This window comes from Strix uralensis, chromosome 19 (assembly GCF_047716275.1).
Source record: "Strix uralensis isolate ZFMK-TIS-50842 chromosome 19, bStrUra1, whole genome shotgun sequence".
Lineage (NCBI taxonomy): Eukaryota > Metazoa > Chordata > Aves > Strigiformes > Strigidae > Strix > Strix uralensis.
The window spans coordinates 13719381-14007738 of NC_133990.1; the positions used below are offsets into that span (position 1 = coordinate 13719381).

Genomic DNA, 288358 nt, shown 5'->3' on the forward strand with positions numbered 1-288358 from the left:
GCTCCCCTTGCACATGAGCTCCCCTCTCACACACAGACACACACAGAGATTTCCCTCGCACACACAGACACACACACAGGTTTCCCTTGCACATGAGCTCCCCTCTCACACACAGACACACACAGAGATTTCCCTCGCACGCACAGACACACACACAGGTTTCCCTTGCACATGAGCTCCTCTCTCACACACAGACACACACACAGATTTCCCTCGCACACACAGACACACACACAGGCTCCCCTTGCACATGAGCTCCCCTCTCACACACAGACACAGAGATTTCCCTCGCACACACAGACACACACACAGGCTCCTCTCCCCCACACACCCCCTCGGCCCCTCATACCCACACACAGAGGGCAGCTGGCTCCCTTCTCTCTCCCTCACACGCAGCAGCTGCCTCCCTTCACAGACACACACACACACACACACACACAGGGCAGCTCACAGACACATTTTCCTCAGTGTCAGCCATGGAAGCCAACACCTTCCCTCCAAATCAGCCCCAGCACCAAGCTGCCCTCAGCAGCCCCCGGGCGCGGGCAGGGCACGGGCAGGGTGTGGGCAGGAGGAGGCCCGGTGACCCCTGACACTACCGCGCTGCCTCGCTTTTCCTTCCCTCGGCAGAGCTCTGCGCCCTGCGCCGAGCACAACCACCACCATCGCCACGAGCACGGCTAACCCCTACCCGCTGCTCCGCCGCCTTCGCAGCGCGCTTCCTGTGCCTACCCTCAGATACGTTCTTCCACCACCACAACGAAAAAAGGTGCAGCCCAGGCGCTCTCCTTCACAGACCTTTCCCCTTCCTGCGACCCAGAAACCCAGTCACACACCTGCAAATGCGGCGTGAGGCCATCCTGGACCACTGCACAGCACACCGTACCCGCCGGACACGCAGCCAAGACAAGGGAAGAGTGGCCTCGCTGGCCTGCCCCGCTGCAGTGTGTCGTATAGCTTTTCTTTTTCATGCAATACAAATACCCTAACAAAAAGGGTAGGAAACGTATAGCAAGTCTTTTTCACTAATTAATGCATCCGACATATACAAAAAATACTTTTACTATGCTTTTATGCAGCACACTGACAATGTGATAAAGTATTCTGTAGAGTAATAGAACCATTCATCTTCATTTATTCACATTACACACAAAATGCTCACAAGTCCCCGGACATGGAAACGCTATTTGCCTATGGCATCCATACATTCTCTTATATTGCAATTTATACAGTATCTTCAAACATTCAGAAGAACACCCTATGAAGCATGACTGTGTGTGTAAAAACACAATATATTTGCTAAATTAAAAAAACCAAGTCCTAATATTTTTTTTAATAAATGTTATTCCCATGGCCTCAAATTTTGACATAGGAGAAATGGATGCTTATTAGAAGTTCCTCTACCCCAATATATCTACACACTAATATGTCTGTGTAAGCATGTGTAATCTGTTTTCTTTCACAAGAATGAAACCCAGCTAATTAACACAAATGAAGTCTTATTTGCTGATGGGAAAAGCGCACACGGACATTTACCACAGAACGGAAATAACTTGTTACATGCTATCTCATTCTTAATTTTAAAACCTAGGTTTCTGGGCGCAGCCTGGCTGAACTGGTATGTCCACGGCTTTTTTATCAAATAACTGATAACAGGGATAGCCCTGCTTTTTTTCTAAACTTATAGAATCAAGCCAGCCGCCCTATAAACTGTTTCCATATGCCCTCGCTTCATGGACTTTTATTTTGCAACTACTTCCGAATTTGATCTGAAATTCAATAAAATATAGATTTTTTTATTTGGTTTCGACCTATTCTACTCGTTTCAAATCCCTTATTCCTCTTCAGAGGGAATAGATTTTTCTTGCCTTAATTAACTTATGCCAAAGCATGAGGAGCACTAAGAAACATTTTGTACTCTCATTAAGTGTTCTATCAAGAAATATGGAACGTATTTATTTCTATTCCTTCAGTGCTGTATTACAAACATAGCTACCGAAACTGGAGAATCTGACTGAATCAAGATGCAACTCGCATTACGTCAGATTGGGGGCAATCTGTACGTTTGGTTGTTCCTTAAAATCTGGAAAACCTGCTGAATCATTCTGGATTCCAGTTTCTTTCCTGAGAGTGACCGGTCAAGATCCATTCACTGAAACATTGGCCAGTGCCCCAGGCTCCTAGTTCCAGCACCTGCCGATTGCCATGTTAGGCCCCAGGGAAGAGCCAAATGACACCAGCTGTGACACTACACCATCACTTTAGGATCAGTTTACTCTGTCTCTGTAAAGCAACCATTTTCTCTCAAACCTAATAATTATTTGTACGCAGTGATTATGCACATTACGCAAGAGAAAAAATCTATTATATGTGCGTAGCAATCCTCAGACAACTAGGTAAACCATTATAGCACAACCTTCCCTTACTGTATATAACATATAACTCCTCTTACTGCCCTGTTTTGGATGCACACCGCTTACACAATGCTTTTTTGTATATGTATATATATTCACTTTGAAGTGTTGAGATTTGTCACTATGACCAGGATACTCTTACACTGATACTATGAGGGGATCCTACGTTCCATTCGCCACACGCTTTGGGTATATGCTATTGTAACATCAGCATCCTCTTGCTGGGAGGCCTTTAATTGCTTGGACACCCATCCTTCCTACTCTGCACTCAGGTCCTGTGGGTGATACAGGAACTTGTCCTTCCTCTGCAAATTACTGCGGGAAAGATGTCTGCCATCGCTTCCTGCACACACACATTCCCACCAGCAGCCTGTGACTTGCTCTTCTGCTGAGGGTAGTGTTTGCAATTTGTTTCTGATTCAGGCCATCTGGACAAGGAGTCAGCATTATCGGTGTTTGTGTTCAGGCATATACATGGTTGTTAAATCAGAGTACCAGATTTTCCAATCTTCCTGGCAAGCAGCTCCAGAATTCCTGACTCCAAAGTGCCATTTATGGGGTCTTCTGATAAGAAATTTACTCCTGTAAGAATATTTGGATAATATCCTAGAGAGTTCATCCCTGATAGAAGTTCCCGTTGGATTGTTTATGAGTTTTTCTCTGAAGGATTTGATTATTGCTGTAACAAGCACAACTTCTCAAGTCCTTTCTATATTTGCATCAATACTACCCGAGGTCTGTAAGTGCAAGCATCTGTGTTCATTTTGAAAGAAGATTCTCGGAGTCATTCTGCTGTTTGTGAAATGCCTTCTCTGTTTACTCATCTGCTGGATCAGCACGCTACTGCCTGCATCATTTTTGGATCAAAAAAGCAATAAAAAAAGTGTCTTCTTCCTAAAGGAAAAGTATCTGGATTGTTCTGTCCCTATTTACATGCCCTGCATCAGATCAGCTCAAAGACAAAGCCAAGGAGAACACCTTCATCAACATCTTTGGCAATTGTGGCTCTCAATTTAATTATTTCCTGCTTGTAAGAAATATTCAACAAACAGGAATCACTTCCTGCTTGAGACCTATAAGGAAGTTCACAACATAATTTCTCTTCACATTTCAAAGCAAATTACAACCACTTCCTTTTCTAGAGAGTTATCAAAACAGTAGCTATTTTCCAAATCCCTTTGAGGAAGGATGACTTGATCACTGCAAACCGCTCTCTAAAAATGATTTGCTTCATCCAGTCTCATCTTCCACAGGAATTTCCACACAGTCAGCTTATGAGACATTTCTACCAGCAACTATTGTGGAAAAATCAATTGCCATAATTAAGTCAAAAGCAGTTATCAGTTTCCACTAATACCCAGACTTCAGAGGCAAATTTCAGAAGCCAGGTTTTCCTAATTTCTTTTTCCACTAAAACATTGTTTGAAATCATCTATAGAGCTTAGTGTTGACACTCCCATTCATAAGTTTGTTCATCATGTTTTGACCAGTAGCTATTAATTATGAGATAATGTCCACTACTCCTATGGTTTCTCCAGACCCTACTACACATTCATCAACAAAACTGTTTATTGTACTTACCCAGACACTTTGGCCACAAGACACCCTAAACGTTTCCAAAAATGAGGAAAAGGTAGGATGTGCTAACATAAATAACGGTTGGACTAGATGATCTTCAAGGTCCAACCTAGATGATTCTGTGATTCTGTGATATGCATTTGTGTGAGTGTTTGTATGTCTGTTGTCCCAGTGGTGAGAAGGAGGTAGAAATATTTTGTATCTCACTATATCAACACTGGTTTCTGCATCTTTCTGTATCTTACTGCATTTGTGCATCTACAGTCTGCACAACTCCATGTCTTTCTGTATTTACACTAATTCTCTTCTCTGCCCTTTTCCTCTCAAAGTTACTGAGATTGAAGGTTGTCATTAGATTTTAATATTAAATTATCCCATGTGGCAGCTTGTTTACACATGCTAGTACTGATGTGAAAGTTTGAATGTGTGTATTAAAACACAGTCGAAAAGAAGACTAAGTACAGAAAAAAGTCCTATGAGAGATGAAATGTCACAGAAAAAGTATTTCTGAAAAAAAAATAGGAAAAAATGTCATATCATAATAATTAATTATTTGCCAGGGATGAAATTGCAGTTCTTTGGTATGTCCTAATCAGCAAAATCCCACTTCCCTTTGCAACATGTAAATGATGCCATTATTTCAACTTGAGTTTCCTTGAAAGTGGTGCAAAAACCATTCCTCATGCAGATAGCTTGTAACTGCCTGTGAATTATCCTCACAGCAGCTCTCCAAAGAACTGGAATAAATGGCTGATGATATACAGAGCATTGAGTGTAAAATACATTTTTTTAAAATCAGGATTCGCATCAGAATACTGAGTGACAACCTATTCCTTTGTTTTCTCGTATCTCTGGTGTATTAGGAGCATGGTAAAATATCTCCTAGTTATAGAGCTGAATCAGAGCTCAATTCTGTTATGTACTGAAATGTGATGGAGGTCCTTTGGGACGTTTCATGGGTTTTGTCTCTTTCTAGATTGTATAAATAAAAATTTTTGCCTCAGCTGGAGTATTTGCTATCATTGTTGTTTTGCAGATTTTGTCCTTCCCACCAGCAATCACTCGAAAAATTTTGAATATCTCTTCCAAAAAGTAATTCACATTCTTTTGAGTGCATCAGAACAATTCTCTTGTGTAGGCAAATTTTCAGTCTTCAACTGTACACACACAAAAAAAAAAGACAGAAAGACTCAGGCTTTGAAATACAAACAAAGCACTCAAACAATGTGGAAAGAAGAACAAACCTCTCTTGTACCAACTAAACAAGAGAGCCTCTATTATTTATTTAGAGAAACATGGCACACAGGTTTGTAAGAAACAAATTAGGTGGTTTTTGCAAGGGATGATTGACCCCTGGAAGAACCGAATGCAAGCGCTGGTGCGGGATGCTTACGTGGGCTCAGGGGAGTGAGAGAGCCTGGGAGAGACAAACCCTGGATGTTACTGAACACAGACCACAGCCAGCTCAGAAAATTCCCTAAATGGAAAATGCTCAGAAAGTGAGAGATTCTTAGGAGGAAGTATCATATCGGCTTGTTCTCTAGGAAGTTCTCACTTCCTAGGTGTGCACCTGCCGTCACTGCTAGAGACAAATTACTCCAGATGGGCCCTGCCTGAACCAGTACCACCACTTCTATGGCCTTCGTTTTCTTCTTTAAAGAAAAAATATTTACTGTATCACTGCCAGCTGACAAAAAGTTACCCTCAGAAAACTACCTTTTCCAGTCTTTTTGCATTAAAAGTGCAAGCTGTACATGTAGGGTTTAAGTTTGCAGATAAAAGGAACTCTATAGGTACGTCCCTATGTGACCCCTTGAAGAGTAAAATATGTCCATCAAAAATGGCTTAGGAAAGCAGAGTCACTGCACTGTCCTGAAGCCTTTTCCCAACAGTCTGTTGGAATCTCCAGTGTGCTTTTCTGACATCAGTTTTGGAATATCAACATGTCTAGCATCATATAGCGTCTGATAGAGCAGGACAATACAGTTTCTTTATGCTAATTATGGGCCATGGGATGTCATCTTGCTGACATGGAAGTCAAAGTGAAATTTCCCATTATTTCAATGTGAACAGAAATGTGTGGTATATTTTATTTACCATATTCACACAAATCTTTTATTTAAATGGATGATAATTTTGCAATAGTAAGCTGAGTAGAATTTTGCCGTGTGAAGATGAGGATATATTAGATGTATCTTACTTCCACTGATTATTTTTGACAACTGAATATCGTTTATCACAGATACAAGAAATAGTAACTTTCATGTTGCATTTGGCTTATTCTAGAGAATAAATGTGAGAGGAAACCAAAATCATATCAGCTGGAATATACAGGATATTAACTTCTTCTTCTGTGCCACCATTGTATTATGACACGTTGGTGCAGAGAAAGCACAATACCATTTTCAGTGGTATGATTTCCAATTATACCATGTCTGTCTGTGCTCTACACAAGTGTTTATACTTACAGAAACACTAATAATTGAAATGACAAGAGTTTGGCTGGTCAAACACAGCTTTAAAGTATTTGTTTAATTTAGAAGAACTGAAAAGAGAAAACAGTGACGCACAAAACAAGCTGACATTAATTTCAAAAAAAACAGTTCAAAACCCCAAAGTGACAGTTAACTGAAAAATGAAGTGTGGAAAACCTCTCTGCTGCAGAGACATCACACGAGGAAGGATTCTGTTTGTTAGCATTTAACATTCATTCAACCCACTGGAATTTTCATTTTCCAAAACCACCCAGAAACTGTCCTTTAACGACAGTAGAGACTATTTTTGGTCTTTTAATCCAGTATTGTGGATTAAAGACTGAAAAGATTAGCAGACTAATACATATCATAACAAGGGAACATCTCCTTAGGTTGCACTAAGTCAGTCTCATGCTACCATTCAGTATCACAATTTATGGTGACCTTAATAGCCCAAAATTGCTATTTGTATGTAAATAAAATACTACAGATGCTCTTTCAACATGAATTACATTTTAAAATAGTTTTGCTCCAGAAAACATGATTTTAAAAATCAGACATCTCACCCACAATGTTGCAAATGAAAAAAACCCAGGGTGTCCCATAGGCAAGTGCCAGTGGATTTTGTTCCAGCTGTATTATGCCATGTCTGTGAGATAAGAGCTAGGCAGCTTGCTTTAAAAAGGTCTGGAACAGTGGTTAAGCCAGCTTGTACAGCAGACTAATATTATTCAACTTGACTACACTCTGATGTCCATAGAAAAACAATGACCCTCTCATTAATGACCACAGGATGAGGTGACATGAAGGAGAAAAATGAGATTTTTTTTCTTCTAGAAATAAATTAAAAGAAACAAAACGTGTAGCAAGCATACATACATGTGCTTTCTGCACATTTTCAACTTGTATCATAAATATTTCACACTTCATAGAATACTCACAGAATCACAGAATGGTTTGGGTTGGAAGGGACCTTAAAGATCATCTAGTTCCATCCCCCCTGCCGTGGGCAAGGACACCTTCCACCAGACCAGGCTGCTCAAAGTCCCATCATGATCTGCTCTTTCCAAAACACCTGGACATCATCTCTTTTCAAAACTCAAATTTACGAGAATGTCACTGACATCAGTTCTGGCAATGTTGGAACGATTGCAATTTTATTTCATTCAGTTGCCAAAATCCTGGCAGCATACTTGTGTCTCCCTGCACAATGAGAAAATCTCCATGTGCAATGAATAAAGGAAAATCACCCTCTGAGATTTATTTTTGTTATTTTTACATAGAATTACAAAATAAATGCAAAACTCTTAGAAAAACCTGGCTAGATGATGATGCAGATTACAACACTAGAATCAAAATTTTTAGAGATATACACCCATGTGGAGATTGTCAAAGCAGCTGAGTGGCCTTCTGGAAACCAAAAGAGGTAGCTACATTTCCAAAGAACCCAACACACCAAAAATTTACTTTAATAAAGTGAGCACTTTTAAAAGCATGGCCTTCATTTAGTTGTCTAAATGGAATTTGAGCCCTTCTCAAAATCTGATTCCAGTTATTGATACTGGCCCCTTCAAAATCTGCTTCCTCTTAGAAAAGCTTTGCCCTGGATTTATTGCTGGAGATTAGAGGCTGTCACAAAGTGAAATTAGTTTATTGATATCTTCCTACTCTCTAATGGTCCACACTATAAAAGTACCATACTTTGTGGTAGAATACAAGTCTGTTAACAGGATCCAGACACAGAATAATGCGATGTCATGAGCATCAGACGTAGGCCACATCGACAGAGGTGTTTGAGCATGATTTTTCTAGCAAAATGTCTAGCTCAAGACAAACTAATCTTTCCTATCTCATTAGCCCTAAACTCATCCACTTACGTTTGAATATTCAAGAACAGTCTTAAAAATCAGCTTGTAAAAGTCAATAGCATCCCCTCTGAAATTTCATGAAATTTTCAGTTCAGTGACTACATTTTTAGCTTTTTCAGACTTGTCAGTCAACAGTGAAGTGAGGAATTCCCCCTTTTGGAGTAAATTGCTAAGAATACCAGATTAAAAATATATGAGGAAAAATTATAGTCAACTATTCACGTTGATTAATAAAGATTTGGGAAAAATTCTTAATCTTGTAATTTTGTTAATTGTATATAAATTGATTCAAATCACATATAAAAACATGGATAAAATCCTCTTAAAAAAAGCCCCAAGTGAAGCCAATGACAGGACGCAGTCTGGCTTGTCAACGTTTTGGTTTAGGCCATAAGGGAGCTCAGTATCCACTTTTTGATTGTAAAGGAGCTGAATCACAAAGAAGTAGATTTATTCATCTGGAACACTCTGGACTTCTGCCCAGAAAGAATTTAACAGATGATATCCATGGGTTAATAGAGATCATAGGATCTATCTAGGTTGAAGCCGTCGATTTATCAGGTGGTACCAATGGACGTCTCCAACAGAGCCAAAGAGCATCGATTCTAGGCTGCTATTAGACACAGGCACTTTTCAATGCAGTTTTTAACGTGTATGAATATACCAAACAGCTTCTTGATTGTTGATCCCTTTATCTGTCATTTGGGAAAACCAAAGAATGGCAGTAAATAAATCTGGTGGTAGCTGGGCTTTCTGATAGTGTTATGGCAATGTGCCAAGGGAGGCAATTTAAGAGCGTTCTCACTCACCCAGAGAAATCCTTTATCAGGAGGGATGCAGTCATCCTAGGATGAAAACTAGCCAGGATTGCCCCGCTGGATCACAAAGTGGTAAAATGCTAACGACAGTTTTGATGTACTGGGAGTGTGAAGTGCATTCCTGCAGCAGTGCACTTTCCTTGGAGAACTTGCATCAGGCCCTGACCAGGTCTGAACTCTCTCCGGCTTGTAAAGAAGATGGCAACCTGAGGTATATAAAAAAAAAAAAAACCAAAAATAAAGGCGAGATGCTGCTCTCACACAAACCTGTGGCTTCTGGCTTAATAGAAAGCGGAAGAATAATGATGAAGAGAATCTTGAAAACTTTATTTCAAGCTCGATAAGAGAAAGAGTTTGGCTTGAGCATGGAGAGCACTCTGTCTTATCTGAGCTCTGCCTTACCACGCCTGACTAGCTTCCCTCTGGAATGCACCTGTGTATCTCTACATCTGCACTGAGGGAAAAGGCAAAAAGGTGGGACAAGGCATAACAGGGTGAGAAGGTCTGTGGCTTCATACTGTGCTTTTATGTTGACATCTCAGAAGTTGTCCCTTGCAGACGTGATCACTGCAGATTCAAACTCTCATAGAGAATAATTTGCCCCCAAAGGTTCATAATTTAACGTTCCCGACGTAGAAATTCAACACAGGATTTTTTAGACAGCGTTTTGATGAATTTATCAGAGGAACAGACTGTTTCACAATATTTGGGTCGCAGTAGAACTGTGAGAGAGATTCTCCGGATTTTCAGTGCAGGAAATGAGAAGGCGGAGAGGAGGAAGTAGCTTTAAAATGCTCTCTGGTTTGTACACTGTGAGTTTAATGGATGTGAAAACTCGAACACCTTCGTGCCTCTGTGAGAGAATATAGGCCTGCTATCGCCTGGAAAATTTGTTAGTGCCAAATTTATTGTGCCATTTGTTAGTGCTCTGACATCTCAGACTAATACAGGATTGGGTACTTCTATATTTCTATACTACACTTCCAGTTAACTGCTGGGTGCTTAAAGTGGTTTAAGGTCTAGGACTAAAATGATAATTATTTCCTTAACTTCAGAAAAAAACATTCTGAAACATCAGTGGCAACTAGGACTGCAGTTTAACCCTAAAATATGCTACTAAGTGAAAATAGTCTTTTTAAAAATTATATAGACACTGTTTACTTCTTATGTCACTGAGACATTCTTTCAGATCAATATCTGTTACTGTGTGTTTACTTCTAACATCTCCAAACACATGAAATATAAACTTCCACTGGAAAATAATACACTGCAAATGGATCTTGGCTTTTGGCTGGCTGATTATTTTGCTAATACTGAATGTGTACATCCAAATTACCTATACATTAAATATTAAATGCAACTGATATATAGGAAGTCAGAGTGGTCTCAACTTGCCCAGAACTGAAAGCAATTATTTTTCTGTAAAGCTGAAAATGACTCAGTTTACCCTCTTACTTTTTATTTCTTATCTTTTCAGTGCAATGGAGCACTCACTTCAATATTGGATGTATTGAATAGAAGTGATTAAAATGTTTGTGCAGTGCATAAATGAACTTTGAACAAATATTAATAGAACTATCTTGGCAACATGAAGGGCAATGATTGGACCTGTGACTTAACACCTGCTCCCACAGAGGAACATGGATACATCCGTTAGCCATCTGACCATCACCTCTTCATGCTCTGGAGGGAGGAATGGGTGTACACATGAAACCCAGGGACTGACCTGTGAAACAAAAGGACCAGCGTGAAGGAAGCTGGAATCTGATTATCTTACCCTTGCAGGAAAAGGATGAGATTGTTGGTCCAAGTACAGTCCCAAAGCCAGCTTTCATGCCAGAACGAGAGCAAGCAGGTGCTGGCACATAAGGGAGGACGGCATTCAGGCCTCTCTTTAATATTCTACCTGTGTCACAGAATCACAGAATGGTTTGGGTTGGAAGGGACCTGAAAGATCCCTTAAAGGGACACCTTCCACTAGCCCAGCTTGCCCAAAGCCCCGTCCAACCTGGCCTTGAACCCTTCCAGGGAGGGGGCAGCCACAGCTTCTCTGGGCAGCCTGTGCCAGGGCCTCACCACCCTCACAGGGAAGAATTTCTTCCTTAGATCTGATCTAAATCTCCCCTCTGTCAGTTTAAAACCATTACCCCTCATCCTATCCCCACACCCCCTGATCAAGAGTCCCTCCCACCTTTCCTGTAGCCCCTTTAAGTCCTGGGAGGCCGCTCTAAGGTCTCCCCGCAGCCTTCTCTTCCCCAGCTGAACCCCCCAACTCTCTCAGCCTGTCGTCACAGGGGAGGTGCTCCAGTCCCCCGAACATCTTCATGGCCCTAATCAATACATTCCTACTGAGTTGAGAAACATCTGCATCTTGACCTGGCAGTGTTGTGCATTTTCTGGTTGAAGAACAGTCACAAAATCTTCAGAATGGTGGGTAATGCAGACCTGACACTCACTGTCTGGAAGGACAGACTGCCAGGAAATCTCTGCCAGGATCAGAGGTGTGACATACCCTACAATATCAGGAAAATTACAGCATCAACTAGAGAAGCATACAGACAGATTAGAGGAAGGACACAAGGTCTGGCTCATTAGCTGGGGAACTGTTACCTCGCACCGACCTTCAGTCTGTCTAGTTCTCGCAAACTTTCTGCATAATATCTGTAGGAGAAACCAATTCCTGTCTGAAATTCTTTGTCTACCTTCCTATTACCTTCCGTCCCGATCATTACAATGTCTTTTCCTATTGTCATGACAGCTCCAGTTTGACCCCTGGTGTCAAGGTTTTTCCATCATCTTTTTCTTTTAGCATCCCTCTACTATCTTTTTCCTCCTTCTCTTCCACATGACATTTTTACCTTCACTTTTAAGGCCTTTGCTGCCTTACCATCTTCCTCTCTCTTAGTCCTTACTGAAACCACTCTGATCAGCCAGTCATTCTGGTCTCCATCGTTTAATTGCTATCTTTTCAAACACACACTCCTGAGCTCTGCTATGCTGCCCTACACAATTTTATCTGGGCACCACTTCTGCAAAGCCAGTTCATTCACATCCCTCCTGCATATTCTCCTTTTAGGTTATGCTAGACAAAAACGGGTAACAATTAGACTGCTGTGACACTGATACTCCGCATGTCATGCTAGCCGATATCATCTCAGGGTGTTCTTGCACTACTTTCTCTGCTTGCAGCTACCCTTTCTTTCCTTAGAATATAACACTATTTGTGGTAGAGACCATCAGTCTGCTCTCTATTTATATGGTCAATAACGAAACAAAATTCTGCTTCAGGATTTGGTTTATAGGAGCTATGATAATAAATAGCACATGTGCTAAAGGAGTGGGTTGGATTTGATGGAAAATCAGATTCTATAGATAATTGCATCCTATCACCGAATACAGAAAGAACTAAGTTGGTTTGCTCATGCTCTGCCAAGGTGAATCCATACAACAATAATCACACCTTCTCCAGTTACTGGAAAAGACACAGTTCTTTGTAACATACGTTCTAATGTTTCTTATTGCAGAGAAATAAGTTTTCAAAAAGAATCACAATATTGGCAGTTATAATGCAGTTCTGTGAAATGCATATTTAAATATTCCTTCCTCTCTCAGTTTCACATGCTATTATTCAGTTTTACTTTCAGTTTTAAGAGCAGCAATGTTGTCACACACAAAATCTATGGAAAAATGAATGTGCATATAATTTAATCTCTTTTTTTCATCTTCTTAAAGTAGTATAGCAAACTTTTCAGTTCAAGTTTATATCTGTATTATATATGGTAGAGTACATTCTGCCATCTGCTGAGCACAGTGAGCAGTGCTCATATGGTCAGCACTGAAATGGATAAAATTGTGCCCATCTATTCCTGTGCCATTTTAAACACAGGAAAGAACGTAATCAAATAGCCAGCAGATCTAAGGAAGGATTTAAACCAGAGGCAAGAAAGTTCATTAGAGCATTGCAGTGTGTTGGGAAGGGAAAAGATACCTGTGAAATTTTGTAGAGAAAGAGAAGAGGAAGAAGCAGGCTGTGCCAAATGGAAAAATAATCAGATGTAAATACAGAAAATGAAGTCAATTTTTTTCTTCTGTTGATTTAGCAGTGGTACTTTGCCCTTTGGCACTGTGTATTTGGTAAATATTTTGAGCAGGACATTCACAGCATTTTCTTTCTGAGGAGAAAAACATGTTCCTAATTGTTTAATGTTGTGTCTAAAATTTCTGTTTTAAATGCAAACAGAGAAACTTTACAAAACAAAAATAAACAAACTATTTAAGATCACAGCAGCAAGAGTTTGACATAACCTAGCTTCTCATTAGAGCTTCAAATGTCCCTCACTCCCCCTCACAGGCTGTGAGTCAGCAGGGGAGGAGGATACTTAGATTAGAAACTCCAAACTGTGGAACAATGATTACACAAATGTTATTTTGGTTGCACTTCAGATGCTCCTGCAGTTAAAGTCTGCTGAATTAGAACTGCAGTGATCAGAACCGCAGCTGGTATCTGTGGAGTTTTGACTTGATGACCCCAACTCGCAGCGCCAAAACATGTTTTTATACCACCCAAAAATATGATTTCAGTTTGGCCCCCTCATCACAAATAAGCAGGCCAGAGTCATTATTTCACTCTTCCTGCAGCACTGGTGCTGTGAGCCCTCTCTCTGATGCTTTTAGTTGTCTGTTAATCAGAAGATGCTTATTGATGACATGAATCTGATCAAACTGGCCCCTGAAGCCTGAAGTTTCAGGCCAGATCATCATCTAGTGTGAACTGGCATGAAGTTGGTATCAACACTGGAGGTGTATGACAATACCAATGTCACTCCAACACTAATCATTTCATCTTCAAAAGATTTTGTTATAATTATCGGACTCTTTGGTACAGAGAAATGTACACGCTCCAGTGATAAACAAAAGCTTCTTAGTGACAGTTCTATTATTTGAGCCAATATCATATTCCAAATACCCTCATCCTCTAAAGATGCTAAGAAGATAATATTGTTTTTTCAGAAACGTCAGTCCCACCGGGAGATGCTCTGCAGAAACAACCGGAGACGTTTTCAGCAGAGATCGCTATTTGAATTCCTGCATTATGTACAAATGCAACATGTGATGGTTGTTTCATCCTTTATTACAAGCAAGACAAGGAACCTTTTATTTTCTGTTTACTGGGATGGGAAAAAATACAAAGAGTTAATATGTAACCATCCTTTTGCGGATGCCTTTATTTTTAAGGGGAGAAACACTAGACCGAGGGTCATTTGGGAAGCTCGTGGGCTGGCAGCAATGTTCCTCCTGGCACTGTTCGCGTGCGTAGTAGCTCTGAGCCACTGTGCTCTTGCAGGAAAAGGTAAGCACCTTCCACTTTCTAAGGGCAACCCTGAAGTGGGAATGAGGGAAGCTGGAGAAAGCAACAGGATTTTAAAGCCTTCAGACAATTCTGCTCAAGAGTTTTGGAGGGGAATTTTCTCTGACAGCTATTTCCTCTCTTCTTTTCCCCTTCCATTTCTTCCTCCATCTCTTCCTACGGTGGGGTGAATTGCTGTATACAAAAGTATAAAATGGAGGAAAATAGAAGGAATCCTGACTGAAGGTGTGGAAGCCAGGTTGCCTGCATGGCGGGGAGCACTGCGTGTGCCAGCACTCAACCTGGCTGCGCCCCTCTGCCCAGCTCCCTGCTCTCCTCACTTTCCCCTCCGCCGCAGGGGCTCCCTGGCACGGCTCTGGCCTTGCTTGTCTCCTCTCTTCCCCTACGCCAAGAGCTCTGGGCACTATTTAATGTACTCTTTCCCTCTGTTTGCCATTCTTTTCTACAGCATTAGCTTCATGTCCCTCTGTTCTCTCCCCACAATCTCAGCAGGAGCCTCTCTCCATGTTCTTTGCAGGAGCACAGTCTGCACCCTCCGTTCCTCCCTCGCTGCTCCCCTCCTGTTCTCACTCTCTGGGTGATGAGTTGCTCACGCTGTCAACATGTTAAAGCTGTTTTGGAATCAGAACTGTCTCATGTAACAGAGCGTTTGCCCCACTGAACAGAAAAATCGGGGAAACCAGAGAAAAAGGAATTTAATTTAAAAAAAAAAAAATCCCATTTCAGGCTGACCCCACCAAACTAATTTAGATTAAAACTGAAATGCATTAGCTTGCTTCTAAGTCCCTCTCACCCTCTTTTGTTCAAGATAATTTACCATCATTGACTCGCTGTGCAGAATACCTTCATAGATCCATTCTGAAGCAGAAGTAAATTTCAGTAAAAAAATGTGACACAAAATCTAACTGGGGCCATTGACAGAGCTGCCGAGAAGAGGAAGAACACATTTTTTTCTGGCTAATGCTTACAGCAGCCATCAGCTGCCTCAGTGAATTACGTACCTATAGATTACAGAAGGACAGTTTAGCTCAGTGCAGGAGCACACTATAGCTGATGGTCAGACAGAAACCTGTCCTTCCAGTTGAGAAATAAAAACAACTCCAGTTTTCTGCCCAATTTCTTCTAGTGTCTCCTTCCCTCCAGTCTGTTCCAGGCCCCCAGAAGTGCTATTCGCCACAATTGATGTAAACAAAAACGTGTATGAAGTGGGTGAGCAAATCGAATATACCTGTAGGCCCGGGTTCATCCCCAATAACGGCCAGCGGAAGTACACCTGCCTCCCGACGGGCAAGTGGCCCCTCAATACGCTCTTATGCCTACGTAAGTAAAAGAAAGTAAATCCTACTCCTAGATTTTATGCCATGCGTTGATCTGGAAAGGGTATTTTATAGTCCACGCGAGGAATCTGATGTATTTAAACTGATACGCTTCTGTTGTCCAGTTGTTCTTCCCTTACTTGTCGGAAGACAACGGGGTGTGGGGGAGAAGAGGGGCAGGTAACAGGGGAAGGGTCTTCCCACACACATCCCACACTTCCCCTTCAGCCTCTGCTCCCGGATGGTGATGGAGATTGGACTCGGATGAGGTGAACCTTAATCTGACTCAGCCCAGCAGTGCTTATACTCCAATGACATACACTGTATTTATTGTGTCCCTCATTGCCCATTTTTATCATTTCATTGCACAGAAGTTATTTTCCTCAGACAATCAAATGTTAAAAATTATTTAATCACAAAGACTTTGAAAATACTATATTTTGATAGAAATGTAAAATAGCTAGATTTATGATATGTAGTCCACAGACTAGAGAAACATGAAAGACACCAGGACCCCTTTATGAGCAACTTGTTTCCATTATTCTAGCTTCATGCCTCATGAAATAATATTATCCTTTTTTTTATCTTTAATTAATAGCAAAGAGATGTCCCACTCCTGGACCCCTGAACCATGGAAAAGTTGATTTTCTAGACGCCCACTATCAGAGTTCTTTAAGTTTTTCATGTGAACCAGGGTAAGCGTTTCTTTCCTGATGCTGTTAAACAAGTAACCCAAATCACAATATTACATTCTAGTATCCCCTGCTGCAGTATTGCAAGCCAGGGAACTTAGAAAACTGCACATGAAACCCCACCCTCCCTTCAGAAACTGGGAAGAAAAAAAAAGTCTATCTAGTGATCCTCCTCTGTTCAGTCTTGGCTATAACATCCTGGAGTTTTGCTACTCCAAAGCAATGTCTTACAGATATGAAAACCAACAAAATATCAGAGATTTTATGCAAAGATTTATTCTGGACTGCTTTCCCCTGTTTTTTAAATCCTCTTATTACATCATGAGATGAAATCCTACAGCAGAGAGAAGATAATCTCCATCTAAGTTGCTATGCTGTTAGGCTCTAGAGACTGAAAATTTTGTTTCTATGCCTTTCCAAGCTCAATAAATGAAAACATGAGGTTAATCCTAATTTGGTCCCTGGAACAAATGTACTTTTACTCAAGGCTACTTGCTAGCTTTAGAAATGTGGATGCATTTAAAGAAAGAAAGATAGTTATGGTAAATGGAGGGAAATATTTGATAGTAACATACAGTTCATTTTACTTGGGTAATTAATTAATAAATAGTCCTTACCTGGGAAGGTCATAAGTGAAACATAGCCTAGAGTTTACTGAAGAATATCAACAACCTCAGCTACTTCCTTCTTCCACCAAACAGAAGCAAGATGAGGAACAAATAAATTCAACTATGACACCAAATGTAGCAATGAGACTTGATTTACTTTTGCTCATTATAATTTACTGGTTTCCAGCTGTGTGATATTGAAATGATAGATACATGATGAACATTTCTTTAAAACTCAGAGTAAGTGCTAATAATATAAGTACAGAGGATGGGAGAGGAGCATTTAGAGTGCATATGGAAATTAAGTTGGACGATTTGGCATTAAAATAAAAAGAATGCACCTCAGTAACTTTAGTTCTTAAGAGTGCTGAGTTACCTGCAATAGTTTGATCCTAATTGCCATAATTAGCTAGGAACTCTTCCCCAGAAACCATAACATTTACATTAGCAATCATACATCAATGCTCACTACTTACATATATCCACAGTATTAATCAGTTGTAGAAACTGATACATAAGATAGAATATACAGTTGAAACAGCAAAACATCTTGTTGTATCAAGCCTTTTATCTGGATACTTGCAATACTTGAATACTAACAATTTTTTATATCTGAATCTAAACTTCCTTTAAGATCAGTAAGTGCTAGAACTAGAGAAAGATTTCAGAAGCGGACTCTTAAGTCCGTTTATGAGAAATGGTAACCTTCCCTGCAAAGAACAACTCGATTCTTCACCATGTTTGTTAAGCTTTCTGATAATCAGGTCTTTTTGTTTTCAGTTACAACCTTGTTGGGACAAGAACAAGCCAATGCATGGCAGATGGAAAATGGAGTGGAACTTTTCCACAGTGTCAACGTATGTGTTTAAATGCTACAGAACTACTCTATCCTTATTCTTATAACAGAAAGATTCCTTTATGTTGTTCAGAATTCCAGATACTCTTATGCAGAGGCTACAGAACTACTCTATCCTTATTCTTATAACAGAAAGATTCCTTTATGTTGTTCAGAATTCCACATACTCTTATGCAGAGGCCTCCTAGAGTGCCGTGCAAAAAATGGTTAGGAAAAATCAAGAAGAACCCTGTAAGTTTGGTTTTAGAGGTATGGATTCTAGTTTTAGAGAAATACAGTTTAAAGGTCTGTACACAAGGCCAGGATCAGGGATGCTATTTACAGCTGAAGGTAAGATGCTTATCTACTCAAATTCATTCTCCCTGTGTATAAAAAGAGGATATTGTCATGCCTTTGCAACTGTTATTTTTTGATATAACCTGTCCCGAATAAACACTACTGAAAAAGCAATACACTGCATAAAAATATAGCAAAAATCACAAATGACATACTCTAAGGCTCCTGAGACTTTTAATCTGAACATTTTGTTTTGTTAGCTATGCTTCCATAAAGGGCTGTGTGGGTTAATTTGGTTATAAGCATATTGCTCCTGTGATTCTAGTAATAATTTGATCTTTAAGCTTTAATTTCTATGAATACTGTGCTTTTCTAGCGGTGACCTGTGCACCTCCCTCAATTCCTGAATTTGGAGTCCTTTCTTACCGTCGCTTAACAGCTGGAAATATTTCTAATTTCCTGGACACAATTACTTTTGAATGTGTACCTCCTCTTGCACTTATTGGGAACGAGACAGCTACCTGTACGGCCAACGGGAACTGGAGCAGCATTCCAGAGTGCAAGGGTAAGTAACTTTTATCAACACCTAAAAATATTCCCTAGAATTATATATATAAAAATATATGAACAACCTTAATATTTTTTTTACAATTGTTATTGCAAACATACAGTAGAATTATTCTGAAAGTCAGACATGTGAATGCAAGGTGATTGCTAACAAGATTGCACACAACATGGGATTGACAAAGTATTTGCTGCAGATATAAAGGTTATATAAACAGGGTCTGTTAAATGTAGTTCACGGAGGGGAATCAGAGCCTGGCCTCCAGAGTGCAGCGAACATTTTATTCTGTTAAGTGCTAGGATTAATCTAAGAAACAGACAACCTTACCCTTAGTCCTGAAAACGTCACTGGTTTCAGTTTTTTGATATAACCAAAGATTGCAATAGATGTGTATTTAAAACCAGTGATATTTATTTATTGTGAGTTTTTGAACTATCTTTCCTCTGGCTATGTTTTCCTGCGCAAGAGGCTGAAATGAACCACCATGGAAGTTTATGTCTTTTTCAAAGTATATAGCATGTCTTTTAGAACCACAACATTGGTAAAGCTTTGGTTTTGTTTTTGTCCTGCAGTTGTCACTTGCCCCACTCCAACAGGAATAGAAAATGGATTCATAGAGTTTGCTGTTCGTAGAACGTATCACTACAATGAAAGCGTCAGCTTCGGCTGCCAGTCCAGCTACGTGCTGGATGGACCTAAGCATTCCCGATGTGAAAAGACTGGAAACTGGTCCACAAAGCCAACCTGTAAAGGTATACACACGCTGTCTGTTAGAAACCATGGATCGAATTGACTTTTCCTAACAGACCACTGCTCGGATTGTTAGGGAGCTATTACACCTTTGTGCAAGAGCTGTCCTCAAAAGAAAACCAAAACAGTAATTTCAAGGCCCTAATAATCTAAGACCACTCCCAACATTCAACACTGTGTGACATGATGTATCTGGATTTACTTCAATAATCAGCCACATAACTTTATCTTGTCTGAGTACTTCCTCTACTCTTCCCATTTAGTTAATTTTCTGGATTTTCCCTGGAAACTTTTCACCCCATACTTCGGGATCTGAATTTCTTCAACATTGTAATACCAGCAGGAGTCCTATATATGAGTGGGACACATTATTTTTCATACCCAAATGTCACTTATACAGATTTCTGATGGGATCTAACCTACTCACTTTTCAAAACAGAGTTTTAATTACCCTTATGTGTTGCTGATAACTGGATTGTTTTACAGGACCATGTAAAATACCAGTTAAGAAAGCTGTAGTGTTATACAATGGCGAGAAGAAAAGAGTTCAGAATGACCTTAAGGAAGGCATTCAGCATGGTGAAACTATATCCTTCTTCTGCAAGAACAAAGAAAAATCCTGTGCCTATACCGTAGCTGTTCCGTGTGTGGATGGCAACCTTACTCTGCCCGCCTGTTTCAAAGGTACGAGCTAGACTAAACACGAAACAGCTTCTGTTGGTGGAATAACAAGTACTTTAGTGGGGGGGCAATGTCATAATTTATCTTCGAGCCCTATTTGACTGGCTAATTCATCTGCCTTGTACTGATGTTACTGGGTATTTAGGAAGAAACGGTCTGAGAGAAGGAGAGAATACACAGCAAGACTTTTCTTTTGGTTAAGTCAGAGCCCTGCTTTAATCCCTGTTCTGTTCTTAGAAGGTGCTATTTAGCAGTGGCCTAGCCCAAAGAAAAGGCCATACATAAAGTATTCTGGGATTTCATGAATCCTTGGATCAACATCTTCTACAGGGGAAAAGAGCCTGAACACTGCTGCAGCATGACAACCCGATGTATTCACTCCTGTCCTGGTGAATTAGTCCCACATTATGCTGATTGGTAACACACTGGTCTGACTTTGGATCAAGAGTGTTAAAAAGCACCTGACAGCTGTAGGGTGCAATTGCTACTGGAGGAACTGGTTCACAGACACACAGGTTTTTAGAATAAACAGACTAAATACTGAAGTCTGTTAGCAAGAAGAAATTCTTTGCATTTATTTTATCAATATTCCTTGCACAGAATATGCCTTCTAAGTTTTATTTTCATTTGTAAGTGAAGAAAAAACAGCCTATGCACGATGAAAACATCTTTCCTCATATTTGGTTTGGCTTCTGATGGACGTAGCTTAGCTTTCACTAAAAGAGAATTAAAATAGAGTATTTCTTCTAGTGGTTTTACAATGATGCGAAGATTGATTGCTCACCTAGCAGGGTCCATGAGACATTATTTTCAGCTATCGTATTTCAAGAATTCAACACAAGTTCTTAACCTGTTTTCAACAGAACGTGGCTTTTTTTCAAGTCTTGTGAAGAAGGACCCATCAGACATGAAACCATGTGAAGATGAAGCATGAATCAGAGAAGTAAAACAGTACTAAATTTCTGCCTTACTGAGATAAAACATTACATGTAAGAGGAAAACTTAGGTACCGTGAGTGTAGATTTCCAGGCGAACTCCAGACTCTCTGCGAATGAAATCTCAGCTGTTTTCCCAACCACCATCCCTACCAGCCTCTTTCACAAGCTGTGACACATTATTTCAGCAATTAACTTTCATTGTCTTTTCTCTGCTTTCTTCAAAATTCCTGCAAGACTACTTCTCTTTCCATATTTCCAACATTTATGCAACTGTAAATTACTTTCTCAATAGCAGTCCCTTTACAATAAAGTAATTTTGAGTCAATAGTGCATTCTTATTTAATATTACCTAATCATCAATCAGATCCTTTAGCTCTTAACTGATTTATACAGAAAGGCCTTCCTCATTAGTAATTAGCTGGGTTCTGATTCCATTACTGCTCCCCTGTGACAGGGAGTGGACCTTTAATTATAGACAGACAGAGGGTCATCAGCCTAGGATTTTCGAGAATTTGCGTAAGTAAAAGACTGATTTCCAAATAAGTTTAGAAGCCAAGTATCCAACCATGGTTTAAATGTCAATAGCATCAGATAAAGGGTTCTTCTGCACTTCTAAAAAAAATGTTAAAGTTAATAAGACTATTTATGTTTTCAAGATTCTAGCTTCACCTGTTGTTTTAAACAACTGTTAATTTTTACCACTGTTTCAACATTATGCAATGTAACTGATTCCTTTTCTTAAAAAAAAAAAAAAGAGAACTGTACACCATTGAGCAATAGTAATGATTTCTGGTCATTGAGCAGCTTTGAAGTAAATCACACTTCCAATTTGATTTATGATACAGGTAGTTCACTGGCATGATCCAGTCTGGCAATTTTTGTGCTTATGTCTATTTCCATTCAGAAAAAAAAATTATAATTTCAACATACTAGAAAGCGATAGAGAAATGTTTATTATATACTTAAAATAAATTGTAATGAGTTGTATGTGGTTCCTGCTCAAGTATAACAGCCTTCTCTGTGATTAAAAGCAGAAGTAAGCTGCACAATAAGCAAGCTACTGTAGAACTTTTTAAAAGGACCATTTAACATTAAGAACAAACTGCTTGTAAGATGTAACATCTACCACTAAAAAACTCGGAACATACTCTTATTATCTTTTTTTTTTTTTGAAGGCTGCACATGAATATTTTAATAGTATGACTGATATAATTTGTTCTGATACTTCCTATTTTTAAGGAGAGATTGAGAGATTGAGGCAGCTATTATTAAATATTTAATACTTTGTACTCATCAGCAATTTAATTCTCTCATGTAGAGATAGACAAATTCAGGCTAGCAACTGAAGAGGGTATTTCATTGGTAGAACGTGCACTGCGTTTTGGTTCCTGACATGTTTAAACAGGATCCTTGAATGACGTTTGACTTATAGGCCATGATGTTCATAACTAGCTTTAGCACCGACACAGATCAGCTGGCAGGAACCAATCTGTTTGGCAATCTAGTCTACATGTTGTGTGGCTACATCTCTGGGATCGGGATGTTCAGGACGGTAGCTGAGATACCAAGCACAGTTTAATATTAACTTGTCTTCCACAGCAAAACACTGTGAAGCTGGTGTAAGTAAAGTTAGCATTCACCGTCACAGAAATGCTACTTTTCCCTGAAATGATTTGTATTTTGCACAAAAGCAGTTGCCCCAGGAACATTCAGATTTTTCTAAGCGAATTTTCCCAGTTCTACTTACCCATGCAGCAAGATAACAACTGATCACATCAGCTGGCTTCCTAGCTGGATATGCAGTATTTGAATACTTGAAAGAATCACCCTTAGGAGCCAATGTTCGTACGCTGAATTTATTATCTAGTCTCCTGAATCAAGAAGAGGGAGAAAAAATCTGTGACCTGGTAAGTCTTTGAAGTAGTGAGGTGTTTGTGAATCACAACTTTTCAGACATGAAAGGTTCGCTTAGAAGGTCTGAAAAATAATGTATTGCAACTAGAGGTGTTCCAAAGGTACAAATGACTGAAACCTGCCTTTTCTTTTTTTTTTTTTCCCCAAGATGTTTGAAAGAATGCCTTAAGCTGTGCTCATGTTACTTGTGGCAACCTGCTAAGACAGTTACAGAGATAAGAGAACATGGTAAAATGAGATGAAAAAAAAAAAAAAGTACTGAATGTGTTTTACTTAAATGAACATTTTTTTACAATTCAAATTGGGAATTTGTTCTGTATTCTGGTTGGGATATCTATGTGTTCTGTAATGGTGTATCTATAGTGATTTCCTCAGGAGGGTCAGTGCATATCAGTACTCATCATGTCCAGGCTGCAGCTTTGTCATTTCTTGAACTTTAGGGTTTTTTTTCTTTTTCTGGACAGAAGTTATGAAATTGTCAAATCAATGCAGGTAGGCTTCGACCCCTCTGGCCACCCTGCTCTGCATTGGTAAGCAGACCCAGAAACTGGATCTATTCCCTCAGGAAATTTTTCCTGGAGTGCTGGGTCCAATTTCATTTGTTCTGCTCCGCCTCATGTTCTTTTTCACCATATACCAGCAAATTCAGTTTTTCAAAGTATTTTGTGATGAGCACGGCAGAGACATATTCAAACCTGAAGGCAACGTGCAGATACAAATCAATGATACCAACATACAAAAAAGTTGGCTTAGAAATTCCAACCCTTTTCAATTTCCAAAAAGCAGATTTGCAAAGCTGGACGGAAATTCAAACCTCTCACCATATCACCTGGCCAATATGGTGATGTGCTGCCCTTGAGAAACCTACCTGGAAAGAGTCACGTTATTAAGTCCATTCAGCCTTCCATATTCTACCAACTAACAAAACTCTTGTCTGCCTCCTGTGATTTGCACTAACCTGGACAAATGATTACAAAATTCCCATGACAAATCTGGGTATCTGAAGCGGGAATTCAGAGGTGAAAAGTTCGGCAAGCTCAGCTGTTTGAGCAAGTCAGCCATCCAGTAGTCTTATTGTTTTGCAAGAATCTACCACTATTTTAAAACAGATTAAGAGTCATATCTTCAAACGTGTACTAAATAACAATTATTTTAAATTTGGAATTTAAAGATAATAAATAATCTTTGTAACTGACTCATGAGATTCCACCCTGGATTAAATACACTGCTTCTATGCAAATGTTGATTTAAGGAGCTGTGTGCAACCTGAGCAGGCAACCCGTGTAGCTGTCACAGCTATCACCGAATGAGCCCCAACGCAGAATCATTTCTGCTGAAGATTAGCTGAGAAATCAAAGAAAACAGCCAATTTTCTACTGTACATTTAAGAAATTCTTGTTTGATGTATATGTGCATGTGAATCAAGCTTAGAAGAGCTGAAGAGTTTACTCGTTTGAGATAAAAGCACTTTAGACGCTATACACACAGTAAGGCCAGTGACAGATTTTAGGGAAAGAGAAGAAAATGAATCAAAGAGGTCAGATGTTTTATTTGGGATCACACTCACACACACAATCATTTCACTCGCTCTGGAAGAGTCTGAAGAGCTGAAAGGACTGGGAGATTTCTCTAATTCTTTTGGATTAATTGCTGATTTTCTTGACGTGGCTACAAAACGACATGTGTAACTACATGGCTACAAAACAAAGTGTAAACTGTGTCTTTTTTGTAGAAATATCAGGCATTCACTTTTATAATTTTCTATTCCACAACACCCCCTCATATTCTCTGTCCTTGGGATAGGACAACTCATGAAACATGAGCAATATCAAGCAAATTATGTATCTGGGGCTTTGAGCAATCTGGTTGAGCAGAAGGTGTCCCTGCCCATGGCAGGGGGTTGGAACTAGATGATCCTTAAGGTCCCTTCCAGCCCAACCCATTCTATGATTCTACGACATTAAATGTTTTAAAGTGAACTCAAAATCACACTGTTACCTACAAGGATATACTTGAACAAATTTCCCTTAGAAATGCTCAGAAACTGCAGATAAAATTGACTCTGCAAGTATTCAGCCTGGACCTGCAATTTCAGTCTCATTTTAACAGCTCATGTTTCTGGCACCCACTCTGGAGCTACAAAAACATTGCTCTGAGTCAAAAGCTACTTCTGATTTATTGACCTTTGATGTCCGAGTGACAAATATTTTTCACTGAGCTTTGAGTGGAAGCTTTTTTTTCCCCTCAAATACCGATCACAATGAAGATACAAAACTAGATATAGCCGATATCCACCTAGCAGCAATTAAAACAAAGAAACACATCCCAGACAACCCAGAGCCATCTCCTGCTGTTTCTGCACCCTCACTTCTCCGGGCCAGGCTCTCCCGCGGTGCCGAACCACCGGGTCTATCCCCGGGTAACCAGGCCCCAAACCACCCTCATTAAATTTCTGGCATCTCCCGTTTCTCCCCTGGTGTTCCCTCAGGCTCCGCTGGGCCCTGTTCAAGTTTCCGATGTGCATGCACGAGTGAGTGTATAAATAAATATTTGTCTATGTACGTGCGTGTGTGTGTTTGGGTGGCAGCGCGTTGGGTGTAGCCACGATTGCGGTGTTTGGTGCGGCGGGCCCGGCCGGGACAGCCGCCACGGACCGTGCGCGAGGTGACGTTAATCACTGCGGTCAGTAATTAACGAGCGCAGGCTGTGATTGGGCTTTTGCGGTGTAACGGGACCACCGCCAAGGCTCCGTTTTACTCTCTCAAGCCCAAGAGTTTTTTTCTGTACCGGCTTCTGGGCAGGACTAACCCCCCCCACTCAGCCACCCCCTCCCCACCCCTCAGGGCTTGAGGCGGCGGCGCCCGGCCACCGGCCAGCGCCCGCCTGAGGTTTCCCGCCCCGGGCCGGGCCCCGGCGGGCCCGCGGAAACGGAAACGCGCGGGACCGGCAGCCGGCGGGGGCCGCCGGGAGGGGGGTGGGGCCGGTTTGAACCGTTGGCCGCTCGGCAGGGCCGGCGCTGCGCGGGGCCTTTCCTCGGAGCCGGGCGCGGGCGCTGCGGGGGGAGCGAGGTAAAGGGGGCGGCGTGTCCCGGGGGCGGTGCGGGGAGAGGGGCCGAGGGGCGCCTGGCCGGGGGCGCGGGGCCGGTTTGTGGCATCAAATCCCGCGAACTTCATCCCGGGGTCGGGGTGATTCGCTGTGGTAAAAGGCGGGGCTCCTGGCAAGCGGGGAGGTGAGGCACCCCAAAGGGAAGGGGGGCAGCGGCTTGTCTTCGTCTTGTGGGGGACGCGGGCGGAGCTCGGGCCGGGCGCTGGGGCCCGGGTGCCCCGGGGAGTACGGCCGGGCCTGGGCCTGGGCCTGGCGGGGGGAACGGGGCTTGTCCGCGGGGAACGGCCCTGACGGCTTCGGCGGGCGGGCGGTTGGCAAAGACGTGCTCAAGTTGGCAAAGACGTGCTAATTTGCAAGCTCAAACGTACCAAAAAAAATGTACAAAAAGCTGGGAAACTACTGACAGATGACCTTGGATGAAGAGCTCTTGTTTGGCTGTCTTTTCAGTACTCTCTTAAAAAACAGTTCTGACAACATTTGTTGGTTCTGTAACCTTTAACTTGCAGGTCTATCTGCTGTTCATGCTCCTTTTGTCCCCTCTTCTTAACAAAAACCCCAAACAAAAAACTAATTCTAAGGAAGAAGAATTTATGAATGCAGCTATGACACAAATGCCTTTAGGTGTAATATACACATTGTGTGTAACTGAATACATTTCTGTGTGGTTGACTTGTTTATTTCCAAAGCTAACCAGACACATTCTTGTAGATTACACTGAATGTCTGTTGTTTGCAAAGAATCACTCATATGTTTATGTTTATTTGAACATAATAAAATATTTACTTTTATTTTCCATATAGTTCCAGCGCATGTTGTTGCATGGCCTAAGATGACCAGAGACTAATGTGTAGTAGTATTTGATCTTTTCTACTTCAATGGGAATAATTTTGCAGGTTACTTTGTGTTCTTTCAGAATGAATGGTGAAGAGGAAATATGGGAAAATCTGGATGCAGAATTTGACCACTGTGTGGTGGATATGAAGCCTCATGTTCTAAAACTACAGCATAGGTCAGGTAAATATGGTAAAATGTGCATATAGAGAAATGCAATAACAAAGTTCTAGGTAACTGATAATTATTATGTGTACTTGTATCATTTCGTTTACCCAGTCACTTAATGTGTGATGTTTCAAGGCATTGTTTTGAGGGGGAGGGTTGTACAACTTCTAAAATTGGATTTTTTTAGGTACCAATTTCTATTGTTTGAGCTTATCTGTCCTGGTGATGTGAATGTGCTTTTGCATAAATATGTTGACGTTTTTATTTTAAAAAAATAATTCAGTAGAAACTAAAAGCTTCTAAAAGGCATTGGTTTTGAGACTGCACTTATAAAATTGCAAATATTTTTTAGTCATAAGGTTTTTAAAATTTGTCTTAGGAATGTATAGTAATATAAACATCAATTAATAGATGATGTTTTATAAATCTAATGATTAGAACAAACGTTATTAAAGACAGGAACCCTACAAATTAAGACCTCGCTTCATAAATGTTTAATTAAATGAATAATTTCATCATCTGGTAGCAAAGGTTGTGTAAATAGATATTTTTAAAATTAATGAAGATTTATTGTGTCTTTAAAATGCTAACGCTCATGGAAGCTGTATGTTGTAGTTAATGGCAGCTCTTGCAGTGAGTTCAGAATTCCTGGTGACTTACTGTTCTGTACTTACTAGAGATTGATTCCTTTGGTTCGGTCATTTGGGTTGGTTTGTTTGTTTTGATTTAAACTTTTGGATGGAAGGGAAACGTCTACAAAACTGGTGACCAGTAATGGCTTCTGGTTTTTTATGCGTTTGATTTGCTCTGAAACTGTAGATTGATTATGCATATCTATATTTTTAGAACGACAAAGATGTGCGTTGTGGATTAAAAAACTATGTGAACCCTCGGGAGCAGGCACAGGAATAGAGGGAAGGAAGAATCGGAACCTATATGCAAAACTTCTACTCCACATGCTAAAGCGAGGTGTGCTGGAAGGTCCTTTTACACATAAACCAGAACCAGGAATACTGAAAACTTTACCTTCATACATGGTGGGTGTAACTTCTTTATCAGACAAACTTGCTTAGATATATTCTGAAAATACTTTCAAGTCTTTGATTGGGCATGAATGTGAAAAACAAATCTGAATTGAGTGGATTTACATGTAGTAAAGACAGCCATTTATGTTGTGTATCTTGTAATTGGTGTTGAGAAAAATCTTTCAATGGGTGAAACCTTTTATGAGACCCAAAAATTCAGGTTCTAAGAAAGCTTATAAAAATAGGTGTTCTGAAGGAACAGAAAGATAATTTTTGTCTAATTCTTTGAAAAGATGTAGTAAAAGACTCGAGGCTATATTTTGTCTTAATCAGCAGATAGTTCTTGTGAAAGGAAAATGTGCTTAAATGAGGTGACATTAGTAGTCTGAGGAGATTATAGTAGTCTATCTTTCTATGAAAGAAAAGATAACAGTATTTCACATAGATATTGTTAAGCTTGGAGTTTGTTTTCTGAAGACCTGAATATACTCTGTCAATCATTGGCATCAGCAGTAGTGAGATAACAGTCCTAATTTATACTAAAATTACCCATACTGAAAGAAGTACTAGAAAACATTTACACTGTTGCCTGTTATACTAATTTCCATGGATTGGGAGGTAATATATTTGCACACCTCACTGACTGCCTTGGAAAAAGAGTGTTTATAGTTTGGATATTCTCACAAGAACAATGTTAATGGTGTAAAGAATATATTTGTATAAATATGTTCTAATGTTAATTTTGCATTTATTTTCATTATAGTCAATTTATTTTGATGAGCCAAATTCAACAAGAGCTCAGAGTAGCAGCCCAGACTGCTTACCTGACTGGCTAATGGGAGAACTAGGAAACAGTGAATCTAAGCATGAGGAATCGTGGAGGACATCTTCTAAAGAGGAATCACTTTCAGCAACAGCACTTACCTATGGGTAGGATTTCTGTATTTGCTTTATTCAGTATTTGATTCATATTTAATAGACGTTTGATTTGGTAACTCTGTATGTTTCAGTCTGTATGTATGAATTTATTACACTCCCTCATGGACTCATCTTGAATATATTGTTTGTACTTTATATACAGAAATGCAGGTAATGGCTTCTAACTTAATGATAACTTTTATACTTTATATTGTTACATTCCTCCATTCTGTCGTCTTCTCTGGATTCTCTAAGTCTTCTTCCATGTCCCATAGCTCTATCCTCTTTCCCTTCCTCTTGTTCTCCTTCCCCTTTCAGTTACAGACACTTAGCATGGCAAATCAACAGGCCAAACTGAGAGTTTGAAAAATTTAGCAGCAACTGAAGAGAGGGCTTTATAGTGGTTTGCACTGGTGGTTGCCACGGACTACTCATGACTTTCACAAAGAGCCTGTTTGCGAATGTGGAAATAATCACAGAATCAGAGAATCATCGAGGTTGGAAAAGACCTTGAAGACCCTCAAGTCCAACCATGAACCTCACATTGACCGCTCTCAACTCCACCAGATCCCTCAGCGCTGGGTCAACCCGACTCTTCAACCCCTCCAGGGATGGGGACTCCCCCCCTGCCCTGGGCAGCCCATTCCAACGCCCAACAACCCCTTCTGCAAAGAAATCCTTCCTAAGAGCCAGTCTGACCCTGCCCTGGCGCAGCTTGAGGCCATTCCCTCTTGTCCTGGTGCTTGTTCCTTCGTTAAAGAGACATCCCCCCTCTCTGCACCCTCCTTTCAGGGAGTTGCAGAGGGCCAGGAGGTCTCCCCTCAGCCTCCTCTTCTCCAAACTAAACTCCCCCAGTTCCCTCAGCTGCTCCCCATCAGACCTGTGCTCCAGACCCTGCACCAGCTCCGTTGCCCTTCTCTGGACACGCTCGAGTCATTCAATGGCCTTTTTGGAGTGAGGGGCCCAAAACTGAACCCACTCATCGAGGGGCGGCCTCACCAGTGCCGAGCACAGGGGTAAGATCCCTTCCCTGTCCCTGCTGGCCATGCTAGTGCTGATACAAGCCAGGATGCCATTGGCCTTCTTGCCCACCTGGGTGTACTGCTGGCTCCTGTTCAGCCAGCTGTCAATCACCCCCCCAGGTCCCTCTCTGACTGGCAGGTCTCCAGTCACTCCTCCCCAAGCCTGTAGTGCTGCTGGGGGTGGTTGTGGCCAAGGTGAAACAGTCCACTTTTTTGCACCGTTCTCTCTCTCCATGTTAATACTCTCTGTAGACTTGGTAACATACTCTGTAGACTTCAGAAGTAGATAATAGTTATTGTTCTGACATTCTAAATATCTATCGAATAAGCTTATACTCTGGTTATGTTTTTCAGACCTCAGATGTTATGGTGGCAAAGCACAGTGGTCACAAGGCAAGAGACAGAAGTCATACAGAATAACTGTGAGAGGGAACCACAGACAAATATGGACAGGCAGTAAGAAAGAAGTGATGTGGTAAAAGACTGTATAGATGCAGAAGACTCTCAGGCCAGATTTTTCTTAAAATAGATCAAAGCAATTGCTGTCCTCCTGGAGTTCTTGTACAGTCCTGTTTTCTGCATGCTGATGTATGGAAGCTGGAAAGTGGTACTAACTAATGAAACTGAGGTGGATGAATCTTCACAATTTCTGTACAGTTCAAAATAAAAGGAATGTACAGTAAACAAGTGACAAAAAATGTGGGGAGAGTAGACATACAATATTTAAAATAAAAGTTGTAGTCTAAGGTCATAATACTGAAAGAAGCTTTTATATCAAATAGTTTTTAATAACTTTTTTCTACAGAGAATAGAAATATAACCAAGCATACAGATGGTAGATTTGAAGGATGTTCTATCATTGCTCACAGGTTTTTTAGAGGAAATAGTGGCTCCCTGTAGATAAGCAAGTTTTGCTGTTCTGTGACAAAGGAGGGAAAGTTAGATGTGTACAAAGAAAGAGGGATTTGATCCATCTTTTTGTGAGCATGTTAGTGCTTATTAAACACTATTAGACACTGTTTGTCTTGTGTTTCATCATGGCTTTTTTATGAAATAGCAAGATTTCTTTATATTTCCTGTAAGCTTCATGAATCTTGGATTACAGAATGTCATATTAGACCAGCTATACTTGCTAAAATTTATGAGGCTAAAAATCAAAGCAGCTGCCTGTGGGATACTCTGCCATGTTGTTTTGTTCCCCTATGTGGGGAGGATTGTTTGCAATGACTCCATCCTTGTCTGAACAATCTCTGAGTTTGATTTAAAATGGTTTGATATGTATCATGCTGTCTACTACAAATACCTGTGCTTTGTTGGTGACTAGCACCCCCTACGCCTAGGTCCTGTGTGTTTGTCATTAGGATAACACAACAATTTCAGTATTGCTCATTTGCAGCTGTATAGCAGAATCCTGAGTATCTGTAGCTGCACCTTGTTATGGTAATCCATCAGACAGTCTCTTTTTGTGGGTTTGCAGAAGCCAGTAAGCTTAAGCTGCATCCATAGTTCCAATCAGTTGGGTATAGAGCTGTTTACAGAGCAGGTAAAGGGATTAAATGTATCAGGTTATTAAGGCTTGTTTTCCTGTTGGCTTAGAAAAATGTCCCTGCGGTGTTGAAGGTGTGCCAAGCTGGTCAGTTGGATGCTGTTGAAAACCACAGGCTTTTGTTCTGTCCTAATTTGTGGGAATCTTAGGTAAATTTTAGTTTAATCTACATTCTGTTCTTAAGTATTTACTTTCCAGTTTTTCTTATGCAGTGCAACTTTGCACTGATTATCAAGATCTATGTTTTTTTTTTTTTTTATGTGGCTGCATTTCAGTCATGGATGGAATTGCCTGTTGTTTGCTCGTTTTTGAAGTTTAGTTAATGTTTAAACTCTTAAATCCTTGGTGAAAAAAGCATTCTTAGAGGTAGAGCGTGAGTATTATTCAAAACTCAGTAGGCTTTGTACAAGAGGAAGTGTTTGCTCTACATCTATATGAAACTTTTGGTTTGGTTTCATTGCATTATAAATATGCTCCCAGGTTTTGTTTCAGAAGTCTAATGCTTTTTTTCTGTGTTCACTTACATTTTTCGTAAGTGGTTATCATTAGCTGTTCTTTTTCTAGGCATGCTGATGTTTATCACAGTGCTGAGTCTTGCATTTTTTAATTATCCACCTGGGATTTGGATAGGTGATAGGCACTCTTGCAAGTTACATCACGTTGATACTGAGCATTGTGAAAATTTTCTCTTATATATCCATTAACTATGTGTAATTCTAACAGTCATCTAAAATGTTGCCCTTAGGACTGATGCGTCTCCTCTTTCTGAGTCCCACAGTGTTAACACTAAGGAGTCGTCTGGGTGCTTACACTCAGATGCCCTGGTACAAACCCGGGGTTTTGATAGCAGACTTGTGGTTTGAGAAACCAGGGTGGAGAATGGAGAAGCTGCCAGCTCTGTTACCATGTTACTGCTTCAGGCTTGGTGATGTGAAGAACCATTGGGAAGAGCTGTCCAAATATGCTTAATTAAAAAAATTAGGTTCGACCTTGTGAAAACAAGGAACGTTTTCATAACGTGGGCTTTCGAAAACAGGTTTTGAGACCTCCACTAGATCTGTGTTAGATAGTGTTGGGCCATGTGAAGATACCCAGCACAGATCTGATCAGATTGGCTTGGCTGCTGGAGTAGCACCACCGTGATAAAGTATCACTCTGGGTATTAGAAGCAATAAAGCAATATTGGAACAACTCTCCCCTTTTAGACCCAATCTAGCATATTGGTATCTCTGTGAGGCCGTATTTGAGGCATAAAAATACACCTAATTCCTTACTTGTGCTGTCAGCTGGGGTGTTATTTGAGCAGGATGGGGCAGCATACTCCTCCCTGTGCATCCAACTGGTGCTTGTCCCCGTTTGAGGAAGGCTGAGCTACAGTTCTGCCTACTCCCTCCCTTGTATTCTTTGCCATATTTTTTTTCTTTTTGCTACCTGGATTATAGCAGAATATTGTAAATCTGACCCTTTTTCCCATTCAGTATCTGAATCTAAGATACAGCTTGGTCTGGCAAAGTTCCGTAAGTCGTGGGTGGGGTAGTGAAGCTTTATTTCCTTTACTTTTTCTTTTTTTTGTCCTGTGGGACTGTAGCAGTGCCTACAGTGGTGATCAACAGATGGTTCCCAAGGCTCTGGTGAGTTCTCTGGAGATCTGTATTGCATATTCTTTCATGCCAGGAGGGGCAACTAAACGTGATGGAGTAAGTTACTATAGGCACGGCTCTGCTGTGGGTACTCGTGCCAAGAATGGAGCTGTGTCTAAGGAAATCTGAACTTGTGTTGGCAGTTAGAAATTTTGATAGATTACAGAAATTAATCTTGCTAGCAATGAGAAACTTACGTTAAATGTGAGAGTTGTGCAAGAAGAAATACTGAAGGTAAATGTTTCAGCTGTTATGTTTTGTAGAAATAACTTATTTATATGGGTCTGTATTAAGATGTTAGCTATACTCAACGTATAGATCCTGTCTGTATTTACAGTTTTGAATGACCTATCAGTGCAAGATGTAAAAGAGATACATCTGGACTCTGCAGTTTGTAGAGGGAGCCAGCAGATGGTGATCTTGTTACATTATACTTGTCTCCACCCAGCGTGTGTATTAAGAAAACTCTCTCCATAGGCAGGCAGTATATGTAGTTGGGTAAAAATTTTACATTCCAGCCGTGACTCAGTTCTTGCAGATAGACTGCAACACTTTCTCCTGGCAAAAGAGATAATGACAGTGAGAAATGTTTGAGTAATTTTTTTGATGTTTATTTATCTCAAGATTCCCTTCTTTAAAGAAGCAAACAAATGGAGAAGTGCTCTTCATAGTTATTTTTATCTTGCAATACACATACGTCTGTGTATGAAGATTTTGACTTTTCTATAAGAAGTTCTTTATCTGGCCAGATAAAAGTTGATGAACAAACCTTACTTGCAAACTTGGGTGTAAATGAGTAAGCCCAAGCTAGCTGGTGCTAGAAATGTGCATCTTTACGTTGAAACATGAGAGAATTGGTTTTAGGAATGTGTGGTCTGGTTTGAACAGAAGCCTGGTCTTTCTGACCCCATAGGAAAATTCTACTGTATGTTTATAGATTATGCCTGAAAGACATCGTTAAAGGTCAGTGTGTAATTGTGCTGTAGCAGGAGAAACCAGTGAGTTTCCCTTACTTTGCTTCTAGTAGGAAATTATTTACTAATCTCCTTTATTAGCAGCAAATTGCCTCCTTCTCCCATGCTACCTCACTGTTTTGGCTGAAGCAGGAGGTCACAGGGTTGGTATCAAGACTCTGACCATTCTCCATTCACCTGCCGTGGGAGGAAAAAGAAATAATCTTGTGATTTCTGGAGCCTGACTCGTATTAGCAGAAAGCTGGAAAAGGGAGTGAACCGGTAATACATGCTTGGTATGAGCAAAATTGCCATCCATCCTTAATGGTCTTTCCAAATTCTCTTTATAGAATCAAGTAAAGCAACTTCCTTTTCAGTTCCTCTTCAAAATAGTAAATATAGAACTAAGACTATGTCTAGACTTTTCCCCCCATTTTGTCAATTTAAAAATTATAGGTAACTTGTGTTTGAATATTTATTGATATTCCTTAATCTCTTAATGATAGAGGCATGAATTCTGTTTTCTCTCTTTTTAAACAATTGGAATTTGATTGAATTGTTAGGTAACCTGAGTATTGTTCTGAAAAGAAGTCTAATAAAAGTGCAGATTTACTGACAGGCAAAGATTTGTCTCCTTTTAATGAAAGATAATTTTGTATCAAATGAAATCTTGGTAAGAAGTGCATGATCTGGTATGCTAGAGACAGTCATTGTATTATTATACTACTTTTGATCTTTTTTACCTCTGAGACTTTGCTTATCTAAACTATTTACTGCTTTGTAATTGTTCTTTTGCATCCGTATATGTTGTTGGTATTTATTGGTGCTGGAAGGGAAGGTGTGCTCCCCGTTGTTATATTTCACTGTTCCCTGCTGTTTCGATGAAAGCTGGGGTGGTGTGCTTCACGGAAAGTTTGTGTTTGTCTTCCTAGAAGTGACTAGTTTACATTGTACATCCAACAGTTGTCTTTCTGTTCATAAACACTTAATTTGTCTCAGTGTCTTTTTGGCATAACTTACTGTCTTAATTTGCTGCCGGATGGAAAGAATGAAAGGTATTTTAATGGTCTGACTTGATTTTAATACACTATAGCTAGTCGTAGGAAGGTGAGTGGACTAACAGGAGTTTTTGATTACTTTAATACGTGTGGATTTGACATTGGAGTATATGCTGAAGGGTGTTTCACTACTATTTTGGATCTTTTGCTATATCAACCTATCTAATAAACTCTTACAATTTTTATTTTATTTTGTTCCAGGCTGTTCTTTTCTTTCAGTGTTCTATAGTTGAGAAATGTCTGTTGACCAGGTGCATCAGTGAAGTTTATCTTCGCCTATCTGCTACTCTTAATTTCCTTTTGTTCAAGTGCTTTATTTATGACAAAAGCTTTTCCAGAAAATCCCTGTCCACTTTTTTCCTCTACTGGGCAGAGTGTTATACTTCATGCTGTACTTGTGTCCTGTCTTGCGGGCCTTTCTTTACCATCCCGCCATACATACTGCTTTAGTCCATAAAACAGAGCTGAAATGAAATGCAGTTAATATAATCTTTGACTTGTTTCTTTGACATGTTACTCTCCACCTTGTCCTTTCAAACCATTGCTTTTCTATTGAGCGTGTATGTGTAGTTCTTGCTCTTGTCTTCAAGGTATATCTTCATATAACATACAAACTGGCTCTAATCTCTTATTTTTTTGGTCTTAAAAGTCTTCTCCCCTGTGGTGTGGCGAACCATTGCCTTAATTCCTTTTTCTTCTCTGAGTTGCTGGACTTTATCCTATACTGTCTCATATGCTTAACAATTTTGTTTCAAAAACGTTCTCCTAGATCAGCCTTCTCAGTTAACTTGGATTTATTTTAAAATCCGTTGGGACACGTTGGGTCATGTAGTAACAGAAATGCAAAGAACATCTTTTAATATACTGTGATGTACATGATGTTTCTGGTGTTTTTGTTGCTGTGGGGTTTTTTACGTGTTGTTTTTTTTAGTGGAATGTTTAAGGCTTTTGTTTGCCTTCAGCATGCCTTTAATAAGAAATTTTTCTTTTTTATTCTACTATTTTTGATCTCTACATCTTGACAATTATTTTTTCTTGTATATTTTAAAAGATTTTATGATTAACATCCTTTGTGTGCAACAAGCTGTTGAAAATTAATTCTTCTCTTTCTGCTTACTCTTTCTTGTTAATAACAGGGAAAGATTCAAATACAATGAGAAGCCAGCATTAAGATCACATTCTATGAGTCCTCCTCACCGGACAGATGAAGATAACCTAGCCACACCACTGTCTGTAAGATGCTTCTCCTTTTTGTCATAAAACTTGCCCTAGTTTCAATGAATTGTTTTTGTATATCCCCATAAAGCTGTTATTTCTAATTGCGTGAGTCCTGATCCCTGTGTACAAGTGCAGACATTTGGGAAGGAGTGATAGGAAGGACTAAAGATCATCAAAATCTGCCCTCTATAAGTTCAGGGGAAAAAAATTTCTAGTAGGATGCTCTCAATTCATCCTAATGGTTGACCTCTGTTTAGTGTAGTGTGTTTAATGTCTGCTGCACTGTTTTCCCTAGGCTTGGCAAACTGACTGTATTGACATCATCTTGTATTTTGCAATAGTAGATTAAAGAAAGCTGCATGGATGTCTTTGGCTCTGTTTAATGATGGTTGACCTCTGAAAGAGTGAGTTTTGGACAGTTTGTTTTATCAAACTTTCCACAGCTAGCATTATGGCTGATGGAAGGACACTAAACAGACTTTATGTAAAACCCTTTTAGTCCAAAATATTTAATGATATTGTGTGTATAATTGCAAATATTTAAACTGGAAAATTACTCCTGACAAATACGTGTTATCAAGAAGTATGCTGTCTTCCTACATGAATGTGTTCTGTAGCCTTGTAGTGTCCAGACTTTATTACTGGAGAGCTTTGGCTCCTGTGGTTCCCTCACCATAGCCAGTGCCTCTGTAACTGCTCTCATCCTCCATGAAATGCTGAATTTGCTGTATGCACGTTTAGGTCTGCCCACACTTATTATCTGATTGTATCAGAGGAAGAGTTTAGACAGATTTCATCTGGAAGTGGGCTGTTGACACCTGAGCAATTCATATAGACTGTTCTTACCCTCCTTTACTGGGCACAGTCAAGAACTTATGAGGACTTGAAGTGCAAGTGGGATAAACTGGAGGCTTGCTTCCAAGGTCGGTCGGTCTGAGGAAATTTGTGTTCTGCTGTGCATTTGGAATAGAGGACTAGCAAGGGGAAGCTTTATCATGGCAGGCTACAAATGGTCTGTGGGCAAAAATTGAATGTCTCTGCTCTAGGCTCTTGTTGGTATGAATGTACTTATGTGTGTGTTGATTGTATATATGCAAATGTAATTTAAAAAAGAAATGCCATAATTAAAAATAAAAAATAAAAACAGAAGCTGGATTTACTAAATTTCTCCTTATTGGTTTCCTGTTTGTTATACTTGACTTAAAGAAATACTTCTTATGGAACAGTTATTGTAAAGGAAAGTATTTCCTTCAGCTAAAACCTCGATTTGGGGCTTTAGAGCTTTTTGGGTTTTGTTGGTTTGTTTATTTTTTTGTTCCTGGCTCTGCCACAGGCTTCCAGGGCAATGTTAGACAAATCACTGCACTTCATTGTTCTTCAGCTCCATATACTGGATTCTACTGTGATTACAGCTTTAAAAGGGCCTTTAAGTGAAATAATCCTCTCTTGCTTTGCCAAACAGTTTGATGAACGTTTGGCTGGCTGGAACAAATAGTATCTTGTTCTGTTGTCAGTGACACACAGATGTTCTGGCATAATTCAGGCCCAGGTAGAGGAACAGGGAGTCTTTTAAGAAACATTAAGAACTGCCTCAACCAAGTGTTGATTAACTGAAGTCAAAGCTCCATTCACTGTATGTTCATAATGAATGAGCAGATTTAAAAAAAGAGGTGCTTGCATGCCAATACACAAACCTTTTGCTAACAAAACTTAATGAGACAAAGTAATTCATGCTTCAGCGTTCTGTTTTTCTGAAGTGTTCTATCTCAGTTAAGGAAAATTTTCTGTACCAGCTCCCCTATTTGGTACATTAAATACAATCAGTAGTTACTGTTATCTTGCAGGAAAAACCTGAAAGACATAGCCTTGAGCAACGATAACTGAATGGTGGAAATTCTTTCTGCAAAGAGGACCCCTAGCCTTGAGCTGGGCAGCAGCTACTCTGTCCTCTGCTTTTGCAGCTCTGCCCACTGTAACTATCCCTGCCTTGCTGTGGTTTCCTTTCATTTTTCTTTTCTTTTTTTTTTTTTTTTTTTTGTTTGGAGGCTAATCAGGTAATCTCTGAATTCTGATTAGCCCCACAAAAGGTGCTGTGGAGATGGATCATTTCTAGAATAAGCATGTTGCCTGAAGAATGGAGTATTTTGATTTTTATTTAGTAAACTCACCATTTGTAAAGGAGGCCGTTGCTTTGGAAATAAGCAAAATAAAGAACAACATTAATGTGAGGAGGCAGGCTAATTTATCTTCTGAATTCCTTTCTTAGCACAGTATCCTACTGGTAATTGAGCTATTTAGATTAAAGCAGTCAGAGGTATCATGATGCTATTAGGAAGTGCAGTGTAGCCATGGCCAAGTCAGAGAAGCATATTTTTTTTTTTAGACTATGTGTCTGTCAGCTCTTCTGATATTTTTTTGACTTTTTTATGTTCCAGGACCATCGTCATAAAAAACCCATTTCTTTGGATGACAGTGACCTCGAAGCACGTCTCAATAGTTGGAATCTTGGGGTAAAATAGAGTACATTACTTACTTATTTGAAATGAAAACTCCTTATTAACGTAGTCTGCATCTCTGAATTTGGTCAACAAAACTTTATGTAGGAATCAGTCTTAGAAATGATTTGGTAAAGCTTGGAAAGATTAGTTATGAATACATGTCATTTTGAGAAGAAAACATTAAAAATGCCTCATTTTTAAGCAGTAATAATCTTATTGTATTTAATATAGTTACTGATAAAGCAAACAAAATAATAATGCCTGCTGTTTAAAACCAAGTGTCTTACTCTGGTAGGAATTCAGACTGTTTCGTGATAACTTGGTAACATTACTTTGAATTTATGCTTGCATAAATGAAAGAAGAACTTGGATTTCTGTATTATTATTACTTCTTTTTAAGGAACACAGAGTTTGCAAGCCATTAATACAACTCAACTTTTTTTTCCAGAGTTTGCCTCCTTTTGGCAGTGATCAAGAGCCTTTTCAGTGTGTTAACCTCTTTCCTTCCCTTTTAATAATTAGACTCTTCAGACCAGCTCTGTGGCTCTTACTCATGGAAAGAATAGCGTGTCTGCGAGTCTGCTTTGCTGAGGGAAGAACCTACCTTTGTGGAAGCTTCTGCAGTACTCTGGCCTATCTTCTCGTGTGGCCTTGGCTTTAGAGTGTGTTTGTGAATATGGTACTTTGCTTCAGTGCTGAGATTTGTCCTGACTTTGATATATGAAAACTAAAGTGTCTGAAAGAGAATCTACTGTGGGGACGGTATAAGGAGGAGTTCTTTTTTGAACAGCTTGCTGACTTCAGAACTAGTATTTATGGGATCTCAGCACAAATGTAGAAGCTGTCTCCCCAAAGCTTTCCGTGTTTACAGCTAGGAGGACTTCAGTCTGTATTAAAAAATTTTTTTAGACTCTAAACCGCTTTTTATAAACAATTCTGTAAAATCAGATCTGTTTTCAAGCTATCATCATTTCTTGGAACGTGAACACATCCTCTATATTTTTTGGGATGGTGTAGCACAAGAGGTAAATACAGGGAGGCAGTAAAATATTTTTGTAAGGAGAGATGAAAAAATTGCTAGTTAAGAGCAATGTGAATCTGTGTTAAACTTCTCTGATGTTTGCATGTACAAATTTAATATGTGGGGCTTGATCTATGTGTTGTTCCTGAGCAATTAAGCAAATATTTTGGACCTAGACAGATTAATTTAAATTTTATTTTAAGGCTACTGTTATAATAAGACTTTATTCCCTTGGTTATATTTTCTGTGGTATTAGTCCATTACAGCTCTAAGGTCATAGTGAAGTTCCTTCTCTCTGTAGCTATATTCCTCTGTATCTTTTCTATTGTTTTGTCTTTTTTAGCCCTTTCCCCTGTGCCACCAAGTCTTTAACCTATTTGATTAGGATAAATATCCTCATAACAATTGAATTTTATTAAGATCAGTTTTGATAAAGAGGTTTTTTTCTTTCTCATTTTCTGCTTATTCTCACAGGTTGAAAGCTCACTCAGTTGTGTTTGGGAGAGAGGGCAGCTGAAGTTAGGAGGAATGAGAGCTAGTTTCTAATGAAATACTTCAGCTTTGTCTTTTTTAAAATAATGTATTTTCATGTTGTCATTTTAATCAGAATAGTCCTTATTCTTCCTACACTATTCTCAGTCTAGAGGGATATGGCAGCATTTAAAAATCTTGCCTATTACACAGAGTTTTGCATTGATGACTAAGTTCTCTTCAGTAAAAACATAAACGATAAAGAGAGAGTGTTAACTTTTTTGTGTCCTTCTTGGTGTTTCTCTTGCTGTTTTGGTGCCTGTTAGCATTCTAAATGGAAGTTGCTTGCTTTACTTCTGAGAGGGAAGGAAGTCTTGACCTTGAGACAATCCAGGAGCTGCCTAACTGCTTTCTCCAAAATGAAGGTGGAGATTAGTACAAGTATTAGCCTGGGTGCACAGTATTGCGCCTTGTCTTTTAGAGAGTAATACGAGAACAATTTCTAGCACTTCCAGACTTAGATGAGTATCTTTTTCAGGAACTGTAGTTTTATAAAGAGAGGAGAGTGGATCTCCAGAAAGCTTTTCAATAGCAGTCAACTCCAATTTGTGAAAGCGCTGTGCAGGTGTCTGAAACAAATGTGCAAGCAGTCACTTGCAGATTTTGGGTATTTGGGCTGTATAAATACCTGGATTATATGAGCAGATAGTTGTAATACTTTGAGCTTTTAAAGCTCCTTTAAGGGGGAAACTTGCTCATGGCCATTTTACAAATTGTTCCAATTGATGCAGACAAAGAATCTTTTTATATCCAGCATTTTTATATCAGTGTTGATCTGCCTGCTTGCTTATCTCTTAAATTTTATTTGTTTTTTTATTTCTTTTTTTAATTGAAATTCCAGTTTGCAATCATGTTGTGTTGATAATGGATGGTTATTAAACTGTGATGATCCTCCACTGATATGGGAGCTCTCTTGGATAGCAAATTGGCTACCGTGACACATAAATCAGTTTTTCAAGTCTGCTCTCCAGGGATGGTAATTAAACAAGTCGCTAGCGAGAGACTTTGATTGCCTGATAAGACTTGTTGGGAGTTACCTGACAAAGAGGAGTTGAGGTTGTAAGAGATCTGTAAGTGGTTGCTGTTAAGTGTTTCCCTGCTATGGATCACGGCCTCCAATGGGTTCTTAAAGGGCCAGGAAGTTTTAAATAGAGTTTCATACTTAATGAAGAATGTGTAATTATTCAAAATGTTAAAAAAAAATGCTTACTAAATGTTGGGGGCACTTCAGAATCTGTAAGGTTTGACTGTAAGATGTGACTGGTATTGTTTCTAAGCATTTACATTGCCATAGAAGCATCTAGCTATCTTTTAATTGCTAGCCACATGTGCAGACTGTTTGAGAAACTTAATTTACAAGTGATCCCACCTCAGATATAAAAGACCCTTGACCTGTAAGAATACTTCAGTAGTGGGGAAAAGTTAGGAAAGGAAATACAGAATTGCTTTTGCTTTGAACTGCCTAATATAAAGAACAGTTGTTTTTAAAAAGCTTTTCAAAATTTCTTTGGTGTTTGGGTTTTTTCTTTTGAGTTGTGTGCCAGGGAATAAATGGTGAATCAAGGTTGCTAGTCTGGCAAAGAATGTGTGCTTTGGTACATCTTCCTTGCGATGATGGGGGCAGAGCTGGTCCTGGGAATTTCGGACAAGTCCTTGTGCAAGGATTTTTCTCGGTAAGAATCCTTGAAATTTTAGGAAGCTGTTCTTATTTCAAGTGAGTATATATGGAGAATATGCTTCTATTCAAGACTCTGCAAATATCTAGATAAGTGCTCTACATAACGGTGAGAAAAGCTTAGCATCTTCCAGATGCAAGTTGCTGCTAAGCCTTTGCTGTTCCAGTGTAGGCTTGTCTGGGTTACAATGACCAGTTATAAACTCTTAATTTATTTTTACCCTTATCTTTTGGGCTTCTACTTCTTTGATATATTCTCAATTTCCTCTTCTTCAAAGGTTGTGTATTTTTAAGGTCACATACTGAATGTGTTTTTTCACTTTTTGTGGTATGCTGACATCAGTGACTGAGATATTTTTTTATTATTAAAAATACTGTGAAATGTTTTGAGAAATAATTTTATGATTTCTCTACTAAGCAGAGAGGTCAAAGCTTAACCGATTGTACTATGGAGGCTTCAGATATTTGTTATTAGTAGTAATGATATTTTCTACATGAGAAGCAAGACTGTTGCATTACTTTGCTAATATTGTTGCTTCTCATGAGTAATAAAAGAATTTTTCCATTTGCCTTGCAGCATTCCTGATTATCTCTATCAAACATTTTATTGTTCAAGTTCTTTAGATTCTAGTCATGCATGGGTAAATGTTTAAAAAAAAAAAAGTTGAGTTTTGATTGTGATAAATTTGCCTTTCATACATGGAATACTAATATAAGCTAATTTTAAATACATTATAAAAATGTGTTTTTCTTAGTCCTTATTGACTCTTATCTAAACTGATGTGGGGACTATCCTTTATTAAGTGTCCATGCCTTGAAGTTGCATTTGCAATGTAGAAAAGAAGAAATCCTTTTGTATTGCTGTTTGAAAGGAAAAGTTTCAGAGCCAGGAGTTTAGACAAATGCCGGTAATCTTTGGTCATGTAGTTACTTTGAACTTTCTTTCTTATTCTTTAGCTATTTTAGAATATAATAAAAATCCCTCAGCTATCTTATTTTATTAACAGCTGTCAATAAACTTCTACATGTTGTTGCAAATTTACTACGCTTCATAAACAGGACATCCTCACCTTTCCTTTAGTTACGTCTCAAAAAAATAGTTAAAAATTTTGAAAAGTATGTAGTGTCAGGAATAGAAGCTTTCTGGATAATGGAATTAAACTTGCGTTTTTTTTTTTTTCTTCTTCCTCTTGTAGTTAAGCTTTTCAGATTGTAGACAAACACAATTTTTGGACAGAAAACTCAAGTTATGTAAAGGAACAACAGCGAATTAAACCCCTGCATGTTCTTACCTGACCTGCCTCTATATATATTTTTTTTTATGATGCTTCTGATACAGCTTCTGATTCCTTTGTCACTGAATTGTAGCTAATTTTAGGTGTGACAAAGCAACACTTTTAAACATCCCAGGAAATTCAGTACTTCGTTTTAGGTAGAAAGCATACAAAGAGACTGTACCCTGGGGAAATAGCAAAGGGTTTTTTAATCAGGGAGAACATAATTTTTCATCACTGGAATTCAGCCAGGACAAGAATTAACTCTTTAGTTTTTGCCAGAGGTGTTGTGGGATCTTCAGTACAAAGAACCTGGACACTCAGGTCTTGCCCAGAAGAATTTACCATGGGAAACGTTATTGCCTAATAAAGGTTTAAGAGGCCTTAGACCCAAGGAATTCTGCGGTCAGTGGCTTGTGTTATGTTTTCCTTTCTTGGAGAAATTATATATAACACAGGGTTAAAGTAGATGCAAGCACAGAATTCTTGGGTGGCTACAGCAACAGTGTATGTTATGCCTGTTTTGTGTACTTGGCTCACATCTGCCTGTGTCTTTCCAGTCTAGTTAAGCTCAACCATTTCTGTACAAACCATTTGATTATCTTTTGTTTGGTTTCTTAGTCTGTCTGCTTACTATAAACATACCTACTGTATATGTTGTGGCGTTGGAGGGCAGCAACACTGTAAAAACTTTCCCACAGTGAACTCCAAGTGGTGTTGTGACTTCAAAAAATAAATTCAACTTCCATGCTGACAAACAATCTTCATGTGCTTTAATGTCCTTCCACTAAGACTGCAGAAGCAGCATTAAAGTGAACTTCCCTACAAATTATGATGTTAGATAAGAATGTCCTTACTCAAATTTCCTGAAGCTACTCAGCAGTTATTTCTGTAGGGAACATGCTGGCTGGCTCGGTTTGTTAGATTAAAGTAAGAACTTAGGGCAAGGTTCAGTTTAGTTGTTTACCATTTCAAAATCTTAAGTGTTCTTAACTCTTTCATGTGTGTTTTTTCCATCCTTGTTTTGAAAACAATCACATTTTGTCTTTGAAGAAGCTTAAGGGGGAATGTGCAACAAGCTTGCTGATCCAAATGTCGTTTTTTTTCCCCCGAATCTTAATATATACAACATACCTTCTGACTCTTAGTGAACTGTAATAAGCTACAGTCGTGCATTACTGGAGATAAATATACCTTGATAAACATCTTCCAAAGAATGAAATGTGGCTTTGGAAGGGGTGGAATGGAGCATAACATTAACGTTGTCGTTGTTGCGGTATTTACTGTGTCAAAAGAGCAGAAGCTTTGGTATAAGGTTCTGGACTATGCCAGGTATAAAGCCTGTGCACCGTTTTGAGCCCGAGGGATGAAACAGAGCTGATGTCCTGAGGATGAGTCTTGTGGAAGGACTTAATGCTCAAAATTGTGCTTTTTCTGCGCTGTCCTTGCTTTTGGGGAAAACCATTTCAGCGGAGTTTACTTTTATCAATGCTTCAGTCATTGCTTGCATTGGTAGCTTTAAAACTGTATACTTCAGAAATGTTTACTTTTGACTGCTTTAGGTGGTGTTAAAATAAATGGAAATTGAAAATACTAAAGTTAAAAATTATGGCTAATTTCCGTTTTGGAATCTGTGCTTTTATGCAGATTTCTGCCATACCTTTTTCAACTTAGGAGAGTGAGTATATTTTCATAAAGTAGGTTACTTCTGTTAATTAATGGGGATCTCTTAATGAGGATCTGATCATCCAAGGCCTTCCCAGCTCTGGTTTATGAGGACTGAAGTACTAGAAGGTGACCATGCCAGTCCTCACAAACTGAAATGTGGTTTGTTGTCTCTTTGACTGCCTAATAGAACAGGAGAATCCAAAATCTCTTCTACAAAGAAATCCAAAATGCCATTCTTGTTAAGAAGTGGTATTTACAAATTAGAGTTCAATTCTAGTTCAAATAAAGATGTCTTTCATGATGACATTTATTTGGTTCATACTCTTAAAAAAGCATGTGATTTACTGTTCTTCTCATGGCAGTGCTTCAGTTTCATACATATGTATTTTGGTTTGTCTTTGACCTTTTGCTTATTATTTTTAAATTTGCATGTTTCTCATAAATACAAGCCGCCTTCTTTTTTGGGCACTCTTTATTGTGATATTCCCTCTTTAATGTGGTATAATTTTGAGAACAAGAAGTTTTGCAGAAGACCAGCATGAAAAGAATGAATGTTGAGGCATTAAATGTTTACAGATCAGTTTAAGTGGATATAATCCACAACAAGTAACAAAGTGGGAACATTTAACTTCAAAGCACATATGGCTGCTGTTACAAAATCAAAAAATTCAAGACTTAGGAAAATGTGTCTCTAATACTTTGTATGGCCTTCTTTCTCGTAAACAAGGATATACCTTAGCTTTTTAGATTGGTTTTGAAATGAAGACTGTAAACAGCTTAACTTCCTGGTCAGATAAAGTGTTTGAATTAATTGTAAATATTTACAATGATTTTTAGCTTTAAAAAAGCAAAAGTAAATGGTGATTGTATTCATTTTGCATGAGAGAGAGGGCTTTTGGAAAATAATTAAGCCCTTGAAATGTGGTTCTGCAGGCTTAGCCTTCTCAAAATTCCACCAGGTACTGGTGAAGGCTTTCAGTGCTCTCTGCTGCTCAGTGCTCTGATGGATTCTGCCCTCAGCTTCTGGCAGGCGCCTCAGTCCTGGGTATCTGTGCAGGTGACAAGGACTGGGGAATAGGTGAGATGAGCTAGAAGGAAGACTATAGTAGTAGTAAAATTAGAGAATTTTAGGTAGAAAATACTATTGCAGGTACAATTGTATAGAACAGAGAAAATCCTCCTAAATTTTTCTGGTTTAGAACTTCTGTACTTTTTATTTCCATCTCTCCCTTGACTTCCCCCCCACCCCATTATCTAGCTTCTGTGGTTAATGCCCTGTGATGATCTCATGCCTGTGTTCCTCTCCTCAGCAATCTCCTCTTCTGTGTCTAAAATATTTTTTTTTGCTGTAGGTGCACATGGAATTCCTTTATTCCCTTATGTCTACCCATGTTTTTTGTATGTCATTGTGGCATATTTAAAAAAAACCCCAAGACATCAAAAAACCCTGAAATAAAAACCCAGGATGCTTTATATGAAAGAAAGTTTAATGTGCCCATTTTATTAAATTCATTGACAATAAAGAGAAAGAGGTTATTTGTTAAGTTATTGGTTTTCCTATACTTTCAGCTATAGCATTAAAATATTAGATAACACTATTAATTGAAATTGAATGTGTGTGTTAAGCACACGAATGTCTACAACTACTTCTGGGTGAAACATGACGACTCTTCAACAGCATATAGAAATCCTACATAACCTTTTAGGACAGAAAATGAATAATACTGTATCAAATTGAAATTTCAGAGGGATTAAGCCTCTTTTTCACTGATAAATTCAGTACAAATTTATTTAATAGTACTGGAGAAAGTGCAAGCATTTGATATATTTGCTATGCCTCATAGATCAATTTAATATTAAAAAAAAAAAGGCTAAGTATTGTAAGATGTATATTCCAATCACATTCATATTCCAAATCTTACTGCCACATTTTACAAGATTATACTCTTGAAAGCTTTTCTTGGGTGTTATGCATTCTCTGTGATGTGATGTTCGAGCCTCATCGTCTGAGAAAATTAAAAAGATATAGCTGTCTGATAGAGGAAGTGGGTTGTGAACAATGTTTTGTATTCAGTTCTTAAAAACAGTGATTAAAAGCTGCTTTAATTATACAGTAGTGTTAATGAATTATTTCCGTATGTTTTGTCTTTATGACTTACATGTGTGGATATAGTTGCAATGCACTCAACTAATTTTTTAAAAACACTAGATTAAAATCGTCGTAATCTGTAAATTTATTCTAGCTTTGCGCTGATTTAAATGAAAGTTTATCCAATAAAGTTGTAAATCTTTTGCGTAACCTATGTATTTAGCTGCCAAATTCTTTTAAAACATGTATTGATGGAATTTTTACAACCACAAGGGCTTGGGAAAAAAAGTGCCGTTTTTGATCCATTTGCATTAGGAAACACTAAAACTTTAAAACTTACCGACTAGGTCAAGTCCAACAAAATGATCTTTTGTGAAGATTTTTTTATTTCTGTAACTTGTAAAAGATGGCAGTATGTTATTGTACCTTTGCATTCTGCTGAGTGCTTTTTGTAAGGATCATTGAAACGTTCCAAAAGAGAGAATTATGCACAGAAAAATTAATTTTTGTTACTTCTAGATTACAACCACGTATCTAGAGATGGTACTGCTTCAATGATTTGCAGATGAACTATGTTTTAATAGATGATCAGATTTTCTAGTGGAAAGCAGTTCTTGAACTGGCGTGTAGTCGGAAGGCAGGTTAAATCTGTTTGTTGTTCCTTTGGGTGATACTGTGTGAAGTGTACCCCTGCTGATACAGTTTGCCTCTCAAAGCATGCACCCAAACTTGGCCTTGCAAACTTTTTTGAATATGTGGAGATATTTTTCACTGTTTGTAAGAAATAAGAAGATACTGCTGACATAACTACTTTTTCTCTAACTTGCTGTTTTTCAGTTAGAAAATCCAAGATATTTGCGAGAAAAACCGATGCCAGTGTCTTTGGTAGGTATTTATATTCCCTTTATATTTTATAAGGGCAAACAAACATGCTTAATATTTTTCATTTCTGGTTAGGATAGATTTTACTTGGAGTTACTGCTTTGAACTTATTAAGTTGTTTTGAACTTATTCAACAGATGACACCCAAAACTGGCCTAGGAAAAAGTAGCACTTTTCATGATGAACAAACACTATTTCGAATGCATGAAAAAGAGGTAAGGTTCTCTTTAGTCTTTTTAGAAAAAGAATATTACACCCAAATTAGTAAGTTAGGGCATTTTCTTCGGAAATTGGGTATTGACAAAGCCGTTTGTTATAGCAGAAAATTTCATGTAAGAGAATTTTTGCTGAAGTGACCAAGCTTTTCATTAAATACTTAATGTGTTTCCCAATTACTTGGGGAATAAAAAAGACTTTCTGAACACATTTACAGTTCCTTTGAAGGAATTTTTAGTGTAGAAGAGTTTGAATTCTAGGAATTTTCCGAACTACTTTTTACCAGAAGCAATGGAACTCTTGTTTTAGTGAGGACTTCTGTTTATTTTCTGTAGACTTTTAAAATCTGCAGATCTAGACCTTATTTCTATTAGGACCTACATTATTTCTGTGTTTGCCTCATTTAGCTGCAATCCTCTTTTATTCACATGGGTTTTTGTATTACTTCTTTTGCACATTGTTAATTGGTGAGATTACTGTCAAAGCCTGGCTTTCTAATTCTCTCATACTGTGTTATTTTGTACTGAATGTGTACAAAAGTAAAGTTTTGTGGTCATTTTCACCTTTTTCGTAGTTTAAGGAAGTTGTATGCGTATGATATTTTTGTCATAAGCGACTCAGTTTATTTAAAATGTCAGTCATGAGATAAAACTCAAATATACTATGTTTAGCACACAGATATTTCAGATTCTTCTGAAACCATGTAAGGTGTTTTTTTTATTTTGAAAAGTCAGTGACTTCAGGAAAGGAAATTCAACATGTATTAGGAAAATGATTTAAAAAAAAAAAAAAAAAACAACCACCCCAACACTCTTCTTGCTTTGCCCTTCAAATTTCTGTTTTCAGCCATATGCTTTTGGAAAATTGAGGCATATGTACACAGTTCCCTAGCTAGCCACAAGTGCTTAGACCTGCATAAGACTCCAAATATGTATGAGTTGGTAAGGAAGGGGCATCATCTGCAAACCATGGAATCATCCCTCCTTTGACGTGTGATGTTGTAAGGATGCTTATAAATTAGAAGTGTCCTACAGTTACTCTCAAGACACTTCAGAGGACATCTTTGACTGAGATACAGGGGAAGGTAAATTTGATTTGCAGATGCTTCCGTTGTTAATAAAGTAATGTATATGAAAGTCTGCTTTACGTTGATAGCTGGCAGCCTAATCTGAGGCTTCAGCAAGCAGCCTGATACAGCAGTTGCACAATGCACGTGCCTTTCACTTTCTCTGCTCTGGTCTAATATTGACTGTTCTTTTGTATTGACAATACTCAAACCACCATTGCCTCAAGATGAGGCAAGGTTTCATAAGATGTGAAAATAGACCAAAAAATAAATAAATTGGAAGCACAATGTTGTCATTTAAATAACATTTTCAAATAAAATAAACAGGAATGCATGCCAAGTAGCTACATAAAATACTCAGTGAGTACTTTGCTAGTTCAGTGGAAAAATCCTCTAAACCACACAGTAAAAATCCAGTACTTTTTGCTAATGGTACTCGACTGTGGGCTAGTTTAAACTGGAAAGGTTATAGACAGTATTTCACAATCACCATGTGTGTGCTATTAAGTAGAAAACTTAAATGTGTTTTCATCTTACTTTGTGAAGCTCAATTAAGAATAAAGCCTTTTCATTTATAGAATGTAAATGTATTAGCAGAAAAATAGTGCTGTACAAAAGAGTTTTGGTAAACCTTTAACTGTTTTCAACCTCTTTGTAGTAGAACGGGAGAACATAAAATAGGATAACTGTGGTTTTTTGCTTTTAACCTTTAGACCTTTGGTCATAAACCATTCCTGCACCTGTTTTGACTCTGTAATGCCAAACACATGGCCATTTTCAATGATAACCACATCACAGATTTATGAAAATGTGAGTATCATCAGGCAGTGGTTTTTAGTCATATTTTCCCCAAATACTTCTGACATGGATTAAACCATTTGGGAAACTGTCATTACTGAAAAATCACGGGTTCAAACAAGGAAGATGCAACAAAACAGGAATACATCAGTGTTCAGCACTACAGCAAAACAGAACAGATGGCATGACTGGCTTTTCTTGATAAATAGGAAAAAATGTCCCATTGAACTTCACCTTTGGTCATCCTGAGTGCCACCCAATACTCCACGGAGCAGAGGAGGGGGAGAAAGAAAAAGTTCTTATCTGTGATTTTTTTTCAGAAAAACCAATACCACTGCTGAGATAGAGGTTTGAAATTCTTCTGGAATTAAAAACCAAATTTAGCTATGTTAATAAAATATGATGTTTTGTTAACCTTTCTCAAACAACTAGTTTTATCTGTTGTACCCTTTAAAGAATTTTTGGTGTTTCTTTAAAGAAGTTCTGCTTCTTAATTTTTCATCTTGTCAGTCTTAATTTTTCTTAGCATTTTTCTCAATTTCCTTCTGTTTTGTTTCTGTAAGCAAAAATATTTATTTATCTAGGCTTGGCAAATGAAACCTAAACAAATCTGAGACAAGAATACTGGAAATAATTTTCTCTTTTTATTCTTTTAAATTGAAGGTTATAATTAACATCAGGAGTAAATTTGTACTGAGCTATGTACCAACTCTTAAATAATTTTTTGGGGGCAAGCTGGCAAGCTTGATGCTTTGTGCAGTAACTATTATGAAGCTTCATCTATCTGGGTTAACTGAGAACATCAAGTGTTTCCAATGGTTTTGTTGACTTTATCACTGTGCTCCTATCACTTTCCTGTTTTGATTTTTGGAAATCGAGTGGTAAAGTCTTTGAACACTGGAGCGTGGGTGCTTTCCCAGCTTTTTGTATACTAAAGCAGTTCAGCAGAAGTGGTTGTCTTTCCTACAACCAGCTGGAGTCGGAGTTAGTGCAGTGCAGCTGGAGGGAGAAGGAATTCTGGGGAAGGCAGTGGGTGAATTTTCAAGAGGATACAGAATACCTGCAGGATAATTTCCACCTATTTGTCATGTGGAATGAGGACTGAGGGACTACGTGCCCAGGGAAAAGGGGAGATGAGCTGGGTGGTGAAAGACAACTTAAGAGTGTAGAGAATGGGTAAAATACATCTTTTTACCCTGAAAATGCATTTTCATGGATTGAGGACCGGAAGTAAGCCGAAAAGAAAGAGGGTTTTTTTAATGTATTCAAGAATTCTATCTTTTAGGTGTACCCTTTAAAAAAAAAAAAAAAAGAGCTTTGGATTTGTAATCTTTATTTTTCTCCCTTTTTTTGTGAATGAGCACTCCCGTTTGTTGCATGACCCAAATTTTGTTTATAAACATCATCAAGCCATGTATATAGTTTTACTGCACTGAAAGTGTTGGGATCTAGTAACATATTTACGTTAAGATAAAATCAGCATGCTGCAGTGATGATATTGTAGTTAAGTCTTGATCTGGCTAGAAGTGTTCTGAATTTAAGGTGTTGAAAGCAGCAGATTTACTGTTCTTCTCACTTACCTGGCAAGAGATTGTACCTTGAAGAGAACTGCATAAGGGCAGTGGTACAGATTTTTCCTCAAAAGGGACTGTACGTAGAGTGTAGAGGAAAGAATGTGGGGAGGAAAGAAAGCTGTAGAATTTGGAAGGGAGAGTGAATAACACTTGCTGGAGGTGTTGTGGAAAAGAGGGGGGGTTTTAGGAGGGGGCAAAAAAAAAGAGAAAACACTTGAAGGTAAAAATATGTGTCCCTGCAGCTAGGAGGAGATGGTGATCAGCGAGCATTGTCCTTTTGGTTTTGATTTCCTCCTCTTAACTGCTCTGTTCTATAGCAAAGTGTTTAAATACATGCATGTTTAATGCATGCAAATGTTTAAAGCATGCCAATTAAAAGCTATAAAAAAACCTAATATGGAGACAGTGTCTTAAATGAAGGACTCTTGTAATTAAACTGAGCTTTTACCAATGTAAAATTAACATTATTGTGCTTTAAAGCTACTTCATGCATTTGATATTTTTTCCTCGTTGAAAACGGATATTTTGTTCATATCTTCCAAGAATGGTGACAAAATATATCAGTACTGTTCCCTTGTATATTATAATGAAATAAAAGTGTTTGTGTTAACTTCAGAGTTTAAAATCTAGTTGGTAGATGGATGTGGATACATATGTGTATAGAACTGGGAGAGCTGAATACAGCTGAAGGAACCTTCTTAGGCATGTAATGGGGCTGGTGATCCTGTTTAAGCTTTTTAAGCTCAGAGATATTTACTAATAATAGGAAGAGTGGTTTTGATTGATTTTTCCAAAAGCATTTGTGTTGCAAAGGCAGCTGTAGGTGGGCCTGAAACTTGAATCTTACAATAATTGGACCTTTGCGTGTTGGAATTATTTTTCTTCTCATCCCTCTGTTCTTTACTTCCACTTCTCTTCCTTTACTGTTCTTCTTTTGTTGTCCTGTTCATCCAGAACTGTCCAAGTCATACGTCTGCTCATAAACATCTTGCTGTTTTACAAAGGGTAAAAATGAACATTTTTAATTCTGGTGAATATTCTTCTTAAAATGTAAGAATGCCCGTTGAATCTGTTCACACAAGTGTGGCCCATAAGAAGGGGCAAGAAAATGCAAAAAGCCAGATATGACATAATTATTGCTTTCATCTTCATTTTCACTTTTCCATAACTTTTTTCTTGTGACAACTTGGTTCTGAAAATATTGTTTTATTCTCTTTAAAAATATTCCAAGTAGTGTGTGTTGTGATTGAATATTCTCTGCTTCATTTGAATTTCTCCTTTTATCCACAAACCTGATGTCTATTTTGAATGCAGTGGTTGATTTATACTGAGAATTCAGTTGTAAACTGATTCTCACCACTAAGTAATCATTCTGAATAGTAATCTGTTAGTTCATGTTTAAAAACACAGCGATCTTGACTTCTGTTAACATGATTCCTGGCTGATTAATGTCCTGTTCCTAAGAACATATGCAAGTTGTCCATTGTCTTCCATGTGAGGAAATCGCATCCTGTCTTGCTTTGATAACTCTTCAGAATGTAATGTAATAAAACCCAAACCTTATTTTATTGCTAGACTGGTGTGAGACACACAGTGTATGTCAGGATGAGACATGTTTTCATAAACTGACTTGTGATTTATAATTCCTGATAGTAATTGGTCTGGCCATGGAGATATAGATGTACATGTACAGTTATTTATTTTTTTGCAAAAGTTTGTGAACTATGTCTTTAATTATTGCACATATGTGCTGGAGACACTGAGAAAGATCAAAGAGGTAGGTTAGCAATTCAAACTAGTGTTTTAACCAGTAGAATGTCCAGATGGTTGCCAAGCAGCCGGGAATTAATCTTTTGCTGCATGATTAATCTCTACCTCAAAGTGTCCTTCTCTTTAAAAAAAAAAAAAAAAAAAAAAAAAAGTTTTTTTTTACATATATAGATGCTGTTTTTTAAGGGAGAAAAGACGTTGACTATAAAAAGTAGGTACTATGCACTGTTATTGCTACATGTACTTGTGAAATAAAGGCAGGAGTACAGTTTTAGTGACTGTTAGGAGATCATGAAGTGAGTGTAAAAAGTTCAGTAGCTGCTGAAATACAACATATTTAAAAAAAGGAACAACATTGGGGAGAAAAAGGAAGTGTTGTTGACTCAGTGTACGCAGACTCATTTACTTCACTAGACTCGGCGCTACGCAGAATTATGTGAAGCTTTCAAGTAGTATCTACTATTTTTTTTTATATACTCAGATTTTACCAACCCCCTCTGAAATCAGTATGATTTCTGCATGTTCACAGGGTTCAACTGGGTTCAATTTTCAGTGCTGGCAATTGAAGATACAGTTTGTTGTACTTTTGAGCTGTCTTTTATGAAATTGCATCTAGTGAGTTATTACCATGTATAAGCTTTCACAATTTCTAAACATGCTGAACTTTTTTTGGTACTTACTAATGTCAGAATCTCTACTCCTAGTGGCAGACAGTTGTTACGTATGGAAGTGGGACGCTTGCCACTCCAAATAAAGCTGTTAAGTAATATGATGTGCTGTAGTGTTAATATGCATGTTATGTTTATTAGCTATATAAAACATCCTTTAGAATAAAAATACCATTTCGAGTTATTACAGTTGTTGGGATACAAAGCTGTATGCTTTCCTCTCTATTCCCACCACCCCCAACTTGGAAATCTATGAAAAATACATTGTTCTCTCTTGAAAGAAGCTAATGACATTTACATATGAATAAGAACAATTGTCCATTCAATTATTTTTCTGTATACAGCAAATGCGTATCAATCTTCAGTGTCACTTAAAAAGTCAGACTTTTCTTGACAGGGAGAAAGCTGGTATGATTTGATTTAGGACAAAGCCTTCCATTTTTAACGGCTATAAAAATAGGGCGATGTCATATTAATTTTTTACTTAAGTGAATATCTAGTTTCTCTTCAAAGAGTACTCTGTAAAAATATTACAACTGGAAGTAGCAGTTGTGGTGTTTTTAAAGAGTAAAGATACAAAGAAGGTTAGATATGTGGAGAGAAGTATAAATGTTTGTTAGGTCAAATAATATAGTCCAGATCATAAACACAGACTTTTGTGGAGGGACCTTTAAATCTGGGCAAAATGCCATGTTTATAAAGAGTCTTTTTACATTCTAATTTCTGGCTTGCACGTTTCACTTCTTTGATACTGCTTTTCTTTCAGGCCGTCTCTGGTTTGTCCAGACTGTAAGCTCTTTGCAACAGAGACTTTACAAGACATTTTTTTCACCTTAGGCATTGCATCACATAAAAATATTGATGATATTGCAGAATTTGGAGTGGTTACTGATCTACTGTTTCAAAATGTAGTTATAAATTATTTTTTTTTCTGGAAATTTTCTGTGTTACACTCAGAGGATGAGCACAAACATCAGGAAAAAAGCCCAACGTTAATGTGAATCCCAGATGGAAAAACCTGCTTTTATTGTGTGTAATGTTCTACTAGGAAAAATATTATTTATGACTTCCTTTAATTTATAGGATTTGTTCTTAAAGTCTGATAGAGCCTTGGAAATTTCAATCAAGTAAAACCAGCTAGGTGGCAAAACTGCACACCATCATCTCACACCCCCTCCCCTCCCAGGACATTGTTGGGAGATGTCTGCATCTGAAACAGTGAGAAACAATGACCCTTGATACTTAAAAGAATCTCCTTTGCATATCATAAAAATTCTTTATGTCAAAGATGGAAGATAGTCCTCCTTTATTGTACAGAATGCCATTTATCAAGGGAACCAACCTGAACGTCAGGGAAGTGCAGCAGGTACTGCTTCTGTACCTGGAACTCTTCTTGAAATCTTAACCTGTGAAGAAAAGCAAACTTCTCAACAACATATTTTATTTTTTTCTCAACAAAGTGATTATCCTTATACCTTGCTTATTTGTTTATAAGTAGTTTTGGTAGGGCTGCAAGCTCGTCTGCAGACCTCCATTGCTTTACCTTGGCAGAGCTTAAGCATTCTCGTGGTTTTAGTCTGCCCGTAGTTTTATGGTGAACCGTTGCACACGAGGCCATCCACGTCAGGTCTGTCTTGTGTTTTGTTGAAGTCTTGAGACTTTTTCACCTGTTACCCCTCAGGAAGGTTTATTCTAAGTAGTTTAAACAAACAACACAGGCTTGACGGTCTTAACTCTTCCAGAAAATAACTTTTCCTCTTGCCTGTCTTTGAGACTTTGAGTAAAGATCACTGAACTCTCCTGTACAGTGTGCTCCTAGGATACCATCTGCACTTGCAAGGAAATCGAATCCATTTGCGCTTTTAAGACCTATGTTCACATTTGATACTTTGGTCAGGATATGCACATTTCACTTTGCTGTAGACCCAGAACATCAGTGAGTCTTCTCTCCTAATGCACTTTGCCTGCTTTAATCATAAAGATTTTCCAGCTCTTGGTTGTCTTGAGAAGGGAATGTGATCCCCCATTCATCAGTGTGTGAAGAGGAGATGTATTTCTGTATGCATCTTACACGTTTTACCCATCTGCTTTTTTCATACTATAATGCATTTCTCTCTTCAGTTAAAAACACTTCAAGAGTAGATGTTGATCTTCAAAATTGTTTGAGCAAGTGGGTAGAAGCTGCTCATTAAATACAAGATGCAATATTAAGTTGTATATCAAGTGACAAGTGTGCTGGTTACAGAGATCTGAATGCAATTAATTTGGAAGTGAACAGTATTTTTTTCACATACTGTAAACTCAGCATGAGTTTTTTCAGCAGTTTAGTTTTGAAAGTGGAATACTAGTTCCAATATGATTAAATTTTATATTTACTCTAGAAATATCTGTTCAAATAAATTGTTGTAAAGTATAAATTTGTTTCCTTTTTTTCACGCCAGTGATTTTCTTTTAGATATTTAGGTGGCTATTTTGACTGTTAAATGTTAAAAGCATTAATATACCTCAAAGCTAGTCTTAAAAATTTTTGAGGGTACAATATAAGGTACAAAAATAACTCAATGAAAAAAAGATAGCTTTTTAATTATGATGTGAGATAGACTATTCTAAATTACTTCTTTTTGTCTGATCAGCATGCCTTTATACTAAATCCTGGATGTTTTGCAGGTACAGTATTGTCTGCCTGCGTGGTTTAAAACACTGTATAAATTATCAATATTTATTTTTTTAACTCTGGATGCGAAAATTGAGTAAACACGATTCTGTAGAAAGTTCTAGTTGTTTGTTGGTTTTGTTGGGTTTTTTTAAGAAACCTTTTTCTTCTGTGAAAATATCAAAGCTTTGTATTGTGCACTGATTTCTTTTAGCAGCTGCATAACACCAAGACAAATAAGTTTTGTCGTATATTGTAAGATATACCAGTCATTGTTCTACATTGTTAGTTCTTACTTTGAAGTTCTCATTTATTGTTTACATCCTTCTCCCCCTTCCTTGCTTCCTCCCTCCCTCCCCCGTATATTCATAGACTTGAAAAAAAATCTGGCGAGCAACAAGTACTGTTTTGTCAAATATCCCCCCAAAAAATCTGATGGATGTTAAACCTTCAAGATGCCACCTCTGGCCTAAGGGTGATCCCTGTAATGAAGACAAGTGAACAGTGACCAGTAGTTCAAAGCTATCTCTGATTAATATTGTTGGTCTACTTATTGATTTATTTTTCAATCAGGTATTTAAATATTTTTACAAATTTTTGTAAATAGTGACAAGATGAATGTTTGTCTTCTGTCATGAAAAACTGATATCACTTTTTTTCCCCAAAGATTTATGACAGTTGCAGATTAGACTCTTATCGGTTTGACAGTTATTTATATTTTCATAGTACCTAACCTGTGCTATGGAAATACAGAACAGTGATACGATGAAACACCATTTTCAGGTAACTATTTGCTAGTTTTTGTGGTGTGGTTTTTTGTTTGTGTTGTTTAATTTTTGGTTGGGTTTTTTTTTTTTAAATTACAAAGAAAGTGTGACTAGGCACATAAAAGCAGTTCTGTTGATACCACCCTCCATGGCTTTAAATAACAGGGACAGCACAGATGTTTGACATCAGTATTGTTTACATGGCCTTAGGGTTTAATTGCCTCATACTCTTTGTAAGGAGAATAAACAATGACAGAAATCCAAAGGAATGATGTTCAGGCAACAGCAATGGCTGCATTTCATACATAGTTGCAAACTTCTCAACTATATTTAAATATCTACACTTTTTTTTTTTGTCTGAATGGTAACATGCCATAAATTTTGTATTTGCTGCCTCTTAACTGGTAATAAAACTTATTAAACTGATGAACACAGTTAATTGTTTCTAACGAGGTGAATGACTTTTCTAAGTTGTTTTTTTCTGTTTTCTCTAAAACTTATGAAGGTCTTTGATACTGTTGTAGGTTATTTTGTTTCTCGATGTATGTTTAATAAATAAAGTAAAGCTGAGTGCAAAGGGCACTTTATGTGCTACTCTTCTATAAAGTTACGAAGCGCTCTTCCACAGGAAATTGAGACTAACTTAGCAAATGAGGTTTGACATTTGGTAACTACAGATACGCGGTTGACTCAGTTTGGTATGGTTTTAATTTGAAAGATATTCCTTTATTGAAATTAGTATTTAATAACATGTTTAAACTTTGAAATGGAATGGGAGAAGTTTCACTCCCAGTTGGGAAGTGATGAGCCCATTTGCTTCAACCCCAGCCTTAATGAGATCACTTTTTAGAATGTGTTTACACGACTCAATTTTTTTTATCTACATATGCGGTAAGATTGGAAGTCTGCCTTACACAAAGGGTGGGTCAAAAAGCAGATTTCTAAATGAAACCAGTACTCCAGGCTTTGCTACAGGACTCTGTTTTGTTGTTCTTGTGCTATCTGGCTTTTCCAGCAGTTTTCCACAGAAATTCTAGGTGTAGGATTTTTAAACTAATATATCTTTTTACAGCAGATGCTCAGATTAGCACTTCCAGAAGTTGTGATGAAGGTACATGTGCGTCTTGGAACTATAGACCATTATAAAATTTAAATGTTGGAGATTTATTTTTATTTTTTACCAGTTACTCATTACAAATACAGCTTTCCTCTTAAGAATAGCTGAAAACCGCACGTGCGCATCAACTGTTGAATTTCAAACACTTTAATACGGGTCTCCTCACATTTATTTATATAGTAGGTCCTGATGGGGCAAAATTATGTAAGTTGTGCTTAAAGCAGACAGGGCAGGAAAATGTCTGGGATGCTGAAACTTCAGAATTTCATTAAGTTTGTGGAAGTTGAGGACCTTGAGTGCTTTTGAAGGTATCGCCTTTTCAGCCCTCAGCTGATGAGGAGTTGGTCTTTGGGATGTTTCAAGTAAGAGAGATATATATATATATTTACAATTTTTAAAAAAGTAATCTATTTTGTTATTACAGTGTTTGCTTTCATTAAGAGCTGACTTCTGCATCTCGGACACATTTTTCACATTTGTTGTTTGGTTGCAACCAGCTCTCCTTTTTGGAAAGTAGTCCCAAAATTTGAAATTTTAAGGGATGTCTGTTCTACTGGAAGTAGCTCAATGAATTAATGAACTAAAATTGGTGAGAACTAGTACAAGAATGGTGTTAAGTGGAAGATTAATGACAAGGAGTGGGAACAACTTCAAGTACAGGGATTTCTGCTGTCAACCTGTGGGAAAACAGCCATGTGGCTGAGAACAATCACCAGCACTTGAAAATATATATCCACATTTAATACAAGGCAAATTTTAGAGTTTGATTTATTTTTATGTTCTTTCAACCTACAGAATAATAAAACGTAGACCAGATCTCAGCTGATGCAAACTGCCAAGGATTAATTTACATCAGCCAAGACATTCTCACTTTATTAATGAGTTTTAAATGTAATGTGTTTGTGTGGATTTGATAGCTATGTGAGTGCAATAGCTATATATCAGTAATTCACAAGCTTTTAATGTAATTCGAGTAGATTGGAGTCTCTTTCATGTTTAGTTTCTAGTATTTGTGTTTTTACAAGGCCTTCATATTTATTTATGGAATGTTCGCAAACTGTCTATCTGGAAGTGGATTACTGTGGTTTGTTTTTTTTTTAAATCAACACTTATTTATCACCCGGTACTAAGATTTTCTTCTATAATGTCACTTTGTTGGCGGGATATATGCATATATTTCTTTTCGTATATACATATGCATATATTTCATGAATAGAACATGCATTTTTATCATGATGCTTAGTTTTGGGTGATAAGAGATGGCTGACAGCTGAGAATACTATCTATTTTCTTGGGATTAATTGTCAATCTGACTTTTTTTTCCCTGGTAATTTGCATAAGACTGTACCTGTTTACTCTTGGGAGATAGGTAGCCTCTTTATATTTGGTGTAATAAGCAGGTGTATGCTTTGGGTATGAGTGGATGTGCAGTCTGGAAATCGAAAGGATTTGCTGCTCTCGCTTCTTCTGTTTTCAGTTCTTGAGGAGTCTTGTATATTTGCTGCGCGGTATTTTGCATTTTTCGAGTTGACTTGGATTTTTGTAGCTCACGTTTTCGAGTCACAATAATGTAGTGATGTTTTCAGGTCACAATAAACAGAAATACTTAACAAAGTAATTATATAAAATAATTATTTGCAGTGTGTTTATTGCTTGTAAATATTAGCTAAAGATTCATGCCCAAATGACTAATTTTGAGAAATCAAAGGCATAAAAATAAAGGCAGAATGAATAATGCTTGTTGGTTCCTTTGAATTTTGCCAGTTGAGAGTGTTAGAAGTCAGGTTCTTAGTTGAGCTAAGCAAAAAATTTGAGAACTGAAAATAGCTGAATGGTGATGGGAGTCCAGTGTCCAGCTCCAAGGCAGGTGGACCTCAGCACCATGGGCTCTTAGGACATCCAAAAGGCAAATGCAAATTTTTCTGTTTGGCAACAAAATGCTTGAAGTCATCTTCTGGTGAGATGTTGGCACTCACACTCCAAGGATTTTGGTCTGCCCTTTCTAAAGAGAGGGGGGTCGTTGGGATCTGTGACTGTGGGGGAGCTTTTCTGTCCACTTTGCTTTCTCAACACTAGAAATAATTAAGTGTAGAAGTGGAATAGCCTGAATCTGAACTTGAGGCTTCACTTTTGTTTTTTAGAAGACTCGGAGAAACACAAAATACTTATTATGTTTGCAGAGTCCTGAAGACAGTCTTTAATGGTGTACTGAAAATATGCAAGAGACTTAAAAATACTGTAAAGATGAAAAGTTAGACTATAAGTGAGAAGTGGCAACATGTTATCGTGTTGGAGGGGTTCACGCACATTACTTTGAACAAGCAAAAGCAGGAAATGTATTTTAGCAGTCAGATTCAGCAGTAATATCCTTAATCCCATCATAAGTAACTTTAAAAGGAAATGTGTTTATAATGTGAACTCTATGAATAATAGAAAACAAACAAAAACAAATATGCATCTGGACTAAAGGATATTCTTTATATAAATGTAACACCTGCCTAAAGAATAAAAGCAAGTTTACCATATTTGGTATATTAACAGAAATATTAAAAGTTTAATTCTTAGGTGTTTATTTAAATAAAGGATGATAGCTTTTTCTGGGACGTAGCAGTTGTTTTTATTGCCAACTAAAACATCTTACAAATTCATTTTCTAAATAAATATTTTAGGTTGGGATCTTTTGTAACAGTTTTATTAGATAAATACGAATTTTCATAGCAATTATTTGTTAGTGATTTGTTTCCCACTGCCTTCTCAAAGACCTAAATGAATTATTCAGAAGTTATGCAAAGGTCATCAGTGTAATCTGTTCTTAATTTTAATTAAGTCGTATATCTGTTCTATTTTACTTTTAAAGCTGGACATGAAAATGAAAATAGCGGAAGGTAGATTTCATGAAGAAAAGCTTAAATTACAGCAGAAGCATGATACTGATGTTCAAAAGGTAAGAAGTGTTTGTATTTTTTTTTCCAAAGACAGGATATTAAACAAAATAAAAGAGAATCTGATTATAATAAATAATTAGCAGTTGTACTTCAACTTCTTCACAATTGCAATTAATGTTCCTTTAAAGTAAGATTGTAGGTAACAGTTTGCATAAGCTGATAGGAATGCAGAATATTCTGTGGTAACATAAACTTAGGAAGGGAAAAACATTTGTGGAAAGCAGAGGAAAATACAAGGTGATTTGCTTGTTTGGTTGAACAAGACAACCTATTTTACTAGCCTAACAGCTTCTGTGGATTCATATGCTGATGAAATCATACACTCATGATTCTTCTTTTAGAGAGAAAGCACTCATATTCTAGAAAAATGTGAACAAAAATGCTTAATTAAATTTTTATGGACAAAATACAGAAGATAACGGTAGAAAAATCCACAAGTGTATTACACATGTTCCTACTAATACAGCAATAGTGCTTGTTCTGATGCCTCCCTTTTGAGGCTGTATCTTAAAGCATAGGCTGGTCAATAAACAGTTTGTTATTTCTGTTATTGCATTGTTAAAGCTGTACGTGGCTTTTAATTCTTCATAGCAGTAAAACGACACCAGATATGCTTCCTTTGGGTTAAGTTGGATTTGTCGTTATTGTGTTGCGTAACACCACTTTTGGGAAGATTACAAAAAGACTATCAAAGACCAGACTGTTACTTTTAATACCATGTTTTAAACATGCGGGGTCAAATTCTGCGAGGTCCGAAGTGCCTTCTGAAGCAGTCTGATCCCGGGAGCGTAATGGGAGTTAAATGCTCAGCGTCAGGATCGTGATGACTTATCCTACTGTAAGCTTTGCATTACTGAGTACCTCTGTTTTGTTTCTTAAGACCGAGTCACAGACTTGGAGGAAGTTAGCTGACACAACACTATGACACATCAAAGCCTCCTGAAAGGATGTTAATATTTGGTCAGGTGCATATTTGGCTCATCTGTTCTCAAAGTCTGCAAGCATAACTAGCTAGCAAAGCTGCGAGCCTGAAGGAAACAGCTTTGTGAGAATTAGAAATAGTTTAAATGCTTTCTCATCCCTTGAGTTGTCATCCTTTTCTAACTGATGTTAGAATTCCGTCTTTTGAAGTTGTTTAATAACGTTGGATATTTTAGAAAAGGTTAAATAGTGTCGTATTAATCTTTAAAGACACAAAACGTTTAATGTAGATGGAGTAATATTGTTTTAAGATGAAAGCTTTTGTTTGATGAGAGATTTGGGGCACTGTTATAAAATTTCTGTGAATTTAATGTTTATCTTGAACACAAAGTTTAAATTAAAATACTATCTCAAAGTGTGCAAATATTCAAGCTTTTTTTTTCCAAAATCGTGTACAGAAATATGAATGTAGTTACACCTCATATATCTGCTCTATTCCAACCCGTTGTTTCTTGGAGTACATGCCAAGAATAGCAATTGGTGAAGTACAAAAGAGTTTAATGAAGTTCAGCAATTATTTAAGTATTTCTTAAACCTGCTGAGAATTTTAGATGCTTTTAAATAGTATTAGGCAACATAATACGAAAAAGAAAACAAATACTTTCTACTTGTAGTAGCAGCACTGTAAAACTTCCAAACTCAACAAAAGCAACATTGGATTTACCCAAGTTTAAAAGAAAATAAAACAGGAGTTTCAAGTTTTAGGGGGGTCTTTTTGATGTACTCTACTGCCTACATTTATCTAAATCAATCCTGTTTGTGACTCGGCAGTCTTAGCTATGAAAATTACGTAGGTTTAATCACTTAGTCCTGCACGACCTAAGCAATTCTTGAGGGCAGCTCCTTTGACAGAGATCAGCGTATACAGTTTTGTGCACTGGTTGTAGTTTTGGGTTTTTTTGACTTTTGTGAATTTTCCCTACAGATTTTGGATAGAAAGAATGATGAAATAGAGGTATTGAAGTCCCTCTACAAAAACAAACAAAATGAAGCTGAGGAAACGATTAGAAAACTGGAGAAAAAAGGTGATTTTTATCTTCATGGTGGTTCTTTTCTGTGTGCTGGTATTGTACTGCATCCTTCTTGCGGCTACGGGCTTATGTGTTCCTTCTAGGTGCAGATGTCCCTTTCCTCTTCACTTGCAAGTCTTGACCTAATTTTTCCCTTTAGGTTTTTAGAGGCTTGTCCAGTTGTCTTTGCTGTCCAGTTTCCAAACCAATTTTTCCAAGAGTCAGCGTAATCTTATGTTTAATACTTACGGGTTTAAGAGAGTCACCAAAAAAATTTCTTTGATGATACTGAAGTATTTTGACCATTTATTCCAAACGTTTTGGAATCTCTGGCTCAAGGTTAATTTATTTTTACATTCAGTACATTTTAATCAAACCACAATGTATTATGTATTTAGGACTATTCCAGCAAGAGATTTCAACCATGAGTAGTAGTCTTGAATATGCCATAAGTACAAAATTTGGCTTGAGCATGGCTTGTCAGCAGTTTTTGAATGTTAGTTGCTTTTAGTATATTCCTTGGATTCTGTTTACACTATGGACTAAACCACAATGTAAAAGAATACACAAGATTGGTAACCCATGTCCGAAAAAAGGAGAGAGTTCTGTGTATATTGTTTCCTGCTCCTTGGCAAAGTAAATTGTCCAGCAAGGGATCTGGTGGTTGTGCTCGAGTCACCTACGCTCTTGCCAGATAGTGAAATTCATCAGTCACTTCTGAAAAGTGAATATGTACCTCGTTTGTTTTCCCCAAAGTCTGTCAGACTGTGAATTCTTGATGCAATCACTTGCAATTCAAGTTGGGGAACTTAATTTCCTTGTATATCTTGAGCATTCAGCCTTCACAAGAACCTTTTCTCCTAAGGAATGCACATAAAATCAGGTTAAAAATGCCTGTTTTCTTTAGGTTACAGAATTTTATTGATGTGTATTTACTGCTTCAGTAAGGAAAACTCACTATGAAATACTTTGTAAATAAAGTAGACAAGAGAGAACACCTTGTAATATTTTAGTGACACAGAATCTAAGTACAACATTTTAAAGAAGCACATGCATTAAGTATCTTTAAGAGCCAAAAAATATCAGAAAACTGGGTCAATTGGAGCCCTAATGTAATCTGCATCTGTTGCCAACACCGAAAAATCCCAAAGGTATGTCCTGAATGGTACTTTATTTTCCCATTTTTGACAGTTCAGACTCTTGTTCGTGAGTCACAAGTCGTCAGAGAAGCAAAAGAGAAGCAGATTGTGGAGTTAAAGAAGATGTGTGAGCAAAGCAATGATTCTTTGAACAACGAGTGGGAGAAAAGGGTAATGAATATTTGCTTTCTTTGAACGACTCCTACAGTGTATATCTGGGCTAATACGTTTTGTCACTTAAAACCAAACAAAAATAGTAGGAATATGTTACTTTCAGTGATATTTTCTTATGTTGATTTTATTTTTTTCTGGAGTAATCTTGCAAGACTCTTCTTGCTGATGCTTGCACACCGACACCCACCCAGCTGATCTGGCCCTCTTAGCAGGTCTCTGGATGTATTGGGGAAGTGTTTATTTCTGGTTGACCTGACATGGAATTTTAATCTTGGTAAACCTGCAGCTACTTGCTGCCACGGTGATTCCTTTGAACTATTATTTTTGCATTGGGTCATGAATTCTTCAATGCATTTTTATTTATTGTTAGACTCAAGACAGCAGCACTAAGCAAAGAGAAAAGCATGTTTGTTGCAAGACAGTTTCACCTTTGTCCAGATTATTGTCAGTATTTGTCTTGCTTACCCCTCTCAGGAGAGGGAAGGTCACAAAAAGGGCAAAACCACCTCCTTTTGTAGATGAAGTATGCTGTCTAATTTAATTTTTTTGCAACCCTGCATCTGGAAGTGATGTGGTTTTAATTCTTGTCTTGTAGGAGATAAATCATAAATGTTGTCCTTTGTGCTTAAGACTTTGAGGCTTCAGTGTTAGGTGGGTTTTTTGTTTTAGAGAAACATTCTTTTCAGCCCAAAGTCATCCCACTTTTTGTGGTTACCTAGCAAGTGCTGTTCCTACAGCTGTAATTGTCATCAAGGACGCCAGTGTGCAGGCAAGAAGGCAAATTAAAATTCTAATATTAATTTTAACTTAATGAAATTATAGAAGCGAAATTGAACCATATATTTTATGGAAAAACATGGATAGTGGGAAATATGACGGAAGTGTAGTAGAAGTTAACAGTGCAATATATATATAAATATATATAAATATATAATATATATTATAAATATATATAAATATATAATATTTATAACTTTATATACTACTACTTATGTGTATTTTTTCCCTTGAATAGGACAGGTTATTTGAATAGACATTTCTGACAATAATGCAGATATTACTATAGTCTGTTGTACAGGAGGTAGAGACATTCCCAGAATTTTGGGCTTTATTTATATTTTATGCACATGGAGATGAAATATTTATTTATTTATTTTCCCAGATTATTTTTAAAAGGATCTCAAATTCAACAAATCTTTTGAAAACCACAGTATATACCTGATAATTTATTAGCTTTCTTATCTTTTGGATGAAAAATTCTATGTTGAGTTACTGCACACTGTTGAAGTCTTAAACAATGGTCCAGATTCACAGACACCCATGATTTTGCTAATTTATATGTTGGAAAGTAAAATTTATGCTTTTGCAAATTAACCTGATTTTAGCAATGTGTTTAGAGCGATGCTTTTATTTTGTATATTGAAGCTTTCTCCTTCAGCTGTGAAATGGATTTGTTAGAAACTTGAGAAATACATAATAGCTGTTACACAACCAATACACCATGCAAGTTTTGTATGCTAATTTGACATGGCATTATTCTTTAGTATTGAACAGATAGAAAATTCAGATTTGAGGCTGCTTAACTAGAAAGGGAGGCCACTGGCATTTAGAATATAAATCGAGGGTTAGTAATGACACAAATAATCCTTTCATTAGACATGTAGATAGTCAAGGTTCTCCAGCTTCTTACAAATTGAGAGGCAGATAAACTGGCAGTGTAAGTGTCTGGAGAGACTATTACGAGTTCTGTAGCAGAAATTCATTTATTTTGTGCAGCAGTCATTGGTGTTCATTTCAAATGTAAACAAAGAGAATAGCAGAGAATGGCAAAAATATGTATGTGTTTTAGTAATCTGTATGGGCACGTTATGCACTCTCTGCATTTTTAAATGACTTCTAAATTACCACTTTATAGAGCCATAGTAGACCTGTTTAGTGAGACAAGGATGTAGTTTTGTTATGGAGGACAGAAACGTGGCCTGTGCTTGTTAGTTATCCTGTTTAGACACTATAATAATGTAATACTTATAAATGCTAGTTTTACATGCTATTTATTATTTGATAATGTTTTTGTGATGCAGCTTCACAATGCTGTGGCTGAGATGGAGAAGGAGAAGTTTAATATTCGGAAGAAGCACACAGAAGATATGCAGAAACTGCTGGATGACACCAATGCTCGTCTTGGCAAAATGGAGGAAGATTATTTGGAACAGATAAAATCAACTGTAAGTTTTTTGTAAATATGTCAAGACAGCAAGAGTCTCTTACAGTATTCAAACTTCACGCATTTGTGCAAGAGTGTACGTAAATACTGTTGAGCTGAGAAATATTCTTGTTAGTGCAATGCAGTTGTTCTCTCTTGGGAGAGAACAGTGTCCTGGCAGCCAGACCAACCAAGGATTTTTTCCCCCTGGATAAAATTCATTGAAGTACAGCCCTTCAGTGCATATCACACAGATATGTATTTGTATTGAAGGACTGTTTCTAACATTTCTTACTGGTTTTAGGTTCAAGTTAGGAGAACTTTTGTCTCTCTAGGTTTGTAGACTCTAAAAAAGGATTTATATAGTACATCTGTTTTCATAGATACATGTGACTTCTTACCCACCTCCTCTTTGAATGATCAAATGCTTCTATTAGATTAAAGATCAAATGAAAACGTTTTTTAAAATAATTATTGTATTATTCTAAGTTACTGCATTTCATTCCTAGAATAATTAGAAACACGTAAACAGGTATAATCTGGATTTTGTGCCTGCTGTATAAATGATGTAAAAAGCAAAAAATTAACAAGTGTCCCCAAGAAAGCATCCTGTACTTTTTATCAGGATGAGATATGAAGAAAATTGAATGAGTGAAAAGATAATGTCAAGCAAAATTTATTCCTTTATTAATGAATGTCGAATTTAAAAATTAGCATTCAGATCATGTCATAGGTATGTCATAGGTAACAGTAAAGACAGAGAAAAATGGACACAGTCTGTCAGCAAGATTGAATTTAAGAACCATCAAAACTAGACAGATCTTGCTGAGCAGCTTCTGATTTAATAATTAAACATGGTAGAGTTCAAGGCAGGGCTTAAGATGAAAGACTAGACTGTCACTGGAAATTAGTTTTCTTTTTTTTTCCCTTTCTCTTTCTGTGTCTCCTGCTTCTTGTTTTGTTTTGGTTTTTTTGGTATTTCAGAGTTTCCTTGTTCAGAGTTTCATGTTGTCAAGAATGCCATTGCTGTTAGCAAGTGACATTGGCTGAACAGTTGAACTAATACCATAGAACTGATAAGTAGGGTTTTGTGCATTGAACAAGCATAAACTTCCTTGAGAGGTGGGGGGCCAGGCAGGAATTATGATATTTGGTGATATGTTAGGTGCCTCTCTTTTTTCTTTCCTTTTTTTTTTTTGTGGTGGTGTTCTTTGCAAACAAATAAACCCAAAACTAAACACACTAAACTTAAGCCCCTTGACAAAGTTCAGGTGACCGTGCTGGCTGTGTGAGGTTCTTGCATTAGTCCAGGTTTATTTAACAATTCTGTGACAGTTGGGGCACTGACTTGAGATGGCAGATGTTTGAATTTTTATTTTACTTTAACAGAGGGTGAAAATACTGTTCCGCTTCCCTCATCTTTGGACCTTTGTTAATATAAAAATAGCTATGATACATACATCCTGGAAGGACAGCTGTGTCTTATTTTTTGACTTCAGCCTCCTGAGGAGTTCTCTCATTTCCGTGCATATTAACATAAATTTAGGGATGAATGGGAAGTAGTAGAGTAGTCTCATGCCACCTGCCTGTTCTCATTCTACTAATTTTAAAAATTGTTTATATTAGGAGATGAAGTTCTGGGAAAAAGATACAACTTTTGATAGATGCTTGTAATTTATTGAAAGGAAATCACTGTAATTAAACAAATGAAATGGGGAAGAGGATTAGGGAAAGGTATACCAGCAGGGACTGGAGGAATGCACGCTCTGTCCTGATACGGGTTTGTTATATTCCAGTGCACAGCACTTTCCTTTTCTGTGTGCCTCCATTTTCCAGTAATAAAATGGAGATGATATACTTATCTTACAAGATGACCGGTGAATTATTTAGTTAATATTTGTTAATTGATTTGAAACACAACTAGATAGCATTTGCAATGTTAACGTAGCATCCGTATTATAACGTTCTTCTTGTTTCTTCCAAATCCGCAGCAGATATTCCTGTATCTTACTGTTTACAACCTTGGCTGTGGTTTTGCCAAAGTATGCACGTAAAAGGCAGCTGTTTAAAATCTGCAATTCTTTAACAACCTAAATGCATTACTCCTTGATTTAGTTTAGAAATCTGATATATGTATTTTTGTCTGTAAACATATGATGCTTGTAAAAGTACTCAGAAGAATATTTTAGCATGACAAACACTACAGATTGCACTGGATGCTATACACTTTAAAATGTTTTCTAGCTGACTTTTATAGCTGCCTCATCACCATAATGATCAGTAAAATCTTTTTATATACATAGTTTTTTCCTCAAATACTTTCCTATGTGCAGGTTGTATATATTGATAGTGATAACACACTTGTTGGTTAACGGAAGGTCTAAAAATGCTTTACATGTATTTTCATCCATTACAGTTTTCCATAAAAATTATCTGTCATCTCTCCCATATTAAAAGATTTGTAGTTTAGATATCAGTTGCACGTATTGTTTTGCTTAGGGGAGAAGATGTGTTACTTTGGGGGAGGGAATAGACATCAATATTTTTAAGATTTATTTTTTATATACAACACAGAATTTACTGTCATGATTGATGACAGCTTTGCTATTGTAGCTTTTGTGTCTCTGGACCACCAAAGAACCTTGTTGCTCTAGGCTACTGAATAGCAACAGGGGTATACCCTAATTTATTCTGGTGTTTTCTCAACAATGACCTATTCTTTTAGAACCAGACGATCAAAAAACTGGATGCTCGTGTCCAACAGTTGACTGTTGAGGCTGAAAATAGTAATTTACAGCGTCAAAAATTATCTCAACAAAAGGCTGATGCAGAACAACGTTACCAGGTGGTATGCTCTGAACTTCAGGACGTGAAAGCAAGGTAATTTCAATAGTGGTTGCTGTTTTTAACATTCAAGAATATGAAATTTCCAAAAGCAAACGTTCTTAATTTTATTTCAAGGACTCAGTGAATGGTAATTGGCATTAGAAAATGATCACAAAAATATATTAATTGATGTAAAACTCATTTTGGAACTGATCCAATCAGCCATCGTAAGGAGTATGTTATCCCTTATTTATAAGTATTTTATTCTGTTAAAATGAGCACGTGGTGCAGGCAAACTTTCATACTCTGTAGAATCGATACTGAACAGGGAAGATGCCAAACTACGAAAGCAATTTCCATATTCTGTTTGCTTGCTACTTGTAGGCACAGCTCACTTCAGAAAGACAAGGACCATATTATACAGGAATATGAGGAGAACATTCAGCAACTACAAAGTAAATATGATGCTGATATCAGTTTTATAAAGCAGGAACGTGCTCTCTCTGCAGCTAAGGTATGCTTCCACATATAATAGACATTAAAGTTGTTTATTTTTCGAGTGGTCTTCTCAATATAAGTGTAATGCTTATGAATAAATCCAAGGAACTTCAGTTCCCTAAGTTATTCATGTGCAGAAGTTTAAAAAATATGGTGATTTAATTTTTCATTCCTGAATTTGACTGAAAAATCATCTGCAGTTGACTCACAATTCTGGGGTGTGTGTGTGTGTACATACAGGTGGTATTTCCATACCTGATTCAGATAAGGTGCAATTAATATGCTGATTTTGTTTGTGCTTCTGTAAGAATTCCAGATACCAGAGGACCTCAGCACACTTAATGCCTTAATGTTTTCATAAGGCCTTTTCAATGAGGGGAAATATTTTTTTCCAGAAATAAACTGTCCTGCAAGCCTCTTAATGTGGAACATTATGTTAAATATTTATGTGTTTAAGACAATATTTTTAAATTTTGCAAGCATACATTCTGCCCAAAATGTAATAATTCTGGTTTGTTTCTGTAAAAGCATCTCTCAGGTTGATATCTACAAATACACATAGGTAGATATATAGTATATATTTAATATAATTTTCAAGGTAAATAATTGTAGAAAAGGATCATGTTTCAAATATCATCTGCTAATCCTTAGAGCCATGGGACGAATGGGTCTTTTGCATTTATTTCCCAGAATTCTGGGAGCTTTGATGGTACTTTACTCCATTTAATTTACAAGGTATTTTTTTTCTTTCTTTCAATTGTTAGTGCCAAAGTTGTTTTTATTATTAGTTGGGGGTTATTTTGTGGGTTTGTTTACATTTCTAAGTTTGCCAGACAGACACAAGTGAGTTAAGTGGAGTTGTAAACTCATACAGGTTTTTTTCCCCAAGTTGATAATTTTTTCCAATTTCCAGGCACCTTTGAGAAAGAAATTTCTAACACGCAAAAGATGTATCTGTAGAGTTAATGAGAAATGCAACACAAAAGTTCTGTTTTCTGTTAAATCCCTGCAGGCATCTGAGGAGATTGAAGAATTACAGCATAGTGTGTCTCTATTAAAACAACAGTTACAAGATTCAGAACATCAAAGACAGCAACAGCTGAGGGTGAGCCCTGAATTTCTTACTCAGGAGTGACCAGCTCTTTTTACTTTTCCCAGTGATTTGCATGTTTAGATATCCATACTGAAATGCACTTATATATAACATGCATCTTTGTATGTATTTTATTGATAGAAATATATAAAGTGTCACCTTATGCTTGAAGGTTGACTTAAAAAATATGACTAAGAGATCACTTTATGGGTAAGAGCAGAATTTTCACAGGAACTTTATGACTGTTTGTTGTAATTCACATGTTGAACCGGTATAAACATGGAGCAGTGGATTATAGAGAAGCATGTCAAAGAATTATAAGTATTTTTTTCCTAAACTGTAAAGTTTTAAGTAAGTTCCAAAATTGTTTTTGTTCCTATTTAACAGTTCAGTTCAATATTTCATCTTCCTATAGGCATTGAAATTAATCCTTCTATCTCAGGATAATGAGTTCCACATCTGTATCATGTATCAATCCTGTTTGAGTTTTGGCATATACTTTTCCTCTTATGTCTTTCATTTCACAGTTGATGTAGTACAGGATGGCATTTTAATAGCTCAGGAGAACAAGTTGCTGTTTCTCTTTAGAAGACATGAATCATGACTTTCGAGATAGTTTTGTTATACGTCGATATTTTTGCTGTTGGTTGAATTTTTTTTGTGCATTAAAGAATTTTTTGAATAATGATCCACTTTGTAGTGGATTTTTAATTTTTTATAGAATGTTCTATATAATAGCAAGTGTGTGTGTGTGTGTTTAATGACTGCTTTGTAATGAAAGAAAAATGTGATTTCTTTATTTAGAATACACATCTCTTTGCAGGATCAAGAATACAAGCTTCAACAGGACAAACTTCACTTGGAGCGTGTATATGAAAAACAGGTAATGTTTTCAGGAAAATATATTGTCCTAGGCACACTTTCAATTCTATTGTTTACAGAAGCTGAAGGTTGAAATTCTGAAATAAGTACTAAATTTTGGAATCCCAAGCATTTCACATGGGTTGGAAAAGTTAATTGGATGGCTTCAAGGAAGACTTTAAGTACAGCTATTTAAGTACAGAGATATCACCTCTGAATCTAGAAACCTATTGCCAAATGATGGAGGCTGGGAGAGCCTTACTAAACAAGTGCCAGTGTAAGCCTGTGCTGTGCCTATACGCTTCTTTTGTTGGCATCTGATGTTAACTGCTGTCAGAGAAAAGATAATGAACTAAATTGAACTTAGCCTGATCTGTTGTCAGTGTTCATATGTTCTTCCATACTTCTTTCCCCCCTAATATCTTTATTCCATACTTCTCCATGATTTGAATGTTGTCTATATATTGTCAACATGCACTCTTTTTATATCAGAAGCTTAAATTAAGAAAACATAATTTTCATCAAACACACTTCATCTTAAACCACTTTTCAAATAACTGTCTACTCTTTTAGACTTTAGACATCAATAGATTTCAAATTAAATTTCAATTTTAGTGATGTTATATGTTCAATTCATGCAGTGTGTAGTAAGAGGGTGTGTTAGATGCCTATTTAATTGAAAGGATGTGGTATTCAAACATGTCATTTCCAAATGTGGCAAATTTAAAACATCAAATAATAAATCGTGATCATAGCTACTTGTCACTTGGTAACAGCATTTGCAACATCAAGTGTAGTGAGCTTTTGGTTTGAGTTAGTGCCTTCTGCTGACTTGAAGTCAAATACTTTTTCATTCCAAGATATGTTTTGGTCTAATCCTAGCTTACATTTGTCTTTTTAGGCAAGTCATGGTTTTTATGAATGTTGGGCCTCAGGAAAACCCTAGGATTGGAGTAATATTGCAGGTCAAAATAAAAATATATCAGCTTAATTTGGATATCTTCTAGCTGTTGAAGGATAGTGGACATTGGTTTATTGCAATACATCACTTCCCCTGCAGATAAGTACAGATTACATGTGGCTGGTAATGTTTCTAGGCCCCAAGTCCAAATGCCATCAAATGGCTCACGTCTACACTATTAAACTTGACGCATCGGGACAGTAAGGTGGATGCATCCCTATTACCTTTCTGCAGTGGTGCCTGTCCTGTGTGACTCTTCAGCCATGTTTGAGGATCATTTGGTGGGAGAACGCTACTTGTCTTGGGCTAAGACCATGTCAGCAGTCGTTCTACACCAGTCAGCACAGATATTGAAGCTGTAACTCTGTATCAGTAAACAAGAAAGTAGACCCTTTATTTTTAATAGATAACTTCACAGCAGTTTGCCCGCTCATAAATTTTGATGTAACTGTGTTTTCGAAATCAAGTCTTTGAGAAAGAAGGAGAAAAAAATACATGTGAAGAATCTATGGATACAAATCCATGATATAGTATAGATTGGCCCATAAAATACTAAAACAAGCTTGTCTTCAAGTACAGGAATCATGAAGTCTCTGGTGCAATCTGTTCACTTAAGAACCTACCCATTATCTAATAATCTTTATTAGTCTACAGTGGCTATTGCCTGCTAGGATATTTAAACATCAAACAAATAATAGGTAGTAACCCTAAATGTCACTGTTTGATTAAATGTGCTTATCTACTGAATCAGGAACCAGTTAGGCTAGATGGTTTTACAAGCAAAGGAAACACCTGCTTTTTCTAAATAACCTACTGCTTGTTTTCCAAACATTCAGCTAAGCGTAAGAGCGGTGACAGATTATTCCTGAGAGCCATTCTCAAGCCAGCTGTTAAATATGTATAACTTTACCAGGTTTGCCAGTACCTTCTTTCCTGTCTGACAGACAGCCCATCAGTTTGGAGGCTCTTTCAAACCAACGAAATATTCAGACTTCCATGTAGTAAACACCTACGTGGAACTGCTTACAATAGAGAATCTTTAAGTTTGTTTTTTCATTGGACTATACTCTTATGCTTCTGACTATACACTTACTAAAACATGTTTTTCTTCATTGTAGTGACTTCATAGCATGTAACGTTGTAAATGATTGTAGGTGAATAAAGGATTTCCTGTGCTCCCTGTCTGATAAAGAAAAGCATGCTGAGTACGTCACATCACCACATTGTTTTTAGGGTTGCTCAAGTAACAAAACAAGCTCTTAGATATTATGAAACCCATAGTTTGAACCATGCCTGGGAGGTTGCCAGATTCTGAAGCTGCTTTCCTCTCTTGATCCAGAAGTACCAGAGAAAAGAATTCTTCATAAAAATGTCTATTCCTGGGTAGTGAATTTAGGAAGTGGGAGTCAGATTTTGTTCCATGGTTTTTGTGACTGTATTGCTTTATAGGGAGAGAAGCAATTTCTCAAATTGCTAGGATGTGTTCCTTGTGAGGTCTTGAAAGTTGCCTTATTCATTCTGCATTGATTAAATACTAGGAATTAAAATAGTATTTCAAATTTAAATGGTAACTAAAATATACTAGGAAAATGACAAAAATTTAGAGGAGAATTAAAGGGCCTCAAAGTTTTTTGTAACTCTGAGTATCTTTAGGATATTTACCTAACAGGTCTGTTTGTCTCACTTCTGTGTACCAGTGTGTCTTGTATAATATGTGTGTATAGATATTGCCTGGTTGTAATGGCAGTTGCATGGAGGGGAAGAATTACTTGGAAATGTACAGTTTGCTTGAGGAAATGGAAAGGAAGAGGGATAAGCAGCGTGGCCAAGCGAAGGAAGATGAAGAGAGGGGTGGGACCCGTGATGTTAGACAGTAGTGAGCCTCTGATGTGTACTGAGGTTATGTGGAGCAGAAGATTTCTGTTCTGCAAGATTATTCAAGGCGAAGACATATACTAATGCTGCTCTAGGTAAGAGATGATGAGGAAGAGACAGGAGGACCATGGGGCAGCTTCTTCCTGTCATGCGAGGATGCAGAGGCTTTCGGGTTGCACTGGGATTGATTTCTTGCCACATTCATTGGAGTGACAGTTAACTTATTCTTCTGGTTTCACACTGTGTTATAAGCAGCACGTGGTCACAGTTTACTGTGGAATAATAATTGTTAGCTAAGATGCTCTGTCATTTCAGAGGTGTCTGTGCTTTTTGTGGGTTTGTTAGTTGTACACTTATACAAGAGTGCCATACCCCCGCATTTCCAAATGGCATTTTTAATATCTGGATGCAAAAGGGAAAAATGGAGTTTTATACAATGATTCAAGCACTCTGGTTTGATCTCACTGGGCCAGGAGTTCATTAGTAAACCACTTTTCCTCAGTTTTACTTTTCTTGGGAGTCTCTACCCTCAGCTAGTTAATGTTTGGTTATGTATTGCTCTAAAGTGATGTTATTTACTATCATTACATTTGATATTTTTATAGTTGTAAGAATTGATAAAAAGTAGTTCACTGAGTTTCACAAATTGGTAAGTAGAAACTCTGCGCCATGGAGAATACAAGTCATTGTTTTAGGCAGATTTCTATATGCTTTCCTGTATTTATCTAAAGAAAATCTAGCTCCTTTTTATGTAATTATTGATATTTCTTTATTCTAGAGAATAATATTCATCTTGAGAAGAAAAATACATCTGTTGGCTGTAGTCTCGTACTTCATCTCCCTGTTAATCCTTATTCTTGCATTTTATGTAACTTTAGAAATATATAGATGGTTGTATACATCTGTGCAAAAGAAATATGCAAAATAGTTTTTATAATTTAAAATAACTGGGTTTTTTTAATCAGACTTGGTTTTAGCTAAAATATATCTTTTTCTTTCAAATTGTAGATTCATGGCATCCGGAATGATGTTGATAAAGAAAGAGGGGATTCTCAAAAGAAAATTCGCAAACTGGAAGAGACTTTGAAGTAAGTGAATATGGAATATTTGTTGAACCATCCCAAATTTTTTAGTCAAATTTATTAAATAAATTTATGCTTTGTCTTATCTAACTGCCTTTCTATAATTTGTCTGGGTTATCTTCCCATTGTAAAGCCACATCTTCAGGGTTCTAGTTAGCCATGACAGTTAAAGAGGTGAAGCAAGAACCAAACCACCCAAATTTGTTGACTTCAGGTGGTAGGAGTGAAACAGAATTGAAGTTAGTGATGTCAGCTGGTGTTGCCCTGTCAAATAAATGAAATTGTCTTCTATTTAGAATGGATACATAGTAGGCAAATAATCCAAGCTAAAGACTGGTTGATTTGGACTATTTTAGAGGAAAGGTTTAATTTGAAAGATGAATATATTTAAAATATATTTTAACTTGATTTAGTATATGATACTTGTGACGATGTGGATTTTTCCTCTTTGATACCACAGTTTTTTGTGCGAATACTTATTTTTCAAATGTAGCTAAGGCTCAGAGAAATGGTCTGCAGCGAGCAGAAGAGACTTTTCATTAACTAACTGGGAACAGCTTTTTTTGCTGACCTTGTACATTAAAAAACTAATCACAAGTTTGTTTTCTGAGTGGAGGAGTGGTTTACATACAGCAGATGCACATATGACAAGATCAATTCTTGTTATGCTGCTTCCATTTTTATTATGTAAAATATTATTTCCATATGCTTACGCAGTTTAAATTCAAAGTTATGGAAATAATTTCTAGGGAAAACGGATTATTCTGAAACAAGCCAGAAGTTATTTGCTAAAACTACCCAGTTAAATGTTACAGTGTATCTTATCTAGGCTGACAGAGGCATTGTGAAGATACTTTTATTCAACAAAGTCACAGGGCTGAAGTCTATTCCTTTTTTTCTATAATCTCTGAGGTATTTGGCATAAATAGAGACTATTTTAAAACACTACAGACATTAACAAAAACTGTAGCTTTTAATCTTTAAATTCTTTACACTGACTTTTATTTATAGTTTTAGGGAGATTGAATTGTTATCAACTAAACTTAATCTTTTAGTATTTTAACGTCTGATTCCTTGATAATATAGTTGCATTAATTATCTTCCATGTCTTTCAAATAACATGTCATTTTGCACTTATGTTAAAAAAAAATGTCTGACTTTAAAGTCCACTGGCTGCTCAGAATATATGCCCCATGTGGGTGCTCTCAGCACAGAATAAAGGTGGTAGTGCTCTTCAGGCAAGTGTTTGTGAAGTGGGTTAGTGTGCTGTGAATTTTGGACCTAGTTTTAATTAACAGCACTGCGCTGAGAAGCTCTTCTAGATAGCTGAGGAGGTCCTCATTTGTTTCAGATATTCCCTAGCTGTAATTAAGCTTAGATTTAAGCTTAGGTTAAAGGTTTCAAGACTAAGGTTTCAAGAACCCAGTTTACCACTGGATGCTTCAGGGCCCACAAATTAAGATGATGTTGGCAGAGGCCAGTCCCAGCCTTGTGTTTTGTGTAAGTGGGTGTCCTTTGGCCAAATCTGAGGATGGGTCAGCTTCTGGCCAAATCTGAGGATGGGTCAGCTTCTGGCCAAATCTGAGGATGGGTCAGCTTCTGGGTTTTCAAAGTGTCTTCTAATATAAGCTACTTCCATTCATATTGTAGTGTACTCTTCCCAGGTTCTCTTCCATGTCCTATGGCACTCTTTCCGTTACGCTTTTTCTTTTCTTTTTTTGGTTCAGGGTGTTGAAAATGATGTAGCAATTTCTAATATTAAATGATATATCACTCTCCTAATTTAAAATGGACAATGTTTTAATTTTGGAGATAGGTAGCTTACTCTTGAATAATGAATCTATACTACTGTTCGTTTGGTTGTTTTATAGCAGTGATTTGGGGTTAATTTTAAGATTAGTAATAGAATTAGTGATGCTATATAAGTAATTATTTTGCAATTGAATAGAAATAAAGATTAACTTTCATCCGTGTTTTTGTCTGAATGGAGACAAAAGTGAGTTGGCAGAGTCATCGGGGTGGATTTGTGCTTGTGAAGATTAAAAATACTGTATTTACAGAAATATAGTGCCCCAGTCTAAATGCAGGATATATTCTGCTGGCCAGTTCTTTGAGATTTCAGCTCTGATGCAAAACCTCTGCGTCTTACATCTGTACTTCTCTGATCACGGATGTGTCCGTGCACACGACTGTTAAGAACAGACTCGCATGCCCAGTGTAGAGGAACTGCTAATCCTGCAGGGCTGACTTTCTGGAAACCGAGCCATTAATTTAGTATCAAAGTTTCTGGACAATATTAAGATTTTACATGTATGCATTTATGTACGGTATGTACGTAATACATAACGAGCAGTAATATTTTTATGTCTGAAATGGATGGCTTCCTTATGGCTTTTTTTCCCATTGCTGCAAAAATGAGTCTTAACAGTCTCTTACTGTTAATATGAATCCACAAGATCTAATGTTTTATATGAAAATCCTTTATTTTTTTGCATTTCTTTGACTATTTGTGGAATCAAATTAAGTAATTACAAGCTAAGGCAGACACAGTAAACCTTTAGAAAACAACCTTATCTTCCTTGAGATGGGTGAAAATACAGTTCAGCGCCTTCAATAGAAGCGATGCCTTGTGGAATTGCAGCTCAGAACCCAGAAGGTGCATCAGTGATTTCTCATAAACTACTTTGATCTGAATGCACTTTGATTCTGAAATGGCCACAGGATTCTATCTTGAGTAGCTAGGCAGCTGCAAACACCTAGAAGGGGAAGTGGCAGGCATCTTGGTGGTTTTTGCTTTTGTTTTTTTTTATTTTTTTTCCAGTAGCACAAGAGCAAACAGTGCTATTGCAGTTTCAAACATATCCACACAGTTGCATAATGAAAATGATTTGAGACCTTGTGTGGAATAGTAAAATCCACATTTCTAAAAGTATCTTTCACTTCCAAAAAAAAAAATAGCCTTGCCAGTGTTTTAATACTGAATGGGGGTTTACATAGTTTATGGAAGGTATTTTTTTCTTCTTCTTCTGAAGTTTATGGTAGAAATATCTGTCAAAAAGAAATCTTCTGCAAAAGAATTGCTCTAATACTCATGACTATTGGTGGTGACTTGTAGATATAAATTTTATATTTAATTTAGCAATGCGTGTTATAGGCATTGCCTAATAGCAAAAGTCACTATAAGAAGTGCTCCAAGGGTTTTTCTAGAATGTCATTTAAAGTGCATTTGTATAGTAACAAAGTATGCTTAAAAAGCTTCTGTGTAATTACTTGGGGGGAAAGGTTGTTTCTCTAATCCCTTTAGTTTGGTTGCATAAAATATGTCATGAGTGAGCAACAAATAGTCTAAATCTCTGTGGTTCTTATCGCTTTTATTTCAAGTACAGGAATAGGAAATAAAGAGGTATAGTTATATTACAATTTGTCACACTACAGACTGGGTTGAATACAACAGAAAAAGTTAAGAAAAAAATCTGTATCTGTTTGTTGCTGAAGAAATTCCATGGAAGAGAAAGAAAAGCTCTTGCTAACTTTATGCAACACTGTTATCCAGAGTAGCTCTCAGCATCATCTGCTGTGTCTTGCTCTGTGAAATTTGGGCAGCCATTTATTAAAAATATTTATTTTGCCTCTGCTAATATTTTAATATCCAATTACTTCATAATTTTAATTTACTCGGCTGCAGGGAAATATTTCCCGTTTTACTGAAGAATTGAAATACAGAAGCTTAGAGACTTGTGGCAATTTAGGGACCCGGAAACAGGCATGGCCTTGATGTGGTTTAAAAATGAGGCTGGGACATGTATGTTAAAGGCTCTTTGACTGTTTTCACTCTTATTTCTATTTCAGTGATCATTTTTGAAGCAACTTTACTTATCTAATCTGCACTTGGGTAATGTTCCCAGCACTAGTACTCCAGGTTTATTTTAGATTTATGCACTTGTCGACAGACCTAACACAGAGGTCTAAAGACCTCTTTCCCACAAGAAATAATTGTATTTTTAAAATGTTTAAGTATTTAAGCTCCATTCAGTTTGGACCTGTTCTGCACATCCTTTGGCTGTGAAGACTTTTGCTGTGTCTGTAAGTAGCAGTTTTTGGTAAATATCTGTCCCAATTTCTAAACAAAAGCTCTAAAGTTGTATCTAACTCGTTTTCATAAAAAGATGCAAACATTTGGAGCTGTTAATGCTTTAGTCAGTTGGATGTGTCAATCACAAATTCTGTTTCTTTTCAATGGAAGGAGTACTAATAATGACCTCTGTTGATACTAGTCCTCAAAGAACAAGAACTCTAGCCCTCTCACTATAGAATTGTTTGAAGACATATCGAAAGCATTATTTAAAAAAAAAATAAATCCTTTTTTACTGTTTGTTTTGGTTCCAAAATAGCATTGTGAACTACAGACAACAGTCTTCCTAGTAATAGCAAAAATTTCAGAAATAATTATAGTAGTAATTTAATGAAACACCAGTGGGAGTGCATGTTCAATAAGGACCTTGGAGATAAGTATGTATTACCTTCACAATTTAAATATTCAGAATTTAATGTCAGCTGGGAAGTCACAGCCATGATCTCGAAGGCTTCCCGTGGAAGTATCAGAGTTCTGTGCCAGGCGTTATTTGCAGCCAGCATACACTCTAAGGCTGGCCTCATTTATTTGCTGATAAACAGAGAAACTTAGAACATTGGTGCTGAAGATCAGAGGTAAAAATCTCTTTTATGATCCAAAGAGAGAGCAGACTAGCCATGTGTATTATTAGTGTTTATACACTCCATGAGTGTACGAGATATAACTGCCAGCTTTGCCTACATCAAGGAGGATATCAGGTGTACAGGAGGTAACATTTGTTTTACAGCATTTGGTTTGAAGTCCATTTATATGTTGTTAATAATAATATATAAAAAAACTAAAGATGAAACAGTAAAGAAGGAAGGATTTGATTGTAGAAGTAAATAGTTATAGTTACGTTTGGGTTTTTTTGAAGTGTGAATACAGCATATATTTAGGTCACCTCAGTTTTTAATGTGGTTTGGTTGTGCCACTTTCATTCTGGAGTCCATAATATCTTTATGACTGCAGGGATATATAAAGTTTGTCCATCCTGAGATGGAGTTTTTGGACTAAATTGTAAACATATGTAAGAGTTGAGGCTGTTATCTGTCACCTGCATGGAAGTACGGACCACCTTGCTGCTACTGGTGACTCAGGATAATGGTTGTGATGGTTCTCACATACTGGAAATAATTATGGGATCTGATTTAATGCTTTTTAGTTTGCAACTTATACACAAATTAATAGTTCATTATGCTAATGAAATATAGCTTTCCTGAGTTCTGACTCTTCTATTCTGTAGTGTGATTGAAAGAAACAATTTTTTAAAAGTCATGTTAGGAGAAATGAACTGTTGCCTCTACAGGTGCAGACGTTGTAGTTGAACACTGACATGTCAAGGAATGTGTGTACAATATCTAGTGAAATGCTTCACAACCTTCTTCCTCTCCATCTTTGCCTTTTTTTTTAGACCTGCCTGCGGAGCCAAATCTCAGCACTTTGCAAGTGGTGATGATACAGAGCAAATGTTTAGCAGCTGGTTTATTGAAAGCCACTTAATAAAATTGTTTGTTTATATAAGAAACTAGCAACACCTCTTTTTTCCATTGCTTCTCTACCCTTCATCTGAACTTGTTTAAAACTCTTCTGGGGACGAAAGAGGGGCTAAACTTTCCAGAAACCAGCAGAGCTGCTCCTATCTATTAGCAGATTTGTATTCTTACAAGGGTTTCTAAAGCCACACACATACCATTTTCACAGTATTTTGTGATTTGGTTTAGATGGCAGACCAAAGCCTTTCAGTCTTTTCAAACAAAGGAATGGTGTGAAGGTGGTGCATGTAGGTGATCAATAAAATGCAGAAATAAAAGTAGTTTACCTTTCTTTTCCCATACATACTTGTGTACATGCACGTATTTTCTCTGGGAATCCTTGACATGAGAATCAAGAAGTTGATTTCTCACTGGGGATGGTGCCGTGGAGTTTCTGTACTGTAGACTTAAAAAGATTTATTTCATTGCTTTCTATTATTCCCAGTATGATAGCTGTGTCAATCCCTTATACCTACCTCCACATGCTGATGTTAGACTCTACTATTTCTAGGGACTTTGTTAAGTATAGTTCAGTGATATTAATATACATTTTAAATTTCAATTTTTGTGTAGTACAGTTATTACTACTAGAAGGTTTTGTTTTCTAGACAATATCTGATAAAAATGCATTTGCACTTGTATTTACTAAAGTTGGAAAAATGTTGTTTTGGAAAAGAAATAACAATTGTTTCATACCAGTTACTTTTCTTGAAATCTTAGTCATTTCTTTATTCAAAGGGCTTCTACTTGTCACCTCCTAGCATGGTTTGCCAGTCATTTGGTTATTCCCTTCTGAATCATTTGTTCCCTACCTGACATTGTCACAAGGTGCATGGAGCAGTGGAGCTGGAGCTCTTCTCAGGCTTGTCCTGAGGTTTTAAACTTAGTACTGATACTTGTAAAGCCTTAACCGAATGGTGTTTGTATCACACTTACTCAGAAGCTAGTGTCAGTACGGTCTGTGAGAAGAAATCTAATTACAATTGAACTTCAGTCTGAATTCCTGACTAAAGGGATGCCTGGATCACAGCTACGTGAAGGTTCAGTGTGTTCCCGTCTCCTCTCATTTTTACTTCCACAGGGCTTCCGTCTGGTTTGGACTCTGGTGCAGTGGAATGATTTGAGTTTATGTGATCCTCTTATCATGCTGCCCTGAGTATTTTCTGTTGTTGTTCTGAAACTGCTTGTCTGTCTCCAGCAGGTGGTCAGCCTGGTGTTTTCCACGGTTCCTCTGTATTGGTGAAATGGGGACAAGACAAAAATGGGAACAGGATGAGATGGTCCCTTGCAGAATCTTTATTCTACTTTTTCCTACAGCTATGGCTGTGTAATGACTCATTTTTTATTGTATAGTTTTCTTTGACATACAAAGAGAAAGCCTGAATTTGTTTGATCTGAAAGGCTCTTTTTGCTTTCTTCAGAATATGTAAATATGTATTAAATTTTATCACCAGAAGTTTTATGTAAGGGTGTTTTAGTCTCTGAAATTACTTATCTCGTGCAAAATTCGCATGGTGTTTGTATAACTTTTCTCTGTATTATTGTAAAAGGGACAACGTAAAAGAAATGAGAGTACATAAATCAGAAATAAATGATATACATAATGCTTCTGAGCTAACAAAGAGGGAGACAGATGAAGGCAGGGATAAAACCGTGAAGATAGATGTCAGGAGATAGAATAAATAGCAGCGAATATAATTTCATTTTGTTTTGCAGGCTACAGTTGCATAATTTTGCATTTGGTGTTATGTACATTTAAAAAAAAAAGTTAAATTTGGACTTTCAAAGTATACAGAAATTATATTTTTTAAAAACCTGTGAGTTACAGTGGATTTTGAGAACTTAATGATACCAAACCTTTTGAGAACTTTATTTTCAGACAGCTGCTTCTTCAGAACGCTGTTGTATGGATTGTGTTGTATAGACTTTCTGTGGTGATGGATGTCATAAATGACATCGCAGAAAAATACAACTGCATGATAATCATCAGTACAATGATAAATAAATATATGGAGTGATAGCTTTAACCACAAGTTGATTTTTTTTCCTTTCTTGCTCCTCTGAGTTGAATCTAGATTCTGAATAATCACTTGTTAATATTTTTAGGGTAGTTGCCTAAGTGTAGCTGTTTTCCTGTAGTTAATTCCATTTTTCCTTGAAAATGAAGTATTTGTGTGTGGAGGAATTCTTGTAGGAATGGAAAAGCTATTGCTATTTAAAGCCGGAAATAATTAAAGAAATATGAGAAGGCATTGTCTTTAATTCCAAATGTTGTAATAAAGAACATTGTTAAGAGTTTATACTCATGTTCATTGTGTTCATCATTCTCTTTTAGTAAAATGTTTAGTGTTGTTTGCAACAGTTACAATATGATGAAAAAAGCAAACTTTGTGATTGAAAACCAGGGGTAATGTTAAGTGGCTGAGGAATTTGGATATAGTTTTACTCTTCAAAACAGTTCTGTGTGGGGTTTTTTTGGTGTGTGGTTTTTTTTTTTCCTCCTCTAAGAATCAGTGGAAAAACAGCCAGCTGTTCTCCACTTGGTGCTGTGTTTGAGCATCTGAAACCTTTTAGAGCAAAACCAGTCAAAGTTTCCAGCATATTGTAAACATTCCTCTAGCCCCAGTGAACATGCTGACATAACCCTCGCTCTAGGGGGCACAATGTAAAGTATGAACAGAGGACAAAAAAATGCGGTAGCTTTATTTAATAGTCTCACTTAAAAGAAAAAATAGTGTTCTATTAACTATTTACAGCCTTTCATTTTCTTTCACCAGTTTCTCTGGAGACCTACTGGCAATAATGAAATATGTATTTAAAGGAAAGCTCCAGTCGTACGAAAAAGCGTAACAGTTGATTTTTAATCCTTGTCTATGGGACCCTTATGTCCCTCAAGATGGATATAGAGATATCATGTGACATCTTTTTAATGATACCAACTATGAAAATACTTCAATATATTATATAGCTGTATGAAATGAAAAATGTTGCCTTGTGAGATGAAGAGCATCGGTGTATCATGCTATAGCTGTTAGGTTCACCGCTGTAAATTGCTATTCTGGTAATTAACGTAGTGAAGGGCTGTGGATTTTGACCTCACTAAATGAATATAAATGTAGTTAACACAAATGTCAGAATTGTTCCCTTATTATTCTGAAAGACTTCCCTTTCCCATTAGTGTATCTTTTAGATTCAGTGCAGTATATTTCAAGACTACATAGTGCCCAAAGCATTGAAGAAATGAGAAGAGCCTTCAGTTGCCTGAAGAAAGTCTTACAGATGACTGAATTTAATTACTTATTTTTTAATAAGTCTGAAATGTTTCAGGCTGTCACCTTTTTTGGGTCAGTTAAAAACTATCTACAAAAGTAGTACAAATAATGAGTTTGTTCCTTTTGTTGTTGCGAGATGATTATGATTTCTAGACTTCAATTACACTTTGTAATCTTACACTTACACTTTTTATTTACTTTGTACAACTTTCTTCCAGCTTCATCAACAACACAACCAACCTTCATTGAGGAATTAAAGTTAATATTTCAAACAGTACTTTTATTGAAAGAAAATCCATGTTTACCATACCAGCTTCTTAGAAGAAACTGATGAGCTGAATACTCATCATTCCTCAGTATTGTTACTGTATTTTCTGTTACGAGATGGATATTATTATTCTGAATCCTAAACTATAGTAATACAATTATTTTAGCCATAAAAATAGTTACCTTAAGTATGTAGAATGACAGAATGAAGACTTATCTTTGTACCTCCTTGTGTAGGCGAGTGACATGGTTGTTTTTTGGATTCTTCACTTATTTATTCAAAACTGGTATTCGGTGGTGTAGCCATCATTGGCTAAGGGCAGAAGAGAAACAGGACTGGTGGGAAATAATTTATTTTATTAAAGACTTTTTGACCCAGGATGTTTTTATCAGTACCTCTTTGAAATAAACCTGGCATGCTTTAAGCTGAAGTAATTAGTTAGATGCTTCATTTAGAATTCTGTACTGGAAAAATTGGAGGCAGTCTTAATACTGTTATTTCATCCTCGTCGTCTTGGATTTGCCAGCCACTGTTGGCTCTGTCACTCACAACACATCTTGGGCTGTTCTTTGTTAGTGTTAAATGATTCTTTTTGCCTGGCTCTCCTGCTCTGCCTGGTGATCTCTCCCATAGTTTGTCCTTCAGATGGTTTATTTTATTCCCCCTCCAGCTTTCTCTGCCACAGCACTGTTCTCTGATCACTTATCTCCTCCTTCTTTGCACCTCTTCTCTGGGTATCTCATGGATCTATTTACTATCTGTGCTGCTGACTTCCTGGTCCACCTTTTAATTACAGTCTTGTCTCCTTTTATCAAAGCCATTATCTACATCTGTCTCTCTAATTCTCCCCTCCGTGTTCTCCTTGTTGAGGTTTAGCTGTCATCTCAGCATGTAAAAGCCATGACTATTAATCTCTGTTCTAATCCTCCTCTCTCGATAACTGAGCCTCTGTGGCCTTTCATATATGTGGTGTATCTAAATCTTGGAGACAGTTTCTGCAGTGTGGAGCAAAATTATAACATTTTCTTTTCCAGCCACATTTACAACACTTGCCCAGCCTTTTAACCCACATCTCATTCATCATTTTGCGGTTGCTGTTTTTATTCTGTTTGCATAGCACCTAGCACAACAGTACCCTGTCATTATTGTAATGAGAAATAGTTATAATAATTATTAGTGTGTTTAACCAATGTCTAGTTAATTTGTGAGCCATTAATTTTGAATGTAATGCATTATTCTTATTTCACAGAAGTGTGATACTACACACGTGGAATATTATTTACTCTAAATTCATTAACGGCTTTAAGTAGTGGTTTAGTTTGTTAATGTTATCTCATGATTTATTTAAACATAAGTATATAGTTTAAAATAATAATTGTATTGTAAATATCATTCATTGTCATAGCTTACTTGAACGAATGCAGACCAGCTTTTTGATGTTAGCATCTCAAATTATGCAGACTGTAAACAATTTATAAGTGGATTCGTGCTTTTTGTCATAAAGACAAACTCATACTTAAAATCAGGGAATGAAAGATACAATTGTTCTCTAATTTATATTTTTGGCTTTAATTCTTTGAAATGATGAAGCAAGTTAGAATGCTTTCTAACAACTTCGAAATATTAAAGTGCCCAGGGACAGGATAGGGATGATGTTTTGAAGGCAATAAATATTTCAGCTTCACATTTCAGTCTTTCTTCTTTGTTCCTTTGATCTGGCTTTGGTTTAGTTATCATTCCGCTTGAATGACTTCACACTGTCTTTCTTCCTCTCCACACCAAAAAGAAGTGTTCTGCACATATTCCATATGTTTGGGCGCTCGTGTTGTAGGAGAGCTCTTGTGTTCCTCATTGTTTTCTGGTAATAACTGCCTCTGCAGTAAGATACTCTAACCACAGCCAAGGTGGGTGTATTTAGGCCCAATACGTAGTTTACACAGAAAGTTATTATGTAACTATCACTAGTTTTTGTTTAAAAAATAGTAGAGCAGGAAAAGTAAAATTGTTTTTTTGTGTATTTCAAAGAATTGGTATTACGACTGAAGCATTTTTCTGTAACAATAAACTAAACCAGTAATCCCTTCTTTCTACAAATATATGGTACTTTAGGCCTTAATATATGATGTAGTTGAAATAGTTTGTATTCAAGAAATTAAATTAGAGCGGCTGTTAGGTGAATTGTTTTTTCGTGGTTATTGCGCCCAACCAAACAGCGGTGTCATGGATCTTGCATGTGGCTGTAAATCGATAAACTGCTGCATTCGTGGAGAGTCCTGCCAGTATCGGGGCACCTGCATGTGGGAGTCTCTGGGATCAGGAGCAGGATCGTGGCTTCACATACAAAATCTTATATGTGTGTCTGTATACTGGGTAGGTGCTCGTGTCTGTAGCTTATACACAAAAGATACTAATGTAAATTTCCTGAATTTTGCTTTTTCATGGGAAGGTTGTGTGTTTTGATGAAGGTTATGTTTTTAGCTACTCAGTATGCTTGTATTATATTGTCTAGCAAGTTGTGTTCTCCTTTGAAAATGTGTTTATGTAGGTCTTTTTAAATCTAAATGGACTATATAAATGGTGGCAACTAATTTTGTTTCAACACAGATTAGTAAGAGAGTCAATTTTTTTATTTCTTGTGTCACCAAATGAAAAGGACAGCTGTTTAGAAACAAACTCAGCAATATCCTTCTTAAGCTGCTTTCCAGCAAGTGAGTAGTTTGCAGTTTGGTGGGTAGTGAAGCAATTTTCCCCCAGAACTATTAATATTTGGGGAGGAAAGGAAGGAATGGGCAAAGACTTGCCAAATACAGCAAATCTGAATACATTGGATCAGCACATATATGTCATGTGGGACCATGAGGGTAATCAGCAGGAGAGCCTGGCCTTTCCGAGCAGATCACCATTCGAAAATCTTGCCTTCATCGGTGGGACTGAAGGCTCAGCTGTTACTCTGCTTTTCCCATACCTCAGCCTTATAGAGCAAGATTCATTTTTATCTACAGGCATAAACCCGGAGTCATACTAACCTGTGATAGACAAGAGATGACGCCTACCCCTCTTGTGGAGTCCATCAGAATCTAAGCTTCAGAAGCTTATTCACTGGCAAAACATATCCTTGCCATAGAAATGCCTTGCTCTGATTTTTTGCTCCACTACAGTTGGGACACAATGGTCTGTTTGGACACAAGTGAGTTTTCCCTGATGCCAGCAGTATTTGAAAACCTGGCAAAGAATTTGCATATTCATGAATTAAAGCCTGGTATAATTTTTATAAGAAAACATCAGGAGTTTCACAATCAGGTTATTTTTCATATCGCTGGAAAGCACGCTCTGTGCAGGGAGCTGGTGTGTGGATTTGCTAATGGAATGTGAAACTCGCTGTCCGCAGAAGTTGTCCGCGTGTAGCTCGTGGAGGTGCACATTTTGTACGTGTCTACGCTTGCGTGCAGTGCAAAATGTTTTCATTTCTTGATGAGGCTGAGACTGAGGCAGGTGCATCTCCTGCTCCTGTATGCTGTTGGTCAGACCTTGTGTTCGTACGGGGAACGCTGAGAACCCTGCGAGTGACAGTGCTGGTTCATACTACATTTGCTGGGACATCTTGAGTTTATTTAACCTCTCCTGTAAATCACTGGATTGCCCTGTGTTTCATTAACTTGACTTGCAATGCTGTCATGTCTTACTGTGTTTACTTGTTACCTCTTGGAAGACATTTTACGAAGCGAGGAAAATATTTATGATTAAGCATGAAGAGGAAGTACGCAAGATGTTTATATTTTCCATTTATCGGTACGCTTCAGAGGGCTGCTTTCTGAAATTGCAATTCTGGACTTCATAGTGAACTTTCACTGAGATGGTTTGTGCTGTGTAAGATTGCTAATTCTGTCGCCATGTCCTTTATACACTGAAACAAGAGGAATTTGCTGCTTTTTAAATTGGGGCCAAAGAGTAAATTCACCCTATTTTTATATTCAAGCCAGCTCAGCTTTAGGGGATTTAAGTGATGTAATTGTATTGTATTCGGCCCCACAACTAGTCTAACTGAAAAAAATAATCTTCAAAGTGAATATTTTAGTGCTTCATGCAAGGCACATTGCTCAGTCTCTTGGGGGAAAAAAAAAAAAGTAAAGCTTTTCTTATATTTGTGAACTGTGGTCCATTGTTGTATGTGTTTTCTAAGCTTCTGTACGAATCTTAACTGCACAAAAAGTAGAGAGAACTAGCTCCTGCATCCTTAAAAAATGAAGTTTCATTCCTTGTTATAATGAGGTGTTGCATCTGTTCATGGGATTAAGTCCTTAAAAGAAAGGAAAGTACATAAAACTAGATCCTAAAAGTTTACATGATAATATTTCAAAATAAAAATATATTCCTCTGGAAGAAGATGCATAAATTTGGAGGCTCACTAACAGCGCAAGGACTGACATCTTGTCCTTTTACATTTAGATTTGTTGCATTTCCATCTGACTGGACCAAAAATGTTGTTTCAGTGTCTCTTGACATTTATCAGTGTGGATATGTTTGAATAAGCTTCGGGTTTTTGTTTTGTTTCCCGTGTGGATTGGAAGTTTTAGATGTATTTTGCGGGGAGGAAGATTTGTTACCCAGTGCCCGTGACTGAATTAAGGATATTTGGGAGAAGTTGAGGTTTTCCCCTCTCAGTGTTTCCTCCTGTCTTGTCTTGTGGGGTGCCGAGCCGTACGTAGGCTGCAGAAGATAATTCAACCTCTTCCATATTCTCTCCTGGGAACTGCTGGTAGATTTGGTGGGAGAGGGGAATGACACATCCACCGTAATTCAGTATCAAACAGCTATTAACTTAAAAATTTCTATATTTAGCAGCTCCACAGTACATGGGTTTCAGGGGGATAATTGAGCCAAATGCCTTTGCAGCTAGAGCCGATGCATAACTAACTCATCAGACACTTCATATCGTTCTTAGCTCTGGAGGCATCAGTGGTGTGCCCGTTCTGAGAAATGTCAGAGGTTTTTTGTACTTGCAATTTTGATCTTTTGGATCCTCTGTAGTAGAAATTTAAATCCTAAATAGTCTTTTTACCAGTTGAATTTAGATGGGGGAAAAATTTTTATTTTGGTGGTGTTGGTTTTTTGCTGTGTAATTTTTATTGTCTCATAAATGAATGGCGAATATGGAAACTTAGATTAATATATAGACATGCTTCCCCCTCAAAGGAGTTTAGCGAACAGAATTGCTGAGGCAGTAGAAATAAAGCATATCTGTGTAGGGGTGATGGATGGTGTCTAGCAAATTTGAAGAAAATTTGCATATGATTGTCTCATGAACATGAAAACAAAACCCCTAAACAATTATCATCAAAAATGCAATAAAGGATTTTTTCTGTTTTGCTTCACTTTCTGCTGGGTAAGAAAGGTACTTTCCTTCTTCTGTTAGGAAAATAGCAGTCTCCTTGTGTCTCAATTATTCCATCAGCTGTGAGTGAGGTACCAAAATAAAATATTTTTTTTTAAATGTGCATAATGAAAAAACTGTAAAAGTAAACAGTAATATACTTATTCAGGGCTTGTGACATTTCTTTGATCTCTTTGCTAATAGAATTACCGTGCTCTCCTACACGGCAAACAGACGCTTTGTGAAGATGTAGGGATTATGTTCTTTGTCCCATTGTCAAAGTCTGGTATGAAAACCACAGAAGAGGATGTGAATACTGTAACTTTGGGCTTGGCAGCTTCCTGACCTTTATAAAAGGCTTGCTCAGTGCTGTAATAGCTAGTTCAGTGCTGGCAAGGTGACAGACTAGATGAATTAGCTGGTCTTTTCCGTCTCTTATGTGTCAGATTCTTTGTTTTATATGGAAATAATTTCTGTCAAAATGGGAAATTTATCATGAGGTACTTCCTCTGCCTATAAAATGAAAATGTCAACCACAGGTCTGTTTGAATGTGTCTTCTGTTACAAACCACTGGTGGAGCCAGCTTTGTCCATTGATACCACCATTGTGGTCTCCTGTGTTTTATTCAAGTCAGGCAACCCCCTTGACCTGCGATAATGGAAATGTGTAACAGAAAGTTCATAACGATGCCTGGTTGTTTTCTGTGTGAGGAATCTCATAAAAATTTCTGAAGTATTTACAAGTTACTGGAATTTGTCTGTGATGTGTCAATATGGTGGATGTGTGTATTTTTTAGGTGTGTGTCTATATATGTGCATGTAAATAAAATATTATACATACATTACTATTGATATCCTACGATGTCTTAAGAAACACAAACCGATTTCTATATGTGTATTGACTTTAATATGTCAAATAGTATAGGCTGTTAATATGAAATATCTTTGCATAAAGATTTAACATCTGTCATTACTTTAACAGCTGAATAGATATTACAGCATTATGGGTTTCTAATAGATTAAGAAGGTACCATATGTCACGCATTACCCTGCTTTGCATTTTGATATATGTCAAGCAGTGAATAATCCTGCATCTTGTCTGAGCAAAGATGGCACTGGGATAATTTTTTTGTTTGTTTTTAAGGGGAGAAGACGATCATGCTAAAAGGAATTAATTTAAATACTGGGGGGAGGGGGGGCAATATACTTTTAAAGGTGAGTTTAAAAAGAAGCGGGTTATACAGCTGGTAGTAAACCATTCCAGTCAACGCAAACTTTGAAGATGGAGGTATTGTCATAAGCTATGAACGCCGTGTTTAGGTGTGCAAAATTCAGTAAGAGAAAGCAAAAATAACTCTAGCTGCCTATTCCCTTCTTCAAAGTATTGCTAAGGGAAGTTTGGCAGAAGCTGGGACAGGAAATTGAAATCTGAATACTATTTTAAACTGATAGGGTTAAAGGCCTCTCTTTTACACTAGCACACTTGTTCTTTTATTTGATACTTGAACTCTGAAAATTTTCTGTGACTTTCTAGGGAGAAGGAGGAGCAGCTGACTCGGGTGACAGAGGTACAGAGGCTGCAGGCCCAGCAGGCAGATGCTGCCCTGGAGGAGTTTAAGCGGCAGGTGGAGCTGAACTCAGAAAAAGTCTATGCTGAAATGAAACAGCAGGTGAGAAGGTCACAATGCCAGCCTTTCTGAAACTCTGTCTCAGTAGGATAGCATATTCTGATCTTATAATGCCAGAAACATGCTTCACTTGAGAGTGCTACATCAAAATCTTTCACAATGTAGTGTCTTTGCTAGCAAGTCAAAAAGGGATGTTAGCAGTTGTTTCATCTTTCTAACAAAGCCAGAATTGTCATTGTTATAAAGATATCTGCGGTTATGATACTGATTAGGGATTTTTCAGGAGTGAGAGTATAAAGTGTTAGTTTATACACCCCTATGGAACAACGTTTGTAATTTTCCACTTAAATGTGTGTCTCTTCCTACTCTTTTCAGAACGACTCTGTCTTCCGTTAATGAGGTCTTGTAATCACTTTGAGCCTAAACAGGGGCAGAGCCGTTGTGGCTGCTGGCAGTCATGTGCAGAGGACAGAAAAATCCATTTTTCTGTGCCTGAAAATTAATAGCAGGAATTTATGTAAAAAGATTTTAGTGTCTTAAATTCCTTATGGAGCAAACAATAGTTAAACCGTTGTCCCTGGGATTTTACAGATGCAGCACAATGAGTGAAATAAGGAACAGGTGACAGGTGATCAAAAGGAAAGGGAGAGAAGGGAGCATTTGCCTAACTTGCTCATGTGGTCGAAATTTTTCTACTTATTTCAAGCTTGTAATTCTACCTGACCATATACTCAGTTTTCCAACCTCACCTATCCTAACCAAACCTTGCCATTCACAGGAGGATGCTGCAATCTGATATTGTAATGGATTTCTAAGCGTGTTGGTTTATAATTTAACAAATTATCTTTTTGTTGTTTTTGTGAAGTTTTTTTTCTGAAAATCTTCAACAAAAGTGAGAAATTATGTGAGGCATTGCTGATATTTTTAAGACCTATGCAGACAGCAAATAATAGAATTTGGAATTTTAAAAAAGCAAGAACAAACTTATAAAAGCAAGATTTGTTCTACAAACTAGAACCGTGAGGGCGATGTGACAAATCCTACAGTTTTAATCCGAAATTTTCTGTGCTGTGAGTCTCCTCCAACTTACTCATGAATGACTTAATAGTATCTTATTTCTGCTCCAAAAGGGATATAGTCTAAGTCTAGAAAGACTAATAATAGTTTCATTCACTCAAAAAAACCCGGCAAACAAAACCAATCCAAAACAAAAAAATGTGCAAAAGATTGGAAAACTTAAAGTCAATTGTCATTTAAAAGTGACTGCAGATTTCCTCTAGAATATTGCTGCGTTCTGGGAAATTTTGAAAATAAATTTTGCTGTACTCCAGGAATCAGCCAGGGCTTTGCTCTGTCCCTACTTGCATGTGAAAATACAGAAATGGTAAATGATGACGTGTGATGAGCAGTACTGTTCTACAGGAACCGAGATTCAAGGAAATACATCAAAGAAAAACACTACTGAAGCTCTCTTCATAGCTTTGTCCTTTCTCATTCTTCTTCATGCACATGCTCATTAGATAAATCACCTGTTAGAATTTTCCAATATGTTACAATCTATTTTTCTGTGGTTAGGTGGAATGTATTACTTGTAAAACAAAAACTGTAGTAGCTATAGCAACACTGTACTTTTAACTACACTAGAAATATTGGGCTTCTAAACCCATTTTTTTGGTGTGTGGTAAAGTTAATTATGGAGATAAGTAGGATGGAGTCTGGCATTTTCAGTTCTTGTAATCAATATTTGATTCGTTTGCTCTGTGACATTTTTTTGCCATCTGCTTCCTATTTTGTCAAGCTTGTATTAAGAGTCACCTGATGCCCATTGACAGGTCGTGGTACATTTTTAACTAAGAACTGCATTTTTTCTAATAGTAACTAACAAAAAGAGAAACAATACATAGGCTATGTCCTGGTACTTTAGATCTACTGTTTCCTGGGTTTAGCAAATAATCAAGAGCTCTCATTGCACTTGTTAGGTCACAATCATGTATTTCCTATGAGTAAAGCACAAAAGTCAGTAGAGTTACAGCATCTTTGCATATGTTTTTACAATTTCACTTTGTAGAACGTTTTTATTCTCTTAAAAATAAAAGTCCTTTGATAAAATAACAAGATCTTTTATTTTTGTTTTTAATCGAGCTGAGTAAAATATGGCTATGGACATGCAATTTGAGTAAGCTTGGAGGTGGAAGAAATTATCCATTGAAGTCCTTTTTCTTAATAGCAGATAGTAGCAGTGAGGTTCAAGAGCTACAAGGATAACTTGTTCCTTTCTATTCTATTTTTCCACTTTTTATCTGGCCAACTATTCCTAGTCCCGTATCTTCCTCTCTTGCTGCAGTATTTTCCAATAAAATGCTTTTCCCACTCTGAGTACTGCTATTTCTCCTCTTTCCCTGGCTTAGAAGTGATGTCCGGGCCGATTGGCAAAGACATCTGCTGAAGACAGAGCACTCCCTTAGGCCAAACAGGATTTTGGCTTGTGGTTCAGGAATTCGTGCGTTTCTTCTTTCGGTACAGCAGATGGACTTGTGGCAGCACTGGTCCTCCTGACAGCTACACCCCTTTGCTCTCTTTTTTTAGGGAGGTGGTTTATTTGTTGCTTGTGTTGGGACCTAGATCTAAGAGTAATTGATGAGTATGCACTGCAGCATAGTGCTGTGTGTATGTGCGTATATATATATTCCCCTGGAAATATGCCTGATGTGCAACTAACAGTGTGCTTTTGATACAAAAGCCTTTGTTAATTGAGTTATGAAATTGCTTCCTTGATGCTGTGTGCTGGAATCTGTGGGACTCATTATTCATAGGCGATGACTATCTTCAGAGAACTTTACTTGCAGCCAAATAATTTTCTTTTAAGTTATTTTACTGATTTAATATAAACTTACCTTAAATGTGTACTTTGGGCACTGACACACATGATTTCCCTTGAATTTCCACAGGCAGTGTATTTTTGAGTGAAATATATTTGAGTCTTAAATATGTCTAGAAAGAATACTTAATTTTGATGGGATGTTCACCACTTGAGTGAAAAACTGAGCCAATACTTAGTAATCAGGGAGTGGCATGATACAGGTAATCGCTATATCCTGAAGTAACTAATAATCCTGTAGTGACTGAATATTCATTTTCACTATGTACAAATAGTGTTATTATCATTCTCAGCAAGTTACATGCACCTCTTTGATGGTTTGCAAACAACTGTAGAAATGCCAGAACATTTCAAGTTATGCCTTTTTTAAAAAAAAAAAAATTAAATATTCCCTTTCTTTTGCCATGTAGATGGAAAAGGTTGAAGCAGATCTAAGCAGATCAAAATTGCTCCGGGAAAAGCAATCCAAAGAATTCTCCTGGCAATTGGAAGAGCTCAAGCAAAGATACGAGCAACAGGTCAGTCGGTTTGCTCCTTCGGGTGGAGGGGAGGAGGGACATCTTTTCATGCAGATGTAGGTCAGTTCCTGTGGCAGGCTTAATCCTGTTCTCGCTGTGCATTGCCATTCTTTATACAAAGACAAAATTTATAGGTATGCAGAGTTTATGCGACGGGGGATGGAGGGGAAGAGGCTACATAGAAAATATTTTTGTTTCCTCTTTGCAGTCCTCTGTACCTCTGACTTTCAAATTGTTTCCCAGGCTTACAGGTGGCAACACCTATTTTGATAATGGCCAGATGAAATTATTTAATGTGTTATCTATTTTTCTTCATGTCAAGAAACGGCATTTTATTCTTTTTATCATTTTTAACATGGGGAGTGTTCATATGAATGCTTGTTTTGGCCCACTGATGGTGATTTTCTTTATTGTAATGTAATTTCAGGGTTGGGAAATATTCAGGAAACATTTGGGTGGAGACAAGAAACTTGAGTTCAGTAGAGTTGTGAATTGTAAAGGGAAAAAACAGAAATAGAAGCAGACAAATTATTGCACGATAGAGACTTGAGAGCTACGCAGCTGAAACAGCCCATCAAACACTTGTGTGAGGTGGCACTTTGTCATGAAACTAAAGAGGTGTCTGTTTGGTAACACCTGTTAAAGGATTGAAAATGTTTTAATTACTGCAGAGCAATGATATGGTCAGCCCATAACCTTAAAGTTCTCTCTTATCAATGTTTTTTCATGGATATAAGTTTACATTTCCACCATGGAAATGTGGTTTCATTTCTGTTTATCTTCTGTGTTGGTACAAGGATGAAATACTGCAGTTGGCTTGTGGTACGAGACCTGCTCTGGTCCGTCTGGAAGGGGCTTTTTCCAGTAATGAAGGAACAAGATCACTTTGGTAGGTGTTGAGAGAGACCTTCGCCTGTGCTTGGGAGGAACAATAGTGTGTTTTGTGCATGGCTCTCTGAATAGAAGAGTTTGTTGCTTCAGATCAAAGTATTTTCCTTATCCTCACTCAGAATTTGTCAGCATTACTAATTGGGTTGCTGCCTGACAAAGGGTGAGAAGCTGTCCTGTGTGATAGTGAGATACATCTAGCAGGCATCTTGTTTAACTGGATGATATTATTTATGATTCTTGTATTTAATGATTCAGGAATAGTCTGGGATGCAGAGATACTGGGGGATTTTGTTTCATGCTTGCATTAAAGGTGAGGAAGTTGGATGTGTCAATTAAAGGACATATTGACAGGAGGAGGATGGGAGGCGTTGGGGTTAGTTGGGCGTCTGCCTTAAGGTGGAATTTTTAATGGAATCTTATGTTCACATCACTTTAGTGGTATGCTTCGTTCACTTTTTTCTTTACAGTTCTCATAATTTGTGGTGTAAATTGTGTAATTTAAAGTCCGAAGTAAGCATTTATTCAAATATTCCCAGGTTTGGGAACATATCTACAGAGCTAAATACTAATCTGCAGTTCGTTAGATGTTGTGACATTCCTGTTTCTACCTACAAATGGTAATTTTTTCTTTCAGTATACATGGTAAGAGCTACCAAGCCATAGATAAAATCTTCTGCTAAATACTTGGCTGGCTTTGTGCACTAAAGGCAAATGATAATGCATAGTAGTGTCATGGTTTGGTTTTTATTTGTTTTCTTGTATCATCATGCCTATTATATTCAGACCTGGAGACTGGATCAAAAAAAACCCTAAAAAAACCCAAGAAATGAATGTCATAGTTAATACTTTTTTGGTGAATCTTTTTACATTGGTATTCTGTAACAATGTTGATATTGTGGTAAACATCAGTGGAAGCCTTTTCCACTAAAAGGAGATGTTTACTGCTTCACTTGTATTTAGGATAGCTACTTTTTACTGTGAGAAAGAAGAGCTAGACGTTATGAAACATCACTGAAGCCCAAGGAAAGGGTTTCAGCACTAAACAGCTAAACAATGAGAGCCTCAGAAGAATTTTCAGAGGAATCCTGTTTATGCCCTTTTTAAAAATTTATTTCTCTTCGTACTTCATTTGGAATGTTCTTTGAAAGCTTGTGAACATGAAAAATATGTGACCCTTCCTGCAGATTGCAATGGGTTATCATTGGAAACGATGTTCTTTTTGTATTGTCATTTCTGCAGCACAAAGCTCCTTCAGCCCAGCCATGGAGCAGTATGAGCTCAGTTCTTCCACTCTTAAAATTTCCTTTCAGTAGTTCCAACTTCTGTTTCTCTGTATTACTCTCTATTTATGCTTCAGAACTTCTAAACCATTTTTAAAGCAGACTTGTTTTACTGCATATTTCTTTGGTGGTTACTTGGGGAGGAATAGACTGATTTATACTGTTTAAACAGAGTGGTAAATTAGAATTGGTGGTGCATTTCAGCAGGGCTCTAGCAGTCAGGAAATAGACACCCAACCAAAAAACTGGATACTTTAGCTACCTGAGAAATGGAGTAATTGCTTTGAGATGTTCTGCCTCAAGTGTCTGAATCTGCTAAATGGAACGTCTCCACAAAGGGAAGGACAATCCACCTTCAGATATATTTTGCGTAGGTTGGCACCGGAAGTGGCGGAGGTAGCGCTGACAGCGTTCTGGACAATTCGGTTGTCCAAAAATTTAATCAAGTTGGTAATGAAGAACCAAATGAACTGAAGTGTTTATCATGTTCTCCAATCTGAGAAACATCTTGAAAGTGTAGGAACTTGAGAGCTGTGGTTTTATCTCTCTGCTGTGTTTGCATGGTTGCCTGTGCTTCACAGGACTCTCCTTGAATATTGATTTCAAAGAGATTACTGGTGTGAACTGGACTGTTGGTTGTGGGGCTGAAAGATTGTCCTGCCTGCGGATTAGACATACTGATAAATATTGATAGTTATATCACTAAATAACCTAATATATATTGATTTTTTTTTTCCTTGAAAAAGAATTAGGAAAAAACCATACAAAACCGTGGCAGTTAATATTTTGTTAACTTTTCAAACACACTAGAATCCATAATAAAGCAAAGAAGAAATTTTGCAGTATTTGGCTTCAGCTGTCACGTGTCATTCCTGGTTCCAGCTTCATCTGATGCAGTGCCACTTTCTTTTGAAGTATCCACTGAGAACACTCATAGAGAGAAACTGGTGGCTTTTTTTTTCTTTAAATATACTTTAGCTCAACTTTGTTCTACTTGCAGCTGTTAGATTTGAAAGTATATTTTGAAGAAAAAAATAACTCCAGCAGCACCACAGTTCCTATCTGCTGGGAGCAGCTGCTTTCGGCACTTCAAAGCCAGTGGACACCACAGCGAAGGCCTCAGCCTTTCCTGCCTTTGAAATGGTTGCAGTATCTATAGTTGGGCTTTATGGCACAGTCAGCACAGGAAAAAACGTTGTTTGGTTTTTTGCACCCCCTCCCTTTTTTCTTTTTTCTTTCCTTTTTTTCTTTTTTTTCCCCCTGCTTTCTAATTACATCCTCAGTTTAGCTCAAAATACCTGGGAAGTGTTTCTGACAAAGTCATTTTCCACAAGCTCAAATGTTTGAAAGAACATGTGCCCAAACTTTTCAGTTATGGATTTTAGGCAGGCAAAATCAACAGAGAAGTTAACGAATTTACTTTTTTTTTCCCCATATCTGCATCATTTAGGTGGTTTTTGAGAGCATGTCTCTTGGGGTGAGCTGTGGTACCACAGCAGAGCTCTTGTGGTAGAACATGGCTTCATGGAGGGACATTTTGCAGCAGGGTCAAGTATGTACTTACCTTCAGTTCAAGCAGATTTTCTTAAATTGTCATGAATGGAACACTTTCAGCGAACTTTTGGGAGATCTTAGTGTTTAAGTGGCGTTAGCTTGTCCGTTTTTAAAAAAAAAAAAAAATCACTGTGATCACTGTTACACCCTTTTTTTGTGCTATAAATAGTTGCTGAAGTGTTATGACTGAGTGATTGTGAAGAAGTTGAGATTCAAGGCTAGTAAGAGAGCCAAAGTCTATGAAATTTCATTTTCCTACTGGTGAGAACACACTATGAAAACAGTTGATGAATTATTATCATAGCAGGATGGTGTTACTTGCTGAGTTATGGACATACTTTCTGAGATTTGACACCAACCTGAATGTATAAATAAGGCTTTTGTTTTGGTTCCTCTTTTCTTTAGTAGTGTTTATTCCATTTTAAAATAATAATTATTTATGCTTCCATAGCAGAGTGGAAATCTATTACATAATAGCTGAAGAATCTCCATGTATCTCAGGAAATCCTTTCTTGTGACATTTATTGTTGGGTTCTGACTTCTGTAAAACTTGTGAAGGAATAATTAGGGTTGTCATCTTGTCCTATTTAGCCAAATAGGAAAGAAACAGGACACCTTCAGAAATGTTTTACTAGGTATTTAACAAAACCACTTTGATACGATGTTAAAGATGAGAGAAATAATCTACACTTTTAAGTCTGGAGCAAGACAAAGGTGTGGTTGAGCTTAAATAAGCCTTTTATATTAAAGAAAGAGAGGTACAGAAATGCAGAATCAGTTGGTTAAAAGTGAAAAAAGAATGGCTGTAATCTTACCTGCCAGCAGCAAGGACAAGTATCCAAGGTAGTGTTGGGAAATTGTTCTTATTTTAGCAGTGTGCTGGAGCAGAGGAAAATATTCTTAGGAGGAGAGGAAGAATATTCTTTAGATCTTTTCTGTATGTCTCTTATAACTTTCTAGTGAGGTTAGTTAAAGAGAGCGAGGTTATCTCAGCTAAAATATGAATTTTGTAATCATAACCATTTTTTTATACATAAGTATATATATCTAAAAACAAACATTCAGTGCTAGCAGTGCCATCTAATATTAAGGTTCCAAGCACAATCTCATGCTCAGTTGCTTAAAGATATTCTAAAGTGTTATTTAGATTAACATTTAATGCTTGGGCATCCCCCCTGCTAATTTTTAGCTGTTTAACTTTGTGCCAAGGGATTTCAGCAGTATTTGGGCGATCGAGGCTGTAATGATGTTTTGCTTTTGCTTAAAATTGTAGTGATAATTCCCTAAAACGCTGGAGGTAGGGTATTTTTGACCTGGGTGTATTCTTTCTGAAGGTAGGGTAGTTGTGACCTGTGTGTGTTTTTGTATTTTTCCTTGAAGATCTACTCAAGTGTGTTTAGATAATAAATATTGTTGAATTCAGATGTTCAAGAGTTCAGGAGCTAAATGTTCTGAAGAGTCTTACTGAAAATTTCCATGGCCTCTCCGGGAAATGGAGCAAAACAGTTTGTGTATGAAAGAGTGGTGTAAAGGTTGTGACCTTGTGAGAGAGAGGGGAAGATACAGTGTAGGTAAGGAATAGAGTAAAAAGTGGAGATTAAACCAAGAAGTTGCTGTGACTTAAGGACGGGACTTGGAAGGGAAGGTCGTCAGGGAAAATAAGTCCTGTCCGTGAAAAGAATTTGTGAGTGGCTGTGAAAAGCCAGTGCAATGGAGCCTAGAGCTATTTAGGCTGAGAAATGTCATTCTGTCCTGTGGGTCAGGAGCACTGGGGAAGCAAGTCCTGCAGAAAAGGGATCAATCAGAGGGTTGGTGTGGGCTGAAGGGTCCTTTGAGCATGAGTTGGCTCTCCAGGAGCCAGCGTTCCTTAGGACCTCCTGCTTTAACCGTGGCCACTCTGCCTTTCTGAGGTAGGAAGGGGGGAGGATGAAATGCTGCTTCTACATTGGACGTGTTGAGTTTACAGTCCTATTGTGCTTATTTGGCGTATTACTTTTAGCTCAATTCATCTTCCAGCTGGTGGTCTCGTCTTCAGAACTGCTACAAACATCATCAGTCCTATCACAAGACACAGTCACCGTCTGTGCACCTTAAACTCTGACTCCAGCCTTCAGAGGCATTCAGCTGGACACACTAATAGAGATAACAAGATTAACATTCAACTTGCTTTGTCCCTGTACCTTTTCTCACTTAAGAGTTCCTGCCACTGCACTTACATCCTAGCTTTTCTTCTGGCCTCATTCTTCCTTTTTTGTTTCTTTTAGCTTCTTTTTGAGCAATCTGTTACCCACTCAAGTGAAGAAAACATTTGCAAGGACGTGCTCGAAATACCGTGTTCCTGAGACAGACCAATGTTCCAGGCAATTCTTAGCTGTACTTTAAACAGTCCAGTTATATTCAGAGACTCACGATCCATTTTTAGTTTAGTTTTTGTAAAAAGCTTTGTTCCTCTCCTCTTTGTCTTTAGTCTAAGATAATTGAAATACAGTCTGTTCTTGCATGGAGGCCAAATGAGCACGTTAGCAGAGGCTCTACATTTCTCATGTCATCAGCAACAAGCTGCATAAATTTCATTTAATAAATTAATCTAGGATGCATAGATGTTTCCTTTGAACCATCCTTACACGCAGATGAATGCCATTTGTGCAGAATATCTGAGGAATAGTTTCTTCAATCATTCACATCAACTTTTCACTTTACAAAAACTCACAAATGGGAAAAGGATATGAATTTAACCTCCAAGTGAAGAGCGTGTGGAAATCTCGCTGTACCGTTGCTGTTTACAGAATTGTTAACCAGACAGATGGGTATTTACATTGTCTCCTTCAGGCATCTAACTTGTGTGTGATTCAGAGTTAAAAGCCCGAGCTCCCTGTATAGTCAACAGAATCATCTTTGGCGGGAGGAGGGAGAGGGGAGACGATTCCAGGAACATAAATTGGTGCCTGCAGTAAATAGCAAGTCCGGCTGCGAACGCCTTTGAAGCTGGTTCTCAGTGTTCAAAGAAGGTCCTTGGATAAACTCTGAATCCCGAAACAAAGACTATGTACAGTAAATTCTGTACCAGAGCCTGCTACAAACAGGCATTTGCAGTGACTCAAGGTATATCAGTTTGAAAGAAATATTTCTGTTTGCAGACCACATTGGCTTTCCCGGAGCAGGTGGGCTGGGGAGTGGGACCCGCTGATGTTCATCACGGCGCTAAGTGTGATTTAATCACAGGGATGCGACTTCATTGCCAGTATGTTGGTGATTTAAAAACACATTCACTCCTGGCAGGAGGATTGGGAAGTTAGGAGGATTGAGGTGAGGTTTGTACCGCCCATACTTCAAAAATATTAAAATTCTGGAAGACCTTTGTAAGTAAAAAATTTACAGATCAGGTGTATTTTATATACATATTGAGTTACATATTATGTATATAGATATACACCTCGTGTGTGTGTAGATAGATATAGATATATATATAGTGAGGTATATATTTCTATATAACCACTCAGGTATATTGTAGCGGGGGGGATAAATCAAACTGCGGTTTGGTTAATAGATCAGCTTGTCTCTTTTAGAGAATTTCTTGCAATTCTTAGTTTACAGTTGAAATATAGCTATTAGTGGTTGATTATAAGGTGAAATATAACAGGAAACATGGTTATGCCAATGAAATTGTTGCAGCCTGTAATGAAATAGAAAGTAAAATGCATTTGCTAGGCATGTACATAACCCTTCATGTATTTGATATATAATATACCTGCACTGATATATTTTGCACTGTCCTGTTTGTCCTTGACTCATTACAGCCCTTCTATCTTGGGCATATTTTGTGTTCCAAATTATAGCAAAATATCAAAAAAAAATGTGTACTTTTAAGATCCATTTCATTTATCTGCTACAGAGTAACTCTGGTATGCTCCCTCGCCTTGCAGTGAAGATTCCTCTTTTCTGCCCAAAGTTATGCTAAGCCAGAGCCCAGCATGATTAATACTCGATCCTCCAGCCTGTTATATCAGATTACTTTTAGAAGCAGTGTATTTGCAGAGATGGGTAATCCCCATATCCTCATGAAACACACACGTTTATTTATAGTCTTAGGAGACGGAAAACGCTAGATTTTACCAGAGTTGTAATTTGGGCATAGATCATGTGTTGTATGCTGGGCTGGGCAGAGGTTAGGACTGGTTTTGAGCAGAGCAATGATAATAAAGACACCTGACTTACAAACACTCTTAAATGCCTATAAAAGGTATTTTATACAAATTGCTGAAAAATAGATGTGTTGTATGCATGCTGTACGAGTGAATTTAGTTCAGTTCTTTGCCATGACATGTGTAACTTCTTGGTGGCTTCTCCAGGCCTCAGAAGTTCAGTCATGCCAAAATAGCGCTAATAAAATCATCCTGCCATGCAAAACTATATTTTATATAGGTGTTACTTACAATATTTCTGGAATTGTGGACATAAATTTACATGAATTTTCATACTTTGGTGTCAAATATTTATTGTAGCAGCTACATTTTTCAAAGAGGCAGTGAGCTAACTAATTTCCTTTCCCTCCTTTGGGGACTATAAAAAGAATTTCAAAGGCATACTTGTTCTTGAGAACAAGTTGAAATTGTTCTAAAATTGAAAACCCTAAACTTAGTGTGTGATGTAAAAGCAAAAACTGGATAGTAGTAGGTCTTGTCTATATTAGGGACTTTAAAATGGTATTTGCTGATGTTGATCATATTACAAGTATTCAGCTTCTGAAAATATCTTCTGCAATCAGCAGGCGATTTACTGTAGATCTTTGTTCTTCAGATGTACAAACTGAACCAGCGCTAACGACATGGTTTCACTTCGAGTCTTTGTTAGATAGTCTCTTGTTTTAGCAGGTTGTTCAGCTCCTCATTTAGGGCCAGTTCAGTCTGCCACCGTGCAGCAGCAGCTCTGGTTGTCCGTGTCCAGCGTAGGGTGGGCACGAGCCATGCTGCCGGATTTGTTCGCCGGTCTGCGTGTATGTGTGCATTTGTGCTAGTGAGTAGCAAAAAAGGGTCACAGTTCTTGGATTAATCTGTCTTTAGCTTTTTCTTACAAATTTTGTCTTCTCTGCAAGACTAAGTAAATATTGTTAAATGTCAGTTAAAAGCAGAAATTTAAAATTAAATGGTGTCATTCTGGTGATGGCTTCATAAATCAGCTGTTGGCTGTTACCTTGAATAGGGTTCTGTCAAAAAATGAAGAATTCCTGTAAGAGGAGTTCATAATTCTAAAATACTTGTATTACTTGGTAATAACAGTATTTCATGGTAAGAACAGCTATCTGGGGTCAGACGGTCCTGCTTGTTTTAGTGTCCAGGCCATAGCTGGAGATAAGAACAGATGTGCACAGAAGAGAATAAGAGAATCTCATCTTTGGGAGAGCAAAATGAGGAAAATTCTAAACCACAACGAATATGATCTGATTATGGTAATAGGGCGCCCACTACTATTTGATGAGTGTATCTTTTCACTGTCGCCCCTAATTCCCATTGTGAATATCGTGTTGCTTGTCTGCCTGAAATGTATAGCACCTAGTCTGTCTCCTAGACACTGATGTACTGGTTTTGAGCAGATATTTTAATGTAATCTGATCAAGTGCTAAGCATCTAGGGGTAGATAAAGAAAGGTCTCAACATGGTACAATTTTTGAAGGAGGTGATTTTGTTATATCATTTATAAAGGCGCGCTCTACCTCAAAGAGGAGGCAGAATCTATACTGACTTATGAAGAATTAATATAGTTTTCATGAAGCTTCATGTGAAGAAGTAGTCCTGTTGTTGCTGAAATACAGAATGTTTTCGGTTGTTTTTTTTTCCTTTTGTTGGTATACATGAATTCTTTTTCCTTTAAAAAACCCCCAACAAACAATACAAGAATGAGAGAGGGAGGAGTGGAAGAGAAACCATAGTGCTTGGCAGCAGTTCTGAGGAGAACAGGAGGTTCAGTGAGTGTTCACCAGTGCAGTCAAATAGCTACTCAGGCACTTCGTGTTATTTGTGCAGAAAAGCACATTTTGTTGGTTACAAATGTGGGGTACTTGTTAATATTCATTAGGGAAGGTGGGTTTTCTAGGTCTTTGAACTTGAGGGGAGAAAATGCTGTCATCCCCATCCTTTCTCTCCTCTCCTGTCTCTCCATCTCTGCTCCCTGCCAGAAATCTCTAAAAAGCAAAACAAAAACATCATGGGGAATGCTTTGCTTGAAGTGGTGAGGGGTTTTTCTTCAACAAATTTGCCTTTTATGAAACAACTGCCCTCACACTTCTCTTCCCACATAGCAGACTGGGAGGGACATCCCTCCTGCATGCAGAAGGTCCGGTCCCTTTTAGCTCTTTGCACCTGTTAAATTCAGAAATGTTGTCTAGAATATAACTGCTGTACATGAAGATATTACTAAATGTAATTTGAATAAACTGGTGATGTACATGTGTATCCTGTAACTGGTTGAAGAAGCAGGATCTGTCCCTTGTCCCCTTTGGGCGCACATTCCCTGCCCGCTGCCATTTCTTGTCTTCACTTAAAAAAGTGAAAACCTAAATAATTGAAGTTTCCCACAACAAACTGTTTTACCCCAGACCTTACGTGACACAACCAGCTGAAAGTCCAGTAAATAAGAAAATCAAATGTTTGAATAAAAAGACCTCTCTTGAGACGATTTCCTTTTAATCAGGTCTGATTTATGAAAAACTGCTAAACGTTTTTTCCCATAACTTAGGCAACGCCTTTACAATTATTCTAGGGAGCAAGAATTCTTTCACTTTGGCACAATAAGGACACTGCTAGCATGTGAAAAGAAACCAGTTTTGTGCTCAAACCTTGGGCAAAAACCTGACTTGAAGAACTTTGTGTAAGGATCCCAGGCCCAGTACAGATAATATATGCTTCCTGGGGGGTTAACTCCTTCAAGGACTTCAGATGTTGTTAATGAGCTCTTTAGTATTATTAAATAATGTAGATATGTTAAACCGTAGAATATTGCATCTGTTCTACTTGCTCTGTTTTCGGAAGGATGCTCCCGGCTGCAGCACAGATGACATATTTCACTTTTACACCCAGAATACGCTGATCCATAAACTGAGAAAATGCTTTTTTTTTTTTTAAACTCCGCTTCAAATTTTAAACCCCAAAACCACGCAAACAGCTAATATTCTTCCAGAATTGAATCCTACAGCTTTAAGATAAGGTGCCGGGGCGCTCTCAGCGCACACACAGCCGGCTCCTCCCGTTCTTTTTTTTTTTTTTTTCTCACGCTGAAAATAACCCACCATATTCATAAGAGCGGGCTTTTTTTTTTTTTCTTTTTTCCACCCCCCCCCCTCTCCGAAATCCACCAAAACTGAAGAAAAATCCAAGTGACTGTTCTTAGCAGCTGTGTGGCCCGGAGTTCAGTGGGGAAGCGGCTTCCTGCCGTCCCTATTCATCACCTGCTTCAAAGGCCGCCTGGCTGCTCCAGTGTGCAGGCCAGGTAGGGTGCCATTGTGCGCAGGCGGGGAGGATTAGTATCAAAGCTGCGGCAACCAGGCCCTTGGTCTCGGGCTGCCATTCAGTCTAGCGGGGAGAGGCTAAGACTGGCCAAGGTCACAGCATCCAGTGTGGTGCGGACTGGGAAAGGATCCTGAGAATAGAGGGCTTCTTATGAAATCATGGTGCAAGCTTGCAGCACAGCAGGTGCCCTTCTGGAACACATACATCTGTTTATGTTGGGATAGCGTAGCTGACAACGGGATAATAGAGCTTTGTTTTTTATAATTTTCTTTCTTTTTTTGATTAAAAAAAAAAAAACTGTATATGCGGCAGCGTTGAGGAATATTGAAGGAAGAGCTTTCGCTTTGGAAATCATAAAGAAATCTTTAAAAGATTTAATTGCTGGGGTGGGGGGGGTTGTGTGTGTATCCTTAACCGAAGGGGAGAGCAGGCTGCCTATTAACCATTTAGGATCCTCAGCCCTGCTGATCAGCAGCAGCAGGGTACGGGGGGGACCGTACACAGAATGCGACAATGCAATTTTTTTTTTTTTTTTTTCTTGTACGCTCCGACATTTGTACCAACAAATTGGGTAAGGATGCGCTGGATTTGCTCGGTTGTCTCCATTGTTGGAATTGTCTGGAGGAATTCAGTCACGCTAACGGTGGTTTTTTAAAAGGTGAGGTAATAGTGACGTAAAAATAAAATTGCCAACTTGATGAAATTAAGGGGAAAATTAAGCTGTAGACGAGTTGTCATGACGACAAGGATGTTCTATTGATGAACTGTACTCCTCACTGTCCAATCAGATAGTGGAGCTGAAGCTGGAGCATGAACAGGAGAAGACGCACCTATTCCAGCAGCACAACACAGAGAAGGACTGCCTGGTCCGAGACCATGAACGGGAAATCGAGAAACTGGAAAAACAGCTTCGCGCTGCCATGGAAGAGCACGAGAGTAAAACTCAAGAATGCAGGAAACGAGATGGACAGGTAATGATCAATAATGTTTGAAAAGCGTACGCTTATTAGAAAATGCTAATAATGAGTGTTTCCTGTTTGCCAGCATTGTTGGTGATGCACGCTGTGTGAGCATTTGCGAAACTGGCACATAAACGTGATTTCGTTTTTCTTTTTTCTTTTTTTTTTCCGCTTTCCCCCCCTCCCTTCCCACTGCTGAATAGGGCTTTAACTGCAAAAACCACAGGTAGCCAGATTAAAAATCCCATGGTGCGCTATAACTCGGCCTATTTATAATCTTGTCTCATTTTCTTTCATGATGGATTTGTTTAAGAAAAAAAGGTATCTGTTCTTCACCCCCCCCAGCCCTCACACTCACCCCTCCTTTTCTCCTTCCTGGGCAAATCCATATGAACTATATCTGCTTCATTTGTATGCTTTTTTTGTTTTAAATCTCTGCAGGTAACTCACAAATAGGTTTATTTCATTTTGTTCATGTCTCTTTGTTTCAGTTTTGTATTCTAGATTTGCACTGTGTGTTTGGCTACGTATGTCGGATATTTGATAAGATGATGTGGGTTTGGGTTTGCTTGCCATCACGTTTATTTTCCTACACACACACGTACCCCTCCCATCCTCCATCTCTGTGGTCACTGTTGGAAGCCATTTGGCAGAATAACCCCCAGCTGGGGTAGCATTTGACTCTTCAAACTTCTGGATGAAATGCACACTGTCAGCATGGAAAATGATCTTTATGAGTTTTCAGTTCAAAAAACATCTTACTGCATTTTTTCAATATGTTTTGTAAGGATGGCATGGTATATTTTCCTAAGAGCCTATATTAAAAAGGCCTGCAATGGCAATATTTAAAAAATTAAGGTGATTTTGTAGTTTAAAGAGTAGTCAGAAAATATTCTTTACTAATCAGCATTAGAATTACTTATCATGCATGGATTATTTCATACCAAAACTGGACATTTTGGTAGGGCATCTTTAACGACATATGTTTTCCGCGCACCACCGCCTTCCCTATGAGATGTAAGACTCTGACATTGAGGCATTTTCACTTTACTTCCCTGTAGACTAGTAGGCTGTATGTTTTACTGGCAACTATAGTGTAGTTAAGTGAAACTGAATATTTAATTTTTAAATTATTTTTTTTCTCTTTGGACGACTTAGACTGTATCAAAATCTGGCTTAAGTAAGTCTATTGAAAAACAAATGGCTTGTTGGGGGAGGATGAGGGATATATTGCAGAGCCAGGACGTGTTTTTCCATTTCCACCATTATGGTTTTCCAAGAAAAATGAGAGATACTTTTGTGAGAACGCTCATGAAGAGGATATTCAGGTGGCTTCTGAAAACTTAAACCTGGCCCTTTATTCCTCACTTTATTGAAAGAGTGAAGACTTAAATTGTTAAAGGAATTGGTTTTTATCTTTGCTTTTTTTTTTTTTCTTTGGCCCGAGGTAGATGTATCTGAACTATACGGGTATTTGTGAGTGCCTTTTCAAAGTTGTATCGTCCTCTCACCTGCATTCCTGATGTTGTGTTTGCGTGCAAAGGCAGAGCTGTAGCACTCAGGTTAAAAAACAGTCTTAGAATTACATAGAATTATTCTGTCTACACGCCAGCGTTCATTACAATTAGTGTATTGCTCTGTGTAACGCTGAATACAAAGGTAAAGGCACTATCTTAAGCTAATACAGAGAATCTGGGAGTTGTCTTGTATATCTCTCTCTTTCGTTCTGTTATGGGACATTTCTGGCAAAGATTGGAGACCAAAGTTTGGTTGTGTTTTCTCTTTGCAATGGGATATGTAATGCTACTACAGGTTCTGTGTAGAAAGCTGGAAATTATCTCAGCTATTAGGAGAATCTGAACAGTCTGAATAGCAAAAAAATTTGGCCTTTTACAGGGCTTTTCTTTGTAGCTTGAATATCTCTGTAAAGTCATTTGAACATTGCTGCCATGAGAATGACATGTAAATCAGGGAAGAAAATGCGGTTGCCTTTGACTAGAAGAGCTGCTGTTTATTTAAATTCTGGTAAGAATCTATCAGCTTTCAAGGACGCGTATTTTTTCCATTTTGGAAAATAAATCGTTCTTCATTCCTTCCTCTAGTCTTTGTATTAGAATTCACTTTTGTCGTTGCAGTGAGCTCAACAGACAATACCGGTGTTTCTTATGGAGTTATGGCACATATTTTTTCATAAAATTTTTTAATCTTTGCATGCGTTTACTAAAATGCGTGTTTTGGGCATCTAACATGACTAATGGCCAATGTCCTTTATGAAACATTTGGCAGTCTCTTAACAAAGATATCACAGTGATTTAATAAGTTCACGTAGACATAGCTTTTTAAAAACCTGATAAATTTGAACCATGTTTGACAGCACTCATTTTTAGGACTGCTTTATATTACAGCAGGTGCGATGAACCAGGTGAAGAGGCCATTTTGCTTCGCTAATTGAAAAGTAGATTTGCTGGATACTTCAAAAAATTTAAATAATAATTAGCGTTAATCACGTATGAGTAACTTGGTTTGAAGGACCTATCTGTTCAATGTTTGGTGAATGATGTGAAAGCCGCTATTAAAGGTATTCCCTGTTGTTCTTCCTTAAATCCTTTTCCATATGAAAGAGTAGCGAATGTTTAAAATACTTATTTCTTATTACATTACTAAAGGCAGCTATGACTGAGTACTGCGGAAGAATTTATTATACTGTTACTGAAAAGATTTAATTATTTTTTTTATTGCATATCCAAGGTCTTTACTTTCATGTAGGTCTTCAGCTACTGTGAAAGTATACAAAATGGTTAGATTTTATTAAATATGAATACATGTATTAATGCTTTAGTAGGAACTAAAGTATAAAAATTAAGATTTTAGTGCATTGTCAGATTTTAATTAAATCTAAAATAATGTTACCGCTTCTTTGAAATAGAAGTTTAATATATTTTCAGGAAAGGAACTTGATTGAAGTGGATCACCTTTTGTATTGCTGATGAATTTCTGGATAACAATTGCATTCCACTTTAGCTCTTGGATTTATCCATTTCTAGGAGGCTTGCTTTGATTTTTTCACCTAGGGTTGTAATGCTCGGGGAGGAGTAAATTGACATGTAGGTCAATAAAAGTCAAAGCGGTACAAAGGCTTTTATACCATGCTGTGTTCTTGTAGTCTTTTAAATCCTATACGTTTTCTATGAACTGCCATAATATTGTTATTCTTTAAATAGTAGCTAATAATACAGGATTTTTTTTTAAAAAAGAGTAGTTTTGAATCACTACTTCTATTTAGATTTTTTTATATTATCTGGGTTTTCTTTCAGAGCATTTTTAAGCTACAGTTTGGTTGGTCATTCGTTCCCCATCTCCCTAAATAACTTTAGTTTATACATTAGTTCACAAAACAGGGAACAACTTGGATGATAGAGATCTTCCTTTTTGTTTTAATGAAAACAGCCTTGCTACTGAATTGGCGATTTTTCTGAAGCAAGACTCCTGATGACAGAGAATAATACATCTGGTTTGCTTCTGCCAGATAAGATAGCAAGGTTAGGAAATTTTAATAACCAGTGCCCGATGGGCTGTGGTGCCGGTTGTGCCCTTATATTTTCCCTTTATCCTGTGAATGTCATTCTCTCCCCAGCATCTGACACGTGCCCTCACCCATTTCAAAGATTTTCGTGTTCCAGCTGCTGTAGAGTTGGATCATTTTCATGCTTGTTCTTTGACCGTTGACCTTCGGGCAAGAAGAAGGAAAAAATGTACCTCTGTAACTTCAGATATAGCACTTCGCACCAAAGCGAGAGGAAGAAAGTTTCCATGAGGAAACTGAATTCTCTTTCCAAGTTCTGTTATGAGATAATTGGCACGTCCACTGTTTCCATCCATTTGTAATTGGGTCAAGAGTAGCTCAAATGCTGAGACGCGTTTTGCCAGTATTTGTCGTTGATGTCACAGTATTTAATTTCAACATATAATGCTTATGCTCTCAAAAAGGAGGCTGCTTTAAGAGAAGATCACTGGTGTTTGGGGGTGTCTTAGGGCTCTCAATAAACCATTATTACTTGGGAAAGGAAAATCTTAAGCAGTTCCGAAGTCATGCAAACACCCCCATTGACAATGGAGGTTGTTACAAAAAGACAAGCAGGCTGGCGGTAGTAAGAAGAGTTAATAAGGTAATTTCCCATGGCCGAAGTATCCGTTTCTTTTTTCTTGTCTTGCTTTTTGCACTTTCTGTAATCCCCTTGGCCTTCACCATCATGGTTTGGTTTACCTTCTCAGAAATCCTTCCCTGGTGCTCAGTGTATAGGGCATCTTTTCACTTCTTTTCTGGCTTCTCCTTTTTGAAAATTTGCTTCTTTGCACTTGTAAACATGATCTTTCACAGCTGTTGCTTTGCACCTGGTTTTGTCTGAATTAATTCTGAGCTCTTTGAGCTTCTTGAGTTAACAATAAAAAAAGCCAAAGCAGCAATGATCATTATTTTCATTCCAGCAAATCCTTGGTATATGGTTATGGTTCTGTATAGATAATTACTGTATCAACAAAGTGGGGGGAACAGAAGAGATTTATCTTGCCTCCAAATATGTAGTCAGTCTGAAGTGGTCTGATGGAGAGCTTTATCAACTATTGATGGTAGAAAATACAGAAAAAATGAATAGAAATATTATATACTTGTTTAATGATAACTAAATACTCCAACACATGCACAATTTCTGTCTGTGTGTGAATATTGTTGTAGCAGTAACTTTTCAGTACTATACTAATACAGAAGGATTTTGGGAGTATTTGTTTCACAATAGGAGACTTTCTTAAACTTTGATCTGAGAGAACCTGTTGTTACCGTACAGAGAAATCACTGGTCATCTCTTCTCCTTCATGTAATTGTTTCAATATCTCCAGTCACCAGTTTCCACAGGGTTATTCTTTGAGTATCAGTGGAAGCAGTTTGCTTGATTGTGTCTGGAGGGTAGAGATAGACGTGGCCTGTGAAACATTCAGATGTTGATGGTGCTACTGAAGTCACTTCTGTGTACAATTTTGAGTAAATAAATTCTATGACTAATTTTTTCTTTGACTTCTTTTTCTTGTCTTAATAGAAGATGTCTTTGGCATTGTTTGCTATGCAGGCTTTCTCTGCAGACAATCTAAATCATGGAGTTGCAATCTAAATATTTGTTTGTTATATTTTACTTGGAGAGTAGCTATTGGGCTGACAGTCAGACTTCTGTAGACAGACAGCCGTTCCCTTTTAGCCTTTCCTAAACAAAAGCTTTTGGCTACATTGCAGCATGTTTAATTTTACCACCAGTCAACCCAGGATAATGATGTAAAATATTTAAAGTACCAAATATTTGTTGCAGCACTTGTGTGGTTTCCCTTGACTGTTATTCATAGTCAGCCGACTCCGGGTTGGGATGGATCCCATTGATGGGGAATATCTGCTGAAGCCAAGGATCTGCTGGTGGGTCCTATAGAGATGCTCAAACTGAGCTCTAAACTAATAGCGTAGCTGTGAAGTTGAGAGTTCAACGAAATGGCCAAATGCAGCACTTTCCTGGGGAAATACTCACACACAGTCCCATATTGGGCTCTGCTAATCAACACAGCGAGTATCAGCTGTACTTGAGAAAATGTAGAGGAGCTGTGGGAAGAATTTGGGCTGCAGCACAGACATAATCTTTGGGATTAGAGGGAAAAATGAGCCTTTGCTCTAAAACTGAAGCACACAGACTTCATCCTCAGGGACCCCTCCACCAAGTACCCCCATCAAGGCCTCCTGTGCACCTTCCCTTTCCCTGCTCAGATGAAGTCACCTTGCCATGTTTGTTGTTTTGTGTCAAGCACTCCGCTTCTGGTCCCCACTTCTAAGCTGCTGCTTCTGTTTGAGATGCCTTTCAAAAGACTGTTGAACAAGCTATAAACATCTGCTGCTTCCTCGCATAATGGAACCATCAAAGTGTTCTCGTGCTGTAGTGGGTGATCATCTGTGATCTCTTCCACGTTTCTCCTTGACTCTCACTTTTTACGCTAGGACTGAAATTGGATAGTGAGGAATTCAGCGCAGGAGGTGTGGCTCTACTTGCTACTCTGTCCTTTTATACTTCAGGTTGTTCAACATTTGAAATATTTACTGAGACATTTTTGGAAGCTGTACGTAATGGTGCATAAATTATCATTTGCTGATTAAAAATGTTAACTTGGCTTAGGAGACAACTGATATTTTGTGCTGTCTACAGTGTATGTAAAAGAGAAAGCAGTTGCCATAGAAACTAGCTCATCACATAAGATGAACTCTGATTCCGAGGTGGAGTTCTTTTCAGCAGAACAGACTTTCTGTTTGTATAAGATGAAATTGAATATATATGGTAGTTACTAGTACATTGTAATCAACATTTTACATTATTTTTTGTTTTAATTTTAAATACTGGCAGCTGAAAAGGTGGAGTGTATAACTTCACTTGTGTAGGGGCAGAGTGTATATCATATGGCAGTAATTTCATTTATACCAGTACTCTTTGTTTAGGAAAAAGTTATTCTTTCCTGTATAGCTGTTAATAAATACAGAATAATTTCTCTGGGAAAAAATGAGATCAGTCTTGCTCATCAGCAGGGTAAAGGATCTTTATGCGAGTTTTTTAACATATACACTAGGTGTGGCTTTGCATATGGGGTTTGTGTGTGATAGTTACAATGAATGAGTAACACAATAGATATAAGTAAGACAATAAGATATACATGGTGTCAAATTATTTTTAAAATTAAAGTTATATAAAGGAATACTGAAGCCATAAATGATCAAGCACATTAGTAAACACGAAACAGGTGATAGTAACTGCAGCATTTGAGATGATGTAATATAATTTCTAAGCAGAGGCAAAAATACTGTGTTACTCTGCAGAAATGGTCAACTTACAATATAAGCTCTTGATTTGGAAATAAAAGGATCATGCACCTTCTATGTGTATGGCAAAGCCAGACTCTAAAGTTGCTTATTGATATTACCTTCAAGTGTATGAGTCTAAATCTTCTCTTTTGAATGTAATTTCTGTGATATTAGATTGTTCCATATATTACAAGTAGACTTGTTTGGTAAATATCTGCTGTACAGAGAAGGGGATGCTTACAACATTCTTTAGTTATGTTTTTTAACTATTTTGAAAATTGCTTTTTAGTGTTATCTTACAATTTACTTGAGAGCGTTGTTGAATAGAAGGAAGTTGCCTTCTCTTAGTCCTTAGAACAAGTACAGTAATTTGGAAGACAGCAGTGATATCTACTTCAAACATGGCACTGAATGGCTGAAGGAACATCCTCTAACAGGAGATCAGGATTCACATTGAAGTTTTTTCACAGCATCATAGAATAATTTGGGTTGGAAGGACCTCTGGAGGTCATCGTGTCCAACCTCCTGCTCAGAGCAGGTCTAACTTCAAAATTACATCATGTTGCTCAGGGCCAAGTCCAACTGAGTTTTGAAAACCTGCAATGGTGGAGATTTCACAACCTCCCTGAGCAACCTACTCCAGTGCTTTACTCTAATGCATTGTGGAATTTCTTTTCCTTTCTATCAAGTTGGAATATCTATTATTACATTTTGGATCTGTAGGTTCTTGTCCTTTCACTGCCACCTTCAAGAAGTCTGCCTCTTTCTTCTCTACAATTCCTTACACTCATCTGAGGACAGCAATTAGATTTCTCCTTGGTCTTGTGTTTTCCAGGCTGAATAAACCTAGTTTGGTGAACTTCCTGAAGGTGGCCTGTTTCTCCAGCTTGCAGAGTTTCAGGTCCCTATAAATGGCAGCCCTGCTCTCCAACATACTGACTACCTCCCCTCAGGAGATGCCATCCGCAGTATTGCAAGGGGTTCATTGTGTCCTGTCGTCCAGGTCATTGGTGGAGGTGTTAAGCTGTATGAGCCCCATCTGAACTTTGAGAAATGCCACTAGTAGCTGGTTGCCTGTTGACTCCTACCCTTCAAACCCAGTGGTCCAGTGAGTTCTCTGCTCGTGTCTTAGTACACTGATCCGGTCTCTGTCTCTTTGGTTTGACTGTACAGATTCTGTAAAAGTCTGTATCAAAAGCCTTGCTAAAGTCAAGATAAAAGATGTTGATGGCTCTTCCCTTTCCACAGAGTCAGTCATTTCACTGTGGAAAAAATCAGTTTGGTCAAGCATGATTTGCCCTTGGTATATCCAGGTTGGATGTTCCTACTGACCCTTTTATTCCTTATGTGCCTGGAAGTTAATTTCATGGAGTTTTACTTCATGTTTTATCCTGTCTGTGACTCTCTAATAAGGTGCTATGTATGACAAATTAAGTAGTTACATTTTCTAGAGTGTGCTTTTTCTCTTGTCCCTTTTCTAGAGAAAGATTATCCAAAATCAATTTAGTCTTTCTTCCTTAGGTCAGCAGATGTTAATTCCATTCACTCACTGCCACATAAATCAAGTTTTGAACAGTAGTCTAGCTGTTAAATGATTTATCTGATAGGAGAGATTTTACGATGCATTCAGTTCCTCAATTCAAAGGTATTATGAATACCAAATGAAAGAATGAAACACTAGACGAGAAATTGTGACAATATGTAGTTTGGAATGTTAACACCACTTGTTTTGGCAGCATTACTGGTCTTAAAACAATAAGATCCATATGGATGCTAATTTTCCCAATTTTGAGTAATAAATACAACGTCTTTATGGTTTAAGTAATGATATTACTCAATACCACTGCAGGGTCCAGTAGACGGTTTCATGATGAAGTAATAAATAGCAATTTTGGAGAGCTGATTATTTGTATTTTTCTTTTATGTGGTTTATGATGGGGGAAGAAGAAATCACAAAGCCAGTGAAAAGCCTTGCCCTCTCCTGTAGTTGACATACTTTGGCTGAAGATTTGTCAGCTGAGAAATATGAGACCATCCATAAAGCTCCACACGCTCCCACATTAAAGTATTACAGAGAAACCTTCAAGTGGAAAACGAGTAACAAATTGCAGCTGAGATGCTTGTGGCATATTGCACTGTCCTGGGTGCTCTACCACTGCTCTGCTTATTCCTCCCTATATTGCTTTAGTCAGGAATTGAAACGGAAGACTTCTCTGGTTTTCCTCTACTTCACAGACAGGAGCTATGAGGGGAAAAAGAAACCCAAACCCCTATGATGGGTTAACTGCGGGTCTGAAGCTGATGTTACTGGCACTGACACCAGGCTGAGTACTTCACTGTTAAACATCTCTGCAGCTGTTTGTCCGCTGACCCAACCCTGGCGTCTGTAGCAACTCTTCAAAGTGTCCTTTTCTGCCTCAGATGTTAGGAATTTGCTAACCCATCAGCTGGAGGAGTAGCCAAGTGCTCTGCACTCTTTCAGCACTGCTCCTCAGGCTAGTGCCACGCTAGGTGTGTGCTCCCAACTCCCTCCCCTCATTTCAGCTCCCGGAGGCCGTTTCAGATCTGCACTTTACAAGCTGCTCAATCTCCTTTCCTACCAAAGCGCCGGCTCTTGGCACGCCACACGTGGTGTAGGCTGGGTTTTGTCTCCTTCCAGTTCTGAGCAGCGAGTAACAAATACGTGCCAGCAAAGGTCTTCTGACTGGGCTCTATGAGACGTGCAGACCAAAGAAATGGGGCATCTTGGTGTAATGCAGAGAGTGGTGTTGGACCTGGGTGGTGGAGCCTGTTGCTCACTGGTCGTGTGCTCTGGTCAGCCCCGCTGTGACCCACCTCCTCCAGGCAGTCAGCTCAGCAGAAACCGTTGCCTGTCTCTCCTTTTCAGAACTGGGACCAGCTGCCCTGGCAGAGCCTTGGAGGGCCCACGTAGTCTTTTGTATTGCTTCATTTTTCCCGTCCAGATCCATTCTCTCCTTGTCTTTTCTGCTGCCATTTTGTGTTTCTGTTTTCCCTCGCGCCCAGATAAGAGCAGGGAATTCAGGTTCTGCATTTGAGGAAATTCCAGACAGAGAAAGCATCGTGTGTCCTCAGCTGTAGGCTTTGGACATGTGCTAACCTTGTATGTTCAAGCTTACAGAACTGCATGTGCCTTTCTTACAATTTGTCTTTCTTCTTCTTGGAAACCTTTCTATTTTTTTAAGAAACAAATTAGAAAGAAAGTACATTATTTTAAAATACAATGAATATTTTCAATATGAAGCCAGACTCTTTGGTCCAGTCACCTTTGAAGAAATGATTGTCATCTTTTAACAAATACTGTTTCTTCATTTTGAAAGAGTGACACAGACTGACAGTGATTTAAGGTCTTTAGTGTTGATTTCATGCTCAAAAATATTTTTCACAGTATGACTTTAAAGTAGACTCTTTTCCCCCAATTACTCTACATGTTGGCAGCAAATTAGCTTTGAGGGAATATTGTGCACATCATAGTTCTCTGTGGGTGTATTGGGGAGTCATTTTTGGATCTTTTAGCTCAGTCAGACCAATGACTGACATTGTTCATGTCTTCCATTTCTGTAGATTTGAAAGACTTGCTTTTGACAGGGAAGGTGATGTGGAGAAAAAGAAGCCAAAGTACAAGAAATGATTGGCAAAGTGATGATATCATCAAACGTTCAAAGACTTTGCAAATTGAAGCTTATTAGGCTGACATTTTGTCTTCTATTCAGCACTAATTGGAATCATGCCTGGGTGCATGATGTGGAAGGTACTTAATACCTGAGTGTTTATCATGACAAAATGACAGAAATTGATGTCAAGGATGCTGTAGGTTTCTGTTTAATGGAGAAAACAATATATTTCATACTGCAATTACATATCTCATAGTGATCTCTATTCATACGTATGAAAGTCCTTAAATATTGCAAATAAAAAAAACTTTATTTTTGGCCCCTAAAATATTGGCCTGATTGTGAATATTTCATTTTCAGGTTTTAAAGTTGTTCTTCAGAGTTCATAAAAACTGATGTAGTTTTTATTAAAAAAAAAAAAAAAGACAAAAAAACCTGACACAGTGTTTTTACTTGAAACAGATCTGAAAATCCCGCAAAGGGTGAACTCCATCTTTTGCAGGGGTGGTACAATTCTTCTAAAGTTGTCTCTGACAGCTTGAATTCTTTTGTAGTCAGTGCTTTCTGCTGTATTGGCATCTGTAAAATGAATTCAGAAAAAAATAGCAAGGAATGTGATTTTGGAAAGACAGCCACTGCAAGCACAGAGTACACTGGAATATTTGAAAATAGCTGCATGTTCTCCTGCTGTATTTGGTACCTTCAGGGATTTCTGAGTTCGAGGTGCCTGCCCCTGTTGAGGGCACATGCCTGCTGGTTGGGACAGCACACATGACCGGTGTGTTATTGCACATCTTCGTCTTGGACCTTAGGAGGTTGAATTCAGATCTTCAATTAAACCTCTAGCATAATATATAATTAATATTTCTTCAACAGTCCATGGCAACAACTAGCTGTTAGTTGAAATCATTACCTGAATTACTGTTTCTAATGAAATACAGATTAATCATTGTAAAGTAATATATTTTAAATAAAAAAACCCCAAACCTAACCCAAACAGAAGTCAGTGTATTCTGGATGCTCATAGGAATTACTGGTCATTATGTGACTGCTACAGCTGCCTGTGTGCTGCTGTAAACTCCAGCAATCCTGTAACTAATAAGATGCTGACAAGCAGTAGTTAGGGGCTGATGGTAATTATTTATATTGCTGGAATCCTCTCAGGAGTCTGAGTGTACGTTGTGTTAGTGAAAATATATAATAACAGACAATTCCTCTCCCCGTAGCCTCATCACATAAATGTGTTTATAGGGTATTAGAAGTGGGTGTAAAGCAGAAGGTTGAGGACCCGTGATAAACAATGAGGTTTATCAGTAGGCTGACATGGTTTGAGCAAGAAAGCAGAAGACACAGCACATGAGCTGCTTCCCTCAAGTGGCTCTACTAATGACAGAGGACAAATGCCTTTCCATGACTTGTCTGTAGCATTAAGAGACATCGAAAGTATATTGGGTACTTGCCATGTCTGCAGTTGTTGCTGTTATCAAGGGTGTCTTACGTGACTAAATAGAAAAGGAAAAGTGTTTGACTTTAGGTGGGAGGTGAGCATATGAAGAACATTTTTGTCTCTTCAAAGTTTGGGAACGTTTATAATGATTTACATGCTTATATAAGTGCTAGCTGTTCAAGCCAAGTTTAATAACGACTAACTGTAAGCATTCTAAAACTATTCATTGTATTGATTTCCAAATTTAAAATAATTTGCTGTAACTTTTGATCTGTTGGATACTGGTGTTGGGGAGTGGAGGGGGAGAGAAGGGAACAATACCCAAGCTGTGAATATACCATTGGTAATATTAGAGAGAAAATACTATTTTCCTGCTAAAGGCAGTTGGGGGGGTGGGAGAGAGTGTGTGTTTGTATGTATAGATGTATGAGTGTGTGTGTGTATGTGTTATTGCCCTCTAATGGATAGAATCTGAATGGCTCAGCTTTGCATGCCTATATGGGTTTCTGTAGCAAAACTTTATTTTCAGGGTGTCTGATATTTCCCATTTAAGAAGAATCTTGTAATGTTTGTTCATAAGGCTGATACATCTTTTGTGGGTAACGTTCCTTTAGTTTGTAAAATTAATTTGAAATTCAATAGAAAGTCCCACAGCTTAGAGAAGTGCCTTTTCTTTGTTCAGCTAAATTATGACTGCTTAAAATTCACCATTTTATTTTCCTATTTTTACCATAGTGCTAAAACAATAACTGAATATGAACAGAAAGTACCATGTCTCTGTCCAACGGCACCATCAACAGCCTTTGGAGAGAAGTAGATGAGCAGAGCTTGCTCCCCTTGCGTCATTACATCCAGAGCGTGCTCCTGCCGAGAGCCCTGCCTAACCAGGATGGCCAAGCTCCCGAGGTGTGGGTGGCAGAGGGAGTGAGCTCTTCCTCTCACTTCTGTGGTCAACACCCTGGCCATAGCATGTGTACCCTGTGGCCACTTCCACCCCATCCTGCTGAGCAGCTTCCTGGCTGCTCGTGCGTGTAGTTTGTTTTCTAGGAAAAGCGGCAAAAGTGTGTAATGTAACATTCATAGATTGAGGCTTCAAACCTTCGTGAGATTTATGATAAAGTCAATTATTCTAGTGATTCATGGTAGATTAGGCTTTGTTTTGCTTTTTAAATAAAATTATTTGAAGGTAACGTTAGAACAACCTGAGAAGGAAGGAAGGATGCAGGTTAGTTGGAAATTGGATTTACAATTGTTTGTGCTGAAAGCAGTCCACTTCTACATGTTCTATATAGTGGAATCCTAACATAGTCGTATTTTTTCTTATCAGAGCTCTGTTTTCATTCAGTAAATACCTTTGGGAGAATTACATTTCGGAATTACATTTCTTCTCTCTGCAGCCATAGACTTTTCAAAACCTCCAGTGCTTGTTTTGCAGTTGAATAACTCAACAGAGTTTTGAACACGTAGCAGAACATTTGTTGCTAACAGCTTTCTCCATCTCCAGTTGCAGATGTGTGTGGTTCCAGAGTAGCAGTGAGTATCCAACAGTTATCTTTCTCCCCTTGAGGAGGTTATGATGGTGGTAGGCAGCATGGTTATTACAAAGAGGTTCCTGATGGATGTGGACTGCAACAGGCCAAGTATTCATGCTTATGAAATTATGTAAATGCTCTGAGGAGATCAGCAACTGATTTCACACAGTTCTGCAAAGGTACTTCCAGTCTCTCTGCATGTTAAGTTTTAGCTGAGTCCACCGTATTTCTATTTATGATCCAACTAACAAGCTGAATGTAGGTTGGAAGAGCAGAAAGAACAGTACATTAATCAAATTCCCTTGTAACGACTGTTTTCATACGAATGACTTCTCTAAGGTGTGATCCAAGGCAAGGCAGGCAGTGCTGGCTTTTCCTGGCCCTCCCCAGGGCTGGGGTGCTTCCCCGTGCTCTACCTGCTCACCTTGGCAGGCACACTTGCACTAAAGACTATTGTAGTGATCGGAGAGCTTGCTCCTGGGAGCAAAAGAAATTGCCCCTGGGTTTTAGCTACTACATTTTCTATTTGTGGTGAAAATTGAAAAAATTTGCATATGTTAAGAGAGATGAAGGATACTGCAGGAGCATCTTCCCAACCCAAGTTGGGGACTTTATCTGCTTTTATAAATATTGCTGGTTTTCTTCTGAACATGGTGTTTCCTAGCAATATGGGTTTTTTTTCTGAGAAAAGTTATTTTCTGCTTACAATACATTGGCAGCCATTGTCTGTATTGTTTAGGATCAATTGAGGAATTTTTCTAAATGTTATTTTGATTTGATGACTTTGTTCATCAGTGAATTATGAAAGCTCTGACTGTTTAGGGCACAAGAAGGGTACAATGCATTACTGGGTCACATGCTCACTTAATGCATGCACATTGTGATGGCAGTAGTAATAACACCATTAAAGAACAAAAGGTAGCAACACATAGAAGCTCTGTATCTGGCCAATCCCCTCAAATTACCATAAATATTTGAGCTATCTGAATAGTTTTGGACTCTGTAGTAAAGCTTTCCTGTTCTTATCTGGCACTGAAGGAATGTGGAATAAAGTATTCATTTAACAAAGTATAAAAATATGTATGCTATGCAGTTATAATCATGTGTCATTAATCAGAAAATACTGCAGAAACTCTGACAAATTAAAAACACAAGGATGTGTCTGCAAGGGCTTTTTTAGTCATTAAAAAGCTGCTTCACCTCTCAGGCAAACTATTTAATGGCAACTTCTTGCTCAGTGTACTGACATCTTCAAAGGCTCTGACATCTGTCGGCCTTTGAACTACCATTAAAAAATATTATCCCATTTCCATTCTTTTATGCCCATTTTTTTAATTATAGCCCTTCTTTCAAGTTAGGAACATGGTTGGTTTAAATGATGCTGTCCTTTCGTTTTCAGCCACCCAGCTGCGGTTTGAATAAATTGATGTAGAATCAAAGGCGGGACTTTAAAGGGAAAAGGTTTGATGGACTTGGACTCCGAACCAGATGAGGTTTTATGATGAAAAGGGTTTAATCCCAGCACAGGCATCGCTTCTATCAGTCGAGCAGTACAAAGCGATTCATATATATAGGTTCACGAGAAATGATCTATTTTTTTTTTTTTTAAACAGCACAGATCTCTTCAGGACTTGCAAATGTGGCATTAGCTAATATTCAGAGAGCTGATTTCCTTTCATCCACCAGAAGCTTATGATTATAGTACAGTTCTCGAATTGGAAATGAGAGCTGCAACACAGATTTAAAGCTATGCTGTCTGATTTGTATTCAATATACATGTCACTGCGGGACAAGCTAGTCTAGGCCGAGCTGGTTCAATAAAGGGAAAAACAGTTTCAGCATCTGAGATTCGGGGGGGGGGCAGGGGGAAGGTACCAATTAATTCTTACCTGCTCTACCTGAGTATTGTGTGGATACTTAGTAGATTACTATCATTTCTAAAGCTGTGCAAGCAAACCCTTGTGATAACATTTCTTTGGCATCTTTTGCATCAGAGGCTGCGAGAAAATACGCACCATTAATCAGTAATGGCTTCTAATGTAGTCGTTTATATGGAAGGCAATGTTTGTTTTTCAGTGCATGAGTTTCAAGGAGGTTTAGCAGAGACAGCCTTGCAATTCCTATATAGTAATGGCCTTCATTAATGTGGTAATTAGGCATGCATATGCAGAAAACCGAAATCCCTGTCTCAACAAATGCATCAGATGCCATTTGTCACAAATACCACCTCATGGTATTCAAGAAATAATCTCTCTAATAGTTCCCCAATCTTTGTGCTTCATGACAGTAGAAATGTGGTACAGAGTCATGATTTCTTACTTTTACATAATAAGATTGTGTCCTTCAAAACAGTGATGCTTTCCAGAAAAGTAAAAGCAGTAGATTTCAAAAGTCTGCAAATTATGCCCTCTGAAAAGACTGTGTTTCGTTGTTGTACAGGGAGGAGAGTGCTGTTTGGTGCTCTGCCTCCATTTAGCAGTTTCTCCTTCAAGCCCTTCCCACAACCGTTGTTCCCTGCCAGAGTATTCTGTTTAGAAGTAATACATTGTTCCTGATCTCTTAATGCAATTTTGAGGTTGGGCTTGGGTTTTTTTTTGGGGGGGGTGGTGAGGGCGAGTAGTAAATATAAACATGGACCTTTATAAATGGGTATATTTAATGGGTTATTTTATTTTACTGGTATTTAATAGAATTTGCATGTTTAGTGTGTATTTAGATTTTACATTTAAACTTTACATTAATATTTATTCAAAGTACAGTAGATTCAAAACAGTTGCATAAACAAATCTGAAGAAATTCCTGCCCCAGGATGCAGTGGCCTGTTTGTCATTCAGAAAACGAAGTGGCATCAACTGAATTCAAGGACAAACTGAGAAGGATGAAAAGGATAGAGATCAATGTAAAGGTGCCAGAGGAAGATACTGAGCCAAAAATACTCTCAATTCCAAGAAAAGAAATGTAATACACACAGTTTTCATTTATTTTGTACAGATCATCCTGTGATTGATCTTGTCTTTCTAACGGGTAGCTGTGGAGCATGATGCTTCCAAAAGGTCTCTGAACTCAGAGGAGCCACTGTCGAGATGATGAGAATAGTGCAACCAGCACTTGAGGATGAAGGTGCAGAGAGAGACTAGAAATGGTGTCAGCTGTATGTGTGTGCACAAAGTACTGAGCAGGTACCATCAGCTGATGCTTTTGACTCCAACCTAACACCTAGGTTGGATTAAAGACTTCCTTCCCTAGGATTTTCGTTCTCAGGTGGAGGTGACGAATTTATCTGCTTGATATAAGGATTGACACTAACGGTAGTCAACAAGAATATGCTGCTTCCATTTAGGAGTTGATTTCAAAAGGGAGAAATTCAAAAGTTGCACATGTGTGTGTAATTCTGCATCTTATCTGTGTAAGCAGCTAACATACAGAAAAGAATTTACCACAACTCATTGATTAAGAGAAATACTGCCACCATCGTTACTGGAAATGGGGATTCTTTTGAAAGTTAGAAGCTGATTATTTCTTTTAAGTCTAAACCTGTGACACAATTTTTTATTTCTGAAGCTGCTGGATTTCAGGATTTCTGCCCACACATATTGCCATTCATGAGACCGAGAATGAGGACTTCATGCTTGGTTAAAGACTGTCATCTTCAATACAGCAGCATGACATCAGTAATGAGAGAGTTTCCTGGTGTATTAGGTTCTTTAGTAGAGCAGAATAGTACACACAGGCTAGTGCATTTAAGTCCTTTTTAGTCATCGGTCCAGAGAATAACAGCGTTAGGTTCCTTAGTTGGCTTCCTGTGATTAAGCTGGAGTTTTGAAAAATGTATCTTTTTCACCTTGATTAACAGTCCGGGCAGAGCTTGGACAGTAGCGTGAATTTCGAGTCTTCCTCAAGTCCCTCAACTGCCTGTTGAGGAGAGAATCATGGCAGATGACCTGAACTCACTGTCTAAAGTTTGCATTTCTAAAAGTATTAACTTCAGAAACTGAAGATGGGAGATATCTTATGCATGAATGGCTTATTACTTAGACTTTGTATCTGCATCTTATCTTATGTTTGTCCTGTCAAGTTTTGCAACCGATGCCATTTCCATTACAGTCGCCATAAAACCCTTACGGGATGTGTGGGGTAAAACTTCTGGAATATTCAAAAGATGTGTGTGTTTTGAGCAGCATTTTAAACAAATGCATCCAAGAGAGAAGTGTGTGGTGCTTTTCTGGATGTTTTTGGGGGGGGGAGGTGGGGTTGTTTTGGCTTTTTTACTTACAGTGAAGTCTTTTCATTAGTTGACAGGGCAAAGACATTTCTCAGAGACAATACAGCCTGTACCTCTCCTGGGGACAAATTAGGAATTATAATATGTTTAATTTTGCTTCCTTATAGAGATGAATGTCTGTAGTAATCCTTAAATCTGTAATACATCATGTCTGCATTTAAATCAGAATTACATGTTGTTCAGGAAATGCTAATGCTTTTAAAATTAATACATGGAAAATTTAAATGCAAATGTTTTTAAAAAGCTTTGATTTAGAGGATGCTGGACACAGAAATACTCTGAGATTGATGGGTAGTTCTTCCCAGTCCACTGCAGAGATCTTTAAGCTCCATGTCTGTATTCCACTGCAAGACAGTCCTATCCTTCCTTAAATATCAGTAGCTTTTCTTCAGTTTCCAAACAAGCTTTGCTCCAATGTTATTTCAGAACTGAATATATAACATTCATCAGAAAGGAATATTTTTCTTTCACATTCTGAAATACAGAAAATAAAACTTTATATTTTTTCGCAAAGGAAACCAGGGAAGACTAAACACATTTTTGGTGTCATTTTCATCAATCGTTGTTTAGGGATAGGTTGTTCTGGTTTGTAGGATGCAGCAAACCTGATATTAAATAAGATTTTTATTTTTTTAGCCACTCCGTGTTTTATCTGTATTCTGCTCTTGCAAGTCATTTTATGGGATCACTGCATTAAGCAGGTATTTATGGCTGACTTTTTTAAAATTTTTTTTGCATCTCTGTCATATTTAAGTTATGTTAATGCAGTTATGTAGATTACTAAGTGCCCAGTTGAGTGTCTCCGTTAAATTTCTTAGTAGGAAGACACAAGGAAATGAATCATCCAACTAGTCTTTTCTGAGTAGGTCTCTTAGTAGTCTTATTCAAATCATTTTGTTTGTACAAAGAGAAATACAAATGTAAACATTTCTTTCATCAGATAAAAAGAGAGGAGAAAGGAGGCTGGATGTTTTGATTTTTGACTCACTAATCTATTTCAAAGCAAATGCAGTAAATCAGGTAATACGAAACTATTCTGGATCTGTCTTCCAGGCAAGAGGGCCAAGTCTTTTACAGGTGTTAGAACTGTTAAATGGAAAATTTATTTACCAATATCTCAATTTCGACTTGGTAGAGTAATCCAGTGCATTGTATTGTTTAGTCACCAGTGCATTGTATTGTTTAGTTACACGTGTAGGCTTGAGGTTCTTCCATTTGACTAAAAATCATTTTATTAGGAAGGCAGTGACAATAACCAACCTATATGAAGTTCTGCTTTCTAGCTGCCGTTAACTAAATTAGAATCAAATGGACTTATGTAAATTAAGAAATCAAAATAAGCTCTGTTAATTTTAAGCTCTTTGTGGGGCTGTTCAAATGGATGTCTGATTTTCTTTCTTTCTCTCTCCCCCTCCATTTTTTTTTTTTTTTTTTAAAGCCCAGTTTGTAGCTTAAGTTCCATTTACATTAATTGGGATTTAGGCAGCTAACTGGCTTCTTTAAAAGACCGGATCTATTTCAGTGCACTGCTCTTGGAAAAAAAGATCAAAATTTGTGTTTTGCTTAATACCGTGTCACAGCAGATCTTGAGAATTTGCTACCTCTTTCTCACATGTATTCATAGATGTAGAAACAAAAATGGTGCTGATATTTTCAGTGTAACTTTCTCTACTGGCATTTTGATAGCTGTGCCTTGCCTGTTTCTTTTCAGCCTTCAGAAATATATGTAAAAGTTAGTGAACAGTTTGGGGTTTAGATTACCTATGGAAATGTTACCTAAGCATGTTTACAGGAATGACGTGGATAGACTCTTTTCATTAATTTTATTGAAAAGGGAGCTAAGCAGAAGGTAACTTCTCCTTATTGTTCTTCATGAGTCAACACTTCCATCACGTTTCAGGAACATGCTTAAGCTGTAGAACAAGTGTAGACAGATACAGCAAGTGTGTTACTAAGAAATAAAATTTAAAGGGTGCTGAACCTTTTTGAGGACTATGTTAAGTGCAGGAGAAAAAAATGAAGTTGGCCATGGTTTGAATATGAATGAGAGTGATGTTTAGCCTCCAGCAGGACTGTACAGGTAGAGTGGAGTTAAACCTACCCCCACTCTTAACAAACACTCTAGTAGATACAAAATAAGGAAGGTTAGTAGGAATATGCTTTTATCAGATTCAGAAATGTTAAAGGCATTTTTCAGAGCATACACACTGCTGGAACAGTCCAGGTAAAGAATCTTACAAAGGAGGTTTGACATTTAAAAGCAGCTTAATGCTGTTAAAATTAATAGAATAAATATGTAAGTTAGCAGCTCAACGCCTCACTTTACAAGTTCCAGTGGATATTTTCAAGAGAGATGCCAGAGGTACATTTGCAAAGGTGAGAAAAGCTGTGATTGTGTTGAGATGGGGTTGATACACCTTTGCGTAAGCCCTGTAATACAGGGATTCAGATTTTACAGTGCTGAACAGCAAATGTTTTACTGTTAGTACTATGGTTGCCATCTGCGCTGCTTTTACATAAGGTTTTTTTGACACGGAACACTTGCCTGTTTGAGTCTAGAAAACTGCCATTCTTCATATGCTGTGCAGGTTAGTGAGTACAACTTGGTTTGTGTAACAGTTTTCCTACAAGAGAATACCTGAACGTGATATTATACAGCCTGATTTATAAACTGTGAACATTTGATTAGTAACTATATTAATAGCTTCACCCCATCACTGCAGTGTAGTCATATATAGAATAAAGATGGCTTCTAGTTAATTTGTGCAGTAGCACCAATGTTATGGACAGAATTTTTTTCCCCTCAAGAATGAGAACACGAATATGCACAAAATACTATTTAAAATAAAAAATACTATAAAATACAAGCATATAATGAAATACATCTCTTTGAGCATTGAAGATTTAGCTTCGCTGATATTTTAGTGTTTCCCTGAAGTACTAGACTTCTGATCAGGACTGCTTCTGGTGGTGCTAGCAGAGCTCCTACGCTTCTGTAATTTCCTCTGGAAGAGCTTGCACCGCCCCATGCTTTTTGGAAGATTCAATCAACGCTCTTAGGAGGTGAGACCAACCTGTCAGTCATTAGACTGTTGTTCATTTTCACTTCATTTCACACCATTTCCTTTATCTGCTCCCTTAATTACCATATTTATGGGCCTATGTGTTCTTACCCAAAAGGCATTTAAACTTGACAGTGTAATAGATTGTGCTGTGAGAGCTAAATAGCTGTTTATTACTTATCCCTGTTAATTTGTGCTCTGCCACATCATTACCCATGTGATAATGTGCATGACATTTGCAGAAGTAGTTCTCTTTGCAAATCAAATCTCTTTTTAAGGATCATAATATTGACAAATTGCTGATTTTACCAGTCACAGAAAAATTGCATAATAAATTCTTAACATTTTAGTTGAAATTGCTATGATATAGAAAATATTTTCAATATAGTGGGCTAAAATGGACATAATTGAGTTAATGACAAAGTTTTATTCAGAAGATGACATTAAAGACTTGAGTTACTAAATTTTAATGACTATCCTAATGCAAAATTCTTTTAAAGTATCAGTTTAGGTGAGATATCTCTTCAGGTTTAGCTTGTAGCTTAAACAAAAAGATTCCTCTTTCAGCACTGCTGTGTACCCTTCATATCACTGTCGTGTTGCAAAGGAGCCACAAATATAGCTGCCAGCTGGCTGAACTGGCCAGCTGAAATTCATCCAGCATCAAGAAAAGCAGGTATACTGGGACCACTGAGTCTGCCTCACTAGGATGCTTTGTGGACAAAAAGATCAGAGAGCCATTAGGACTGTGCCTGGCCCTTGGTCCTGCACGTGGTTGTCTAACTCTTTTATCTCTTAAGGGTAAAAATCATGGGATAGTTCCCTAAAACCAGAATGAGATCAAGTGTAAGACCGATTTTTGTGACTTGCTGAAACTGCAGTAGTAAGACTCATTAATATAAACCAATTTTGTTTTAAACACAGATGAACCTTACCCATCTTTGAAGTTCTTACAACGTTTGTTGTGGTATAACCACAGCCTGCAGCTCAGCCCCACGCAGCCGCTCGCTCGTTCCCCCCACGGTGGGATGGGGAGAGAATTGGAAGAGTAAAACTGAGAAAACTGGTGGGTTGAGATAAAGACAGTTTAATAGGTAAAACAAAAGCCGTGTGCACAAGCAAAGCTAAACAAGGGATTCATTCCCCACTTCCCATGGGCAGGCAGGTGCTCAGCCATCTCCAGCGCAGCCGGGCTCCATCACGCGGAACGGTGACTTGGGAAGACAAACGCCATCGCTCGGAACATTCCTCCTTTCCTCCTTCTTCCCCCAGCTCTATATGTGGGCATGAGGCTGTATGGGCTGGGATATCCCTGGGGTCAGCTGTCCCAGCAGTGTCCCCTCCCAGCGCCTTGTGCCCCCCAGCCACTCGCTGGTGGGGTGGGGTGAGGAGCAGAAGAGGCCTTGGCTCTGTGCAAGCCCTGCTCAGCAGAAACTAAAACATCCCAGTGTTATCAACACTGTTTCCAGCACAAATCCAAAACACAGCCCCGTACTAGCTACTATGAAGAAAATTAACTCTGTCCCAACCAAAACCAGCACACCTTTTTGCTAAGCTTAGAGCTATAAACAAATATTTGTTTACTTTTTTAGCATTCTTTTATGTTCGATGTATTGCTTATTTCTGTGATGGTAGAGAAACTTGTATTATTTGTTTCTCAGCACTTCATAAAGCTTTGTTTGTTAATAAGAAAGCTAAAGTAGTTCAGATTCCTGCTTTCAACAGATAATCCCTTCTAAGGTATTTTCAGTAAATATGTCACCAGTTGCTGTGTGTCTGGGGTTGGATTCTTCATTCACCTCTTCTGGGACGCTGCACTGATTGTGGGTAAAAAGGGAGTCATTGTCACCACTGAATCACTGGGTGTTTCTACTTTGTTCCTTATTTTCCTTTTAATTCCTCATCATCAAAGTGAGATTTGTTTTTACTTCAGACTTCCTTTCCCTTGACTGGACTGATCTCCTTTCAAAAATAATCCACTACCCAATAACAAATGTTATGTATACCTCATCCATCTCTGTCACATCACGCCAGCGTAACAAGACACAAAGAAACAAATCTCCCTTTCAGAAGGGTTCAGCTGATGGTTCCACATCGTGCACTGTTCAAATGCATGCACTAATTTTAATGTTCTTCCAGTTGAGAAAATACTGAGAAAGTACCTGTACACAGAGGCAGAAGCTGCATATCCGTGGTTCAAATAGGGCTGTTACTTACAGGCTGATATTTTAGGTTATTATCCTAGAAAGGATCATTGTGATCATCTAACCTAACAGGTCATGTTTGAGCTAAGTCCATGGAACTGCTCAGAGTTTTTTGGGGATTTTGCTGTTGTGTTTTTTTTTTTTTTAAATGTTACATGCAAACAAAATTAAACACAGCAAATTGAGACTTAGGCAGTCATCTCCAACTGAAGCCAAGTTAGCCCAATGCAGGCGGCTTCTGAAACTCCGTTTGAAGAGTTGTCATGATCCACTTGAGAAATGCAGTGGTCTTTAAAAGTGATGCACTATTTCAGCAGCCTGAGTACACTCAGCAGTGAGGAGCGATGAAAGGCTATTGCAACTTCATCTGCTGGGAGATGTTAGTCACTTACTGTAAAAACTGCTGAAGCAACACCTAAATTACTCTAGATCGGAGCCTCAGGGAATAAGTTAAGAGTGGATTTGATCTTAACTCTGCATTGCCTTGTTTTTGTGACTTTCAAATGCCCTCGACACTATTTGAAGCTGAATATGGTGATGGGGTGGATGTGGTTTGGTGTGTAATACATTGAGAGGGAGACAGTGAAGTCTGTGTATTCCATCACTGAGTATAAAAGATGCGGTCATGCTCCAGCCTCTTCCTTAGAAAACTGATCCAAGTAAATGTTTCATGGGGTTGAAGTAGGAGCTTCTGGAAAATAAAGGGAATATATCTTTTTTTTTAATTAGACTGTAGTCATTCGGTCCATTTCTCGTCTCTGTTGAATGTAACTGTAGCAGAATTTCAGACATCAGCAACAGATTTTAATTTAAACTTTTTGCCAACTTTATATTTTCTTATGCAATTTACTTTTTAAAATTAAGAGCACATGTTTTCCTTCCAAATAACATGCAGTACATTTATTGGCATTTTAAATAGGCCAAAGTGAGTGAGCAACCTTCTTTTTTTCTTTCAAGTCTATTTTTTCCCTACAGGCAAATTGCTGTGGGCTTATGACCCACCCTTTTTATGACACTATTTCAGCACAGATATTCTTAGTTAGAATTCTAAGTTATTCCTTTGAAACAGAAATAGAAATCCCAATCTCAGCTAGAAGTTTCTTCAGCTCTGGGATTGTCATACCTGCGTACACATACATACAAGTACGCCATATCAATTCATACGCAATCTCTACCCTGTCACAGAGTTTACATATTTGTATTTTTGTTCCAGTTGGGATACTCTGTAAGCTGGTGTTTTCCTTCTATTTGTTTGCCTGTATGTGGATTAATAGTCATTTAGCAAAATTTTTTCTTGTTTGCGGCATGCTGCTACGGTATGGCCATCCTGTGGAATCGTTATGAACTTCAGCATTCTTTGTAAAAAAATACAGATCTCTTTCATTTCTTTCACTCATATCTATACAACCAAAATAAAGACTATAACATTTAGATCCATAAAAGGCAGCAAGTAGCAATAAAATTTTTGGATCTATTATAACCTATGAAGGCTTTATTTCTTATGTTTACGCCTTATGTTTAGCACAGGAATAATTTGCTCTGGAGTGTTTAAGATGTGTATTTCTCACTGGAGCTCTTGTACACATATTATGGTTTGGACCATGCAAACAATTTGGTAGGCACGGTTCACAAACATAGATTTGAGCATCCAGGAAAAGAATTGAAGGAACCAATACTGAGAAAGAGGATTCAATTTTACAGAGAAAACAAGCAGGCATCATGCCTTCAGCTCTTAAGCACAAGAAGTGAGATTTTGTAATTGCATCCTTTGTTTTTCCACAGAATTGTTAAGACCAGTTGCTCTTAAGTTTTATATTTCATGGATTTTTCACAACTGACATTTATGTCATCTTGGGGTTTTTTTCCTAGTAGTACTAATTTGCCTACATTTAAGTCTAATAATAGCTTATTAAACCTGGCATGTGGAATAGCAGAATCTTAGTGATGGGAAGTTTGGGATTCATTTTCTTTAGCAGTTTGAAGATATCCATGTCACACAAAGTTGTCTTATGCAGCAAGTTGTTCGGTTGTAAGCTGCTCTGCCAGTGACTTTGTTTATGGGAAAAAATAATCTGGCTGTGAGAACTAGACTTATTTTAAAGTAATTGACAAGAACTGTGTCTGTGATCCCCCATATAAGCTTTTTCCAGTCACTTTGGAGAGATTAGATGTCTCTTAACATCATCTTACTAGCAGTGAAGTTGCTCCAAAAGGACTCCTTTAATCATATTAGTTTCGCTGCCATCACCCCGTCTTCAGATTCTTTCTTTTTTCCTAATAGAACCAAATCTGCTTTTGCCATCTATTAGGTCCAACATTAATGCTCCTTTGCATATTCATTACTGTTACTTTACCTATAACATTCAGCCCACTATCTTTTGGCTCCCCAGTTTCGAATCTGAAGGCTTGGAGCTCGCTCTTTTTCCATGTGGCAGCAGAAAACACTATATTGTGCTATTTTATTTTCTAATGGTTTTGTATAAGCATTATTGAATATAGAATGCAGTAAAGTAGAAGGATGTAACAGCTGAGTCAGGAATTCACCCCGTCTCTATTTTGGCTTGTAATAGGATTTAGGAACGATTTTTTTCCTGTATTGTAAGAAGTTAGCCTTGGTTCCTTATTCTAAAAATTTCATCAAACTTTTTAGGAAACTTCTGAGCAATGTCATGTCTTAGTTTCACTTATATGGGGGGGAAAAAAAAAGTTTAAGGAAGTTTTTTGTTTTAAAAAAGAAGGAAGAAAAAATGGGTGAGGAGGAATGAGCTCTCAGAAAGCTCTCTCAGATTAAAAGATAATTGTTACTGTTCCAGGCAGGACTTGCATTGGAACAGCTGTTAAAAAACTCAAATGTTACGTATGTCAGTTTAGAACTTGGCCATATCATCCTATAGAAACTGTAGTTATTATCTTCATTGACCTAGCATTTCTTTGGCTACCGTTTCTTTTATGATCTTGAAGTGAAATTATTTTCCAAAAGAATTATAAAATTATATTGTAGATTATCATTATATACTAAAATGTACTTTACATTTTTAGTCTGTATACAGATTTAATAAAAATTAAATGTGTAGAGAAAAAGATCAGGAAAGGAAGGAAAGGATCTAGTGCAGATTACACTATGTGAAACACATGTTTGAGATAATGCTGACATAGCTGAAGTATGTGGCCTGTGTTAGACTTCTGTATACAAATGATGGGCTCGTTCCATCTCTACACATACACACACACAGAATTTTACCTTTGACATAGTAGGGAATAAGGCCAATGAGTAATTAAGAAAGCATGGATGCAAAAGTCAGTCCTGTGATAAGTTTCTGAGATGGTTAATGCTATTTAATGCATGTCACAGCTGTGACAGTTGAAGGACACAAGTGATGGTTTGAGGGGAGATGACATGTATTTTATTACACCATATAGTCCAAATCGTTTGAAAAAAATAGGTAAACTTTCAAGATTTGATTTTTTCCCTCTCACATCACAATCTATCTTGGAATATTAATGTACAAGGCAATATATCTGATAGTCATTCATTTCCCAACTTTGGTCAGACATGAATGTTTCTTTTTCAAAGATTTGTAGTAATGTGGTACTCAGAGACTGCAAGTAGATGGGTTAGCTCAATACAGACAGTGTATTAAAAATGTCTGAAGAAGAAAAATAGTAGTTGGAGAGAGAGAGATCTGTTCAGAGCTCTAGAATCAGTAACTGGCCTTCCAGAGCAATGGCATCTTTAAATATACAGTAATTTTCATCAGATTTTCTTGTGAAACCTTTAATAAGCTTGAGCTGAGTCACCTACATCTGTTTGGTAGAACATCAATTTCTCATCTCAGTGTTATCACATGCTCTATGAATGAATTCCAGGGAACTGCAAAGTTACATGCGAAGCAGGGAGGAACAAGGGGGAAATAATACTGTGTGAGTTTTTTAGTGAAAATGCTTATCTTCAGAATTATATTTATGAATGAAAACACATATGTGCTTGCAACATCATACATTACAGTTAGCTGTAAGGACAACGGTTTTATGTCCCAGATGCTCCTGTACTTAATTTAAGAAGCTACAGAAGAAATGCAGTTAGAAAAGTAACTAGTAAGAGTTATATGCAGGTGTAAATGTAAAGTGATAATTGTATACTCTACTACGAGCGTAAAGTAGCAGTGTGTATTCTGTATCCTTAAGGAGTAACACAGCTTTACCACATACAATTTTCAATATTGATAACAGTGATTGATAAACAATTGGTGACACACTGATATCTCGTTAGGAGGCAGCAGGTCATTTCTTCTGGGGGAAAAAAAAGAAGGCATGGACACTATATGTAGTGATTATATGCCACAAACTAAATTTCTTCACCTATGGGAGCACCCTTTCCAAAACAGTAAATCTTGCTCCCTCTGTGCTTTGGGCAGAGGACAGCAGTATTCATCTGCACATATGAAGAGAAGGGGAAGAACAATAACAGAGGCTAAGAAAAGGGATAGAGAATCCTTTGAGTCTGCTTTCTACCCCAGCTAACAGCCTGTCTGAGAAAATCAATATTTTTTTTGCTTTGTGGGTGTTTTTGGGTTTTTTTTACTTAATTTGTTCTTTATTTCAGATTATCTGTGATATGGAGAACCAAATCCACAAGCTGAGGGAAGAGCTTGTTCAGGTAAACGCTCAGCGGAAGCAGCAGCTGCTGGAGCTGAGCCATCAGTGGGAAGAGGAGAGGCAGAGGGCAGCTCGAGACCATGAGGCAGCAGTGAATAAGCTGAAAGTGGAGGCAGAAAAAATGACATTAGAGCTGAAAAAGATCCATGTGGCAGAAACAGAGAAGGCCTTGGACAAGGTAAGAGGTTTGCATAGGGCTGCTTCTTGTGGCATGGCAAAAGGGGAGCAATCACTCCAAAAATCAGATAAAGTTTCACCGAGGAAAAATGTTTAGGGGTCACTTGAGTTGAAAAAACAGACGTATGCTGTAGATCTGACATTGGATGCCACAGTCTCGGCACAAGTATGGAAAGTTTTGTGGTTCTACAATGAAAGGCTTCTTCTCTGAACGCGCAGTGGCCGCGGCTGCAGCTGTTTCCCCAAGAGCGGTGTTGGGGCAGCACCTTCCAGCCCTGAGCACGGAACGGGGACGAGCGTGCGGTGCTTGGGACCTGCTGGGACTTCAAAAATCCAGATGATTTCAAAGGCAAAGCCAGCCAAGGACTAGGCTAATCACTTTTCCTTTGCTGGAATAGAGTAGAAAGGGTGGTTCTGTCTAACCAAGAGTTTTCTCACTTACAAAGAGGGAAAGTTCTTAAGGAGAAAAAAGTTCAGGCTAAAACTGCAAGGAAATTGGGTCTCGTTGCTAACAACGGCTGGTCTACTTCTGCCTGTGTGCATCTGGTGAGCAAGGACTCTGTGAAAGGCTGGAAAATAGAAATTAATGTTTCAGATACATCAAGGCTTCCCTCTGTATTCTGTTGAGTGGGGTCACTGACTGCTCATCAGTGCTTGCTGAGCATCCCCTTGTACCGGCATCTTGAATTCAAGTATTTCACCACATTAGGGATGATATGAGCTAAAACATGTGAGTTTTATTTCAAAAGCTAAACTGAAAAAAACCTACTTAATATTTACGGTAGACTCTGTGTATATGTAAGCAGATAATTGTTGAAGTATCTTTTATATGCATTAATGTAATCATACATTTTATTGCAAAGTGATGTACAGTGGCACAAATTAACAATCTGCATATGCTGTTTGAACAGCCTTTGTGAAAGTGACATTTCATTTACCTGCGTCAGGTTCTTGGTCTGTAATTTTAAACAGCATTCGGAGGATTATGTTGGAAATCAGCCAGCCTGAAGCCATTAAAATGACTGTGATCAACAATTCAGAATCTTTTCTGAATGTAAGGAAAGCTCTGCTTGGCATAATTATTTAAAGCCAAGGTCACAGAAAGTATTTAAACCTTTGAAATTCATCATTAAAGGATTAATTTTAACTCAGGAAGACATTGTCATTTTTGCTTAAAAATGGAATTTGAATCTCAATTCTTTTCTTTCTTTGATCTTTTTTTACATGTGTAGTATAGCAAAAGAAAAGTTAACTTCTTTACATCCTCAAATTAAAGTTACAAATAATCCTTCATAGGGCAATATCTTTAATAGTCTTGAATTGTCATTTCTGTCAGAAATACTATTTTTTTTAATTTGTTGGATTTTTTCTATTTTTTTAAAAAAATTGCTAATTTTAAGCTATATTAACTGCTATTGAATTTTTTTTTATTTAACCTACTTCCCTATTTTTACCTCTAATCAGAAGAGCACATGTTGAGTAAAAGATAGGAGGGAAAAAAAAAAGTATCTCTGTTGGAAAGTCTTTCACAGACATGTGAAAATACCTTGCATTACCTTCAAATCTCCATTTACCATTCTGCTTCGTTTCTGTATTCCAAATGTAAAGCTATGGAAATTGGCCACAAAGTCCAAAAGTCAAAGTAGCTTAGAGGGCAAACTCCATTTAAAGATCAAAAGTTACAGTTTCAGCTAACTTAGGTCAAATCTCGATCCTATTAAAGTCCACAGAACTCTGATGAAGGAGATTTTATCCAAGGGGGGGGAAAAAAAAAGCATCTTAATTGCAGCATGAGTCTTGAAACTTGTTTTTACAAGTCTTTTTATTTTTTTAGCAGATCTTGTTATCTTGAAATTTAGGACAACATGGGAGAAAAATGTGTCCTCTAATTTTACTTTTTTCTGCCAATTCTGTAAAGATTACTTAAAAATCCAAGGGGAAGCTGAATTTCACTGTTTAGGCTTGGAACATCTGGCTGTCCAGATTTTCTGAAGGTCAGTCCGTTCCCAAGTGAAGGACCTCATTTGTCTGTGGTCTGTTTTGTGAGTAATGCTGATTTCTGTGTGGATTGCTTTGGGTAACTGTGGACTGTTGTTCACGTGAACATGATGAGATACAAAAGAAATGGGTAAACCTTACGCGAAAAGCAAAATTGAAGTGAAAATGTGTAGAAGGAGATAAGGGATTCATATGGTATTGCCCTCCCCATAGCCCTGCCGCAGTGGGGATGGAAAGGAGGAGAGTGGAGGGCAGAGATAGAGGAACAATTCTCATTGCAAGAGCACTGGACACTTAAATATTTGTTGGTATTTGTAGACAGCTTTTCAATATTTAGGGACGCATAATTTAATTTACTGAGGTCTTTAATCTTCTGTTGATTAAAAATCTCAACTTTAGAGATAGTACATTGTTTATTGTAATACTTTAGTTGAGTCATTTTGTTAGTGATTACAGTATACAATGCCAGAAAGTTGCTCAATAAACACAGTATGGTAATGGTTTTGAACCTGCCTTTCTAAAAGCAAATATCTTTTGACAGTTACTGCATCTCCTAATCAGGAATGATAAGTGGGAAAATTATTTAACAGGTTGCCAAATGGCACCGTGTAACCTGCACATTAGGAAAAATAAACGTGGCATCTGTTGTGGTGGAAATAATAATAATGGGAAAAGTCCATCATTTTCCAGTGACCTTCCCCGTTGCAGGTATTTTCAGTTAAACACCACTTTCTTACAAAGTGAGCTATAGCTGACCTAAATATGCAGGTTGTGAGTAGTGTTGAACCTGTTGTGGACAAGCTGGGCACCCCTGAGACTTCTTCGTGCCGAGTGCTGCCCTCGGAGCTGCAGAAGCACTGGTGAGGGTGAGCCGGGCTCTACCTGAACTGCGGGCAGAAGACTTCTGTGAGTGGGGTCCTTATTGCCAGCTGGTGCCCAGACACAGCTGCGGGGAGACAGGAGCAGGTCGGCGTGGCAGAGCAGAGGGAGCTGCTCGTGCTGGGGCAGTGCAGCACCTTCAGCCTTGCTTTTGGCTAGATCGGGTGCCACAGCCCAGTCACACGTAATCACCTTATCGCTCACCTCGTAAGGTGTAGCATGGTAGATCTCTTAGAACACAAAACCACCTTATCAGATAAGGATAACAAATTTTTATGTCCTTAAGGTCAGATAAGCCATGCTGGACATAAATCAGACAAAAAGTCAGGATGATAGCGTGGAGAATTTGAAACAGTACTTGTCATGTTCTTAGGACTCCACTACTTACATAGTGTCGGTTATCTGTCTCTAACATAAAAATTCCTTGAGAGTATCTCCAATTTACTACTTGTCTATTCGTTAAGGAATCTTAAATATGGTTTCAGAAGAACACTTCTATTCAATCATAATGGTTTTGATTTACTTTTAAAATACAGATTTAATTTCTTGCATTTCATTATATGAAGTGCTTACAGCTTTTTCTGATGTGATGGTAATTTTACTTTTTTTGGTCATACCTTATTATGATGAAACAAAACATAAACTGTTTAAGAAATAAAGGTATTAGAGAATACATAGGAGTGTAGTTAGGCTCCACTAATGACTAATTTCACAGGGAGACAGGTGTGTTTTAGGTTGCATCAGCAGCACTTACGGCCTGAACACTGATCAGCCAGGTGTGACGGACTGTACAAAGCTTATGAGCGTTTTCAGGTTTGCCAGAAATTACTAAAAGCAAGAGACAAACTGCATTTCTAAGTGCGTGCAGATGTGAAGCTTGGCTAACACAACTGTTTGTAACGTTCATCTGTGGTATTTTCTTGGCAAAGAAAATGAGCAGATCAGTAGACATGCTAGCAATGCTCAAAGGAAGCAACCTTGGAACACTGAAAATATCTCATAAAAAAGCTCTCTTTGAGCAGCGCACATGAGTAAATTGGAGCAGGAGAAAAAAGTTTGGGGTTTTTTTTCCTCACTAAATAATTTTCAACATTTAGTTTTTTATTGACTTCTTTTCTATATTTAAATAGATATTTTGACTCATTCTGTTAAATCTTTATGCAGGTTCCAGGAACATCTAATTCTTTTTCAGTGCTGCTTTTCTTGTGGACAAGTAATTTACATTTTTGTGTATTGACTGTACTGAACACACATGATATTTGATTACAGGATGAAGCTGTAGTTAAGAAAAAAAAGAAAGTGAGTGTCAAGCACTATTCTTCTGATTTCAGTACAGTTGTGAGATGGTTCACTCTGGAGAGGTGGGACTCCAAGATGGCACACAACTCAGGCAGAGCCACGCAAGTTGTGCTTGTAGACTTTAATGATGTAGCAGTTAGTTGTACTCTGAGATTTTGGTTATTTTAAATAAAATTTGACATTTACAATGTTTTCTAGTCTATACCTGTTACAATCACTCCACCTAAGTCTGGTGGGAAGTCCACGTAAAACTGAAATGCCTTGGGAATTCAAAGTTAAGGTCACTGTGTAAGTGACCGCTTCCCTAATTAAGTATAACTATTCTATATAATAGTTATGTGGTAATATAATGTTTTAGTAATGGGGCCTTTTTCAGAAATCTGAATACAGTGTCCTATAATTGGATGCTTAATTTTGAGCAACTTCTACTTGCATGCAGTTTGCAAATAATGTACTAATAATGTGCCCTACAGAGCGTTTCAGTCCTTCTTTTAGCATTAAGCTTTGTGGTGCTAGATTAATTAACTAGCAAGTCCAGCCCTAGGATGCAGTCCAGTTGGACATAGTCATCGGGCATACATTCATACTGCCTATGTGGGAATAACTTTAATTCACAATATCTGTTCTGGCACTATTGTCAGTACTCATACAGATGATGTCATACTGTTCAGCACTGGCAAAGAAATAGAAGATGAAGAGAAAGAATATGACATCTTTAGAGATTAAAGACATACTCCAAGAGATACTCTTAAAATAAAGCATTGAGTTTCCCCTAAGCAGTTAAGTTAGTTCTGCTCATAAAGAATAGCATTGCATGCTTTACATTAGCTTATGTTGTTGAATACTGTCTCTCTAGCTCTTGTTCTTCTCTGCCAACTCTACATTTCATTAACTACCAAAAACGGTTCCATCTTTGTATCCAAGACCTTCTGGAAACTGGACATCTCTGCAGCAATTCTGTAGGTTCCTGTTTAGACGTCTTAGCATAATGAAGTCTTTGATCTGAGTGGCACCTTTCACTTCATTAACTTTCACACTAATAGCATAGTATAGATGGCTTTGTTTATGTGAGCTTCCAGATGAACTATTTTCACACTCGTTGCAGCGATACCCTGGTTATTTACATGGGGGCAAATAGGTCAACCATAAAATGTGGGCATGTATTCTTCCTGAGTATAATGATATCATTAAATTGGTATCTAATTATAATGTAGATGTATGTTTTTCTCCTTGCTGAATGCATTCAGGATCTCTACCAGTTGTTGTATATGCGCCATCTTTTTTAGACTAAAATTTTTAAATGTTTGTTTGAATCTCTTACACAGATTCTTTTGCTTAGGCCTTAGCTATTAATAATCTAAAGAGCTTGTAATTCTTACTGAGAAGAGTTGAATATTTCCCGAGTCTCTTAATTTTTTTCATTATAATCCAAGAACTGTTGTCAATGATGTTAACTCTCTGTTCCAGAGTAGTAATGTTTTTGTTGTTTTTGTGTTGTAGAGTCTGTGTACATTTACTTACATTTAGTCCTTGAACATTTCTGACACAGTGATTCACCAAGTAATATTAATAAAAATGAGCATAGTATTTTGGCTTTCTTGGAGAGAATATGCCAAAAGCCTTAGAAGATCAAGAAAAAGGAAATGTATTTCAAAAAGAGAGAAGATTTATATAGCAAAGTTAGTGTGTGTTAGCACAAGAAGTACAGATTATTTAATCTGTCTTTATAGTACCTTTACAGCAAATCTTGCAATAAAATTTTGCTCACAGATGAAGGGAGAAAACCAATTTCCTCTCGAGTGTGTCCCCTTTTGCACTGCTCCTTCTTAGTCCTCCAAAGAATTAGAAAGATGATAGTGGACCAGGAACATGGTCACAGGAATTGCATCATCCCTTAGGGGAGCTATTTGGAAGAGTCTTCAATCAACAGAGCCAAACATGAAGAAAAATATGGTAGAATAATCTCAGGGATATTTCACTCAAATGAGACTAAACAGAATTTATGGCTCCCTCCCTGCTGGAGATATTTCAAAGCAATAGTCTCAGTTATTCACAGAGTTACTCTGCTTCTATGTCCTTTTAAAAAAAAAACCCAAAACGTCAGAAAAACAAACCAGAAAACAACAGGTGAGATTTCAGCCTGTCAATTGTATTTATAAATCTGGTTCCGAGAGGTAACCAAGAATAGTTGGTGTAACTGTCACTGTGGAAAAAAAATATAAACCCATGAGTAGTAGGCTTACTCTTTAACATTTTCGTTAATGTTTGGAGAGGAGATCAAGCATCACATTGTTTGCGTTCCCAAATAACACCATAGGGTTAAAAATTAAAATGGCTGATGCAATACTGTTAAGAAATGAGAACCAGACAAGAAGAAGTATAATTGAGCTAAATGATAAATTAGGACAAAATACAGGGTTAAAAACATAGCTTTCAACAGAGCTCTGTCGTGTGGCCGGTCTTTCACTGCATTTATTCACTCCCTATCTTATCAATTATAGCTGGTTAGTTGTTTGAGAATTTTGGTTAGGGTTTTTTTGGGTTTTGTTTTTTTTTAACCAACTGGTATTAATCTAAGGTGTCTATCTAAGAAGTAATCACAGGTGGGGCGTTTTTTTGGTTTGTCTGTCTCCTATTTCTTTTTCAAGTCTGTGTCCAAATACCACTTGTAGTTCTGCTACTCCAGGGCTCACTCTGCTTTTTCACAATTCTTTAACTTCCAGGTTGTAGCCATCATGAAGATTATAAGGTGAATGCTGAATTGTTATTTACTGCCCAAGAACTTGGGCGTAGTGGCTGGAAACTAATAAGGGATTGATTTAAAACTGGTGAAAGAAGCTGCTTCTCTAAACAACTGATAGCGAGCTGCTTGAATTGCCTTCCATGGAGGTTGTGAAGGCAGATATTATCAGCAGGTTCAAAAATTGATTGAACAGTTTTATGAGCAGTTTTATGAGCAGCATGTTTGTAACCAGTCACTAATGGGAATAAGCAGGGATTTAACTTCTAACTTCCCTGCCATGGCAGTTGTGGGTGCTGGGAGAGCAGAAGGGGCCAGGTTTATGCAGCCTCTGCAGGCAGCATCTGGCGAGGACAGGGGCTCGGTGCCCGTGAGCCTGACTCTGGAGGACTTACCTGATGTTTTTAGCACAACTGATGTTTCAATCTTAACCTTCCTGGTTATGAAGTGCAGGAGGCTTTTCCAGTGGCAGAATGACTGTTCTAATTATTTTTTCAATAGTTTCCCGAGCCTTTCTTCACTATCCAAACAAACTGTACCACACCAATTTATCTTGTAATACACACTTGCTTATTATTTTAACTTTATTAAATATTTTTTTAAAGCCCAATTGAATCATTACCTCATTCTCTCCTTTATTTCACAATACTGTGTGTCTTGGAGAAGGCTGATTGCGTGTAGGTGCAGTTTTCTCTAATTTACCAGTTTTACTTACCTTTACATCCCAGGGTACGTTATAACATTAAGAAAAACATCAGCTGTTTTCCAGTATGGTAGCTGATTGTAATGTGAGGTTTTTGAATTATTTTTTTTAATAACTTGGCCAATTCATTCTTGGATTCTTTCAGAATTATTGAATGGATACCATCTGGTCGAGGTGCCTAGCCAGGGGTGAGAGGACAGATCCTACAGCCCTGTTGCTGGATCCCAGTACCTGCAGTGATCGCTGCTGATTTCACTGGGGCTTGTTCATGGGTTTTTTTCGGCAGTAACTGGTGTTTGTTACCTGGAATTAGTTAAGTACTAAGTGGAACTTTCTCCTGCATCCCATGCCATAAGCTCCACATTCTTACTTTTCTTGACAGTTTCTAGGGTAATGCGTCCCCTTACACAAAGACCGTCTCAAGTTCCCCAAACCTGAGAGTCAGCAGGAGCCAAAGCAAAAGCTGCCCCATGGAACATGTCCATCACATCCCTGCTTAAGTCAATATTTGGAGATCTGAATTTTTTACTATAGCTTTATTTAGAAAAAATGCTCAGTTATCAAGACCAAACTAATATAAACCATCTTTATTGCATATTTAAATTCTGGCACAATTTGAAGACATTGTTTACACTTATTCGCTCTTTCTTCATATCTTTATAATAGAGAAAAGCTGCAGGTGGCTTATTTTTTCTTCTTTTTGGAGGAGGAGGAGTGTTTGGGAAAGGGGTAAAACGATGTTATTAGTCCTTCAGAGTCTTTAACGTGAAGAAACAAGCGTGTTCCAAAACGACTTGCTTACAGCTGCAGAACATGTCAAGGAGTAAAACCCACCTTCATTAAATGGGTGAGAAAGAATTCTAATTGTTTTGAAGTTCTTATGATCAGTCTGCATACGCTTCATTGTAATGTGATACTAAAGTGCCTCAATTATGATTTGTATATTTTGGTGCCAGAAGGTTTTTTTTTCTTATGCTAAATTACTAAGTTCTGTCAGCTGCTGGGCTGTCATATAGAGATACAGTAAATCACATTATATTTTGTCATGGATTACACAGAGCAATAAATTTGGGAACAGAGATCAAAGTAGTTTCACAATCACATCTGAGTGTAGGAGGGGTGTTTAACTTGTAGAAAATCTGATTTAGGTGAAACTGTTGCAGTTCTTGTGTGAATTTGAAATGAATTTGAATGTTTGCTTGAAAATGAATAAGGTACAAATCCCCAAAAGAGTTCTCCTGTATTTAGTTCAGAGGAGCTAATCCTGACCTACAGCTCCAGGATGGAGAACAGATAAATAATTAAACATTGGGAATGTCGAGAGTCTTGCAATGTCTTATTTATGTCTTTAATTGCTTTCATGATTGAGCAATATATTCCATTCTCTTTTTAATTGGGACTTTGCTGGACTTGCGCACAGTTAGTCATCGGTACGGTAATGCTTGCTGGCTCCGTGAAGTTGTCGTTCTTCTGGGGAAGCTTTGTTGTATTTAAAACTACAAAAAGTAATCCAGCATAATCTTGCTAAGGAACATTGATTTCTTCAGACCATAGATTTGTCAGGGGATTTTGTCGTATTTTCAGTGTTTGTCTTTGCAACTGTAGAAGCTTAACTTTTGTTGGGCTCTCATCTGATGATGTAATTTAGTAATACCAAGTTAACGTAGTAATACCAAGTCTGTCCTTTTGTTTCCAGTTTTCCTTCTATTTAATAAAAAAGATTCTATCTCAAAATGGTACATACATAGGATTTTTTTTCTAGTCATTATCTTCTTAACATTTGCTTGTTATTGCCACAGAATTCAACTTAAAACAGCAATGGAGAATCTGAGAAATAAAAATCGCATTCTTATCCCTTTATAGTCTTTTCAGGAGCCTTCTAGTCTCTCCTTGGCGAAAATCAAGGCATGTAAACTTAGCTGATATATAATGGTAAAGTGCACGAGTCTCAGAAACCTCCAATTTCTGAAAGAATTGTGTATTGTTAAGCTCATATTAAGTAGTCTTTAACTGAGTCAAATCATGGATCAGTGTCACATCTTGGTACCGCTGCCTTCTCTTTGTGGAGGAAACTTTAGCTTTGACTTGCATCTTCAAAGATGTTTAGCAGCCTATCCCTTCATGATTTTAGTGGGTGTCAGCTGTTTGGGTACCAAAACCATCTGGGCCTGAGTGATACAAGCGATTCTGTAAACTTCTTTATATTAGAGTGGGAGAGAGACAGAGTGCACATGAGCGAGTGAGGTGCCTGTGTAGCAGAGGTGCCCAGTGTTTCTGATGAATAAAGGCAGCTTGTAAAAGCTCAAATCATTCCCGTTGGGTGCATGTTTTATTTATTAAGGCTCTGAAATAGAAAATGCCACCACTTTTGATATAATGTCTTAAACCCACTTTAAATAACCATCTTAATTTAGTTGGACAGAACAGAAGAAAACCAGGAAATATTAAAAATCGTAATCCAGGAATGTATTTGTGCTGTGCCAGATTTAGGCATGTAGCTGCGGGAAAACTAGACTTCAGTACCCTAATGTGGGGAGTGTTGCAGCCTCAACATCTTCACTGGGTTTACTCAGTTCATCTTATTTGAGTGTTGAGCAAAAGAAGAAAATGTGCCGTAACGTAAAAGCCACCTGCCTCCGAACTGTTTTGGCAAAACGTGATAGTACATCTTCAGATTAAACTATAATTCGCTGTCTGTCCTTTAAATGCCTGATGCACGCATCAGCACTATCTTGTATAAAGTGTAGTTAAGCTATGGCACAATTTCATGTGGCAAACCTGGACTATTAATCTGGTTCTAAAATCTTGTATTGTATACAAGGCTTGTATTTTAGCCCTAATTGTGCAATTGGTTTTAAATAAAGGTGCCTGGCTCACTGAAATATTGTCTAGAAATCAGTATTGGTGATGCTGGGAAATATTTAGATGCTCAATAAATCCATTTAGCTGAAGCTAGTAACTGCGTACTAGTGTGAGGATGGTGTAACTCTGGCACCAGGCACCATGCAGCTGGAGTCTCATAGAAGAATATTTGGAAGAATTAAATGTCTGTACTTAATTTCTCTACAAAATTTCAGAATGATTAGAAATGCACTGTTGGTTTAAGTGAAAGGACTGGAAATCAGAGTTTTCCTAAGGCACAGACTGCACAAGCAGTTTTTCAGTAGACCCCCATTAAGCACAAAATTGGAATATACTGAAGAAAGGCAATTCTCCAGACAGGTAGTGTCAAATTCATTTCTATTCATTCTTGTTTTTTTCCCAATGAAAAGTACTTAGCACATGAATGAGAGGGGTTTTTTTCCTCCTGAAGATGTATGTTTAAAGAAGAAAAAAAAAAAGAAAAAGATTTATGGACCTACAAAAGTGGAATGTAAAATAGAATATTAATAGGATTTGTGGGTATGACAGATTGGGATTTCTATCATTCATTTTCAAACCCTTGAAGTCATTTGGTACTAGACTAATTATTCTGTTAACATCGTTTTGGATATTGAACTATTTTTAATGGTCTTTTGGGTGGCTTAAATTACATATTTGAACTGGTATTCTATTTCCGTTGTTACACAGAGATTCGGCTTTCCATTTGGTATCTGATTGGTGGGGAGAGCAGTAGAAAGAACAAGAGTATCGGTGTAGGAAGTCACCCACTGTCAGTATTAGAGGCACATAAGGAAAATACGTCTTTCAGGCTTTGAGGTCAAAATGAAATTTTTATGTACAATCAGATGAACTTAAAAGGTGATCTGCTAATCTCTGAAGTTTAAACAGATACTGTACAGAGTGTTTTAATACACTTAATAACAAAAATTGCTACAGCTAGCCATTCTGAGGGTCAATTCCTTCTGACATCTGTCAAATTACACAATCTTGAATTTTGGTACAAAGCATAATGCTGTCAAACTTAAATAGAAATATTCCAGAATGTGGAGTGGTGTGTTGTTTTTTAAGGTAAATGGGCCCCATTTACATTAGTTCTTTGATGTTAAATTCTTTGCTGCACATCAGAGAACAGTTGCTTCTTCCCTGGAGCAAGTTTTCTTTCTTCTCCTTCCCCCACCCTTTGATTTTTTTTTCCTTCTTTTTTTTTCTCTTTTTTTTTTTTTTTTTTTAGTTTGCTTATACTTTTATCTAATTATGGAGGATCAGCTTATGTATGGCCATTGTTTAGTTAGTTGCAGGCATTTTGATAAATGATTATTTCATAGCTAGTAGCTTAACCAGATCACTTAAATCTATTTTTCTATTAGTGAATATGGGTGTGTGTATATAGCCGTCTAGTTTACGAGAGTTATGTTTGTGGGGGTTTTGTTCTTTGTTCATGTTTTGGGGAGATCACAATCAAATTGAAACACTACTGAATCAGTCACAAAACTATAAATCATATGTAGATGAATAGGATTTCATTATTCATCCTTAACTCTTACAGATCTATCCACGTTTGGATTGCAGGAGTTAGTTTTCCTATTAAGTTTGTAGCGTAATTGGAATTGAACTTTCCATCCAAAAATCACCATTCCAAAGCTGGAAGATATGTACAGATTCGTACTGTTCCGAAAAATTCTTAACAGCTGCATTTTTGATGAACATTCAAGATGTCAAGATGGATGTTGATGGGGGATGAAGGCGACCAAGCACCTGCCAACCCCACAGTGCAGGTAGAGCTGCTGCCGACGCCGGCGGTGGCTGTACCAGGGCTGTACCGAGTGCAACTAGAACCAAAAGTCCCCTCTAATACATGTTATACCATAAAAATAACATATAAACCCTTTGTAGTTAGGGTAGGACACAGTACGCTTTTGCGGTGCAGTCCCATTGCAGAGCCTTTGCTCTTTTATTCTTAGTAATGGTGTTCTGTTTCATGAAAGGAAAAAATGAAAATCAGACTGTGTTAGAATAGCATCCATTAATTCAGATACCACATCTGGAGTGCTAAGACCATTTTTAATTTTTACGTGAAATGTTTTGTTGAAGTCGGTGCAGTTTTGCTCAGCAACCACAATATGATGCTTTAAGGCTTGTTATAGAATTATAGTTGGTTTTTAAAACCAATTAACTGTAACAAGGACATAATCTTTTTAATGCAAAAGTCCTCACTCTGTAATATAAAATAACTGCATGTAAAGTTGTGATAATCAGATAATTTTAGCTAAAATATGTACTAACTGTGTGAAACTAAACAGAAGTTAATTTTTGAATCAGTGGAATTCCTCTATGGTTTATCCAATTTAAACCTTTTTATTATAAAAATGGATATTACAATTGATATTTCTGACAAGTTTTTGCCAAGTGAGAATTTCAATAGCTACCTCTCACACACGGAAAACTGGTTTAAGACCATTAACTATATTTGCAGTGCTGCCCATTGCTATAAAAAGAGTTAGACTTTAATGAATACTGGCTGACCCTCCAAATGTTCACCTTCCAGTTGGATTCTTATTCATTATGTTTCTGAAATGGCATGTAACCTGAAAGTGAGGGAATGCCCTTAAAATAATACAGAAGCAGCTTATGCTTCGTGCAGTGCATGAGCCAAGCAGCCTGTTATAAAAGAAGGAGCCCAGGAAACTGCTGCTTGTGCACACCGTGCCATTTTTAACCCTCTTGTTTGTCAAGATAAATGTAATAGAAATCCTCCACGATGTTCACTGTACACAGTTATGCGTACTTTGCTGTAAGTCATTCCTTAAAAAAAAAGAAAAAAAGTAAAAAGTTGGGTTTTTTCTGTGTGGCAGTGCTATATGTGCCCCAGGGGAGTAGGTTTATGCCTCCCTAGGCTGCAAAGCAACAGCCTGTAGTCAAGAGGTATTAAATTAGTTTAGTCACAGGTTTTAAAAAGGGAAAAGTTTTATATTTCTGCAGTAAAAGAAGACAATGGAAAAGAGTGTTCCTGTGCGTTACCATGAATTAGATCTTTTCAGCTGACCAGGGTGCTACAATTTGTAGAAAATGCCTTCTGCAGAGCTTCGCTGGTGCTACCCTGTGCCGTGTGTGATGATGCAAGAGCTGTACGGTGTTAGAGGTCCAGAGGGAAAAGCTGAAGTCAGCAGGTGTTCACAGGGTCGAGGTAGCAGTTTTAGACAGCTAGAGAGCTGGTCTAAATGTGGTTTTGCCATCTTCAGTGGAAGCTTTGGTAGCTCAGTGCTTCTGAAAATCAGACCCCTCAAATAAGGATGTTTGGGACTGCAGCTAAATGCAAGAGTTTGTGGTTTGTTGATGGCTGGAAGACAGCTTATAAATATTTCGCTGATTGGAATTCGTTAGAGCCATTATAAAATAAAATGTTGTAATTGCCTTTAGACAAACTGGTAGGATATACTTTCTTTGCCTTCAGCTAGGAATAAAACCCTGAAATTCAGCAGATCTTTCTTTTGGATTGCCTCTGTCATGTCTATCAGAGGTCATCCTGGTTCTACTCAGTGTGAACAAACAAGTTCTAATTTGTTTATGGAAGTTATGAGTGGGTTTTTTATTATTTATTGGGATTTCTTCTATGGGTTCAGGAGGTTATAAAGCTGCTTCTATGAAAGATGAAGACTTTTACCCCAGGCAAGTTGAGTGAGAGCAGCTGTAATGTGATCTTCTTTGCAGTGCCTTGCTGACTGGTATCTCTCCCTTTCTGGGAATAACAGTAATTTATACTATTACTGTAATTTATTTTTTACTTTTTTCCTCAAAGATCAACTGGCAGTTTCAGTCACTTTATAATATGCAGTGGTGGTAAAATGTAATCTGAAACTAGACGACAATACAGTGGAAAGAGTGTTAACATGGGTCAGCCTGAGTACAAAGAGAAATGTAGCATGCATGGAGCTGTCTGGCAGAACTGCTTCTGTGTTACTGCTCCCTTTTTATTTGTGCAGCCGCACAATCTGCCCTTACAGTGTTTGTGGCACACGTTAAATGATAAATGTAGAAGTGGAATTTAATTTGTCTGGTGCTCCAGAATTCTTGTATATGCTGTTGTAAACCAATATATAGTGCCATTATTTATAACAAAAAACAACCAAAACGTGTTCTTAAAAATTATGCACAAATTTGATAATTTGTTTTGATTAATTTTTTTAGTAGATTTCTTAGTACCAACAAACTGATGAAATATAGACCTCCATATGTTTCATAATCTTGGCATTTGACAAGATTCAAGATCTTAAATTGCAGTATCATGTAAAATCTAAGATTATTTTAACTGGTTGTGGTATACTTATATTAAGCTGCACCATATGCAACTGCCTGGATTGCATGGGATGATCTGAGCCCGGTCGTGCTTGGTGGTGATTCGCAAGATCTCTCTGCAACTTTAAGCTCCTCAATTTACAGTCCAGTAAAATCAATAAGCCTATTTGCTTGACTGAAATCCCTGGTGTTTGCAGAAATGGAGTTTCAGTCTTGCAACTGGATCCAAGCAGGGTTCAGAGGCTTCGGGGTGGCCCCGTGGCTTCTGTGGTCCCCCAAAACAGGCGCTGGCACGCAGGCGGCTGAAGGAGCGTGTGCTGGATGCTGTGCCTTAAAACTAGGGACGACAGATCAAAGATTTGAACACAAGGTCAGGTAGATTTTGAAAACTTAATCAGCTTAAAATTGCTTCAGAACTCAGTGTTGTAATATTCTGTCCCCCTAAGAAAATATTTTTCTTAGACACCTGTCCTCAAATTTTAGAGCCAAGAACATCAGAGCGCTTAGCAGTTCATCTGAGGACAGCATTTTGAGGCTGGTCTGTCAGTATAATACCATGGCACTTTGCAAGAAAAATACAAATCAGAATTGTGTCCTGAAATTAAATTGGATTTTTGGTTATTAACAAATTATTTCTGAAATTAAATTATTTGAAGACAAAACCTTAAGAGCTATTTTACCCCAGAATTATAGAAATATTTGTTTATTGGATTCCAGTGTGACAAAGCAGCCTTGTTTTCAGTTTGTTTTATTCTTTATCTTTGAGTTGTGAAAAGAAATGCTAGGGGAAGGGAAGAGCTGTATGTCCAAGAGCTCCTGGTTGGTTCAGCTGCATGTCGGGTCGATTTTCAGTGTAATCGCCACCTTTAAATAGGAAGGGACGTGCAACGGGACAAAAGGCAGTTGCAGACACCAAGCTGAGACGTGGAGTTGTGTCCTCCATGTCTCACTGTACCCTGGCAGCCTGTGCCTGGGACTTTCTCCTTGCCTTTTCCCTCCATTCAAAAGTGAAATCACCCTGATAAACTTATGTGTGTGCTGCCTCCTTCCCCTGCCCCACACACTCACTCTTTCTTTTTTTTTTTTTTAATCCGCAGAAGTCTTTATGTTTTTCTAATAATTGGCAGCAGAGGTACAATTTCTCCCCTCTTTTAAGTGATGAATAGTTGGCCTGAGATCAAAGACAAGCCCTTGCGGTTTTTTGGCTGCCACAAAAGGGCGTTGGAGTTGGCGCAGGTCCCAGCCGCTCAGCGATAGGCATGTGGATGAGGTGCCAAGCAGAGGGTCGGTGGCAAAGTGTCTGTACACGTTCTTCATCTGAGCTAATCTGGTTGCCTTTTGTGTGTGTTTCAGGCAAACAACCGGCTGAAGCAGACTGAGAAGGACTACAGTCAGAAGCTGGCAAAATCCTCGCAGGTAGGTAGCAAGAAGGCAGGAACCTCACATGAATCCATTTGATTTGGAAACTTGATGGAAAGTGTAATGACTTCTGCTCTTAAGTGTGGGTCTTGACAATCAAGAGAAGCCATAACCATTTCCCAAATCAAACATCCAGAGTCTGTCTTGCAGATTTGAACCTTTCAAAAAAACACAGAGCGTTAAGCTGACTAGAAAAAAATGGGTGGGGCTTTTGAGTTCTAAATTTCATCCATCTACTTTTTCATCTTCTGAGGACCCACGAGGACGGAGTCCTCCCTCAGTCAATGGGAGGGGAAGGCGAGGTGCCCCATCAACCAGCACATCTCATAAAGTTGCACAACCAGGACTTGCATTTTGTGTCACGAGGTGGTGTTTGCCCGCACAGCCGATGGCAGTCCCAACTGTGCCATCTTGATGTTTATCGTTGCTCCTAGCCACTTCAACATTTCTGCCCAAAATAACACTATGAAGAATGTCAGTGTCCTGAAAGCAAACTGGTCTTGAGTTTTTGTTCTTCAGAGTAGTCTTTTGAACATGGAAGATGAAAATGTGTGTTGGATCTACATATATGCTTAAAAATTATAAGACAGGATGATTTTTAAATATTTCAGCTTTCAGTTTGATTGACAGGTAGTACTGAAGTGTAAAAAATGACAGAGATGCAACCAGAAGTTAAGCTTTTCATAATAAGAAAATTGCCACGAGGATTTATGTGGAGGTGTCATTTTTCTCATTCCTCCCAACCACAGCAGAATGTCTGCCTTTTACTTGCAAAGTGTGTTTTCAGCAATAGTAATAATAGTCTAATAAAACTCCTTTAAAATCAATAAAAAGACTACAAAGACTGGTTTAGAATCCTCCAAATTAGGCGGAGATGATCAGGGAGACAATGACAAGAAATTGCACGCTTTATTACAAGTACTTTAAAATACTTTAAAACTCCTGATTTCAGCGTTTTGGGTACCTTTGAGTCCTATTGTCTGTGAAACTTGTCCAAAATTTTTAACTCCAGTGAAATTTCATTGGACTATCACATTTTTTCACACCACATTTTTTGAGACTGCATTTATCAGAATCATTGTTAAATATATGTTTAGACTGTATTTCTAAATATCTAACGTGTTTTCTGCACATGTATTTGCATACAGAGAGGCTCTGGGGTCTCCATCCTTGGAGACACTCAAAAGCCAACTGGACATGATCCTGAACAACCAGCTCTGGTGACCCTGCTTTGAGCTGCTCCCTTCCACCCTCACCAATTCCACAATTCTGTGATAAATCAGAGAGAATGCTCTCCCAAATGCCTTTTCAGTAATTTGTAGAGAGCCTTGTTTAGAAAGAAGGAAGGAAACTACAACAAAAAACCCTCTATTTTTTTATCTTGCCATCTGAACCTGAATAGCAGAAAATTGCTAAAGCTCAGCATTTAACATGTGCCAGACCTTAAGGAAGATCCCCCTTTCATTGCTATTTTACCTTTTGTCATTGTCATTTCTATGCTACTGTCATGCCTAGTGAGTGTAATCAAAAGTCAGCCAGTCCTGGTTTACTGTCAATACAAAATCGGGTCTTGGTCCATTGGTTAAAGACAGATGGAATAACTTAAGCATTCCTGAATTTTTAAACAAGGGGTGAGGGAAATTGCTTTAATTGTCACAGTGGGAACACCTAGGTAGTGTAGTGCAAGATAATAACTATTTAACCGAAATGTCATAATAAATTTTGTCAGACTGAAATTTATTGGCTTGAAGAATAGTCTCAAAATGGAAAAATTTTGAGACTTTTTTTTTTTTTTAAGATAGGCATTGCTGTAGCTAATACACTGTTCTCTTTACTGGGGAGAGATGGACCCAGTAGCCAGAACTGGCATTCCCCTGCGCTTTCTGTGGCAGACACAGCACATGCATCATATGGCAGGGCTAGGGCTGTTTGGCACAATAAAGGAGTTTCACCCTGATGTCTGAATTTCTTTACTTTTGTGGGTTTGAATCAAATCTCTAAAGTTACTTGGACATAGTTGGGTATTTTTTGTAGCTCAGTATTAATAATAGGTCAATTGCAACTTTTCTTGTGGTCATGTTGCTGACAACATCTGTCTAATCTTACTCTCTGTGGCCTCTTGGAACATTCACTTTTAACACCCACACAGGGAAGATATTTCAAGAAATTTCCTCTGAAGTTTATACAAAGTAAACAGATTTTTTTCTCTGAAAAGTACTGCACAAAGCAGATCTTTCTCCATCAATTCATGCTGAAATTTCCTTGTACGCATTTCAGAACTGCTATGCTAGACCAGGGTCTTAACCCAGTTAAAAGCTTTAAATCTCACTTTTGTGTTATATTAAAGGGTTTGTTATTTTGTTTTCTTTTTAAAAAGTGACAAAATGGAGCAGACACAAAATAGTATAGGTTTGCATGGCTTCAAATTGTTATCTTAATAATTTATATCATCCATCGCTTTCTCCTGCTTTCTCACTGCATGTTACACACCCAGCAAAGCCCAATTTATGCAAATTGTGTAATGGAAATGATGCTCTAAATTGCAAAAACAGTGATACAGCTTAATTCTGCCTAAAGAGTTACACCTATACAGATAATCTCTAAACTTTGGCTCACTGATCTCACTAAGAGCAAATAGCCTTTCTTTTGATTGGTATATTATCTTTCTTAATATGCATTTAGAAAAGAAATACAGAAATATCTGTGTAGGTTTTACTCATAATCTTTGTTACTCTCTGGGGTTTTCAGGTAGTAAAACAGATAAATAAATTTACAGTAGAGTTTTAATCAGTCCTTTTCCCCTTCCCCAGTGATCCTAGTACCTTCATTTGTAGGGTATTTCTTGTTCTGTTAGTCCTGTCTTAGTAGTAGTTCTAAAAAAATCCTTTTTTTCCTAAATAACTGTGGCCTTAGTATAGTTAAATGTTTCTCTACCAATGAGGAGGCCTTGCAAATACACAAGTCTGAGCACTCTGGTAGTCTCTCCCTGAACTGCCTGCGTGCTGAAATGCTTTTAGAATTAGACAATATTATGCTGCTACAGCAGCTTAACCTTAAACTTGAATATATACATTAAAGTCAGTGACTCTCCCATATGTTTAAGTGCTTTGCCGGGTGATGACTTACATGTCAGTATAAAGTTCTGTAAATATGCCTGGAGGATCAGGTTTAGTTATGACTTTCCACAGTGATAAAAAAGGTGAAACAAGTACATTTCAACAAATCATGAGTGAATCATGTAAAAGGTCTAGTTTAAGGGTCCTGGACATTGAATCAGGTCCCCACTATATTGCTAAGCAGAACATGCTCCTTTCAGCAGCTCAGAAATTTCACTATAGAGTTTAAATTTCAGTCCAGTATGTAAATTTGGGTTTTTTTTTCTTCTCTGCGGTATCAAACTATAAAGTATCCTTCTAGAAACAAACACCACCATCACTATTTCAATTTGCAGTACTGGTACAGTGCAGTGGGAGACTGGCAACATGCTCTATTTTGAAGATCACAGATGTGCTTTGTTCTCATGAGTAAATATTTTGGAATGTCGTAGTGGAAAACCCTTCCAAATATTTTGCGTTCAGCAATTTTTGTCATTCACAGCCTTACTATATTCCTTTTTCTCTGCGTGGAATTTCATGCTTGCTAGTGTGTAATACGGTAATTTAAAATATTTAGCTTGCACAGCAGAGTTTGCCAATGCCATGCTTGTACCGAGCATAAAAACATGCAAAATACATGCCTTTTACTGAAGAGAGATTTAGCATGCTGTTTTCTTTTTAGATCATAGCTGAACTTCAGACAACCATTTCCTCTCTGACAGAGGAGAACAGCCGGCAGCAGCTTGCCGCAGAGCAGCGGCTCCAGGAAGTTGTACACAAGTTTGAAGATAAGAAGCAGCAGCTGATTACAGATAATGACAGAGCAATCAAGGTAATCTGGGGATTTTAGTCACTGATGCTACTGACTTGAATGTAATTAAAAGTTCTGCAGTGGGCAGATGAGTGCAGGTATCGTTCCTGTTCACACAGCGCTCAGTAATTCCATTCACTGGACCATGACTTTGATGTAGCTGATGACTCAGGCTCTTTCCTCTGGCTGATCATCTGCCTGCATGAACCGTTTGGGGAGTCTAATCCATGCACTTCAGTCAAATACTTGAAACTTTCCTGTTCTCTTTCTTTTAATGTTGACTCAGGTATTTTGACATATTTTCAACACCTTTATACAGCGCTTTCGGTGCTTGAAAGAAAAGGTGAAAAATAGAAGAGCCAAGTTGCACACAGCGGTGTGGGACAGGCTGAAGCTTGGTTTTCACAAGACATTCTCAACTTTCATGTTTAAGGCTGCAATGAAGGAAAGCATGTCCTTAGGTTCCATTGCAAACTATATGCAAAATCTGTGCTAAAGATGAACAGAATAAAGTGTTTGTTATTTGTAACTTTTTTTAAATTAGATTTCTACATATTTTGCATCAGAGTTGCATTCTCTGGCCTTTTTCAGAGAAGCTTTAAGACACTAGGGGTTCTGAATATTTGGACTCTGCTTCTTGCAGCTTTGACACCTTGATTCAAAGTGGCTGCAGGGAATCCCACCTGCAGAAGCAGGCAGAATTATTTTTTAAACATTTTTCCTTTCAGAGTAGTAAAGAGAAATGGAAAAGTTTTGAAACTATGTAATCTGCTAGGGTTGACAACGAAAACACTTCATTAAAAGTTGTATAGAAGAAGGAAATTCCTTTTTTCCTTCGTAAAGACATTTTCTAGTACCAAACAAAGAATTACATTGTTAAATCTAGAAACTCATGAAAAAATAAACTCCTACAGTTTTTCTAACTTTTTGTGCTGGAAAGAAACCATGGGAGTTTTTACCAGTTGGAACTATCTGATGTTCAATTATGGTACAGTTATATTTGAATGATTTGCATAAAGAAATTAAGTTAACATTACTGTCTCATCATCTGCAGAGTGTTCTTTTTCCTTTCTTTCATAAACTGGTTAATGATTTATTCCTTTTCTTAAGGAAAATATCTACCTTATTTGTGTGTTTGTTGAGGAACAGAATTTTCTTTCTGGTCATTCTTTAGTCTCTTCTGTCAGAGGTATAACCATAAAAATGTTGGCTATAATCTGTTATCCAAATTGAATCACCAGAGGTAATTTTTATTATCACTAGGCTCTGCTAATAGAACATAATTAAATCACATTATTTTGGGGTACAGGTGGATTTTTGCCACTTAGCGAAACATAGTGTTTGTAGTTCTCCACTTTTCCAGTGGCCATCTTGATATACCGAAACCCTGTGACAGTGGAATAGTCTTCCATATAATCAGAAATATGCTGTAATTCGAGTCATCGTGCATGATACCTTCTTGAGTTATATATTTGAATAACACGTTTTAAACTGTTTACCAGCTTTTTTTCTTAGCACCTGGTGCAAACGCTACTGTGGAATTTATGGATTCACTTAAACTAAGTTACATTCAGTGGAAATAATTCAGCTGTTGGTAACAACAGGTTTTGAACACTAATGATTATAGGTTGTATGCAAACCTTCTCCACGTAAGTCTGTGTTCAGCTGTTATAAACTTAATTTTGATGTTATTACCTCACAGTGTAATGAAATACATAAAAACCACAAGGGAATTCTGCACAGGGTTTCTGAGCAGTGTCCCAGAGAGTTTTTAGCACTGATGCTGCGAGTATGTTTTGTAAGATTTGGGCAACTTGGGGAAGAAATTGCAGGAGCTGTTATGCTTGGCATTCTTGAACTTTGTTTAGTATCATTAAAATTGTACTTTTAAAAAAATCTTCCTTTGAAACCACTGATTTCATGGAAATTTACTGAAAGCCAGATACCCAAACAGAAAATTCTTAGGAAGGTAAACTGCTGTGTAGCCTTCTGGAAACAGAAAGAGGTGTTTTTAATATTCGATCACTTAGTATTTTTAAGAACCACACATACTTCTAGACGAGCATATGCAGAAATACTTTGCTTTTTATTAGCCTGGGGAAGAAAAAATTGGTTTCTGTGAAGGTGGAATCCTACATGTCCTGGAGATGGAGAGCATCTAACCTAGGGCAAGCTGAAGACCTTGAGGGATGATTAAAGAAACATTCTAAAAACAAAGCAATTCTTAATATAGCATAAGCCTTTGAGAAGACTTAATATAGTATAAGCTATTAAAAAGACTATCATTAAAAAACGGGCATTTGCTAAATATAACATTGATTTAAACTAACATTGAGGAACAGATTGCAATTTCCTTTATATGGTATTGGGTGACTTCCTGTAAGACCTTCCAATTATTATTTCCTTTCAAAGGGAGAAATACATTTTTACAGAAACCAACTGGCTCTCAGAAAAGTTTGGATTTAGTCAGTGAAGTGATATCCAGATGTGGATGCCATAATACATGATTTTGATGTTAATTCAAATTCCTGACTCTCTTTGCTAGCTAAAGATGTTGAAGTTGTTACTATTCCACAAATGTATCTATCTCCTTAATCTTGATTGTTTTAAAAAATAGTATCTTAAACATTAGCAAAAAAGAATTAATGAAACTTTTAAGAACATTTTGCTTCTTTTTACAGCCTAAAAACCCAATCTGAGCAATGTTTTTTAGCTTCACATGGCCTCACATGGGGTTAGTTTGAGACAAATGCTTACATGGCATTCTGTGTTACACCGTGATTTGTCTGGCCTAAGGGCAAGTCAAACTTGGTGCTGTCAGAGTCATAAAATCAGGATAAAATATTGGCTCATCACATTCCTTTCTTGTGGCTTATAAGGTAACCGATTTGGATGCCATCGCGTTGCAGTGTCTAATAGCAAAGACTAAGCTGCAGTGGTCTGACAGGGCGTTGAACAACTGAGTGGCTCCTGTCGCTGCGTTTTCGCTGCTGTTGAGTTTGAGCCTGTTGGGGTTATGACAGTGCTGGCACAGAGAGCGATCCCCAAAGCACAACTCACCGCTCAGTGCCGAGTGGATATTTTTTCTTTGAACTTACCAGGCCTTGCGTTCTTTGGAGCAGAGTACGAGGACACTGCTATTGGCCTAGTATGGGAAAAAGCCAGCAAAGCTCACCTGGTCTCTGTGCTGTGCCTCTCCTGTGAGGTGCTTGCACTTCAAAGATCAGGAACCATTCGTTTAGACCGTAGGATTTCTTGAGAGTACAATTATATTAATGCCCTGCAGATGCTTGGAAAAGCTGCTTAAATTGCCATGTCTGTTAACCCATTTGTGATGCTTTAGACTGGGATTTCAGAAGGCACCCTCCAGTAAGGGTTTGGGTGCTGAACTCCTGGGAATGTCCATGCAGGAGCTACATTGGTCATTGAAGTGTAGTGTAAACTTATTAAAGCTAAATTTAAACTAGCTTTCTTGCATCCCGATAGCAATCTAGCCACAACCACCCGGAGCTCAATACAGTCAAATGGTCAGAGCATTTACCTAACTTTTCTGCTGCTTTTGGCAGTGGTTACTGGCTGGACTTGGCACTAGCATAAAGTTGATTGCATTGTAGAGATACCTTGAGGTTATTTATGAAATCCCAGCCTTAGGTTTTTTTATTAAATCCTTTTGGATTCTGGGATTGAAAGTGCAAAACAGTTCCTGGGATTGGAACTGCACAACATGTTCAGAGTGTTTTAATGTAGATGTTGATGGCCAAGTGGGGACTCCACATCAAAAAGTAGATTCTGGAAAGAAATGGATGATGGAGAGCACGCAGTGACAAACCCACAACAGAAAAGAGAGAAAATGATGCTTTTTTGCCAGAGGAACCACATTTGTTGTTTGGCTCATATTACAGATTCTAGGATTCTGTTTTATCCCCTGAATTAACACCAACATTTCATTAGCAAAACATGGTTTGAAGATGACATATTTCAACACTTTGTGTGTCAGCCAGCTTATGATCAGATTAATTCTGTTAATAAATAAGACTTAAAAGATTTCTAGGAAAGAATGTCATATAGTAATGTTCCCCTTCGTGTGAAAAATTTTGAAACAGTTGTTTTTCTTTGTTATGTTTAAAAATGTTGAGAGGGGGAAAAAAAAAATCAAAAGTGTATTTTATAGCCGTAGCAGAACAAAGGATAAAACTTCTGGTTTTAAATTGTCTGGGCCTGTGTGGGCGTTGAGTATTCTCAACATCATCATATATTTGTTAGATGCTGCTGTATCTTGGAGCAAAAAGATAGTTTCCTCTATGCAAAGGTTGGACTGAGGGTGGAATTTCTTAATGCAGCTATAACAAAATGCTGTAGTTACGCTTGAGTCAGTCCTTATGTGGAGTACTCTATTTCCTTTTATTCTGGAATACTGTTTCCACAGGGGCGGTTTACACTGATATCACTCTGTTTGGCATGTCATGCCAGCAAATTGCCCCATAAAGAGAGTGGTGGTCACCTGGGCTTGCTGCTCGTAGCACCCATCTGCCACCCAGCCCACCTCTCTGGTGCGCCTGCGTCCTGCTGCCTGACCGCGTGTCCTTCTGCTTTTATTTGCATAATCTCCCTTTCATGTTTGCTTCCTACTAAAAGTAAAACAAATTATTTTAAACCTTGGGATGTTTTAAAGCATTCAGAAAATTTCTTTAAGGGCACCTGATATCTTTGTTTCCAGAAAGTAGTTGTCAAAATGTACTGATGGTATTTACAAACGTCTCTAAATTGCAGTGTATCAGAAAAACTGTTTTTAAAAATTTTGTGGACAAGCTAATTTTGCGTGTAGTTACATTTCATTATCAACTATGTTTATTAGCAAATTCCAGTTGTAATTACAAATAATATTTTGTATTAAAAGAAAAAGCATGTTGGAGCTATGGGAACATTAACTGAGTGGCTGTAGTCCTGCAGAAGTATTTAGTCTATTGTCCTCAAAATACCTTTTGGGATACCATGGTTGTACTCTGCAATAGCCAATGCTGGGTTTCGTAAGAAATAAATAATTCTAATTTGTTGGTTTAAAAGTCCCAAGCAAAGCTAAATCTCAGTGTTCTAGATGTCCTTATTAATGCTTATTAAGGGAGGAGAGGCATCAGAGAGCATACAACCTAAAATGACCTCACCTAGAGTACGGAGAAGCAGCACTTTTGGTCCTGTCTTACAAATGAGACACTGGAGGGTAGAGCCTTGACTTTGTTCAAGGTTTGTGGCAAAGATGAAGATGAACTCCGGACTCCTAAGCTCCGGATCCGTGCGTAGGTCAGTGCATCAGCCCTTCTGCAAGAACAGTTTCAGGATCCAACCACACAACCACACAGTGCTGGATGGTTGGAGTGATTCTGGAAGTGAGGTCGCCCCGTGTTAAAGCCACACCTAACAAGTGGTGTGCAGTTTCATCGGAGCCTCTTGAGAAAGCTGGGCCAGTGCAGTTCTTTACCTTTTTGTTAAGGCTGCTGACAAGTTTCCAAGCCATGGCAAATAAAGGGGGAAACAGTTTACATGTTCAGCATTTTCTTTGTATTTACAGCAGGAAGACTGGAGTGACTGGTTGTTCAGAAGGCTATGACCTAACTGATAGCACTGAGGACATTAACTAGGAGAAAAACCCTGAAAGCTTAGTGTAAACTAAAAATGAAAGTTTAAAGCTTAAAGTGAAGACATACATTATTTCAAGGATTTTTGTTAACTTAGACTTAACTTGCTCTCTTCTCCAGCATACACCGATGCAGTAGGGATTCTAGACTGCTGCTGAATAGCTGCGTGATAAACTTTTGTCAATAAGACCCACATTATTTATAAGCTTTAAAAAAATATTTTATTGTATTTTTTATTTTAACTTGGCTGAAGGTGTTGGGGTTTTTTTAGCTAACAGTGCCTGTAAAAAGGAGGTCAGCATTTCACTGGTGAAGCTGACACTGACTCATGCCATCATGACATCTGGTCAGAACATGCATTACTGTTTGCGATGGTTCAATGGCCACAGACATGCCAAATTCTGTCAGTCACTGAAGATCTTCAGAGATTTGTACGTCACACAGTTCTCCAGAGGGATCTCAAATCCATCTAATTGCTTTTGTGGCTAAACATTACCATGATAAACCATTTGGCATGGTGAAATAAGGAATTTTAAGGGACCCTCTTGATGTTAAAAACGTGGAGTCATTTTTCATGGATCTCTATTTCTTTGTCACTGACTTCATAATAATACTAGTAACTGTGCAGTGTCTTTTATTAGTGGGGAATTGCAAGGCACCAACATTTGTGCCTTAGCATTGTAAAGCAGGCATTAAAATTTACCAGGCAAATATTATTACCTTGCTCATCATTTCCTATATTCCGTTTGATCCGCAAAGTCTTCCAAAAGGATAGGTAAGTCTTCGGTGTCTTCTAAAAGGATAGGTAAATGAAATCTGCAGGTCTTTCATGGGTTTGCTTTCTCTTTTGCATGGGGTCCAAACTCTGAGGCACCTGTTTTTCACAGTCTTTGTTTATAGTCTCTGTTAGAGAAATGAGAGTTTAGCCCCAGGCTTTTCAACTCTTGCTCATGCTCTGTCTCTGATTCCATTACATGGCTATCTTTAAAAGGCTGTATTGACACATTTCTTATAAACGATAATAAAAATAGGATGACTTTTCTGTTAAGGTTAGATAGTTATTGATCACAACAGAAATTCTGATTTTAAAAGTCCTCTCTCCTTTTCAAAATCATATCTCTTTTTCTGTTGCCACAGAAATTATTTAATTGTCTGAAGCATAGTACCTTCTCTTCAAAATTACAGGGTTTCAAATGTTTGGCCAATCAGGCAATCCGAGTGGCTGAGCATCTGTAAGTACTTTATAATATCTTTGACATGCTTTGTGAGACAAAGAATTGAGTCATCTTTTTTTCCTGCAGCAAGCTTTTCACTCTGGCATTTTTCTTGACTTTTCATGTTTCAACACATTGAAGAACTTACCATGGCCAACAGCAAAATCGTACTTACAAGTTTTATAAAAGACTAGAACTAGTGCTTGTCTAGTCCTCTGAACTGCAGTCCAGTTTTATCCAGCAGGTTTAAAAGTTTGGATTTTTACTTTTTCCTACATTATCATTGTTGTCCTCAGTGCTTTGCTTTCCCCCCCGGAAGGCTCTTTGCTGCATGAAGTCCTTTTTATTCATGTTTATCCCTAGAAGGTATGCCACCTTATATCTACCAGTCTCCAAATGATGGAATTAAAGATTCCATAAATGCATAACAAAATATAAAGTCTTATATAGCTAAGCTATCAGTTTCTTTTAATGAGGTGGACTACACTAATTTTGCACTGGAAAAATGGTGAAAAGGAATTCGAAACAAGCCATAAAATTCACTGCTTTTAACTGACAAGACGGGAGTAATAACACTGAGTGAGGTGCTAGGTGATCAGAAAGGTACAGAGGAAACACTTGTTAGTGTTATGTAATACTGACGTAAGCCTACACAGCTAATAAAGAAGGGCAGGCAATGTTTGTAACTATGATATCGGAAAATGAAAATTGGCTTTTTTTCTTTTAAGACTGCTGTGATGGCTATCTTGTTGTATTTCAAAGATGTTTTATTCTCCAAAGAGCACAAGGACTTTTATGTGGAGAAGAAGGTGGTGCTTAGAAAGACAGAGCTGGGGAGATACCCAAAAGTTCCAAGGCAGACTGCCTGGGAGGAAGAGCCTGTGCTCAAAAGTCTGGGACTTTACTGGAGAGGAAAAAAAAAAAAAAACCAAGAAGATAAAAACAAGTGTCTAATGTCCTCCGAGTCCTCCAAACACAGGGCATCTGTAAAGCAGTCTGTGCATAGGACTGTGTAGACTTTCCAAGGGCTGTTCTTTGTTCCAGTTCCAGTGAGTTGCTGGACCGCAGCCTCCTTCCCTGCTCCTGGAACAGCCTTGACTGCAGGGCTTCTCCAGCCGTGTAGGTGGAAACACAATATGTGTGAACTATATATTCAACCAACAAAAGATTGCTGGAGAAAATGACATCTTCAAAGCAAACCTTCCATAGTCCACAAACATTTATTACTCCGTAGTAAAGATTTTTAGGGCCTGGCACAGCAACACAAGTTGCAGGGTTTGGCAAATAGAAATTTGGGGATGTGGACCTGCTCTACTTATCAACGTATATTTCCCTTAGATATCTTTCTTATGGTGTGGCTCATCCCAGGAGTGAGCTGAAGTAGCACCAGATTGCACTGGCTGATTCCAGCATGCCTGCACAATTTCCAGTACTTGTGTAAACATTTTTTGCAAAACTGTATGTTCTAATATAGGTTGCTTTTGGTTTTGTACTAATCATGGTGCTGGCTGCTCCAGGGATATCAGCAGGAGAGAGTCACTGAGGATTTCAGCTTTATGCATTAAAATGCTCTTGCCAGAATGAGTGTTGACTTTAGAAATCTTCAGATTCCATTTAGAATTTTCTGCTGGCTCTCCAGTTTTACATGTAACTGAAACTCAAGCAGATCAAATATCAGAGTGTTTTTTAAAAAATGACTGGCTAACACTTTTGAATGGCAGATCACAGTGAAATAGAAATATCTTTGTTAAACTTACCATTTTCATAATAGTTGGGCTTTTCTTAAGTGTAACGAGAAACCCGGTGAATCTGATACCTGTACAGGGTAATTATTTATCAATATTTAAAGGCAGGGTAGCAGTGGAATCAAGTGGTCAGTAGCACTTACAGTTTTTTGGAAGGCATTGCCTTTATTTTCTATAACTAGAGTGTTCTTTCCATACAGAATGAAAATACCTATTGTTTTCTTAGCATTAAAAGATTAGTTACAAAGAGCTACTAAAGGAAAGCAGCCAAAGCTGCCATATTTCTGCCACTTTCTTGCATCAGCAGAGTTGAGAATAAAGGAACTTTCCAAGTTACAGTACTGTACTTGAAAAGGAAAAAAAGTATGCGGTGACTTTTATCTGTGTATTCAGTAGATCAGATGGCAAACTCTCCCAGACAGCCTAGCAGGGGAGCAGCTTCTGCTTTTCTATGTAAGCCCTGAGTGGTGTGAAGCAGCACCAAGTACGACATCAAAAGATACAAATATGCATCGAGTGTAAAGTCTGGGTTTTTCAAAACATCTGTCTAATTAGCACAGCTTGTGTATTTGCGGGTTCTAGCTCTGGCTTTCTCACAGTTTCACGCTCAGCAGAAGTGGCTTTTTCATCTCACAAATTTGTGTGAGGTTAAAACTACAAACACTGTCACCAAACCTGACCCTCTGAATCCTTGATATAAACCTATCCTGTTTCCTTCTAGCATCAATCGCCCTATTGTGCTCAGCTAGAAAATGTGAGATGTACCTGGTAGCCAAATTTTTTCTAGAAGAACAAGATCATTTTAATTGAATGTTATTATCAGCCAGTTCTTGTGGTTTGACATGGATTCAAAATGAAGCAGTTCATCCGCTTAAAGAATGCGTAGGCACTAATGTAATAACCTCAGTAAGTTTTTGGATGCCTCCATCCTAAGGGAAATTGGTGTGACTTGCCCTTCAGTGGAAATTTTGTGTACTATTGGCAGCCAAAATAGCACTAGAGTCCAGAAAAAGAAAAAATTCTGTTCCTGTATGTCATACTTTGCTCCTTTTCCCATTAAAATTTGTATTGTAAACATTTTCAGTTAGGCCCAATACACATTGTCGCCTTGCAGTTAAGGAAACTTGTATGTGTTCATACAGTACATATGTATATAAGAAGGTGGAAAACTATTTCAGTTTTACTGAAAATATACCTTATTCTCTGAGCCTTTTGCATGTGGATTCTGCATTTAATGTGCATACTCCATCTTGCAGTTTGGGATGCCTTCCCTCGGAATGGTTTATTGTTGCTGATACATGCACCATCGTTGATGCTCTTCATTGATGAGCAAGATTTGATATAGTAAATATTTTATTTGTTGACCCTTGAAAACATGCATGAAGAAGACTGGGGACTTGAGGCTGAAGCTTATAGGGAAGACTGGGAACCTCAAGGCTAAAGCTTTTTGTAAGCTCTTCTGTGCAGGCATCAATAGTTTTGTATCTTTGGCCTCTCCAGAAAGCCTGAGATCCTCCAGCAAGGAGACTATTTTATGGAGCAAAAAGAGTTCACCTGTTTTCTTCTTCAGGGGTCTGTCTATGAAATTTATTCTCAGGAAACTGAAATAAGTATTGCCTACAGGATAAAATTTAGGACTCTTGGCAACGTCCCCTTCAAAACTGCCAGATAACAGAGGACTGGAAGAGCAGTAAAGCAGAGATTAGTCAAGCACAACAAAAAATCTTACTCCTCTCACACAACCTCTTTTCAACTTCTTCTGTTACTAAAACTGTCTCTGCTTAGTTTAAGCTTTCACAGCACTGAAGTCGATAACTTCAATTAAGTTAATATGTTAATTACGAAATCAAATTCTTCAGCACTGATGCATGTTCATGTATGAATCTAATCTCTGATACAACACAAACAGTTATCTGCAGTAGTGGTGAAGATACCTGTTGGAACTGCCTTCACCAGCTTGGCCAGGAGACCAGGAGACCCAAAATTTGTATTTCTAATGTATTCTCAGTGAAAACCCCAGATTGCTAATTATGAAGAATTCATTAAGATCTGCTGAAGTTCAAAGAAAAAAGCCAGTTCTTCACAGGTCAGGGCAGCTCTTTTAATGGTTCCTGCTTTGCCTCCAGCAGCAGCTCATCTCCAGAACCTGTTTATTTTTCTGCCAGGACTGTTGGCAGGTGAATAGAGTCACATCAGATCACCTCACGAGTATTTTTATGCTGGAAACTTATACCCTGAATATGCCATTTTCCTGGCCCAGCATGGCATGAGATCATGGGTTTCAAACCTGTCCATGTTGGCCTTAGAAGACAAAGCATGCAATGCACCGTTCACTCTCCTTTTTGAGATCTGCTGTAAAGTCTCAGCTCAGTTTGCTCTGGGGTTTGTTCACTTACAGTTCAGACCATCGCAAAGGAATAGCGCTTGTTGTGTGGGGAGGAAGGAGAGCATCACTCGATCATGTCCTGAAAACAAATCAGATCACTTGTGAAACAAAAATGAGTGAATGCAAATTCTTCTAGAACCAGATCATGAGAAAACAAATCGGTCCCTTTTCCTGGGAAATAATTAGTTAGGACATGTCAGCACCAAAGCTTCATGCAGATATACTGTGGTTTAGGGAAGCACAGCATTTGTGCTCTTGCCAGATGGGCAGCAGTGCTAGTCCAGAATTCATCCAGGCTCCTGAGAGTCACTGTCTCAGGAGTGCAACATTTTAATTTCAACAGAAGGTTGTACTAGCTCTCTGTATTACAACTGTTGAAAGGACATTAAATCCTGAAGTGCTGTAGCGTTTTCCTTTGTATTTTCTACATGACTGCTCAGGGACTGCCATGGGTACCCACATGGGCTACCATGGTCCAGCTTGGCCTTTTTATTCCCGTTGCTAACGTGACTCCCTTCTCGGCCAGCGTCCACCCTTCTACCACCAGGACCTAACCTGGAGGAGCCCCAGGAAGAGGATGTGCTTATTCAAGGAGGGATGATGCCCGGAGGCGAGTGTCCGACCCGTTGCACCCACGCCAAGAGCTCCAGGCGCTCTCCGTGCTGCTGCTCTCTTCCAAGTTTGTTATGTAAGAGAGGGTGAAAGTACAGACAAGAGAAAACTAAACATGAAAAGTGAGTTTGTTTGCTTACTGAGAAGCTTGGGAGGGGCAGAATGAGACTGTATAAATAAAAATTCAGGCTACCAAATGTTAGATACCGGCAGGAACACCTGCACAATTGGACCAAGCCAGAACTCTGCAGGCAGCTTGAAGGAGAAATCTAAGATGTGTCTTGGCTCTCTCTGGCTTCAGAAAAAAGCATTGCCTTTCTCAATATGGCTATATTTAAATTCCTTATATTTTTGTTCCTAATGTTAATAGCATTCCTATCCTTTACAGATTTGCACTTGTAGTTCGGCAAGGCAAAACAGCAATTACTGAAGACTATGTAACAATTTGAATCATATCAGTGGATTTTAATTGTCTGCGTACCTGGAAACACCTTTGACCACAGCTGTGCTCTAAGCTCCAAGGAGCAACTCATATCTGCTATATTGTTTTCTTCCTCCTACCAGAATAACACACCACTTCTACCTACATTTATGTAAATCCGAAAAGCAAGGAGGGCACAGGAAAATGTGAAGTGATTGATGGGCAAAGAATACAGTGAGGTCTTTGCCATCACTGTTAACATTTATATTTGCCTTAAGTGTTTACATGCTGTTTTTTCCTTTCTACTATCCTCTACCAGGTCTCCCCCCATCCGGAATTATATGGAAATGTGCATTTGCAAGTCAAGTTTGGCGCTGCTGTGGGCTCATTTGCTAGCACCTGTCTCTAATAATCCAGCCTCGGTGGTGTATGTGAGAAGGCTGATGTCCCTTCTCCTTCTCTAACTTGCTGTTTGCGAAACCTCCCTCTGCAGAGGACGAGCTTATTTGTGCTTCCTTATCAGATCCTGAAACTAGATCAAGATTTATGCAACTTTAACAATACTGGAATTCTTAGGTCTTTCACACTGCACCGTATATTGTTTTTTCTGCAGTTTATGTCTCATTTGTGATAAGGAAAGTTTTTGAGTGTGCAGAAAGTAGCTGGAAAGCTCTGCTCTTTGTGCTGCGCAGGTCTAATGAGAGACGTTAGTATGGAGCTGCACAAATGAGAAACCGGTGGCGCTTTACAACTTGATCTGTTTTCTGTTATTTTTAATGCTTTTGCATTTTAAAAATGTCATCCATATAAGAATATTTGGAACTACTTACATATTAAAAAAAAAAAGAGAGAGAAAATGAAAAGAGCCTGCCTTCCTTTTAGATGTGCCAAACAGGTTTGGCAGTCATTTGCTTAGCATTGATGAAGCCTTCCTCAGCCAGCTGAACTCTTGTAGCATTTTCTACCTGCACAGAAACATTCTCACCAAGCATTTCTGAAACCAGAAGACACCAATTGGGTTATTTTTCTTGCTCAGAGCATTTTGGATGATGACTGAAGTGTATTGTGGATATTGAGATTTGACACTTGTCATTCAAAAGCCTGAAAGTCTTGTAGAAGGTAAACTGTGAAGGTTGTTTTGGCTCCAGGAGAATAAAAGTGGCTGTGCTGGGTCAAACTGGAGTCCGTCTGTCTTCGTCTTGTGGGATATGGTATCTGATAACAGATGCCCAGGAAAGAGTAGAAAAACAGGCTGAAGACTGAGGGACATTTCCTCAATATGCTTTCCCATTCTCCAGCAAGATACAGTTGAGAGAGTTGCTGTCTGTATTTAATAGCCTTCGATGGCTTTTCATTCTGTGGATCTAAGTCCTTGTGCCCTTAGCACTTATGATGGTCTGAGGCAAAACATTCCCCACTGTATGGTTTCTGGGCTTGGTGTACCTTTTGGCAGTATTTTAACTGCCTTGTCATGACCCTGTGGGATTTTCTTGGGAGGAAAAGCAGAGAGATATCTTGGGGTTGCTCATTAGGTTCACAAGTAACTCAATAAAAACTTCTACTGTGTGACACTGAGGTCCTCTCCTGTCTGTGTTTCCACATAAGACTTTTCTGCCACAGCAGAAGGATCCACTAACTGAATTAGCACAGTCTTTTGGCCATCATTCAGGTCAAAACTGGGTCAAAAAAGACTTAACCAAAAAAAAAAAAAATCGAAACTCCATTGAAATCAGATCTGCTTTGTCACAACCGTGATAAAAGCTCTTGACATTCCATGAAAACTATATTTTGAGACATAACAATAGTTTTGGCAAGTGTTTTTCTTCCTGGTTTGCCTGTATATAAGTTGCACCTAATTTGTTACCTGTACTGGTGAAATTATCAGTGTCAAAAGATCAAATATCGAGTGTTAGTTTCCAGTGCAGCCAGGCAGTTGCCTGTTGCAGTGATGCTCGATCAGGGGATCCTCAGTCTGGCCTTACCAGGGCTGGCTTGGAGGGGCACAGACCTGCTGGAAGTTTGCAGACAAAATCATCCAATACTGCATTGATCCTCAGAGGTGCAACAAGTGTGGCTTGAATGTTTTAAATGATTGCTTTTAAGGGAAGCATAGACAATAAATTCAAACTACACAAATTCTTAACTTTTTATTAATGATTCCAGTTTGGCAAAAAAGGTTATGTTAAAAAAAAGAGGGCGATGAGTACTCCCAGAAGTGAGTTATGCAGAAATTAGTGTAAAATGTTTTGAATAAAAAACTAGCAGAAACATTTAAATAGGTTGTAGAGCCTGACATTGTTCTTTGCTGTGTTGGTATATGTCTGTCTATCTAAAATATTCTGTACTAGTATTCTAGAGCTTTAAAATGGAAGGCAAAACTTCTGATGAAGCTGAAATAGATTTTACCCATGTCTAATTTTGAAAAAAAAATATGAACTTAAAGGATTTTAGAAATGTTTAGAAACATTGGCATTATGACAGCAAGTATCTCTGTCATAACGTCATGTGATTAACTACATCAGAAACATTCTGGGATGTTCTGATCAGTTATGTTAATGCGTCTTTTAAAAAGTATAAAGCCAATGCTCTATAAAATAGATACTTGAAAAACAGTTTTCATTTTCCTCAGGCTAGTGAGATTAGAGTTTTGTAATCTGTTTGACCAGCTGCAGAGGACGTTCTTTTTCATTTTTTCTTTTTAAGTAAATGAGCTTCATCTCAACATGATTAAAAAAAAAAAAAAATCAAGCTTCAAAAATGCTCAGTTGTCACACATACTTTTAAATAGGAGCAATTGCATTATCATGTCTTGTTGCAAATGTAATTGGGTTGAAGGTCATTAAAGACTTTGAAAAAAAGAATTTCTAAGTTTCCAAGGGTACATCCTCCCCTGTCAAAAATCATCCAATTTTTGGCTTACAGACATAATTTTAGAAGATATTACTTTGCTGCCTCTCACATCTTGCGTATATTGAGTGTGCAGGCACTGTTGAGTCAAGCTCACTCTTGTTCAGTTCAAAAAGCAGTGGTTTGCCTTGCGAGTTAATATTGTTGATTAAGGTTACTTTGAAAGGTATAAAGACATTATTAGATTTCTTCTTGTGTGTGTGTGTGTAAGAGAACGTGTGTTATTTTATGTAATGGGAGAATTCCAGCAATATTGGGCAGTCTGCTAGTTCATTGCACAAAATAAATAGTGTTTCTTCTGTTCTTGCTGAGAATCAGATTAGCCTCCTGATTAGAAATATCTGAGCCTTTCATATTTACTTTTTAGAAGAGCATAGCAAAATAAGAGGCTTCGTAAAGCCTGTTAGAAATGTTTATATTTCCAGGTCTTCATGCATCTGTGACAAGGAATGCATTTTAAGGAGACATTTGTAGAGCACCAGGGGTCTACTGGAACCTCAGGTCCATCTCCAGGTGTAAAGTTTCCAAACACCCACTTAAAGTGGCAGTTTGGTGATAAACTTAGTTGGGAATGAAGCCCTTGGCGGTGAGAAGATTGCCTTGTTCAGCAAGTGATTGATAAATATGCTTTATCATGAGTCAGGCGTTCTCTAAATCATTGCAGGAAATTCTGCTCGAACCTCTGATGTTTGTTTTTGCAGAACTGTTGGTAAGAATACAGCAAGCAGCAAAACCAGATGTTTTACTAGTTAATTTGTATTCACGATCGCAGTTTTCACTAGCACAGCACATCCATTGACGTGACGTTTTAGACATTCTTACGACATAGCATCAAAAATTCAAGAAGTTGTCTGAAAATGTTGAAACCAACATCAGGTCTTCACAGGAAACCCGCTCCGAGAATGGCAGACTCCTTGCCGTTCCCTTTGATTGCAAAGTGTTTAATAAAAAATTGGGAAATGAAAATTGTCTCGTGGATCAATCAGGCACAGCAGTTACTCCTGTTCAGCATTATCTGTCAGACATTAACCTGATTAGGAATGTTTTATTTTGTATAATAGTCTCAAAATCAGACTGAAAGGTTGACTTAAAAAATACGTGATGTATTTTGTGTGTGCTCTGAGGCTGATAAACTCTGCACTTCAAGTTTTAATAACTAGGGGGGAGCTAAGAAACTTCAAAAGGTTCATGTTAAATGTTTTTGACAATGCATCAGCTGAACATTAGGCAGAATCTTGGTAAATCCTCTCATAAGTGGTTTAAAATGGAGTTTTGAACTTTTTCTTCATAAGTCTATGCTTAAGATGTCATGGTATCTTTGGGTTTAAAAGATACATTTTATTTGGTATATGTGAACCATTGGTGTTTCTGCCTACACCTCTGACAGTGAAAGGGGGAAAGAGTTATACCGTTTTCTCCTTTCAGCAACCTCTGCCCTTGACCATGAAACTTGTGGAGGCTGGAAAAAAAGGAAAAGCCAGTTTTAAAGCATACTAACAAAATAGACCAGGTAAATATTACAGTAAGTCTTCCAGGCTGACAAGCTTTCCGAATGACTTCATCGTGACAACCCTGAAATGTCCTGGTAATAGACAAAACAATGCTTGCACATGGCAACTGCTTGTTGAGTTTTGTGGTTCGTTGAGAAAAGCAGATGAAAGCAAGTTTATTACTGCTCTTTGAACCTCACCTCCCCCTCCTCCTATCACCTGAGCCACTAAAAGCGAAAACAATTCCTTCTTTGGCTTCTCCTGGAAAAAATACCCAACTTCACAACTTATACTGCTGTTTTCTTTGAATTTTTATCTTTGCAGGACTTGCTCTGCCTTATGACATCCTTTGTGTTTCAAAAGAATTGAGTTTATAGAGCCATGCAGTGAAGCGCTGACTCAGCAAAATGCTTAGGCCCTTGCCTAATTTTAAGTCTATGAATAGCTCTGCTGGTGTTATCAAGGTGTTTTAGGGATTTATGGCTAAAGACTTTGCAGAAAAAACATCCTAAAACTTTAGTCAGCTCAACTAGATATTTACAGAAAATGCTGAAAACACACCAATATTTTATAGGAACAAAGCAGGAAAAAATACGCGTGTTGACAATCCTAACAGTGCTCAGGGAATCTCCAAAAGACAGGAGTTGAGATGAAGTCTGATGTGAAGGTTTTAAGGGACTGTTCAGGAGCCAATGCTGATGGTCCACTCAAGAGCCAAAGCATATAAGATACTGCCAATCAGTCTCTTGCCAATGAATTGCAAAAAATTAAAATAGTGTAGCTTTAGAGCCTACCACACTGGAAAAATGTTTGCATACATGTTTCTTTTACGTTGAGTGACTTACTTTAAAAAAATTTTCACTACTGCTAGAGAGACTTGATTTTGTTCCTAGAGTCAAATTATTCCCTTCCTTCCTGAACCCCTTTCTTTCTTCCCACAGTCCCTCAAGGGAAGAAATTGTTAGACTTCACAATGGCATCTCCTACTGGCAAATCTCAGAAGCGATGTAGACTGGTGCAGCGAGGAGCTGCTTGACTTGCAAGAACGGGCAAAGCCCACAGCTCAGGTGGTTTTGCAAGATCTCTGCTCCCATTTTGAAATGTCAACAAAGTGGCCCAGACTTCCAAATGTGCCCAGTATATGGGAGTTCACATTATTCTAAGTGGGAGCTAATGAATTCCTTGCCTTTGGAAATCACCCCTTTTATCTGATTCCTGTCCAAAGAAGTCTTTATTTCGTAATAATAGCAGAAAATGGGCAACCAGCTCTTTCAGGGACACATTTAAAAAGGTATTACCATTTGCACTTTCATTCCTTGTTGTAATTCATGTTCACTCTTCATGTAATAGTGTTTAGTGGTTAAAATTATATAGTAGGCATGAAGATTTCCAGATTTGCCGTTCTGTCATTACATAGTAGGACGTTGTGCAGATTGGTCTTTGCAGGACTTCTCCCCCCACCCAGACATAGTTGTTAGCAGCTTCACCCAAGTAATGAAGTTGAACGGATGGCAAAAGGCTAGGAGGTCAGTGGAAAGAAAGCGTTAGAGAGATGTAAAATATTGCTTAAGGTGTTTTAATTTCTGTTCCTGAGGAGCAATAAAGCATAATTTTTCTGTACAGTCATAATAGTAATTGTGATGTTACCTACAAGAATGGAAGAATAATTTGTGCTATTAAACACCGTAACTATTTTCAGTATAAAATAATAGAGAGATTTTCTTTTCTATTGCAGTAATGTTGGTCCCTGCATATAGGTTGTGGAAAAATTTGTTTGCAAAAACAAAGCGATGGTTTTAACAAAAACCACAGAAATTTTGCCTTTCATATTGAATCAGTAGCATAATGAGTAGTGGAGCAATAGTTCAACATCAAAGGAGACTTCTTGGATATATAGTGTGTTGCAACAACAGCGAAAAAGTTCCCACCAGAAAGGAATTTTGCCATATGTGAACAGCAAACATATGTATTAGGTTAAAACCATAAGATTTCCTTTGCTTTACACCAAAAACAAGAGAGAACTTAAGTACAGAGGTTTTGAAACAGTCGCGCACTGGAATGCAGCACGGAGAGCGAGCAATGTCTGAGGTTCAGAGCAGTGTCAGTGAACAAAAGCCCATGAAAAGCCAAAAAGCATTGAGGATGCACCAAGAATTTGGCTCAAACATCACTATTTCACTTTTTAAAAATACACTTGTTTTGCTCTGACTCGTGGCATTACATAATTGATCTTCATAGATATATTTTCCCAATTTATTTATAGTAGTAATAAACCCAGACAAATTAGCTTATCTCCATAAAGTATTTTAGCGAAAATAATGTTTACTTTAAAAATTCTAATATTAAATTTGATGGGGTGCTTGGCCTGCTTTCTTTGAATAAGAGTTGCATTTGACTCTCTAGATCGTGAGACCACCTAGTATAAAGGAGAAGTTTTTGCCCAGACAGCGCATTCTTACGGCTTCATGGACAGATAAAGGTACTCAAGGTTGAGTGTTTCTATGACAAAATTTTAAAGCATCTCCATATATATTTTTGGAACAAAATTTGCTTTCATTTTTGTTAGCGTTCACATGGATTTTCTTTGGAGTTCCAGAGTAGTTTTCTTCTCATGAACCAGGAGAGAAAACACATCAATGGATGTAATTTGAATTTAGAAGGCACTTAAAGAGGGGCCTGTATTCAGAGTTATTGTTGGCACATGTTTTGAGGATGTAAAGTGGAAGCATTCTTCTGTGGGCATTAGTAAGGAGATAATTAAATCTACAGTAGGTAATTATGGTAGCTTTTATTACTGCATCTTTCATTAACTAATTATATTAATTTGGTAACGTTTGAAAAATTCTTTGAAGATGAAAAGTGCTAACTATTACTACCTTTAGTTCTAGTATTACTCTGCGCTGGTCGTAAATACTGAGGGCTTTTCTTGATCCAGATGCACATCCATGTGTGCGGAGTTGCTGGTACAGCCAATAAGAATTACATATGTATGTCAAAAAAAGACTCTGCCATTATCTGGTGTGCTCTGATCATGATGAGCAGTGACTTTGCTGCTGCCACGTTTTGTTTCAAAGTGAAAATACGTTGGGGTTTTAACATTTTCTAGAAGATTTTCCTTTCCTTGTAAGTGTCACTTATTTATTCAACCCTCAGTACCAGAGAGATAAATCATCGTGATCCCAGACTTACCACTGATGTGATGAGAGCAGAAATCAAGCCCTGTCTGCTCTCAGGAACACACCAAAATAGGAAAGTATTTCATGTTGAAGAAGCAAAACATTACAATTTGTAAATACAGTATCTTAACAGCAGTAATCAATACCAAGTAATTAAAAATAATAATGATTTTTGTTCGTGCAGTTCTTCCAGAACTGAATTATTTTCAGGGAATCCAACTCTTCTTTTTTAAAATATCCTGTGGTTAAAGGATAATCAAATCAGTTTTCATATATTAAAGACTAAATCCATCATATATTCCCATTTCATACTTATTCTTGTGATTCTTAGAACTCTTTCTCTTACCAGCTTTTAGTTGATTTAGATTAAGCCCTGTAACTAATGCCAAAAAATTATTCCTGCCTTGAAAAGGGATTTTGTAATGCTGGCATCGTACCTTTTTGTCTCTCTGTGGCTCCTTGTCAAAACTATATGCTTTACAAGTTGTTGATTTTTTTTAAAAAAAAGCCCTCTTTTGCAGCTTCAGTCTGGCACCCAGAAGTCAGGCTGAATTCCTCTGGTCTCGTGCATCATCCCAGCATCTCTGCGAGCCACGCGGGCCAAACTCGGCACTAACTCCACGTGTGCTACTCTGCTGTCTCCAAAGTGCTCTGAGAGCACAGTTGGGTTTGAAATAAATTTCATGAAACATTTTTCTGTTGATAATCAAGCCACAACAGAATAATAGAAAAAAAAAAAAAAAAAAAAAAGTACCTACCTAGAAATGGAGTTCAGATGTTCCTTTCTCCTTTCGTATCAGCCAGTACCCAAACGTGACATGTGTCACAGTGACAGTGATGGGCTCGTCCTCCAGCTCCACTTGAGATCCCAAAATCTGGCCGTAATATTTCAGTGGCGTATTCTCAGAGCCACTATTTTTCTCTTCCATCCTTCTGGTGTCTCTCAATGTTGTATGTGACCAGAACATTTACAATATGATTTTATTTTAGGATCCTTTCCATTTTTATAAAGAAATCAAATGAATGTTCCTTTTATACAGCTGTAATTCACCCACATTGTTGCAGTAGAGCTTATTATCTCATTTACATTTTTAAGTGCTTTTCAAAGTGTAGGATATCTGGGCTGGAAAGCAAAACATTTAATTTCTTTGTTCTCAGGCCAACACAAAGCACTTCCAAGGTCAGGTATGGTGTAGACTTTCAACAGCAAACATGTTTACATGGCATTTGAAAGCTGGTTTAACTGAAAAAAAAATACTGTCTTTATAACAGTGATGTAAGTCAACTTAGCAAAGCTGAAGGACAGGGATTAATTCTGTACCTGGAAAAATTTAACTAAATAAGTTAGGCTTTGTTTTCCATTCAGGGAAAAAAAAGCCTCTGACACTTAAAAATTGGCCTGTTTTTTTATTTTTTTATCCTTTTTCTTCATCTCAGCAGTTATTAAACGTAAGCTGTTACTCTTTGGGCAAAATACGACACTTTGAAGCTGTAGAATAAAAACTGCATTTCTAAACAAAACAAAACCCATTGTTTAATTTTACAAAAGAGATGTTCTGTGGTGGACCAGGGGTAAGTCGTCCGCTGTTTTTAAGAATATTCTATGTGACAAAAGCTTCTCTGTCAGGCAGAAAAAGATTTGAGGGTACTGGGTAGCTTCAGAAACAGCTATCAGCATTCAGGCTCTGGCCACTGCATATGAAGCTTTTTGACAATAGAGAGAATTTTCAGTGTGATCTTCAAAAGGGTGCATTATTCATTACATCCATCACGATTCCTCCTAGAAAATTAAAGTCATGGGCAACAAACTTGCTTACTTTTAATTACTATTTTCAGAGCTAATCATATGCAGGAATCTACAGCAACCATGAGATTTTGATGTTACTTTTTTGGCATGGCTTTGATCAAACACTGATATTTTGGTTTTACTTTTTTGTCCTTGTGATGGTAGGAAAGCTGAAATACCCAAATGAACATTAATTACTCATGGAACATTCTTTATACACAAAACTGGATTCTACAAAGTGACCGATATGAGAGCTGGTGTGCAACACAGCCATAGTCCCAAAATGGTCCAGTTAGAGGTATTCATGATGGATCAGAGGAGTTGGGTTTTCTTCTGCCATCCCAATCCAAAACGTACCAACAGCCAGTTATGAGATGATTGGAAAAGTCTGTAAACTCATACAGTATGTTGTGATTTGGACAATTGGTGAATGGATAATTATAAGACTCGATCATTTGCTAGACTTATATGCTATAGTAAAAATACCTTATTTCTAAATTGTACTTATTTAAGACGTTGTCTGCTCTCATAATGAAACAAAATATGTGCACTTCATGCTGGCAAACACGATCTAGAGTAGCAGGACCTAACAAAAACTGTGTTATCTGAACTTCCCAAATTAAATTACTTTAAGATGCATTGCAAGCATCCTCAGATTTAAAGGAACCTCTCATTTTATACTCTGCAAAATATGTTTGTCTGTTGTAAATAAGTAAAAATGGAGAAATTAAGGAAGGAAACAGCACTGCACCAATTCTCTTCTTTGCCACCAGGTGGTTGCTGTCTTTACCAGGAACAATTTGAGATCCTGTTTTGTATTCAGTACTTGCAGATTTGTGTGATGGAGTGGGACATAAATCTGTTCTCTGAGACAAACATACACATATATATACATGTGCATTCGTATGTAGACATGCTATCTCTTGACCACCTTCAAAGTCCTGTGAAAGAGTGAAACTTGCTCTTGAGCACAAAGAGAGAGTCCGAGTTGGATGACTGATGTGTAGCGGCGTTCCCTCCCTCCTTATTTTTTACCATGCCAAACTATTTGGACTGTATAAGCTGATCACGTGGAAGTAGCAGGAGAACACGGGTCATACTTTGTAGTTCATCCAAAACTTGCTGTGTGAATGTTGCTGAGAGTCATCCTGGACTGGTTATGTCTGGACCTTGGAGTTATGACAGGACTTCTGTCAAATTAATTGTGTCTTTGGTGATCATTCTGGAACACGGAACAGCCCTGCTCCTTATTACCTCTCTACGTTGCATGACTGGATCATTTTAGTTTTTAAATCAAAGTATGCTTGTTTATGTTTTACCTTACGAAATCAGGTGTACAAAAAGAAAACAAAAAGCCTACAATTCACACATATATTTCATTATATTAATGCAAATTCCTGGTACTGCAAGACTTGTTGAGTATTGAAGACTGGTTATATAGTCAAAGCCTGGATTTCAACATTTCTCAGAAGTGGTGATAGCATAAAAGTCCCTGGGCAGATTTGAAGTTCATGCTTGGGTCTGGTTAAATTTTTTGGCATCAGAACGTGTAATAGTCTTATAGCTATAAGACTTTAAAGTTAATGCCTGGCATCACTTCAAAACAATGTGCAAGATCTATCATAAGTAGTCCTCTTATCTTATCTCAATAGCAATTTTATCCTGTAAATGATTTGAGAGTACAGTATTTCAGTGCTGTGGAAAAGAGCAAGGGGGTTTTTTTCTGTTAAATCTTTGCACTGTGGGTACTTTTAATGATCCTGGTTTATGTACAGGTATTCTACTTGGAGGAAGCAAATGTTAACCGTAGCACACATTCTGCAAAGCGCACTAAGAGTCCCCGGACTCGTTGGTCTCTCCTTTCCAGGGCGCTCTGCAGAAGGTCTCTGTGCAGCTCAGCTTTTTAGAAAAAGGAGGCACCTTCAGTGCCATTTATAGTGTGTGTCCAGCGCGAGTCCCTTCCCAGGTCCAGGCCTGACTCTGCGCCACGCTTTTCGGCTGATGGGTAGCAATGCCCTGATTTCCTGGCATACAAAAGATAACTCAAAATATTCCCGTTCTGCTGCCACAGCCGCCTCTGTGTTGATGTCAATCTAACATCCACATTGTGCACTTTGCTTCAAGTCAGCACTTGCAGTTAACAATGCCTTTATTCAAGCTGACAACATAACTAAGCTTTTAGTAAATGTGTAAGTAAATGTTAAGTGTGTATTCAAACATTCAACAATGACTAGGAAACTTTAAAAAAAAATCTTTGAAACTTTGTATTGTTTGTTTGGTGTGTATCTGTTAGAAATAACATAGACTATCAGTTCCTTGGGGCATGACTGTTCTTTTGTTAAGCATATAACAAAAAGATCAAGGCTCTGAGGGACTGCCGTAGTAAAAATAAATATATAAGAAGAACAATAATGACAAAATAAATTTGTCAATGCATTTTATGAGCTTGGTTCAGAAGTGATTATTTCTGAACTAAATAAAGACTGGATAGTTGTGGTAAAGTGACATGATCATAATATTCCTTTTATTTATCGCCATTTATACTTCATTTGTAGATCACATGCTAGACTTTACTACAGGGCGGGAGGGGAGCCCCTCATCTCGGCGAGCATCCCGTTTCAATAATATGGAATACATTTTCACTGCGAATTCCAGACATGTTTTTCCAGAGAGAGGATTATTCTTCTGGCTTAAAGGAAAAGTTATTGGTACGCTGCAAAAGCGTTCCTAGGAAGCACAGGTTGTACAAATAAAATGGTAACAAAAAGCTGAGCCATTTGCAATTGCAAGTGCAGTTGTTGCAATTGCAACATTTCCGTTTCCGTTTCAATCTTTGAGGATATTTTTTGCATTTTTAGTATGAATACTTGTAGCCTGTAATAAGATAGAAGTACTAAGATTTAACTACTCCTGTTCAATCAGTGGTCCTACCTGTGCAGAATATCTTCACTCGTTAAGGGTGGCCAAACTGGGCCAGTCACGTCTTCATAGCTATCATGTGCGGCTGGAAACAACGACAGCTGAAGAGCTGTACTGATACCGCGCTGTTTTCTTAATCAGCTCGTTAAAAGACATTACCTACAAGTTTTCCTGCCACCCCGTGTTTCTGATGTGTGTTTTGCCCCCGTTGGTATTGTTTCAGGCCTTACAAGATGAAGTGGAAAGTTACTGCGTTCAGGCGCGGGCTGCAGAGAAGAAGCTGCAACGCCAGGAGCTGGAGACCCACGAGCAGGTACCGGCTCCTGTCCCCCCCGTCCTCTTCCCTTGGGCAAAGAGGTTTGGTGTTTACAAAGAATATCTTGCTTCAAAGCAAAAGCACATATTTTCCTGCAAAATTTTCAGCTAGCTTTCTTTTCTGGTTTTTTGGTAATAAAAGAGAATTAAACTGTCTGAACCCTACAGGCAAATACTTATCTCATGCTTTCTATTTCAAGTTGGTATTTCAAGTATTCTAGCTGTTAAACAATGCATTTATTTTGAGCTGACTGTACTGTTTTAGTAGAGGTTTCTGAGGCTATTCTAACCTGTTGTTTAATGGCTTGTATGAAGAGAATTATAATTGGACAATAACTGAGCTAAAAATAATCTTTATTCCTAATCTTATGCATTCATTGTCCTAGCGTGTTGTCTGTAAACAGTTCCATATGATTAATAGGGCTAAAATTATTCTGGATGCTTTCAGTGAAATCGGAGATTTAGTGTGCTTCAAGCAAAATAGTGTAGGTAGTTTACAGACTAGTATTGAAATGGGAAGTCAATACATTCAAACCAGATTAATTTGAAGTATTCATGAAAGTATACAGGTGGTGGATATCTGAATCACATACAAGTTTACAGATTTCTAATACAAATCAGTTTTTAAAGCATTTGAGAACTTTATTTGGTGCTGAGTAAACAGTATCCATAATATATATCCTGTATAAAGCATTTCTGAATCTATACCTGCAGGAATAATAAGTTGAGGTGGTTGTAGAAGAGTAATAAACATTAATTTCAAATATTTTTTTTTCCCCTACTTGCATCCGACTTGCACATGGGAACCCCGTTCACCCTTGGTGTTTACGTTCATGTATTTTCCTCTCAGGAGAGCTGGTGATGAGCTGTTCTGCTCTCTTCCCCCTCTGCCTCCCAAATCCAGATGTTGGGCCAGGTTCACCCTTAGCTGCAATGCCTGCAGCATCGGAGGGATTTGGTGTGATGAGTGAGTTGGCCTACAAGCATTGCATTTTGGCTTCAAAGAGTGTCCTGGAAAAGAAGAAGGAAAATTAGCTCTTTGGTGCATCGTTGTCCCTCCCAGGGAACAGCACTGGCCTGCACGCTATGAGAGTCCTCTTCCAAATTTCTTATTTTTTAAAATTTTTTTCTTTAATCTTTGCCACTGCCATTTTGCTTTTTTTCTGACCTGTTTTGAGAGAGGATCCAGAAGAAGAAACAAAACGTGACTTGTGAAATATAGAGGTAGAAGGCCATACATGCAGATTCACAGGATGGTCCCCCATTTCTGCCTTCAAGGTTTTCTCTTACATGAGCACCCAGTCCAAACCAACCTACAGGACTATCCTGTCCACACTGAACTGGTGAAGGACAAGCCTAGCTGGTAATGTCCTTTCCCCAGTATAAATGGAATGGAAACGTTATTTAAATTACATTGTACCATCCAGCTTAGAGTTTTTCCAGCGAGGTGGTAATATCTTAGCAGACTTACGGTAATGCTCATATCTGAGTTCATCCACGGTCTTGTCTCTGCCATCCATCCATTGGGACTTTCTGAAGAAGCTGGAGCCATTGAGGATGTTTTTTGTTTAGGTGGCTTTGGTCTATTTTACAGACAGTTCTTAGTGTGTCTTCTCTGTGACTGGTTAATCCATTAGTTGGATTTATCTCTCCAGAAGAAAGGTGCAAAAATGACAGCTCTGACATATTTCCAGTTGTTACGTCTTGGCCAGGCTACCTGTAAACATGTTCATCAAGTAGTAACGATTGGCTAACGATTCATCAGCCAGTCAGGGAGTTGAAATACTTAAGGAGGTAACTTAGAACTTGCTTTCTGCTTTTACCAAATATTGTCTGAATCGGAATTGCATAAAACATCAAGATTTGTGCTGGCGCTGTTACAAAGGCCACTTTTCTGAGCTTTTCCATGTCTATAAATAAGGAGGAGAGAGGGTTAAACAGCTTCTGTTTTTCATTAAAAGGAAAAGTCTTGTGTTTTGATTCTGTAACAACAACAAACAAATGAATGAGACATGACAAAACATTTTGTTGTGCTTTTAATTAAAAATAAAAAGCTGTTTCTCGTTATGGCTTGTTGGGTGGTATCTCAGTGCTCCATGTTTGTCTTTTTTTCAGTGCAATGTCCTTATAACTCTTCAGTCTTTAAGAGTGACTGACAGATCCATGAAGCTTAACTCTTTGTTACAATAACCCTCTGGTGATGGCACAGAGTTAACCTTTCTTTATTATAATTACCCAGAGAGACAGAGACAAACTATCCTATAAATAAGGGGAGGAAATACATTAGAAGGACTCTGATGGCAAGCCCCGAGCTGTCTAGAGGCGAGCGTGGCGCTGCAGTTGAAGATGAGCTGTTGTTTTTATGGAGCTTTTTCATTCCAGTACTTCATGTTCTAGTATGAACTTGTGTTTACTCCTGTTTATTTCTTCAATCCTCTTTACAGTGTGAGTGGATGCCATCACATTATATCTGTGTTGTTTCATCAGTGGTGCAGTATGGCAACATTATCTGAATGATGAGTTCCAATCCATATGAATTTGTCAGAAGCGCTTGGGAACTTCCCCCACTTCGGCTACGCTAAATAATTGTATCTTTTCCGTAAAGGTTGTCCTGTCTCAGCTAAGCACGGTTTTCTAGGACAGTGGCCCATGTGTTCAGTAATGCTACGCTTCTAGATTGGAATCTCAGAACTGTATCATCTTTCTTCATGTCAAAATGCTGGATGTTTTCTTCAAAAATGAGATGTCCACCTTCTTGAGACATACGTAATTGTATTCATGGAAAGTGGCAAACTAACAATAAATAAAGTGTAACTCACACTTAATATATAGTTTTGTATAGAGAGATTTTTTGTTATATAGTCCCAAGGCAGTTAAAGCAGTCTGGGAAGGTTCCTAGGAAATTTGGGTGTGCCCAAACCTTTTCCTTGCAGAGCAATGCTGAAGTTTCTTATATCTCAGTGCTGTGTAACTCTGGCAACTGGCTTCTAATCCCATTTAGGTCATGTTCCCATTTAGGTTACGTTCCTGTATCTTATACTCTTGTAGTGTATCACTTGGTTGTCTCTGATACGTGCCTAGATCTAATGTAAGACAAGATTTCTGGAAGAAAGATCTTTCATTCTACTAAAAATGTTTCTCTTTCGAGTCATATGGCTCTGTGCAGTTGTCAGTCATAGTTAAAAAATCTAAACTGTTCATACAGCAGACTTTACATCCTGTGAATGTGTAATTAAAAATGACGCACATCACTGAGAGCTTAAGTATGTGCCTTAATGAATCTGGGAATTTAGGCATGTGCAACAAATTTTGCTGAATTGGAGCCTGTATAAAAATTAATGGTAGTAATCTTCTTGCTTTATTACCAAGATTTCTTTAAAATACCTCATTTAATATCAAATTCCTTTTTGTAAGGGTAATCACCCCAACTCAGTATACTAAAAAGCTCCAAGAATCTCTCTTTTGAGAATTACACACAAGATTTTTTTTAGAAAAAAAAATCCCTATTCTTCTCATTCCTGGTTCTAATGTTTTTAACTATAGGGGTAGATTGAGTATGATGCAGAACTTCTAATTGGGGATAACAGAGGGGAAAAAAGTTCATCATGTCTGCAAACAACTGAAGTAGCAACACTTTAGATACTCAAACCACAGGAATACTCCTCCAAGCAGTCAAGTCACAAATAGAGTCTTAAAGGAGAGAGATTCTCTGAAGACAGAAAATCAATTATGTCCAATTCGTGAATATTACTGAGGAAATGAAGAATACCAATGTAGATTCCCAGCCCTTTAATTACTTTTTTCTCAAATAGATTATAAAAAAGGGAGAAAGGAGTTATCTGAATGAGGATGTTGTAGAAGTATTTGGAATAAAATGGAACAGCTTAGTTTAAGTGGATTTCACTCATGTTCAAATGAAAACAGGAGTGATAATTGTAAAAGAGCTACGATTCAAAAGCATTCAGCGAGTTTTCATTTTTAATGTTTGTTATTCTGACTTGCTCGATTTTTTTATGACTGCTGGATATTTACCACATTCAGCCTAACTTACTGTTTCCATGCCAACTAAATATATTTGTTCTCAGATGAATGCTGTGATGCATCATTCTGAAATTTTAGTTGCTGTGTAGCACAGAGAACTTCTAACATTTGCCACACCTTCTCCTTGATGGGAACAGTGCCACTGCCTGCAGATTTGTGGAGCTGTGAGTAAAGAATCAGTAAGGCAATGATGAGCAATGTATGCCTATGTCCAGGATATGGTCCCAAATAGTTCTTAATACAACGATGACTGGAAGTCTTGAGTAATGCTAATACCCGTTTAGTTTAGGGCTTTAGGTCCGTATTTCTTTTCAGACTCATTTTTAACGGAGTTTTGAATGCAATCAGATACATTAACAGGAAATCTTTGCCCTAACTTCCATTATGCTGCCCTGCTCTATATGCTCTGGAAAAATCACGTGGAAGCAGTGGAGTTTCCTCCATCTGGAGGTGGGTGAACCACTGCAGGAAGGTTGCTCCAAACCCAGACTCTCTCCTGTTAGAGAGCTTTTATCTCAGGCGCCCCCCAATAATTGCAAAAGCCAGGCAGTGCTTCTGGGGCCCCTGCCTTGAATTTCCAGACCTTCTCAAAGCGTTGTCTTCCGCAGGACGTGTTAGAGTCATCTAAAATCAGGCTAGAAAGCTCTAGTATAGGTATTTTAAAATAAAACTTTGCTTTGTGGCCAGCTGCAGGTGAGGAGGATTGAGGCAGCCTTTGTTTTGCAGAGCCCACGAGCACTTTGGAAACTGAGACACAAACAGTCAGCGTGCACTGGAGGTGGTGATGGAATCCTGCCATTTGCTCTGGTTGCTTCAACCCACGTTGCTGAAACGCTTCCAAAGTTTTCCCCCCAGAGACCCATTTCTGGTCCCACAGAAATGGGAAGCTTAGTCTAGATTTGAATGATCTTAACCACAGAAGTGATTCACAGAGAGCAGCCCCTGCTCTGTCACCGCCTGCGGACTGGGCGATTAACCCCTCGGGCAGGCAGCGCTGGCACCGGGGCTCAGCACCACCAGTGCGACGGGCAAGAGAGTGAGAATCTGAAAGAAGTTTCCACTGTGACTTTCAAGAACAGCGACACCAAATATTGTCACATTAAAATAGTTTCTGTACGTGACCAGCACGGACCAGAGAGGATGTATTTGAAAGGCGCTTGTTTTTCTGCAGTTCTGCGTGGCTGAGGAGGGTCCTTCTGTCCATCCATTGCTCTGCCAACATGCCGAGCACTGGTGTCAGGAGGATACTGTGTACTTCAGCTGTTTTCCTCCCATAAAGCATTTTATATAAGTATATATATTGTGAAAAATGTAGGAGACAAACAGCCAGAGGGCCGTAGCTCCCCACAGGCTGGCACCTGAAAATCTGCTGGTTCAGTGTCTGCAGACAGCACAACAGAAAGAAAATTTCGTTTTCTAACTACTTAGGGTGAACAAATTTCAAGTTTAAAAAATTTTTATTGAAAAGATGTTGGAGAGCCCTATGCAAGCAGTGAAGAATCTGATGTGAGTGGGGGCACGCAGGTCAGGCTGTTTGGCGTACACAGACAAAAATACCCATTTCTTAGTATGTTTTTCTCTTTTCAGACTTCCCAGTAGAGGCTGATGGGGAAGAATCAGGCTGATTCTGGTTATATCTCTGTAAGGGACCTGTCATGGATATAGGTGACCCTATAGGTGTATGGCAGAGTTGATAAAATGACTACTGACATTTGGAGCCCAATTCTACCACTTTTACATTGGTTAGTGTCTACCCTACATGCAATTCCATTGATATATTCATTAATCACTTTGATACAAAAGCGCCCCACAATTTTTAATTAACATTGAGATTGTTAGACTAAATGATAACTTTGCATTTGACATATTTTATATTTTGTATAGCATTTTCTTTAACAGCCTACTATGAAGGGAATGCAGAATTAAATCAAATATAGTAAATTATACTGTATAGCATGAAGTTTCAGATTAGCAGAAGGAGATAGAAGCTGAGATTCAAGCACAGAAAAACAGATTTGCAGGTGGGATTTGAAAGGAGCTGGAAATCAATGGAGTTGAAAGTTCCCGGGAGCTCCATATGGCAGGAACTGCGGGAGAGAAGGCTCTCACCAACTGTGCAACTGTCAAAGGGAAAAGAGGTAGATGATGATGAGGTGGAAGTCAATGATCAAATGCTAGCTTTGGTAGTCAGACATAACTGGAAAATACACAAATATATACCTACTTCATAGAACGGAATGAATTATTGGAACGCAGTGGCCAGCTGGAGAAAGACAGTAAAACAGAAACTACAGAACAAATACTTAAAAGGAAGAAGAGAATTTTTACAAAAAAATAATAGAAGCATATGCCAGCATGCAGGAATTAGAGAGTATTTTAAAATGTCAGTTTTCTAGCTCTTTGTCTTAAATAGTAGTGAATGAGAAAGAGATCTTTCTTCTAAAACAGCAGTACATCATTTTAGAGCGTCTGTGGCTAGCTTGCATATTATCAATTAAGGGAATTTTGTTCTTTTAGAAGTGTTTAAAGTAGGACTACAAGGGACAATGATGCTGGTATTTAATGCAGGGAATTAATAAAAAAGGAAGAAATGGGAATGCATGGAGGAGCCAGTCAAATGACAGAAAAGAAGAGCAGAGACACCTTATCTCTGGTGCAGGCTCTCAGCGATGTGTACTCAATTAGTGAACTGTCCTATTAGTTTTTTCTAGGTGATGAAGTGCCTGGATGGAGCTAAAAAGGGCTGAAAAAGACCAGCTTTATGCTGATCTTTAACATCATTTCACTTCTAAAGTATTACTGCGTTCAGCTCTGGGACCCCCAACATAAGCAGGACATGGACCTATTGGAGTGAGTCCAGAGGAGGCCATGAAGATGCTCAGGGGGCTGGAGCACCCCCTGTGAGGACAGGCTGAGAGAGTTGGGGGGTTCAGCTGGAGAAGAGAAGGCTGCGGGGAGACCTTAGAGCGACCTCCCAGGGCTTAAAGGGGCTACAGGAAAGGTGGGGAGGGACTCTTGATCAGGGGGGTAGGGATAGGACAAGGGGTAACGGTTTTAAACTGAAAGAGGGGAGATTTAGATCAGATCTAAGGAAGAAATTCTTCCCTGTGAGGGTGGTGAGGCCCTGGCACAGGCTGCCCAGAGAAGCTGTGGCTGCCCCCTCCCTGGCAGGGTTCAAGGCCAGGTTGGATGGGGCTTTGGGCAACCTGGGCTAGTGGAAGGTGTCCCTGCCCGTGGCAGGGTGTTGGCACTAGATGATCTTTCAGGTCCCTTCCAACCCAAACCATTCTTCAATTCTGTGATTTTGTTTGCAATTTAATCAGCACAAAATGCCATCGATCAAGGTCCATCCGGGAAGCACAGCAGTGGCTGTCTCCTGACTACCCACCCTCACCCATGCCCAAAGCTGAGCCCACTCTTGCCAACCGTGGTGCTTTGTAAACCTGGCGGCTTGTCTTCCAGTTGAGATGCTGATTTGATTTTTGTTGTTGAAAGAGGGGAAATGTAGATAATAATCAGAAGCTACTTTTACTATCACCAAAGATTTGCTTGTTCACACAGTCAGTGTGAAAATATTGAGCCTAATCCTGCCTGCTGCTGAGCTTTGTCAGCTCTTGCTGTCGTTAGCGAGCACTCAGCACCTCCGTGTATCAGACACTGAAACCTTGACTTGCTGAACCACCCCAGGATGGAAAGGATTATACGGAAGGTAACACATGCCGGAATGTAAAACTGAAATACATAAATACATTCCAGTGGTGGTGTCAAAGATGCTTAGAACTTTATTTCAGACTTAATTATCTTGATAACGCATTAGGAGCCAGAAATGAACACCATGTGTTCCCAGCTCTGGCCTAGCAGCGCTGGTTACTGGCTGGGCTGGTTTAGGTTTTGTTCCTCCAGATCAGGGGTGTGAGCCCTGTCCCCGGGTCCCCTTCGCCCCGCGGAGGGAAGGGCCCTCGTGGTGCAGTAACGACCTGTCCAGCTGATGACAGGACAGAACTGACGAGGGCTGAAGGAAATAGTGTTTGGGGACAAAGATGGCATCTGTGATGAGTCATTTGGAAGGAGGGGAAAAGAAGTCAGGGATCCTCCAGATCCCAGCTGGAACAATAGTGGAGCCCTGGAGAGGGGGAGGTTGAGAGAACAGCGCGAATTTTCTAGCCACAACATTCCTGGTTGTTCCATGGTGTTGACAGTGAAAGCTTTTATTCCTCTCCAACTCGCGTAATCCCAAGAATGCTGTTCTTGCCATATGCAGCCCACTGGTGTTTTTTTTTTAAAAAAAGCTTTGCCTGCCTTCCCTTCCTTTGCAGCTATGAATTATATAGACTCAGATTGCTTAACTACGAACAGAGGATTTTCCAGGTGGGAGATCTTGGTTAAGAAAAGAAAGATATCGAAATACAAGCCACTGAAGTAATAAGACCTCTTGGATGCAGGTTGGGAAAAAAAAAACGACTTAGAGCAGAAAGCTCAGTGTGCAGCGAGCAGCTCGGCATAACTGGAGGTCCCTGCGGGTTAGTAAAACAACAAGGCAAAAATGTTTTGGACGCTCAGATGGTTTACTAGCTAAAGACAGAAAAACAAAGAGGACGGCTATGCCACCAATTTATGTTTTATTGAAACTGTCAGAACAGAGGAGGTTCTCCCGCAGTATTTTCTCAGTGGAGAACAACATGGTGTACACTTGACAAAATAACTTGCTCAGCTGATCTTGCTCGGTTACTGTTTTCAACTGAGCCAAATTCATGCAATTTATAGCATTCATTACTTTTCTTAAGAACTTGAGAACATTTGTATCAAATTGCATTCTATTTCTCTAAATCTGGAAGAACCATATTTCAACGTGCGTCGCACAGTAAGAATAGAAATTCCCACTGCCTGAAATAAGAGAGAATGTGGACCAAAAAGCGGCGGATATTCGTGTTTGGTTATATAGTGAAAAGAGAAATGTTCAGACCTTGTTATTCATTGAAAAAATGGATACATCATTTGATTCTTCATTAGGAAAAATTGTTTCAGAAAATTTCAAGCTCCAATTAAATATCTGCTTACAACAGAAAGCTGAGGGATCTGAAATTTAAGGAAATTGCACATTTTGGTAGATTTGGTTCCTCAGTTGTAGACATTGCCCAGCATCCCCCGGGCCAGCTGATGGAGGAAGGGGCCCATACAGACTCGTAGCGGTTTTGTGGGGGTAGAGCTATGCTCACTTAGAGCTTAGGAGTGCTGAGAAGCAAAGGAGGAGTCACTGCAATTAGGGAGAACACAAGCAGTGATTAATCATTCCTTTGACATTCTTTGGGTTGTTTGATTGTTGTTTTTTTTTTTAATTGGGATGGCATTGTAGTAATGTGTCCTTCATTTGCCCTTTTAAAAGCGCTTTCAGAAAATTACTTCAGCAATCCTCACACCACCTGAATGAAGCTGACCTATGCAATATTATTATTATCCTCATTTAGAAGGATGAGACTTTAGTCCGAGATTAAATGATATGCCTCAGGCTGAAGGAGTTATTTTTACTGTTTTGGTACCCTAACCTGTGTTCAGATTTATTGCAGCAGATCTTTCACGTCTTCTTTCAGAGATGTGTATCGCAGATCAGATGCATAACCTTTTTAAAGAGATTTCTCTTTTAAACAGCATTGTGACATACCATTGCTTAAATAATGCAGGAAAGGATTTGAGAGAGACAGGAAATTACTTTTCTCATCTTACTCCCCCTGAAATGCAGAGAAAGTTTGATAATAATTAAATGATCCTAATTATGCCTTTTGGTCACTATCCTAGTATTTCCTGGCACATGTGGAATTATTATCCTTCACAAATATTATAAATGGGCAGAAATTAAGATAATAAAAACCCCACACCACCTTAGTTAAGTGAACTGCCTTTTGATTCTTATCTGACATAAACAAAATGTTATGTTCATGCCCTTCAAGACAAGATTTTTTTTTTTTTTTCCAGAGGAACTTGAACAACTCTTCTGTGATCCCTTCCTTTGCTTTGGCAATGTATACTTCAGCTTCTTTTGCATTTTCCTTATGCTCCTCTGGTTCAAATAAAGTAATTTACAGTTGAGAGATCTGGAGAAGATTGCATTTGTTTGGGTTTTTTTAACTTTTTTTTTAATGAGATGGGGATTTTGAACTAGGCCCAGTGTGTTCTGGACAATAAACTCAGCATCACAGACCTCTCAGAAGTAAGAAGGGGAGAGCTGGCTCTTGGGAACCCGGATAAGATACGGTGTGGTTGTGGCTGTATAGCTGTTCTTAGCACATGGACTAAAATGCAGCTGGTCATCTTGAAGATACTGTATTTCTCCTGAATGTGCTTGAGCTGTTTATTTCAAAAAGGAAGGAGAGTGACTGCAGTGCAGCTGCGTGCCAATGGGACTTGTTCCTGGTTGGTCCTGTGCTTCCCCCTACTTCTGACCCAGCCCCACAAACATCCCTCTGAAGTTTTTAGAAATAGTGAGTAGCTGCAAAACTGAATTGTGCCACCTGAAGACTCCTTGAAGCAGTAAAATTGAAACTCATCTTACACTGCTAAAAAGCATTGGGCCAGGCCTGACCACTTGGTTTGGAAAGCTCAGGTTTGGCTATTTCTCTTCTGGGTGTCAAAACCAACCTTTATCTCTTTTGAGAATGGTCAGTGCCCAACTATGACAAGATCTCATTGTAGTCAGTGAAATTATAACTTTCTTACTTTTTGCATCTCTCTGTATAATTGTGTGAATATTTGTCTTTTTTTTCTAATTTATCGTGTGACTAAGCATACATGAGCTATGTGTGGCAACTTCAGCTTTCAGTTGTTTCTACTGACACCAAAGATGATTGATGGTAAAACTTTAAACCTCATATGTTAGCCACCAACCTGAATAAACAAAGACCAGTGTGGCAGCTTAATATTAAAAGCTATAAAACCTTCCTGGGGGTTCATGGATTAAATCAACTCACCAAAATGAATTTTCAAAAAAAAAACTTTCTCAGGACTGAAGGAAAACGAACACAACAGTAAATGAAATAGAGCTATCCTCATCCAGCAGACTAAAGCCCTCCTGAGGGCTGAAGAATTGCAATTTTAAACATCTCTCAAGAGTGCAAGAGGAGACACAGTATTTGTGGATCCTAGGGAGGCAGATTGAGGCTATAAAAGAACAAAAAAGCCTTTAAGGCACACCAAAAAAAACCCCAACCCTGCAGACATAGATTTCATTGGTCAAAAATAAGTGTTAAAAAATAAAAACCTTCCCCCATTAAAATTAGTATACATTAGCCCACTGTATGTTATTTTTCAGTTATAAGAAGTGATTGAGATTTTTGCCATGCACTATTTTAATCTCTTGGGTCAATAAACCTTGATAGTAACTTCAGCCAAAAATATCAGCATGTTGTTTATCATAATATGACAGGAAACAGCTGGGATCTTATTTTCATCTTATTGTGATGCAATTATTAGTGAGCACAGTCGAAAGTAAAATATTTTGTCTTAGCAAACAGACAAATTGCAGTTGTATCCCAAAGAGCAGTTTTCACTGAAAAAAAAAGTGTGTGTCTTCACTATGGAATAGAGTAAGAAATCAGCCCCAAGCAATGCTTCAGCTACCAGGGCTTGTTTCTCATTTTCCTTCTCCATTTTCAGCCGACCCAGTAATATATACCCATACTTTAGAGCACGGTACGTGTTTCTTACGACTTCCCACGAAACACCTTTGTCAAAAGGGAACAATCCCCTTGCTGCTTTGCAGAGTTAATAGCAAACGTTAACAGCTTTGTGAAAACATGTATTTAGAGAACACTTGCAGATTAATTTATTAAAACCAGTGACCCGGTTGAAGGAAGACCCTTGCGCAATTAGAATGTTATTATTTCACTCACGGAGCTATATTAAAATTTTTGTTGCATCTACTTACGAAAAGAAACTTTTTTTGACTTTCCTCTAGGAAAAATTTAAATAAGGGGCTCTTGCTGCATGCCTGGCACCTGAGGACGCTGGTGAGAGTCCTCGATGCTCTGTCGGCATGGCCAGGTCATGGTGTAGCGAGTTGTACCAGAGTCCAGCTCAGCTCCTGACATCTGCATCGCCTGTAAATGCTGAGCTTGAGTGCAAGGAGGTTCTGTGCTGGTTGGGTCACCCCCACATATTGGCAAGGTGATCCAGATCCTCTTACTCGTGAAATAGATCTTTTTTATTCAGAATTTAGGAAAGAAAAGCATTTGGCTGTTCTAGCTGCCTGTTTCTGCTCCCATCTCACCAAGAACAAATGTCACATGTTGAATTAACTGAAATATATGTTTCTGCTCTATCAAGGTCCCCACCCAAATGAGCTGTTGGCTCAGAAAATATTTATCCTGGCAAAGCACCTATGCATAACTTTGTAAGCCTTTATAGAAATAGTAGCATGAATTTATTGGAGTAACTTTCAAAAACATAAATTTTGATCCCTGGCTTATACACAAACAGAGTTCAAACAAGGTTCCTGTCTCACCGGGTTTTTTTTCTTTAGATTTGCATAGTGGCATCACTTGCAGTTCACAAGGAAAGCCTCTAATTGACTATTTGCATAGAGATTTGGAGATTTCTCCTGCATGTTGGAATGACTCATAGACAGAATTTTCCTAAAGTTTCATCAGATTGTTGTATTCCTTTTGTATTGGTAATTGTATTATGCATAATGCATATTTTGGCATGACCTGCTTTTGCCGTAAGATGGTAATTGGCACATCTTGCCATGAACTTTGTGTTTGGTTCTCACGTGTGGAAGCGTGTGCGCTCCTTGCAAGCTGGGAGCTGGAAGTTGTAACTCGTGGCTTCTTCAGATGTAAGACTGAGGTTTTGATTTGTGGTTGCAATGGTAGATTTAAGCAATTTGATAACTAAAACAAAATTAGCACAAGATGGTGTTGGTGTGTAAATCACTGGAAAATAGATTCAATTTGAAAGTTTAAAGATATTTTATAAGTTAATCTGATATTGAGTCCCTTTTATCCTTTATTTACATATTCAGCTGCTAATCCAGGAAAACACCTAAGTACTTGCTTAATTTGAATTAAGTGGTTAATCCTATTGGAAGTTAAGTACAGATGTGAGGCCCTGATTCAGCCAAGCAATAAAGTGTGGGAGCAGTCCTGGTCGACTCTGGACAGAGCTGAGGCAGACTCTCCATACTTCTCCTGGGTCAAGATTCAGCAAATACAGCTACACTGGAGAGATATGAAGCACAATCCTTCCAGCTGATCTGTCTTCCTATTACACTACTTTGTAACTACTGTTTACTCAGCATCTGTTGAATAAGGTTATGGAGTAAAATGTCCTGCTTTAGGTTTAATTGTTTTGGTGTGAACATCTGATCTTGTAACATGTCTAAGGTGCTCAAACTATTTGTTGAAAGTCCCACAGCCTCAATGAAGCTGAGAAAGACACAAAGTGCAATGCAAAACAGTTGCATGATGAATAAAAAAAAATCCTTAGAAGCGCGTAGAAGTTGAGAAATTTTGTAAAAAAATCTCAGGAACAGTAATTCACCTTGTAATAACTAAGGGAGTAAAGGGCAAATATCATTCTACTGACCTGGTTCAGATCCCACCAGAGACAAAAAGAAAACTTCTGACTATCACTTTGCAAAGTGTATGTCTGTATAAATGCTCTGTTGAGATAGATTGAGGAATGGTTATTGCTTCTTCAGACCATGTCCCAACAAATGCCTCCTTACCGTTTCCTTTTCATTATTTTTTTTCCTCCTCTCCATATATTCTTTATTCTTATGTTTTCCTTTCTTCCCCTTTTTTTCACCTCTTTTGCTCTTACAGGTTTTTGCTGATCTTTCTTCGCTCTCCTTCCCTTTCCCTTGATAACACAATTCTGCATTTACTTGAACTCTAAATTGGGCAAAAGAAGCAAAAAAGTTACTCTCCAGCTTCCAAGAGTAGCCATCTATATATAAATTTCTTTTTGTTCTGTTACAGATGACCCATATACGACAAGAATATGAAACCACACTCAAAGGTCTGATGCCAGCATCTTTGAGACAGGAACTTGAAGACACCATTTCGTCTTTAAAATCTCAGGTAAATTCTTATTATTCATCTTCAGCTTTTTGGACTGGATAAAAAACATCTCTTCCAGACAAGAAATTATGACTATCTAAAATTTGGCCCAAAATACTGAATAACTCTCAAAACCAAATCATGGCAGCACTCATATGCTTCTCACTCAGTCATCTTTCATGAGGCTTTTCTCCTCCAGTTTCCTCACCTTGAGAGCTATCATATTGTATCGTTTGATCCCAGATTTTGCTTCAGTTGTCAGTTGAAAGTAGAAATTGTGCTGTATTCAGTATTAGGGTTTCTTTCTCAGCCTTTCAAATATAGCACACAATTATCTCTCATCTTCCTTACCCTGTTTCTCCTGAAGGAATTGTTTAAAGGTTGCATGTAAAGGGTGCAGAAGAGAATTAGAAATAATTTTGGTTTCTTTCCAGCCTATATAATAAAGCAAATGGGATATTTCTTTTAAGATATTTGTCCAAATGATCTTGGTGTTATTTCTACATTTTCCTATATAAAGAGGCTCTAACAGATTCCTGTAACACTTTGTCTTTAATGTTGCAAAACACTAGCTCATCCAGTATGATGCAGAATCAATATTATTTCTGTGAAATAGACTATTAAATTGGCTAATAGAAATATCAAAATGTTATTGTAAATCGGGAACTACGAATGAGTTGGCTGTGTTTCTTGTACACGGTTCCTGCAGAAGTTATTTGATGCTTTCCTATTCAGTATATTAGGAGCTGGAAGAAAACAAAATGTCATCATTGCCTGAACTCACGTGAGAAAGGATAAATAGCAATAAAGAGGGGTGATCATAGAAGTGGAATAATGGTAATCCAAAGCAAACACTGCCAGTGTTGGCATATGGCCCAAGGCAGGACTGTGCATTTAAACATGTTGGGAAGGACTGGGATCTGTCCTGGGCTGAAGGAAAGAAATGAGAGAAAGAGAGGGCAGTGCTGGTGACTCAGAGCTGCCCGTGGGCTCTGGGAAGAGCAAAAGCCCTGAGGACACAGCATGCAAGTTTAGGCTCGATACCAGCACATGCCTTACACCAATTTTCAGGACCGTTTTTCAAGCCATTATAGATCTACGAACTCTCCATTTCTCTTTCTTATAGAATCACAGAATGGTTTGAGTTGGAAGGGACCTTAAAGATCATCTAGTTCCAACTAGATTATGCAATCTCTGTGGAGATGGTTGGTAATTTAATGTATTTGAGTTTTTCTCCCCTTTTCTTTTGCTCTTTACAATGCATAAAGGTTTTTCTGTAGCATTTTTTGCTATTCATGAGACATTTGCCCTGGCAAAGTGAGCCTCTGATAGAAGTAGGAAATTTTTGTAGGGGAAACTTTCATATTCCTGTGTGCCAGTAGTGACACAGCTTCAGCACTGTGGTTGTAAACACTCTGCTTACATCTCAAGGGATACCTAAGGGCAGTGATGCTCCTCCTCATTTAATAGTTGTGGGAAATAAAGAGTTAAGGATCTGCTGGGGAAATCTATTTCCAGTTGATAGTATAAAGTTATTTTTAAAATGTCATTGACTATTAGCACTATCTGGTAGGAAGCGTTACTCTGGAGCTAATATAAGAATACCACACCTTTTAATGAGTTAAAAAAAAAAGGTAGAATCTGATATCCACCTGCAGGGCTTCTGTAAGCAGCAGCAGCTTTTCAAAAGAGTAAAAGTAACTATACACATTAAAACCTGGGTGCTATCCCAGAAATACATAGCTGCTGGCTGTATTTCCAGCGGTACGCTGTCGTCGCAGACCACTCAGTGAGCAGGGCTCTTTCTGAAGCACAGGTGTCCCGGTCTTTGAAAATTGTTGAAATTCCTGTTCGAAACCATCAGACAAGAAGGGCAGTGGAATCTCTGCGCCTGTCAGGATTATTTATTGTTGGAGGAGGATGAAGAGGATAGGCTGAGTAAAAGCACCAAGCATTGATAAAAATAAACAGTAAAAAAAGAAAATACTTGAGGCTTGGGCAAAGTTTTCTAAAAATGTTGCTAAATATAAAGTGCACTGCCCAATTGTCTGCTCTTGGTGAGTCATTCAAAAGTGGCCACGGTATATTAATAAACATTAATTTTCATACACTTGAAGAACAGGTGAGTACCATCATCACAGGAGCAAAGGCCTAGGGATCAGAGCACAGGCATCATATGGGAGTTGAGAGTAGAACTGGAGCTCCCAAACCCTTGCATAACCCCTGCGGTACCACCAGCTGAGTTTAAAAACTGTTTTGACTCTGTTCCTAAAGGAGTAGATCCTGTGCAGCTGGAGCAGGGCCCGGGAAGCCATGCTAACAGTCTTCTATCAAGTATTAATTCTAGTTAAAGTGTTACTGCATTTTATTTAGGCAGGATGGACCAGAAAAACACCTTTTATGAAATGAGTGTAGATTTATTAATTAGAATTTTGTACACCGTTTTCATGTGGGTTGTATTTTACAGGTAAATATTCTGCAGAAGAGAGTCTCTGTCCTCCAGGAAGAGCTGAACGCCTACCACGCCAGAAGGTATGTGATTATCTTTGATCAATTTGTACCATTTCACACCTGTGGATCCCAGTTATTGAAGTTTTACGGCTTAATTAAAACACTCAAATATGGTTGCAATTTTAAAAGATCCTTATTTTCAGTAAACAAGCGTCTGAGAATTTTCCCAGTGCTTAGTCAGTACTATTAGAGCAAGATTAGAGAACTTGCAGGTGCATTACAAGTCTGGGCTTTGCCTCGACGTTCATGATGAGACAGTGGCTCGGTGCACAGCTGCAGCTCTGCGGTGATGCCACCTCCTTTTAAGATAGAAAACAATGATGCAATGCGTAATATTACAGATCACATCTTCAAAGTACCGGATCTTCATGAGCCTGAGCTTTTTTTTCAGACGTTTACACCCTCCAATATAAATTATGGCAAGTGCTGCAGCCATAAAAAGCCTTGCTGTGCCTTTAGAATAAGTGATTCACATGGAGAGGTGAGTAAAAGGAAACTTCCTAGGAAAGCCACTCCATCTTTTTTATAGTTATAAACTTGGATTTGGATGATACTTGCATATCTCACATGAGCGTTTCTGCAAATAACTATGTGTGCTTGTAAAATAGTGTAAAAATTTGTAAGATATTTAAACATTTATAAAAATGCTAGCAGTGTGAAAGTTGTCTGAAAATATTAATCCTAAAATATTCTTTAATTAGCTAAAGCTAATTGGAAACTGAAAATGTCATAGATCCTTGATGGTATGTCCAGCGTAGGTAACTTTGTTAGATAAAGCTGTAACGTAGTCTCTGGACTCTCTCCAACAGCAGCAGTAGCACTACCAAGGGATGGTTTTTGTCTCACACTTATTCTGAATTAGTGTCTTCACAGTTAGGAGAAGAGCTGTTTAAGAAGATGAATAACCACGTACCATTAGATCAGGCCAGGCCACCAGTGACCAAAACACTGTGGGTGGACAGAGCCCCAGCCGAGTCCTGAGGGAGAGGAAGGGCAGGGGCAGGGCCAGCTCTGCCCAGGGCAGCTCCTCTCCCAGTGGGGCACTTGGAGAAGCTTTTGTGCTGCTTCTGTTCAGGGAAATTTTCTTCCTGACCAGTTTTCCAAGACTACATTCACACTAAATTTTGTGTTAGCATTTACCTGACCCTCATTCACCAAAACGCTGCTTTTTGCTGCTTTAACGCCGGCGCGTGCCCGTGGCTGCAGAGGCGATGTCGCTCCTCGGTGGCACGTTCCCCTGCCTGCCCCCAAACACCCAACCCAGGCCTGCTGCCAACTTCACCCAACCCTGGTTCCAGCCTGTTGTGTTTTTAGAGTAAAAACAATAAGATGGAATTAACGAGAATCTCTTCATTTTCAGGTAGCTGCTGGAGCTGTTGGATTTCTTCGATTGCCAAATGGACTGCTTTGAATAGGTTTGAAGATTTGGCTCTTGTAAATTACAATGCAAAGATCGTTGGCGGTTTTGTTAGCACATAAAATGTACTGAAGTTCATGAAAACACAGCCATTACTTGTGCCAGTGTGTTTTTAGTTGTATCTTCCTTCCATTATTCTTTTATCATTATCTTATTACAGACTTATGCTTTCAATATACTGTATGTTTGACTCCATGCTGAGCTTGCTTACCGAGTGAGTAGAGTTTCCTCTACTAATATTTTTGTTATTACTTCCCAGTACCATTCTTTTCACTTTTATACATGAAGAAAATCCCATTTTCTATTATTATTGTCCAAGATATTTTAACATATTTTGACATTGTTTTGTGTCCATGTGTTTACATAATATTAAAATATTATTATTTTGTACTATTTTGTTTTGACATTATTGTCCTGCCTGGGCATCTCACTCACCTAAGTAGCCACAGGACCTACGAGAGTTTTGTATGGCTTTGTTAACTGGAAAAATATTTTCGTGCTGTGTTTCAAGGAAAAATCTTGGAGCGAGAATGAAAACACCACGATGATAAATGCAGCCACCTTTGCCAGTTGATATCTATCGTTGGGGTTGCGTATGCCGGTCACAGGAAAGCCCTTCGTCCTCTACTGATAACACAGTTATGGAGCATTATTGAAAAAGAGTCGTAACCGATACGGCCTTGATTCTGTGTGGGCATGTGCAGGCTCTCTTGGATGATCCTGATAAATTGAAACAGATTCCCGAGGGTTTGCAGGGATGAGGTTTGAGCAGTAGTGGAAACCTGAAGGACCCAGCGAGGGAGTCGTCCTTGTAGCTGTCTCTGCCTCCCAGGCATAGGCAGGCCTCCTTATCTCTTGGCCATCCGTGAGCCAGAGTGTACATTAGTACATTTGTAATCTGTAAATTTAGATATGCCGAACACAAGAATAGCTTTTTTTTATCCTAGGCACCATCCTGCCGGCAGTGTTCGTATCATGGCACAGTTAATGGTCTGAGTGCTTGAGAGGGGGCCAGAAATTCCTGTCTTCTAAGTCCAGCTGTGGCACCGGCAGCAGCAGCGAGACCCTCTGACCGCTGCTGACGGGAACGGCCACTTCTCCTCCCTCACCCCGGTGGCACCGGTCCTCACGCGCCGCGGTCCGGGCAGAATTCGGAGGGTCCCGACCGCTTGAGTGCCCACGGCTGGACACGGCCATCCCGCCGAGCCCCAGCTCGCCAGCTGCGCTCTTATCTGAGCCTGGCGTGGAGATCAATGAGGAGAGGCTTTGGCAGGCTGGGCTCCATCCACCCCCACCTCCTGGCAGCGCCGGCGGGGAGCTCCTTGCCAAATACAGGCTCCAACTTTGCTGGGTGCTTTGCTGATTGTCAGCCTGGTCTGGGCCTGGGCAGGTTTTCCACCTTCCTTGAATCAACAAGTGATTCTTCTAATAATAGATAAGGGGTTGTTGTGGCTCTGATAAGGGATGAGGTGCTGGCAGGTGCCACAAAGCCTTGCCTGGGGCAGTGGTGAGTTTTAGTAGGAGGAGTTTGTTAGGATGCATTTAGTTAATTGTGGACAGTAAAATAAAATGTATTTACTCAGAGAGGTGCACGGCAGCGATGGTTGGGCTCTCCTGGAGAAGCACCAAGAGCTCACAGGGCTGCAGGCTGTGCGCACCGGGATTTACCCGCTGGACATTGCCCTGTGGCCAAACGGCAGACACTGGGACAGCGAAATCTCTCTGCTCATGCATGAAGAAAATGAAGCATTTTCAATTCTGCTGTTCTGCTCACATTTTTGCATGATGCCTGGGTGGTTAGAGTGTTTTTTGAAAGTGGTGAAGGGGGTGCATCCATAAAGAAACACATGGACTCTCTTCTAGCTAGTTGAATTCAGGCCTCAATTTCCTTCTTTTTGATGGAATTGGGTTGTCGATGTCACTGATGATCAAAAAGCAGCTTGAGAAAGGTAGATCTTGGTCAATCTGGGAATTTTAAAACTCTGGGAAACTCTCTGGCATCAAATACAGTGTGAGGGCCATTTTGAAGGTGCTTCTAAACCTGATAAGAAATTAAATTCAAGGTTGGTTGGAGTTCTCTTGAACTTGTTGTTAACATTTCTTTGATCATTTTTGTAACAAGTAAGAGTTAAGAGTCCAAAGTGCAGGACTAGAAATGTTTTCATACATATTACTTGCTCTCTACATCTCTTTTCACCCACTAGGTAAGGGATTGCCAGCTGACAGTAGTTGGCTTCATTGTCCACAAAACAAGCTCCGGCGAAACTGGCTTGAGTATGGTTCCAGCTTTATTAGTACTTTTTATTTATTTATTTTACTGATTTTGCTCTGTGTGAGAAGATTGTTTCACTTTATATGAAACCCTGCAAGAAAAAGGCATCATAACATTTTTCACCAGTATCAAGGGAGGTGACCCTTATCAAGGTGACACTTTATTTCAGTGCCACTCACAGTTCTTGTGTTACACGTAACAAATATGCTCATTTCTGGTGCAGTTGGAAGAAAAGGGATACAACCTTGCTCCTTCTCCCAGCCCTCTGCTTTCTTCTGCAACAGTGCTTTAATTGTACTGGTGACAGCAGATACTCCTGTTACTTGCCCAAATCTCTACCGACTGTGGTTTCAAACTGAGAAATGATTTTGCTGCCACAGAAAAAGATTTTATTGTAACTAGAAGAAAATATTTGCCATCACTCGAATATCTTACAGTGGTTTATTGAATTTTCTGAAAAACATGCACAGCTTTGATTCTAATGACGAGCAGTCTTGATAGAGAATGTATGTGGGATCTGATTTTTTTTTTTTTTTAATTATCTTAATGCACTGCAAGTCCTTCCCAAATCACAAAATGTACTGGAGGCACTACGCACTACTAAGTTATACTTGGTCTCGTTCTGAGGGTACAAAGGAAAAGTGAGACATCAGATATTGTATGAAAAGTTTCAGAACACAAGGTCATTTTAATTCAGGCTTTTTTTTTCAAGGAACTATCTTCTCTAAACTTTGATATTTTGTTCAGAAAGGTCATTTCTTTTAAGCCTTTGTCATTAAAGAAGACTTGTTCTTTAAAGTGCGCTATCAAAGAGTGCAGAAATTGCAAGTTACTGAAACTAAAATGCATGATCAATTTTAAGTCTGCCAACTAAAGCTCACTTAAATTAGACGTGCTCTGGTACTGGTGGCTTCTTTGATAAAGCCAGTGAAAGATACGCAGTTGGTCAATTTAAACCAAAAAAATAAGATAATTAAATAAAACTTTTCTTCCCTAAATTAGAAATATTTTTTTTGTGAAAAAGCATTGAAAGAACTGAATAAGGATCTGATCCTGCAAAAAAGTGTTGTGTGAGAGAGAAGGAGAACGTGTGCTGTGTTTGGGAGCAGTCTGTAACACTTTTACATGGCAATTATGCAGCTCTCTTTCCTGTTATCTGACATTTGTCATAATGTAAATAAGTCAAGGCCCTGGACAAAATATCATTTATTTACTGTTTGCTACCACAAGATGGTCTCTCCTTCACTGACAGACAGACATGGTAACAGAAAAGAGTGAAGCCCTCGTGTCGTGCCCTTGCTTTGCAGTCCCTGAGCCTGATCTCTGCTGATGCAGCCTTTACCCCCTGAACCTGACCCCTGGTTACTGGCCGTTAAGTGCTGTGCTTACTTCAAGGCCTCCTTGGGAGAAGAGACGTTTTCTTTCCTGATGGTTCTCCTAATGCTCTTGCTAGCAACGGTAAACTTTAATTTTTGTTTTAACCCAGATACATCCAATATTCAAGATAGTATTTTTGGAAGAGCCTTGAGAAGCTGGGCACGCAGCTTACCTTCACACGAGGAGGATTTAGAGTTGTGATCTCCTTTGAGCAACTCTCTAAAAAAATTTTACCTGCAGACCTGGGTCCCAACAGCCTGTTTTTTTTTCATATGCTCCATAAACCTATAGTTTAGTGAAAATGGAGATGTGCTTTATATATGTCAGCACATGTATCAGACTTAGTCTCAGTACTTAGGACTGAAAACAAGGAAATGTGAGTTTGTATAACGAGCAAAGTGAAGGAATACCTTTATCTCAGCTGGGCAGTTAGTTAAGTTATAACATAGTACTTCAAACTTCATAACATCTATTCATGAAATTTATACCTTGGGAATCTTGTTCTTCCATTTGAAAACTGATATCAAAGTTTAATAACAAGCAGGTTTGGCCATCATTTCAAAAGAAGGTTGTGGGTCCTAATTCCGTGGTTGTCTTATTCAAGGCAAATTAATGCTGAAGTTAACTTTGTCCAGTTGTACCCAAAGAAGGGCTTCAAGGAATTTATTAGAATTCTAGACCTAGAATCCATAAGAAATCTGTTGGTCAAAGTGATCCCGAGATGAAATGGAGAACTCTATAATACAACCCTTCTGTCTTCACTGAAGATGAATGCAGTAGTGCTGAGAACTGGAGGGTGCAGGATGTGTTTAATGAGATTTAGTTGACAGTCTGTATTACCCGAGAGGCAGCACCTACCCTGTAACATGCAATACTGATGCAGTTGTTGACGAGCTGGTTTCCTTCCCAGCTGCTTAACGGCACTGAAGATGTGGCCGGTCAATCTAGGGGGTTTGTCTGCAATGGCCTGTGGATTCACAGTGGGCCACTCTTCGTCCAGAGCAAGCATTTTTAGAAAGGGATTCCTCAGAAATGGCACTTTCTCTTTAAATTCAGAGCCCAACTGAATCTCAGTAAGTTTTTATACAGTCAGGCTCTCATTCTGCATCTAAGGGTGGTGGAAAAACAGACCTAAGAAGGCTAATGACTCCATATGGATTTCATGAACAGTCAGAGCCTGGATGTTTGTAAGGCTGTGTTTAATTGTGCTCAGGAATGATGTTACGTCTTCTGAGACTTATCGACACTTGCTTGTCATCTTCTTGTTTGTTCATCGTTGTTGGATGAGGTCATTGGCTGACTAATTTCAGTATAGATTTGAATCTATAATGAAAACTCTGAATGAAAACTCTGATTTTAATCAGCTCTTCCTCCCCTCTCCCTCATCTTCCCTGGGCTGTAGTAGCTGAAATGTGGCTTGCCCCAGGTTCCCGCTGGAGGAGAGCGTGGTGGGGCGGCGAAGGGCTGGGGAGTTGGCACTGGGAGGGAGGAGCTGCTCCTGGCTGTGCTGCACACCGTGCTGTGGCAGGGTACGTGCGTAGCCCACTGACAGAAGGTGCTCACAGCCTCTCCTCTGAAAAGGTGCTGAACTCATGTTTGTAAAGCTCGGTTGGATGAAACCTCAAAGTGCTAACTCAGCTGTGTAGGTAATTGATGCTCACAGACCATAAAGGATATCTTGAATGCTTTATTTAGCATTTCCATCTGACCTCACCAGCAGCCTGAGAACACCTCCAGCCCACGAAGCCCGTGTTTTCCTTTCCCCAGTCAACTGCGCCTCCAGGAAAGTGCAGATGTGCCACGGCACTGGCGGTGAGCATTGATGGCACTGGGGCGCCAGCGAGTCCCCCACCAAAACCACCCAGCCCGTGTCTCACACTGCCTGAAGGAGCTCAGCATCCTGTTCCTATCAGCAATAAATGTATTTACATCAAAACTGCTGTGCAGAAGTTTGCAGGCAGAGGAGGAAAAGATGCTTCCCCTATTCCTTTTCCGAATTTGCTTCCTTTGAGAGAAATTCAGAGCTCAAATAGCAGAGCAGAACAGCAGCTGGGTCTGTGTGAAGGTGCTTTGGCAAAATGGAGTGAGGAAACTCGAGTTGTATTTTTTCAGTGCTCTGCTTAACCCAGCTTTTTAGCCTACTTGTGTAAGATTTATGTATCAGCCAGAGTGCCAGCCTTGGACTTGGGCGAACCGGCACACAGTTTGCTGTTCTGCCACAAATCTGGTAACGTTGGGTGTAACATAAAGCTCCTCAGGCACTCGGATACCTGAAACATATTGTTTTCATAAATTCCAGGCTAGCGCTGGATGAAATTTAAATACCTCTCCAAAGTCTGTAGCTGAGTATTTCAGCAAAATGCCTACTTAGGTTGCTCTGAGCACCAGAAAGGACAAATCTCCTGAGCACTTGTTTATGGAGCCCACGGTGCATTTATGGCACTAAGAGCCTGTTTAGCAGATGATTTAGCCACTGGGCATCTAGGCCTCATCCAGGCACAGGTCTGGAGCAGAGCAAACATTCAACGACTTCATTTACCATTAATTACTGCTCCTAATAGAGCTGAATATTACAGCTGAAATTGTCAGTGACCTGTGCTGAGGAGATCATGTTTTGTTGTTTTTTTCCCCTCTTATAGAGCAGCGTGAGCACTCCAGTTAAAGGTCGTTATGGAAACATTTCTAGAAGTCCTAAAATGAGGTTACATTAATTTATCTAGTCTCATATATATTTCAAATGTAAGTGGAAATAACAGAAAATCGAGTGCTTTGCACTTGAAATAATTGGAGAAACATCTCCCATTTTATTAGATGTTAGATCAGTAAAGGCAACGTGCTCTGACTGAGCAAAATCTCTCACCGGGTCCTGCAACTCTTTGTAAAGCAGGAGGGAAGAAAACCTGCCACCCATTAGAAGACAGAGAGTCCTAATGGTTTAGTGGGAAGCTGAAGTTGCCAAAATATGAAATGAAAATCCTCACCCAGGTTTCAATGTAACGAGGTGATAAAACATCAGTAACGGGGATTCAGCTCCCAAAGAGAGACACTGGCTCCTCCTCAGGCAATTCTCTTCCTTTCTTTAAAGGCTGTTTATCAAAGCGATGGTGCCAGGGAGGTCACCACCATGGAGCTCCTGCAAGAGGGAAGGGAGCCTGGCTCTGATGGCAGAAGTCTTCCGAACCCCCCAAAATTATTCTGAAATGTCAACCTTTCATCATTGATTCTAGCAAAACACTTGGAGAAGCCAACGGAATCAACCATTTTTCCAAAGTAACCCGTGGGATTGATCAATTCACAGAGAAAGGAATGCAAAGGTGGTTTTGATGCAGGTGTCTCATAGCTAAAGTGCCGGAGAAGCTGCAAAGCAGGCAGGGTTAGGTACTGGCGACAGGCAGGTTGCAAGGGGTAGCCGTAGTCCTACCACCTCCTTTGCCCCTTTCTGAGGATACACAGTGGTTTTGAGTAACACACCATAAGCAACAGTCTCCATTTTCTCCCTAACTTCATAATGGAGACCCAATTTTGTCAGAGTATTTGCTATCCTTGTGTTTAAACCTTTCCTGCCTTTACAGCCATGAAGCTGGGCCTAATCCAAACCCTTTAAACTCAAAGAGAAACTTTCAGGAGACAGCAGCTGGCTCTAGGCCAAGCCCTGTAGGTTCACTCCGGAGGACCACCTGTGTTACCGGCATCTCCTGCGGAGGCTGCAGCAAGCGGGGCAGTTCACTGCTGCTCCGCTCAGGAACTCCTGGGAGCAGCAGGAGCGAGCTGCTGTGGGTTTGGAGACCTGGAGTCGCTCTCTTGGCTTCTCCTCTCTTGGCACATGAGCATCGAGTGGTTTTGTAAGATGTGGCTGCTACATATATGAGGTGGACACATCCTTCTGCCGGAGGCAGGCACAGAAATGCATGTACCCGTTTGGCTGCCCTGGGCATGGCTGGAAGGACACCCATTTGTGGCTGCACCTGAACACGTGCAAAGGAATAAGGACCTACCGTGAAACAAAGAACAATGGGCCCCCTGGGCTGCCATCTGCACGTCTGGCTGGTCGGTCCAGCTCCTGGGGCTTGTGTCACACAGCTGATCCAGGCTCACCTCCCTGTCGCTGGAGCGTTTAGCATAAAGAAAGGGGATTTGAACCTCCCATAGGCACAGAGATGGGGCACATGGAGCTTCATGTGTTGTATTGCCCCCAGCTCGCTCCTGAGTAAGGAGCAGCAAGACCTGTGGCTTCCCAGCTAAAGCCAGCTTCAATCTCCTGAAAGTTTACAAGGGTTGGACGAGGCCCAGCTTCCTCGCTGTAAAGACAGGAGAAGTTTAAACAAGAGGACATCAAACACATGGATCCCCCCTTCTGCAGCAGCACACGCAGAGCAGCCGCCCGGAGGAGCATCTGCTGCCAACCCCATCCCCACAATTTGAGGTTTGCTCCCAGTGCAGATGGTGGCCCCGTGGTGCTTCAGTGCCTTTTTTCAGACCTTTGACATGGTTCTTCCTGCCAGCTCTATGGGTGCCGTAAACCACTAGGCTGCTGTGCTACAGTTAGAAATACAAATACTGGGCATAATAAAAATGTAACCAGGCACCTGCAGACAGGCTTCAGTTACAGCAACAGGGTCCAGCTGCCACCCCACACCCTGCCCCAGCAACAGCAGGGCTGGAGCACAGATCATGGACAGAAAGCAGCAGGACAAACCAGCCAGTTCCCAGTGGGGCACTTCCCACCTGAACCTTGGGCCCTAATTCAATAAAGCACATGTGCAAACACTTAACCTTAAGCCTGCACTTAAGTCCAGGCCCATCCCCGTGCTTGGATGTGCTGATGAATAGGGACCTTCTGGGGGCTTCAGACCTGCAGCCAGGTTTGATGATTAGCCTCTGCCCTTAGCACAGATTATACCTGAGCTGGTTTATGCTCCCAGATGTCTCCCTCAAAGCTGAGGTAGTCCTCCTCTAAACAGCAGGATTGCACCTATCTCTACCCTCTTCCTGCCTGAAAAATCCTTCAGCACCCCACGAACTGCATCCACAGCCTGCTGTGCCAGCAGCTCCAGCTTTGCTCTTGGGTGGCCGTGGAAAGGCTCATGTGAACATCTTGTCTGCAGAGGGCAACCAGCAGCAGCAAAGGACAACCAAAGGTCTTACCCTGCCGTGAGTTGGTGGGTTTCATACCGGTAGAAGCAGCTTCCCACGTGGAGGGGGTTTGTGCATTAGTGATGCTTTGTGATATGTTGGTGGAATCAAGTTGTTTAACCTTTCTGATGGATTTAAAAAGGGCTGTGGACTATTTTCTTCCACATATTTCTGGTGGGGGTTGATCCTTTCTCTCCAGGCAATGCTAAACTATATTTTAGGATAGAAGCAAGAGCTTTGTTCTCAGGAGCGAGCCCACGGGGCTGTGACAAGCAGTACAGAGTTGGGCTGCGATGCTGAGCCTTGCGCAGGATCCAGCCCACCCGTGACCTGGCGTGGTGCCACCTCGACAGATGGGCCTGAGCATCTGGAGACGCACGGGAGCGTCGGGGGCTGGACCGCCCCGGGTGCCCCTGTGGGGATGCCCCTGCCGGGAGCGTGGGGAAGGCCCCCCCAGCCCATCGCTCTGCCCCCCTTTTGTCTTTGCAGAGGAAGAGGAGCGCTTTGCTCAGGTTGAGCCTCTGCAATATGCACGTGGGTTGTTTGGTTTTTTTTAAATTATGGCTGCTGTTATATTAAACCTATCAAAGAATGGGGTGGGGAGTGCTTGGTGGAGGAGGGACTGATGGTCCTTCACCTCCAAGTGCTGTTGTTACAGAAGATGCTGGGTTTTGCCAGACAGTCACTGTGAGGTACATAGTCATTGTAAGGAAGAGCGTGAGAAACACCAGGCTTAAACTGAAATAATATTTTTAAATTCATGCGACTACCAGAAGCTTTCTAATTGATATGTGCAGATCTCTCTGGATCTACAGACCTTTATTTCTCTGCTTTTCATATGACAGCCATTTCCAAGTAAATGTACACATACTCATATGAGTGCCAAGCTGTGAAATAGCAGCATAGGTGTTTAGAAACTTGTATTTAGGGATCTAAAGACCAAAAGGGACTCAGGAATGGTCTAGCGACACCACTTCTAAAACTTCCCCGAATTAATTTTCTGCTTCAAATCCAGTGGGTATGGCTGAAATAGAACATCTCTATTAGAGAAAGAACTACAACCCGAATATTTTTGAAATCCTCTTCTACATTCTTACTGACTGTGATCAGATCCCCTCTGATTAAACCTTTTTAAGCAGAACAGAGCAAGTTCCCTCAAATCTCATAACAGGTTGTAATTTCCTACTTTCAGACATCGTGTTTTTTCTTTAAAATCTCATGAAAAAATAATGCCGAGTTAATTCAATAGGACATTATTAAATAGACTGGCATTGATTATAATGCATTCTTTTAAATCTTTATTTATTGAGCATCAGTCTTTTATCCCATTTGAAATTAAACTTGGGGCTTAGGTCAGTAATAGTGTGGAACATCCCACCTGTCTTTAAATATTGACACAACAGAGCTGCCTTCTGTGGTCCCTCAGATCTTCCCCTCCGAGCAAGATGTTTCAGAGCGTGGCAGTGGGCTGCCAAGCTGCTAGGCCAGCTTTTGAAAAAGCCTTAGGCAGCTTAGCTGATAGTCATGTTTTACTGTAAGATGTATAATATATCTGTATGTTATCTTCTGTGACAGAAAGGTTTCATCTCCATTCTAGTAGCTTATCTGGCTTTTTCCCAAATACAGAACACTCTTGACTTTTCACCCTTAGTCTATCATTTGGATCTAATAGTGGACAAATATCATGCAAATTGTCTTTCATTGTAACATTTTCTTAAAAATAACTGTCCTTTGAACTGTGTTCAGTTCTGCCAGTTAAAGATTTTACTGTGTCCTTTGGCTTGATTAGTAACTTCTCCCCTGAATTTAGTGTATATTAATTACCTGCTCTTTTTAATTTGTGATTATTATTTTTTTATTTTACTTTTTGCTATTTTCACTCCCTCTGTGCACACTTCACTTGCCTGCAACACTGTTCCATCATTATAAAAACATAATTATATATTATACATTGGTTTGGTCTAACTAACAATATTTTCAGAGATTGCAATTATCAGTCACAATCTTTTGATAAAAGTTTCTTCCTGAGTTGACTTTTCTTCTAATTGTTTCCAAGCTGGTGAAAAACAATTCTGTAAAATGCATCTTGCGTAAGTGCTGCCTCAGAGCTACGCTGCTTGGGAGGACAACAGAGAAAATACAGTGGAGGAAACATCTCCCTCACTTGCCTGTGGCATGATGGCTACTTCCAGTGTTTGGGTGAAGGCTGTGGTTATAGCCTTGCTCAAATCACCCTCCATTGAGTCCTGGGAGTCCCTGGAGGCTCCTGCAGATGTTTGTACCCCCGAGGTCGCAGCCTTTGCCCTTGCTCGAAGCCGGCTTTGTAGCAAGGAGCCCTTCCAGGGCATGTTATTTACTGGGCAGGCGGGTTAAAGCCTTTCCCCTCCACAGCATGCATTTGAAGCTGTGTTTTCAAAACAGCGATGGGTTTTGATGCTTGCCTTGATTTGAATGCCCTAAAGGCTCTTTGATTAGACTCTTCACAACCTAATGTTCTCTGAGAAACCCAAACACCCTCAGCAATTAACGATGTGCAATTATGGACAGTTTTATTTGTATTCTGACCTGACGTCTGGGCTGTATCGTGCTGGAAGACTAGAGGGGAGACTGGGCTCAGGGTGGGTCTGGATCCTCCTCCTGGGATGGGACTTTCGCGGGGGGCTCAGGCCACAGCTGAGCTTTGGGAGGGGATGGAACAGGGGGAGAAGGTGTCGCACCCCAGCCAAATTCACATTTTACATCTGCAGTTACCTTTAATTTTAACCTTTTCTTGCCCATGGAGGGATGAAGACTGTGTCCTGGTGGGGTTTCTCTTTAAGCACTTGCCATCGGTTGTTTTTCCTCCCTGGGCAGAGAGGTATCAGGGTTTACACCGAGCAGCTGTAGCTCCAGAGAAAGCGGTAACGAGATGGAGCATTACAGGGAGGATGTAACGGCTGATGTATTTACAGCAACGCTGCTTCCTCGATGTTCCTAAGACACAGATGAAAGTAAAACTGGCAGCCGCTCCACGCGATGCAAATTGTGCGCCACTGCAGCGGCGGCCCCGCGGAGGTATGCCATGTTTAACCGTGGTTATGCAAGATGCCGCTGCCAAACCATATTTTCCTCCGTATGTGGCTTGACAGAACATTGTGTTTAACCTCAGACTAGATGGGATAAAACACTGTTCTCTGTCAGGACTACAAATTCATGTTTCTGTCTGTACCTAAACTCTATCTTCCACTCCTAAGTGGCTATTTCCGTCATGTAGACAGGTGGAATATTTTCAAGGGGACATAGAAGCCTAAAATCTTGATCCTTTTAATCTGAATTAGGTTCCTAACTCAAGCAACAGCTTTGAATTTATGCACCTAAACCATTTAAACACTTTAAAAAATGCCTTCAGTCCCTAAAGGAAAGCCCTTGCAGTGGTTTCCCACATCTGCTTGTACCCAGATGTTGCCCCAGCTTTTAGACTCCATTTAGTACCAAGTGTTACGTACATGTTCAAAATGTTTTGTAGAGCCCTGCATGGGGGTTGATGTGGAACAAGGCTCTCAGTTCAGCGTCTCTGAAAGATGTCCAAGGCAAACCCATCCCCAGTGCACAGCTTTCCCATATGGAGAAGGAGAACAGGGACCCAGCTCCATCCCGTGCGGTCCATGTATGGAAAAGCTCGAGCACTGATGGTCTTCATGCAGCTCCCCAATATAACGGTGTAATAATTAACAACAGCCTCTGTGGTTACATGGCACCTTCCATCTGAGAGTTTCACAGCACTTTACGTGCCTGTTTCCCTCAGAGATGCGATGCTGGGTCCAAGAGCCCCATTTTGATAGATGATCTCCTCGGGGTGGATTTGTGGCGTGGAAGATTTGTTGCTCGTGCTTTAACACGTCTGTTTGAGAAATCAGATCCGTGTTTCCGCTAGGTGCCAAGAGGCAGGAGGTGTTGAGAGGGCTGCTGCAGATCTCGTACTGCATGGGCCAAGGCTTGAGCAATGCTTTGTCAGAATCTCTTTATTGTCAACTCTAAATCTGGCCCTGCTCAGTCGCTGCAGGAAAGAGCCTGCGATAGATAACGCGATCTATCTGCTCTCAGCCTGATGAATAATTAGCCGTTTGTACGTGGAGCCAAGCGTGATGCCTTCTTGTGGCTGCAGCCTTCTTGAGGTGGTTTGATTTCAGGACTCCTCCAAGACAGCACAGAGCAACCCCTGAGCATCCTGACGAGCCCCCTAACGAGCTTTGTTCGGGGCCTGCAAGCACAGCTGCCGTGGGGACAGCTGGGAGACGCACGGAGCTCCTGGGCCCTCCATATGGATGCTCTTGACCTCTGAGGCCTCCAAAACTCCATGTGGCTGCTGAGGACACTGGAAAGGGTCAACCCCCTCTCTACACCCCCAACAAAAGGAGATTTTTGGTAGACGTGGCCAGGACCGAGCGGTGAAGGGGTCTTAGAGGGAGATGAGGGAGGGAAAGTGCTGGTTTTCAAGGGGCATGGATTTGCAGCACAGCAAAATTCGCTTGTAAATGCAGGTTGAAAAAAGCCAGCTACCACACTTGCAGCCCTTGCTGGGTGCCCGGTAACTGGGGCCAGACGGGTCGAACGGGGCTCGGATCTGGCCGCCGCTGTCCCAGCGAAAGGCTCTTGGAGCTTACACAGGGGCGCGGGGGCGACTTTGAACCCCCTCCCCATCCCCGGCAGCTTTGTTATCGGGGCTATTGTGGGGCCAGCGGAGCCAATCCCCGCCAGCCCCGATTCAAAGTCCAGGTGCCAACCAACTTGAACTCTCCAGCATCCCTGCCGTGAAGCAATTATTCCCTCAGACACATTCATTGTTCTCATTACACCATAAATTGTGAATGAATTAAACATGCACTTACCACTATGCACCACAGCTGTCAAGGAAAATAACACACAAATATCGCACGGGGCTGGATCCTGTTCCCACTCCTCTCCCAGGAAGGTTCGCTGCTCGCAGGGAAGGAGGCGGCAGCCAAGTTTGCTGGAGCTGGTATTTTCTTTAGGGCAGGGCCAAATCTCTGTTCTCACTTACAGCAGTGCAGGGCAGGACTATCTCCATTTGATTTGATGTTTTAATTGTGTTGGTTTGGTTTTTTTTTTTCTTCTGGTCATGTTTACATCACTGTTGTGTAGAGGGAAGACTGGCCCTTGAGCTTTCTGAGATCTCAGTTTGACCTTGGGGCAAAAAATCCTGCCATGGGTGTAAGAGGACAGATCAGGTGTCACTTTGGGCTGGTAGAGACAAAACCACTCACAGCCCCTGTGCCACCAGCAGCACGGTGCCTGGCCCAGAGCCCCCCAGCACAGGGGTGCTGGGCTCACTGCCACGAGCATCCCAGCCCACGCTGGGGAATTTCATTGTATGTGACCAATAGCTGGCGAGGGAAGCTGTAAAATAAATGTAATTCAGAGTGCCCAACTTCATCTTACAGTGCTATTTAGATATATATACGCTTTCCCAACAAGGAAGCACAGGCGTTTGTTTATTTTCTGATCTCCGCTCCATGTCCACGGAGTTTACAGCGCCAGGAACAATCTCCTAATGTGTTGGCAGATAAATTCCCCGATTGTCCCTGCTCCAAAGAGGGGACCTGGAACTCGTGGCTACCTTGGGGTACAATGTCGGGATTCACCAGACAGGATTACAGAGGGGGCTTTTCTTCTGAGTGCGGGAGCTGGAAGTTTGTCTGCATTTCTCTTCTTGCACCACATCTCCAAGGAGTTTTTCACTTTCTAAGAAGGATGTTACCCACTGAGCTATTCATAGTAGTTAAATGAGAAAAGGGGTTAATAAAATACATGCTAGAAAAAAGAAAATAAGATTAGAAGGACTGATGTTTTGGCTGTGAGGCCTTCTGTGGGCTGTGGAGAGAGGGGGGGGAAAAAAGGAACAAGATTATTATTTTCTTTTCTCTAGCTCAAAGAACTTCATGGCCAGAATGGCACCACTAATCCAATTTTCTTTCTAACAAGTATTTTATCAACACCTCTTTCTTTTTTCCCCCTTCTAGTCTCCTTCCCCCAGACTCTACGCTGACATATGATTAGTTGCATTAAAATTAAAGTTTCAACTACTGGAGTCTCTGCTCTGCAGAAGCACTAGCAGGGCCCACAGGAGCTGGGGACCCCTGAGATTCTGTGCACATCTCCACCCACACACGCATGCCCATGCACACGCAGTCGTTGCACTTTTGGGCACCTGGTTTTCTCTCACCAACCACAGAAAAGTATCTTTTACAGCCGTTCGGCGCCGTTTGGCAGAGGATCAGATAGCAGCTCCACTGAAAGCAAACAGCCGCCTTTCCGAGGGAGTAAATATTTCGCAACGTGTTACTTCAGTGTTATTTATTATGAACATATTTTCCCTTTTATCCGGGGATTTGCCAACTCTTCAGAGTCACAAAGCCTCGCCGCGGCCTTGCAAAGGCTGCACCTCTCCTCCCCCCCTGCCATGTCAGGGGGACCCGGTGAGGTTTCGCCAGCCCTGGCTCCGCTCCGGGAGAGGAGGACATTTTGCAGGAGCCTGGGATCACCCCCTGCTCTTTTAAAGGCAAGGGACACCTGAGATGGGGGATTCGGTTTAAGCGGTGGCGGTGGGTCATGTATCAGAGTAAGAAGTTGCAGTAGGACCAGTCTGCCCCAGCATGCACAAGGCACAGCATCCTGGGGGCCTTTTGGGGCAATATGTTAGAGGAATGGGTAAAACATGGGGAAGGGAGTTGCTCTCTTGTTATTATCTGCCTTCTCAAACCTGATGGAGAGAGAGAAAGGGAAGATCTTGTGTAGTGGAAGGTGCTGGAGGAGGAGTGGGTGGGGGAACCGTCAAGATGATCCCCAGAAGATGACCATTTATATTGTGTGGGGGAGAAAATTAATTAAAGCCTTAAAAGAGCCTGATTGATCTTCATTAGCCCGTGACTCCTGTCTGGCTGTGGGAAACTGCTGCTACATGGAGCCCCCACTTTGTGGAGGTGTGATGGGGCTGGGATGGCGAGAGGTCCCGCAGCTCCAGGAACTATTGCTCTGAATATATGGTCTGTTGGTGGCACTGGTTTTTCCCTCTCCCGAGGATTAAGGAAACTTGCAAGGTTTGCCTGGATCTAGGAGAGGACCCAAGATAGTGCTTGTCCTGAGAACCAAAATAGAGTGCAGGCACAGGTGCAGCCTTCGCCCGGGTCAGTCCCAGCCCCCTGGGAGGAAAAAATTCCTGTGCATTTATCCGGGGCTCGGTGCAGGGAGCAGAGCAGCACAGCGGGGTGTGCTCAGCCACCTCCACAGCTTTGCAGAAGGATGGGGACATTTTAGAGCAAAGTGATCTTCTCTATCGTATTTGACTCTGTTCTTTGATATAATGAGCTGGGAAAAAAATAATTAAGTAATAATCATAGAGCAAGAAGGTACATTGCTGCAGCTAGCCCCATCTTATGGGATGGGGCTCAGCCCTCTATGGGTTGAGCCCTCGCTCCCGACACAGCTGGCTGGGAGCAGCCGAGGAGGCTCCCCAAGAGCTGGGCTGTGCCCTGACCATCTCCGGGCAGGCTGTCTAGCAGAAGGGTTATTACAGAAGCAATGAGAACTTGAAAGTGTTTCTTTCTTCCTTCATTACCTTCTTATATTACCTCCCTCCTGCCTGAGTATCCAGGTGCTGATAATTGGCCAAACATCAGAGCAGCAGGAGCGAGTGGCTCAGCCCCATCCTCACCGCCACAATTCAGGATTTCTGCTTAGCCAGGAATTAGCTGGGACAGGAGTTGTCCTGGTCCTCCTGGCTTCCTGCACGAAGGGTTCTGGAGGTAGAGGAGCAATGACCCAGAGTGGCTCAGTGTACAAGGAAGCCATCTCGGGGTGTTCCCATTCGTTTCTAATCCTTCTTGGCACTTGTCTTCACTAGAAAATTAGACCATGTTGGAACATGACTTTGCTTCAGCATATTAATTACTAGGATGATTAAGATAGGTCAGCAGTTAAGTGTAGACAGGCATGGTCATGCTCAACGTAACGTCAGGTGATGGGAGTTAATGCTGCGATTCCAATAAGATTCACTCAGGACTAGATGGCGTAATTACAACCAACTGACATTTTTTTGGTCAAATTTGGATTTTGATGGGAAATCAAATTTTCTTCAAACAGAGAGGAGTTTCTAATTCATGCTTTTTTTTCCTCCTCCATGGCAAAGATGAAACTCCAGGGCCAATTTCAGCCAAAAAAACAGAATGTGTAAATTCTGCAATGCAGCAGCGATCCGTAGCGGGTGTCGTTGTGTGGGGTGCCTGGCACTGCCACTTCCCAGCCACACGTGTGCTCCTCCGCTCCCCCATGCTCTCCTTGGCCAAGCACAATGCTCAGCCTTTCGCAGGAGTTGCAATCTAGGTCGATGGAAAAGCGTAGAGCATGAGACATGGAAACTACAGCTCCTATGTGGTATTGCAATTGAAAAAAAGAAGCTATTTGGTTGCAGCATAGGGTTCATCAGGATTTTTTTAAAAGTCAGCCCAGTTCTCTTTGGAAAACCCTTCCTGCCAGTTCTTTTTCATCTGGTTCGATATACAAAGACCAGCAGGACCCCATTTAGCCAGCAAACAACTGGCCAGCCGGGTCTGTGGCAGCATGAGCATCCCCAGGGGTGCATCAGCAGCCAGCCGTGCCCTCCCTCACTCCGTGAGACTCAGTGATCCACATCTCGCTGCGCTGCTCTTGGAGGAGTCTTCATCCCAGATTTGGCATTTGATGTCCCTGGCTGCTGTCACCTCTTCCAGCAGACCTCCTGGTCTGGACCTGTGGTGCCACGAGCCTGCTCCACGGCCACCCCTCGCAGGGCAAGGCTCCCGCAGGCACGGTCCTCTGCATCCCATGGAGGCTGTCATTAGCGTTTCTCAATCAACGCTTTCTCGTTAGTGACTGGGGCCAGTGGGAGCTCTGAATGAAGGTGGAGCCAAGCCAGAAAAAGATCCTCTCCTGAAAAATTATAATGAAAGCAATAATGGTTGGGTCCTTGAGCAATGCCTGCGTATGACAATCATTGTCTGGAGGCTACCTTAATTACGAAACAGTGTTCTCAGCCTCAGGCTTCACGGTCTCGGTGCTTTTACTCTCTCTTGAGCAATATTTTATTGCTATTGTCCTCAACCTATTTCATAATAAGTTCAGAGTATCTGAAAGTTATATGAAATAGATGTTTGTTTTCTATTCTGTGTGCACAAATTTCTTGTATTGTTTTGGGGTTTTTTTTAATCGGTATCTGAAAGCCTAAAGCTGGGATTTATCTAAAGGATTATAGGAGAATTAGGCACCCAAAGCCAATTGATTTTTCACTGTGAATTAGCCAAGTGTCTTTGGAGGGCTAGAGATTTTGGTCTGCGCTCATGGTTTCAGATCCACCTTGTACCTTCTTGGTAAAGAGACCTCAGCACCTCTTAGGTGGCCTTGAAAAGGTGCCGAAGCAGGAGCAGTCAGTAAGAAACTGCAGGTACAAGGAGGCAGATGTGGCCCTGAGACATTAAACTGCCTTTGAAAATCTCCTTCTGACTCCCTTAGGCTCTTTTGAAAATGCCACTCTAAGTTACCATCAATTTCGATAATTAAGCACTGATTTAATTTTAGAGTAACAATAATTGTCAACATTTTCCAACCCAAGCACCTTAAATTAGACACGCAGATCCAAACGCTGGCACCGGATCAAAGCGAAGCGGTGCGATTTTCGGAGATGCTGAGCACACGCAGCTCTCGCTCGACGGTGTTGTAGGTTGTGCTCGGGACTTCAGAAAACGAGGCCATTTGGACTTGATCCCCTGCCAGACTCGGCGTGCTCAACATGCGTTTCAACACCTTGCTTTAGGCACCTCGGATTAAAAAATATTAAAAAAAAAAAAAAAAAATTGGCTGGGAGTATTACACCAATTTTCCCCTGACGGAGTGAAAGCAGAGGTTGGCTGCCTTTCCGCAGGGAAAGTGCTGGGTCGCACGCTGGAGTCCTCACGGGGCATGAGAAGGGATGTCACCAGCGTCCCCGCTGACAGACCAGGACAGCAGCCGTGTTAATGCTCTGCGCCCCTTTCCCTGGGCCTGCCTTCCGCCAAGAAGGGACTCCTCCATCCTGCGGCAGCTCTGGGGTGGGTTTTGGGAACTGGGGAATGGCCAAGGACCTTTTGTGGGCCAGAGATGTTGCTGCTCCCGGGTGAGGGCAGAGACCCCCTTGCCGGGGCATCCTACGTGGGCTGGGCAGGAACGGCCCGTATCCTGCTGCACATCTCCTGGTGCCACGGCTCGGCCCAGGGACCACTTGCTTTGGGGTGGGGGGTCATTGCTGGGGGCTGGGGAGGGCAGTGGGACCCCGGTGCAGGGGACCTGTCCCGTCTCCGTCCCTGCTGAGGCTCGGCAGGGTGGGGTGCCATGGCGGACATCAAAGCCGTGATTAAGCCAATACTTTAATCGTATCTCCGTGCCTCATTACTCGTCCCACGCTTTGATGAGGGCTTCACCTCTCCGTGCTCTCCCCACTCCCAGCCCCACCCTGAATTAGGGCTTTCGCTTTATTTTTAGCAGTGATTTGGAAATTGCTGGGGCTCTTTCTTTCTTTCTTTCTTTCTTTCTTTCTTTCTTTCTTTCTTTCTTTCTTTCTTTCTTTCTTTCTTTCTTTCTTTCTTTCTTTCTTTCTTTCTTTCTTTCTTTCTTTCTTTCTTTCTTTCTTTCTTTCTTTCTTTCTTTCTTTCTTTCTTTCTTTCTTTTTCTTTCTTTCGTCCCCCTTTTTTCCCCTCTTTCTTTCTGTTTTTTTCTTTTTTTGTTTTGTTTTTTTGGTTTTTTTTTAAGGATCATGTCAGAGCTCGGTGTCCCTCTCAGCCCCTCCAAACCCCCAGTCAGCCGTTAAGGGAACATTCACACCTATTTTCCTTGCCTTGTCTCCCCTTTATTCTTATGAAGCTCTCATTGATTATTGCCCTTAAATTCCTCAGTCCGGTCATAGATAAAAGGATAACCACTTCAAAGCAAAGTGTTAAGAGTTTAACCTCGAGCTAAAAGAGTGGACAACAAGGTAATTGAGGGTAATAACTGATCACAGACCTACTTTCAAAGGCACATGCAAGCCTCACTTTCAGATGGCTTTAATTTTATTAACATTTGTAGCAGCTCTAGATGCTTTTGAATCATTACAAACTTCAAAGCTTGAGGTAACACTCCAAATGGAGAACCTGACACCAGGTTTTTTGTTCAGACCCACATCATATTGATAGTCTCTGTTGCAAGCATGTAACATCTCTTCTCAAACTATAAAAACCTAGCTGAAAAAAATATTGCCAATAGAGAAGATCAAAGCCTGAACCTCCCTTTGAATGATCCCAAAGAAGTCAAAACAGAAAACAACATGGAAAAAAAATGCATCTATATTATTCCAACTATCTTTATCCATATTTAAACTTCTCTGCTGAGGTGGATGGATAATTCTCCCTGAGTTTTATCAAACTATTTGGTTAATCATCTGTTTGTCTTTGGGCATTTGGAGCTGGCCCTTTTGCTGTCTGTGTATGAGGCGTTTAAACCCAGGAGTATGGAAATAGCAGGTAAAGGGACAACCCTGACTCCCCTGGGAGGGGAACCGTGTGAGGTAAACATGAAAAATACATTTAGAAACTGAAAATGCATGAACTAAAATAAAAATTAGAAAAGCGCACAAGAGTCCTCCCATCTCCAACCCCTGATAGTTATTGGAAAAAAAGGTCATCTGTAGAGGCCAAGCTGTTTTACAGCCCCACAGGCGTCATCCCCCCGTGTTAGCGGGACGTGCCGTGGTCACCCCAGCCTGGGTTTGCCCCGTGGCTCCTCGTGCCTCGTCCCAGCACAACCGTTCCTGAGGCCGCGCAGTGAATCAGCCGAGGAATTGATCCAGGGTATAAATAGCCTTTTTCTTTGTCTATTTTTCGTGCGGGGGAGGGCTATTTTTAACTGGTGAGTTCCCTGAGCTAATGCAAAAAGCATTCACAATGAAGGGGGTGGCCCAAGGAAACGGGCTGTCCCTGCTGCCAAAAAATACATCCCGGCTCCCCCCTGCAGAAAGGTTGCTGCCACTTGGGGCTGGTGTTGAAGTTCCATGCAACTCCAAGTAGTCAGGGAGAACCTCCCCAGCTGCTTCAGCCTCCTTAAAAGTCAGCAGGAGTAGAAAAATCCCTTGGATTTTTTTCTTCTTACTGGTTTATAGTGGTGTACAGCAGGTTTTATACTGGGGTAATCCTTTCCTCCTGATTTGCATCAGTGTAATAGCAGAGAGAAGTGTTCAGCAGGTTATTTTTTTAGTGCACTCCAGGACAAAGGGCTGGGTTTGAGTCGAGGCTATTTAAGAGTGTCTCAGCTGCTGAACGGGGCTGTTCCAGTGGTCCTCCCAGGACAGCCCACCCTGGCTCAAAACTCTCTGGCTGTTCCGACTTGGAAATGCAGAGCCAAACCATCAGCAGCTCCGAAGCACGGTGGCTTTACTAAAACTGTTGAAGGCAAGGGCTCGATGCTGATTAACCCCAGGTATCTGGCCCACAGGTTTTTATCATTTTACTTGCAGTCACGCATGACAGATCAACATTTCCAGTGTTGTCTGGTGTCAGGTGTATCACATAAGAGTCTCATTATCTGTGTTCACTTCAACAGCAGATGTGAGCGTGTATAAGCTTGTGGAAACAGCATACTTTTAAATGTATTAAATAACTTTGGTTTTAGCCTGCACTGATATTACGTTCTTTATGAACTGAAATCTATTTAATATAAGCTGTTCTCTCTGTTCTCATGTTAGGTACGTGCCTGTGGAATGAAAGGACAATGGTATATTGGTTAAATCTATGGAATTTATGTTATTGTCTAAAGTTATGGCTAGAATAATAAGCAGTTATTTCAGCATTTCTGTTGTGCTTTTAATGAGTCTATTATCAGTTGCACAGACGGGGTGAATAAATGGGACCCAGTGCTAAAACATATGTTTCAAATGCCCAAGGCAAGCCCTGACTTACAGATCTGGATCTGTACAAAACGTGCTCAGAAATTGCTGCCTCTTGTTGCCAGTTTGTTTCTGCCTCTGCCCACTGGTGCTGCTGCCCATGCCACGCCGTCCCGGGGATGGGCATCCCACCAGTACATCCTCCACACCTGGCAGGAGTGTGGAGCAGGAGCTGCCCCATTGTCCTGAGTGCTGACCATCACCCCAACTCCCTTCAGCGGTGCTCGCAGTTAATTTAACCAACCAGGCATGTGAGTGGGGATCACAGTCATCTCCGCTGTTGCAAAGCTCTATTTCCATAATGCCATTTCCAAGCAAAACCCTTCATGTGTGATTAAGAGATAGGAGTGCTCTCCCTTCAGCTTGCAAGGGCCTTGTGTGGAAGCTCTCATTCACATTAATGGGAGTTACGTGCACAGAGGTAAACAGACCCATAAATACATCGCTAACAAAATCTTCAGAACCAGTATTTTTTATAGATTTAAAATACTGCAGCAGCGTAGTTGTCCTGTAGCCCTCACAACCTGACTCTGCATTAGGTGGGGGAGGATTTCAACTTTTACTGCTTTCTAGGAGTTTTTAGAACTTCCCCCAGGTGGAAATGTTCCCATTACAAACCAAGCCCATCTCAGGAAGAAGCAGCTGGGACTTAGGAGGTGACAGCAACCTCCTGCTCCCCTCGGTGCTTCCTGCCATGGCCACCATCCCCTATCAGGGGCTCCCACTGCATCATCACTAATGAGCTGATCTGCAGGTTTTATTAAAAGACCTTAGAGGGGGACATGGGACATGTGGGAGGGAATATGTTGGCCTTTTCCAGTGTAATAATAGCAAGCTAGGAACTGCTTCAGTCCTCAACAGGACACTCATGGGGATGGGTTGAGTCTTGTACAACCCTAGGGGCTGGAAAGGTTCTTGGAGGGACAGGAGGACCATGGGGAATGGTCAGCCTGGCAAATGCAAATGCTACAAAAAAGGGGGGGGCGTTGTCAGTGGTGTTGTGAAAGAGCCAGGAATAGGCTCTCAAAATACAGGATAGTCAAGTTAGATTTGTTTTCAAAGGGAAAAAAAAAGAAAAAGTGTTTTAATTTCAGCCATGTTGGGAAGAGAGGGAGAAGCCCAGAACCAGGTTTCAGTGACTACAGCTGGGGACTGCAGAAGTGGGGATGTGGTCTAATAGCACTGCAGTTTCTCCTGATTTTCAGTGATACAATGAGGTTCCCAGTCCCCGCAGTTTCTTATGGGGAGAAAGGACACTGGGTAAGTGATTTCCAGGCTTCTATGAAAGGCTTACAAAGCATAACTAGCAAAAGGAGAAAAGATTAAAATAATATTTTGATGGTCTCTCCCACAGCATGAAGATTACTACTTTCTACTAAAAAGAAAAAATCATTAATGACTTAATGAAACGTATGTCCAAAGAGACATTTTTTGGGTCTAGTCTGGAGAGAGATTGATGTCACACTTACTGAGCTTCCCCTACATTTAATGAAAAAGGGAAACAAAGATGCCAATATTAATTGTTTAATCTTTCTTGAAAGGATTGTGGTGGAGGTTTCCCCAGTGGAAGAAAACACCTTTTCATACAATCAATAGAGCTTTGGCAGAGGAAGATACAACCTACTAAAAAAAAAAAAAAAAGTAGATAAACTGGGAGAAGGGGGAGCAGAGCAGTGCAATCTGATACTAGATGAAATGGTACCAAAAATTTGCATTTTGTGCTCCTCAGGCAGAAAGGGCTCGACAGACCCAGTGCCACGACGCCCAGGCAAAACTCTCCCAAGCACCATCCAGGTATTTGCTTGAGAGCAGGATGGCCCCACCATAATAAACATGTTTCTGGATGTTGCTGCCCCTCTAGAGGCCAAGGGCTGGCGGCTGGGTGTCTGTTGTGCCCCAAAAGCAAAATGAATTTTTTCTGGTTCTAGTTCTAGAAAATTACGTCAAGAATTGTGTAAATGCTCCTGATGCAGAGTGTCAGGTCCTACAGAACAAATCCTGATGGCCACTCGGTTGCTGGCTTGAACAAAGGTGGACATGAGAAGCAATCTTTAGGGCTTTTCCTTCAGTTCAAGGCCATGAGGTAGAGCTTAGTACTCAGCCTGTCTCCATCAGCCTGCCAGCGGTGGCTTTTGTGAAGGAGAAACCCAACCAAAGGGCATTTGTTGTCTTTTAGGGGAGTGGGCTGATCTTCCCTACATCATGGGAAGTCCCATGCCAGGTATATGTTTTTGGGGTTTTTTTTTAAGAATTATCTATCCACCGCTTCCTCTTTTAACTTAAAAAATCTGCCTTCTGGTTCCTCTCCAGTTATTGTCCCCTCTCTCTGACAGATACTGGGGATATTCTTCTCAGTGCTGTTTCCAACATCGAAGGGGCTCAGATATGGGACTCGGTTGTGTGACTCTTTGTGTACAGGAAACTCCAGTGACTTTGGGGGTCAGGTCTGCATCTGCGGATCCAGTGGGCAACGTGGGGATGAGGCTTTCTCCAGACAAAGTCCCCTCTCTCCAGTCTGTATTTCACACCTGGAAATACAGGCATCCTTAAAAAAAAAAAAAAGGGTTTCTTTTGCGGCCTCAGTACTGGTCCAGCTTGTGAGAGGCAGAGTGGAGCATCATCAGCCCCTGACAGCACCGCGAGGGCTGGAGTGTCATACCCTTCACTATCCTCCTTGATACTGAGAATTGAATCGACAGGCAGAAACAAACCGAAACAGGTATAATTTTAAGGTACTCAACTTTGACAGTGCACCTAAAAATAACTGTGCATAAAGGGTTTGGGGTTTTTTTTCCCTTTGGAAGTGAAGAGTTTTAATTTGACTTTGTGATCTAAAAGTTTTCCACTAGTCAGGAAAGCCTATTCACTCGTAACCGTTGTCTCTCCTCCTGCTTTTTCCATTATCATCATCCTTTAAGGGCTGTGTGAACCAGGATATTCAGGGTCCTGCTGTATGTGTGGGATGCCCAGTAGCAGTCACGGGTCAGAACGTGCTGTGCCAGCTGAGCAAGCACCCTGCTGCATAGGAAGGGTTAAATTTCATAGTGCAGCTGCAAAGCCCAATTTCTGTATTTCCTGTTAATGACATTATTGCCTACATAAAACCATTGAAACATGTTTCTTTCATTTGTTTAATTTCAAATTCTGAGCACACTAGCTGGAAACTATGTTTAATAGTTAAACTCAAAACATTTGGATTTCCTTTCCTCGCTGAGATTTGCAGTGAGTACACTTCATACTTAGTTGAGTTTTTAAGCAACCATTTTTACACAGCTATAGAAGCCAGCCAGAAGACAAAAAGGATTATATTGCAGAATCAAATCACATCAGTTCAGGCTAGTAACACATCATATATTTCACTTCCTCCACAGTCATGCCAAGATACCATCAGACCCGAGTCGTTACCAAGCTGGCCATGTTCTCTTCCAAGAGCGTACAGCCTTTGCAGAACAAGAGCCAGCACACCCCGCTTGCTCTGTGCACGCAGGAGAAGGACTTCCCTGAGCATGCATGGAAAAAATGTTCCTGTTTCCATGAAAAAATAGGATGGAATCTACTTCAGGCCTCGCTAGCACTGATGCTCCCATCACCTGCGCATGTTTCTCCTGCATTCTTGTGCCAGGTTCTTGCTGCCAAGCGCTCTCTGGGCAAGGGCGAAGTGGGAGCGCAGAGTAGGCAGGATGAGTGCACGTGTCGGTGGCTCTGAATCACTTCAAAGTTGAAGGGAAGTCCTTAAATCTGAACCCATTTGGCAGATAAAGATCCAAGCTGCCAGAGATGCATTATTTGCTGATGTGTTTAGCGAACTGCCATAAACTCTGCAAGGAGCAGGGGGGATTTAGCCCTCTCAGGGTGATGGACACCTACAAGGTGATGTGTAAAGCTTGGCTGCTTGCGTGGTGGTGTGTCTAAAAGTCACTTCACAAGCACTCACGGGATCAGTGCACGGAGAACCCAGATAAAAACTGGGCTTTAAACCACTTTACATTCAGATTCTCCGTGGCACGTATGTACTATATATGAAGCAAACCCAGAATCAATATTCTGCCTAGCAGAAGCAGTGAGTAGAGATGGAGCAAGGAGGAATGTGGCCCTGAACAGGACTCTCTAAGGAGTTATCACCTGATCCTGGCAAGAGGACCACACTCAGTGCCTCTGCCATAGCATCATGGATATGTCCCCAGCAGCCACAGCAGTGCTCAATTTTCCATCAAAAAATCCATATTTGACTAAAAAATTTCATAGGACTTCTGTGTTACCTTCCAGGGCAAAATCTGGGCTCTGTGTCGCCTATGAAGAGCTCAGCTGCTAGGACTAGAGAGTACACAGCACAGCTGCGTACCCTAGCTGTGGTGTTTGCACCCTTTCTCCCATCCCAGTGGCACACAACCAGGCGAGCAGTTGCCCATCAGAGTCTGGTAGACCCAGTCTCCTACCAGTTACTTAAAGAAGAAGCTGGCAGAAATGTTTCGTTCCTGCATAGTGAGGAAGGGGTTGTGGAAAAAATAAGTCATGGGAAATTGGTCATAAATATCCTCATTTGCCTCTTTTGCCCCCACCCTCTTTTCAGGCGCTATTCCGTGCAGGTGAAGGAAGCAGTTCAGAAATGTTAATAGATAGCAAAGTGCTTATGTGTGTTTTATCAGCTCTCATAGAACGGTTAATGCTGATACGGTGCCCCTTTTAAGTCTAAAAAATGTGGCCAAGCGTGTGCAGATAGCAGGGAGTGCGCTGAACAAAACATCAAGGAAAAAAGTCTGTAGGGGGGAATGGAAATGTTAAAAGGATTATAGGGAGAGAAAATGTATCAGACTTATCTGGCAATACTTGGTAACAAAAGTACGTCGGTTTATGAAATGAACTTCAAATCCCATAAAACTAATTGTGTGTTTTCTTGTCTTATTTTTGAGTATCTCTGGCAGCGCTTTTTTCCCCCACTGCAAAAGGATGTCTGCATGTGGATGATATTCTGTGCTTGCAGTATATAGAGAGATTATATAGCCGATTGGTTTTATACCTCTTAAACTAATGATGTTAAACTAGTTTATTAAAAAAAAAAAGAAAGAATAACTTCAAAGGTTCACATGTGGGTTGCAAACCTCTCATGTCTTCTGTATACAGGGCCTTCCTCTTATTTTGATCAAGACTGTTCCCAGCACTTCTGTTGAAATACTTGCAAGCCTTTGATCTTGTTATCAACATGACCACCAGTGAGAGCACCGCCGCTTGCTGAGCGTATGACAGAGCAGATGACGTCAGCCGCTGTCTGACTAACGCTGCTTTTGGGTTTAGATCGTCCTGTCGCACAGGTCCTCCTCGGGCTGCGCTTATCGCAGAGGAGTCTTCCTGACAGGAAAATGATTTATATCCTGAGACCTCAAGCCCACCGTGGCTATGCATTTTGCCAAGGTGGGAAGAGTCAAGAGCGCTGCTCGCCCTCCTCTTGCTTGGCCAGGGAAGGGGAGGCAAAGGGATGGAGCAAGGAGTGGGGAGGGGAGAGGTTGGAGGGGTCTTGGGGGGGGACTTGGCCCCAAGGGGGGGTTGGTGAGAGGTCTGCATGGAGAGGAGGGAGCTCAGCACGCTGGTTTCATCCTTCCTCCATATTCTTCATCAATGTCCTTGTGATCTGACGGTAGTTTTAGCAGAGGAAGCACTTTTGAGGTGCATTAGTAAAATCAGTGTCGGGCAGCAGCAGCGTGCTCTGGTCTGAGCGGCGGGGGCTAGCTGGGGTTTGGGTGGAGGCATCTCTTGGCTTCGTCACTGCTTTGGTGTTGCCATAAGGAAGGCGCTTCCCTGGCCCTCAGTGTCTCCCTGCTCACAGTGAAGGACACAGACTTTGACCTCTGGAATAGGACTCGTAGTTCATGACAAGCACAATCTCAGATTTAGGCATGACTATTATTTGCTGAGGCTGTTAGATTTGATTGTGCTCCTCGTACCGCTGTCATCTCCACAAGGCCACATACAGGGACAAATAGAACAGCCCTGGTGTAGTCCTCAGAGTCTTGAATTCCTGGCGTTTGACCCAGTTTTTTTGCTGGAAGACAACAACCTGGAGACCTCTCTTTTGGAGCAAGACACCAGCAAAACATCTGCCTTGTGGGCAGAGAAGGCAGTGATGGAGCCAGCTTAGTCGGGTGCAGTTAGGACAAGATGGGGTGTTGCGTTATGAGCCCTGTGAGTGTGGACGGGCTCGTCTGTCAGCGCTGCACCGAGGGATGCTCTTAGACCAGCACTTGAGTCCTTAATAGCTCCTACTGCTTTTTTCTTTCCTACTTTTTTTTTAATTACCTGCTCTAAAAAAGCTCTCACCAAAAAAAAAAAAAAAAAAAAAAAAAAGCGCATTTCTCTTTATTATGTAGCTTCACTGTGAACTGACTCTTTTCATCTAAAATTATTCCTTTTTGGTGCCGCAATCTGACTTCAAGCTTCTTTGCACTGCCTCTGAACGTGATACAGAGCAGCAGCCAGCAAGGAGAGGATGTGTCTGGCCTTTGCAGCAGCACCATGAGGGCATTAGCACAGCTGGGTGATGCCACTTTATACAGCTTTTTGCAGTAATTTTCTCACACATTTACTGAATTTTCATCTAAAATGCAGAAGGGCTAACAAATAAAAAATAAATAGTTAACTTTCCTTCTGTTCAGCCTGGGAATTCAGATTCAAGTTTAGACTGGAAAATCAGAAGGAAATTCAAAGATACTCTGCTTTCTTGATGACTGCAGCTGCTACCTGAACACAGAGATTCCCTGTAGATCTACGAACAAGGACTTCCAGAAACGGATAAAGATGAAGAAAACTCTGGAAGACCTTCTTGTACCTGCCACCGCCTGCCTAGTTCATCGGATTACTTTCAAATCTCCAGCACTACGTGACTCTTCCCCGTTGACAGGAGGAGAAAATAGACTCCCTGACTGGACATGCAGAAAATGAACGGGGCCACCGCAGCTTCGGGGAGGACAAACTGCTCTGCGGGCACTTCCACACAAAGCCACGTCCCCAGGGGCTTGCCCTCCTCTAATTTTATTCCCAAAGCATCTCTTTTTGGTGACTGTCATAACGAGGATGGTGGGCTTGACGGGTCTTTGGGTGGGCTGCTCTCATGCACGTGTGATCCCAAATAATGCAGTTAATTAAGTACCTGGCTGAGTTACTCGATTGCTTGGTGCACTCCCAGGGCATTGGTGCAGGGCAGTCTTATTGCACAACAGGACTTGGAGAAAACTAGTTGGTTAAATGACATTTTTATGAAATATAATGAATGATACTTAATGAGATTTTTCTTCCAAAGTGGAAAAGTCCGAGGTTTTCAGCCTCCATTATAACAGCTTAATTTTCTGTGCAATGGTAGTAAATGGGAGGCAGAGAGCTTTTTATGCCAACATTGTTTCAAAACAAATTCAAGATCTAAGTAGCAGGAGGTGATCAACCCACTTCTGGTGGTCGGAGATCCTGGGCTGGAGGTGTTCTCACTGTCACCGTTGCAAGGAGCCCAGGGGACACAGGCTGTTCATTCTCCCAGGAAGGGATCTTTTTGTATGGCTCCGTAGCATCTGGCATAGTGGCATGTCGGTACTCGGCATCATCAGCAGCAAAAGTATTAGTAATTCTAATAATTCGTAACTGCTTGCTGTGCCTAGAAATGGCTTTTACCACTCATCTCATGGGTTTGGCAGAAAGTTTGCTTTCTGTGCCCAATGGTAGCCATTCCCAGGCCTGAAAAATGTATAATTGGGCAGCAACAACAAATTCACCCACATGTTATTTCATATTATTAGCCCAGGTTGCCCAGTCCAGGCACCTATTAGCTGGTTAGCTCCTCGCCGCTCTGTGTGGCTCTCGGATGGGTTCAGCCATCCCAGAGCTGATGAAATTGCAGCTTCAAAGGCTGCCACGTCCAGGGCCACCGCGACACATGGCCTCTTTGGTGTTTTGCTTGTCATCTTGGTGGAGACAGTGGTTTGAGCAGGGCCTAGAGGAGAGGAAGAAACGGGGAGCTCTTCAGCACAGGGCGAAGCCAAGCGCTGTGCTTAGGGATGTTGCAAACCAGTTGCTTTTTCAACGGCACATATAGCGAAGGTGGCTTGGGTGGGAAGGGAGAGGCTTGGGTTTACGGCCACGACTCTGGTTTCTGTCTTCCCATTTAGGATCAGGTGAAGCCCCTGGGACCAGCGTTGGGGTTTCCCCAGTGTGCCCACTGCTGGGGTTCCATGCGCATCGTCATTCCCCTGGGGTTTCACGCCGGGGTCCCCCCTCGCTGCAGGGATGCAAGAGGTTGGCAGGGCAAGAGGGAGCTGGGTGAGGCGGATGGGAACGAACCTCAGTGGTGGGAGCAGGGTCTGTCTCGGCTCTATTTCTTGAGGCTGTGGGTGGTTTTGCTGGCTGGCATGGGCAGCTCTGCACTCTGTGCTGGGGTGTGGGCAAGGGGAGAGGGGCTGGTCCCATGATGTTGCTGTTGCATTTCCCAGGAGATGCCACAGACGATGTTCAGGCACACCAAAAATAGGTGGTGCCATTTTTTTTGCCAGAGGCATTGCCACATGCGCTGCCTGCACTCCCCTGCCTGCCCTGCCCTGCCCTCACCTTCCCGGCCCCATACGCATGAATGCAGCAGGCCCAGCAATTGAGAGGAAGCGGGCTCATTTGCCAAAGCTTTTTCCTGGGAAAAGGGGGATCATGGGGTGCTGAGCTCAGCTGCAAGCCTGGGTGCAGGGAGACTTGGGTCTCCCTTGGTCATGGTGCCCACATCGGTCCCCGCCCAGGGGCGTGAGGAGTGGGGAGACATGGGGTCTGCTGCTACGTGTGGAAGTGCTTTCAAGTGTGGGGCTTGATCCCAAAGTCTTTGCTCGGGGATATGGTAGAGAGAATCCATTTGGAGCCTCTTTTAGGATTTCCAATCTAGGACTTAATAATGATAATAATAAAGCAGAGCTTGACTTCAAAACCTCACCCTACTGTGGCATTACCCTCCATCCTGCTCTGCCACCCGGTTTTGAGCTCCGCGCCTGCACATGAAGCTTGGCCATGTTTGCTGCACGCCGGGGAGGGGGAACCGGAGCTGCAGGGTCGGGGTGGCGATGGCCAGGCGGAGGGCAGGGCCCGGCCACAGCCCCGCTGGTGGGGGCCAAGGTGGGCTCCCACCGAGAGGGAACCACGAGCCCCCGCGTCCAGCCTCGGAACAGGATGGGGAGAAGGGCTGGAGGCGCCTTGGGTGTGGGGGACAGGTTTGGGGGCCAACCCCTAATTAAAACCTTTTGTATGAAGTTAAAAAAACTCCATTCCGTGTCTGTTTAATATTTAACAGATGGGGGGGGAGATGTGAACACAACTGCAGACAGAGTTTTGCCGATGTGCCAGTTATATTGCAATCAGATATTGTTTAATTAATATGCAGAGCGAAAACATGCCTTCGGATTATTTATTTAAAAAAAAAAAATGGGGACCCGCCCCATTTTCTCCCAGAGATGAAAACTTTTCTCGAAGTTTTTATGCCTGGGAGTAACCTCCCGCCCTGCAGTACGCCGCCTGGCCAGGGGAAGAGGCAGCGAGGTGCCGCCGCGGCCCGCGGCAGGGTGCGCGGAAGGGCGCGGAGCGGCGCGGAAGGGTGCGCCTGCGCCTTTAAGGCGGGGGGCGGTGGAGCGGCGGCTGCCGATCGCTTCCCTTTGATAAGGTCCTGGCAACTCCGTAGCCGCTCCGGGATGCCGAGAGAAGGGGGCAAAAAATAAAATCAATCCTTCCCCGAAATATAATTATTTTATTTTCCCCACGAAAGGTGACACCACCCCCCCACCCCTCCCTCCCGGGCAGAACCTTCCCCTCGTGCACGTCTCGCACCGGGGATGCCCGGGAGAGGGGGGGGGGCTCCCCTCGCTTCTTCTTCTTTATCTCTATTTTTTTTTTTAATTTTGGAGGGCCTGTTTCTTCCTCTTTTTTTGTGTGCGAGCGCGGCGGGCGGCGCGGGGCCGCGCTACCGCCCTTGCAGGACCGCTCCGCCGGCCTCCGCTTTGATGCGCGCAGCGCTGGCGGGGAGAGCCCGGGGCGCGGGGGGGCGGGGAGGGGCGGGCGGAGGGAGGGGGAGGAGGCGGAGGAGGGACCAGCGCTTTTGTATTTAAAATAAATAAAATAAATAACCAGGGGAGGGAGAGGAGGGAGGTGCGGATCGCAGTGGGCTCCTTCCCTCGCAGCCCCCCTCCCGCCCCCCCCTCCCCTTCCCGATGCTCTCCGATGCGGTTGCACCGCCGGGGAGGAGAGGAGGAGGAGGAGGAGGAGGAGGAGGAGGAAGGACAGCGAGGGGCGCGGGGGGAGCGGGGCCAGCCTGCGCGCTGCCGGCGGCGGAGAGCGGCGGGGCCGCGGGCGCGCAGCGAGCTCCGGCTCCGCGGTGAGTGGCAACTTCGGGGGCAGCGGGCCGCGCTCCCCGCGGCTGGTTGGTTTTGGTTTTTGTTTGGTTTTATTTTTTTTTTTTAAATACGGATTTTTCATTTTATTTTTAATTTTTTTTTTTTTTCTTCCTGTGCGCGCCTTGCGGTGCCCACGCTGCGCGGGCGCGGTGTCTCCGCGGGCGCGGCCGGGGTCGGCTGTTGCACAGGGCTCGGAGGATCCAAGTCGCTCCGGACTTTTTCTCCCCCCCCCCCCCCCCCCCCCCCTTCCTCCTCCCCCCCCCCCCCCACTAGTTCCAGCTCCGACCTCTCTCCTCCCAGCCCGTCGCCATTTCTGGAGCAGGTTTTTATTATTATTTATTATTATTATTGTTATTATTATTTTGCACGCCCCTCCAGCGCCGGGAAGACCGGCCGGCTGGGGTCGGCGCCGCCGGGGGCTGCCCCCCCCTCTCCCCCCCCCCTCCCCCGGTGCTCCTTTCTATTTATTTTCCTCTTTCCGGAGCCGGGGTTGATGGATCCCGTCCCCGGGGGGGCGGCGGGGGGGCGCGGGGCCACCCGCCTGGCCCGGGATGCCCCGCTGCGCCCAGGTACGGCCGCCGCGCCTTAACCCCCCCCCCCCCCCCGAATATTTTATTTTTGGGGGGGGGGGGGGGGGTGGTCCCCTGCTCCAGCATCTGGTCTCCGCAGAGGAGCGCCCCAAAAAGCCGCTTTCCCGAGCGGGTGCGCCCCGTCGGGGGAGGGGGGAGGACACACACGCACACACGGGACCGGCCGCCCCCGGCAGCGCGGGGCTGCTGGGGCGCGCAACGTGCGCGCTGGAGGAGGGCGAGGGGAGAGAGGGTATGGGGGGTGCAAAATGGAAACCAGATGCCGGAGCAGGGACGCCCTGTGCTGCCGTGAGCTGTCGGGGGGGCCCCGCTGCCTCCCCCCCTCCACCCCCCCCACCCCCCCCCGCTTCGGCCCCGCTAAAAGTGCGCCGGGAGCGGAGCGGAGAGTCGCGATCGGGCTGGCGATAGAGCCGCGCTCCCTCTGCCCTGCCTTTCTCTCTCTCCCTTTCTTTTTTTTTTTTTTGAATGTGAAGAGTTGAAAAGCCTGTTTACTTTTTGTCTTTGATGTTGGGAGGATCTGGTTTTGATTAGATCAATACTCCTTTTTTCTCTTCCCCCCCCCCTTTTTTTTTTTTTTTTTTTTCCCTTTGCAGAGAGGAGGCTCAGAGGATCCCCTGCTGACTCCAGGCAGAGGAAGGCAGAGGCGCAGGCAGCTCCTAGAGGAACTGGGAGCCCCTCTCCCCACCGGGCTCCGGAGCCATGAGCAGCGCTGTGGTCCTCACCCACCTCCCAGACCCCAGCAGCAGCTTCAGGGAAGACGCCCCCCGACCCCCTGTCCCGGGGGAGGAAGGAGAAGCACCATGCCCGCAACTCGCCAGCTCGTTTCTCCCCAAAAGCCAAAGCTTCAAGGCCATGCCGGTGCCTCCTGCCCCGCGGAGGAATGAGAACGGACTCGGGGAGCCGGAAGGCAGCGCATCTCCAGACTCCCCTCTGGCCAGATGGACCAAATCCTTGCATTCCTTGTTGGGAGATCAAGATGGTGCCTATCTTTTTCGGACCTTCCTGGAAAGGGAAAAATGTGTGGATACCTTAGACTTCTGGTTTGCCTGCAATGGCTTCAGGCAGATGGACCTTAAGGATACCAAAACTTTACGAGTAGCCAAAGCTATATACAAAAGGTACATCGAGAACAACAGCATCGTCTCCAAGCAGCTCAAGCCTGCTACCAAGACCTACATAAGGGATAGCATCAAGAAGCAGCAGATAGATTCTATCATGTTTGATCAGGCACAGACTGAGATTCAGACTGTGATGGAGGAAAATGCTTACCAGATGTTTTTAACTTCTGATATATACCTCGAATATGTACGGAGTGGAGGAGAGAATCCTGCTTACATGAACAGCAATGGACTGGGGAGCTTAAAGGTTGTCTGTGGCTATCTCCCGACCTTGAATGAAGAAGAGGAATGGAGCTGTGCAGACTTTAAAAACAAAATCTTGCCTTCGGTAGTTGGACTATCCAGCAAGACGTTGAGGGTTACGGCGAATGTCAGAGCTACGGAGACGATCGAGAACGGATACAGGTAAGGGAACCCCTGGAAACTGCTTTGTTTTAACTTTGAGGACTTTGAGAGTGCTTTTTGGAAGGCTGGTGGGGCGGCGTGCTGGGGAGCTAGCAGGGAGGCTGGGCTTCCCGTGGGGCTGGGAGCACGGGTGCTTCCCTGCGCCTCCAAACACTGGAATTTGGGGGGCGTTGGCTGGGTTTGGTGTTTTTTTTTCCCCTTCTGTACAGAGGAAAACAAGATACTGTGCTCTTAAGCCCTGTTGGCTCTTTCAGTTCTCTTGTAGATCAAAAACTTCATAGCAACTATGTCCTCCGGACATACGTTAATTATTGGTTCAACTTTCAAACCTATTAAGAGCAGTAGTAGAGTGGATCATACAGACGCATGAATAATGTAACCTACTAGTATCCCCAACTCCACCATCAACCAGTGTTTAACTACGTTGGTTATGTGGGAAGCAATTGTGCGGTCATGGAGGAGGAAATGTATGCACTTATTACATCAAACTCTGCAACTTGCACAAAATCTGCTTTTATTTTGACTCTGTGTGTGATGTACAGCCTCTCCCATCGCGTTGGGTGTTGGTATCGTGTCAAAGCCATTTAGGGTGGCTTTGAGCCAATGCATACAGGAGGATACTTAAAATTGAGTACTTAAGGTAATAGAGATGTTCCAGGTAGAGAGTAATAGTAGATCTTTGGTGCTTTCCTGTAGATCTTTGGTGCTCTCTTGTTGACCGTGTGCTCAAAGTTAAACTCATTAAAACGTGGTTGTGTCTAATGGCAGGTCCTGAGGATGTGGGGAGTGTTGTGTGGTGACAGGGTCTTCTTGTGCCCTTTGGCTCGGGGTGCATCTGTCTTGCCCAACCCTTCTCTTTTGTGGGAAATGTTGATGGCACAGTGGTGTGAGGATGAAGAAAGTAAGAGCCATCTCGAAGTGCAGGGGGGGATGGGGAAGAGAGACTCTGATGAGCAAATGATGAGTTGTATAATCCTCTGAAAATGTATTCTTTCCTCTCCCCACCCTTGCCATAAATGTGGATTGTTGAATCAGGGCTGAGAGGAGAGGGCTCCGCCGGCAGATGTGCGCACTCCTCTGCTGGCCCAGGAGGTTGGGGTTTGGTATGGTGAGTGTTTGACATCTCGTTTACAGGAATTTTGAGAGTGTGACTGTGATTCATGGACATCAAAGGGCATCAGGCTTCTCCTGGGGAGGCTTTGCTGGAGTGTGCCCTCCTCTCCTGCCCTGCAGAGAGCTTCCAGCTGTGCCGGGCTTCCTGGTGCCGAGCCGCTGGGAGCTGGGGGGGTCCTCTTGCCCGTGAGGGTGCTGCCGAGCCAGAGGCCTCTTTGGTCCTCTCCCTCTCCTGGAGGCCCTCCCTGCCAGCGGAGGGGTGATGGAGGGCTGTGGGTGTGGGCAGGAGGGATGCGCTTCGTCCCGGCGTGCCCTCTGGACCTCTCCTGCTGTGCGGGGGGGGGCACTCGCTGGCAGCTGGTCTGGGGAGGACTTGGGGTTTGGGATCCTCATCTCGTGCCTGAGTGTTACTGTCTGAGCATCTGCTGTTCTCCAGAACTTGGTTTGAACTGCTGCCCTTCGCTTGCTTTCCAGGAGGGGGATGTTTGATGCTTTTATCTCTCAGCCTTTGTTGGTATGCAGTGCTGGAAGGGCTTGGCTGTAATGTTCTACCAGAGCTGCAGGCCCTGCTAAAAACCCACATGTGCCTTGTCCGGGAGAGCTCTCGCAGAACAGTGGCTGCTTGCCTGATTAGCGCTGGGGTTTTTTTTTTCCCCTCTTTTTTTTTTTTCTTTTCTTTTTTGTCCAGGGATTAATGCAGCTTGCTCCTCACATGTCAGATCTACCCTCCTAGGACATTAGGTAGTGCATTTTGCTTTGATCACCTTCTGTTGAATTTCCAGGAGCTTTTGCTCTCCATGGGGCCAAGAGATCTCAATGCAAAGTGAGGGAGGTCAAGCTGAGATGCTGCTCAGTTCCTCCCTGAGCTATCCGTTTGTGAAGCCACTTGTGCGTGCATGTGCTAGAAGCTGATGAGCATATGGATGGGTTATCTCTCATCACTCAGCGTTTAGGATTGCGTTTAGGATTGGAGCTGAAGCTTGCACAAAGTCTTTGCTGGTGAGTGGCCAAACCACACCTCCCTCCTCGTGTGTGTGATGGTATTAAAGAATTTCTGCTCAGCGCGTTATGGTTTTGAAGTGCTGTGCAGGCTCTTGCCATTCGCTTCGGTGGGTTTCAATGTGATTATACCAGCGAAAGCCGGGAGCGCTGGGCTGAGCACACCTGATGGTGGGAGCAGAGCGATCTCGGGCCAGCCCGCTGTTTGGATGGGAGACCACCTGGCAGTCCCAGGGCATGGAGTCACGGCCAAAACCATGGCAAACCACAGAAACTGTACAAGTTGAAAGACTTTGTTTGGCCCCAGCATCAGTGATGGACAGGAACAGGAGAGGTCAAGTGAAAACACAACGTTTGCACCTGGCTGCAAAACGGGCGTATGCATGTAAACTGCTGGTTGTATATTTGGAGCCCTAATACAGGGAATATTTTAAATGTAGAACCTCCCTCTTGTCCTTCAGAGTGACTCCCCTCCCCTGTAGGTTGTGGTGCGGTTAAAACTGGCCTCCCCACGCTGCGCTGGACCTGGCCCCATGCTCCAGGAATTCCAGCTATTATTTATACGCGCTTCTAAATTTATCACGCACGACTTTGTGTACACAGAGAGCGCTTCTTCCTTTGCAGTGCCGCCGTGTAACGTGGTTTTGTTCAGTCCAAGGTGGACTCATCTGCCTCCCATTAAGCTCTAACATCAGTGGGACTGGCCTTGCTTTGAGAAGGCTGGGGCTCGCAGATGGCCTTCTGCCGGCTCCCAGTGCTTCCTGGCCTTTGAAAGGACCCGCCGGTGGAGCTCCTTGTGTGTGAAGTTATTGGAACCAAGTTTGGCTTCAATTATCAAAGTAAATGATGCCATTGTAAAGCTATGCTCCAAGCAGTGTTCTACAATTAGAGCATGGAAGCTGTGATTAACATAGTTTTGCTAAAATATACTACTTTTTTTCAGGTTTGTGCACGCGTTTTTTTCCTTTTTTGTTTTTAAACCCATGATTGCCCAGTGATGTCTGTCCCAAGAAAATACTTAATGAGATTCCATTTTGCCTCAAAATGCTCCTTGTAGAATTTCTTCTCTCTCTGTATAAAGCTGTGGTTTGAAACTGCCAGAGTGCTTTTATTCCTAAGAAGCAGAGTTTGACAATTAAAAAAACCCCCACACTCTGAAATTGCACCCTCATAACAGGGGATACGACCAAAAGCCCCTGAAATTTTCAAGGCATTATAATACCTCTGATATGTCCATTGCCTAACATAGCATATAGAGAGTTACATGCTGTGTGTCATCACATCAAGATAAGAATAGGCCGAGAAACATCAGACATTCTCCTTGAAGCTCCAGAGCAACTGCTACCTGACAGCTGAAAACACTTTGCATTTTGAGTTTGGAGCTGGGGTGTGTGTTTGTGCGTGTAGCATCTGCGGCAGGAGACCACCGCTTTCCACTGGAATTTAAAACCCTTGCAGGCAACTTCATGCATCTGGGTGCAATTACTGTAGTAAGGTGGTCAAAATAAAAAAAAAAAAAAATTAAACATAATGAAACAGCCCCCATTGGTTTTCTTAAAGGATTGGGGATCTCTGTGAGACGGTGGAGTGTGGGGGCTTACTTTTAAAAATAGGTGAACTTTAGGGATTTTTTTTTTTTTGTTGCTCCTGAGGTGCTGGTATGTGAATCAGTGCTGCAGTCCAGTACTGATGGGAAGATGAGTTAGTTCTGGCCACTTTCTCTAATTGTCTCTTTCCAAACGCTGTGTTTGGACACACCTCCTCTCCCTGTGCTGTATTCATAGGGTCCTGCTGCCTCCGCCCCCACCCCAGCCTCTCCAGCTGGAGGAACATGGCACATCAGCCCTCCTGGGTGCAACCAGGGGTGGCACAGACACCTTCCAGCAAGGTGGTGGTCTTGTGCTGGGGAGCATCCTGCACCTTGAGCCTCAAGGAGCATCCTGCACCCCTGAGCCTTGTGGTCCTCAGATGTGCTCTCAAGACCTGAGATAGCTCTTGTAACTATTTCATTGGAAACTGCATCCCTTACACAGTTGACCCAAAAGCCCCCCAGGGCCCTAGGAAGGGTCACTTGGACTGCACATCCCCCTGAATCAGAGCAGGAGGCTACATGGATTTTAGAGGAACTTTTTTGTAGTAGTAGTAGGATAACTTAGCTTTCACCCACATGTGGAATTAATTTATCTTTGAAGATTTAACTTCTTTCCTGTGACATTCCTTACTATCTCATTTTTTTTCTTCTTCTCAGATATATATTTTTTAACATCTTGATCTCCCCATCAGAAATGCCTTGGCCTCCTTCGCAAAAGAATGCAGCCCCGGCTGGGCTGAATACCTGCCTGCAGCCAGCCCCGTGCCTCTCATACCAGAGAGGCCTATCTTCCCCACCATGCTTCTCCCTCCTTTTTTTTCTTTCTTTTTTTTTTCCCCTTTTTTTTTTTAAACTTAAGCCTTTGTGGAGGCTCCTGTTTTCAGTGCTGGCAGAGCAGGAATGCAGCGGGGACGCGGGGTGCCTGGTTGGTTGTGAGGGATGGAGAGCGGGGCAGTGGGAGGACATTGCTGCTCACTTAAACCCGGCTGGTCCCCTCCAACCCCCGTGGGGGCAGGGAGATGGAAAGTCCATTAAAAAAAACCTGCCAAGCCTGCTGGCACATTCCTTAGGCCCCCAAGTCCTGGGTAAGTGGCCCTAATTATTAAAATCAGCAGTCCTTATCAGATGACAAGGCCTTTTGCTTTGATATACAAAGGCAGCAGCTTAACAACCCCATCTTTCCCTGGAAGAGAAACAAAATATGCACCTTAACTTGAGGCTTTCAAACCTCCCTGCATAATCCCCTTATCACCTGCCAAAGATATGTATATTGATCCTGGCTGGGAAGTTGGAGTAATGGGAGGTATCGGGCAGGGGATGCCCCGGTCCCCCCCTCCCTGTGCAGTGACCTTGCCATGGTGACCCTGCCACGCTCCGTCACACAGCTCATGTCACTGCTCGTGAATTTTTCACGCGACCGCTCTTGGGTACTCAACCCAAACATCCAGGCTGGGCTTTGGGTTTGCTTCTCCAAGTGAAGCCAAAGGTGTTGGTATCTGTAACCAACGTGCCCATTAATACAACCCGCTGCTCCTGTCCTCGCATCCCCCATCCTCTTCTTCCCCGCCCAGCTCTATGCACAAAACCACAAGTGGAACAAGTAGTAGGTTCTTCTAAAAATGGGCCTTTTTATTGCATGGTTTTATAATGCCAGGAGGATGGCACCCATCTTTGGGAGGCCAGGCGTGAGACAGCACATTTCAGCCCTGTCCATGACGCATGGTGGTCCCGCTCCAGTAATTTCAGGCAGTTCTCTTGTTTCAGGCAACACAGATACCGTAACTTGTATTCCCAGAGGGGCCCTAACTCCTGTCTTCAGACTAGACTTAAGCATTTATTAGCTGGTGCCTCAATGCCTTTCAGGGGGACTTGAGTTACGAACTTCTTGATCTTTTGCCAGCTGATGCCAACAGCAAAACTGCTGACCTCTGCAGCGCAGCATCAAGCTGTAAGGACCAAGTTTTTGAAGGTATCCAAGCATGTAGAGGTGCTTCCTGGGTTTTTCTACAGCACGCTCCCATTGGTAAAATCAGCGTCTTCAAAGTTGGACTTTGGGTGTATCTAGACAAAGTGTGTCCTGGTTGCTGCTGGTCTGAGCAGTGGATGGTTATGGCTTCTAAAGAGGTCGGGCAGTCAGCGTGCGTGGTTCCCGTAAGGAGTGTGCTACCATGAAACTTGTGTGCTTTTCTCTAGCCCAAGACTGGCTGATAACAAGGTTCCCGTTTTGCTTGTCCCTAGGTCCTTCAAGAGGAACGATCCCATTAACCCATACCATGTGAATTCTGGCTATGTTTTTGCCCCAGCCACCAGCGCGAACGATAGTGAAATATCTAGTGATGCCCTGACGGACGACTCCATGTCAATGACGGACAGCAGCGTGTAAGTATCTCGTGTCGGCCGGGTCCTCTTGGGATGCACCATCTGTGACTCAGTGGTGCCGATGCACCACGGGGAGTGATGGGTCCAGGCTCATCACCCGGCTTCTGCTTGCCGTTGGCTAGGGGCTGCCGAAACCGAGGTGTGTGCCCAAACCGAGAGGTGTAGCAGGGCATGGTAGCCTCGCTCTTCATGCAGTCGCCGGAGGTATCGGATGGAGCAGAGTAATGAATCCCTCTATTGCCATATTGCAACCGAGCAAACTTGTTTTCTCCTATGCTAATGGTGGTGCCTGACTAACCCAAGGAGCGTATCTCCCTGAGCCTTTGTCTTAAGGCCAGGCTTCCTTAACTAGTTATCAGTCATCAAAGAGGAGGAGATTACTTCCTGTAGGAAGTACTTTCTGTAATTAAGGTTTGTCATTAAGGTCGGAAGGTACATTAATAGGGCCAGTGACCTGAAGGGGCAAATAGCTGCTCATCTAGTGGCTGGGGCAGTCTTCAAAGAGCCATTTGAATGGAGCTACATGGATCAGGTCTGGGTGTTTCAGGAGTGTAGGGATGAGAGATGATGCTGTGGCTGAGCCCAAGAATTGTCTTTTCCTCCTGATTCTGCTGAGAGGTGTGCAACTGGGAGCAAGTCGTTTGACTGTTCTTCCTCAGTTTGCTTTCCCCAGCAGGAGAGAAATGGTGCTTTTGTGTCTGAGGGTAGAGGAGACAGTAAGACTCACTTAGTGCTCCTAAGGACCATTTTTTTCAACTGGGCAGAAAGCAGATGTTGCCTTTTGCTTTTCATGATCTTCACTTAAGTACAAGTGCTCTAGAAAAGCCCACCTGTAAACAGAGTGCTGCATTCCTGGTCTTCATCTCATAAGTGAAACTTCTCCAGTGTCTCTGTCAGATGTGTCCTGTGATTACTGTGTACTCCTCGGAGAGGTTTGCATGCTGGGTTTTTAAAGTCAACAGTGCTGCGTGAAGATGCACAACAGAAAACAGGATTTACCAAAAATCCTTGCATAAACAAAAGCGCTTTTTTTTTTTTTTAATGCACATGTGTGTTTTGAACTGATATTATGGAAAAAAATAGTTTGTTGTCCCACCAGATTCCCTTATTGAACAATATTGGCATTAAATGAAAGAGCTGAATCATAGGGTGACTTCTTTATTTCTTCTTACTGGCTCTGGTTGTATGTGATCATGTGTCAACAGAGCATTCATTGGGTTAGTCATTTCTGGACCAGTGTAGGGTCACTTGGGATTCACAGGGCTAGGATTATACCCTCTCTTCACAGCAATGCCAATTGTAGGCCTTATACAGATGAGAGCACTGAGTGAGAAATAAAGTGCATGGTGGATGAAAGGCTTAACTGAATCGCTTTCAGCCCATTGTTAGTCCAGGGGAGCTTAGCGGGGATGAGAGGGCAGCAGCCCGCTTTGAAATTTGCTTGAACAAGTGAATAGGAGCTCCCCATAAAGCAGCGCGTGAAAGGAGCCTGCCTGTTTTTTCCTGCCGTAACAATAGCCCGCGCAGGCTGTGAGAGTTTGGGGAAGCTTGGCTGATTAAACTGCCCGCAGCTCCAGGTTGGGGGGCGGCGAGGAGGGCTGGGGGGGGAGCGGGATGGCAGAGGTTGCAAAAAAGGAATATTTCCTGCCGCAGAACCGGTCCCCTGGGCATCCCCGGAGCCACGCTCCATCCGCGGGGCTGGGAGCCGGCGGGCACGCCGGGGTGTTGGGTGGTTTTGGAAGTGGGAGAGGTAAATTGGCAGTGTTGGAGGCTGGGCTTAAAGTTAAGGCTGATGTAAAACTTCCTTTGCAGAGGCGCAGGGCTGCTGCCAAGATTGCAGTAAAACCTTTGGGATTCGCAGCTTCTCCTGGCACCTGGCTCCGCTGGTTGCTGAAGATGCTGTGAAGGTGTTTGGGGCACAGACCCGCTGTGCTTTCACAGGCTGAGCCTGGGCGCTCTTCTGCCTGCGAGGTTTTACCGCCCTTTAGCAGAGGACCCGGGTTTATTCTGTTTCGTCAGTGCGAATGCAAATTAGTTCTTTTGCCTTATATTGGTATCAACTGAAGAGGAAAAACTTGTTCTGGAAAAGTCTGTCAGACATAGCAGTAAAGTGATGGTTTTTTAAAAAATAAATCTAAATCTGAACTGTACTGGAATTAGGAGAGGTCTCCAAATAATGCACGATCTGCCTTTTTTATTTTATTATAGATGGCAGGGATCAGTCTGTCTGTATATATTTTGTAATAGCCACAAAGCATCATGCAAATTTATATTTCCATTTCTTGATTGGGGGGGGAGAGGAAAGGGGATTTTTTTTTTTTATTTGCTTATATCTTATTTATGGATTTACTTTGGACACAGGGGAATGCTGCTGAGCAAACTTCAAATATTACCTTATCTTACAAACCAGGCTTTTGATGTTGGCAAGATCAGAGGCTTGTTTCAGAGCCGTTGCCAAATGAAGATGGGAGTGAATGCATATGCGCATGAGTCTGATATTTCAAAGCAGCAGTAAAACTACATTCAGGTTAGGTCAGGCACATCTGAGTCAAAAGGCTAAGATAATTGGCTCAGCTTAAATGGCAGCTGACTGGGTAGAAGACTTCAAACTAGTGTTTCCCCCAGAAACAGATTGGCTTAGCCCCAGCCTGGTTAGCTGAAATGTTTATAATTAAACTCTACTATTTGGTGCCTAAACTCTGTAGCTCTTCAGCTCGCAGCTTTTAGTAGCCAAGAAAGTGAGTGCAAATGTTTGCTGCTGGAGCAAGGGGAGAGGTGGCACCTGGAGAACTGGGGTTAACCTTGTCCTGCCCCAAAACCTCTGGCCAAGCTCAGCCTTTTCATTTCAAAGGCACTTTCTCCTGGGCCAGGGCATCAGAGTTCCCCCCACCCTCCCTATGTCTTGCTGTACTGAGCCTGGCTCAGGTTCCATCCATCTGTCCCTGCTGCAGTCAGGGATCACCCGCTGGTCACCCCTTCAACCCTGGCGTTGTCTGTTTTCCCCCTGGTTTAGATGCAAGGCCTAGGTTTAGACTGTACTCATTAAAGTAGTGGTAAAAGCCCCTCCCCAGTTCCCAGGCTGACTTTCCTGGGCTGCTTCCCATCCCAGTGAAATACCTCTTTTTTTTCCTAATTTTTTTAAATTCTGCATTGTTACAAGTTGTAAAACTCTTCTGACAATGCAGGGCTGTAGAAGCAGGGAGCAGGAAGTTTGATGTGGGGCTCTCCAGTGCAACCGGAGCAGTTTTAGGGGGAAGGCGCAGCCTTCGTACCGACCTCAACGAGGGCAAATCTTAAATAAAATGAGGAGCCACGCTCTTGGGTCAGGATTGCTTTTCCTGCTCCGAGCCACCCTGCCTGGGAATGGTGTGAGTCCCCACTCCTGCTCCATAGCCTGTCCCAGGACTGTCCCTTTGGGCAGGGACGGTCCCCTGGGGCTGGGAGCGTGGGGACATCCCTCAAGGAGATGTTCTCCCAGCTTGGTGACCACAGCAGAGGGGTTGGGGATGGCATCTCATGCTTGCAGACCTGGAGGGAGGTGGGGAGCGCAGGAGGGCTGCAGGGCTCCCTGTTGTCCCTTGGTCATGTCCTTGGGTGCCTTGCGTGGAACGCGCAGACCTTCAGCTGCTTCCCTGCTCTTCCCCATGTGGCCTCTTGGACTGACATTTGTAGAGGACACCTCCTTTTTTACTGAATGTGTTAATGGGATTAGTCCCGTATGTATGTATGCATGTAAGGCGCTCATACTGGCATTTTTACTTACCTTTAAAATGCCTGTTTTACTGGTTATTCCCAATATTGAAGGTCCTCCCTAAGAGACCCTTTTCTCGGTAAGCCTGAGTGAACAAATGCTTCTCTGAAGGTACAGATGCTTTGGTTTTCACCTTAGATTTGCTTTTCCCCCATCCTCCCCCAAAGGTAAGGCGTACCATGTGCCCCAAGCCCTGTTGCCCCCTGGATTTGTGGAGCAGAAATGCTTGGTGGCCACCAGCTGCTGTGGTTGGTGGCCATGGCCAGCTGCGATGGCTGGTGCGTGCTGGGCTGCCTCCCCAGAAAGTGCTCCAGAGCCCCATGCTGTGCAATGGGGACATCAGGACAATGAGCTCCTTTTGCTTGTAATGTAACATGCGTTCGTGGACCATGTCTAGAGGAGGCTGATGTTCATCTTAATGTGGCATTAAGGACTTCCTCTGTGCTCCCAGGGCGCTCTCTTTTATTACAAAGATTTTTCCAAGTTTATTAAGATGAAATTGTTCTGATCTTTCACTCCAGCTTGATCTTGCTCATTAAAACAATGCCAACTGAATGCTTTGGCCAAGATTCCCACAAAGGCCTGCAATAGTGTGCTTCAAACCTTGAGTGTGGAGTGATGGCATCTAGTCACCCTCCTCAGTAGAAGGGACTCGGTGTCTCCAGGAAGGCATTACCTTGTGCCTTGTCTCCGGCTGCATGTCCAAAACATGTCGGGGTGTGCCCACCACCGCCATGGCCATGGGAGCTGGCACACAGGGACGCCATGCCATGTTAGCTCCTCTGGTAGTAGCACGTGGCCACCGCTGTCTGCTCAGCCGCCGCTGCTCCTCCTTGGGAAGAAGCTATTTTCTCCACTTAGGAGATGAGTCAGGTGTGGGGGCAAGTGGATGAAAGGGACGGGACCGGAGATCAAGGTTATTCAGCCAGTCTGAGGGAAGGGGTGGAATTAGACATTGAGGGAAGGGGTGGAATTAGACATTCAGGATCTCCAGGCGTGCTCTTCCGGCTGTCCCCGCTGTCTGTAGAAGGCCCTTTAATCCTGAGGTAATTTTTTGCGTGGCCAGATGAAAACACCCCGCGTTGCCTCGAGCGGGCTGTGCAGGGTGCTGTTCCCACTAGTACTCCTCGCTTGGTCTCTTCTCATGGCTTCCTGGCCATGATCCGATGTGGCCGAAGGGAGCGGCGTCGTGCCCGGAAGGTACGGCCCGGCTTTGCTCATGCCTCGTGGTGGCCTGCCTGTGCCGGGCAGCCTCAGGGCAGAGAAACATCCCGGCTCTTAAGTAGGGCTGGAGATGGGGAGCAGCCTTTTGCTGCCCATCCATCTTCAGCCTCTTCCTTCTTGTTTCCACTGTGCCAACACTCCAAGGGGTGTTCCAGAGCTTGAGGAAAGTTGTGGTCTTAGAGAGTGTAATTCAGTGGTGAAAAAGCAACAGAAATAAATGACAGAAGCAGAAACCTAGCACTGGAAGGGCCTTTCTGTAAGATGCCTCAGAAGTGAAGCTGATGGGATCTTTGGGCGTCTTCCCACATGGAGTTGCCTTCAGCTTTTCAGCTTTTGCTTAATTACTGCACATCCACGTAGATGGTGACACAGACACGTCCCAAGCTGCCAGATGTTTGAAGCTTCAGGTGATGTTCAGAGGGCTCAGCACCTCTGGGAACGTGGGCCTGTGGCGTTGCCTGGGTGGTTTCAGCGGTGATGGAGAAGCATCTTGGTTAGAGCATGGGGAAAGCCCTGACTGATGGTGACCTCTCTTCCATGTGCAGAGATGGGATCCCCCCGTACAGAATTGGGAGCAAGAAGCAGCTCCAGCGGGAAATGCATCGGAGTGTCAAGGCCAACGGTCAAGTTTCTCTACCTCATTTTCCGGTAAGTTCAGGTGGGAGCTGCATGTTCTGGGATGGCCGTGGGAAATGCTGGGACTGGGAATGGGCGCAGGTGGAGGGAAGGGAGCAGGGAGGAGAGCGTTTCCACCCCTGCGTGATGCCAGAGAAGAGGTGCTGCTTGGTGTTGGGCAGGAGCCATGTGCTCTCAGCATCCTTGCAAAAACACGCGTGTGTACAGTCACATTTTGGTCCTTCCCTGAAAATCAGGTGCTAATTAGGGCTTCTCAGTGAATTTGTCCTCCTGGTCTAAATCCAAGCATAGATGCCCCGGTTGGGTCTAGTGAGAGCCTTGGCTCTGGCCACCACCCTGACACCTCCACCAGTGCCGAGCAGACCGGGGCTTGGCCTCACGCGTGTCACCGGCAGCCTTCGAGAGCTCACTGTCTGTAAGGTGGCGGGAAGCAGGATCGCCCAAAAGAGAGACATTTGCAGCAGATACGTGCCTTGCTCTGAGGGGATCCGATTCGCGGCCTTGCCGTGCTCTCAGAAATTAACTCGCTGACTTGCTAATTCAGTTGACTTGCAGACTCCTGATTCCTGCAGTGAATAAACTGTTTACACAGACAAGTATAAACTTATCTTGTCTTGAGATTAATATGCTAAAATTCCTCTTTCTGCTGTCTTAAGCAGCAAGAAATCATAGATGGTGTGTGGGGGGGTGGTTTATGTGGTTTTTCTTTTTGGTATTTTTTTTTTCCCCCTTCCTCCCTAAAGAAAGTTCTATAGCCTGAGCTTGTAAATTAGATTATTTTGTCCCAGGGCGTGCAAATCGACTTTCTCTGTAAGGCAGTGCTTTGATCAGGGACTGAATAGAGCCAGCTTGTGTAAGAGTGACAATTTCCAGCAGAGTGGCCTTTTTCTACCCTCACATCATTTCTGGAGCTAAGTGGTTGCCGGAGAGAGGCCCCACCTCATCTGGTGGGTAGTATGTGAAAGAGTTGGCAGTTCAGCTTTCTGCTTTCAGGGGGAAAAAAAAAGAGGGAGAGAGAGGGACAGTGGGGGCGAGGAGTGGGGTGCGTGGGGGTGGCAGGAGGGAGGGCAGAGTTGGGTGGGTGGTTTCTTTTTCCTCTTTTTTTTTCCTCCCCTTTTCCTGCCATGTTTGCTTCTTTTGGCAGAAATTCGCGTTTCGCCTTTTTATATTCTGCACTTGATTTGGAGATGTTCCCTTTTTCCCTTGATAGATCTGCTTGAGGCAGCCAAGCTCAGCAGTGTAGCACCGCTAGCCTGCAGCAGCTTTCTTCATTTTCTGTACAAAGAGATGGAGGGGGGGGGAAGAGATCTAGGACACTGTTGAGACAACACTACCTCAAAGGTGCCCAGTGTGTAGCCAGGAAATAAATTACCAGCACTTCTCTGATCTGCAACCGTTTGACTTCTTTTTTTTTTTTTTTTTTCTTTTTTTTCTTCTCCTTTCCCTTTTTCTCCCCCATCTTATTTTTTTTAATTTCCAACTCCTTTCTGTTTATACTCACTTTATTCCTTGAGTTAAAGTCTCTCCCTCCCACCTCAGAGGGTTTTTTTTTTTTTTTTTTTTTTGATGTTTGACAACAGTCTTTGAAGATTTTCTACTTCAGAGTAGCTACTGATGGGCTGGTTGTACTACAGAGAGAACAAGCGGGGTTCCTCAGAGTGCGACCAACTGCTCCTGCCGAAGGCAAACGCTGGTGGGGAGGATGTCACTCCATGAGGCCACAGCACTAGCTCATAAAAATCCAGAGCAGACCATGCCTAGTTGCGGTCGTCTTTTCATCCAAACATGGAGACACAACAAGCGTAGCGGGGCCGGCGATGCTGCTCCGGCTAAGCGCCCGCGCCCCGCGCCGCCCGCTAAACATGCCTTATGCCTTCTGTCCCCGCTCCTTGTAGAGGACCCACCGTCTTCCCAAGGAGATGACCCCGGTGGAGCCGGCTGCCTTCGCCGCAGAGCTCATTTCCCGGCTGGAGAAGCTGAAGCAGGAGCAGGAAACCATGGACAGTCTGGAGGAGAGGCTGCAGCAAATCAAGGAGGTAGGAGGATTAACCCTCCCGGGGCCGGGCAGAGCTCGCTGCTTGCTGCCTGGCTTGGGGGGCGTGGGAGGGGGCTCTATCCTGCCCACGGGGAGGAACGTGTTTTGACCACGCTGCAGTTCACGAGCCTGCGGTGGGGACATCCCAGCGCGTGCCTCGCCGGCTCCACGTCCTCTTGCATTTATTTCTCACCATTGCTTGGCTGACAGGACGAGGAAAAGGAGGGCTCGGAGCTTCCCACCAGCCTACAGAGCAGTCGGGAGATGGTGAACCCTCAGCATCCGCAGCACCCGCTCTCGCTCCTGCCCTCCGGCAGCTACGAGGAGGACCCCCAGGCCATCCTGGACGAGCATCTCTCCCGTGTGCTGAAGACCCCCGGCTGCCAGTCGCCTGGCATGGGCCGGCACAGCCCCCGCGCCCGCTCCCCCGACCGCCTACCGACGGGCAAGCTGCAGCCCGGCGCGGCCTCGCCAGCCATGTGCGCCTTGGTGGGTAAGGGATTCATCACCAAGCAGACCACCAAGCACGTCCACCACCACTACATCCACCACCACACCGTGCCCAAGACGAAGGAACAGATCGAAGCGGAGGCGGCTCAGCGTGTCCAGTGCTGCTGCCCGGCGGGCAGCGACTACTACTGCTACCCCAAGTGCAAGGGCCACCCGAAAAGCACGGACCCCCCTCTCCCTCCGCTGGAGCCCTTCGGGTAAGTCGCCAGCGTCTCTCTTCGTTGCACCCACCCCAAACCATCGCCCCGTCATCCCCCTGCGACGGGGCTGACAGGCACAGCCCCGGGGCAGCGCAGGGGGCTGACGGTGGGCTCCTGTCCCCTTCTGGCCATCAGCAGGACGGGGATGCTGCCGAAGAGGCCGGGCAGAGGAGCGGACAGCGTCGCCCTGCCCGCCGGGGACGGGGGGCTGCCCGGCCCCGGCGGGGTGCAGCTCCCGGGGGGCGAGGCGGACCGGGCGCAGAACGTCTGGCAGTGGATGCTGGAGAGCGAGAGACAAAATAAGCACAAGCCCCATAGGTAAATACGCAGCTGTCTACAGCAATATCGCTCCCGGTAAATATTTATATATTACATGGGCTGTCTATTTTTACAATCGCTAAAAACAAATGAGACTCTTTGCTCCTCCGGTTTAATATAAAAGCTGTTCCGCAGAACCAGAAAAACCACAAAAATGTCATGTTTTTGGCAATAAACCTCCTTTCATGTTATGACAGACTTTTGAGAGGGAGCGAGCAGAATAGGAGCTGCTATTAAAGTCATATTTTCCAGCTTTTCTAACCCGACTTCTTCCCCTCCCCAAGCACACAAAGCACAAAGAAGGCCTACAGCTCCGACTTCGCCAAGGGGGCCCCCGGCCGCCACCACCCCTGGGGGACCAGCAGCCACCCGCGTGGGGTGCAGCCCGCCCACCCCTTCGTCCAGGACCCCGCCATGCCCCCGCTCACCCCACCCAACACCCTGGCGCAGCTGGAAGAAGCGTGTCGCCGGCTCGCCGAGGTCTCCAAGCCGCAGAAGCAACGGTAACGGCCGTGGAAGGGGTAGTCCTGGTCCCGCGGTGGGGTCTGGGGAGCAGCAGGGGTAGGGAGAGGTTTGCTGGGTGCTGGTTGTGCTCATCTTCAGCCAACGCTCGGGCTGATGGCGGGCAAGGTGGTGGGGGAACACGGACCGTGTCCTCCCCGTCTAGGTAGAGGGTCAGCCACGGGGCCAGGCCGTGGGGACGTGTGACGGCATGGCTTGGCCGAGCCCCAAGGATGAGCCTCCTTATTCCAACCCCACCCTACCCCAGTGCAAATAGTTTGAATCCTAGACTATTACTTCCACTCTTTTGATGGCTGTAATTTGCCCATTTTTCCTCTGGGACGGACTCCAGCTACATACCAAGTGGAGAATTGGACTGGTTATCGTTCATTTGGGTATGGAAGGATAAATTAGCCCACAGCATTTTTAATTCTTCCTTTGATTGTTTACAACATGCGAGGGTTGATACAAAGAGCTAACTTAACGACCCACAGGAGACTTCAATTAAGAAGACTGTATTTCAACAATTTTTTTTTTAAAGTTTTTTTTTCTCTTTTTTTTTTTTTCTTCCTCTTCCCCACTTGCCCTCCCCCTCTCCACTTCAGATGTTCAACCTCAAATCAGCAGAGGGATCGAAACCACTCCGCTGCCGTTCAGGGGGGAAACACCCCTTTCTGCAATGCAAGTCTAACGACAGAAGAGTGAGTATTGCACGCGGAGAAAAGGATGGGGAAATATATATATGTCATAATTGTATTTTCATTAAATGGATTGTGCTTTGAAAAGAGAGGAAATTCTTATATCTGAAATTTCGTCTTTCAAACATTCTTCTTAAAGAAAGAACAAAACATTTTCAAATCTTGTCTCTGGCTCTTTTTAACTTGCATTCCTGTAAAGTGGACAAAGATTGGATTAGTCTAATTACAGGATGGTTCTTTTAACAAGAAATCTGCTACAGAGAGGTCTAAAATGGCCTAAATAATTAAAGTTTTCTTTCTTACCCTCTTCATCTTAAGCAATGAGTAATGTTTGAAGTCCAGACTGAGCCACCTGACTAGAGCCTTTCATTTTTAATTGGTTGACCTTAAGTCCACCAGCTGTCTTTGCTAGCAGCTTTTTTTCTGAAGCCACTCTACAAAGACTTAGAACAAATTAGGAAGACTAAATTACTGCGGACTAACACTTTGTGACCTTTTGACATGCCAAGTGTACATTGCCTCAGAAGCAGTTGTAGATTTGGCTGCATGGTATTCACTAGAGCGTTGCCATCTTGCTGGGTAATATTGTTTTAATTATTCTTTAAGAAGGGCTTCTTAGTGCAAACGACAAGATCCAGTTAATTTTGTCCTCACCAGGGAAAAATAAGATTACCTGTGTGCTTCAGGTGAAGAATCTGGCAGTGGTTTTGCTTTGTTAGCTGTTGGTGGTTGCAGGTGGTTTTGTGCAGGAGAAGGAAGCTTGGCACATGCTGTGTATGAAGGCAGATGAAACGAGCCTTTTAAAATCAGATGTGTACAATACCGGGGCTCACTAGGTCGAGGTTAGCCCATGGCGAGCCTTACGCACGCTCACCTGGCCTGCAGTCCTGCTCTGATGCTTCCAGCAAGCATCTAACCTCCATCCCTCAGTTGTCCCATCCATAAAATGGGCTGAGGGCTTTGCTGCCCGTGGCTGGGTGCTTTGCAATGCTGAGACTCCCACCATCACAGCGAGCAGGAGCTGTTGTGGGAGCCCAGCAAAGGGCTGTGCAAACGCAGCATGACAAATTCACAGCGAGTACAGGAATATCTGACTTCTCGGGTCACACCCAGGGTATTTCTGACCAGCGTTACATGTGGCAGAAACACTGCTGGATTGAGTGCAGTGAAACAGCCTGTTCTCAAATGGTAAAATAGAGGGTTTTGTGTGTGTTTTCTGTTTTTCAGTCACAAAGAGCCAAAGAAACTGCCAGTTGTTCACACCTCTCAGTCTAGTGAGTTGGTTGTCACCTATTTTTTTTGTGGAGAAGAAATTCCCTACAGGAGGATGTTAAAGGCCCAGAGCCTGACACTTGGGCACTTTAAAGAACAGCTGAGCAAAAAGGGAAATTACAGGTAAGAATCTCTCATTTGTTTGTTCTTTAGTATATCCTAATAAGTCAGAAGAATCAGCAGATGTTTTGCAGGTCTACCCGCAATGACACATTTACCTCACTCTTCAGAGGCTGTAGATCTTATATTCTTCCCACTCAAACCAAGAGCAACCTGGAGATGGAGAAAGGGGCCCTGAGCAGTGGCTTGGCTGCGGGGCCACTTCCTCTCCATCTCCCTGCCCAGCCTCCTCCCCCAGTTGCATGAGGATGCAGGCTGGTGGGCTTCATGCTCCAACCCTTGTCCAAAAAACCTGAATACCAGGAAAAGCTGGGAAAGGCATGGAGCGGTGGGGTTCAGTTTCCAAACTGGGATCAGCATTCATCTTGGTGCCGGCCTCCTGCTTTTCCTACTCATTTGATTTTTTTCATTTTTAATTTTTTTTTTTTTTTTTTTTGTGCAATGGTGTGGCCATAAATGGGGCCTCTGTAAGGTTGGGATGTTGCATCTGAATGGACATGCAGCTGAGATGCAGCGAGCTCGCTTTTCTCTTCATTAGGGAAAAAACCTCTGCCCTGGAGGGAAAGCTCCACCAGCAATACTGAGTTCCTCCTCAAAAAACGCCAACAAACCCTGCCTGTCTGGTTTCCAGGGCCCAGCTCCCAGTTTAACCAGTTTACTGCTTCCCCTGCTCTTCTAGTTCCCATGGCAGTAGCTTCACGTTGGCTATTTTTGCTGTACTTTCCCAGCCGTTCTGGCCACTAGTGGGATCATCTGCTGGTCACTTCTCCTGCAGGGTGAGCAGGAGAGGGAAGTTCCAGCTTGAAGTTTTGAATTTGCACTGAATTTGGTGGTGCTTCACAGAGCCAGAAGGCTTGCCCTGGAACTGGCAGCCTCAGATTTAACCTCCAAATGGTCATTTGGGTTTGGTACAAGGACTTTTCCAGCCTTGTGCTTCATTTCTGGCCTGTCTCTAGCTTTGGAAAGTCCACCTATGCAGATCAGAAGTGGGTCACCCAAGGGTGCTCTTGGGCTGGGGGATGCTGAGCTGGGATCTGTTGTGGCTGTTACACGGTGGGGCTGGGGCTGAAATACTGCCAGTCCTTCCCCAAAACCATCTTTGCAGCCCGCCCAGCTGCCATCAGATGGCAGCAACCTGCAAGTACACCCAACCTGGACAACCTGCAGGAGAGGTCCCTGGGCTTCTTGCACCCTTGGGCCATTTTCCAGCCCCTAAAGCCACTCCCAGCCAGCTGTGTTCCTCCTCTGGCTGATGCAGCCTCATGCCCCAGTTGCAGACCAGTCTCCGTGGCCTCACCACTGGTCTGCCACTGCTCCAGTGGCTGTGTAGTCGTCCGTGTCCCCCCCCCCCCCAAAAAAAATCCTTTTTGTTTGTTTGTTTGTTTTCTATAACATTTTTTTGTGTGGTGCCCGAGTGCAGGAATAGGCTACTAAAACCTCTGTGGCCCAAAAGCCCCTCCAGGTGCAATTATTTGTGCCTTGTCAGACTGTAATTACTTTAGAAAATGTTTTTAAGTGACTGACAAGGATGAAACAACGTTTTGCTTAGATCTCACCCCTTTACACCTGGGTAAAGACAATACAGAAATTTATAAAAAGAACTTGGGTACGTGCCCAGTATTTTATCTTGCACAGACACAAGGTGAAACTAATTACACAAATGTGTGTACCTCCAGGGAATCATTTTCATCTAAGCTTTGACTTTTGGCTGGACTTTGAGTGAAACTGCGGGTGACCTTCAGGGAAGAGGTCCGCAGTGCCCGGAGTAGCGTGTGTGTTACGGGGAGGCACTAACTAGGCTGCTTTGGTCACATCTGGCATTGATTTCTTTTTAAGGCACATTTAATAAGCATGTCTTTGAAGCCGTTGCCTTTCATTTAATGCACAAAGACATGCAGAAATGCTCCGCTCTCCAAATTCTTTATTGATTGGATCAGTTTGCGAGGCGGGTACCTCGGGCTCCTGCGATGCCAGAGCCGCACGGCCGGCCCCGCCGTGGGGCAGCCGCCGGGAAATCGCCGCTTTGCTTTCCTTCCCCCCCCCCCCACCCCCCCCCCCCCCCCCCCCCAAAAAAAAAGGAATTAAGCAGTGATTTAATACTGATGGCGTTAACAAAAAACAAACATACATGCACAAAAAAACTGGGTGGTGTCGGGTAATCTGAAGATGGCAGCGGTTCAAAACAGAGCTGTAACGCCAGGCCTACTCGCCTCGATTGGTGCCAGATGTCCCAAAAAATAAAAAAAAAAAAAAAAAAAGAGCAAAGCTTGCCACATAAAATATGTTTCAATGGAAAGCCCATTTCTGAGCAAATAAGAGCAGAGTGACTCGTTTGAAGATGATGTGGGGGAGGATTTTTTTTTTTGCTTTGCCTCCTCTTTTTCCTTTTCTTTTTTTCCCCTTTTCTCTGTGAAATAAGGTTGTAATTATGTAAAAGGTCATAGCGTGTTTTCTCAAATAAAAATTTTGTAAACATAGCCAGCGCTTGGGCTTGTGGAGGAAGTTATTGGGAAGAACGGCTGTTATCTGGACAGGGGCGGAGAAGGGGAAAGGGAAGAGAAAGTTCTTTGTAATTCATTCAAACTTTCCTTGGGTTTTTTTGGTTTTGTTTCAAGGCTGTTGGCCTGGGGAATTGTGGCCTTGACCTGCAGCATGAAAGTTGGTGGGAGTTGGGCCATTGACTTCAATGAGTGCAGGCTCTGAAGGACTTAAATAAGATGTTTTTCCTTGCTGAGCCATTAAAGACGCAACATGTGTCAGTTCAGCTTGGAATGACTTTACAAAAATAAATCCTAACCATACCTTGACTAAATGGAGCTGGTTTCATTGCGTTGACTAAAAAGCCAGCTTTTATCCCCTTACCAAAATAATTTTAACGTACCCTAAAAATAAATAGATTTGCAAGCCGTTGTTACTGAGTATTTTAAAAATGTGTAATAGAACAGTCACTAAAAAAACCCCAAACAAATTCTAAGACCCTGCGTGGCTCTTTCAGTTTTAATAGTAGAAGTGAGCTTAATTTGATCTCCTTTCCCATCCTAAAAAAATAATAATTGCAAACCCATTTCCCCTGGCAAACATCTGCCAGCTCCAGTTGTCTGGAAACTACAGGGGAGGGGTATGGGAGGTGCTGAATTTTTTAATTTTATTTTATTTTTTTTGTTGGTAATCCATCTGATGAAGGTTTTTCCATCCCTGGTGATCGGATGGCAAAGCACTTTTCCAAGGGAGCAGGCATGTCCGAGGAGGTGTGCGGCGGCAGACGGACAGGCTCCCTAAATGCTACCCCTCTGAATGGAAGCCCTTCATTTGTGCATATGCAATTAAGCAGACTTAGAAGGAAGAAAGCTCCAAACGGGATAAAAGGAACCTTTAATCAAGAAGCTGAACGGTCTAATTCAGGATAATAGAGGGGTCCTTACTGTTTGACACAGGAGGGGTGGGGGTGCTTTTTGTCTCTGGGAGCGTTGGCTTCATGATCTAACGACCCGGAGCAAAAGAGCAGGAATGCAGGACACTGCTACTTGACCTCCCCGTGTCACGTCCTGCAGGCTGGACCAGGGCTGCTCCGTGCCTCTGCCTGCTAGGAAGCGTCGGGAAACACATCCAGGAGTTTCTGTCACTTAAAATGGAGACGTGAATTAGGCATTTGGTTGTTTCAAATATGAGGCTCCCGGGTTTTTTTTTTTTTTCAGTAGGAGTACCACAGAGTTTCAGCTTTTGCGTTGCAGGAAGCTGGGATGGTTTTCTTTTAATCCATCTGTATGCCTAAAAAGCCTCTCCTTTTAATAACAGTTGCTAATTTTAATGTTGGGCTTCAGCTTTGAAACAAGAAAACACATGAAAGAAAGAAGGTGGGGAGAGAGGGAAACCTTAAGAATGCTTTGCTTTGAAATTCTATTTATTTATTTTTTAAATAAGATATTTGGCCAGAAATCACCACGCTTTCTAATTTTCTTTACGGCCAAGGATATCCACTGCCAACGTGTGTAATTTACGCACTGTAGAAGCTGTTGTCACCGCTGAGGAGCTTGCACAGCCCTGCTCCCTCTGTCCCATCGCCATCCCTGCAGGCCCGGGGATGCTTTCATGTTGCTGGACCTGAGCAGCTCTGAGGTTTTCCTGGCCACGCCGGGTGCTGGAGGAGCATCCTAGGAGGGAGAGATTGGAAATGTTGTGGTTAAAAGAACTGCCAAAGCATCCTTTGCTTTACCTTTTGATTTTTAACTGTGTTCTAATTCTTCTTACCACAGATACTACTTCAAAAAAGCAAGCGACGAGTTCGACTGTGGTGCGGTATTTGAAGAGATTTGGGAAGACGAAACCATCCTGCCGATGTACGAAGGAAGGATTCTTGGGAAAGTAGAAAGAATCGATTGATGGCATCTGTGTTTCTTAAGAAAAGTTAAGCTAGAAAAGTCTTTGGACACACAACAGTAGTGATGACAAGGAAAGAAAAAAAAAAAAAACTTTGAAGGAAAGTTTTGAACCAATGAAGAAAAATAGTGAAGTCTATGAAGACTTTGCTGAATTAGCCTTAGAGGAAAAAGATGGCATTTATTATTCATGAGTTGGGTACTGAGATGATAAAAACCCTGAACTATTTATTAAAAACATGACCACTGTTGGCTATTGGAGATGCAGACCGTGTTTGAGAGACTTCCATACATAATATATGATTTCCTGGGGATCTGAAAACTATGGACTAAGAGAAACTGTGTATAGCTTACCTTAACAGTAATCCCTATTGATATTTATTGAACAGTCTGTTTTCCCTTAAGTCCAGTTTTTGGATATGCTGCTTTAACAATGGAGAAGAGAGGGGCTGGGAAGTGGGGTGATGGGAGGAAGGATTATTTTATTTTTTTACATTGTTCCCACTATCTAAAATTTAGGAGTTTGGCTATGAGCGCATTCGTGATTTTTTTTTTTTTTTTTTGAAGGGGGAGGAGGGAAGGAGTGACGTTGTGCCCAGTATTTCTCCGAGTGAAGATAAAACTTTTCTAAAGAAATAATAATAATAATAAAAGCCGAAATAAAAATACTGTCCTACCATTCATCTAGAGACCGGTGCATTTTAATCTATGCTGCTCTAATTTGAAATAAAGGTCTTAAGCGTTTAAGATGTTAGATGCAATATTACAACAGCAATTTGTTATTTTGTCCATGGATTTCTGCGGTGTGAGGTTTTTGCTTTGCTGCTGTCAGTGGTGAGGGTACCAGGTGGTGTCCAGTGCCTCTCTCGGTCGAGGCAAGGGAGAGCAAAACCCTGAGCCTGGGAGAGCTGTAGAAGCCATCCAGTTCCCGTTTCCATACTTAGCACACCAAAAGGACACGTTGCAAAAGCTGGGTTAAAGAACCCGTATGTATTCCACGTAGCTAGCTAATTTTGTTTAGCCATTCTACTTCAATGTTAGCACAATTGTATTTCAGTGGCGTGTAACTACGACGGGGCGTGTTTTCAGATCGGTGTGGAGCGCGTGATTCGTTGTGTGGTGGGTTTTGGTTGGGTTTTTTTTTTTTTTTGTTTCGTTTGGTTTTTTTTGCCTTACCTTCACAAGACCCATGTGAGCCCGTGGGAGATGTGGGCGAAGGCGCTCTGCAACCCTTGGCAGAGCTTCGTGTGTGCGTGTGCGCGGGTGTTGGGACAGAGCGACCCTTTCCCGAGAACGACCTTGCATTTCTACAGTTGGGTTTTGTGTTGATTAAGTTAATCTGTGCATTCTGTTTGCCATTGCTACTTTGTATAAGTCTGTATATATTGTAGAAAATGTATGGTGAAAATATTAATACACTATCTCTAGTGTTTTTAAAATTTAATCAGTACAGTACCTGTGCCTGCATGGTGTTACGAGACCATGCGTCGCCCTATATTCAGGGTTCAAGCTTTCCCTTGTTTGTTTAAGGGGTTTATGTATAAATATATTTTATGCCTTTTATTACAAGTCCTGTACTCATGACTTTTGCCATGGCATTTTGTTCTACTTATACTGTAAATTATGCATTATAAAGAGTTTCATTTAAAAAAAAAAATTACTTGGTACAATAATTATTGTAATTAAGAGATGTAGCCTTTATTAAAATTTTATATTTTTCAAATTAATATTGTCTGACTTTTTTTTCACCCTTAATGCCTTAAAAGGTTTCTTCTCATGGATGGTGGTAGCTGGAAACAAGAGCTGAGCTCTGCCCTGCCCTGGCCAGGGCTGTTCCTACTGGGAAGTGGTTGCAGCTCAAGTAGGCAAGGCAAGGACTGGGGCTGCTCTCTAGTCCAGTGATTAAATTGTCTACGGCTCCTTCAGGTAACTCAGCTACAAATTTAGCGTGGCCTTATTGCCCAGGCTGCACCGCCAAGCCTGCCTGACGGGGAGAGGCCGGGCTGATAGAGGAGTGGGGACTTTCTCTTCCCCTGCAAGTGGGATGAGGGAGCCAGGGTGGGATGTTGGAAGGGACGTGGTGGCCCCGGAGCTCTCCTACAGGGCCGCGGCACATCAGAGGGGTTCATCGCTGGGTGATGAAGGGTGGGCACAGCCTCACCCAGCTGCGATTGAGCCCGGACTGCTCACCTCCATCACCTGCCAGAGCAAAACCCAGCTTTGTAAAGTCCTGGCTAATGTGGCTGCGTTGGACAAGACAAACTGGGGAGAGATTCGATGGAAGCGGCTGAGCAGGACAAACACTGGGGAGATCTTACCCCTGCGCCTTCCCTCTTGCTGGTATTTATGGTACAAAACCTGTTTTATAGCTGAACGAGCTTAATTTGTTCCTGAGGGAAGCTGCCCATACCAGGGATGGATTTGTCTCCCAGCTGTCGCCCAGACCTTCCCCGGCTCAAGCGAGTAACCCTGGGAAAGCAATTGTGGAAATGCTTTTGGTCTGTCCTGTTGGTAACCAAAGCCAGCCTCTTTTCTTTTCCTAGACCAATGGCACTGACTAGTTTTTTGTTGGTTTTTTTTTTTTTTCCCCTCTCTCTCCACCCTATTTTTTCTATGAGGTTTTAAATTATCTGGGTTATTTTGTGTGTATGAGAAGACTTCATTTAAAACATCAGTAAAACTTCTATCAAAGGGCTCAACTTCACACCGAGTACACAGAGCTCAGGACTGAATCCTGCAGTTCAAGGGAGCTGCAGGCAGTTTTACACATTTAAATGGATGGTGCCTTGTTTTAAAAAAACCATCTGAAGTTCATGGGGTTCATCTTAATTGATAAGCTGGACATAACGGATGGGTGTAGGGAGACTTCAACAACATAAGGGAAGAAAGATAATTTTTTTTTTCCCCTCTCTCTTTTTTTAGTCTGCCATCAAAGGTTGGGAACTTAGCACTACATCGTAGTATTATTTTTCTTCTGCTATTAAAATGAATCACACTGTGCCTAATTCTTCTTGGGAAGATGAATGTGTTTGAGGCAGCTTGAAGCCATTCAGTGCCTCACAAGCCTTTGCATCTTTCTATCAATGTTCCAAAATACTCACCTCTGTTTTTTGGATGTCTGTAGAAACAAAATATAAAATGGCTTCAAATACATGGCAGGCTGTTTAGCGGAGATGAAAGGGTATTTGAATAGTCTTTTTAAAATGAATGAAAAGTGAATACTCTCTTCTGTTTCAATTATAAGTGGGACATGGAGCTCGTTAGACACCACCTTAATATCTGACACTCTGAAAATGTTCACCTACCTTCAGCGTTTCAGAAACATTTTGTTTTTTAGCTTGTCTCGGGATAAAGATCGTGATTACAGGTCTGGCTTGTCAGCTGCTAAATGGAGAGGCAGCGTGGGAAAGTTCTACTGTTACATCTTAAAAAGTGTAACATCCAACCAATTTTTTTTAAAATGGTACAGAAGATGAGGAGCAAGCAAGAACCTTATTTTGACTAACGTTTGGGGTTTTTTTAGCTTAGCTTAAGTTTATCAGGTTTAACAAAAGCTACGTAAACTCATACTGAAAAAAAGGGCCCATAGAGCCGCTTGCAGTGTTACGGTACCTGCCGAAATGTCCCAGCTTGGGTCCTTCCAGAGGAGGGACACAAAATGTCCCAGTTTGGGTCCTTCCAGAGGAAGGACATCAGTAACAAGAGCCCTGCTATGCAAATTAAACCCGAGCAGGGCTCGAGTGCTGCAGGAAGGACGGCATGAGTGAGACCTAACCGCTCCATGCACTTAAATCACACTAATACTTAACACTTAGAGCATTTTTCATCTTCAAAGCATGCTGGAAACATTCATTAAGCCCCACAACACCCATGGAGGTAGGTAAACCTGCTTGTGTTAGGCTGTAGTGCAGTAGATAATTGGCGGCGTGGCCGGGGCAAGCGGTGGCCGGGCGAGCTTTAAAGCTCTGCAGGCTGAGTCATGGGCCAACAAAAACACCAGCCCTGGTTACTGCACAATTAAAACACATTGATGGACCTTTAACGGTCCTCAGGAGCATTTGGGCCACAGAGCCCGGAGGGAGCAGCAGGTTGGGATTCATGGGCATGCATCACCTAGAGGCTTTTTTTTTGAAAAAAAAACCCACTTTCCCAAGTGTTTCACAGCTGGGATTTGTTGGGGGTGGGTGGCGATGAGCAATGGTCTTGCTCAGTCCCAAATAAAGGCTTGAAGTGGTGGGGAGTGGGGCTGGGCTGTGCTGGGGAAGGGACAGCCACGGGGTCAGTTGTCTCTGAGACAAGCGGGGACGAGGAGCCTGGAAACGTGCGTTTTGCTTTTCTCAGCAAAAAAATACGCCACGCTTGGATGCAAAAAGCATTCCAGCCCTTGCTTGCAGGCCTTTCCACTGACTGGTAGATCACAGCAGATACAAGTGACATATTTTGTTCTTCTCTCTACCCTGAATGTTTGGCATTGTCTGGCTCAAAGGGTGCAAAATATCCCAGTCAGCATCCAAAAGATGTACGAGGCTGCCCCCAAAATCATGATCTTAGAATAAAATGAAATGAAATAAATAAAATAAAATAACCAGTCCCCTCAAGTCATGATTTCCACCTCTGATTTTTCAATTCCCAGCATTTGGTGCGAGAGTGGGAGGCAATTACGGTGTCAGTGCTGGAAACCAGTGGTGGCTGAGGGAGCTGACTCATGCTCTCCAGCGCAGCCTCACGGGGCAGCTGGAAGAGGTCTGTGCCTTAGGGAGAGGTGCCTCGGCCCCGTGGCAGGGCGGACAAGCATCCCTGATACATGAGCCTACAACCAAAGGTGGTCTTGGCTGGTAAAAAACATCTGAAAGTCCTGGCAGCCCCCCTGGAAGTGAGGCAGGGAGGAGGGACGCTGTCTGCCTCCCAAAGCACTGAGGACCGGCTGGGGATACAAGGGCCAGGCAGCAATAATCTGGGGATCCTTTCTCCAGGAAACCAACACACAGAGTAAGTGATCTGCTACCATCCCACAGCCCCTCTGCACCATCAGAGGGGACTGGAGGCTCCCATCCTTCACAACACCCCATTTATAGCATCCCAAAGCACATCAGCTCTGTCCATACCCTCCCAGTGCTCTTCTGCAAACCCGTTTCTTAGATGGTAAAATAAAAAAGCCAAAACAGTGACAAAAACCCCCTCTCCCTTCATGAACATAAAGACAGCCTATAGCCTGTATGTTATTTTTAATGGCGCCAGTATTGGGGAGGGTGCTTTGCGTTGGTGAAGTCCCATGAAAACTTCCTCCTTTTCTCAAGTGCCGGGACCAGCAGCACTGCCGGTTCCCCCCAGCCTTTCCCAGGTCTCCCTGAGGTTGTTTTCTCCCCTCCACGTAGGGAATTTATTCCCTCTAAACCCATGAGTCAGTCTTGAGCTGGCTGGGCTGGAGCATCTCCTGGTTCACACTCTGCCTGGCTCATATTGGCAATTTTATTCCCTTCCTCTTTCACCTTCCATTAACCTCATGTTCCTCAAACACCTTCATCCAACTACTCCACTCCAGTAGCAACCTCACATTAATTAAAAAGGAAAAAAGAAAGGAACACTCAGTCTTTAAACAAGGTTCCTATCCCATTGCTTTCAAATGCTCTCTCTTAATCACAGAGCCCAGAAAACACCCACACAGAGGAGGCTGGAGAATTATTTAAGGCAAATCATCTTCCTTAGCCTTCTGAAAAAAGAGCAGACTAGTTCTGCATGGTGAAAGCATCTCTGGTTCAGGTCCTTTCCATTCTTCCTAGCAACATCCCTGATTCCTGCCTGCAGCCTTGCCCAGCCTCCTTGCACAGCCCTGCACACACACTCCTTTCCCCCTTGCCTTCATTAGCACACTGCTAATCATAACAAAGAGTCCCAAGCTGAATTTTTCTAACATTTAAACCATGGCATGCCATATGTTTTAGCCTCTCTTTTAAATTAAATGAGTGTTGTGATGCGTTTAATCTTCAGGGAGCATCGAACCCCCATAGCGAGAGAGGAGGCTAATTTTGGACATCAGATCTAGGTGATAGCATAATTTCAGACAGTTTTGGCTGACCTCCCTGGGCATTGCCCTTCATCTCTTTCATGAGGAGATCTATTTTTAGGGAAGAAAGCCCATTAAGTCTTGCCTTCCTTAATTCAGCGCTTCACTTGATAAGATTTGACAGGTACATCTTTTTTATTTTTTATTATTTTTTAAAAAGAAAACAGAAAGACCCTTTGGGAATTCTGGCTTTCAACATTTGTCTTGGGCCCTGCAGGAGTCTGGAACATCTCTGAACCCTACAGTTCATCCTGCTTTGAAACAACTGCAACGTCATTCCTAATGCACGTCGCCAGCGCTGCCTCCTCATCTGCAGTCGCAGCACTTCCAGCTCCCTGCTCCAGCTCCCACCGGCGTGGCAGCTCTCCTCGCCTTCCCCTTCTTCTTGCCTTCCGCTGTGCCGGCTCAAAGTGAGCTCTCATTCCCCCCAAATCCTTCAAAAGTCAAAGGATAAACGGGATGTGTGGCCGGGATGCTCCTACCTTGGCTCTTCCCTTTCCCCGCCGCTTGCAGAGCTGCTTCCCAGAGAAGCACTGCAGCCTCAACACTGTCCCTGCCAGGGAGCCCAGCTGACCCCTCAAGGTCTCATCCAGCCCTAAAAGATGAAGAGCAAGAAGTCCAGCAAAAACCCTCTTCCCCTTCAAAGTATTTGCAGGTGGCTGCAGCAGCCTGGCAGAGTTTGGAACAACAGGTTTGTGTCTTTTCCAAAGCTCTTGTTTCCTAAAATCCTTTCATCTCTAAAGGTTTCTGGTAGCCCTACAAACACAACATCCTTTCCAAACGTTTCACAGCAAGTTGAGAACCAAAGGGTCTGAATACAGGTACCTGAATACAGGTACAAACGTTAAAGGATTACACGGCAGGTGAGGGATCTTTGCCTTCAGAGACCAACCAACCAACCTCCCACCAGCCCCAGCAGGACAGAGGTGAAGGGCAGGGTTTGGGGATGGGACACTGCTCCTGGGACAGATGCTGTAAAACCAGCTGGTATCCAGAGATAATTCAGGAATAACGAGGGGGCAGCTGATGGAACACGTCGGTGGGGACCCCGCTCCAGCTGGAACAGCTAGGGAGGGGTTAACCCTGCCCCGTGTTGTTGCCATGCAAAAACCAGGCAAAGCACCAGGGTTTTGCATTGAGATTCAAATGCCCAGATCAAAGCAGAGCTCCAGGAAGGAAGGACCAATTTAGGTTGGAACCAGAGAAAACTTTCTCAGCTAACTTCTGGGAAGTGAAACAACCAGGTTTCAGAAAGCTTCCATCAAAAGGGCACCTTGAAGGGAGACGAGTTTCCGTAGGAGCAGAGGAGGTGGCCCTCTCCCTCTCCTCCCAGCCAGGGAATTATTATTGGCCGCTGGATTGCTACACACCCCATTACAATGCCCGCCTCACTCTTCTGAAGCCCCAAAAGCCCTTGTTCTTCCACAGCCTTCCAGAAAAGGATGAGCTTGAGCGAGTCCTGCAAACTCAGCCCAGCGCTGGTGCCCCTGTGCCACCCAGCACGGGTGGCATTCGTGTCCCGGCGCTGCCGAGAGCCGTCGCGCTGCACTGAGCCAAACGCCCAAAGCCTTCAGAGACAGCTCGTGTCCAAATTGGGCTTCACGGCCTTTTGGGATGGCCTCTGGCCCGTAATTCAACATTTGATGAAGTAGCCAAAATACTATTTCCAACTTTTTCTTCCTTACTGTTTATTCCAAAGCAAACAAACAAACGAAAAAAAAAAATGTTTGAGAGTTTAGCTTTGCTGATTTATGGCTCTCTGCTCTGTCCTTTCTCCTTCAAGACTCACTGTCCTGACCTTGGTTAAGTTTGGGAAGAGGAGGGCAAGCTCTTACCTTGCCTCCGTGACAGGTTGCCAAAGTAGGGAGAAAGTGTCTACTCACTCACTCTAGTAGCGTGTAGTGCTTTTGTGTTTCAAGTCTTTGTAGATTTGCAATGCCTTTAAAAACCCTTGCAACTGTCCAACATGGGGTGTTTAATTACCAGGTAAAAGAATTTTTTTTAGACTCCATTTAATTATTTGATTGCACAGTAACCAAAGAGTGTAAGAGGGCTGTAGCCAGAAGGCACTTCAAAGCAATGCCTTGATGTTTCTTAGTGGGCATTAATGGTTTCTGAAGGCAGGAGATTGTTTAAAAAAAATATTAAAACCCTCCTCATGATCCCGCCAGCAATCTCAAAAAAATGCATAAACACTGGAATCCTCTGCCAGGGAGGAAAAAAAGAGTTCAAAGGGATCTGAGAGTTTTCATGTAAAGTTTAGAGTTTAAGGCGTGACTGTTGGCTACGGAGCCCCACTGTTTGAACTCTTGTTTATTAAAAACAGTTTCCCAGCATTTCACAGGGTTCAGAAAGACAACAGTAAAGTGCAGTCTTTTTCACAGCACAGTGTTTAAAGGCTCCATTGATTTCTACCTATATGTTTTATCTTTTCTTTTTTTTTTTTGATCAAACGCTGAAGTTTAGCACAATATCCAAGAGAAGGCTGAGCTGGGTCTGTGGAGGAGAGAACAGCTCTGGAATAAGGGTTTGACTTTATTTTTTAAAATACTTTTTAACAGTTCACTCCAGACTCTTCAGTGCCCCAGAAGGCTGGATGACAGCAGCAGCAGTATTAGGAAATGACAACTTGGCTGGCCCCACACGCCAACTGCCTTTTTGATATTATCGCCAACCCTCCAGCCTTTATCTGAGCCTGAGCTCTCAATCAACATCCAGCCAAACAATCGGCCACTGGGAAAAGAAAAGTCTTTTTTTTTCTTTTTTTCTCAGGGTGGGAGATACTCTTTCAGCCTGTCTTGTCTGGACATGCATCTTATTTTTGATGAGCCCACCACCATACCAAGAGTGATCTCATTCTTTTCTGTGCTTATACGTCTCTCTTTCCTGTGGCTTCAGCCGGCCTCATTTGCTTCAAAAATCCTACTTTTTAAAGTCAAGGATTTTTATCCAGGAACGAAGTGAAAGGGAATCTGCAGCATGTTGCAGCTTGGTCCTGTTGGCCATGGCTGGGTAAGAGGTGGGCTTTGAGGGGGGCAGCAGCTGGACCCGCTGCATGGTTCACAGCGAGATGTAATGATTCCTGCAAGGGCAAGGAGAGGAGCACAGAGACACACAGGAGCACTGGGAAAATCCTGGGCTGTCCTGGGAAAAAAGCTTACAGCTGAGTGTTTTAGCAAGTTCTTAAGTCTAACTGGAGAGATCTGAAGATAACACAGCTCAGAGCCGCCCAGGCTTTGCCTTTCACAACAGAGGCTATCATCCATCCAATGCAGGTCTAGAAGTATTGCCAGAAGACATTATAAAAGGCACATTAGGAGCAGAATTAAAGTAAACACAAACCAAAACAAACAGAAACATCTGCTGAGCAGGTAGCCTGAGAATAAACTCCTTATTAAAGCTGTTCTCCAGGCTGAATCCTCAGCTCCAAGTCACCAGAGCGCTGCCAGGTGACACCGGCCGAGGTTCTGACGCAGGAGAGAAAGAGCTAATAATAGTGTCCTGTCAAAGCCCGGCTTTGCCTTGCACAAACACAGCAGAGGGAAGGGAAAATAGAATGTGCAGGAAACAAACAGCGTCTTGTTTGAGTCTCTGGGCTCAGTCCTGCCAGCCTGCTCTGCAAACGTGGCTGGGAGCTAAGAGAGACCCTCGATGCTCTGGACAACATCTCCGTGCTCAGAGGGCTGCAGGCTGGATGGGGGAGGACAGAGAGAGGATTTCTAGTACTCCCTCGAGGGAAATGGGTGTGTGTGATAGAGTAAGGCAAGTTGAGGTGAGATCAGAGCCTCAGCATTTAAATCACACTCAGGATTTTCCACCAGAGGAGTCGCGTTCAAACCTAAGGACAAGAAACACCGTCCTTGAATTGCAGTGAGGCACCGCATGTGAAAATGTCTCACGTGCTTTACAGTTATGGAGAGAAACTCAGATTTTAAATACAGCGGGGAAAGAAACTCAAGACAAAAAACCACAAAAAACTCTAAAAAGGAAGGAGCACCAAATTCCTTGCTCTAAGCAGCTGATGGCAGAGTGCTGCTCCAAAGATGCTGAGGTTATTCTCCTGCCATCCCCACTCACAGTAAAAATCTCCTCCTTCCAAACTCTGGGGATTGATGGAAAATATGAACTTAATTTTGGGTTCTGTTTTCCTTAAATCGGCGCAGTTCCAGTAAAATCAGATTAAAATACCTCCAGTTCCTGATGTTTGGGGATATTTAAAGTCAGATCAAAGCACTTTTAACCAGTCCTTTTGGTAGCACGTTTGATGAGAAACACAGGTGCACTAATATATGAAGCTAGCAGCCGGGCTGATTTAAATGCTGCCTTGCAATTCTGCTTCTGATCCCCTTAAATATCAGCTGGGGGCAGGGGGAAGGAATGGGTGGATGATGTTTTAATAGAAGGCTACTTTTTTTTTTTTTTTTTTTTTCTGGATGCAATTGGAGCTGCTTCACTTTCTGCATGAAAACTTTTAACTTGCTTTATTTTCTTCCTTAATAATGACAAGGAGAAAGAGACTGTCAGACAATGGAGAGCCACAGAAAGGTAGAGGGTAAAATGATTTACAGGCCATAATCTTTCAAGATGTTGGCTTGTGCTCATGCTTACAAGGAACCAAGCTGAAGCACCACGTCTCATGCACAGAGCCGAAGCACAGACACCTGAAGGTCTAACCCTGATATGCAGATGACTTTTTAATTGTTTTTGTGCACGCATGCAGAATTAGCCAGTGCTGGTGGCACTCTGGGGTTGAATCCTGCTGCGTGGATCTGTGCAGGTGAGGAATCGGGATCAGGGGGGGCTCAGCCCCTCGGCCGTGCTCCCACATTAGATGGGGAATGCTCTCCAATCCCCACAGAGCTTCGCAGGGGAGTTTCAGGGATTTCCCTGGAGGCATTTAGCTGGGAATTTTTGGTTTTGGAGATTAGAGAACAAAACCAAACCCAACTGCACTCAATGAATATAAAGGGGTTTTAGATAATTCTCTGCAGAGTTAACCCAAACCCGGGCAGTGCTGGGGGTGTAGGCAGCAGGATGCAAAGTGAAGCTGTTGCCAGGGCACGGACCCTCCCCTGGTGTTCTGGGTACCCGCCTTTGTCAGGGATCTCAAGGTGACACATTTCACCCTGGAACGCTTGGTGCTCTCGAGTCTTTCTTGTCCTGCCTCCAAACAATACCTGCTTCGCTCAAAACACACCCTATTGCCCCAAAACGAAGGCAGGTTAAATTTAACCATTTGACAACACCAATTAAAAGTTGTTACTGTTATACTTCAGGAAAATCAGTGTGTTTCTTACAAAGAGTTCAGCCCTGTTTGTTGACAAATGACGTGACCCCAGCAATTCATCCCCAGTGGGACAGGATGGGAAGTACTATAGGATTTTCTCTGCTGGGAGCTTTCAAGTTTTATTGTGTGCAATTAAAATGCAGATGAATAACATAGTAAAATAATAAAATGCTCCTCATAAAAGTGCCCCAGTGAAACAAAACTGTCAAAACACAAGAGGGGAAAAAAAACAACAAAAGAGAAAACATTGCTTCCTCTCAAAAAATCATGCAAGTTTAAACAAACTCATTGTTATCAGGAGATAGCAAAGCCAGTGGTTTAGTTACAGCTTCCCACCTGCTCGCCTACGGCTCCTCAAGAAGGCGGCTGGTGCTCGCAGTGGTGGCTGCCCCACAGCCCTGCACAAGATGAGCTGCCACGCAGGTCCCCAGCCCCACGTTGCCCCCAGGACATCTCAGCCCCAGCACCAACCCGGCCACACACCACTGTCCCCACCTTCACACCCAGGTGGCACTGCCTTGTGTGGGAGAGAAGCACAGAGACACCGTCCTACCCCAAATCAAGAGCCTGCTTGGGCTAATTGCTTTTGCTAGTGTGCAATTACGAGTGGCCCCTAAGATTCAGATTTGTGAACTTTTTGTATTTTTCGTGTGATTTTGCTGCAAAAAGGACAACTGAAACCTTGCTGGCACTGCATGATTAGGGAATTGTTGCATTCATGTAAGATATATTCTTTTAACTGAGCTACTGTCAAGTTATTTAATAAGAGGCATAAAAAGCACCAGGTTTAGACTGTCAACTCAAGCGCTGGAAAGTCAGAACACACCAGATTTGTGATTCCTGTTTAAACTGAATGCGTGGACTAAGGAGAATAAAGCCACGACTCTGGCTGTAGCCATGGGGTGGGTGGTGCAACGACTGGCACATAGTGGGGACACGATCCTGCCAGCATTGCTGCCCGGCCCCCGGTCGCCTCCCCGGCAGATCCATCCATCATTCCCAAATTCCACCTGGACTTTTAGGGAACACGTTTCACCCCGTGGTTGAAAGCACTGTAAAACCCTAATAATAATTTAAAAAGAGTGATGTTTCTCTTGTGATAACGGCAAACGAGGCCAATAACGGAGAAGAAAAATAAACAAGATGCACAGCCTGGACATCAATGAAGAAATCAGATATTGAAGCTGAGTGGCAGCAGCTGCTTTGCAGTGCTCTCCTGGTGGCTTTGAGTCCTACAGCTGAGTGCTGCTCCAAGAAACCCAGGCAAACTGAGGTGCAATTTGGATAACGTACCTGCACTTTGCATTTCAGGTGCTGATGCAGCAGTGAAGTAAGGAAAAACCCTGAACTGAGAGTTCTTGAAGGGGATACGCTGCTGGGAGGTAGGAGTTTACTCCAGTCTGGGTTTGCACACTCTAGTAGGTGCCATGGCACATTTTGGGTGGGTATTGGAGATTAGATGATCATCACTACTAGACTTTATCTTGCATTATCTTCATCCCCGGGGCTCAGAGCTCCCCTTGTGCAGTTTATCAGAGCAGGTCCCAGTTCTGCACATAATTAACCATTAATGCTGAGACACAGGCAGCTATTGGCAGGGTCACAGCCTTGCACTAAACCCCAGAACAGGCGATTCTTCCTGTCTCGTACAGCATTAAGGGAGCTGGAAACCTGAACTCTGAGCAGCGGCACAGGCACAATCCATGGCTGAGTCAAGTGCACCAAGACACCCCATAACATCCCCAAGGGCAGCGAGACACACCAGAAGGTCCTTTGGTCGACACAACCAGTTTGCACCCCCGTGTCCCCTGTATTTCCCTGTCACATCAGCCACTGTGACCTGTGGTTCCCAAACCCCAGAGGCAGCTCTCCAGATTTACATCACTTGAGGGTTTGTTCCATGTAGAGCATTTCAGAGCAGCTCCCATCTTCCTCAGTGGCTCCTGCACTTACAGTTGTGATTTTTCCCCTTTTTCATACAGTCATTGAACTCCTGTTATCTCCCTGAATTAATATTAATGGTTTCCTTTAAGCTTCTCCTTTAGCTCTTACTCCTTCCAACAACTTTTTGATGATTTTGATTCTACCAGACTCCTATCTTCCCCTGTCCTCATGCTGCTTGTCTGCCTCTAATCCACCACGTTTCCCTGAGATAGCATCGGTGGCACTTGCTGCATGGGTGACCCGCAGGGGCTGCTTGCAGGGGACATGGAGCACGGCAGGTTTGGGTGATGCCCTCAGGGCTGCTGTGTGCTGAGGGGTTGGGAGGGATGCAGGGACAACACTGGGGCCGTGTCAGGGCACCCACCACAGGTGCAAGGAGCAGATCTGAAGCCAACTTGGCCAAGTCACATCTGCCCCAGCTTTGGCCTTACGCAGCTAAATAGATGGAGATTAAATTGCTTGACAGATAACCAGACTCTGTCTAGGTTTGTTTTTAATGTGGAAGATGTGGTGTTTTGCTTAAAAGTTGATGAGAAAGTTTAATCTGCAAGACAAATATGAAAAGCCAAATGCAGCTCATCCCACAGGGTGCCGGTCATCAGGACATCAGAGTTTGAAAGTGAGCATCACAAAAGAGAAAGGGCAGGAGGAACTGCTGACTGTGACCCCTGCTTTCCCCCGAGACCTTTCCCTCCTGCCATATATCATATTGCTTCTTCCACGATCTCTGGGTCTGAGGCTGAGAAGGCCACTCATGAACACCTTTTCAGGACACCTTTTCTAGACTTTTAGTAAGTGAAGACAAACTCAAGTGTTTGTTTCCCAGGAGTGGTTGCAATGAAACAGCAAAGCTGCTACTTTTGCACGGCACAGGGGTCAGGAGCTGCTGCCACAGGAGGAGACACCAAGTGATGGAAGTTGTTCCCTTTCCCTCTATCCCTCTCAATTACTGCAAAAACGTCACAATCGAATGGGGAAATCATCTTAAGCAGGTTGTTCTGCTCTATAATAAAGTCTGTAGAGGCCTTTCTAATTATCAGGGGGGGCTCTGTGTTGCATCAAGCCTGCCTGCATTTCTCAGCAGCTCCCAAGGTACGTGGAGACAGATGCTGTGGTGTGGCCTGACCTGCTCCTGAATTCTGCCCTTCCCACCTCCCCCAGAATGGGCTCATCCCACGGACAGCTTACACAGCATCTCACAGAGAGCAGCGGGTACACAAATCCCACTGGGCAGCCTGTTTGGGGATGTTTGTGGGCTCCCTCATTGCTGGAAAGGCAGCTCACGTTAGGCACTGTCGAGGTCTTGAGTGACCAAGCTGGGCTCTGAATTTTGTCCAAGATGACACAGAAACAGGGTTTTTTTAAAAATTACTTTCTTTGAAAACATTGAGCAATACCCAAGTATGTGCAGATTGGGACTTTTGCAAAATGCTGCCTCACGCCAGCTTTCTGGGATGGAAACCGAGGATGCTGACATGTTTGGTCCCAATTTACTAGGCTTAGCAATGCTTTTAACCCCCACCCCTGCCCAAGCTGCAGCCTGCTCAGCCTTTCACCCTGTCTCCCGCCAAGGGCTCTCTGTAGATGTTGCTGCACAAAAATGCTGAAACAGGGGCCACATGAACAGGCTCCAGGGAGGTTTTTTTCCTTGCACAGCCCAAGAGGGATGAGGCGATGCCCATCCAGGTTATTACATTAGTCTAAATCCATCCTTTCACCACTCTAAAGCGTTTGCTTAAGGCAGAGCCTTCTCTTGGGTCCAGGATCTCTTTCTTGCATTTTATGAGATTTTCCTAATTATGGAATCTCTTTCAATCTAGACCTCCTTTGATCATGGCTGGCCCCAGAGAGAAGTCATCTTGTCTGGATCGACTGAGAAAAGAAAGAGATGATAGACAGAAGTGACCTGCCCGGTATGACTAAGAAAATATGTGGCAAAGCAAAGATTTGAACACAAGATTTGCACAGCCACAGCTTTAAAGAAACCTCAAGACAAGCCTTCCTCCCAGCTTGTGATCAATCACCACATCCTTCCAGGTAAACCACATTTCAAATGGGAACTAGAGGTGAGCAATCAGTTACACTTTCTGCAGCTATTTTTCTCCCCTGGTACAGGTGGGACGAGAATGGAACATTTCTGGTGTAATCTGAACATCCAAAGGGAATTTCTGAGCCAAGACACATAACTGGTGCAGGAGAAAGCCATCCCAGTTAACCAGCACAGAGGAGACCCTGCTCCAGTTCAGCTGACAGATCACAAAGGACTTCTTATAAAACCCAGTTAGATGAGATTTCTTCAGAAAAAGGCTATTTTCAGTGCCACTCTGATTATCTGCCCTCTGTTGTCTTCCATAAAGGATACTGTGAAGTTAATGATCCAGCCGTGGAATTTTAAATAGCTGCTTCATGACTAACAACATGTGCTCTGGATCAGCTTGAGCCTGTATTTACATATTTCCCATGATAAGTCAACATATGGTTCTTGTCTGTAACGTGGAGTTGCTCTCTTCATATTATTACCATTCATTTTTTTACTTCTTTTCACAATTACAGGGGGAAAACCTTTTCTTATAATTATTGTTAGAGAAAGCGCCGTACATATAAGAAGATATTAGAGTAACGAGAATCCTGCTAATTGCCTTATTTTGATTCCCACTCGATCCTGAGCTGGTTTGTCATGCAGGGGCTCAGGCCTGCGCTCATGAGCACCGTTGGACGCACAAGGTCAGCTCTCTCCCCATCACGACACAGGACAGGGTTCCACAACCCTCCTTGACAGCTTGGCAGTGGAAGTCTTTGGGAAACTTGCACCAATGGTTTGAATTCCCTTTTGAATTTGCAGTTTTAAGTACATAGATAATTTGTACAATTGTTGTTGGGGTTTTTTTTTCCCTCTTCCCCCTCTATTTCCCTCCCCACATCAAAGCATTGGTTAATGGCCGGATATAAACATCCCAACTGCTCTCATGGCACAGCTAGAATCGCAGGAACTGGCATTTTCCAAAATCCTGTGTCATTTTTCCCAGTGCTCTGCTTCCCCAACTCCCCTCAAGTCCTGAGGCTTCACCTATTTCCTTTGGGAGATTATTCCACATGGAAATGGACTCTAACCATGAAGAATTTTTTCCTTCAACCCAGTCACAAAGATTATTTCCTTTATTTAATCTTATTACTCCCACTTGAACCAGGCTAAATAATTCCCATCCTCCCTGGGTATTTACACCCCTCGCATACTTGCAGACAGATACTGTATCCCACCCTTAGTCATCATTTTGCCAAGATAAACATATGTAACTCTTTTAATCCTTCCTCATAAATCAGTCCAGGCCTTTCATCGTTTTTATTGCTCTTTTCTGAATCCCGTCCAATTTGTTGACATTGTTCTGCTCTTTAGGTGCTCAGAGAATGGATAGTCCAGGTGAAATTTCACTGGTCGCATGTTACAATGTTAATTAACACAACTTCCTCTCTGATTACCTGCACGCAATTTGCAGGACTGAGGTTTGATGCTGCAACCTCTACTGATAGGAAAAAGGACCCACTGATGTCATCACTCAGGCTAATGAACAAGTGGTCCTGGGATCAAGCCCTTGTAAACCTCAGTTATAACCTGTTTGAGGAGGTTTGGTGCTTATTTTATCCTGCGGAGGTCACACATGTGACACAACCATCAGAGGGTGATCCTGCAGATGGGGCTGCATTAGGGGATGGATTTTGCTGAGCAATATTTGATGCTCCAGAGAGGTCAGACAAGAATTTGGAGCCCCTTTGAAAATCCATCTAAATCCTACTGGTGGTAGGTCTGGGCAGTGCAAGTGTGTGCAGGGTCAATCCCATCCCATTCCCCGGCAAGTCCTGCACATCTCACACGATGGTGCTGCCACAGAGCCGGCGAGTGCAAATGTGAAAACAGGTTATGGCTCACGGCTGTGAGCAGGGCATTGAGAAATAAACAGTACACCCATAAAAACGCACCATAAACTCAATGCAACAAAGTGTGCACTCACGCCTGTGCCGCGTACGGAGAGCCGAGTGGCCCATCCGCCTAAATCGGGGACTGACTGTGGCATTTTGGGGTAGAATAAAAGGAGTGACGAGACCTGCATGGCTTCAGTGTGAAACAGGGGAGATGCTGGGCTGACACATGGGTCACTCCGGATTCACACTGGTTTAACCGGTGCTTAGTAATTAGTCTGTTCAAAGGACGAATCTCGTCTGGAAGGAATTATTAGCACAGCTCAAATGCCTCCAAGATCCGTAGGGTGTTTAAAGTTATTTATGGATTGCTTGTATTCCATTAACAGCAACGCTGGGGTTGGGCATGGGGGCAGAGGCTTCCATTGAGCAAAGGGTGGCAGCCCAAGAGCCTCTGCTTTTTTCCTCTTGCCCAGCCATGCCGCTGGCATCCCTGTCTCCTCTCCTGCTGCTACCCAGCAGCCAGCCCCTAGCTGGGGACAGCTTTATCCCCTTCCCCGCTGCAGACCTTGCTGGTGCAGAGATGTGGGGGCCTGATCCCCAGCTGCGATCGCCCCCAAACCAGTCTCATCATTCTTGGGGCATTTTGTGCCTCTTCCCCCTGCCAAAACTGCTGCAGGGGGCAGGAAAGGGCTTGTGCAGAGAGGGAACAAAGCACCCTCCATCACCCCAGGGGTGCCTGGGGAGACCTTTGCCCCGTGCTCAGCTCCTAACAGCCAGCGCATCCAAAGGCAAACTTGGCCAATGCTCCTTTTACTGCAGGTCGGGGACGTGCTGAAAGGAGGTGGTGCCTCTGGTGAAACCAGGGAATAGGGGAAAATCAGTTCCCAGCCGATGGCTCGGGTTTTTTTAAGAGAGTCCATGCTGTGTTTGGCACCAAAACCTAATTTGCTGATTACAGCTTTGCGTGGGGCTCAGGCAGAGGCGCATCACCAGGGAGCCCTGTCCCTCTGACGCAGCAGGAGGAGGGGTGATCCTGCCCAGTTTATGGTCCCATCTCTTTCTCCCCTCTGCTGAGGGCCTGCACCCAAGGCCCTTCATGCTACAAAGCCCCGAGGCTTTCTGCTGTAAAGCTCCCCGCCTTCAGTACAAAGTTAATTCTCTTTGGTTCTCAACGATGCCACCATTCATAACAAATCGTCCATGATCATAAATACCACGGTGAGATCAAAAGATTCTTAAACAGCCTTAATAAAAAAAAAAAAAAAAAAAAAATCAGAGAAGTGCAATTTGGTTCTGTTCTTCACCACTTTTCTTCTCTCCTCTTTGCGGAAGGTGACGGCTACGTAACTTTTACATTTCAAAGATCCACATCTCATTGTATGTAGAGAGGCAGGCTGAGGGCTTTGTGTTTTCCTCAGTTTTGTCCAGCGGTTGTCCCACTAACCAGCCTCCTGCCAAGGGAAAGGGATTTCTCCCTTTGCCTGCTGACAGCATTTTTGCTTTGAAAGCGAGAGTTGACTGCTTCTTAATTAGTGCTGTCATGAGCTGGTCACTAAGGGTTGGGAGTCTTGCGGAGGAGCTCAGCTATTCACTCCTGCTCGCGGCTGGCGCGTCCTGGGGATGCGAATCCAGCACAGCCTCCGCTGCTACTGCCGGCAGCTCCTGGGGATTCTCCTAATGGCCCGATTTAAACCATGAAACACGTCTCAGAAGCCTTGCAAATAAACGCAGTGCACTTTCTAAAAAGCGCAGAGATTGATATGTTATAAAAGAGAGTTTCCTTTCAGACCCCAGGTATCCCGAGGTGCTTTACAAAATAATGTTAGGGGCCTGCCAGCTCGGATTCTGCCCTTGCGATTCTGCTCGTGAAGCTGCTCACACAAATACAGCTCAACCATGCAAAAAAAAAATCATTATACTCTGAAGAATATATATATATATCACCTATTTGCAGAGGAACATGTGAAATTATTACTAGCACTAGTATATGTGTTTATTACAAAAGCACCTGAAAAGAGTCGCGGGCCAGGTGGTGCACTGTGGTATTTGCTACACAAAGCAAATGATGGGACCATAAAATGACAGCAGTGTCACCTCCAGCCCTGTCCTCCATCACCGTCCTCTTTCACCCATGAAGTACAATAAAAGCAATTCCACCAGCCAGCACAACTTTCACAACCAGACAAGTGCATGCACCTAATGCTTTATAAAATTCCTACCTTTTTTTCTTTTGGCTTAAACAGTATTTTATCTTGAAAGTATTAACAGCAAATAAAGATGGAGACTTTTTGACCAGACTGTGTTGCAGTCAGCATCTCTCCATCTCCCATAGTGCAGATTCCCGTCTGATTGCTGGGCTTACAAACATGCATATTTTCCTTTGTGTGTTGGTTTGAATCCACACAAAATACAGGATAAATTTCCTTTGAAGAAAGTGGGAAAGCAGTATGGCAACAAGCCTAGGTAGGTATTGAGTTACTTTCTGTAGTTCATATTTTCTCTAATGAGAGGCTTGCAAGAAAGATATTCCTCTGGTCACTCTTCAAGTCAGACAGGTATAACAACAACTACACCAGACAGGTATATGTAATCTAGAGATGGCTTTGAACCAGCTCCCAGGATACAAGCACTCCTGAACTTTAAAGGTATTTAGATCCAAATCTGGATCTGTGCTTTGTGGTTGACCATTTATCCCACTCCCCCACCACATTATGTATTTTTATTTTTTTTCCAACAATGACCCAGATCAGAACACGAGATGTTAACAACTTTCGACTTCAAGGCAATGGTTGGCATCTCTGTTTTCTGACTTTACATTTGTAAAAATGAGAAGACTTACACAAACGTGCCTAGCATATGACTTGCAGCATTTTCCTGAAAGTATTACTCCATTTTGCAGATTAGCCCAGCTCAAAACACTTAAGAAATAAAATAAACTACAGGAACGCAGTAGGAACACATGCAGTAGATGCAACAGCTTGTGTGATTCTTGTGCCAGAGCACTTATCAAATCAAATCCTTTTTTTTTCTGCTAGGAACAGAACAGTAACTTCCTAGTGATTGAGACAACCTCCAGTATGAGACTGGAGATGAGACAAGGATCCTGAACCAATAGAGGATTCCCTGACATTAGCTTGATACCTTCCTGGGAAAAGCAGAATTTCAATTAATTTGTCAAGAGATTTTCAGACCAGGAGAGAGGGTAATAAAGATACAGAGTTCAGGCCAAAGCAGCTCCCCAAAGGCAGTCCAATAACTTGCAGATCTCGGATGAGAACAATTCTTTTAATCTTTTAACAGCATTTCAAATTTATTACCCTGCAGAGTGATTGCAGATACTTTGGGTAAGTTCTGCCTGCGTAGCTACACCTGCCTACACTAGCCACGTCAGGGGTTTCTGCTCCTTGACTGAATAAGCTTGCAGATATCCCACCCCGAACATTTCCGTGAGTTGAAACAATTCGTTCCCATGAATTCATTATGGATGCAACTTTGAAGTTTTCCTTTTGTGAGCATCAGGGTCATTAAGAGTCGTTGGTTGCAGCAACTGCGGGAAAGGAGTCGGGATTCAGAGGGGTCAGGACAGCCAAGGAGTTGAGGTGTGATTTGTAAACTTGATAATCAGCTTAGAAGAAAGTGTCCCACAGGATTTTGTGGCATCACTTGTGATGTTTTCACAGTGGATATGTATTACAAGAGTGGACAGTGGGATCTCTAAAATCTTTTAGGTCTTTTATCTCTACAATTACATTTTCAACAGGCTTTAAACATACAAGACCTTGCATTAATTTCCTCTCGCAGTGAGAGAAGCACCCATGAAACTACAAGCTAAATTTGGCCCTTGAGCTAGATTTGGTGGCTCTTGCAACCTGGAAAGCCTAGGCTGTGCTAAGAGGGGGGAAAAAAAATTCTTGGAAGAGGAACTTTTCCTTCTTTTGAAGTCAGAATGGATTTGCAAGGGTCTTATGTGATGAGGGGACATTTTTAAGTAGAGGGGATATGTGTATAATTTTAACCATGTAAATAGTCCTTTGCAGCCTGGGAATCTTCAGACTTTTCAAGGCTTTAAGAAGTTGGCACTGCATACTTGTTAAAATCAGTTTAACCACTTGCCAAGAGGTTTAAAGAAAGACGACACCTATTTTGCATGAATAGTAATATTACTCTGATGAATTTAGTGATACTAATGGGAGAGCTTAAAGAATATGCTCCTGCCCATGATGGATTTTTTAAGGCAAATAATAAGGTTCTGGAGGGTGTAACCTAAAATAGACATTTCATAAAAGATTCATCCTTGAACAAAAATGTCATGAAAGCATGAAATGAAAAATAGACGACAATCAGAATTCCTCTTGAAGTGCTTTGTAGTAATTATTTTAAAAAATCCTCACAAAAGACTCTTTTCAATTGCAGAATAGCAAGTGAGGTCTGTATGGTTCAAGGCCAAATAATTTCTGCAATGGAAAAAACAGCTTCAGTTCTTCAGTTCTGATGTAAGGTATTTTAAATGGGCACGAGCTTCAATTATTGCTTTCTTTTCCCCAGCTTCTGTGGGACATGAATTGCCCACAGATAAACCCCCTGCTCTGCAAAGTGATGACCAACATCATTTGCAGCTCTAATGCTCCCGATTCCACAGTGACACCGAGTATCACAGCCTTTGGATTGGGGTCAGGGGGCTTGTGGCACCACATATGGGGCTGGAGACCCCTCTTTGCCACTCTCCATCTGGTCAATGGAGCCTACTCCTGGGTGACAGAGTAGACCAGGTTGGGAAGGTTGGACCCTTTCCTCTCTCCTGCCTCCATTGTGTCCTGCTGGCACCCCACAGACCCCACAACCAGTTCTTTGCTCTTCCAGTACATTGCTGGAGGATGAGAGGTGGCCATGGAGCAGGGGAAGTGCTACACTTCCAGCCCTTGTCCTTCTCATTGCTTCAAGGAGGCAGCCATGAAAGCAGCATCTCCCCAGCTCTGGAGAGGGGTGTCGTGGAGAGAAAGATGGGACCAGCACAGATGCTTAAGAGCCAAGCACCGATGGCCAAACACCATGATAGTAGCTAACAGTTGTGATCAGATGAGCATCTAACGACAGCGCTACTGATACTGTCTTTAGAGATCACCTTAAATTACTATCATGGTGGAAGCACATCACCAGCACTGTGGTGGCAGATCTGCTCTAAATGAAGACATTTTCCTATGACAGAGTCACACTTTTAAGTCATTCATATCGTAAATATGGTCTGGAAGGTGTTAGCAACTGGATAAGCAGCCAGGATTCATCCCATATCAAAGGAACACTGCTGATCCATACCACCATGAAGCAGCTACACACTGCTTTCCTACCTCGGGTCTTAGTGGTGGCCCAAGTGGAAGCTGGTGGGAGCAATATGTGTGCAAGATAACCCTCAAGTAGCTCCAAAAACCCAACTGCCAGCTGAGCCTACTGTGCTTCCCCTTGGAAATGGGCCCGTTCCTGCCTGTTTGGGGCTTTTTGTAGCGATGCCCAAGCAGCACAAATGGGTGAGAACCAGCCAGTAGCCCGCTGGCACGTTGGCGAGAGCTCACCAGTGCCTCGACATGCAGGGTCCTGCTCAGCGGGGAACGACAGCGAAGGGCAGAGCGAGCCAGGCTTGGCTGCCAACATCTTCCACCCATCCTTCCCTATCACCCAGGGCTATTTCACACTGTCTGAGCTCACCATGCTTTCATCTCTTTATTTTCCCTTCTCATGTCTCATGCAGGAAAAGGCATTTCCTGAGCTGCCAAAACCCAGCCTTGCTCCGCCGTGAGTGCTGGATGAGACCTCTGCATCCCCGGGAGTGAGCACAGACCTTGGGTACAGCCACGATTTCCCAGCTCCTCAGCAGGGAAGAGCGACTTGTGCATCCACAGCACGACCGGTTCCCATCCCAGAGCACGCCTGTGCCTCTGCTGAGCACCGAGACGTGCCGGCCGCCAGCAAGGGGCCGTTGCCCTCTGTTTGGGGGGTCGCTCAGTGGTGCAGGGTCAGTCCCCAGGGAGAAGAGGAGCAGGCAGAGCAAGACAAAGAGTTGACATTGCTTATTGTATCTACAAATGTTGGTGTTTTTTAATGTATCCAAGACTATGCTGTGCCTGCCTTGCCCAGAGGAGCCGGACTTACTCCCCAGCATCCCCGAAACGCGGATGACAGGGGGGTCATTCTTTGCTCAAACAATAGCAGCTTGTTCACAGCTCGATACCAGGCTGGTAAAACTCTGAATTTTCAAGTGTGTTTGAGTTGGGGCTTAGCTAAACAAAACTCATTTTCTAAAGCAGGCCAAGGGATTCTCACAGGCTGTATGCCTCTACTGCCCCAGCTCAGACCGCTCCCCCCATCCTTTCCCCCAGCATCCTTTCCCCTCTCTCTTCTTGTTTATGCTGTTCACCCCTTTGGCAATTCTAATTTTACACTGAAAATCCTCCTGGTCCTTCTTAAACCTAGGGCTGACCCACATTTAAGACTGTGGTGCTTGAAGCCGAACCTATTCCCCTCCAGAAGATTTTCATTTTAAGCTAACTGCTGCGCTTTGTTTCCAAATGCTTTATTTAAAATTGCTTCAATGTGTAGCTTTCTTAAAATTTATTTGCTCTTTTCCGAGGCTTTTCTGGTTTTGGATTTTTCCCTCCTAATTTTTAGGACTTCTCTTTCTTCTTTCCTGAGGAAATACTACTCCCTGAACCAGATCTCCCGCAAACTGCCTCTGGACTTTCCCGCAGATGCATAACCTCTCTGTGCCTCAGTTTACATAGGTGTAAAAACCCAGGGAACATCATTTCCCTGCCTCAAAGAAGGACGGTGAAACTTAATTAAACTAACTAACACCTACAAAGGGATCCCATATCCTCAGGTGGACAATTTATATGGAAAACGCACTTCTAAGAGTGCTACAAGCGCTTCAAGACGAAGATATAACAACAGGAGATCACAGGGACTTGGCTGCGCTCCTCCTCCTCCAGCAACAGCACGGTCTGTGCATCTGTTTCCCCCGAGGGACTCGCTCAGAGCCTGTGGAGGGAGAGCAGCGAGGGGAGCAGGGGAGCTGGGCACCCAGTCTCACCCCCCTGGGTGCTCTCTGGTGGGACCCACAAATCTGGTGGGACCCAGCAGCGGCGGCAGCGCCTGCGCGCAAGGTTTGTGCTGGGCTTTGGTGGAGCTCCTGGGCTGGTGCTGGAGGGAATGAACAGCTCGTACAGCAGACACCGGCTCTCCCCTTCCTCCCAAACCCTTTCAAAGACCTTGGAAAGGAATGAAATGAGGCACCGCTGTGATATGACAGCAGGAGGAGAAGCGCTTACGATTGAGGAGGAGCAGGAGCCAGTGAAAGCAGTGAGGTGCTCAGCCTGGGGATCAGGCAGCTCCTGTCCTGAGGCGGCAAGGGAAGCAGCGAGATGGCGCAAGGCCTGGAGAGGAACCAGGGACCGTGCTGGAGGCTGAACCCCATAAGCCTCCGGGGTGGAAGAGGTGACCCAACATGCCGCGGCCGGCGGGCAGGGCCATGCCGTGTGGTACGAGCCTTCCCTGGGGGCTGTGCTGCACCCGAGCACCCACAGGAGCCACCACTCCACCGCCGGGCCCCAGGGCAGAGCGGCCGCGCTGTCACCCGTGCCTCGATCTGCACCGAGCGTCACAGCGGGGGACAGTCCGATGCAGAATGAGCTGGGGTGCGAGGCTGAGCTGTGGGGTTTTATGGGTTCACTGTGGGGTTTTTATGGGTTTGCTCCTGCCCGTGCAATGGCTTTTTGGAGAAGCTTGTTGTGCCTCACTCCATGGCACTCTGATCTGTTGGGCACCGCTGCCGCCCTCCTCCTCCTGAGGCATCAGGTAACTCTTCTCAGAAGAGGTTAACTATGTTAATATGTATGAACACAACCCCAAAGCAAAAAAAAAAAAAAAAAAGTTATATTTTCTGAGACACAACATACCTGCCACTCTCTCTACTACATGATAAACACAAGCCCATGACTCTTCGCAAGTACAAGGAAATGAATATTTCATTGCAACGACATTCCAGCCACCTATGACAAAAATAATTAATGACTGCTTAAATGGCCCCAACAGGTGGGTTTTTTTAAGCATATGAATAGGTTAAACTTTATTCCCAGTGAAAAGGAAAAGCTATAGATCATTTTGAGCTGGAACAAATAGATATTATATTATCCACTGTTATGTATTTATCTAAGTCAGTAATTTCTGAATGACTGAAATAACCTTAACAAGTGCTGTATTTTTCCTCAGTGTTTCCAGAGACACTGTTCTACATTCTTCAGGCAGAAGAAAACACTATTTTTTGTTTAAAACAGCTTCACAAGATGCCAGTGGGAAAGGAAGCTAAAACAACCCCAGCTGAGAGGAGCTGTCTGCTGCCATCACCACGCAGCAGCTACCAGCACCCACCAGTACCTGCAGTAACCCTGTTCCCAAACAGCCGGATCTGTGACAAGAGTGGCTGGGATGCCACGGGATGAAAGATGTTGTTCTAGATGCAAACAACCGTATTTATAGCTAGATAGGAATATTGCACGTGCTGCACGTAGTATTGCATTACTCTCTAAGGACAATGTTGCCAACAGAGAGGCTTTGGCACGGCTGCTAAAGTCCATGGGTGCAAGCGCGTTTTTTTGGCACCCGTGTTTTGAAGGGACTCGCCCCGTGCTCCCTGGCAAGCATCATGCTGCGTGCCTGCAGGGCCAGAACCAACACAAGCACCATTGCCACCAAGGAACTGCCCAGGGCCAGAACCAACACAAGCACCATTGCCACCAAGGAACTGCCCGTTGCTTGCTGATTTAGTGCTGCCTACAACTAAGATTAGAGATAAAAACCAAAACAGTGCACAAGCAGTTAGAGACTGACCAAAACAAGCGCAGGAATAGGAGCAGCCCTGCGTCCAGGCACCCCTCATGCTTTCCTCCCTCTCCAAGCCAAGAGCCCACCGTGAACCAGCAAGGATGCTACGCAGCAAAGCCAAACAGCGTGAGCTGTTGAAGGAGGAGCAGCAGGACCACTGCCACATCTAAGCGCTCAGGAAACCATTGCCATACAAAAAGGATTGCTTTGTAAAAAGCCTGAAGGAGTTCAATTTGTTGCCTGTGTTCAGAAACCTCAGGTTTCCCACGCTGGGGCTTTACTCTGCCACGGGACCCTCAGCTTAACACTTCCCACTGCCCTCAAGTGACAGCAAACCCTTAGAGCCACTGGCCTCCCTCACTGGCTTTTTAGGAGAAGCATCAACAAGAGTTTTCCCACATCCCTTGGACACTGGTGTTTTCTTTTGTAATTTCTCAGACCATCTCATGTGATTTAAGCAAGAATTGGGCCAGCTGCATGGAAGAGTTTGGGAAATCCCTGCATCTCTGTGCCAGACAAGCAAGTCCCTGGTGATTGAGGATCACGGGTGATTAGAAATATCTGAGGTGCACTAGTTATTGTTATGTGCTGCAGGTTTATTGCCAAGCGTTGCTACAATATTTATGAAGTGGTTTGCATTCATATGCTAGACTGACACATTTTGAGAAGTCATAAACAAATCATCTTTTCAAGTGGAATTTAAAGCTGTTTTGCAGCATTGTGTACTCTAACAGCCCCATCACTTTTAAGGCAGAAACGTTCAGAGTTCAAGTCCTGCAAGTGCACTCACTGCTCCGTTACTACCATTAGCAGCAGTGTTACCAGCTGGATAACAGGTCTAGAGCCCAGCTTGCCACCCGTACCACATCCATCCAGCCTTTTCACAAGCTCTGGTTTTAAACTAGGCTGTATTTCTCCTGAATGGCTCTGTTTGGGAAGGCATTTCAGGACCTTCCTTCCCTGAAGGCTACAAGCATCTTCTATGTTTCAGCCTACGTTTGCAAAGTGAACTTGGGCATTTTCCCTGCCTGCGACGAGCTGTGCTCTCTGAGCACATCCTAACCTCTCCTTACCAATCAATTTTCACTCTGCCTGCAATGAGCTGTGCATTTTCCTCAGTTTACTGCTCTGCCCCCAATTCCACTCTTCCTTTCAGTTCCTACTGAGCAGGATGGAGACCTGGTGATGCTTTGCTAATTTTCAGACAGCTCCAAAACTGGACATAAAAAACCACACGTATGGGTTCAAGCACCATTAGGCAACCTCAGCGCTTAGCTCCAAATACAAGATGAGTCTCACTGGAAAGCAAAAGCTAGCAAAAAACTCTTAAAAGGCATTTAAAAAGTAAAATACAAACTTCATACAGTCACCATGGGGATAAAATCTTCAGCTAACAGTTTAAACTGTCAAATGTTAACACATGATGCTATTTATTGCCTTCCATTGGCTACCTTCAGCACATCGCCCATCACTCTAATGGCCATCCTGTTATTAACCATGGTTTCATGGTCATTAACTTGAGTTCAGCAAGTCACAGATTACTTTATTAGGCATGACTTTGATAATCACCATTTTAATTACACAAGCTGTCCTCTACGCCCACCCTGAATGCAAGCTATTTTTAAGTTGAAGCAACATTATCCTTTCTACTGGGCAGCTCAGCATGCTGTCACATGGGGCTCTTTGCCAGCAAAAGAAAGTAAATAAAATAATTCAGGGTAGGAGCTTACCCATTTCTGTGCTGCTTTGAGGTACAAGCCACATCTGATAAGGCAGAAGCGAGACCACAAGAACCACATTCTGCTCAAGGTTTTAATGAAAAGACTAACAGAGAAAAGAAGGGAGATGGGGCTCAGTTGACAGACTGGATCAGGCTCATGGCCACCAAGTCCAACAGCTGGTCAACAACAGAAAACTCTCTGCTTTAAAAAAAAAACAAAAAAACAAAAAAACCCCAAAAAAAACCCACCAGAAAAAAAAAAAGCCTTTTACAAGCTATCACGTAGCAAGTGGCTGTACAGCAGGTTGTACCAGGAGCAAACACCGTGTTACATTGCTAAAGCATAAACTGTTCTGCTGCAAATCCCCCCCTCCTTATACCTTTACAGACCCCTAAGCTGTTGTGTCCAAGATGGGCAAATGAACCCTCTTGGCTGGGTCTGACAGGAGAGAAGTGATTCTCTCTTTCAAAGAGAACGTGGCTTAAAACTAAAACCGAAGTGAGAGCTATGCTAGTCATGCACTCCAGAGCTGGCCAATGCCTCAAGTGCAAAGCATCGTCTCCCTGCACTATCACCAATAACAGAGAACAACTGTTCTTATCACTCAGCATCTAGGGGTAAGAGGTTCCCTCCCCATTGCCCAGTCAGCTCCTCCAACACTAACCCTTACAGACCTGGATTTCCATGTGAATAGGTGACCTGTGGGGAAAGACACCCCCCAGCATTCTGCCCTCATTATTCCTCTGCACTGAAGACAGTACAACTTGTTTCGGATATCAAAATTACAAACCCAAAATAAACTACTCCCCAAACCAAAATTTAAACAAATAAAAAACCCACCCCCAAACAAAACAGAAAAAAATAGTTCTGAAAGTTCATATTTTTCCTACTACCCTGTGACCAATGCAGAATATGATTTTTGTGAAACTTCAAATTTTGAAGTGTAAGAAAAAGTGGATAAATATCCACCAAACTGGATTCCATACCAAGCTAGGCTGTATGACCGGTACGGACAAATTCATTTCTGCATGAACTGCGTTAAAGCACATTCACATCCTCAGGGCATGCAAATGCGAGGTTACCATGCTGCAGCTGACACAAGCCCCAATATAATCCTCAGCTCTCAAAAAAAAAAAAAAAAATCTCCCAACAAGTAAAGCACAGTCTTCCCAGGTCAACAGATCTTTCCATAGGCACAGAAAGTCTTCATGGATACACTGCAGGACCGCAGCCTTAGATCTCCCATTCAATCACAGATGTATCACTTCTGCATTTTATATAGACCCTTCCTGAGAACTTTTATTGCACAGTTTAAAAACATAATATGGCATGTGATAAATAATTGTGTTAGCTCCGCATACAGGAATGGCTTTAACTTGCAGCTTATACTTAGTAATGAATGTCAGAGTATGTGTTAATAAAAAATTAAATCACCATAGCGTGGTGTCAGGATACATACTTTTGTAACTTAATGCTGTTAAGTTTTTATGTCATGTGAACTGTAATATACAGTAGCAAGGAACAGGCATTCCTATTCCCTTTGGATAGTACAGATGTTTTGTGCTCCCAGAGAATATCCTAAAGAGAGACGTATGCTCTTAGTATGTATCTATTATAACATTATTAGCCACACTCCTAATTAATCCTTAGGAATTCCAGGCATTTTTCATTTAGTTCTTAGCAAAGGAAAAAAAAAAAAAAAGGTGCCTTAACAACTATTTGCGTCGTAGAGTTCATAAATGAGCCCATCACCCTATACCAGAACTGCTATAATTTTATCGGAATGAAAACCATTCTCTTTGATCTCCTCCAGTGCTTAAATCCAGCAGTTGTGTATTCAAACATCAATGGAAATGTGGTTTCAAGCTTCCTCTTTCATTATCTTTCTCAAAGATAAAAAAGAGCAAAAGAAAAAAAAAGTTCTGAGCTTTAGAGATGAGGCAATATTTTTACAGTAATTTCTTTATCTGATTTCATCCTGTTTACAGAAGCTGCTGTTTGGAAGACTTCCCCCACCCCCTCCAACTACCATTTCTGAGATGGCTTTTCTTTAAATAAACGTATATTAAAAAATAGAACAGACAACAGAGTCAGCTTCCTGCTTGCTCTTTACTGTAAAGGAGATAAGGTTGCTAAACGCTATGCTATCTGACTTTGGTTCAGTGTGTGACCTACATGGATCAAGATGGAGATTTAATGATTAAACTTAACTCCTTTATCTTCAGCAAAGTGGGGGGGGGGGGGGGGGGGGTGGGCATGAGGAAAGAGTACCCAAACAAACTGCTTATGTTCTGGCATGATAGAATTACAGTTCAACACAATAATTAACTATCTGACACATTCCTGTGAGGCTGCAGATGTCATTAATGGCTCCGAAATGCCCCTTCTCTGTTGTCATAACCCAGAGCTCTTCTCAGGAGCCAAAACAAGCATGCACTCTAAAGAGGATCACGGTTGGCAAAATGCATTTCATCCCTTCTCAGCTGATTCATACAGACCACAGGTGTGTTTCATGGTTCGTATACCACTGATAGAAAAATTTAGGAGCAAATTAAATTAAAACAAAACAGGTCCTTGATCTACTGAACCCACAAAACCATTTTAATCTCTTCTGTCCAAGGCCCTGGACTCCAATCTCCCTGCTAGCTTCTTTACAGCTCTTGAAACGTATCTTGATCTCTCACACCCAGATAACACAGCCCATTTCGCTGACTGTTACGCATCCAGTGCCTCTGAACAAGCTCGGAGAAGACATAACCCTCTAGGTGGTTCCCAGGCTGCTCCTCCTGCACCCTGTCAAACCCATTGCAAGTAGATCCTAAAACTCTTGAATTAATCTGCTACAATACAAACTTCAAAAGGGCTGGTACTTTAGTTCTGATGGGTAGTAAAAGCTACACATACTTCTGCATGCAACCCTCATGCAAGAAAAAAAGACTGATGGTGCATCCCAAAACCGAACAAACTCAAAGTCCAACCTGGGTTCACCACAGGGCCTCCTGAGTTTTATAAGCATACAGATCAAACTGTGGACACTGGCAGTGGTTTTTATTTTTGCATGAAAGCCACATGACATGCAGCAAGTTTAATGAAGTTTGTTCTTAACATTACTTCAAACCTCCAGGGCTGCTGTCACCCACGTGGATCAAAACAGCAGAATTTATTTGCATCAACTCCCACTGGAAACAAAAAGCAGCAGCCATCAGCCCCAGCTTCTGCAACATCCAGAAAAGCAACAAGCTCCCTGCACCACCAATACCAAAAAGATGAGGATTACATCAAGAGCAGAACTCACTCTCTGCCTTGGAGCACCGAAGTTCATTAAAGGAAAAAACAAGTTTAGGATCTTACCTTCCAAAAAGTCCCAGCAGAGCTGCAAGACCAGCTATTTCAGGTGCCAGAGGAGTTTCCCTGCCAGGAGTCCCAAGGCAGCCCCAGCAGCACTCCTTACCTGCCCAGCTGGGAACATTTACCTTAATTAATGAACCCACATGGAGCTGAGAGAAGCATTTCTACCTCTTTCTTCTCCCAAAGTATTAGCAGAAGAACCTGGCTGCCCCTAGTCAGAAGGGGTTGATCAGTATTAAGAAGTTCATAGGAAAACTGGTTTTGCCCTGCCACCTCCTCTGTGCTGGAGTGGGGTGGGAAGAGCCATTGTCGTTGTGCTGTGCTGCTGGGTGGCTCTTCCATTTTCTGATAAACAACTTTGATGAAGACTGAAGTCAATTTTATCACTTCCCAGAGCACTCTTCTCCCATCTTTAATGATCTTCCTATGTTCCCCACCTCCCTTTGACCACGTAATAGTATAACATTCCCAAAATCTGACTAGGAAACCTAATGCCAGCTTAATCCTATAGACCATTCCTGGCTGAAAGTGCTGGAAGGAAGCAGCCTGCAAACACAATGCTCGCCCCTCAACAGGGGAGAGGAATTTCATCCTGGAATGCCACGAATGCTGTCACAGCCAGAAACCGAGCTGCTTCCAGAAGATGCTCTTTAGTATGAGGGGAGATGCTGCCACGGAGGCTTTCAGGCAACTCTTCAGTTACGTTATGTTGGCCTCTGCATCGCCTGGTATTAGATCATTGTCTGTCTTGTTAGCACTGGAAAGTTTGTAGCTTTAGATCCCTACAGACAACCGTCACAGCTTGACATTTGAGTGCTAAGGAATCAATTAGTGAGTGATGGGAAATCAGATTTTGGTATTAAAAAATAAAGAGGGGACAACACTCACTGATTAGCCCTATGGCTCCTGCGTCTTTCTAAAGAAGTGTTGGGAAGAAGAGCGGATTGAGGGGGATAGCCTGGACGGAGAAATGCTGTAATGAGCTAAAGCTGTCTTGGACTGAGGGATAGGAAGTTAAGAGGATGTCCAAGTCAAACTTCAGGGACTAGTTTCAGAGTCATAAATGGAGTAGCAAACATGAACTACCCTGGTATTTGGGGACATCTGGTCTCGAAGCTGATTCAGTTTCTAAACTTTGTTGTAAAGCTTCTTAAAAATTGAAGCATGAGGCATTTGGCAGGGGAGAGTCAGAAGATGGTAGATTTTTCCAGCCTTGTGGAAAGAAAATCAGAAATACTTCCATGCTGCCACATGAACCATGTTGCTTGTCACACTGATAAATTGGGGACTTTGCATGAAATAAAATAAAAAACAATTAAACAGCACGTGACTCCAGGAGGGGGTAGGTTTACTTTGCAGGATTTGCATCAACATTTTCTTTGGCTTTGATCCAGGCGGCTCAGCACCCCTTTGAGTCACTTAAACAAACCCAACTTTGAAAGCAAAACTCTGTCAGAACTTCTGAGTCTCACCCAGCTTCACGTTCAGACCAGGGGAAGGGTAAATCGCACACGAGGTGGTCGCAAGGACCACAAATCTTCTCTGAAGCTCTCTGCTCTTTTCAAACACATGAAAAAATTCATAGGAGTTTTCATGTGGTTTTTAAGCTTTGTGATGAAGATTCAACACAGCCCTGTACAATTTAATGCCAAGCTTTCTGGACAGGGTTGTAATGGAGCAATAAAGCTCAGCCCCACCTTCAATTCTTTGCTAAGTTTACAGGAGATGGTCAGATCAGGGATTTCATTCAGCACACTCTAGAAGGGTGTAGGGGGATCTAACGTTGGGTCCAGATGTGTCCCCCTTTCCCTGATGCTGAGCAGTCGATGGATGATTTAGGGCTTGACTTCAGACTCACCAGTGACAGAAGTTTTGGTGCACAGATATTAAGCAACCTGGTGCATATTAAAAAACAGCTATAGGCTTGTTCCAGCAGATAGTTATGATTTGTCTATTTTATGGCAAGGTTTGCAAGTGTAGAGCAAACTTTTTGTTCTGTAAAGTTCGGAGCAAGCTGCTGGCTCACACTAATAACAATATTTGGGGCCTTGTGATTATTTTATTTAGAGGTTTTGTGCAATTAACCTCATCCCTAAAAGTCTTTCTGTTTTGATGAGGTTATTTTCATATGGTGCAAGTTGAAAGGGGGCTGTGACAGCTACGCATATGTATGATAATCATATTTGAGCCATTTTTGTTCTTCATCTGTTTAATGTCATCTGCCCTGCCAAAGTAGCTAAGCTCCTTCAGGGCGAAACTGCGTAATGGGAACCGACTTTCCTGATTTACTGTCTCTGTGTGCAGCTATGTAA

The 288358-nt window shown here is 41.0% G+C and overlaps 3 protein-coding genes across 12 annotated transcripts; all 3 read left to right on the top strand.

The window, feature by feature from the left end:
- The first annotated feature begins 14388 nt into the window (after positions 1-14388).
- Positions 14389-21527, top strand: APOH (apolipoprotein H). Its single transcript, XM_074888882.1, has 8 exons — positions 14389-14502; positions 15664-15840; positions 16435-16531; positions 17917-17993; positions 18645-18833; positions 19406-19585; positions 20070-20267; positions 21128-21527. Exons 1-8 carry the CDS (start codon positions 14439-14441, stop codon positions 21196-21198), a joined length of 1053 nt encoding a protein of 350 aa, XP_074744983.1. The 5' UTR covers positions 14389-14438; the 3' UTR covers positions 21199-21527.
- A 154-nt stretch (positions 21528-21681) lies between these two features.
- On the top strand, positions 21682-199286 carry CEP112 (centrosomal protein 112). Of its 10 annotated transcripts, none has more exons than XM_074888872.1 (27): positions 21682-23109; positions 27135-27235; positions 28067-28257; positions 29009-29175; positions 36519-36615; positions 39036-39110; positions 48194-48241; positions 48376-48453; positions 61725-61811; positions 63719-63818; positions 64995-65113; positions 67198-67341; positions 70045-70199; positions 70530-70659; positions 71656-71748; positions 72560-72619; positions 76442-76521; positions 92607-92742; positions 95989-96096; positions 108112-108294; positions 135922-136152; positions 152300-152362; positions 156143-156292; positions 180784-180873; positions 194888-194989; positions 197436-197500; positions 198840-199286. In XM_074888872.1, the coding sequence occupies exons 2-27, from the start codon at positions 27136-27138 to the stop codon at positions 198841-198843; spliced, it is 2856 nt and encodes a 951-aa protein (XP_074744973.1). In that variant the 5' UTR covers positions 21682-23109; position 27135; the 3' UTR covers positions 198844-199286. The 10 variants fall into 10 exon arrangements, with proteins under 10 accessions (XP_074744973.1, XP_074744977.1, XP_074744972.1 ...); XM_074888876.1 differs by having other exon boundaries at positions 23095-23109; positions 27135-27230; XM_074888871.1 differs by lacking the exon at positions 21682-23109 and adding an exon at positions 25730-25798.
- Positions 199287-230806: 31520 nt separating this feature from the next.
- On the top strand, positions 230807-256614 carry AXIN2 (axin 2). The gene is made up of 11 exons (XM_074889258.1): positions 230807-231038; positions 232241-233170; positions 239112-239252; positions 244773-244875; positions 246759-246899; positions 247109-247605; positions 247744-247926; positions 248211-248429; positions 249033-249128; positions 250353-250520; positions 254771-256614. The coding sequence occupies exons 2-11, from the start codon at positions 232347-232349 to the stop codon at positions 254895-254897; spliced, it is 2499 nt and encodes an 832-aa protein (XP_074745359.1). The 5' UTR covers positions 230807-231038; positions 232241-232346; the 3' UTR covers positions 254898-256614.
- The last annotated feature ends 31744 nt before the right edge of the window (positions 256615-288358 follow it).

Excerpts from the sequence above, each read along its gene's own strand:
- APOH (XM_074888882.1), top strand. The coding sequence starts at position 14,439 with ATGTTCCTCCTGGCACTGTTCGCGTGCGTAGTAGCTCTGAGCCACTGT. Across the intron at positions 14,503-15,663 it reads CTGTGCTCTTGCAGGAAAAG|TCTGTTCCAGGCCCCCAGAA; the intron begins GTAAGCACCTTC and ends CCTTCCCTCCAG. Across the intron at positions 15,841-16,434 it reads CAATACGCTCTTATGCCTAC|CAAAGAGATGTCCCACTCCT; the intron begins GTAAGTAAAAGA and ends TTTAATTAATAG.
- CEP112 (XM_074888872.1), top strand. The coding sequence starts at position 27,136 with ATGAATGGTGAAGAGGAAATATGGGAAAATCTGGATGCAGAATTTGAC. Across the intron at positions 36,616-39,035 it reads ACCTAGCCACACCACTGTCT|GACCATCGTCATAAAAAACC; the intron begins GTAAGATGCTTC and ends TTTATGTTCCAG. Across the intron at positions 152,363-156,142 it reads AGCTGGCAAAATCCTCGCAG|ATCATAGCTGAACTTCAGAC; the intron begins GTAGGTAGCAAG and ends TTTTCTTTTTAG.
- AXIN2 (XM_074889258.1), top strand. The coding sequence starts at position 232,347 with ATGAGCAGCGCTGTGGTCCTCACCCACCTCCCAGACCCCAGCAGCAGC. Across the intron at positions 246,900-247,108 it reads GGCTGCAGCAAATCAAGGAG|GACGAGGAAAAGGAGGGCTC; the intron begins GTAGGAGGATTA and ends CTTGGCTGACAG. Across the intron at positions 247,927-248,210 it reads AATAAGCACAAGCCCCATAG|CACACAAAGCACAAAGAAGG; the intron begins GTAAATACGCAG and ends CCCCTCCCCAAG.